The sequence below is a fragment of the Hippocampus bargibanti genome, linkage group LG04 (assembly GCF_051943395.1).
Source record: "Hippocampus bargibanti isolate YZ-2025 linkage group LG04, ASM5194339v1, whole genome shotgun sequence".
In the NCBI taxonomy this organism is placed as follows: domain Eukaryota; kingdom Metazoa; phylum Chordata; class Actinopteri; order Syngnathiformes; family Syngnathidae; genus Hippocampus; species Hippocampus bargibanti.
The window spans coordinates 11,259,438-11,480,318 of NC_142737.1; the positions used below are offsets into that span (position 1 = coordinate 11,259,438).

The following is a 220,881-nucleotide window of genomic DNA, read 5'->3' on the forward strand; positions in this document are numbered from 1 at the left end:
TGATGTTTCCAACACTTGTTAAATTTTAATTTTGGTCAGTGTTCGTCATGAACATAAAGCTAAATTAAAGAGAGGGTGTGATGTAGGACAAAAATCCAAAATGGATTCTGATAAAGACTGAAAGGATGATTGATAAATCTTGACTTATTAAACAGCCTTGCATCATCTCGGAACATTTACGATAAAAGTGTGTTTAGATATTACTGCCAGGTTTCAGGTTTGAAAGGGAAAAAAACATCCAAAATGTGTCTTAACAGAATGATTGGCTGAAGTAAAAAATTACAGGTGAACGGGCAAGTGATGAATACAGACATTTGATAAATATTGAATAATTGTGCAGTGTTTTTTAGGGCGGGAAGGAAGCTGACTTCCTGGATCAGCTACCCCCCATTGAATGCACTTGAAACTGAAAGATTTTTCCTTGACTTCGATTGGAGAGATCACACTGTTAAAAGATCGCTGCAGATGTCTCCTAAAAAGATACTCTGGATTTTTGTGACCCACCTCAACCAGATGTGAGTCTTCTCAGTTGAGACAAGAACAGCACGAAGAACTGATTGAGACCAAACAACTCCCTCCCACACAGGAAATGACTATAAGGCCCCGGACTGAGTGAACCTCCCAAAATACACTTCACTGGGCAGTAGAGCACTGCAAGACAACCCCAAAGGAAATTGCCAATAGAGCAGGCAGAGATAAAGAGAAGAAAAAAAACAAGAGGTATTTCAAGAGAGGAACCAAGTGTTTGAAAAGCAATCACGAGTGAGAAAAAGAAAATATTAACAACAGTAACCCCCCGCCTGCCCCCATCTCCACCCACTTTGTCTGTAAGTAACCTGCTTGAGATAACAAGTCATCTCTTGACCTGGGTTGTGACACATTGCAGGAAATGTATATTGTTCTGTACGAGCTGTTTCCCCCTCGCTTGAACAGGAGAAAGTACATTCCGAGGTGGGAGGTCTCAATTTATTAAGAGGAAAAAAAGAGAAAAAAATACACATGTATACACGTGTACCCACGTATACCCACACATACACACACAAAACACACATGCATACACACGCACACACACACACACACACTAGCATACACATACACACACATGCATACACATACACATATACACGTATGTATGTTTATGCATATATATACATATACACATGTATGTTTATGCATAGATAGATAGATAGATACATAGATCGATGCACGTACATACACACATATACACACACACATATATATCTATCTATATATATATATATATATACACACACATATATACATACACATATATATATACATACACACATATATACATACACACACACACACACACACACACACACACACACACACACACACACACACACACACACACACACACACACACACACACACACATATATATATATATATATATATATTTATATACAGTAAAGTCTCGTTATATCGATATTCAAGGGAGTCCGAAAAAATATCGATATAACCGGGACTATCGATATATCCGACCCTGTTTGCATGTAATTTTCTCCGTGCGTGCATAGAAATAGTATCGGTATAACCGGGACTATCGATATATCCGATATCGATATAACAAGACTTTACTGCGTGTATATATATATATATATATATATATATATATATATATATATATATATATATATATATATATATATATATATATATATATATATATACATACACATATATACACATACATACATGCATGCATATACATACTAATATATACACATACATACATATACATACACATGCATACATATACGCACGCACGCACACACACACACACACACACACGCACAAACATACTGTCCATCTATATAAATACAAAAATAAATACATTAAATAAATAATGCAGGAGAAAAATTCTGCATGGTCTGCATCACCCCTCATGGCTGTTGGCACCGAAACCACCAGAGGAAGGAGTGTTGCTGGACTCTGCTCGACTGGACATTATGACAGGATGCACACGTGTTCCCCTAAGAACCACTTCAGCTAATCTGATCCAAACAACAAAATGCTATTTGATCAACTTAGAGATCGTATTATGAGCATGTTTTATTTTCTTAAAAAGCCCCTGTTTGTTTTTTCAGAAACAAATGTTCCCATTAGCAATTGAAATACAGGAATCATCTGGTATATTGCATAGTGAAATACAATTTGTTTTTTTTAAAAGGCGGTATAAGATTGTTGAAAGGGCGTGGGAGGGAAATGTTAAGACAAAAAGGACTTATAAAAGGAAAAATATATCAGTTAAAATACATCAGGTCTCTCCACATCACAATACAAACACATATATATTGTGCAATCTAGTATCTGCACTTGGGTGAATTGTGACAGGAAACAAAGTTTGCTCAATTGAAATTGTCACAGGAAGGCTCGATGGAGGTCACAACACAAAGCGACCCGACAAAGCGCGATCCGGCTTGGTAGGCCCCTTCAGCACAATTCTACACAATGGATGAACTTCACGTCTGACGTGAGAACCACTCACACCTCTAGCAAACTGTTAGTGGTCTCCAGACGGCTATAGCAGATGCAAACTCCCTGACTCGATTGAAAATGTGACTTTTGAACTGATCAGTTTGGTCAGGGGGGTGGGGAACTATGGTCTAATCTTTATTTTATTTTATTAGAGTAAAAAGCTGAGAGTAAATTGAAATGTTTGTAGCGCTCTCCTGCTACCTTGCAATCTCATAAAATGCTGCCTGCGTGCTTTTCAAGCAGCCTCGCTGTGGAAAAACCTTCAGCAAACCAAATTTCCTGTGAAAGTGAAAAGATTCCTTTGAGTTGGTGCCCTGATGCCTGTCAGACCACCGTCTCCGGGGCCTGAATGAGGCACAGGAGGGGAGGTCTGAGCTTTGAAGAGGTAGCTGGGGTGACTTCCAATTAAGAAGCCCCCAGGTTGAAAAAGTAATTTATGTCGGAGAGTAATCAGAGGCAGGAAAAGCCTGCCATGAATGCGATCAGCTGTGACGTGTGTATTGTCCTACTGCGTCCTTCCACCTCGCGTCAGCAGGAAACTTGGGAGCGTGCAAGCGGCTTGACACTTGGAGGTGCTCCAAAAGGAAGTTTGAAGGACGAGCTGAGATTGGATGAAATGAGCTCATCTATGTTGTAAACACCCGCTTTGATATTGTTTTTTTTAAAAAACATACATCATTGAACTCCCCCCAGCCAGGGAGGTGCACATTTATCTCCTTGCATAAACGCAAGCCGTTAAATACAAACAAGTGATCGTTGGAACAATTGAGGAGGTGGATAGACCATAGCTACAGTGTAGCGCATCAGATGAACTTTGGTGCCTTACCCGCCTCTTCAAGCGATCCCTCTCCTTCAGCGTCAGCGTATCGGCTTTGGCGATGACCGGAACGATATTAACTTTGCTGTGGATGGCCTTCATAAATTCCACATCCAAAGGCTTCAGGCTGTTGGTGGGAGGGCAGGGATGACAATATGAAAAAGGATTCACAAATTTATTCGGGAATTGAAAATATGACGTAGAGCGCCATTCCCGAATATATTCGGGTTTTGTTTTTTCTTGTTTCGGTGCCAATAAAGCGCTGGCCAAGGCCTCTGGCGATGTTTTTTTCTCTTCCACAAGGTGGCAACATGTCTCCCTTTTCCATGTTAGTGCTTTAGCTGTTGTTAAAGCGATATATAAACACATATGTACTGTATGTATTGCATTGTATTTTGGACAGACGCCCTCATTTCAAGCTCATATAACTCCAGACCCATATAATTTAGGAATTAACTCTGCATTGAATGTTTATGTAGTCCTAAAACTCAATATTCTGCGGGTCCTGGAATTTGAGTGACAATGACAAAAACCCCGGCACTGGAGTGGACACATTTTTGCACGTTTGGCAGTGAATGAGTTAACTGTAATTTCATTATCACATGACGTCAGCAAGTAGTTCATTACCCGTGTCCAAAAGGTGATATGAAGTAGAAGCAGCAGTGCACCCTGTTGTCCACTATGTGGCGTCGGTTGAGGCCGCTCTCGTCGTGGAGGTAGCGCTCAAACTGATTGTCAATGTACTGGATGATGGTCTTGAAACTTCACGCCGCCATGCGGGATTGAAAAAGGAAAAGCGGTAAGCAGAGGCGACCAGTGTTAACTGTGGAACCTTGAGACTCAAATTTGCATCACATTCACACCGATGGACAATTTGGAGTTTTTAATTAAGTGTCATGTAGACGGGAAGAATCGGGGAGAAAGCCTGAGTCCAAACTTGAACCCCGACTCACAGAATTTCTCACCATTAATCCATCGTACAGGCGGCCAAATACCAACAACACCATAAATAATGAAAAGAATGGACTATAATTGAAATACTATGTACAATAAATAATATATAAATATGATGAGACCTTGTAAAAAGAAACAGTACCGTATTTTCCGGTGTATCAGGTGCACAGCCAAAGAATGGTTTATTTTCAAACTTTTTCCATAGATAAGGTGCACCACATTATACGGCACTACAGTAAATGGAAAGGGAATGTCAACAAAACAGTCAGATTTTGTCATAATTTTCCTTTTTTGACGTCTAACATGAAAATAGAAATAGACGCACAATTTTCCATTTCTAATTATTATGCCAAAAATGGAAAATTAAGGCAAAATAGAGAAAAAAAATCCACCCTGCAAAGTAATTTTAAGAGATTATTGAAATGAAACGCCGTTTTATACATCCCACCATTAACTGCGCATTATTTCTTTTATGGGGCGAAATGGAGTCAGTGGCTGCTGACAGTTGTTGCGAGACCTCTTGTGGCCTAATATTACTTCACATATAAGGCGCAGTGTCATTTTAGAAGAAAATGAAGGCTTTTGGGTGTGCCTATTACACCAGAAAATACGGTAATTGTCTTTTGTGAGGGTCATAAAAGGAACTTTTGTATGAGCCTTAACAGTGTTAAAATGTTACTGAAAACACTGTTTCACAGTTAAAAAGATAAGTTGGAAGTCACTTGGCAATCATGTCATCATATTGCTTGATATTGGAAAGTTTCAATGTAGGCTTTTAAAACAGAACATATCCCATCATTAAAACGATACCCCTTTTCCACAGCGATTTACCTGATAACAATCTTTTTCTTGGAGGGGGGGGGGGGGGCACATTGAAAATATGTTAGTGTAACACCGCAGGCACGTCCGTCCTGTGGACTAACGGAGGAGGTTTTAGTGGAAACTGAATGAAGGATGAAATGTAAGAAGGGATTTGAGGATAAGAGATAAAGGATAAGAAAGCATACATTCCCCCGAGATGTTTTCATTTCTCCTTCTCTACAAGGTCAACAAACACACCAGTCCTGACTGTTGATGGCGTCGCCGTAGCCTGGCGTATCCACGACGGTGAGGCGGAGCTTCACCCCCCTCTCTTCGATTTCCACGGTGGACGCCTCGATTTGTACCGTCCTTTCGATCTTTTCTGTGGAGTAGGGGGAATGGTTGTCAGATGTCGAAAACAGACCCAAAAAAATCCCCAGCGGTCTTACAATAGTTGTACTTTGTATTACAGCTTGTGCAACATTGTCTCAACCGCCGGCTCCACACGGGTTATGTGAAATTGTGTTTTTTTGTCATACAAAAAGTTTGTACAGAATGACCCTTGGGGGTTGGGGGAGAGCGTCTGGATCATTGTTTAAAGCCAAACTAAGGCATTCCCAACATTCCTGTCGAAATAATGCTCAGCTGGAGACACTGCAGCAGACATTTCTCTATTATTACAGTGCGTGCGTGTGTAAACGCACATGTGTCCGTGGGAGTTTACCTGCGGCGCCAGGAATGTAGCGTTCAGGGTAAAGATCAGTGAGGAACAAGCTGTTTATAAGTGTCGATTTACCCAAACCAGACTCCCCTGAAAACAAAGAGAGCAAGCAACATTCAGTACAAATGGTGTGTCAGAAGACTTACATAGAACATACGATGGGAGTTAAGGTGTTTAAAATGTCAAATAACAGTTACACACACCTACAACCATGAGGGTGAATTCAAATCCTTTTTTCACTGACTTTCGGTGAACTTGGTTTGGGAGGTTTGCGAACCCAACATAGCCAGCTGTATCAGGGAACTGCAGGAAACAATCAGCCAATTTATTTTTGAGGCAATCTGAAATATTAACAATGGCACAATTCACCACTAGCACATTGCTCGTGTATTCGCACGTACTTGTGAGTCCAAACTTACAGTGTGACTCACCTTTCCTTTTTCTCCAGACTGAGACATTGCTGAGGTGTACAAGAGAGGTCCCTCAAACCTACCAGTATAAAAATAAGAGTTGGTTTTGAATAAAATGATTTCTTAAACCTGTACCTTAATTTTAAATATAACACTCGTTCACATATACAGTATCTATCTATCTATCTATCTATCTATCTATCTATCTATCTATCTATAGTATATATCTATCTACAGTATCTGTCTACAGTATCTGTCTACATATCTACCTACCTATCTATCCATCCATCGATCCATCTATGCCTAAACTTACCTCTATTCTAGGGTAAAAAATATAATGGTTGATTCGTCTGTGTAAGCTCTCAGTCGTACAGGAGTGGTCCATCGATGAAAAGGTTTCTTCAGTCGTCATCTGTACTTCTTTATATATATATATATATATATATACACAGTACAGTCTCGTTATATCGATATTGTCTGTAGTCGGAAAAAATATCGATATAACCGGACTATCGATATATCAGATACTGCGCCATGTAAATTTCCTCCTTGCGTTCATAGAAATAGTATCGTAATAAGCAGTACTATCGATATAACCGATATCGATATAACGAAACTTTACTATATATATATATATATATATATATATATATATATATATATATATATATATATATATATATATATATATATATATCTTATCCAAGAAACTTCATCAGCAAACTAAAGCCTTACTGGTAGTTATGTATGTGTGTGTGTGTGTATATATGTAACGGAGTTGTACACTTAGGTTATTAAATTATGAAGGAAGTGACGCAACGGCGCACAGGGTGGCACTATGTCCCGCCCATAGTTTCCAGAACAATCTCGAGGAGATTCAGGTTAATCACAAGACGAAACCCATGCGACTTCACCCATCCCTTCTGCCATACTGTGTTGCAGAAATAAAAGAAATAAAAAGACACATCCACGCGTCTCGTCTTCATTAATACAGCAGCATCGTGGAGATGAAGACAGTCACTGTTGTGACACCCGTAACATTGGTGCCGTGACCCGGATTCACAAGTGACTCTCCACTTCGGACCGGGACCGCGATGCTGCACAATGAAGACGCTGTGCAGTCCCATCACTCGGTGGACGGTGTGTCGACCCCCGTTTTGGAAATACATGTAGAGTGTTAATTGTCTACCTGCTGTTTTGCAATTGGTGTACTTTTTTTTCATGTACGTGTTTTCGTGTGTTAAGTCTAAGAATGAGCTCCTTGCATTTAACCAGTAGCACACCTTTGAATGAGTGTGTTGCTAGAAGTAGAGGCTTCCCAACCGTGTAACAGTTGTGTAGTGTAATCCAGAGTGGTGTAGGTTGTACAGAGGGGAATGGGCAGGTTCAAGCTGAGGCCACTTATGTTAGTGGGGACAGAGTTCCTTCCCAGACCCAGTGCAGTGCATCTACGACGAGCGCACAGACAACTGATACACCAGCAACAGATACCTTTCTCCAGTCTGTCACAGTTATGTAGTGCTATGCAGGGTGATGTAGTTTGTACAGAGGGGAATGGGCAGGTGCGAGCTGAGGCCACTTATGTTAGTGGGGACAGAGTTCCTTCCCAGACCCAGTACAGTGCATCTCCGACGAGCACACAGACCCTGACACACCGGCGACAGATCCCTTACTCCAGTCACCTGACGTAGTTGGTCAGATGAGTGACATAATTAGACAGCATTTTTGTACATCCTTGCCCGATAACCTTGTCTATTGTGCCTGTTGGTCTTTCTGTTGTCTTCCGTGTGTGTTGCCTCACTTCTGCATAATTTAAGGGGGGTGTATGTAACGGAGTTGTACACTTAGGTTATTAAATTATGAAGGAAGTGACGCAACGGCGCACAGGGTGGCACTATGTCCCGCCCATAGTTTCCAGAACAATCTCGAGGAGATTCAGGTTAATCACAAGACGAAACCCATGCGACTTCACCCATCCCTTCTGCCATACTGTGTTGCAGAAATAAAAGAAATAAAAAGACACATCCACGCGTCTCGTCTTCATTAATACAGCAGCATCGTGGAGATGAAGACAGTCACTGTTGTGACACCCGTAACATATATATATATATATATATGGCCTAAAACTACCAGTAAGACTTTACTTTGCTTGGATTAGAAGCGAAACATCCGACACCTTCAAAGAAGTACAGATAACGGCTGAAGAAACCTTATCATCAATAGTGGTTGATTGTAGAATAGATTATGCAATCAATTGATTGGTTTTAGGGACAAGTCTATGGGAGGGTTAAGAAAGTTTTTGGAATGCCTGGTCCTTACATGTACAGGAGTTGAGAATGGGGGGGGGGGGGGGGTTGCTACACCACGCCTTTGCAGCTATTACTGTTTTCCACTCACTCCTGGGAATCTGTGGGATTTTTGTCCATTCACGCAGAAGAACAATTATGAGGTAAAAGGTCACTGATGCTGGATGTGAGAAAGGGCCTGGTGGCTCACAATCTCAGTGGTGGCTCATTCAAAATATGAGCCACTGAGAACTAAAGTGGGCTAAATCCAGTTTGTCATTTTTAAGTTACGGTAAATTAAGAGATGAATGGAGAACATTTATGTTTCAGATGGTTCAGAAATGATGGTTAGTGGCTTATTGTGTTTTTAAATTTGGTGATCATTCCAATATTACACTCAGCACTTTCTTGATACGTTAGTGAATCAAATGGACCTAACTCAGGACCTAACTCACATTTCCAACATGGCAATGCTTAGAACAAGGCTTGACCCCCCAAAAAAATCTCTGACAGTGAAGTTCAGGGGTTGATTAAATAAAATATAGTGCAAGTAACTGGAGGTGTTATGCGTTGAATAATAAAGTCCACATTAGATTCTGAGATTTTCAATTTCCAATAATTAAGTGGCCCAAAAACACTTTTTTTCCCAACCACCCTGGTCATTGCTCTGAAGTAACGGTGGCGCGTGTGTGAAAAGTTTCCTCTCTTCACTTTTTATTTATCTGGCTAGCTGGCTATCTAGATAGCTACCTAGCTAGCTATCTAATTGCTGTCTATTAGCTATCTATCTAGCTAGCTGTCTATTTAGCTGGCTACTAGCTAGCTGGCAAGCTTTTTACTTGAGTCATTCCGGGTTGAGTGAACGCTGGCGCGTGTGGCTGACTCACCCACAGAAAAAAACTTAGCCTTCAGAGTTTTGAAAGGCACTTATCAATAAAATGTATTCTTATTATGATTACCTTGAGTGCCAATGGTTCTGTATTTTACTGCACGATGGAGATTCACATTGTCATATTCACATATGTACATCAATTCGGGCCACAAACCCATTTTGTTAATGGTACTGACTGAAGCAGTGGACTGTTTATGTGCCCAAGGAAGAGTTTTGGGTACAAGATGCCGGTCTTGTTCGAGGACACCACAGCCCATAAAACTAGAAACAACCAAAATACGTATTCAGTCATATTTCAAACACCTTTTAAGTATCCGAACATGGATCAATTTATGTATGAAAGTACTTCTGTACAAAAAAAACATCCCCCTGCGCACTGAATTTGTTCCAAAACTTCCATTAAAGTGTTACAGTGGTCCCTATGCAGCCTCCTCCCTCTATGACCCTGAACAGACGACAGAGCAACAAGCTGGCATGATAAATTAGCCCCATAATGACTGAGCAGGAAGAACAGGCACCATTTTATCAACAACACACTGGCCCTTGACATGTGGAGTGTGATAAGCATAAGAAGGAGGCAGACGGCTACGCGATGCCAAGCAGAGATGCACTCACGGGGGTGGTGGCATGGGAACCTTAACTGACCTTTCCCCATTGGCATGTGACACATCGGTGGGCACTTAGTGGGCACATTTCACACGGTCGAACTGAATTAGAATGTGGCAGCCCGCATATCAACATGATGGTGAAGGGACTATCAATCAAACTAACAGTGTGGTTTCAGCACAGCTGCACGAGAAACAATGGTTGTTTACTCCTCTGCTTCCCAAATGTCTTCCTTTATACGTTGACATGGCAACATTTACCTCAGTCCTGATTGCCAGCACGACGGAAAGATTTAAAGAGGTCTTTTTTTTTTGTTTCCTATTTCATTCTATCGCACATAAGTGACAATTCTTTATACAGCGACCTTTCAGTTCTGGTCCAATGCCATGTACACCATAAAGTAAAGATGACAAATGTTGGAAGATTTTATACTTGTTATCTAGGCACACTTTACAGCAGGGGTGCTCACACCTTTTAAGCATGGGAGCTATTTTTGAAATGACCAAGTCAAAATGATCTACCCATTATTGAAAAATATATTGAGGATTCTTGCAACTTATGTTGATGTATAGCCACATACATTACACAACATAACATAATTATGCACATTTTTTCCATTACCCGAATTCACTGAGAACTGGCAGACAAGACAAACACACCTTGAAAATGTCAACGTGAAAAAAAAGTCCTACCCCCCATTCCGTACCCCCACTCATTTTTATACTCTTACATTTAAGAGAAAATAACGAGTGGAAATTTAGTTTGTAACTAACGACTAGCTTGTTAATTTAGCGTTCAGCGGCATTGTTTGAGCATGCACAGTGTACCTAATAATGAGATGTCATTGTTATTTAGTTTTTTTGTTCTTTTGTCTTCAAGATGGCGCACGAGAGTGGCTGCCTTTCCAGCAGCTCCTATATGTTGTTTTTATACTTCTTTCTTTCGTTTCATCTTTCTTTCATAACTTTGCTGCTGTGAAATGTAAATTTCTCCACTACAAGACTAATAAAGGTAAATCCAATCCTATCCAATCTGATTGGTTTCCGTTGTATCAATCAAGTGAAGGGGTGGTTGACAGGCTGACATCTAATTTTTATACGAATCAACTTAACTTTGTTTGTATAATGTCACATCATCTTGTCATGCGATCTACTAATATTACTTTGGAGATCGACAGTTCGATCGCGATCAACGTATTGGTGTACACCATAAAGATGACAAATATCGGAATATTTTACATTTGTTATTTAGGCATGCTTTACAGCTTTGGACAATAGAAATAATACACTTGCCCATCAATTTTCATTGTACTTTCTGTCATTCAAGCAATGGATGCATTGCAAGCCCATCCCAGCTGACTTTATATAGCCTGGATGGGCCACCAGCCGGAGAAATACAACAAATTGGATCCTAAAATAGCTGCCAGTTCCCATGGTTCACTTAAATACAATCCACACAATGGAAATTGAAAATACGTCAAAGTGGACCACATCCAGTATGATTCCGCTTTGGCACCGTTAAAGACTTTACCTGGCTGAATTTGAATCTACTATTGCCAAAGGAAAAGCGAGACCGTTATGTATAATTACCTGTGGCCTCATGTGCAGCGGCGCGCATTGCTTTCATACTAAAATTTAGTGGCCCACCATGTTCCGAAAACATCACACACATGAATAAAATCAAATAAAACCCAGAAACATGAATCTGTGCATATGCATGAATCCAAAAACATTCCTTTCAATACATTTCAAATTAATGTCAGAGTATCACACCTTTGCCTTCCCCCTTCTTATATGCCGTAATTTCTGGACTATAAGTCGCGACTTTTTGTCACGAGCTTTCAACTCTGAAAAAATCAACACCAATGGGTTTTGAAAAGACGGACTGCTGCATGACGGAGACGACAGCACAAGCTTGGGAGTGACTTACCTCAGGATGAATGTGACACTTAATGCGACAACGAAAGAGAGAATGAGAGCGTCTATGGCGAGGAATATCAGACACTATTCCAATGCAACACAAGATGAGGATAGATCTCAACGACCTGCTATGTTTTTGTCACCAGCCCCGTTAGTGAGTGCGAATGATTTTTTTTCCGCGTCTCAGTGACTTGGTATGTTTTTGTACACATACCTGTTAGCGAATGCGAACGTGTTGCTGCTGTGTTACTGCCGTGTCTCAGTGACTTTTACCGGAATGTTTTTTCACCAGCCCTGTTCGTGCTGTGTTACTACTGTAATGCTTGCTGTGTTGCTGCCGCGTTACAGGCACTGTTTTGAAAGAAAAATTAAGGTATATTAAGGTATAAAATTGAAAAGTGTTTGTTTCTGTGTACCGTCTTTCTTTATAAACATGCAGCTTATAGACAGGTGCGGTTTATGTATGTACAAAATGTTTTTCCTTTAAAAATGTACTGGGTGAGGCTATAGTCAGGTGCGCTATGTAGTCCGGAAATTACGGTAAATTTGCAAATTGGTTGGGCTCACCCGGTGGAACAATCACTTTAATTTTGAGTGATTTAATGTCTTTGATTAAGTCACGTATTTGCCAGAGTTAATTAGTTGGAGTTATACTATCAACAGTATCACGTCGATGAAAAATTGTATTCCTTTGTTAGTGTGCCGCCAACTTAATGAAAAGTCCACATTTGAACACCCATACTCACTTACACAAAAGTGTAAAATTTCTCAACTTTCTCGGTGGAAACCGGTATTGTTATGACCAGCGTTTCAATATCGCGGGTGGTAACATCACAAAGACAACACAACAGGTCAGACAAGCAGGAGGCACACTTCATTAATAATGGCCATTTAATCAGCCGGGCCGTTGAGCTGCTTAAATACACTCTCACAAGTATTAAGAAGCCAGACGAGAAGAGGATTAAACTGTTTGAGCCAAAAGCGAAAATACCACCTTCATGGAGGCCCAACATCTTGGCATGTAATGCATTTACAGTTGTTGTTTCTTTTTATTAATGGACTAGTCCAAGGAGCTCTATCCTCCCTCCGGACAAACTGTGAAGGTCCTGAAGTGGAAAATGGATAAACACTAGAGCCGTACTTCATATTTATTTTAGTAATACTACACTGTAAAGACACAAAATAGTCTTTTATCTGGCAACATATCATGGGAACCCTGCAGTTACCCTATTAAACAAACACAGGACAAAGAGATGTTTGGCACAGGTAAAGACACACTTGTTGATAGGGGGAGGGGGCGGATTATAAATAATTACTTTTTCCGGGGGAGGCTTCGAGGGGAGGTGGACAAAAGTAATAAAGACGTGATATTAGTCTATAAGCCGTGGTTTTAGCAACACTTAAAAATATGAGCGCAGAGGGCAGGAAAAGGTTCCACAATAGGCGGGATGGGAAAGCCTTTCAACCACGAGGAAACCACCGGGCCTCTTCAGAACATAAACATTGAGTTTAAAGTTCAGGATGGACCCTTTATGGTTATGGGGGCATGATCGGAAATGACTGAAACAAGCGGGGAGTCATATCGCAACAAAGTGATATCCTGACAGTCTGGTCCATGCAGCTGCTGTCAAGCATCATGAAGAATGCTAACGATGATTAAATGTGAAACTAATCTCGGGTAGTAGATTAAAGTGCAGATGGACAAGGGACTTCCAAAAATATACTTGAGGAACAGCATTAGACATTTACCGTGACTACAACCGTGAGTCTTTACGCTCTGTGATTAGATTATCAAAGTGTGTCAGAATTCCAGGATGTTTTAAAAACAGTCTACCTCAAAACCTGGAAACGGTCTACGTATGTACTTGATTTGTAGAAATGTTTGTGGGGAGTTGTGCAGTTTGACCTGCTGCTGCAGGGATGCATCTGGGAAATAAAAAAGGGGACCAGTTGGCTTCTTTGGGTCTGAAAATGGGGCCAAATTCTGAAATTGATGGTGCCCGATTTAACTACACTGCTGAAGTATACAAAACTGGTTGAAATAAACCAAAATGTATTCATTCAAATAATAAATTAAAGTCAAAGAATGTATTCATACAGAAAATAAACATTTTCGATGTTCTTAATAATAATGGCAACAACAACAACAATAATAATAATAATAATAATAATAATAATAATAATAATAATAGTGCCTCTTTGCAATTTTTTTGCTGATGATACTAGTGCAGCGTGTTCGACCAGAAACAAATTCCATGTGTGTTCTACATACTTGGCAATTAAGATGATTCTGATTCTGATTTTCTGTTTTTCTGTGGGTGAGCAGCGGCAGCTACACACCTGGAAGTAACTCAAATAGATAGAAAGCTAGCTAGCTATCTAATAGATAGCCAATAGATAGCTTGCTAGGTAGCCAGCTAGATAGCCAGCTAACCAGCTAGACAGACCGAGGACGTTTGGTATATGTAGCATGACATACTGTAAGTCAGTGTGTTTTGATGTTTGTGTCTTCACAGTGGCTATGCTCACTTTAGTTACCACACAATCAAAAATGTGCTATTTTGATATTTTATGGTATTACAGACAAGACAGAGAACAGACTTAGCACAATATTTCTTACTAATGTCTACTTTAACAAATTTATTTGCTTTGAAGATTTCCAATTTGCTGCAGCAGCTCTGAAATCATTCCCATTATCCACTAAATTTGAATCATGAACAGCAGTTTGCTGCAACGAATTGTCACTACCCTCTGCATATTTATCTAATTTTTTTCTTAAAACATGAGAATAAGTTTGTTTGCTTCCTGTTTTAATGTCTTTTATAGTTTTACTCCTGTTCTCACGCTCCACCTTGCAACCATCCGCCATGTTTGATGTAAATAATGCAATGCACCATGGGTAAAGGAATATTCCATCCGGCAGGTTCCGGCAGATAACGGAAAAGCTCGAGATATCCAAGACCACGACTTTGGAACGCACCAAAACAAATACGAGCTGATTACGGCTAGATATCGGAAAGGCAAGATGGCAGACGACTAAAGTTAAAACCTCTGAAGGAAAACGAACACTTTTCAATTGCTGTTTCACTAAATGTGTTTCTTTAGCTATTTTAACAGAAGTATGTCATATGTGGCGCAGATCACGTAGCAATATGCGCTAATCGTAATAGACTTGTGTCGGTGGTGGCGCAGTGGAGTTCCAAAGTTGCGCCAGTGGCTGTCAAAATGCGTGAATGTCGCAAGGGCGCGGCCTAAATGCATCCCTGCTACAGTCTGTTGTTTGGTTGCTAGCAAATTCCTTCTCATTGTAGGGGTGGATTCTTGGCTTGTACTAATGTTGTGCAGAAAGGGGTGTAACTAACAGTACCATGTTAAAGGTTCTGTATGTGACATATCTGTTGAATTGCAGGTAAAGCACAAAAGCGAAATGGCCCCTGGAGACCAGGCCGTTGTTTTAATCCTCAAACTGAACGTAGTCAATGTTGAAGTTGCTTAATATTTATGGTGGCAAATCCTACAAAATTCATACAGTGGCATACATCTGCTTCAAGGGAGAGGAGACTCACAACTGTCTGCGGTAATAAACAATATAATACAATACAATACATGTTGATTTATATAGCACTTTAACAGCAGCTGAAGCTGTAAAAAATGCGCTTAAACAGTAATTTTTGTGGTGCACATTTTTTTTATTCCACACCTATTTACAAAACTGTATGTGTCAATGTCACTGTAGATGTTTTTTTTTAATAAATTGAGTCGTTTCTTACTTTTCAAACCACTTAAAGGACCTTGATTTGTCTGAAGAATAATTCAGTCCTGCTGGTTTGTGTCCGACTTGGAACCCTGTAGAATGGAAGGAAAAGCAGCTTTAAAAAGTGCAGCGAGTTGTGACAGAAAGAGGATTTAAAGACATTTGTGTTGCTTGTTTCCAGATATTGTCCGCACACAGCATTGTACTCTGTCTTGTTTTGCTTGGTTGAATTCACTGCGGTCCTGGAGTTGTTTCACGCTATTTACGGAGCTAACCAAATCAATGCATTGTGTCATGAGCCCAAAGTTGTTCCGACCCAATGTGGCCCCCCTCCGAAGGTAAGATTGCTTTTTGCGCCGCCGCCCTTCTATCCTCCAGGGCTCCCTTAGCATTTACCTAATGGGCGCGCTGTTTCCGCAAGAAAGAAAAAAATCTACACTGTTTGGAATATACTTTAGTAGCGTTACATAGTGATAACAAATATTTTTTCCAGGTTCACAGGTGATATGAGGTCTATTATATCTGGTTTTGGATGAGATGTAGATTACACCGTGGACTGGTAATCGAATGAAATCTCAGGATTTAACCTCAAGATCGAACCCACAGGTGTCAAAGTCAAAGCCCAGGGGCCAGATCTGGCCCATCACATTATTTTATTCGGCCCAAGAAAGAAAATCTGTCACGTCCAAACAAAGCAAAGAGAAGTCTTGCTTCGTTTAGGAGCGAAGTAAGTAGCTCGTGCCCAAAATAGAAGACGGAGACAGGCGTACAGAACGAAAATGTTTAATCCGGTATGTAAATATGCATAGACAAAAATCAACTCAAAGCGCTGGTAAAATAAGGACCAGGACATATAAACTATGCGAAAACAAAAACCACTCGCACAAATGTGAAGAGATAAAACAAACAAGGGTATACAAAACCAAATTAGAAGTACCCAATTCATAAATGCACAGAAAGATAAATAACTACAATAGGAATCATAAACACAATGAACCGAGAGCTACAAGAACAACTACAGACGATCCCCAACTTACGAACATTCGAGTTACGAAAAACAAGTTCAGGCCCGGAGCCACTGAGCTCGCTTGCTGTGTAGAGTATGTGGGCATGGAGGAAATCCCTCTTCCCAGTTGACGCTCCAGGAGGACGCAATGCACAACAAAAAGTAATGGTTGCTGGCACGTAATTCAGTAATTACGCGCCAACAGCTTCAATAACGGCTTACTGAACACTCAAGGATATATGTCGTCGTACAAAAGTTGGTGTAAATTTACTTTATGACTGTTACAGAGTCTGAGTTTTATACTTCCCGTCCAGTGTTTGATTTAAACATACATCCCATACAAAATATAGCACTGAAGCAACTTACGAACAAATACACTTTACGAACGACCGCTCAGAACGTATATCGTTCATAATGTGGGGAGCGTCTGTATGACAAGAAGAAAATACAGTGAGACCTCATCTTACGACTGTCAAATTTATGAAAATTAAACCTTATAATAAGCACTATTTTCATAATACACACCCACCACGGCTGGTCCATCAAGCACACGACCTTCGGATCTGGCGGAGTGATCTTCAGCGGAAGCACACGACCGAACAGCGCTCCAGCCGGCACTACTTTCCACACCCCTTCTCATTGAATGCACACGTCGATCGCCTACTTGCTGCTTTTTGCTGATAATTTTACTATGATGGGACCCAAAAAAACCCACCACAGGCTCGTGTTCAGCCTAAAAAGACACAAAATAAAATCACCGTCGCTGAGAAGGAGATAATTGAAAAACACAAACGAGGTGTGCGTTTGTGTGATTTAGTGGCCGAGCACGGCTATGCTAAGTCAACCATTGCTACCATTCTTCGGAACAGAAAAGCCATCAAAGGTGCGTCTGTTGCAAAAGGCGTTTCCGTGCTCTCAAAGCGACGGTCTCGGGCAATCGACAAAGTTGAAAAACTTCTGTTAATTTGGATTAACGAAAAGCAGCTATCCGGCGACAGCGTGACTAAAGCTATTTTATGCGAGAAAGCACGGCCAATTCACGCCGATATCGCCATGCGCCAACCTGGAAGTTCGGCGCTTATTGAGGATTTTAAAGCCAGTGACGGATGGTTCGAGAACATCTGAGGGGGAGATGGCTGCAGCATCAAGTGAGCTCATAAAGGCAATGTTGGCAAAGTGGAATGATGTGCAGGCTTTTACCGAACAGTTCCATTCAGAAAAGACTGTGGCTATGACAATCATCAACATGATGAACAATAATGTGATGCCTCAGCTTCGTAAGACCTTACAAGTCAGAAAGCAACAGGTGTCAATTAAGAGGTTTTTAATCAGCAAAAATGATGAGGAGTCTCCAAAGAAAAAAAAGAACCACCAGAGAAGGTGACTCTCCTTCTATAAGCCATCAAAAAGGTAAATAAAACTTTATTTTACAGCACAATTTATTTCTTTAATTACAGTACTCATGTAATGTGCCTCTTTCCAAACAGCAATTCCCTTTGACCTTCGACCTCCAACGCCATTCCATCAAGCCATAAATGACCATCACAAATGTAAATAAAGTGACTTTATAATACAATGCAGTGTATTTCTTTCATTACAATACAATAGCACATTTATTATACATAGAATAAGGTATGTTGTGTGTAGTTTTAAGGCTTATTTAGTTGATAAGTATATTTTATGGAAACCAGGGAACGGATTATTCCCATTTCAATGGTTTCCTATGGGAATTTTTTTTAGATACACACTTTTCGCCTTACACGCTCTGTCTGGGAACCAATTAAGTTCGTAAGTTGAGGTCTCACTGTATCCAAATACCAAGCCTGGGGCGCAAGCAGTGGCAAGGCAAATTATTCACTGGCAAACAAATTACAGAATGACACTCCTTAAATACTCCGATGAATAATTAGGAGAATGGCAGCAGGTGTGTTTACAAGCTTGAAAAGCACAAACCTGCCACCTGCTGCCGAATCTGAACATGACAAAAGCAAGTATGTCAAGTTCCATGATGCTAGTTAAAGTCCGAACCAAAATTTCAAATTGTCGTATGAAAACCACAATCACAGTCATTATTTTTGACTTCCGATTTGAAAATGTGTTATTCGTCAATTTGTTGTGCACTCTATATGTAATATGTGGAGGGGCTGAAACATTCTAATAGCTTCATCCATTTTCATAACAGCCCCCTAGAGGAAACCGTAACTACAATGTGGCCTGCGGCAAAAATCGAGTTTGACACCCTTGCTGTAACCTATGGACAATTTGGTGTTTTCATTTAACTAAATAGGCTCATTTTTTTTGCAATGTGGGAGAAACTCAGATCAGAAACATCACTCACTACGACAAAATATCCACTAGAAGTTCTAATTTGAAAAACAAAAAATAGAACGAATGAAAAACAGTGTTGAATTGTGTAAGAACAGCATTCGCTAGTGCAAGAGTACTTCTAGTCAACATGAATCAAGTTGTTTGTCCATTCACACCACATTGCCAAGCAGGAGGATGCCTCCCCTATGTAGTTCGTAATGTCAGACAGATGTCTTTCTTAGGGCTCCTGTGCCGCTCGGTGTTCAGGTCGTAGGAAGGAGAAAGGTCAGAGAGCGGTGAAGTAGCAAGCTCAAGACATCTTTCACTATGCTAACCTGTTGTCCTTGCAACAGCGCATCGGTCTACGTCAAAAGCTAAATAGTTGCAACAACAAAAAAAGGGGAGGCCACCTGACAGACAGAGATTACATCTCAGTGAGAAAGGAAAGTACATTTGCACATTTGTACTGACTAAATAACATAAGTACAGATGGATGATAATTCCTCAATAGTGGCCCTATGCCATATTTGGGACAATGAAAATACATGATTGTTTCCTCCAGTTATCGTGGAGGAAGACATTTACATTTACGCCACTTTACAATCAAAGGTCACGGATTAATCAGATGCTAGAAAGGAGGAATGTTACACAAGAGGGGATTTGCCGGGTAACGTGTGAAAGTCGATGATTTGAATGGACTGTAGATTAAGCTTTTATGTGGGACTGATTTAGAAGGACAATCGTGTGTGGTTTTCCCCACCGTTGTGTATAAAGCAGGACAATGGGATCAAAATGAGTTCTCTGGACGCCTATTTTCGAATGAGGCGTCGGGTTAACGGCGCCTTTAATAATAACTTGTTATAGGCAGGGTCATTTGAAAAGCCTTGTGGAGGACAGTGCACTAGATGTGTGAATGTGTCATTTATGTACAGTAGTGTTTTCTCTTCACATGACCGCATACTGTGCAGTTTTACAATACAATACACATTGATTTATATAGCGCTTTAACAACAGCTGAAGCTGACCTGGGAACGGATTATTCTCATTTTAATGGTTTCCTATGAGAAATTAATTTTTGGGATACACACTTTTCACCTTACACACTCTGTCTGGGAACCAATTAAGTTCATAAGCTAAGTTCCCACTGTATATAGAAAGGTAGAAAATTCAAAATAAATGTTTAGGTCGAGATGAAGACTATCTGGATTCTAATCTTTACTGACATTTCTAAATATTTTTTGTTGTCATGTGAACACTTTAGTGTCTTTTATTTTTTGTTTGTTATGTCAATTGTTTATTTTCGATTGATTGAGTGTGTGAACCTTGTTTAGTTGTTGGTTGTGCAAAATTGTTGTCCTTGTTTTGTACTGTAAAAAAACATGTTTCATTACAACCACAGCAGAGCCCATATTTCAAATCTATATATTGATGATAATCGAGTTAATTGTGGCTGCTAAATTTGTAGTCACGATTAAAACTGGATTAACTGTGCAGGCCTGTGTGAGTAGGATGCCAATTGCATCTAATATGTACTCTTTTTCATACTCTTTGTTTTTAGTGTGTGGACATCTTGGACTAGTCACAACTGAATCAAACGCAAAGCAATAATCACACTGAACTTGGTTTTAAAGAGGTTCGTCTTATGTTAGCATGTATATTTTAAGTATTGAAGGGGCCTTCACCACTCTTTGGTGGTGGCCTCTGCAACAGTGGGTGTCAACCACACCCAGTTTGACTGACAGAGACACGGACATTGTAGACATGCACATTTTCGATTAGCATTCAAAATGTGCCGGCAACTGTCTTTTGGTGTATATTAACTGACGACACTCATAATAAGCGCCAGACAACCTTATTGGTGTAAACGTAACGACTTAAACCAGCAACAGTTGTTTCTTCGACTATTGCTGTCATTTTGCCAGCCAACTTCTACTGTGACCCTCGTTTTTCTTTTCTTTTTTTACAACTCTTTTCACACTCGTGGTTAACAAAATACACACACGAAATCACTCGCCTTCACGACTTACCTGAACTTTGAGATAAAGTTAGTAAACAAAGAGAGTTTCGTTTGAAGCCGTTGTCCCAGCCAGGAAAGGAGACGCGGAAGTCGCTCGCAAAAAGACCACCCCTCTACCCGCCTGTGTTGGCTAGTCGCTCCAGGCGCCATTATGGCTCTGCTGTCCATAACACACCGTACAAAGTTGGATCTAACATGGCGGCCGCAGTGTTCCAGTTTCTTTGCATGTCCTGTACAAGTTTTTCGTACTTATCCAATATTTCTTCGGGAATTTGGCGACGCACATCCAAAACACAAATTTTATCTTTACATCGTAATACTTGGTTTAAAGTTGACAGTTGTATGAACAGTTTTACGCGGAAATGTTTGTGGACATCTTTTAGTTGTATTTGTTTTATTCCACAACATCAGTTCAAAATCCATTGCTTTTGTGTATTTCGGCACAGGTTCTTAAGATTGATTTGGGCGAAAAAAAAGTTAAAATTATACCACCAAGATAATTATTTAATTTTAATAATAGATTTGTAATGGGTGCTGATAAAATAGTTGAAAAAACTATGTAAACTGGAAAAACAACCAAATACAAAGGCATTAAAAAGGCTTTGATCCTCTCCTCTTTCATCTAGAACTGCTTCATGTCATCACAAAGAGGGTACAGCAAGTCCTGAAGAATGAATGTCTCTCTGTGTCTTTGTTTTGTCATATTGTCTCTATTCTGTCATATTATTTGTTATTTAGTTTTTTTTTGTTATTTTGACTTCAAGACGGGGCCGCGAGAGTGGCTGCCTTTCCAGCAACTCATGTATTTTGTTTTTCTACTTTCATTCCTTTCATCACTTTGCTGCTGCGAAATGTAAATTTCTCCACTGTGAGACTAATAAAGGCATATCCAATCCAATTAAATGCTTTCCATTGACAGTTTGACTGTACTGTATATTTTTTTTTTTTTACCACAAGTTATTTTGGAATGACTGTCAAGTAAAATCCATGTTTTATGTTAAATTTGAAACTATTTTGAATAGTTTGGGATTATTTCGCTGTAAATTACATTGCATTGTTGAGTTTTAGTTAAGTAAAGTTACACTATGTGTTAAAAATATACATTCAAACTGTTTTTGTTTTGTATAGTATGCTGTTTTTAAAAAAATGAGTGTCAGTGGAAAGCATTTAATGCCCTTGTATTTGGTTGTTTTTTCCACGGTGATCAACTGGTGCAGATGTCCGGGTTGTACCCCAAAGGCGGTTGGAAGATGTACCAGCACCTACGTGACCCCTGCGACTATGAGGGGTTCAGATAAAAAAATGGATGATTGATGTTCCTTTGGTCTTTCATCTGAAATGTTACGTTGTACTTTTCACATTTGATGATGACGTCAGAAACGCTCACCAACACACCGTCCCTAAAAGATAATATTCATACCGTCCTTAATTATTATGGCTGAGGGGGTCGAAGTACAATTGTGTAATTATATTACTGTGTATTCTTTTTAAAAACAGCATCAAAAACTCATTGACCGAGCAAACCAGTGAATTTGTACTGGAAGCTCTTTCGTGCCCCCCTCCAATTGTAAATAAGTGTTCAAACGAACAAAGCGCGCTGGCCCGCTTTGATTCATCCCCCCGCACAACTTCCCTGCCCTCCTATTGGCCGTCTAAGATGCGGCTGCAGCTGATTGGAACGAAGTTTCCACTCGGACTTTCACACATCCCCGCCCCACATAAAAAACATCGATGGTCCGGTGAAGCTGCGAGTCCAGTTGTTTTCGCACTCGCACAAAGGAACGGAGGTGCAAAGAGATGCGCAAATAAGAAGCGACTATAGAGACACAAACGACTTCAAAGCGAAGAGAAAGCAGGAAGAAAGAGAGTTTGACGAGTGTTTTTGGACCTGATTGGAGAGAAGAAAAAAAAAGCGAATATGGTATCGGCCGGGTTGGAGATTTTGGGACTGTCGCTGTGCGTGGTCGGCTCTCTTCTGGTGATGGTGGCGTGCGGGTTACCCATGTGGAAGGTAACCGCGTTCATCGAGGCCAACATCGTGGTGGCGCAAACCATCTGGGACGGCCTGTGGATGTCGTGCGTGGTTCAAAGCACCGGCCAGATGCAGTGCAAGGTGCACGATTCAGTTCTCGCCCTCAGCCATGATCTACAAGCGGCCCGGGCGCTCACCATCATCTCGTCTGTGATGGGCGTGTTGGGGCTCATGGTGGTGATTGCCGGAGCGCAGTGCACCAACTGCATCCGCAACGAATACGTCAAAGCTCGGGTGGTGAACGCCGGCGGAGTGATCTACATCATCAGCGGCTTCTTCGTTCTGGTGCCCCTGTGCTGGATGGCCAACAACATCATCTCGGATTTCTACAACCCGCAGGTGCCCGGTTCCAAGAAACGGGAGATCGGCGCCGCTCTTTACATCGGCTGGGCGGCCACCGCGCTTCTGTTGATCGGAGGGGCTATGCTGTGCTGCTCTTGCCCGTCCGGCGGGAACGCGGGATACTCGGTCAAATACGCTCCCACCAAGAGAGCCACGCCGAACGGGGACTATGACAAACGGAATTATGTGTAGCGCCACTTGGACTTTTTTAACACCTACCTTTGTTTTTTTCCAATAAGCTGGAACATGTTTTTCCTATCAGGACCCCCCACCCCCTACCCTCACCCGCTTCCTTTGGATCTTTCAAACTACAACCGACAAAAGGAGTCCAGCATCTTTGTTCGGAACATGCTTTTTTTTTGTAAACTTTTTTGTCAATGTTCATGATTTTTTTTTTTTGTAGACGAACTCATGCCATTGGCTCAACATATGCTTTGCCTGCCAATCTGTACAGTCATTAAGAAAAAAAATGCACTCCATTAAATGATGACATAAAAACATGTGTAAGAGATGTAAACAGAAAAGTTGCAGGACTGAAAATTACATATTTATAACGTAAAATATGACACAAACCCCCACGCCTTTGTGTGTGTTTTTTTTTTTTTTGCTTTGATCTGCTTTGAAGAGGTCCTGGCCTTGTCTATACAACTTCTTCTTTTCCAAGATCTTAGAAACCTGCTTTGAAGATGTGAATGACATTAAAATGATGACCGCGATGAAGATCCTTCAAGAATCCTTCAACAAACAGATGGTGTGGCTGTTATCCAAAGGAATTACTTCAAAGAAGAAAACATATTAATTGGGTTTGAAATATATCTTTTTATATCTTTTATAACACCAGTCCTAGAACATTTTTTAGACACACGTGCTAATTATATAATTTTTTTTTAAAAAGTAACTTTTTTTTTGTTGATATGTTGGGATTGATGACTGGGACATTTTTTTGTGTGCTATTCCAAGCACCTGCTGGCATCGTGACCACTGCAGGAACTCTCAATTCATTTCTTAAGTTCCTGAATTGTTTGGTTTTGTTGTTTGATGTAATGATTCGTGTGTAAGAAAGATGCAATATTGTTTCCCTTTTTATGAAGATTAAACTTACTATATTTGTCTGGATTCATCAGTGTGTTCATATGCAAAAAAAAAAAAAAAAAACAACATAAAAAACTTCCCATACCCACTGTGCATGCACCCCCCCATGCACAGCGGGAGAAAGTATTTTAGTGATCCACAGAAATCCAGATGACAATGCCCATTCAGCTCGAGGAGGGCTCTGCTGTTCAGCTCACAATGCTCCGCAACCCCCACCACCCCGCCCACTGCAAGACCCCCTCTCTCTCCACACTCACACTTCCAGTGAAAAGGCTTCAAATTAAGACTGTAGAGAACTTGCTGGAAACGGTTTCCTCGTAAGTCACCGCATTCATTAGGCGGCCATTTTAATACAAAAGAATGCAAATGCAAATGAGTTGAAATTGCAAGAAAAAAAAGTGAAGGCAACGGTTCAATCCTCCAAGTTTTCGATGCCGAGCCCCCGACCCCCTACACTAGCCTCCCGTGTTGAAAGTGTGATTAAATTCCAAAAGCTTATTCATACTTGTTGTGCTGCTCACTTAAGAGTCTTAGCAGGTCATATGCTCCCTTCAAAGTTGAACATATGGCAACGCATACAGTCAGTCGAGTGGGAGGTGACTCAATAGCACAGCTGCACTTTTCACAGAGGATGGGAGAGAATACAAGCAATTAACCTCTGTTACAATAAAATATATATCTCAATTCTTAACTCATTCACTGCCAGACGATGTGCAAAAATGTGTCCACTCCAGTGCCAGGGTTTTTGTCATTTTCACTCAAATTGCAGGACTCACAGAATATTGACTTTTAGGACGACATAAACATTCAATGCAACGTAAGAAATCTTAGACTCTCTTCTTTCATCAAAAAAAGTTAATTCTTAAATTCTATGTCTGTACTTATATGACTTTGAAATTAGGGTGGCTGTCCAAAATACAATGCAATACATATAGGTTTATATAGCGCTTTAACAACAGCTGAAGCTGGAAAAAAAGAAGGGGAAAAAAACATTGCCAGAGGCCGTGGCCAGCGCTTTATCGGCACCCAAGCAAGAAAACCCAAAACCCGAACAAATTCGGGAATGGCGATCAACATCATATTTTCAATTCACAAATAAACTTGTGAATGGCAGTGAATGAGTTAACCTAAAGTTAATTTCATTTTGAGCAATTTTTAAAAACATTGACATTTTGTCAATGAATGTAAATTAATAACATTATTTTTAAACTGTTTGGACAGCGGATGCATGGATGGATTGTTAACACGTTGTCAAAGGAGGTGGTGGTGGGAATGGGAGGGGGTTTACACAGTTCCAGTGATGGCTCTTTTACAGTTTTACAACTTCCTGTTGACACTGGTGTAAATGGCAGTTTCGAGAACAATACCAACTCACTGTACACTCAACGGCAAGTCTTTAAGTTTTATGGTGTTAACTCATTTACTGCCATTTACGAATTTATTCAGGAATTGAAAACATGACATCGAGCGCCATTCCCGAATTAGTTCAGGTTTTGTTTTTTCATGCTTGGGTGCCGATAAAACACTTGGCATGGCCTCTGGCAATGTTTTTTTCTTTTCCACAAGGGGGCAGAATTTCCCCCTTTTCCACGTTCACGCTTTGTTTCAGCTTCAGCTGTTTTTAAAGCGCTATATAAACCAATATGTATGTATTGAATTGTATTTTAGACATCTGCCCTCATTTTCAGAATCAGAAAGCCTTTAATAGTCCCACAATGGGGAAATCTGCATTCCACAGCAGCAATTCGAAAGGGAAAAAACTGTACACAGTGCAAGGGGATGGGGGGCGGAGGGGTGAAAAGACACAAAAAACAAAACTGTACATAGTGCAAGTAGAAGAAAATCATTTCAAGCTCATATAACTACATTCCCATATAATTGAGGAATTAACTCTTTTTCTGATGAAAGAAGAACGTCTAAGGTTTCTAACGCTGTATTGAATGTTGATGTAGTCCTAAAATTCAATATTCTGCGGGTCCTGAAATTCAAGTGAAAATGACAAAAACCCTGGCACTGGAGTGGACACATTTCTTTGCACGTCTGGCAGTGAATTAGTTAATAGCGTGCTTAGTAGAATGCTTAGTAGCATGAATCCAAATACGTGGTGACTTTGATTTGAGTTGAAGTCGATATACACCCACCTCACCATTACACCAATCTACTAGCCATCAGCAATCAACAACAAAGAGAGATGACTGTTATTCATGAAAGAAAATGTTTATTATTATAGCAGTGTATCATGAAAAAAATGATTCTACATGGTGAAAAACTTTAATTGAAATGTTGTATTTGATGTGGTCGAGTTAAAAAGTCAACCGGAGGCAGGAAAGATTCTTAACTGGATGGTGTTCAGGCAAAAGTTTACAAACATTATTTGGCCTAAACTGACAATAGGTGATTGGCTCCTAATAATAATAATACATTTAATTTACAAGCGCCTTTCAAAGCACCCAAGGACACTCTACAATTAAAAGAAAACTGAAACCATAAATAAAATGATAAATAATAAAAGCGCTGAGTAAACTCAACTGGGGATGCAATGTCTGTCTGAAATGAAATACAGCGATACCTCGATTTACGAACCCCTTGGCTTACAAACTTTTCGGTTTACGAATGTTACATTTATGAAAATTTTACCTTGGTATACGAACTTTACCTTGGCATACAAACTTTTTTCGTACACGGAGCTGCCTCAATGAGTGATGTGTCGTTCGCAAACGAGCCTGCTCTTCTAACAACAAAATGGCAGCCGACTGTTTTTGTCCACTATTCCCACCCCCGGTCTTCAGTTAAAGCCACGTGATTGGTCAAGAACGCAGCAGTGAGGGGAAGTGGTTTGAACATTAAAGAGACAGGCAGACTACAGTGAGAGTTTTAACTTTGATAGTTCAAAGGCAGAGTGTAGACTGCAAGGTTAAAATATCCCATCAATCAGGCTCCACAAACAACCCGCTCAAGCCATCTGTACACTTGATGCAAAAAGCTATCAACCCAGCTAAACAGAACACAATTGATGAGGAACTAGATTCAATTATCAGAGAGAAAGCACCTACAAGGGATCATTCCTCAAGATGGTGAAAGAAGAAGGTTACGTTCCTCATCAAGTGTTTAATGCTGATGAAACCGGCCACTCCATTCCATCAAGCCATCAACGACCATCACAAAGATAAATAAAATGACTTTATTATACAGTACAAGTTGATTTCATTAATTATAATACCACAGCACATTTATTATGCATAAAATAAGGTATATTTTGCATAGTTTTAAGGCTTAGAAAATTATAAAGTAGAAAATTACCTGGGAACGGATTATTCTCATTTTAATGGTTTCCTATGGGAAAGTAATTTTTGGGATACACACCTTTTGCCTTACACACTCCATCTGGGAACCAATTAAGTTTGTAAGCCAAGGTATCACTGTATAACAGAAAAAAATTCAGAAGAGAGTGATTTTTGGTACACTATGTGCAATAATTTCAATAGATTCACGTGGGGCTAGTCATTTTTTGTTGTAAAAAGAGAATGAAACAACTTGGGAAAAGAGGTAAACTATTTGATGAGAAACAAAACCAAAAAATATTTCTGTTATTCAGGAATAATTCAAAAACACACCCAGCTACCACACAAAGACTTCCTTGGTTGGTCTGTTTTTGTCGCATTGTTAGTTCCACAGATTTGGTCACTGCAGAGAGGTTGATGAAGCGCACGTAGTGTGTGTGTGTGTGTTGCGGGGTGGAGGGGTACTTTACCACAAGAACAAAAAAAAAGGCCTCATTCCAATGAGGAGGCAAGGCAAATAGGGCCAAGCGACATCACTCAAAGGACATTCTCCATGGTAACCAGACAGAACCTGCTGTTGCTAGGCTACCACAAGCTATAATGTGGTCGTATGGATGGTCCGAATAAAAGAAGCGGCCAGAAGACATTCCTGCCATGAGTGGGCAAGCACAGATTGAGAACAATGAAGTCGAGATTAACTTTAAAATAGTATCCAAAAGTAGGAGATGTTACATGTTGCCAGCTTGCCGCGAGAGTAGCTGCCTTTCCAGCAGCTCCAGTATTTTGGTTTTCTACTTCTTTCTTTCCTTTCCACTTCCTTTCATAACTTTGCTGCTGTGAAATGTAAATTCCTCCACTGCGAGACTAAGAGAGGTAAATGTAATCCAATCCTCTTCTCCAAAGGAATGACAAAATGCCCATGACATGCGTAATGTTTACAGACGCTTCCCAATTTACGAACAATTGAGTTACGAAAAACGGTACATACGAACATTTTTGCAAGTACAGTATGTCGAAAAATGTTTGGACAGAGATGCTGTGAATTAGATTTTGGATTGCCCGGCTTTTTACGGCCGAGCTCGCTTACAATTGGCTGCGTAGAGTATATGAGCGGGGAGGAAATCCCTCTTCTGCTGCAGGGGGAGGTGATGCATGACACAAAGTAATGGCTGACTGAAGACCCAATGATATGTCGTCGTACTACAGTAGGTGGGAATTTATTTTACGACTGTTACAGCGTCTGTGATTTTTACTTCTCAGTTCAGTGTTTGACTTAAAGGACAACCGACACCATTTTTGTTTTGTTTCCTAACTGACAAAAACGTTTTATAGCATCTAAAATACCAAAAACATGCAGGTTGATATTTTTAGTCAAATGCAAAACACCAATAAAAATGAGTTAAAGTATCCCAAAACTACTTCAAAATGACCTTGGAGATGGTGAGTTTCAGAAGGTCCCGCCCCCTTGTTCGTGACGTCACGCCAGGACGTCTTGCCTTGTGTCAAAGTCATTTTTTGCCACGGGCCATATTGTAGTTATGGTTTCGTCTCGAGGGCCGTTATGAATTTGGGGAACCCATTAGAATGTTTAAATCCTTTCAAATATTACATATAGAGCACACAGCAAATTAATGAATAACTCGTTTTCAAATCTGAAGTCAAGAATAATGACTTTTATTGTGGTTGACATTCGAAAATATGACATTTTGGCTCAGATTTTAGCAATCATCATGGAATTTAACAAGTTTGATTTGCTTTCGCGGTCCGAAAAAAATGATGTGGTGGGCCGCATTTGGCCCGCGGGCCTTGACGTTGACACCTGTGCTCTAGAATCAAAACAATGGCTTTAGATTTGGAGAAGATGCTTTCTTGTGACTCATCCAGTTATGAATATGATTCAAATAGTTCTGAAGAGGAAAGCATAAATGTTTGCAATCGATAAAAGAAGTCCTTCCGTATCAATTCGATTTGTCTGCTGGGAATTTGTCAAATAGTGATCCTGGTGCAACACACAACGATTCCCCATTGCGTTAATTATGTGTTTACCTTCCAATTTCGCTATCAACACGGATCAACACGAACTTTTCAGACCAAACAAAGTACCCAAAATGCATTGTGTGTCGCTTTCTCGGTCAGAGGCGTTCCAGACGTGACGTCACGTCAGGAATCGTCACCAACTCAAAAACAACACTTCCTGAATATTCAGCGCGAGTCTTGAAACGTGCAGTTTGCAATATGCGGTGGAATCTTTGTGAAATATGCTCAGTAGAAGTCATTTACAAATTATGGACACATTAATATAAAAATATAGCATTGAAGCTACTCACGAACAAATTCACCTTATGAACGACCGCTCGGAACGTGTCTCGTTCATAAGGTGGGGAGTGTCTGTACTTCTGAACTTGAACTCACCTAGCCTGGTTGCCACGCAATTTAAGATGAGAGCTGAGAGGTTGCACGGCATGACCTTTGCCTTCAGGTCAGGCATGTCAAGTCACTTTCTTAATGACGGCCCGTGTTCTTATCAAATATGAAGAAAATCGGCTTACAATTGACAGATACCAGTGTTTATCGAAGCCAGGGGTCGGGAACCTATGGCTCTTTTGATGATTGCATATGGCTCGCCAATAAAACTCAATACATATTGTCGTTTTTTTTCGCCGTTCATTTCCCGTTGGGGCTGCAGTTGGCGGAAAGCGCATTCTTGATTGGATGACACTGAGCTAGAATGGCCGAAAGCCCCATTTTGATTGGATGATAGTGGCCGTCATGTTGAAACAGATAAACGCCCCTTTAAATGAGCCCAACTTGTGCACTTCAGCGTGAAGGCACCGGAGCATTAGAGGAGAGAAAATGTTCTGATTCTAATTTGCAATGAAACAATACCATCGATGAAACAGTCGAATGTCAGTGACATTTTAACAAGCCCCATGTTAACGGTAGCATCAACATACTTCTGCGAGAAGTAGATTGCAGATAGCAAGTGTGGAAGCTTATTAGCCGTGTGCAGGCTAGCTAGCAGTAACTTCGCCTCTGGACGGGCAAATTGAATTTCATTCCGATCGTTTGCCTGGATTTTTACCAATCACGAGGAATGGAAAACAATTCATGTTAACGGTGAGTACTATCACAAAGTTATTTTAAATAATACATTCTGATATTTTGTTGAAAAGTGGCCGCGCGTGCGCGCGTGTGTGTGCGCGCGCGTACGCGAGCGTTTGTATGTGCGCGTGCGTGTGGCTCTCACTGAAAAACATTTCTAAATATTTTACTTTTATGGCTCTCTTAGTCAAAAAGGTTCCCGACCCCTGATCTAAGCAGTCACAACATTAGGTACACCTACGCCATCAAAGGAGCCGAGTCAAAACAATAAATACAATACACATCTCTGGAGATTAACCGTCTGTCAAAGAAAGAAAGTTCAGTGGACTCACAAATTTGTGTTTGTTTTTTTCCGTCCTTTGTTAATGAGAAGGCTAATTCCTGACTGGATTGTGCCATTGTTGATCCTGCGGTGGACGGAGGGCACTCTTGTGACTGTAAAAGGCTAAGAGAACACAAATTGCTCAATAAAATCATAGAGCGCTTTATTTTTGTCTGGTTCAGTTTATAGGGGGGTTCAAGAAAATGTCATTTTAGTGGATACGAACGACCTGAGCTGGGATAGGTTTTTTTTTTGGTGTGGCCATTTTTCATCTTTATGGACAACATTTTTCCAGACTCACATTCACTCTTAGTATGATTTCACTAATATACTAGTGATTAACTCATTCACTGAAATTCCCGAATTTATTCGGGAATTGAAAATATGACGTGGAGCTCCATTCCCGAATTTTTTCGGGTTTTGGTTTCTATTGCAGGGTGGCGGGGGTGCCGATAAAGTGCTGGTCAGACCTCTGGCAGTGTTTTTCCCCTTCCATATGGGGGCAGCATTTGCCTTTCGTACAGCCGCCCCACTTGCACCTCATGACATGTACAGAGTGCTTTTACTTTGAAAGACAATAATTGACATTTTCTGACCTACATTTTATGAGCTAAACTACTAGTTGAATCCTTTTTTTAATTGTGTATTTTTTTGCATTGTCAATTTCAAAAAATATGATTGTTTTAATCTAGCCATGGAAATTAAGTGTTTTTGCAATCCAATTAATTAATGAAGCGGCAAAACTATCCACACAAGGGACCAGCATTTGCCTTTTGTACAGTGTCCCCCATTTCAAACTCAGATAACTCCATACCCATATAATTTCATAATTAACTCTTTTTTTCTCATGAAAGAAGAGAGTCTAAGGTTTCTTACACTGAATTGGATGTTTATGTAGCCCTAAAAGTCAATATTCAATGGGCACTGCAATTTAAGTGAAAATGACAAAAAACCTGGCACTGGAGTGCACACATTTTTGCACATTGTTAGCCGTCCCCATTTCAAACTCAGACAACTCCATTCCCATATAACTAAAGAATTAACTATTTTTTTCTGATGAAAGAAGAGAGTGTAAGGTTTCTTACGCTGCATTAAATGTTTATGTAGTACTTAAAGTCAATATTCAGTGGGCCCTGCAATTTGAGTGAAAATGACAAAAACCCTGGCACTGGAGTGTGCACATTCTTGCACACGTCTGGCAGTTAATGAGTTATGGACAGATTAAAGTTTGTATTGTAGACGAAACTCACAAAACTAAGCATCACCCCTGGCATCATTCGGCAAATGGAATCTTTTTCATTTTGACCCTACTAGCAAAAAATAAATCTCTCAAGCAAAAATTGACATTACGCAGCACTGAATTTGAACTTGCCAAGACACAATCCCACAATACAAAAAATACTCAGCAAACACCAAGCATGACTCTTCCTTAAAACGCCTGGTGAGTATGGTGATTCATACACTTAATAAAGTCTTCGGTGAAGTTTTTGGAGATTACCGCATAAGTCAGCAGGTGCACTTACAACCCAAAGCTTTCTCACAAATGGCAAAGCCAAGAGTCAGCAGGTGGTTCAACATGAAGGACAAATGTAGCATTGTCTGATAAGTTAAAAGCCCCCCACATGAGGTGTTTGTCAGAGAAACAATACCGAAGCTGGGGGGTGTGGGGCAGCAAGGGGGGGGGGGGGGGGTCAAAATCCCCACCACAGGTTTGAAGCGATTTACTGCATGGTGACTCATGGCTTGTGTCACAGCCCACTAACACCAATACTTCCTGAGCAGCGGACAGTGCAACAGGAAACAGGAAAGAACGTGGGTGGGGGAGTGGGAGAAGTAGAAGAGTGTGTGTGTGTGTGTGTGTGTGTGTGTGTGTGTGTGTGTGTGTGTGTGTGTGTGTGTGTGTGTGTGTGTGTGTGTGTGTGTGTGTGTGTGTGTGTGTGTGTGTGTATAAAAACCCACTGTGGAACATAATTAGTTTGATTTGTCTGTTTGACCACTCCTCTTGCTATTTACAAACACATTAGCACAGTGCATCAACTGGAGTAAAACACATGCTGCTATCAACTGTCGGCCATTTTAATTTAGATTAGCAGCTATCAAATACTTTTAAAACGTATAATTCTTGATATTTATCTCAATATGTATGTGAGGTATGATTATTGTCGCATTGAGGAAACCAGTGTCACTGTTCCAAATTGGAGTAGCTGTGTCTTTGAATGTCCCCCACTTAAAAAAAGTAAGTGGCTGGCTCTTAAAATGCTAACCGTTAGCCAGTTTGCAGTCATGGTCATCGCAGCTCAATTAACGAGTCTGTTCATTTATTTCGATTAGATTGGCCTTTATTAGTCTTACAGTGGTGAAATTTACATGTCACAGGAGCAAAGTTATGATGTATAATTTACCGTTTATTCAAGAAACCGACTGTATTACAAATGCTTCTAGCTAGCGGTGATAAGCTAAAATAAGTTAGCTAACGCTGAATACCTTTCCCTGCCGAACTTAGACGTGCTGTTGCGGTACGCTCGTTCTGCTTTACAGCAGACACATTATACTTAACTCATTCGCTGCCATTGCCAAATTTATTCAGGAATTGAAAAGTGTGACGTGGAGGACCATTCCCGAAATTGTTCAGGTTTTGGTTTTTGTTGCGGGGGGTGCCGATAAAGCGCTGGTCAGACCTTTGGCAACATTTTTCCCTTCCGCTAGGGGCAGCATTTGCCTTTTGTCCATGTTAGCTCTTCGTTACAGCTTCAGTTGTTGTTAAAGCGCTATAAAAATCAATATGTATGTAGTGTACTTTGTACAGCCGCCCCCATTTCAAGCTCAGATAACTCCAGACTATATAATTTAGGAATTAACACTTTTTGAAAGAAGAGAGTCTACGGGTTCTTATGCTGAATTGAATGTTTATGTAGTCCTAAAATTAAATATTCTCTGGGTCCTGGAATTCAAATGACAATGACAAAAACTCTGGCACTGGAGTGGACACATTTATGCACAACATCTGGGCGTGAATGAGTTATTTTTCTTTTTGGAAGTAATAATAAAAAAGGGAGAAGGGAACCGTTTAAGGCACATACTGTACCTGAAGTAAGAGTCGGCAGAAATAAATTCAACCATAATCTTAGTGTGTCTTAATATTTATAATGTGAATGTTCTGATATTTAGCTGCGTATTTAACAAGCAGGATACATCTTCACAAGTTTACTTCAACCGCCTGATTTATAGACAGTTTCATCTCCAAAATATGAGAGCGGAGAGTTCAAATGCGCGGGGAGTGAACTCTTTCGTGCCTATAGCAGCGTCATCAGAAGCACAGGTGCAAAGCTGTGCGCACATTCGCACACATTTGAATGGCAGCTGAGAGGAAGAGGAGGAGGCCGGTTTCAGATCTGCCTAGGATCACACCGCATTGCCAATTTGATAGCCTCAAAACAAATTGTTTCGACATAAATTGCCATGCCAACGTTGCAGATGCTCATCAAGGATGTTCGGATCAGCGTCAAAAATAATACAAAAAAATTACATAGTTTTGCTATTAACCAAGTGGTGGGAGGACATCAGGGCATAAATTCTACAGGCTAATCTAGTCAACAAATCATAATTTACATAATCATTGTGTCTCAGTATATATTCAGCACATTCCAGCCAATCTTTATATCCACCTGTACCAAATTTAAAACGATTCTTCCATCCAGCACTGATTTATTGGAACTTAAAAGTAGACAATAGATCATCTCTGAGAATGACACTCGAAAAGAGGAGAGGGCTCAAGGGGTTAAAGTTCACAAAAGGGCATCAGAGGGGGGCTGGCAGTTTGACATGAAGCTGACAGCGGTGTTTATCAAATTAAGCTTTTGAATTACTTCAGGCTGCATTAGCACATCACCCCGAGATATCTCTAAGAAGGCGTCTATCGAGGAATGCCTTTGTTAAAGTTCAAATACTCGTGTAGCGCTGCCATTAGACCATTGGTGTCAAACTCAAGGCCCAGGGAGCCAGATCTGGCCCAACACATCATTTTAGGTGGCCCTCAAAAGTAAATTATGGGCATCAACTTTATATTACTGGGTAAAATACCACAATTGCAAACTTTCTTCACTTCTCAAAATGTTGAGCTGTTGCAAACATTTGTGTTACTCTCCAAAGGAAACCAGAACTATAATATGGCCTGTGACAAAAATAATAATACATTTTATTTACAAGCACCTATCAAAACTCTCAAGGAAACTTTACAATCATAAAACAGGGACATAAATAAAACCACAGCTATTATTCTAAATAAGAACAAGAGATAAAACTATACACATCTGTTCCAGATTGTCTTGTGTTATATAAGTCATACATTGTGTTATAAAATAAAATGAGCGGGTTATGCCAGAGAAGGAGTGAGGGGCATCCGGTGTCAGAACGGTGCCAAACCTTTCATGTCAGGGATTTGTTGATGTAGTCCTTAACAGGGAAAGGTTATTCTTTTTTATTCTAAGGAAATGGTGTTCATAAATGTGAATTATTTTTAACAAAAGCTATACTAACAAATAGAAAACCAGTTTCTTGGTAGTATTAACTGATCAGTCTGGGTAGTTTTTACCCCTTTGCAATTTCACTCAATTTGGGTTACTTTTGACCCAGCAGACTTACGAGTATGCCTTTTCATTTTAAATGCTATCAATAAGGCAGAGCTACGTCACAATCACCTTAAAGGACAACCGACGCCTCCGGACAGGTTGTGTTCATAATTTGTAAAATCACTTCAAATGACTTCTACTGGGCGTATTTTACAAAGATTCCACGGCATATAGCTATATTTTAAGTTTTAAGACTCGCGTTGAATATTCAGGAAGTCTTGTTTTCGAGTTGATGACGGTGCCTGACGTGAAGTCACGTCTGGAACGCCCCTGACCGAGAAAGCAACACACATTTTGGGTACTTTGTTTCGTCTGAAAACTTCGTGTTGATGGTGAAATTAGAAGGAAAACATAAATAACACGATGGTGAATCGTTGTGTGTTGCACCAAGACTGCTATTTGATACCAGTTGACACAAATTCCCAGCAGACAAATTAGCCCATTTCCAACGGAGCTTGGGCGCCATCTTGTGCATTTTCTGGGACGCTACATTGGAGTCCAGATGCCTCAAAATGACACGGAAGGACGTCTTTAATCGATTTCAAACATTTATGCTTTCCTCTTCAGAAGTATTTGAATCATATTCATAACTGGATGAGTAACAAGAAAGCATCTTCTCCGAATCTGAAGCCATTGTTTTGATTCTAGAGCAAGGCAAGACGTCCTGGCGTGATGTCACGAACAAGGGGGCGAGACCTTCTGAAACTCGGCATCATTCTGAAGTAGTTTTGGGACACTTTAACTCATTTTTTATTGGTGATTTGCATTTGACTAAAAATATCAGCATGCGTGTTTTGAGTATTTTAGATGCTATAAAACATTTTTACTGATGTCAGTTAGGAAACTAAAAAAAATGGTGTATTTTGTCCTTTAAGGTGTTTATGAGATTTCCTCAATTTACAAAATAAAAGTTGGGGTTTTCCCAGAGGACTGAAATACAGTACCATCACAATAAGCAACCCTCCCCCCTTCCCACTAAAAGCAACAGGACAGTCTGCGAGGCATGCCCGAATCACTACATGGCTGCATGATCATGCCTTGTGAGGGTCTATTTTCCCCCCCAAACGTGTGTGTTTGTGTGCGCGTGCGCTGCATGCCACATTCCTCACATGCAGAGTGGCGGAAAGGGCAGCGGCCCCCTCATCGGCAGAGGTGTATGGAAAAGGGGAGCTTGAGGAGGGAAAGTGTGCAGACGCAACGTGATTGATGGAAGGGCCCAGACAGCCACATGATGAGGCAAACAGGTGGATGATGAATTACTGTAACTATGTTGTCGAGTCTTTCTCATTGTTGATAAAATTATTGTTTAGCATTTTGGAACATTAGGCATTTTATGTGATTGTTTTGATTGGAACGCAGTCACTCAAGTATGTATAGTGATACCTCAGCTTACGAACGCTTTAGCTCACGAACTTTTCGCCTTACGAACATTTAATTCACGAGAATATAATCTTGGCATACAAACTAGTTTTCGGCGGATGAACCAACCCACACAGCGCCATGGTGGTCGGCGGACTAGTTTTTGGCGGATGAACACCAAAATCACACGGTCGAACAGCGCCACGGTGGCTGGCGGATTAGTTTTCGCCACCACCTTTCTTTGAGTGCAGACGTGGTTTGTTATCGAGTTGAGCACTTTTACTATTATGTGACCGGAAAAGACCCCACCACAGGCTAGTGTTAAGCCTAAGAAGACATTAAAGAAAATTATGATCGAGCAGAAGGAGGAGATCACGGTGGCTGGCGGACTAGTTTTCGTCACCCCGTGGTTTGTAATTGACTGAAGTACTTTTACTACTATGGGAACAAAAAAAACAAAACACAAAAAGAAAATTACGGTCGAGCAGAAGGAGATCATCGAAAAACACGACCGAGGTGTGCATTTGTGTGTCTTAGCTAACTCAACCATTTGTACGTGTGGCAAAGGGTGTTTCTGTGTTGTCTAAGCAACGGTGTCAGGCAATAGAAGAAGTTGAAAAACTTCTGTTGATTTGGATTAACGAAAAGCAGATACCATGGGACAATGTGAGTGAGGGTATTATCGCTGACAAAGCACGGCATCTTCACTGGGATATCATCAAGAGGCAACTACATACGCGATTCCTTATGAAAGAATACACACTGTATTCTCTCCAGTTGTATTTTATTAGATGTTAACTGTATTTTTCAGTACAAAGCAATACAGGTTACTGAGGGTACCGAAAGTGCTGAAGAATGAATGACTCTCTGTGTCTTTGTGTTGTCATATTATTTGTTGTTTAGCTTTTTAGTTTGTTATTTATTTACTTTTATTTTTTTTACTTCATGTTACTTCTGGGTTGAGGGAACGCTGGCGCGTGTGGCTGCCGCTGCTCACCCGCAAAAATATATATAAAATAAGTGTCCTTGAGAGTTTTGAAAGGCGCTTATAAATAAAATGTATTATTATTACTACATCAACAACCATCACAGAGGTAAATAAAACGACTTTATTATACAGAACAGTTTACTTCTTTAATTACAATACAAGGCACATATATTATACATAAAATAAGGTATATGTTGTGTCGTTTTAAGGCTTATTTAGTAGAAAATTATTTTTATGGGGACCTGGGAACAGATTATTCTCATTTTTAATGGTTTCTTAGGGGAAATACATTTTTGGCAGACAAACTTTTCGCCTTACACACACTTTCTGGGAACCAATTAAGTTCGTAAACTGAGGTATCACTGTACGGTAAAATGTCTTGAATAGGAAGAGCCAAAAATAGATACAAGTGATTAAAGGGGCACTAATGATCCATTCAGTTTGAATTTTACATAATTATGTTGGTGGAGATAAACAGTAAAATGTTTTATACTGGATAACATCACTCCAGGGAGCTTGTGTAAATAGAATCATTCCACATGTAAACAGTTGTGGAATAGCTAACCGGTGACTGAGCTGCGAGACACACATACTGTACAGCCATCCAATGGCCATAAATTCAAGTACACTTGCATCATAAAACCTGAAAAGTGTACAATTTGTGATTTGCACTTACGCAATTCTAATATTCCCAACCTCTTATGAAAGAAGATGAGGTTCGGAATGTTAACCCCCCCACCGAAAAGCCAACAAAAAAAACTACTTATCAGTCGAAGTTGCTTGACAAATACTTAAAGGACAACCGACACCATTTTTTGTTCCGTAACAGACATCAGAAAAACGTTTTATAGCATCTAAAATACCCAAAACACACAGGCTGATATTTTTAGCCAAATGCAAAACACCAATAAAAATGACTTAAAGTGCCCCAAAACTGCTTCAAAATGACCTTGAAAATGGCGAGTTTCAGTAGGTCCCGCTCCCTTGTGCGTGACGTCACACCAGGATACTCCAGACACAAAACAATGGCTTCAGAGTTCAGATTCGGAGAATATGCTTTCTTGTTACTCATCCAGTTGTGAATATGATTCAAATAGTTCTGAAGAGGAAAGCATACATGTTTGCAATCGATTAAAGAAGTCCTTCCGTATCAATTCGAGCCGTCTGGACTCCAATGTAGCTCCCAGAAAATGCACAACATGGCGCCCAAGCTCTGTTGGAAATGGGCTGATTTGTCTGCTGGGAATTTGTGTCAACTAGTATCAAATAGTAGTCTTGGTGCAACACACAACAATTCACCATCGCGTTATTTATGTTTTCCTTCTAATTTCGCCATCAACACGGATCAACACGATGTTTTCAGACCAAACAAAGTACCCAAAATGCATTGTGTGTCGCTTTTTCTGTCACGGGCGTTCCTGACGTCACGTCACGTCACCGTCATCAACTCGAAAACAAGACTTCCTGAATATTCAGTGCGAGTTTTAAAACATAACATATAGCTATATGCGGCGGAATCTTTGTAAAATACGCTCAGTAGAAGTCATTTGAAGTTTTACATTTTACAAATTATGGACACAACTTGTCCGGGGGGTGTCGGTTGTCCTTTAAATATTACAAAAAAGAAAAAGAAAAAGGGCACCACAATGGTTCAATACAAACTATAATCCGTTTCAGAAACCTGTTTGAAAAAACGATTTGGTCGAAAACCCAAACATTTCCCATTATAATCAACGTCTGCTTTTTTTTTTAAATCATGATTGAACATTACAAACAAGCCTGCTTACAATTGAACGCTACACAAGGATAATGCGTGGGTCACAATGAAACGCGACTCAAGGAAGTGACATCAGAAAGCGGAGGGGATTCGAGTGGTGTATTGAGGTGCGCTCAGTTCGATCGAGAACCGATTTTCGGTTGTAAACCTGGATGATTGTACTTCAAAGTTAAATACAACTAAATGCTAGCTGCATTTCAATCAATACACCCCTTCCTTTTATTGGCATGGCTTGATATGGTGTTTTCACTCATTTTAATATTTTAGATTATATTTCCAGTATGAAATGTAATTCAATTGAGCGATTTGTTTGAGTACCACTAAAGTCAGCTTGCCCACACATCTTTCAAGTGGTGGCATAGGCCAACAGCAAATCACCACCAGGGCACCTGACCTGTATTTTCACGTGCTCATGTGTACACCAAAGATGCATGCTCACCACCGCGCTTAGATGATGTTCATTCCACTTCACTAACTTTTTTTCTTTGAGATCAAGGCAAAAGATGAAGATGCATTAAAGCATTTAACTGTTAATGATTTTTTTTACATGGATTCGGTACACTTGTCAAGACGAATGATCACGGGATTGTGTTTAAAAGGAATGCACATAGCCAAAACCACCTCACTGAAACATGTAAATGTTACTTTGTTACTTAAGACCTTGTGGTTTATTAATATGCGCAAATTGTTACATTTGATAAAAGTCTGAGACACAGACATGAATAAAACAACAGGATTTTAAAATATGAACACATTTACAAACTATTGTACAATATACACTAAAATGGATTAAAAACAAGAACTAAAAAGAAAACCTGGATATAATACTCACACTGGTGATGCTCTCAGAAGTGAACATCAATCATGTACTGTAACTCAGTCACATTGGCAGTCATTTCTAGTAGACATTCCTCACTCAGGACAGAAGGGTTATTAGCGCGTCCAGGAACTTGCTGCGGTCTTCTGTCTTCAGTTCTATAACTTCACAAGAACAAAATTGAGAAATAATCATCTTAGTTCGTACATTGATAAAAGCCACTCGGTAATCTGCATGTTTAGATGTGAGCTTGCGTGTAAAGGTACAAAAATTAGCCATGAAATGAGAACATGTTTGTAAAAAAATACAGACAAATTACATGTTTAAATGAACTCATTGACTGCCTTACCCAAATTTATTTGGGAATTGAAAAGCGTGACGTGGAGCGCCATTCCCGAATTTGTTCAGTTGGGTTTTCTCTTGCGGGCGGTGCTGATTAGGCGCTGGTCAGACCTCTGACAATGTTTTTCCCTCCCACACCAGGGGGCAGCATTTGCCTTTTGTACAGCAACCCACATTTCAAGCTCAGATAACTCCACATCCATATAATTTAGGAATTAACTCTTTTTTCTGATGGAAGAAGAGAGTCAAAGATTTCTAGCGCTGCATTGAATGTTTATGTAGTCCAAAAACTCAATAGTCTGCAGATCCTGCAATTTGAGTGAAAATGACAAAAACCCTGGCACCGGAGTGGACACATTTTTGCACATCGTCTGACAGTGAATGAGTTAACTGTATCTGCCATTTTAATTTAGGCAAGCCGCTATCAAATACTTTTAGAATGAGTAATTCTTGTTATTTTTATGTGAGGTATGATTATTGTCACCTAATCATTCATTGGTATGTCATTATCGTCTTTGAATTTATATTAAGCTTTGACTTTAAAAAACGGTTGAAATATTTCACACCTGTATGCTGTGATTAACAGAGCTGGGTTTTTGACTTGAAATGACGACAATGCTGCCCCCATGTGGTCACATAGAGGATAGGCACACTTTCAACCGAACGACAGTTACTTGCTTTTCACCAAAGGATTATTTCACTTACTGGATGTGTCAAAATGGTCGTGTAGAGTTCTAGAGCTGGTGCTCTCTGCAGCTTTCTCGAATGCTCTGCCGAAGAAACTAAGAACAGAGTAAGTGACATTTGAAAGTGAACTAAAGCCCAAGTGATACTTGGGAATTGCACTCAACAGACTTGCTACTTTAGAACACAACTAAAAACTTTACATTGCCTGACTATAGTGCTTTCACTACAACAATAAAGTAATCTTTATAAAATAACAATTTCATTCAAAATAATTTATTTTAAAGTAACTTATTTTCTTACAACAAGCAGTGCTTCTACCCAACTATTAAATCAAAGAGTAAAAAGTACGTTGCAATAAAACTAATGGTACAATTTATCCAAACTATGCCTGCCTTGCTTGTATCCAGATAAATGCGGGCCATTATGAGCCAGTTCTGATCACTACAATACAGTTCTACTCTCCACTGCAGCAAGCAATAAGTACAATAAAGTTTAATAAAACGGACAAAACATGCCCGCAACTCAAGTTGAACGTACTTCTTTTTGTCAGATGTTTCAGACTCGGGTGGGATTCCCACGACAAGGACGGTCCCTTTCTCGGCATCTTTGGGGGCGGCCATGATGAGAGGAAGCAGCCTGCACCGCTTATTCCTTGTCTGGTAATAAAAAAAAAAATAAATAAAAATACACCATGTGGACAAACATTTTGATTTCATCACACTCTACAACTGACCGCCTGAAGTTAAACATGTGTCAAGTTATTTAACTTCTCTTCTCCCTTTTTTATTATTACTTCCAAAAATAAAATTAACCCATCCATTTGCAGACGATGTGCAAAAATGTGTCCACTCCAGTGCCAGGATTTTTGTCATTTTCCCTCAAATTGCAGGACCCACAGAATATTGAGTTTTAGGACTACATAAACATACAAAGCAGCGTAAGAAACGTTATACTCTCTTCTTTCATCAGAAAAAAAAAAAGAGTTAATTCCTAAGTGATATGGCGCTGGAGTAATATCAGGTGAAAGTGGTGGCGGCTTTACAAAAGGCAAATGCTGCCCCCTCGTGGGACGGAAAATCACTGCCAGAGGTCTGACCAGCGCTTTACCCGCCCGCAAAAAAAAAAAAAAAAACGAACACATTCGGGAATGGCACTCCATGTCATATTTTCAATTCCCGAATAAGTTCGGGAATGGCAGTGAATGAGTTAATCTGGAATTGTCACCATGCCGCGAGAGTGGCTGCCTTTCCAGCAGCTCATGTATTTTGTTTTTCTACTTTCATTCCTTTCATCACTTTGCTGCTGTGAAATGTAAATTTCTCCACTGTGAGACTAATAAAGGCATATCCAATCCAATCCAATTCACTCGACGCTTTGAAATTACATTCAAACATTCTTTTGAGGTCATTCCGAGTTGTCATTGATTCTAAAGCAGCCACAAAAAAACTAAGCTCTACCAAATACAGTAACTGTGTCAGGGTCGATTCGTCTTCGATTATGAGCTACTCACTGATTGGATAAATGCTCTGAGGAGGTACTTGGAGAGCAGAGTCAAGGCCATGGGCTTTGAAAAGAGCTTGACATCGGGGGTCCCCTACGGAAGAGGCACAATTATTCAACTGAGCAGCATGTGCAGTCAGCAAACAATCAGACGGATGATGGTGGGGCATGCACACCTCCATGAGGTAGCAGTAAAGGAACGGCCCTTGGGACAAGATCAGGTTGGTGCAGATGCAGCTGGCAACGGTCTGCTGGATTGCGATCAGCTTCTTTTTAGCAAGGTCCATACCTGAGTGGAGACGTTCCAGGTTGCTCCTGAAAAAGAGAGCAAAACTTTAAAGTTTTTTAATGGTTCAAATAATTACATATATTGTCATGTTAAAACTATCTGCATGACCTGACAATATATTATTTATCTCATTCACTGCCAGACGTGCAAAAATGTGGGAACTCCAGTGCCAGTGTCACAGAATATTGAGTTTTAGGACTACATAAACATTCAATGCAGCGTAAGAAACCTTAGACTCTCTACTTTCATCAGAAAAAAAAGAGTTAATTCCTAAATTATATGGGTTATGGGTACGTATATGGGTTTGGAGTTATATGAGCTTGAAATGAGGGCAGCTGTACAAAATACAATACAATAAATACATATTAATTTAACAACAGCTGAAGCTGGAACAAAGTGCTAACATGGATAAAAAGAGAATGCTGCCCCCTAGTGGAAGGGAAAAAAATTGCCAGAGGTCTGACCAGCGCTTAATCAGCACTCCCCGCAAGAAAAAAAACAAACTGAACATGGGAATGGCGCTCCACGTCACGCTTTTCAATTCGCGAATAAATTTGGGAATGGCAGTTAATGAGTTTATTTAAACATTTAAAATTTTCTGTCTTTTTTTACAAACGTGTTCTAATTACATGGCTAATTTTTGTAGCTTTTCACGCAAGCTCACATACAAAATACAATACAATAAATACATATTAATTTAACAACAGCTGAAGCTGGAACTAAGCGCTAACATGGATAAAAGGAGAATGCTGCCCCCCTAGTGGAAGGGAAAAACATTGCCAGAGGCCATGTCCAGCGTTTTATCGGCACCCAAACAAGAAAAAACAAAACACAAACTAATTCGGGAAGGGCGCTTTACGTTATACAGTAAAGTCTCGTTATATCGATATCGGATATATCGATAGTCCCGGTTATATCGATACTATTTCTATGCACGCACGGAGAAAATTACATGCAAACAGGGTCGGATGTATCGATAGTCCCGGTTATATCGATATTTTTTTCCAGACTCCCTTGAATATCGATATAACGAGACTTTACTGTATTTTCAAGTTAATTTTTTTTTTAATCATCACGAAAACTAGCCAATCACAGACTGTGTAGGAGGAGCCTTTTTTTCTAGAATGCACTGTATATTCCACAAAATAAATAAAAATACCCCATGTCTGGCACGAAGCTCCGTTAAAAACACATTCCAGGTTCACACCTTGAAAGAGAGTCCAGAGCCTTGATGAAGTTATCTGTCTCATTCTCGTCTTTCTCTGTGCTCTCAAGTAGAGCGGTGGTAGCGTGCACCATGTCGCTGGCCAGGAAACGGTTTTTGAAGCCAAAGTGGACACCGAACGTCTGTACGCGGATGTCTTTCATTCTGTCAAAGGGGAAAGTTGTTAGTGAATCCCTTAATGAGTCAGTGGCCCAAAAAAAGGACTTACAATATTTTCCCGTGTATAAGGTGCACCGGAGTATAAGGCACACGGCCAATGAATGGTGTATTTACAAACATTTAACAAATAAAAACAAATAAACAATAAATAAAAAAAGTTTTCCAAATATACTAAAATACATAAATATATAAAAGTGTTCCAAATATAAGGCACACCACATTATAAGGTACAACAGTAGAGGATGGGGTTACACACTACTTCTATGGAGTTGGTGGTGGCTGACAGTAGTTGCGAGACCTGTTGTAGCTCAATATGACTTCACATATAAAGCGCACCGGCATATAAGGTGCAGGGTCATCTTTTGAAGAAAATCAAGGCTTTTGGGTGCGACTTATACACTGGAAAATATGGTCATATTGACTAAATCCACACCCGTATTTATTGGAAGACTCCTCAATGACTTCTCGCAGGTTCTCTTTGATGGACATGTCCATGGAGGTAAACTTTTGCCGTACTTGCTTCAGAGGCAGCCTGGTACAAAAGACCAACTTCAATACACCAATATCCGCTTTACAAGCTTTATCTTTATTTCTTGGTGTAATCTTACCCCATGTCTGCCAGGAACTCCTGTAGTTTCTTCTGGCCGTTTAATGTCCACAGCTTGAAGTGGCAACAGGTGTAACATGAATTACTGATGCTCTCGTACAGTGACCAGTGCTGGTAAAGGGTCAGACGAAGGCTGAAGCAGAAGGTTAAGGCAGGATATGACTTGGATACGATTGATGAAACCTCTTTCCTCTGCACGGCTGAACCACAGCATCAAAACGAATACAAAAAACGCTGACAGATCTTTTGTGATCACGGGGAGTGAAATATAAAACTTGTCAGATTCCCCTTAGATGACAGGATACTCATACTCAAAGGAGATCCTCATGCAGTCGATGGAGAGAGAATTTTCCTCATCCTCGTTTCGGTGGTTATGTCGGGAAACGTGCCTCTGCATGGTGGCGATGTCAGTGACGTATTTCATGCTAACAGACAGAACACAACACGTTATGTCACAGCCCTTATAAATCAGCGTTGAGTATCAATATCTACAAATTGAGCTTCTTAACTCATTCGCTGCCATTCCCAAATGTATTCCAGAATACAAAAGTGTGACGTGGAGCACCTAAATCAATGTGTGTGTATTGTATTGAATTTACCTTTATTAGTCTTGCAGTGGAGACATTTACATTTCACGGTAGCGATAGCAAGTATTGTATTGTATTTTCTACAGCCGCCCCCATTTCAAGCTCAAATAACTCCAGACCCATATAACCTAGGAATTAACTCTTTTTTTTCTGCTGAAAGAAGAGAGTCTAAGGTTTCTTACGCTTACCATACTAAGACTCACTGAGATATCATCTAATCAAATTGTTTACTTTTAAATAAAAATAATACAAATTAAATCAAAATAACTCTGACGCTACTGTAGCTGTATTGATTGAATGGGGATCATTTCTCACTGTGTGACTTTATCGTGAACCCACTGATCAGTCAGCCCGATGACAGCCCACCTGTTAAAAAAAAACAAAAAACATTATATTGTTTATGACGATAAGAATAAGAATCGACAACTTACCAGAGCATGTCTTTCGTGTCTTTAGTCAACACCCAGGCAAGCTCGAAAAACATCATGGCTGCCTAAAATAAGAAAATTAATTATAAAATATGTATATAAAATCTGTATTTTCTTATTTGCTCTAATCAGAATTAGAATCATCTTTATTGCCAAGTATGTAGAACACACAAGGAATTTGTTTCCGGTAAAACACGCTGCACTAGTATCATCATCAAAAAATTGCAAAGAGGACGTTCTGCGTCCAAGTCTGTTTACTCACAGATGTTCCATAGTATTCATACTGCTCGTAGTCAAACAGGATTTCCCTCCTACGATTTAAACAAAGTATGTGATAAAGTCATTATTAATGAAGCGGGAATCAAGTAAAAACAAGAAGGTTCTTTAATTTGGGGACGGCACAAATTGTGACCCCCACTAACCCAAAGGGCAAGGGGAAAAAGCCAAGAGGAAAAGAGAGAGATGGCGCATTTTGGGAGGCGGGCAGGATGTGACATGACAGGAAGTCCAAGAAAAACAAAATGATGCAAAAGGAAATAGAAAAGATGTTTAAAATGTGTTTGTATAGAGAATTGCCTTAACAGTATGAATGCAAATATTCTGCTTGAAGCAGCAAACACTGTCCAAATATGACTTAATATCGATGGTTCACCTTCTTGCTTCCCATTCCCTCTTCTCACGTTGGCTCTCAATTCTTCTCTCAATTGCCCCCTGCATTAAAAAAAAAAAACAACATTAAACAGTTTGTCTGTGTAAGCTCTCAGTCGTACAGGAGTGGTCCATCTAGTGGGCCTCAATCGGCAGTACATTTGCACCTAAAAGCTAGCAACCACTCATTTGACGACAATGAGGTTAAAATCTTAGCGAAAGAACATAGATGGTTTGAAAGGGGCGTAAAAGAAGCGATTCTTATAAAACAACAAAATCCTTCGTTAAATCGGTCTGGTGGGGTGAGGTTCAATTTGGATCGTTCATACAATAGCCTGCTTAGGCAAAACAGGTTAGGCAACTTTCGCAATGCTGATGAGGGTCGTTATGCTGATGAGGTGATACCGGGGGCAGTGGGGGTAATAGGCCAATCGTTAGTCAGGAATGTAGGAACAATCAGTGGGGCCACAGGAAGGGGTCCCCCGCCCCTCCCAACCTGAGAGTAGGGACCTATCATAGCTGTGTCCGGCGCCACCATGTCTGGACATTAGGGATATATAAATGGGGCCGATACGACCAGTCAGACTTTAGTTCGCTGACGAAGCCTCTTGGATAGGAGGCGAAACGTCCGAAACCTTCACTTTTGTACAGATGACGGCTGAAGAAACCTTCTCATCGATTTAACAGTTTGACAATATGAACTTTAAAAAAAATGCCATACTTCATCAAATCTCCTTCGCTTGCCAGATGGCTCTGTGCCTTCATTGCTTTCATTTCCAGAGTCTCCTCCCTCTTCATCCTCATCGTCGTCGTCATCTCGAAATATTTCATCATAGGATGGGACGCCCAAGTCATCATCTTGTTTTATCAGCAGTTTTATCTTTAGAGAAAGAACCAAACATTTTTTTTAATTTGACAATTCCATTGTTCTATTTACTAGAATTATTTTTTTCCCATTCCCATTTTTGCCTATTCCCGCTCACTGAGCTAAAAGAGCAGACAACCACTACTGGTCAAAGTGTGTCAGAAAATGTCCAGGACATGATATATTTGAAAGTATGAGTTTTCCCTTGCCATACAATCAAGCAGCACATCCACACAGAGATCCTGAGATGTTCACTTCTTTCAATGTGTGAAGACAGGTGACAGTTGTGGCAATTCATGGCTGCTTCACCGTGCTCAGAATACCCTGAACATTGGATACATCCTGGCCGCGAACAACATCACTGAGCTGGAGAAACCTTCCAACTCACACAACCTGGCTCTATGTGACTTGTTCCTCCTTTCCAAACTCAATGGATTTATAAACAGGACACTATGAAGTTATTATCCATTACCTGAGTGTCATTGTAGACATTAACCACATCTACAGGCCGGTGAGTGTCACAAATGAAGAAGATGGAGTCATCGTCCGGCTGCAGCAACTCAAGAAGGTCAACGTTGGCGCCGCAGTTGATGAGGACAAAATATTTAAACTGCAATAAAATTAGACTACTATTTTATACAAGAGAATATGAAGTCATTGGCTATTTTATTGTCTGAGGAGCTTCATACTTGGTCTTTGTGTTCGAGGAACGCAGTGCCTAGGTCCTGCCAACCCGTCACTGGTATAAGGGTATACTGAACCTGGTCGCACTGGAACAACGCCTCATGAAGAAGAAAAAAAGACAACATTTAACATGGTAATTCTCCACTGGCAAGAAGCAGGCTGCAAAGGTAGGATGTTGTAAACGGTCTCTCGTGACTTTGTATAAGATGAAATTCAAACATGAAATGGCAGTATTTATGTTTACAAATAATTTATTTCCTAAAAACAAGACAAAACTTATTGCGGTTGCACTTTCCCAAAACGAAAACTGCAACTGGTTTTCATAGCCGGCAATATTGTAGATGTGGTTTCCCACAAGCTGTTTATAATAGTGAAACAACAAATTTTATATTGTGTGTACTGTACCAAAAAAATTCCAATTCGCTACAGTTCCAAGTTGCGACTCTCGTTTGAGATTTCATGAAGACTGGTCACTGCTTTGTCCAATTTTACACGTTCCACTGTATAATATTATCAGTTTTAGAACTAATACGACAGAAAAACCGACCAAGCAAAACTGTCGAGACATTAAAGAGCCGGTTGTAGCTCTGCCTCTGGATTAAACCAAAGTTTTTGACAAGGTGCTCAACATCAAATGTTTGCTAAAGTGGAACCAAACTCGCCCAAATATAGTATGCTTGCTAATACGGACCGCTAACTCACCTGAAGGATCCTACAGGCGCAAAGGGCATCGATATCTGACGCCACCAGGAGCGCAACTCTCTGAAGGAGAGTACGACAATGTTACCAAAGTGCAGCAGTGGATCGTTAGCTAGCTAAACAGGGAGCTAATGTTATGGTTCGCTCCACTTACCTGGTTGGCTACAACTTCATAAAATTCTTTACGAATGTCCGTGACAAACATTCTGTCGGGTGATATATGACGCTGGCGTAGAGTCTTCGACACGAAAACGACGGGCCAAAGTGGATCATGTGTCACAAAAGCGGCATGAGGGGTAAATTTTCAGATTTTGTGTCAAGACAGACAACAAACAGTCGCTACGCTGTTTGGAAGTATGGCGGCAAAAGCCCGCCTCATACGGAACCAATGAGGAAAGGGAATGGAGGTACACGTCAGGCGCATGACGCGAGGCTTGTAGAAACCGAAACATGGGAGGACTTCGCGAAACGAGGAAACAGAGAAAAGTACACCATCTACCGACAGAAAGTCAGAAACGTTTATAGACTACGACGGGGCAGCTCGGTGAACGACGATGCCTTGATTTATGAGTTCAAATCGTCGCGTGACCATGCTCGTAAGTCAAATTACTCCGACGTCAATTTCCAAGGGCGAGTAAACGGCCGTGCCGACCAGGCGAAGGTCCCAGTTATACATGTTAAGTCTAACGATTTGCTCACAATACTCACTTGATAAAGCAACCATTGACACAATACAGAAAGTTCATTTGTAAGGTGAAACAAAAGACAATGTAAAAAAACAAACATATTTTTATACTAATTGAATGTATAAATAAACAATGAAAACATTTTTGTGTTTTATTTACTTCTAATTTACACTTTTGTAACACTCACATTATTTCAACCCGCATCACAGTCGCAAGTACGAAAATCTTTATTATTTATTAATTATTTATCTTATATTAATATATTATTTATCTTATATTATTATATGATTTATCTTTATTATTTTTGACTCTTTGACACGTATGCCCAGTGATCCAACTGACGATTTAAAACACAATAACAAAATAGAATGTGAATCAGTTGTTTTCATTGACTGCTGAATAAAAATGAAAATCACTTGACTTTCAGTGAAAATGACTACATCCATGGATTTGTGTCACACTTTCCTCCTGTGCCTTACCAACTTTGGTTTGATTAAAGTGGAAGTCAACCAATCGGATTTAAGAAAATGTGAATTGAACACAGGCTAATGTACATTAGCAGTAAACAGAATATAAAATGACAAGAAAAGTTTGAATGACTACAATTTATTCCCCAAAATTTGGTTTTACCAGTCCCATAACTACATAACTTTTCCTCACATGAGTTTGCTGACAAAATAGAATGTACAGTTTCTGTACAAATATTATTTAATGTGACCCAATGAAATAACACCATAATCAAAGTTAATTGGTTGCTAAATGGTCCATCCGGGACAAAACAAACATGTGCCCGACAATAAAGGTAACGCTAAACACTTGTACTTGACAAAACAGATATCGGGAGAGCTGGGCAACAATCTGATTTAAGAGAAGATAAAACCTTTCGGATAACTAAACAACATTGTTTACATTTTAACACCCTTGTCGCAAAATAAGAGTTAAGAGTTGTTTTTTGTTATAAATATACACAAAGAAACATGCAAGATTTTCAGTGCCTACTCGTTTTGCTAACAAACTAGTCAAAGGACCCGTGCTTTTAACATGATCACATTTTGGGTAAACAAACATTGAAAATTCAAGTCCAGCTTCTAAATACCCCAAATTTGGAAAAGTTGGTCATAACTGGTGTAGTGGAATTCTGTCATTCACATATAAATGCTACTTTTTCCATTAAGATATCCCAATTGTGTACCAAGTGAAAAAAAAACATCAAGTCACATTGAAGTAATCATTTGATTATGTCAAAACTAGACAACCCTGAATTAGAAAACAAAAACGGAATGAAAATCAGTATACATTTCATAAACAGAACAAAGTAAGAAATAAAAAGGCACAAAATCTGGGCCTGGTTTGGTCTGAAAGCCCCCAAGATCAGTGAGTTGAGCTGTAATCAGAGAGGCTAGCAAAAGTGCGAATACCCTGCAAAACTTTGGCTGATTTCACACAAAAACAATATGAAGCTTCCCAGATATTTTTTGTCCACACCACTAATTTATCACAGAGACGTTTAAAAAAATAAAATAAAAATACATCACTGCAAGTGTTGTTAAATATAAACAGAATGTAAGAGCCCGACCAACAGGGGCAGCATCACCTGGCAAAGTTTCATTGCCGTCCCTTTTTTTGTCACAATAGTGACAAGAATAATATTTGGACCATGTAGTTGGAATTGGGTTTGTAGTTTTTGACAACTATAGGAAAAAAATTGTGACATTTGTCAAAAACATGCCTTATTGATATTTTTTTACTCTGTTAAGAGATGAACTGGTACAATGTCCAAATATAACACTAGAAAAAAACATGTAACTGAGTTTGGTATAGTTTGTCACACAGGAAAAAAACGGAGTCCATGAGTCACCGTGTTATCAATATAGTATTAGCTATCTAGTTGCTGGGTATTCGCTAGCTATTAGCTATGTATTCACTAGCTAATGGGTATCTATTCACTAGCTAATAGCTATCTATCCACTAGCTACTAGCTATCTATTCGCTAGCTATTAGCTATCTATTCCTTAGCTATTAGCTATCTATTCGCTAGCTATTAGCTATCTATGTGCTAGCTAATAGCTATCTATCCACTAGCTATTAGCTATCCACTGTCTCATAGCTATCTATTCGCTAGCTATTAGCTATCTATTCCTTAGCTATTAGCTATCTATTCGCTAGCTATTAGCTCTCTATTCACTAGCTATTAGCTATGTATTCGCTAGCTAGCTTTCTATCTATTTGAGTTACTTCCGGGTTAAGTGAATGCTGGCGCTTGTGGCTGCCACTGCTCACCCACAGAAAAAAAAATATCCTGTGACTGTAAAGTGACCTCGAGAGTTTTGAAAGGTGCTTCGAAACCAAATGTATTATTATTATTTTAGACTACCTTTCATGAAGTCATTTTGATTTTTAATTCCAGCTCCATTTTCAAATTTCTGCAGTATATTCAAGTGATAGTTGATAGTTGTCCATGTTAAGGGCTTTGTTCAAGCTTCAGCTGTTATTAAAGCGCTATATAAATAAATATGTATTGGATTGTATCAGGAATCCATTTTTCTTAAAGGCAAAGGACCATGTTAAATTTATAAAAGTGAGCTTTTATATATGACGAGTATTGTAGGGTTGAAGATTCCCCCTCCCACTTTTTTTTTGTTTAACCCACAGCTGAGTCAATATCTCAATAAGGTGCCTTCTTCACCCTTCATAAAGGTCACATTTTCCATACTACTCCATACACAACCTTATGCTCATTGGATTAACTAGATGTTATGTTGTGAGAAATATGCTACATGTTGGTGAAGTTTCCTTTTTTCGGTTGACGCATATTAAATAGAATCGCAATACTGAGTGGGGGTGAGGGGAATAAGCAACTAGCTCCCTTTTCAAAAGCAGTCAACCTAAACAGACAATATAATGAAAATAAAGAGAGATTAATTGGAAATATGATTTTGAAACTACCATATAACAAAGACAAATTGCTGGTCTTAATTAATGCAACTCAGAGAATGTTTCTGAAAAGTGCAGTATAATGATATGGCGGACATAAATCTCAAGATGGAATGTTTTGATTCTGAAAACAGAATCTAAATAATAAAGTGACTTTTTGTTTAAATAACTGCTTGTGGACAATAAAAGGTTGCCAACAATTGGTTTACCATTTAACACAGGAGCATGCATGACATGCCAAATTCATGTGTGGATAAAGTACCGTATTTTCTGCACTATGAGGCGCACCCAAAATATTTTTTTTTCAAAAGGTGACCATGCGCCTCATAATCCGGTGCGCCCTATGTATGGAAAACGTTTTAAAATATGTAATTAATTGAATGTGCCCCTTATAATGCGGTGCACCTTATGTATGGAAAATGTTTTTAAATATGTCATTTGTTGAAGGTGTGCCTTATATTCCAGAAAATACGGTACAACAAATGAAAAGAAAGCATAAAATGAAAAAATATATACATTTATCATTGCAGTGGCACGTGTGTAAATGTGTTATGAATTATAATTAGAACCTCCGTTTTACATTAGTTTGCAACATTTTCTTTTATGATTCTGCCGAGAACATCAAAGGCACTTTATAGTGATACTGACCCTGTTCCTCCATTTGCTCTTGGAAATTATATGACAGACCAGGTCAAATAATGTCATGATTCCATTAAAAGTAAGTAACAGTAAGATCAAAAGACCGAAAAGAACCAAACTAAATCGAACAATGTACAGTGATACCTCGGTTTACGAACCCCTTGGCTTATGAACTTTTAGGTTTGCGAACGTTACATTTATGAAAATGTTACCTTGGCATGCGAACTTTACCTTGGCATACGAACTTTTTCGTACACGGCGCTGCCTCAATGAGTGATGTGTCGTTTGCGAACGAGCCCGTTCTTCTAACAATAAAATGTCAGCAGACTGTTTTTGTCCTCTATTAACGCTCCCAGTCTTCAGTTAAAGCCACATGATCGGTCAAGAACGCAGCAGTGAGGGGGGGTGGTTTAAACATTAAAGAGACAGGCAGACGACAGTGAGAGAGTTTGATAGTTCAAAGGCAGAGTGGAGACTGCAAGGTTGAAATATCCTATCAATCAGGCTCCACAAACAACCCGCACAAGCCATCTGTACACTTATTTATTATAGTACCTATGCTGGTCTATGCTTGAAAGGCGCTTAAAATGTAATGTATTATTATTATTACTAATGATGCAAAAAGCTATCAATCCAGCGAAACAGAACACAATTGATGAGGAACTAGATACAGAGAAAGCACCTATAAGGGATCATTCCTCAAGATGGTGAAAGAAGAAGGTTACATTCCTCATCAAGTGTTTAATGCTGATGAAACAGGCCACTCCATTCCATCAAGCCATCAACGACCATCACAAAGGTAAATAAAATGACTTTTTTATACAGTACAGTTTATTTCTTTAATTATAATACCATAGCACATTTATTATACATAAAATAAGGTATATTTTGTGTAGTTTTAAGGCTTAGAAAATTAGGAAGTAGAAAATTATGTTTTATGGGGACCTGGGAACAGATTATTCTCATTTTAATGGTTTCCTATAGGAAATAAATTTTTGGGATATACACTTTTCGCCTTACACGCTCTGTCTGAGTACCAATTAAGTTTGTAAGCCAAGGTATCACTGTATACTGAAAGCAGCAGTTTTGTTTATTTTTAAGGTCCCAACATTTCTTACTTCCTCCTATTTGTATGTTTTTAGTGGATAGAAATAACACCGCAGATATCCTTACGGTGGGTCAACCATTGCTGGAGGGGTCACAAATAACAACCATTGCCTTCTGCATGTTCGGAATAACTGTGTTGTCACACAAGTGTCATATAATTTAACATTAGATATGATAATTAAAAGGTAATTCACCCTCTTATAACCCAGCAATGGTGACATAAAATTATTCCAATTTGGTCAATTTAATAATAGCATAGCATTGACTTGTTGATGTGTTATCTGATGGTAAAAGTGTGCATCTGTAACTTTTTTTGGGAGGTCACTGTTCTGTTTAAACGACACCAATGAATTGCCTTTGGATTTGGCAATACGTGGCATACGTGACGTTTGACACCTGATGGTCACTTCTCCGGCCCAATTGGCATCAAAAGGAATTGTGAAACCCTTTTCACAATGCACTCATTCAGTGTGTACGGTTTGCACGTCAGCAGTGAAATATGACTGCAACCTGGTTGTCAAGGTGCCCATATTAGGAAGCACCGACATCGGTTTGGAAGAGAAGTAGAAACACATTGTTGTAAAAAATCGCCCTGGCTCTGTTTTAGGAACAGGTGTGGGAGAAGGAGACATGCAACAGAATAGTAAATACATTGTGTATATACAAAATGATACATCCTTTGCTGAATTAACTCATTCACTGCCATTTCCAAATTTATTTGGGAATTTAAAATATGAATGCCATTCCCAGATTTGTTCGGGTTTTGGTTTTTCTTGCTGGGGGGTGAGAATCAAGCTGCGGTCAGACCTCCGGTGATGTTTTTCCCTTCCACAAGGGGGTAGCATTTGCCTTTTGTACAGCCACCCCTACTTGCACCTCATACAGTATTACTCCAGACCCATATAATTTAACTCATTCACTGCCATTCAGATTTCTTCGGGAATTGAAAATATGATGTAGAGCGCCATTCCTGAATTACTTCGGTTTTGTTTTTTCTCGCTTGGGTGCCAATGAAGCGCTGGTCAGACCTCTGGATTTGTTTTTTCCCTTCCACAAGGGGGCAACTTTTCTCTTTTTTTCCATGTTAGCGCTTTGTTCCAGCTTCAGCTGCTGTTAAAGCGCTACATAAACCAATATTTATGTATTGCATTGTATTTTAGACAGCCACCCTCATTTCAAGCTCATATAACTCCAGACCCATATAATTTAGGAATTAACTTTTTTTCTGCTGAAAGAACAGAATCTAAGGTTTCTTACGCTGCATTGAATGTTTATGTCGTCCTAAAACTCATTATTCTGTGGGTCCTGGAATTTGAGAGAAAATGACAAAAACTCTGGCACTGGAGCGAACACATTTTTGCACGTCTGGCAGTGAATGAGGTAAACAGCTTATTTTTTGCTGCATTAAGGCCACTTCAAAGTCTAGTTCAGACTATGCAAGGTGCAGTGACTTCTTAAATTTGTGCATCCGTGTCATCGCTCATGTGTCCCAACACTCCACTACAGAGCAAAATGTCCTTCTGCCACACCACCCGGCTGCGCTGAATTCATGGTTGCTCGACCCCTGCTGTTAAGTGCAGTGTGAAAAGGGATCATATCTGGATTGTGTGTCATGTCACTGTGTAAAAGCATGACAAATTTGAGTGAGAAAACACATGAAAATGTATTTTGTTACAAAGATAAATAATGTCTATTGGCTCTTAGAATGCTGTTATTCTTTCCAAATCAAATAAAACGGCCCACGTGCCATGCTTACCTCAAATCCACTTTCCATAATGGGAGTTGTGATATTCCAACAACAGAACACTTAAATAAATGACTGGAGTGGTTTTACATGGGCAGGATGTAGTTGGAGTTGGCTAGCTTGCGTTGCTGTGCCGCAGGGACAAGCTCTCCTTGACTCAGCGGGCTGTGGCAGTTGTCTTCGTGAAGCGCGGGGTAGTGCTGCCTGTAGCACAACCAGGCGAAGGCCAGGCCTAGCAGAGAACCCACTAGCACATCTATAAGCAATACGACAAGGTCAATGGGTCATTACGGTCGCAACAGAACTCGACTCGTCAGTCAAAGGGCACATATAGACAAGTTTCGAATTACAGTGACACCTTGGCTTACGAATTTAATTGGTTCCCAGACAGAGTGTGTAAGGCGAAAAGTGTGTATTCCAAAAATTAATTTCCCATAGGAAACCATTAAAATGAGAATAATCCGTTCCAAGATGCCCATAAAAAATAATTTTCTACTTTCTAATTTTCCAAGCCTTAAAACTACACAAAATATACCTTATTTTATGTATAATAAATGTGCTATGGTATTATAATTAAAGAAATAAACTGTACTGTATAATGAAGTCATTTTATTTACCTTTGTAATGGTCGTTGATGGCTTGATGGAATGGAGTGGCCGGTATAAACCACCCCCCCTCACTGCTGCGTTCTTGACTAATCACGTGGCTTTAACCGAAGACTGGGGGCGGGGAATAGATGACAAAAACAGTCGGCTGCCATTTTGTTTTTAGAAGAACGGGCTCGTTCGCGAACGAGACGTCACTCATTGAGGCAGCTCCGTATATGAAAAAAGTTCGTATGCCAAGGTAAGACTTTCATAAATGTAACGTTCGTAAACCAAAAAGTTCGTAAGCCAAGGGGTTCGTAAACCTAGGTAGCACTGTACTATTACTTCTATGACACTTTGTTTATTCAATGTAAAATTGGTGATTAATTGCAAATATTATTTTGTGAAGAGCATATTTTCATTGTTTCTATTCAAGGCTTCAATAAAGCAAACTTTATTTGAGTGAAAGTCAATTTTGCGCATAAAATATATCTTCAATAAACCTTGTTTTGATGTTTTATTTATTTTATAGTTAATACATTTGTGCGGCCCGGTAGTTGAGTGGTTAGCACACCAGATTCACAGTGCAGAGGTCGCCGGTTCGCGTCCCGGTCTGGCCTCCCAGTGTGGAGTTTGCATGTTCTCCCCGGGCCCGGGTGGGTTTTCTCCGGGTCGTCCGGTTTCCTCTCACACGCCAAAAACATGCATGCCAGGCATATTAACCACTCCAAGTTGTCCCGGGGTGTGAGTGTGAGAGTGACTGTTGTATGTCTTTGTGTGCCCTGCGATTGGCTGGCAACCAATTCAGGGTGTCCCCCGCCTCATGCCCAAAGACAGCTGAGATAGGCTCCAGGATCCCCCGCGACCCTAATGAGGAATAAGCGGTACGGAAAATGGATGGATGGATAAATTTGTGATTTGGTAGAATCAAACCAATATTCTAACTCTCATGACTAAAAAATGTTAAAAAAAAATGCTTTGCTTTGTTGTTTTACCAGAATTGGGGCAACCCGTGTCCTGGTAAAAGAACATGAAGGCCTACTGTTGTCTGAAAAAAACGTTCCTAAAAAAAAATAAATCCCGAATGACTCAGAGGTTTTGTACATGGCTGTAGTTTGATTGGTTCCCAGTTCTGACGTCACCCAATGACAGTGGTGTTTGTGTGCCAAACCCTACTTGGATTTTTGACTATCGAGGGTAGTCGTGGTCCCCATTAACTGCGAAAAACGAGGGATGACTGTAATTTATAAACCCTGTGCTTTTGTATCATCTTTTTTATCAATCAAAACACTCCCTTATTATTCCATTCACCGTTAGGACGATGTAGCCTCAGACTGACCTTGCCAGTGGTGTTTGTAGTCGCAGGTTCTGGAAAGGGCAATGGTCAGCGCTACAATTAAAGGGGTGAGGAAAGCACAGAGTCGCCAAGCTCTGCCTTGACCGGCTGCATTGAAGCATCGCAGCTTTCCGCCGATGTAAAGCGCTGTGAAGCCCAGCCCTGCAAAAGCAACTAGAAAGAGAAGAATGAAGGATAAACACGGATTTCTGGTCCCTATTAACCATGATAAACGGGTGATTACTACACACTCTTTGCCAATGACCGAGATAACCGCTACCAATCCTCCACAAAATATACAAATCTTGGCTAATGGGCGACCTGACATGACAAAGTCCAATGACAATTTTGATTATTGAGCTTTAAATTCCATCTACAGGGTGTGATTATATCTCACATGAAGAGTGTCCACTGGGAAAACTCTTTCTTCCCTCCATAACCACATCTGGATCACCGTTGCAGCGGAGCTCCAGGTTCATCTGACCGTCTGGGAAACAGCGATAGAAGAAGTCTGGCCTTGGCCTAATGGAGAAAATAAGTGTTATTTCACCTCTGGTTTGTCAACAGTGTTCTGATCTGCATTGTTTTTACCTGCCGACAGCAAGTTTGATGATGTTGGTAAAAACACCGTTCAGCACCAGTGTCAACGTCACGGCTGGATAAGAGAAGGGGGCAATGATAGGAAGTGAGGAAAGAGCATTTTAACAAGTGCAGTTCCTTACAGATCTCATGGATGTGATACGTGAGCAAATTCAAAAGTGTAACACTCTCATCATGAAACAAATTTAGTCATTCACAGCCAGATGATGTAAAAAAAGGTGTCCACACTCCAGTGCCAGGGTTTTTGTCATTTTCATTCAAATTGCAGGACGCACCGAATGTTGAGTTTTAGGACTACATAAACATGTAGTCCTAAAAGTGGGCACAAGTGGGCCGGACCATTAAAATGATACCGTACATGCTGTAAATAATCAAAATACAGTGAGACCTCAACTTACAAACACCTCAACTTACAAACTTTTTGTCTTACAAACGTCAAATTTCTGAAAATTAAACCTTATAATAAGCACTATTTTCATAATACACACTCATCACGGCTGGCGGAGTGATCTTCGGCGGAAGCACACAACCGAACAGCACCAGAGGTTAAGTTACCAACAGTCCTTATGGAAGGTGACTCTCCTTCCATAAGCCATCAACGACCATCAAAAAGTTAAATAAAACTTTATTTTACAGCACAGTTTATTTCTTTAATTACAGTCGTCATGTAATGTGCCTCTCTTTCCAAACAGCAATTCCCTTTGACCTTCGACCTCCAATGCCAAGTGACGTTATGATACAATGCAGTGTATTTCTTTCATTAAAATACAATAGCACATTTATTATACATAGAATAAGGTGTGTTGTGTGTAGTTTTAAGGCTTATTTAGTCGAAACGTATATTTTATGGAAACCCGGGAACGGATTATTCCCATTTTAATGGTTTCCTATGGGAATTATTTTTTTGAGATACACACTTTTCGCCTTACAGTGTATCAGATAATCAGATAACCACCAAGCTCTGCGGAAGCCTTACATTGAACCTGCTCATTTGAATCAGGTGTGTTGCAACAAAGAGACTTGGAAAACATGCAGGAGGGTGGCCCTCCAGGACCAGGAGTGCCCACCCCTGCCTTACACACTCTGTCTGGGAACCAATTAAGTTCGTAAGTTGAGGTCTCACTGTATCATGTTTTTCATGAGTTTCGGTGTATTCTGCGATAGTATTCCTCGTCAGGTTAATATCGACAAAAGCGTGTCGCTTGTCGGGACATACAAATTCAGCTGCCTTCAACATGCATCGTCTAACGTCTGTGTAAGCTCTTAGTCGTACAGGAGTGGTCCATCGATGAAAAGGTTTCTTCAGCCGACATCTGTACTTAAATCTGTAAAGTACAGATGACGGCTGAAGAAACGTTTTCATCGATGCATCGTCTAACAAAGTCACCGTCGGAATACGGCTTTGATGCTAATGCTATTTGGCTAGTAATTAGATAGCTGGCTTTTACTGCTGCTTCACTGACTTCTTGGCTCTGGGTGAACGTTGACTGCTGTTTCCTCAGACCAGCCAGCAGTTCGTCAAACTTGATGAATTGCTGCAGTCATATTTTTCGCTGTGATGAGTCTGACATTTTGGCTAATGAGGGTGTTGAAACCGCGATTTGGAAAAAAACACCCGGGTTTGAAATAAAACACAGCTGTTTTCTTCTACGTTAATCGAAACAGCACAACTCTGCTCCCAGTGGACAATCCTTGAATTGCACATCATTAAAATATGAATTCCATGTCGTTTGTGCATTGTTTTTCACTTTTAAATTATCCTGTAGGCCTGATCCAACGTCCTTGGGGGCCGTATGTTTGACCCACTGCCTTAGACTTCTCTCTTCTTTCATCAGAAAAAAAAGAGATACTTCCTAAGTTATATGGGGCTGGAGTTATCTGAGCTTGAAATGGGGGTAGCTGTACATAATACAATACATACATACACACTTCAGCAACAGCTGAAGCGTGTATGTATTATTGTATTAACAAAGCACTAATATAGACAAAAGTCAAATACTGCCCCCTCGTGAAAGGGAAAAACATTGACAGAGGTCTGACCAGCGCTTTACCGGAACACGAGAAAAACCGAAAGCCGAACAAATTCTGGAATGGCGCTCCACATTACACATTTTCAATTACACATTTTCAATTCCCAAATAAATTCGGGAATGGCAGCCAATGAGTTCAACTCATTGTTCAAGACCATCGTGTATTCTGACAACTCACCCAATGATGCTTCCTTGGCGTCGCTGCGGTCTGGCTTCATCACAATGGTGAAGACCAGGATGACAAATAATGGTGTGAAGACAGCGATGCTCTGTTGCGGCGAAGAGGAGGCATAGTACAAACTTTAAAAAAACAGGTAAACAACCGAAATATCTCGAACTCTCAGGTCACTTACAAACATGAGTGATGTGGGAACATGATCTTGCTCCACTCGTTGGAATTTATACAACCATATCTCCTCTGGTTGGATCTCACGGTAGAAAGGGGGAAGCTGTTCTGTCACCCTGAGGGAATGAAGGATAACTGGTTCAATACAGACGCTGCCCAACGTCCGATTTACATTCCGGTGCTGAGTGTCACATGCATTACGTCAGACTGCACTAGAGTATGCCTTTATGTTGTTTTTACCAGGACTCGGGTTGCCCCAACTCTGGTACAACAACAAAGGAAAGCATTGTTTTACATTTTTAGTAGTGAGAATTAGAATATAAGTTGGATTTAACCACATCACAAATTTATGAAATAAAAAAATAGATTAAATTAAAGGACAACCGACGCCTCCGGACAAGTTGTGTCCATAATTTGTAAAATCACTTCAAATGACTTCTACTGAGCGTATTTTACAAAGATTCCACCGCATATAGCTATATTTTACGTTTTAAGGTTCGCGCTGAATATTCAGAAAGTCTTGTTTTCGAGGTGATGACACTCCTGACCGAGAAAGCAACACACAATGCATTTTGGGTACTTTGTTTGGTCTGAAATCTTTGTGTTAATGGCGAAATTAGAAGGAAAACACATAAATAACGTGATGGTGAATCGTTGTGAGTTGCACCAAGACTACTATTTGATACCAGTTGACACAAATTCCCAGCAGACAAATCAGCCCATTTCCAACGGAGCTTGGGCGCCATCTTGTGCATTTTCTGGGACGCTACATTGGAGTCCTGACGGCTCGAATTCATACGGAAGGACTTCTTTAATCGATTGCAAACATTTATGCTTTCCTGTTCAGAACTATTTGAATCATATTCATAACTGGATGAGTAACAAGAAAGCATCTTCTCCGAATCTGAAGCCATTGTTTTGATTCTAGAGCAAGGCAGGACGTCTTGGTGTGACGTCACGAACAAGGGGGCGGGACCTTATGAAACTCGCCATCCCGAGGTCATTTTGAAGTAGTTTTGGGACATTTTAAGTCATTATTATTTGTGTTTTGCATTTGACTAAAAATATCAGCCTGCGTGTTTTGGGTATTTTAGATGCTATAAAACGTTTTTCTGATGTCAGTTAGGAAACAAAAAATGGTGTCGTTTGTCCATTAAATAAATAAAACATCAAAACAAGGTTTATTGAAGATATATTTTATGCACCAAATTGTCTTTAACTCAAATAAAGTTTGCTTTAGTGAAGCCTCAAATAGAAACTCTGAAAATATGCTTTTCACAAAATAATATATTTGCTATTAATCACCAGTGCAACAATTTTACATTGAATAAACAAAGTATCATATATAGTTGGAATAGTAGTAGTATTTATTGTGCGTGCATGCGTGCGTGCGTGCGATTATGTGATGTCCAGTTGAGAGAGATTGGCAAAATGAACACCTCCTCAGCTGGATATAAACGAGTAGATTTAGCTGCTTCAGTCATAAATAAAAATATGACGTAGAGCGCCATTCCTGAATTTGTTCGGGTTTTGTTTTTTCATGCTTGGCTGCCGATAAAGCGCTGGCCATGTCCTCTGGGAATATTTTTTTATTTTCCATAAGGGGGAAGCATTTCCCTTGTTTCCATGTTAGCACTTTGTTGGAGCTTTAGCTGTTGTTAAAGCGCTGTATACACCAACATGTATGTATTGCATTGTATTTTGGACAGCCACCCTCATTTCAAGCTCATATAACTCCAGACCCATATAATTTAGGAATTAACTCTTTTTTCTGATGAAAGAAAAGAGTCTCAGGTTTCTAACGCTGTGTTTAGTATTTCTCTATATGTAGTCATAAAACTCAATATTCTGCAATTTAAGTGTCAATGACAAAAACCCTGGCACTGGAGTCGAGACATTTTTGCATGTCTGCCAGTGAGTTAAACACATAATAATAATCAGAACGCCGTTTTTAGGCTAATGGGGTTGCATAGATCATATTGTAAATAAGATTTTAGGGTTGACCATTCCTAGATTCATCGCTCATCCAATATTTAAATAACGAATTCTAAGGGATGGATCGGACTTACAGGAAAACCACAAAGAGCGCCAAGCGGATGCAGATTTCTGACAGCAGTCCACGAAGCAGCCTCCTCTTCATTTTGTCTGTCTGTGTGGACTTCAGTCAGAGCAGCGCATCACCTCTGGATTTATATCACTAAAAAAAAGCAATGTTTAAATATATCTTGCACATCAATGGTTCCCAAACTTCATTTGTACCAAGGGACATAAGTGATATGAAGAAAATCTCACAGAATGTTTAAAGGACAACCGACGCCTTCGGACAAGTTGTGTCCATAATTTGTCAAATCACTACAAATGACTTCTACTGAGCGTATTTGACAAAGATTCCACCGCATATAGCTATATTTTACGTTTTAAGACTCGCGCTGAATATTCAGGAAGACTTGTTTTCGAGTTGATGACGATGCCTGACGTGACGTCACGTCTGGAACGCCCCTGACCACGAACGCGACACACAATGCACTTTGGGTACTTTGTTTGGTCTGAAAACTTTGTGTCAGAATAATCTCGGACTCACAGACTATAAGAGACCTGCAAAGACCCGGACAGGCATCGGACGGATATCACAGCACGATGAAACGCCTTGCTCGACTCCACGCCACGATCATGCTCTGGGAGATTTGACAACGAATCTACTTACGATTAAAGAGAACCATCAAACTCTTTAAATGCAATGACAGTTGTTGTTTTTTTGTGTTTGTTGCTGACATCAGCAGCCTTCATGTTTACCATGAAGTAAGATCTGGTAATACGTATTTTAGTAGGGATACCCGATATCAGTATTCAATAATCCATTGTCGTAAAAAATACATACATAGTTACATCGGAGAATTTACCCTTGGCATACTCATGATATTGTACGTCTGTGTAAGCTCTCAGTCGTACAAGATATTGTATTTCTTTATTTGCAAAAATTCTAACAGAGACACAAAATGGAGCTTGGCCCACGATGAATAATAAAAGCCATCCACGTAGGATCTAAACTACGCAATGATTGAATTCAAAGAAGAAACCGACGCAACATTATCGATCAGTTTAATTATATTTAGAAAAAGTGTCCATAGTTGGCATTGTATCTATTTACCACCGTACTGTAGCTGTTTTTAAATTTTACTTCAGCATGCCACAATGCTATGAGATATCAAAAATTAACATACCAACCAAACCACCATGACAAAACAATGACAACACTTCGCATCGCCTGTTCATGGAAGAGAGATGTTAGCATCCAAGCTAGCTGGTTGACACATCTGTCAAGCAAGATGTCGATCGGGCTGTCACGAATATTACAACAGTTAACAACTCACCCTCAGCTTTCTAAGCTCGCTGTCCTCAAGACAGCGCTAGTTTTATTGTAAAAACAGGCTGCGGCATCTTCCTTGGTTTGAGACTCAAGAGACACTCCATCCAATGAACCAGAAGAACGCGTCATTATTATTGCGCAAAATATCCGTTATACGCTTTTCAAATGTAAAGGTTAGTCGGAATTCGATTCGACAATCATAGATTTTTGTGATTTAAATAAATTGTGTTATTCATTTACTAAATATGCACCTGATTAAACACATGATATGTCGATCCACATAAACAATATCTGTTACATTTTTCACAGTATCCAAAAATTCGCTTTGTTTTGAAAAACGGAAATGGTATTGTAATAATGATTGCGTGAAACATAGATTCAACACGCCACGTCACGTGTAAAACGAAGTCGTATAGCTTTGCTCACAAAATACACATCATTCAATAATACTATAGTATACAACGTTTCTAATTTTGTAGTGGGTGACCTCCCTAAAATACTTATAATTAGCAGCACTTCTTCCAACATGTCGCGAATTAATTTTAAATTGATCAATGGAAATAGTTTTACTTTGTTGTATTTATTACAGTTCTCGTAATAGTCTATAATGAGCGTCTAAATGCTTTTGTATTTAAAATAAGCATTACATTTTGATTTAAACAATGCTTAATTTCTAACCATTAACATAGAAAAGTGGAGATTGGGCACGTCCACAGTAAGAATGCGCACTAACTCTCATTGTGAAGCTTCCGAGTTAGTTTTACTACAGATTTAAAAGACAACATAACATTCGTGTTTCACTGAGACAGAGTACAGCTTTATTAAAGTCAAACTTCAGGCATGTCTGAACTCTTCCAACTTAACATTTGAATGAAAAAGGGACAGAAGTCATTTTTTTTCCAAATAAAAAGACGGTCATGTACAAAAAGAGTCTTTCCAACAGTCACGGACATTTAGAAGCGAAATTGTACAAGCAAAGCAATAAAATAAAAATAACACGCCACATTAACATGATTCTATGCAAATACAATGCAAGGCTATTTACAGGTTTGCCAACAGTATGCGGTAACACAGGTTGAACAGTAATCAACATGTTGGTCGTGTTCATCCACGTTTTTCATTGAAGCAACACCAAGAAAGATAGATATGACCCCAGTTAGTAAATCAACGTCATTCTACTAGAAAAAAAAAATGAGTGCTGTGCCAGTGAGTTTTTATTCAGCACAACACAAATTCTTCCCTGTCAATCAAAAATTCAACAACAGCCAGCATTGAATACAAAATTTAAAGCATGAGAGGGGTGGCTGATTCTAGTTGTTAGAAGAGATATTTTAAAGAGTTTCATGACGCTTTGAAAAGTCAGTCTGAAGCTTCAAGGGGCACTTACAAAGGAACAAACATGCTAAGGGGCTTTTTTTCCTCATCAAATAATGGCACGAATGAATAAAGCACAATTTTTGTGAAGTAATATAAAATGATGCAACACACAAATGAAGTGTTCTAATACTGCCACTGCATGAGCAGAGAGGGCAAAATGGCACTGAGCGACATCATGCAATCTGCATATGGGGGGGGGGGGGGGTGTACGTGAGGGTTGCTGCCTTCATGATAGAAAACTACAACGAAGTAAATTAATTTATGCTGTGATGAGGAATTTTAAGATTCAATCATGTGCAGTTCAACTTAACAGTCACCTTGAAAAGACAAAAAAAAAAAGTCATGCCACTATGAATCACCACCAATAACAACAACAAAAAAATGTCTGTGGTCCACACTTAAAATAACACATGAATAAATAATAACATTCAAGTTTGGGTTGGTGACATGCTTGAGTGTGAAAAGTGCCTGGATGATAAATGACTAAGTTGAAAGGAAAGCACTAGCGGAAGTGCATCATGTACAAGACCGTGAATCTAATTGTTCTATTCTCACATTTTTTTGCATACTTCCTCCCCTTTTACAATCACCAAACAAATGTAAATATCACACAACAGATAACGCAAGTAAATATGAAATGAAGTTGACTATGATTATTTAACTTTTTAACTCATTCACTGCCATTCACGGATCTATTCGGGAATTGAAAATATGACGTACAGCGCCATTGCCGAATTTGTTCGGGTTTTGTTTTTTCATGCTTGGGTGCTGATAAAGCCGTGGCCATGACCTCTGGGAATGTTTTTCATGTCCACAATGGGGAAGCATTCCGCTTTTTTCCATGTTAGCGCTTTGTTCCAGCTTCAGCTGTTGTTAAAGCGCTATATAAAACAAGATATATGTATTGCATTGTATTTTGGACAGCTGCTCCCATTTCAACCTTGTATAACTCAAGACCCATTGAGGAATTAACTTATTTTCTGTTTAAAGAAGAGAGTCTAAGGTTTCTAACGCTGTATTGAATGCTTATGTATTCCTAAAACTCCATATTCTGTTGGTCCTGGAATTCAAGTGACAATGACAAAAACCCTGGCACTGGAGTGGAACCATTTTTGCACATCGTCTGGCAGTGAATGAGTTAAGGCAAACAAATATTCAAAGCTACCTGACCCTTTGTAGAGAAAGGGCTTGCTTCTCTTGTTAACTCATGAATTAACTGTTTAATCCCTTTTTTTAGAAAGAGTTAAGTTGGCTAAAAGTTTAATTGATTGATTTCCCCCCCCCCTAAAAACAGTATTTTGCATCTCTTTCTCATTCATCGGATAATTACACTTGTTTGATGATCCAACACATTCAACTATGCAAAAAAAAAGATACAGAATTCAACTACTTTTTCACGGCACTTTACACCACCAAGTGAAATAAAAATAAGCAAACCTTTAACATTAGACATTTCCTAAATAACTGGTTGTGCATTGACACCCACTTAAGTGTCTTATGACCGCAATCAACTAGCAAGGTGAAAACAAATAAAATACCCTAAGATCCGGGGAGCATGATGATAAACATTCCAATCCTGAACTGCTTTACAGTGACAGTGACAAGTCACCGCACATAAGCAGCGGCTAATGTGGAATCATTACACCAAAAAGAAGAAAAAAAATAAATGATGCACTAATTACAGGTATAATACATGAAGCCATCATTTTTTTTTTTCCTTTTTAAATGTTACACAGTGGAAACAAGGGGATACTGCACCGGTGTTTGACAAAGCAATTGGTATAAAATGTGGTGCAATAAATACAAAAAGATTTCGACAGATGAGCAATTTAAAAACACTGTACAGGTTGTATTTTGTACACTCTACTGGACTGCGTATCATGAAACTAATTCACAATTTCTTCAACACGAGGCTGGCAGGTTGTTCAGATTTTGCCCCCTTTAACCCTCCCCAATTTTTTTTCCTTTTCATCACAATACATTTTTAAACTCTTATGTTAGTACCAGAAGAAGAGGTATCCATTTTCAAAACACTTAATGTTCCTTTAATACACATTTCCGTATATGTGTGACCTAACTAACTAGTGTAATGAATGACAAGGCGCGTGAAAAGTGCTTTTCAGAGAAGTTTTGGCAAACAACATCAACATAAAAAGGTCACAGTACACAAATATCATTGAAATGCATCTGGGCAGAAGCTCCTCCAGCCACAATGGAACTCAAATCACTCCTTAAAGGACAACCGACACCATTTTCTTTGTTTCCTAACTGACATCAGAAAAACTTTTTATAGCATCTAAAATACCTAAAACGCAGGCTGCTATTTTTAGTCAACTGAAAAACACCAATAAAAATGAGTTAGTGGCCCAAAACTACTTCAAAATGACATCAGAAATGGTGAGTTTCAGAAGGTGCCGCCCCCTTGTTCGTGACGTCACGCCAGGACGTCTTACCTTGCTCGAGAATCAAAACAATGGCTTCAGATTGGGAGAAAATGCTTTCTTGTTACTCATCCAGTTATGAATATGATTCAAATAGTTCTGAAGAGGAAAGCATAAATGTTTGCAATCGATTAAAGAAGTCCTTCCGTATCATTTTGAGGCATCTGGACTCCAATGTAGCGTCCCAGAAAATACACAAGACGGCCCAAGCTCCGTTGGAAATGGGCTGATTTGTCTGCTGGGAATTTGTGTCAACTAGTATCAAATAGTAGTCTTGGTGCAACACCCAACGATTCACCATCGCGTTATTTATGCGTTTTCCTTCTAATTTCGCCATCAACACAAACCAAAACGAAGTTTTCAGACCAAAGAAAGTAGCCACAATGCATTGTGTGTCACTTTCTCGGTCAGGGGTGTTCCAAACGTGACGTCACGTCAGGAATTGTCACCAACTCGAAAACAAGACTTCCTGAATATTCAGTGCGAGTCTTAAAACATAAAATATAGCTATATGTAATGGAATCTGTAAAATACGCCCCAGTAGAAGTCATTTGAAGTGATTTTATAAATTCTGGACACAACTTGTCCGGAGGTGTTGGTGGTCCTTTAAGGCTGATAAACGATACTCAGATAGCAGTGCTCACTGGCTGCCCCCTCCCCTTTCTTCCTTGACAACCGCTCAGAAAAAAATGCAGAACATACTTTTATATTTAAAAAAACAAATCTGTCGTGTTGAAAAATCAAGTGTGGAGGCTGTGCTCCATGTTGCTAAGTACTTTACAATATCATAAACCGATTATGTACACATAAATGAGCGAACAAAAAAAGTCACAAGTACTTGTGTAATGTTATACCAGTACGCTATATATCATTATACAGTATTTCACCTCAATAGGACGATTTTCACAAGGAGGTTTTTGCTAAACAAAGAAATACACCACTCACTGAGATGAAGTGACAAAAAAAAATCTGCCTGTAAACATTAACAAACATAGATACGTATATAATTATATTTATCTATAGCCATAAGTATATCAAAAAAATGGTTACATGAATGTTGGAATGTAGTGTGGTCCTAAAAAAAACATTGCACAAAAATGTTGCCCCTCCGGTTTGTTAATGAGAAAGGGAATTGGATATGATGATGGTTGACGTGACGGAGGGCGGCGGAAGTGTGTAAGACGCCAGCCGCGGTGTACAGCAGGTAAACAAGAGGAGTAGCGGCATGGCGCCCCCTTCGCGCCGCCTCACTTCCTACAAAGGGACGGTTATTGACAACACTTGGGGATTATCGCACGGGAGAACAAAATGAGATGTTGGTCCGGAGATCTTGGCGCTGTCGTGTGTTCGTGATTTGTTTTTTTACAACCAGAGGAGCGTGAGAATGGCGCACCTCCTCACCCTACGCTGCTCCAATTTCACCGTGCTTGCCACTGAAGGACTTCTTCATATGTCTCGACCCCCGAAGATCCGACAGAAAACAATCCGAAAATCTTCTATTCCCTTTCTTGAGCACATATGGGTGGAGCGCCAGGAGTGTATTTTACAGGGAACGAGGTAACGAGGGTGCCACGTCATCTCCCTGCGGTTCCTCTTTGACAGTGACGGGGCTCAGAGAAGAAGACAACGGTGGCGGCGGCGGCGGGGGAGGCTGAACAGAGGTGGGGCCGGATGCCAGGGGACTGAGGGGGTTGTGGCTGGAACAGCAGGGGCGGCCCTCCAGAGAAGAGGCGGTAAGCGCCCCCGCCTTGTGGTCCGGGCAAAAGGAGCGAGGGCAGAAGTCACAGAAAGATGTTGCCGGTGTGCCACAGATACTGCAGTCGTGCCAAGGACATTCCCAACGACCTGTGTGTGTGGGGGGGGGGAGAAACGGTTACGATGTATCACCTCTACAATATCGTTTGGGCAAACAATACTTTGTAAAAGTTTGTAAAAAACTGTCAGGGTGAACGTCCTGCACCATAACATGTGACTGAAATGAACTCGTCGCAGCACCAAATGCTTATTGAAAACTATTCTGTGACTGTAAAGTGTCATTGAAAGTTTTGAAAGGCGCTGATCAATTAAATGTATTATTATTAAAAATTGCAATGTACCGTATTTTCCGCACTATAAGGCACCCCCAAAAGCGTTCATTTTCTTCCTGCGCCTTATAATCCTGTGCACCTTATACAGTAAAGTCTCGTTATATCGATATCGGTTATATCGATAGTACTGCTTATTACGATACTATTTCTATGAACGCAAGGATCGGATATATCGATAGTCCGGTTATATCGATATTTTTTATTTTTTTTATTGTAGTATTGAGCTGCAATAGCTGATTTGTAGTCTATTAATAAAGTTTCACTGTCCTTGATAAGAAAGAGGAAAAAAAAACTTCATTATGGGGAAATATGCAATCTCGTTCAATGGGGGTGTGCCTTATAGTGCGGAAAATACAAGACAGTATTTTTGCGTTTTTGGAAATGTGATGTACATCCCGACATTCCCCAACTTGCAAACGAGCTACGTTCCGAACGATCGTTCTTAAGGTGACTTTGTTCGTAAGTTGCTTCAGTGCTATATTTTGTATGGAATGTATGTTTAAGGCTCATATACTGTAAGTATATTTAAGGTTTGTATAAGTAACCTGTATTGGGTTGTACTGAAAAAATAAACATTTAATCAAATATATGCTCTATAAAGATATGTACATGTACAACTGGAGAGAATACTACATATGTTACTACAAAAATGTTCGTATGTACTGTTGTTCGTAACTCGAATGTTCATAAGTAGGGGAGCGACTGTATATACAGTAAAGTCTCGTTATATCGATATTCAAGGGAGTCCGAAAAAATATCGATATAACCGGGACTATCGATATATCCGACCCAGTTTGCATGTAATTTTCTCCGTGCGTGCATAGAAATAGTATCGATATAACCGGGACTATCGATATATCCGATATTGATATAACGAGACTTTACTGTATTTCTTCGGCAAAACACTTTAGTTGATAGAACGATTTTATATACACATCCTTAAACATCCAATGTTACTTCATTTCTACTCATTTGTATATGTTAGTTAGTCTAAGTTGTTACTCTATATATATACTGTACATGTAGTTACTTTATAACCTTGCGTATTTGTAGTGTGTCTTCTTCCTTTCCTTTCGGCTTTTCCCTTCAAGGGGTCGCCACAGCAATACAGTGTCCTCCATCTTTAGAGGTTTGAGCCGCATGTTTGTTTTGGCCAAGCTTTTATGTCGGATGCCCTTCCTGACACAACCCTCTGTATTTATCCGGGCTTGGGACCGGCACAAGAAGACTTATGTCCCTTTGTGGCTACAGAACAAGCAAATCGCTCAGTAAAAGGCTCCCAAACACAAAATGGTCATCGGCACAGCAACATTCAAAAAAGCAAAAACTATACTCACCATTTGATGACAATGCTCTGATCTTACCGTGAAATGGCCATCTCTTTCCTTACATTACATCACAAACAGAACTTCAGTCCTTTAAGATACTTTATCTTCCACTACCACTTTCAATGCTATCGCATAAACCTCTGGAAAGCTACAATGAAAATAAGGACATAATATCCCGAATTTTGCATTGTTTTTGAAAAACGTCAACAATAAAATTACGATTCGCCTCTTGTCATGAGCTTCACCAGTGGAATTGAGACCATAGAATGGTGGCAGTGGGCATTGACTTAAAAGGTATATTTTCGTGTGTACCGTTATTAAACATTCTTATTTCAGTCTGACATCATATTTCACCCTTGTATTTCTCGTAGCAGATAGGTTCTTTCGAAATGATGTCATTCTTTTTTGCTGATGATACTAGTGCAGCGTGTTCGACCAGAAACAAATTCCTTGTGTGTTCTACATACTTGGCAATAAAGATGATTCTGATTCCCTCTCTGGCCTTCATCATTCGACAAGAGCACACGCCTCTCCTGTCTACTAGATTAAAATAATATTTTTGTTCACCACCTTGATTCCTGCTGATTTTACTCCCATCATTGAACACCGTGAAGAACCCGAACCAGAGAGATTCATCATTCTATTCCATCATTAGTTTAATTGGGGAAAAAATGAAACTGAAAGATTCCATCATTACCATATGGCGGCTTGGTGAGGTTGAGACACAGGAGATGGTACGCCTTGGGACACTCCTTCCTGTCACACATCACCAACTCTCCACCTTCTCCGCAGCAAAAGCAGAAGTATTCATGCGTGTGTTTGCCCTCCAGCCGCAGCCTCCGCTTTTTTTGCTTCAGCTTGGCATTCCTGGCCTTCTCCTCTTTCTCCTGCACCACAGCACTCTGGAGGGTAAAGTCACTAGACAATGAAATGATTGCCCAAAGGGAATTTGTGCTCTAATAGGGAATGGAATGTGCGCTTACAGTTGGCTGCACCCCGAGGAAACCTGAGCAGTTGTCTGATCCACAGTGGCAAGATGTTCTTCTGTTCCCCACGCAGTGCAGGTTATAATTGAATGTCATCTCGGTGCCTGAACACAAACGGGAAGCATATCATTAAACTCTGCTGACCCGGATACTGAACAGATCTGAAGTCAGGTAGAGGAAAATGTTTCTTCAGCCGTCATCTGTACGTCTTTGAAGGTGTGATACAGTGATAGCTCGGTTTACGAACCGCTTGGCTTACAAACTTTTCGGTTTATGAACGTTAAATTTATGAAAAATGTATCTTGGCATACGAAATATTTTTCGGATACACACGGAGCGACACAATAAGTGACGTGTCGTTCGCGAAGGAGCCCGTTCTAACAAGAAAATGGCAGACGACTGTTTTGGTCCTCTATTCCCCGCCCCCAGTCTTCGGTTAAAGCCACGTGATTGGTCAAGAACGCAGCACAGTGGGGACGGGGGATTAATCATTAAAGAGACAGGCAGACATCAGAGAGAGCGAGAGTGAGAAAATGAATAGAAAACAGTGAAATTTGGACTAGTTTCAACTTTGATAGGTTAAAGGTTAAAATATCCCATCAATCAGGCTCCACAAGCAACCCGCACAAGCCATCTGTACACTTGATGCAAAAAGCTATCAACCCAGCTAAACAGAACACAATTGATGAGGAACAAGGTAAAACAATCGCAGAGAAAGCACCTACAAGGGATCATTCCTCAAGATGGTGAAAAAGAAGGGTCCTCATCAAGTTTTTAAATGCTGATGAAACCGGCCACTCCATTCCATTAAGCCATCAACGACCATCACAAAGGTAAATAAAACGACTTTATTTAATTATAATACCATAGCACATTTATTATTCATAAAATAAGGTATATTTAGTGTAGTTTTAAGGCTTAGAAAATTATAAAGTAGAAAAATATGTTTTATGGTGACCTGGGAACGGATTATTCTCATTTTAAAGGTTTCCTATGGCAAATTAATGTTTGGGAAACACACTTTTCGCAAGCCAAGTTCGGAAGCCAAGGTATCAATGTATATGTATATAGAGCTACCAGCACAATTTTATATCGCTGACGAAGCTTCTCGGATGAGGAGTGAAACGTCAGACACTTTCAAAGAAGTACAGGTGATGGACCACTCCTGTATGACCGAGAGCTTACACAGAAATGTTACACTGAAAAATGTAGACATGGCAAAATCCTTGAACATAATGGGTGTTCGCTCACCAGCTTCTATATCACACAGAGCAAAAAGTCCAATGCGAACATCGCCATTGACCGTCCACTTTTGAGTTTCACAGTTGGGGCTGCAGCTGTGATTAATGAACCGGGAAGAATTCCCTTTGGGACCAGCGTCGATCACCCGATCCTGAAATGCGCAAAGATGCACATGATGACAAAGTAGGTTGAGGAGAATGTTTGTTGTTGTCACAATGGCCTTATACCTTGGTAAGGGTTAGCATGTAGAAGTTGGCGACGTGGTTTTCGTGGGCCCGTTTAATTCGCTGCTGACACTCGTCCGAGTCGATGACTTCTCCAACATACTCAGTCACAAAGTCACCCTGTAGAAAACATTGTATTTTTTCTCATGGCTCTCTATAGACAGTTTGTAAACAACGCGTCACCATTTATGGGTTAGCCAGAAGCAAAAACATCTAGCGCGCTCACTTGAAGTCCCCGATTAGCACATTTCAATGGCTTGTTAGCATAACATCGTCCAAAGAATATGGAATAAACAAATTCTCCACAACCGTAACGTTATTTTTGAATACAGGTGCGGACCACCGGGTCATTTTATACAGCTCCGCAAAAGCAAGTCATGTGCGTCAATTTGCTAAAATCTGGACTGAAATGTCAAGTAGACATGTAATAAAAAACATTGAGACTTTTGATTAATTTTGTCACCAAGTTCATAATATAATGAATAACAATAATTGAACAAAATATAATAACTGACCTGACAAATTTCAAAACCTGTTTTGGCTGAATATTACTTCACACATAAGGTGGACCTGCGTATAAGGCACAGGGTCATCTTTTGAAGAAAATCAAATATTTTGTGTATGCTTTATACACCGGAAAAAACATTAAAAAATTACTTATTGTTAAACCGCAAGCACACCAGGTCTCAGGCACACGAGGCAACCCCAGGCATCCAACCAAACTACCGTATTTTCCGGTGTATAAGGTGCACCGGATTATAAGGCACACCTTCAATGTATGAAAAACGTTTTCCAAATATAATATATAAATAAATAACATTTTCCAAATATAAGGCAAACCACATTATAAGGTGCTACAGTAGAGGCTGAGGTTACGCACTGCTTCTTCTTCAAGGGGAAATGAAGTTGGTGACTGCTGAAAGTAGTTACGAGACCTGTCGAGGCTCAATATTACTTCACATATAAAGCGCTCCTGTGTATAAGGTGCAAGGATGAAAAGGTTTCTTCAGCCGTCATCTGTACAGTGAGACCTCAACTTACAAACACCTCAACTTACAAACTTTTTGTCTTACAAACGTCAAATTTATGGAAATTAAACCTTATAATAAGCACTATTTTCATAATACACACCCACCACGGCTGGCGGAGTGATCTTCGGCTGAAGCACACGACCGAACAGCACCAGAGGTTAAGTTACCAACAGTCCTTATGGAAGGTGACTCTCCTTCCATAAGCCATCAACGACCATCAAAAAGGTAAATAAAACTTTATTTTACAGCACAGTTTATTTCTTTAATTACATTCATCATGTAATGCGCCTCTCTTTCCAAACAGCAATTCCCTTTGACCTCCAACGCCATTCCATCAAGCCATAAATGACCATCACAAATGTAAATAAAGTGACTTTATGATACAATGCAGCGTATTTCTTTCATTACAATACAATAGCACATTTATTATACATAGAATAAGGTATGTTGTGTGTAGTTTTAAGGCTTATTTAGTTGAAAAGTATATTTTATGGAAACCCGGGAACGGATTATTCCCATTTTAATGGTTTCCTATGGGAAATTATTTTTTGAGATACACACTTTTCGCCTTACACACTCTGTATGGGAACCAATTAAGTTCGTAATTTGAGGTCTCACTGTACTTCTTTGAAGGTGTCGGACGTTTGACTTCCTATCCAAGATACACTGGAAACACTGGATAAGAAGCGAAACGTCCGACGCCTTCAAAGAAGTACACATGACGGCTGAAGGAACCTTTTCATCGATGGACCATTGCTGTATGACTGAGAGCTTAGACAGACGTATAAGGTGCAAGGTCATATTTTGAAGAAAATCAAGGCTTTTAGGTGCGCCTTATACACCGGAAAATACGGTAATCTATTCATTTGTTGTGTACAAGTAAGCACTTTGTGGTTTCACTGTCATAACGGCCCCCCGAGGGAAGATGTCACTCCAAATTGGCCCACGACTAAAATGAATTAGACACCCCTGCTTTCAAAAATTGACTTGGATTCATAGGACGATATTTTGTTACCCCCCTATGCGCCCACTCACTGGGTGGGCATGTTCAAGATTTACAATATAACACGAGCGACAATTTTTGTGTTGTGCGGTTGCAAAAACTGATTAAGAAAAGGATTTTTGGAACATTTGACACGTACCTTCCTCAGAGCCTGATTGGTCTTGAGACCCCATCCACGATCCTCTGTCTTGATCACCTCCGTTTCCGCATACAGGCGCTTTGAAAAACATTGGTTCTCACAATTCTCTCCCGCAGGACATACCTGTGCCAGAACGGGAAAAGTATGATAACCGCTACTCTAAACTGTCTGAAAAGACCAGTAATGCAACAAACCTGAGGGTGACACTCGTACTGCAGCATGCGGTTGAGACATTGAGAGTCAAGGCTGCACGGGTGCTCGTCTGCAGGCCGGCAGTTGCAACGTGGGATTTCGGATAGGTCAGCAACGTGCATGTGCACTTTCCCCACAGGTTTGTTGGACTAAAACAAGAAATCAGATTCAACTTTAGAAAGTAAAAGAAAAAATAGCTTGGTTTTCACACGGCAGTGCAAAAAAATTAAAAAAACAATTTCCCCAGAAAACCCATCCAGCCCTTTTTTGGCTGATGTGCTGACAGCAATTAATCAAATAATTTGAATAACTGGATTACTAAATTTAAAAAATGGACGTAAAACCGTCATACAAAATGGACAAAATCCGACTTCAGCGGACAGTTAGGACGGCGGAAAAAAAAATCATTGGCACCGCCCTACCCACTCTCAAGGACTTGTACAGTGCAAGAATCCAAACAAGGGTGCGGAAAATCCTATTGGACCCTCCGCACCCTGCCCATCACCTTTTCCAGCGACTCACCTCAGGCAGGCGCAACCCATCCATGCGCCCTAAATCCAGCAGACATTTAAACAGCTTCTTTCTCCGTCGCCATTAACTCTCTAAAGAGTCTCTTTGTAATTTTCTTTAATGACGATACTAGCGCAGCGTGTTCTACCGGAGACAAATTCCTTGTGTGTTCTAGATATGTGGCAATAATGATTATTCTGATTCTGATTCTGAATTGGATCATTTTTCGAAACAGATGATTGCTCCTTGGAAGCTTAATAAAATTACTACAGCAAATCGTTATACAGTGATACCTTGGCTTACAAAGTTAATTGGTTCCCAGACAGTGTGTAAGACGAAAAGTGTGTATCCCAAAAATTAATTTCCCATAGGAAACCATTAAAATGAGAATAATCAGTTCCTTACAAACTGCACAAAATATTTTATGCATAATAAATGTGCGATGGTATTATAATTAAATAAATAAACTGTACTATATAATAAAGTCGTTTTATTTACCTTTGTGATGGTCGTTGATGGAATGGCGTGGCCGGTTTATCAGCATTAAACACTTGATGAGGAACGTAACCTTCTTCTTTCACCATCTTGAGGAATTATCCCTTGTAGGTGCTTTCTCTGCGATAATTTTACCTTGTTCCTCATCAATTGTGTTCTGTTTAGCTGGGATAATAGCTTTTTGCATCAAGTGTACAGATGGCTTGTGCGGGTTATTTGATGAGCCTGATTGATGGGATTTTTAACCTTGCAGTCTACACTCTGCCTTTGAACTATCAAAGTTAAAACGTGTCCAAATTTCACTGTTTTCTATCCATTTTGTCACTCTCTCTCTGTCGCCTGCCTGTCGCTTTAATGTTTAAACCACCTTCCCTCAGTGCTGCGTTCTTGACCATACACGTGGCTTTAACCGAAGACTGGCTGCGGGGAATAGAGGACAAAAAAATGTTGGCTGCCATATTCTTTCTTTGGAGAATAGCTTCACTCTTTCTTTGTCTGTAACCCCCCCGCCCCTCCGCTCACTGCTGCGTTCTTGACTAATCACGTGGCTTTAACCGACGACTGATAGAGGACTGATAGAGGACCAAAACAAGCCGGCTGCCATTTGTTAGGAGAACGGGCTCGTTCGCGAACGACACATCATTCATTGTAGCAGCTCCGTGTGTATCCCAAAAAATAGTTTGTATGCCAAGGTAAAATTTTCATGAATTAAACATACATAAACCGAAAAGTTATTAAGCCAAGGGGTTCGTAAACTGAGGTGTCACTGTATTAATACATCTTTATATATATAGCGCTTTCACAATAACTGCCGCTGAAACGAAGCGCTATTTTTTTTAACTGACATGATTACTTACCTTGATAAATTTGTAGGGTGGTGGTTTGCGAGAGTTGCGCTCCTGCTCTAAAGCCTCCCTGCTCTCCCTTTGGGCCTTGAGCTCCTGAAACCTGCGGGCTGCTTCTTCCAGAGCTGAAACACCCCAACAACATTGCAGATGTCTGTTTTTTGAGTAAAGGGGGTCCGGTATCACCTGTTGATAAATGTACCTTTTTTGAAAGTCTTGTTGATGTTGATCTGACCAGTCACAAAGTTTTTGTCGTTCTCGACGTAAGGGAAGACACGGCCTTGATTGATCCAGTAGTAGTCGTGGGAACCGAAGAAAAAGACGGGGAAGTCGCCAATATCGTGACGAAGGCTTTGGATGTTCGACGGCACCAAGCGAGGGTTGCAGATCTCAGCTGGCCACCACCTGCAAGAGAAGAGCGATGTTGTGTTAAGAGACAGAACGTGGAACAAAATAGACGGTAAGAGATGACGTAAAACTCCATATTCACACAAAACTCACGAGTTTTTCTTCGCATTGTATTCACGTTTGATGGAATTACATTTTTTTTTTTTTATCCACCCCAAATTTTTTTTTTCATGACTTGGGTGGGAACATTTTTCAGCTAAAGGGCCACATTTGAATTGCAAAGCAGGCATAGGTTGTAGATCTTTCATCGACCATTTGACTGATTTTTTTTTTTCACAACTAGAATAAAAATACATCCATATTTTTTACAATTTTTAATCAATGAAATCATCATCCAATTACAGTGATACCTCGGTTTATGAACCCCTTGGCTTACGAACTTTCGGTTTACGAACGTTACATTTATGAAAATTTTACCTTGGCATACAAACGATTTTTCGGGATACACACGGAGCTGCCACAATGAGTTCTGTGTCGTTCGCGAACGAGCCCGTTCTCCTAACAAGAAAATGGTGGCTGACTGTTGTGTCCTCTATTCCCCGCCCCCAGTATTCGGTTAAACCACGTGATTGGTCAAGAACGCAGCAGTGGGGGGGGGGGTGTTAAACAATAAAGAGACAGGCAGACGACAGAGAGAGTGAGAAAACACACACACGAAAGGGAGATGGCAGCTTGAAACAAAAAACAAAAGTGAAAAACAAACAAAAGTGAAATGGTGAGAAAATGGATAGAGAACAGTGAAATTTGGACATGTTTCAACTTTGATAGTTCAAAGGTAGAGTGTAGACTGTAAGGTTAAAATATCCCATCAATCAGGCTCCACAAATAACCCGCACAAGCCATCTGTACACTTGATGCAAAAAGCTATCAACCCACCTAAACAGATCACAATTGATGAGGAACTAGATAAAATTATCACAAAGAAAGCACCTACAAGGGATCATTCCTCAAGATGGTGAAAGAAGAAGGTTACGTTCCACATCAAATGTTTAATGATGATGAAACCGGCCACTCCATTCCATCAAGCCATCAAAGACCATCACAAAGGCAAATGAAACAACTTTATTATACAGTACAGTTTATTTATTTAATTATAATACCATAGCACATTTATTATACATAAAATAAGGTATATTTTGTGTAGTTTTCAGGCTTAGAAAAGTAGAAAATGTTTTATGGGCACCTGGGAACGGATTATTCTTATTTTAATGGTTTCCTATGGGAAATCAATTTTTGGGATACACACTTTTCGCCTTACACACTCTGTCTGGGAATCAATTAAGTTCGTAAGCCAAGGTATCACCGTACTGTTCAAAATGCAAAACTTACACTATAATAAATTAATTATTAATTGAATGTGCCAAATCAAGAAAGAAATTCTCATTCACTGCCATTTCCGAATGTATTCAGAAATTAATGATTTCTTTAAATAGTTAACTGCTCGGTTAATTAATTGGTTAATTTGAAAAACATGCTTTTAGTCATGTAGCGTCTCCTTAATTTTTACATACCTGTAGTTTCCCAGTTTGACCCAGACGATTTGTTTGTAGTGAGGTTTCTTTCCGGCCCGACAATCGCTGCAGGACCAAGGCCCCTCGGGCATCTCCATCTCCAAACATTCCGGGTGAAACGAAGCCGGGCAGGAGTCGCAGCACAGCAACTTGCCTCCTACAGTTGTATTGTATGGATGGACACGGGTATGAATGTATGTGCGTGCGTGCGTGGTGTGTGAGCGTGTGTTTGGTGTGAGAAATGAGTAAGCAAAGAGAGGGGGAGGGGATCATTAGGCTTAAAGAATTTAAACGCTGGACAAACTCTGAATCTTATTTGCAGACAAGCCTAAGAATGTCATTAAAAAGGTGACCGAAGCGATCTGGTGAGCACAGTGGAACCTCCAAAGATGAAGATGCAACAAAGTGATCCAATGGGAAAATAATATGTCGGAAAAGTCAAACCAAAACTTCAAAATGATTGCTTTTTTCCCCGTGGTGACACCACAGAATAGTCGAAATTGTGTGACCACCACAAAACCAAAAATGGTGCTTGTGACAGGCCTCAGTGCTGATAAAATATTGTCAACACACTAAAATAATGACCGATATAAATGTTTCAGTTTTGTAGTTTTTCATAAAAACACACAAAAATTAATCTGATGCTGTATACAGTATATTATATTTATGAACAATTTAATTTTGGGGCAGAAACTTCAACTGATGATGTCAGTATCAAAAGATTTTGACAATATATTTCTTTTTCTATATATATATTTTTGTGGTATGGTAGTTGTACCACTTGTGTGCCTGTGTGTCTCTACCTAGTGGTATACAAATAATATTGTGTACGTACCGTTCAGTTGTATTTAATTTTTTGGTGCAATTTTTTTTAGGTTCAATCATTTCACTTTTACTATTCATGTTTTTACTCTCAAAATTTAAACAGTGTTAAAATAGAAAATAAGGTTAAACCGACTTTCAATAACGGTTTAGAATATAAAAACCTTTTTTTCAGGACGGTGACTATCAATCAACTTTGCGCAAATGTTTTCTCTTACCGAGCTGATCCTAACAAGCTAGCTAACATGCTAGCATGCAGCTAATGGCTGATATTTAAAAAAAGTTCACAGAAGCGTTCCACCAAGTAGCATATTGCTATTGTCCATTAAGCGTCTGTTATGTACTTCAAATGAGATGTAATTTACTTTCTTATACTTTTATTTCCTTTTTATTACATTTCAGAGCCAACAGGGAAATTTCAACGACGTCAACATCATTTATTAGCTGGTGCTCAGCGTTGGGGGTTCCACGGTACACACAAGTCAAACTCGACTTTTGTAACATCTGATCCATATTTTGAACTAGTCAAGGATTCTGTTAGGACTTCTCAATGACAACCATGCGCCAGGAAGGAGTCTGAAAATAGTAAGGCCACTCCTGTTTGAGTTTGTCAACGTAATTACTGCTTAAAATACAACAGTTATCACACGTCTGGCAATCAGATTCAGAGCATTGTACCAAGGGGTGGTCAATTGGATACACATGCAGCAGCAACACCGGACTCCAATCAGCCAGTGGTCACGGGTTTAAAATGAAATTCATTTAAAACAAAAAGCAGGCATGCAGTCCTGCCAAAAAACAAGCAAACTGCTCCTTGTCACACATACTGCACCTTGCATAGACCGGCTTGCATGGAATTTTCAGAACCAATTTTGCGTCAATCACGCTTAATATAAGTTTCACAATTTATGTTTTACTCTAAACTTCTGCGGTACTCATTTCCTAATTGTGATTTGATTCCATCCAAGGCGGGTCAAAGGTATAGAAATAATAGTTGTACCCAAAATGTCAATTCACCTGACAATTTCAGTCCAAAAAATAAAACACGGGGTTAGGGTTGCAGCAGAGGGAAGCTGGACATGTCCTTTTGCATCAATAAAATAAGCCCACAGTGCTCAAGCAAAGAAGCAGTGCACCTCCACAAACCACAGACAGAGCATAAACCAACGCAGAGCATCCAGCATCGTGGCGCTATACTGCTTGCTGTCAACGTTCTTCAACTGACCATTCGCTAGTCGCATATTGGGACACATGCAAAAGCAAGAGTTCATTTGACGGTGCACTTGAGGACAGACCTGTTGCATTCACCAAGAAATTAGAATTTATTCATTGGAATATAATATAATATAATATAATATATATAATATATAATAAACCCATCAGTAAACAGTGAGTCATTTTCTCCCTCTTCCTTTCTTGTTTGAATGGATTTTATGAAAATAGAAGATCATATTTCCCTTAATAATTGCCACGGGCAACATTTGCTTCAATGAACAATTGATTTTCCTAGTTGATTTACAGTAAAACTAAGACTACATATTTTTTAGTCTTAGTTATTTACTAATACAAAATAAAGAAAATTACATATTGTGTATTTAATTTATATTTAGAATCTTGCAAACATCTGCTAGCTTGATGCTTACACAGTGTGAGCTATACTAGTAGAATCTCACTCAAATTTCCCCATTGTGGGACGATTAAAGGCTTTCTGATTCTGATTCTCACATAGTGTTAGCATCAAGCTAGCAGATACTTCAGTTCGAGGACAGTGTTAGCATCAAGCTAGCTACTTTAGCTATCTTGGTGCTAACACTATCTGAGATAATATGGAACAGTTAAGGGACAACCGACGCCTCCAGACAAGTTGTGTCCATAATTTGTAAAATCACTTGAAATGACTTCTACTGAGCGTATTTTAAAAAGATTCTACCGCATATAGCTATATTTTACGTTTTAAGACTCGCGCTGAATATTCAGGAAGTCTTGTTTTCGAGTTGGTGACGATTCTTGACGTGACATCACGTCAGGAACGCCGCTGACCGAGAAAGCGACACACAATGCATTTTAGGTACTTTGTGATGACAAAAACTGCATGCGGAGGGATGACCCCCGGCACGATCATTCGGTGTCGGTAATTGTTGTTGAATGTCATTGAATGCTGTTGAACACATTGTATGCTGTAGTATGCAATTGTATGCACTGTGTGCAGTGCATGTGTTTGTTTAATCTTGGCGGACTTTTAATCTTGGTTTTCTTTTGATACTTTGTATTTTTTTCCGTTCAGAAGATTTTGATGTTTTAGATTTTGTTCCTGCTGACTTTATTTTAATACAATTTGTCAAACACAACCTCCTGCTCCCCCCTGCCTGCTTTTTGGGATCCACGTCTGCCACCACCACCTTGCTAACCCTGACAGCCGCAACATACTTTCTATCCTGTGAAAAGCTAGTTATAATACGGTAAATGTTTGTGTCTTTGAAAGCGATTGAAAGATGTAACAAAACACTTTTCCTCTCAATGTAATGTCACTCTTGTTCACTGTGTTGACAAATACTTGAATGTAAATACTTTTACTCGTTCAACCATAGAGGTACTGCATATTTTAGAGCGTGAATCGCGATTTCAGGGAATACGATAACTGTTGATGAGCGCCGAATCTTGATGAAAGACAAAAATGATTTTTTTTCCAGTATCTTGGTGAATCCAACAGGAAGCTTTGAACTGAATTAAACAACAGAATTACATTTGTTTTGCATGCGGCCCAGAGTCATCTGTTAATTAAAGGGGATTCAGGCTGAGGTTATTTCTTCATTGCACAATTCTGCATGGCAATTAACTGCATATTCAACCAGTCAATTAAGGCGGCACTTGAAGGCTTTGAAATGAAAGTGGCATTCAAAAAAAAAAAAAAGGAGAAACTCATCAAGATGGGAGCAGGCACAATACAAACACAAACCAGCGGGGACAAAGGAGAGTGAGAAAAACTGTTCAGTTACCTTTCCCAACATTCTTTTTGGTAGCTGACGAAGGAGAGGGAATCATAGGTAATTTCAACTCAGCACGATTTGACTCAGTCAGAAGGTAGTGGGACTTATAGGCATATGAACTTAATATGGTGTCAGTAAGGTCTTGCACTAACAGCCCTACACAAGACACACAGGAAGAGACGGGGGTGAGCCGCAGTCAAACCAAAAAATTAAAAAAAAAAATTCTAAATTACCCAAAAGGGAGAAAGAACAAACACTGTTTCTTTCACACACACACACACACACACACACACACTCACAACACAAGTAAGAAACATGTAAAACAGTTTGGCCCAACACAAAGTGGCCGTACAGGACGCTGGGACTTGTTTCAAAAAGGAAAAGGGCCATCAACATTTTTTCAACATCAACATCCGGAAAGTCTGACATTGTTTTGGGTGTTGTACAAAGAAACAAGCTTGGTTCTTTGTAACAAAAAATGAAATACATTGATCAGCACTGGCAATAATGTGTTACGGTGACAAAGAGTAAACATGCAACGCAAAATATCACAAAGGTCGGTTCCACCACGTAGTACAGTTCAGATTAGTACACACCCTTTGTATATTTAGTTTCTCATTGTCCAAAGTTTGAAATGGCTTCAAAATGTCTCCGTAATATATCTTAACTCATTCACTGAAAATATGACGCAGTGCGCCATTCCCGAATTTGTTCTGGTTTTCTTTTTTCATGCTGAGGTGCCGATAAAGCACTGGTCAGACCTCTGGCAATGTATTTTCTTTTCCACAAGGGGGACAGCATTTCCCTTTTTTCCATGTTAGCACTTTGTTCCAGCTTCAGCTGTTGTTGTTGAAGCGCTATATGAACCAGTATGTCTGTATTGCATTATATTTTGGACAGCCACCTTCATTTCAAGCTCATATAACTCCAGATCCATATAATTTAGGAATTAACTTTTTTTATGATGAAAGAAGTGACAATGACAAAAAACCCTGGCACTGGAGTGGACACATTTTTGCTCATAATAATAATAAAAATAATACATTTCATTTATCGGCGCCTTTCAAACCTCTCAAGGTCACTTTACAGTCACAGCATCAGTTTTTCTGTGGGTGAGCAGCGGCAGCCACATGCGCCAGCGTTCACTCAACCGGGAATAACTCAAATAGATCAAGTTAGCTAGCTAGCTAATAGTTGACTAATAGATAGCTAGCTAGCTACTTAGACAGCTAATAGATAGCAAATAGATAGCCAGCTAGATAGCCACCAACGTTGACCCCGTTCAACCGGGAATAACTCAAAGAGATCAAGTTAGCTAGATAATAGATAACTAATAGATAGATAGCTAGCTTGTCAGACAGCTAATAGATAGCTATAAAAACCAACATGGCTGCCGCTGCTCACCCGCAGAAAAATTATCCCGTGACTGTAAAGTGTCTTGGGGAGTTTTGAAAGGTGCTTATAAATGAAATTTATTATTATTATTATTAACATGTATATATTGCATTGTATTTTGTACATCTGCCCCCATTCCATGCTCATATAACTCCAGAACCATAACACTTGGGAATTGACTCTTTTTTTCTGATAAAAGAAGAAAGTCTTTTCTTACGCTGCATTGAATGTTTACATAATCCTAAAATTCCATATTCTGCGGGTCCTGGAATTTGATTGAAAATGACAAAAACCCTGGCACGCATTTCGACAATTTTTTTGCACATGTCTGGTAGTGAATGAGTTAAAGAGTTTGAAGCTACACTGCAGCCTACATACTGCATTCTGTTATTACATTAGTTATATACTACATGCCAGATCATCATTTACTCTTCTAAACCACACAAAATTCTCTGAGAAAGCACAACTGAGCTGTACCACTTGGTGACAACACGGCTGAAGTATGTGAGGTTTACCAAAAGAAAAAGGCTTCATAATACAATCGTGGAAGGCAGCAAGGTTTTTTTTAACATGCCAAAGTGGAAACTGTAATAGCGATTATTCGAAACTCAGTCAAATAAAAACTTCCGCCGTTCCACCTGTTCATCATGGCCGCAGTCGTATTTGTTTGTGAGAGTTAGTGTGTGTGCTAATCGCAAAAAAAAAAAAAAAAAAAAAAACAGCATGGCGGGGCTTACCTCTCGCACACAGGAAACACCATCCAACGTTGACGGGGGAAGTTAGGAGGCCGTTTTTCTTGGTGCTGCCGTGGCTACTGCAGATCATGATATGATGAGTGAGGACGGCGCTGCCCGCTGCAACACAGCTGTCACCTGTGTGATACGCCACTGGGCAGCGGATACAACGCATCAGGCGACCTAGACGGAGAAATCAGCATGATATTTCATATTTAGCATTCTGAAAATATCACTTGTGTGTAGTTATTATGGTTTATACGTTGTTCCTTTTTTTCCCACTATATAATCTAACAGGGCAACAAGGTGGTCCAGTGGTTAGCGTGTCGACCTCACACTACAGAGTTACGGGGTTTGATTTCAGCTCCAGGCCTCTTTGCGTGGAGTTTATGTCCTCCATGGGCCTCCGTGGGTTTTTTACGAGTATTCCGATTTCCTCCCACATTCCATAAACGTGTACATAAACATACTGTAAATTAGGGTTGCTCAATACATTGATCGCGATCGGCCGGTCGATCTTCAAGGTACTATTGGTTGATCGCATGACAAGGTGATCTGGCATTGTCATGAACTGACGCTATACAAATAGACGTTAGCCTATCAACCATCTCTTCCTTTGATTGACATACTGGACAACCAATCAGATGACATCTGATTATTAGGTATGCGTGCTCAAACAAGCCCCTGAGTGTTGCAAAGTTAATAAGCTAGTCATTAGTTAGATCTTATATTTTTCCTCGTTTTTTCCTCTTTAACGTAAGATAGACTATAAAAATGGGTGGGGGCAGCTGGACTAAGTAAGTATCACTTTCGTACGGAATGGGATGAGGACTTTTTTTTCCACTACGACATTTTCAAAGTGCGTTTGTCTCGTCTGCCAGTTATCAGAGTGAACGCAGGGAATGGCAAAAAATGGACATAATCATGTCGTGTTGTGCAACATATTGGATTTGGATTTGCCTTTATTAATCTCGCAGTGGAGAAATTTACATTTCACAGCAGCAAAGTGATGAAGGGAATGAAAGTAGAAAAACAAAATGCATGAGCTGCTGGAAAGGCAGCCACTCTCGAGGATAATGTATGGATCCTCAATATATTTCTCAATAAATATAATGGGTCTTAAAAGTAGCTCCCATGCTGAAGAAGTGTGAGCACCACTGCTCTAAATAGTTCCTAACAGCATGTCAGCATGAATGATTGTTCGTCTGTGTTAATGACAGTAGTCTCTCACCTTTGCTGGCTCGTTGCAGGTCTCGCTCCAGACAGCAGGTGGCGCAGCTGTGCTGAGGGCAGCTGAAGCCTCCACCGGTGTTGTTGGTAGTACCTGGGAGTTTACGTACACAATCCTCGTGGTAGTAACATCCGCACCCCGTCACGGAACAACGTGTCACATCCTGGCTTGCTTTCTTACAGCTGAAACACTGGTGATTCCCTAGAAAAGGAAAACTGAGAGACTGAGAATACACAACGCAAGGACTGAGTCGCCAAAAGGTCAACGGACCACTTACCGTTTTTACATTCCAGGCACGTGAACCTTCCTTCAGGTAGGGACGTTAGACCGAGACACTCGAGGTGGAACTGCCTGTTGCAGTCACCTTCACACACCACCAAATTCTCACCGTAGACCTCGCAAATCTATGTGTAAAAATATCACACGGGTCAGTCAGGAATTTTTTTGCAAGAGGCTAATGTGGATTAGTATTCACCTGGCAGACAGTGTCCCTCTTCCCGGTGCTTCCGTCCTGACGGGACAATCCAGAGTCCACAGACTGAGTGTCTGAGGCATCTGCATCTGCAGCGGCTGGACTATCAAGACTCTTCCCAAATGAGCCCTTTGAAATGGATAAAGATGGAAATGTTATTTTGGGTTGGTAAAAAAACAGCAAATGGACAATCTGGCAAATATTACTCAGACAAAATAAATATGATCAATATTGCAAGGGCTCTAGATTGCCCTTAAAGGACAACCAACGTCACTTTTTTTGTTTCTTAACTGACATCAGAAAAATGTTTTATAGCATCTAAAATACCCAAAACACACAGTATGATATTTTTATTCAAATGCAAAACACCAATAAAAATGACTGAACGTGTCCAAAATCTGCAAAAAATTGAGCTGCGAATTGGGCATTTTCAGAAAGTCTCGCCCCCAGTTCGTGACGTCACGCCAACACATCTTGCATTGCTGGAGAATCAAAACAATGGCTTCAGATTCCGAGAGGATGCTTTCTTGTTACACATCCAGTTATGAATATGATTCAAATAGTTCTGAAGAGGAAAGCATACATGTTTGCAATCGATCTGTGGTTTGATTCGTCCGCCGAAAACTACTTCGTTAGCCAAACAACATGCTCGCGAATTTAATGTTCGTGAAGCAAAAGGTTCGTGAGCTAAAGTGTTCGTAAGCTGAGGTATCACTGTATTATTTTTCAGCATTCGTATCTCAAGGTATAACTATACTTATTTGTAAAACAACAGCTACATCAACTCCTGTGTGTGATTAGAGGAATAATTTCTCCAAACCCACCTGAGTATCATTGAGGCCTCTGGAATCTGAATCTGACGTGTCTCTATACTGAGAGGAGGCCATTTCCACATCTGTGGAGGCTCGACTCCGCTTCTTCAGCGGTTTGCAGGCATCGGATATCTCGCTGGCTCCTGAATAATGGCAAGTAGATAAATCCGTGAAAGAAAGACTCTGTGAAATGGAGGCAAAGTGTAAGGGAGCTTGATCACCAACCTTTCTGGGAACCTGCCCTCGGTGTTGCCTCAGGTGCCATTTCTGCCTGAAATTATATTGTGGAATTAAATTGAGAGGGTCTGACGTTAACTCATTCACTGCCAGACAATGTGCAAAAATGTGTCCAATCCACTGCGAGGGTTTTTGTCATTTTCATTCAAATTCCTGAACCCACAGAATACAGTGATACCTCGGTTCTCGACCATAATTCATTCCAGGACCCTGTTCGAAAAGCGATTTGTTCGAACACCGAAACCATCTCTTTGCTCCTGTCACTTGCGAGTTGACAGCGGGGGGCGGGGCTGCCTCTCCCAGCCGTTCTCCACCTGCTGTCAATTCTCTAATCACGGACACGGGGCATTTATACGGTTCGCGATCACCTCGCCAATGCCGGATGATTGACTCACCTCGCCACCGTACCTGGACTCTTCCTTCGATGCGCGAGTGTATCCGGTCTGAGGTATTTTCTGCGTCCCATAAATTGATGTCATCTTCCGGGATTGCGTAATTTTGCACCCTTGTGTGCCATTTGCTTTTTGGCGTAGTAAGCGGGTCGGATCACCCCCTGCCTTCTTACTCGCTGTGTTTTCTTTTATTTGTGAATAAACATCCTGCTTGGGTAGAATGTCTCTGCCACCTGCTTTGGGATCCCAAACATTCCACTACGTTCCGACGAGTCAGCTGCCGTCACTCTCGCTCGGAACGTGACAGCTACGGATGACTTTTCTGCAGGCTGTTCTTTTCTCTTAAAATATCTATCCAATCCAAATGTCCAATGTAAATTTCTCCACTGTGAGACTAATAAAGGCATATCCAATCCAATCCAATCCAATGACACTTGCTCTCACTCCCACAGCCACATCACTAGATTTCACAGCCTCCTTATTCTTTAATATCGTACTGATCGTAGATTTCGCCATGCTGTATTCCCTCGCCAGATCAGACACTCGGACACCTCCTTCATATTTTGCGATTATTTCTTTCTTAAATGCAATAGTTGTACGCACTACTTTTCCTTTTCACTTTTAGCAGCACTTACTTTCTTTGGAGGCATGATTAGGGGCTAAAACTCTTCGTACACCTATATTAAACGCTAGAGCAAAACGCAGCACGTCCGCAGGCGACAACAGTGTATCGCTCACGGAGAGAGCGATACACCCGTACGCCGCTCAGCACCCCACCCTCGCGTACGTATTGGCGTTCGAACACGGATTGATGTTCGAACTACGAAGCAAGAATTTCTCGAATATTTTGTTCGGACTCCGATTTGTTCGAACTGTGAGATGTTCGAAAACCGAGGTTGCACTGTATTGAGTTTTAGGACTACGTAAATGTTCAATACAGGGTAAAGAGTTAATTCCTAAGTTAGATGGGTCTGAAGTTATCTGAGCTTGAAATGGGGGCGGCTGTACAAAAGGCAAATGCTGCCCCCTCGTGGAAGGGAAAAAAAACATTGCCAGAGGTCTGACCAGCACTTTATCGGTACCCCAGCCTATTGGGTAATAGTTACACTTCAATTAACGTATTTTGCAGTGTATAAGGCGCACCCAAAAGCCTTCATTTTTTTTCAAAAGATGACCCTGTGCCTTATATCTATTTTCTAGGTATTAGCTATCTATTCGCTAGCTAATAGCTATCTATTCGCTACCTATTAGCTAGCTATTAGCTACCTATTCACTAGCTATTAGCTATCTATTTCGCTAGCTATTAGCTATCTATTTGAGTTACTTCCGTGTTGAGTAAATGTTGGCGTGTGTGGCTGCCACTGCTCACCCACAGAAAAAAACTTATCCTGTGATTGTAAAGTGACTTTGAGAGTAAAGGCGCTTAGAAATGAATTAATTATTTATTATTATTATTATTATTATTATTATTATTATATGCAGGTGTGCCTTATATGTGAAGTAAAAATAAGCCACAACAGGTCTCGCAACTACTGTCAGCAGCCACCGACTCCATTTCCCCCAATGTAAGAAGTAGTGTGTAACCCCATCCTCTACTGTAGCGCCTTATAATGTGGTGAGCCTTGTATGTGGAAAACGTTTCTATATTTATGTATTATATTTGGAAAACTTTTATCATTCATTGAAGGTGTGCCTTATAGTACGGTGCGCCGTATATATGGGAAACGTTTGGACATACACCATTCCTTGGGGGTGTGCGTTATACTCCAGTACGCCTTATACACCGGAAAATACGGTACCCTGTTCACAATTTTATTTGGTCACTGAAATGCTTACATTTTACAGGCTCTAGTTGAGTGACAGGTGTGGTAAAACTGCGCCGTGTTCAAGAAAGCTTTGCATGCGGTGTTCCTGAACAATATTTAATACATATAAAAACAGATTTTCACCACATACGCAAACCGTAACAGCATTGTTAATAATATGCAGTTTTTAGTCATTGCATCTTTAAAAAAGTGGGATTGAAGTCTAATTATGTCAGTTGTGATAAAAAAAAAATATTTAGGTCATCGTTGTTGGAAGTTAGCATGGCATTATTATTGTACTGTACCACCAGATACTGAATATTCATTTTATTCGGCCTACTAGAAGAATCAAACTGAATCTGAGATGAAAAGACGGATCTAATTATAAACCATCGCATATTTACACTGTCACCGTCCTGGGCTTTTGTTTGCCTTTTAAAAAGTTTCACATATGCAAGAGAACGGTGTTAAAAAAAGACTGCAGAAATAAGTAAAATGTACGGAATGTGCAAGCTAGTCTATTAGTTTCTATAGAGGTCTATCCTAAAAGCAATACTTTAATTATGTCAATGATTCATCAAAACTTGTTTGTTGTCTTGATACCTGTTCCTTTTTGGTTTTCTTCTTCGGGACGGGGTCATTGCCTCTTTCCGACTCCGATCTGCTTCTGACGGACCGCCGTTGCAGCTTCCTCTCCTGAGAACCTGAAGAACCATGAAAACATTGAGCTTCCTGGCTCCTTTGTGCCCCCCAACCTGCCACAAAATATTTCCGATGCTGTACAAACCATGTGGACTGCTGTGATGAGAGCCGGGAGAAGAGGTGGGCTGTGTTCCGCCCTCTTCGCTTCTCCGACTGGCGGGAGATTCTCTCCTCTCCTCCCCTTCTTCCTCCATATCATCCATATCTTCGTCTTCCTCGGGACTGGGCTCGGGTTTGGCTCTGTTATCCTGCTGACAGCAACAATATTTGGATTAACTCAGAGGAAAAAAAAACAACATTCTTAAATGGTCACGGGTCAGTTGCAGGTTACTATAAGACACATGGAACACTGGTGTCAAACCTAAGGCCCAGGGGGCCACATCTGGGCCCGCCACATTATTTTAGGTGGTCCGTGAAAGCAAATCAAACATGTCAATTCTTGCTCAAATCTTGGACCAAAATTTCAACCATAAATTTGTATAAATAAAGGAGAGATCATACAAATTTCTTGTCACCCAAATCATTACATTAACTTAAAAAAGTGTTGAATAAGCCCTGATGGTTGACTTTCCGATATGATTTATGGGCCTCCATGGGAAATTGAAATTTCAATGTGGCCCCCAACAAGATGATTTTGACACCCCTGACATAGACTGTGAATATTAACTCATTCACTGTCATTCCCGAATTTATTGAGGAATTGAAAAGCATGACATGGAGCACCATTTCCGAATTTTTTTGAGTTTTGGCTTTTCTTGCAATGGGGGGGTGCCGATAAAACGCTGATCAGACCTCTGGCGATGTTTTTTTCCCTTCCACGAGAGGGCAGCATTTGCCTTTTGTACAGCCGACACGACTTGCACCTGATATTACTCCAGACCCATACAATTTAGGAATTACAGTAAAGTCTTGTTATATCGATATCGGATATATCGATAGTCCCGGTTATATCGATACTATTTCTATGCACGCACGGAGAAAATTACATGCAAACAGGGTCGGATATATCGATAGTCCCGGTTATATCGATATTTTTTCGGACTCCCTTGAATATCGATATAACGAGACTTTACTGTACTTCTTTTTTTCTGATAAAAGAAGAGAGTCTACGCTTTCTTACGCTGCATTGAATGTTTATGTAGTCCTAAAATTCAATATTCAATGGGTCCTGGAATTTGAGTGATAATGACAAAAATCCTGGCACTGGAGTGGACACATTTTTGCACATCATCTCGCAGTGAATGAGTTAATGTGCACTTGTACCATATTGACCCAAATATAAGACGGGCCTGATTATAAAACGATCCCCTCCTTTTCAAGACTCAAGTTTAAAATAAATACTTTTTGAATACAAAATTAATTTTTAGACAGAATATAAGTACCTGGCCGATCTTTGACCCACTTCTCTCCAGATTGTCGCTTTGTTTCACAATTTTTATTTATGTATTTTATATTATTTATATTCTGTGACTGTAAAGTGTCCTTGAGAGTTTTGAAAGGTGCTTATAAATGAAATGTATTATTATTATTATTATTATTATTATTATTATTATTATTATTATTAAGGAGTTCAGCATTCGCTTTAATGATATCTGGCGTCACCTAGTATCGTGAATGGGAAAAATGAGATGACAACTTCTTATTTAATGTAACAAAATTTGATGTTCGCAGCATAACATTTATAAACATTACAAAAACCAGAGTATTGGAATTAATAGTAATTTCATCTGTGCAGTATGTCATGCTTATCAGCATATTTGATAATAAAGCTGATTTTGACTTTCCACTGTGGGTATTTTTTTTTACCACCTCGCGGCGCCGTCGTCGTAGAATTACAAATGATGAGTTACGCCGCACTTACCTCAGGTGAACAGTAGCCCAGGTCAGGCTGCCTCCCTTCACCCTCCACTCTCTCCTCCTCAACCTCTTCTTCTTCTTCATCCTCCTCCTCATCCTTCTCGACTTCTTTTTTAGGTGGTGGAGCGATTTTTTTCTGCAGCAGTGGCCAGTCGCATTTTGTGATCTCCACGTTCAACCTCTTCATGGTGATAGAAAGAGGCAGCAACTTTCTCGCTGCTGCAGTTTTCCAAGCCCTGACCGGTGCGGGGGAATCCTGCGTGGCTCCCGTATCAGAAGAATTGTCCCGTTTCGGGGAGTCAGGCTTAATCTGGTCACTCCTTAAGTTCTTCTTCTCATTTGAGCCTGTATTGTCGTCTGCATTCGAAACACTGCATTGCCGACGCGGCAGCTGTCTCCTTGTTGGCTGGTCTCTCTCTGGTGACTTCACTCCTCCGTCGTCTTTCTTCGCCGTTGAACCGCTGGAGCGCTGGTTCCGTTTCTCAGGCCGGCCGACGGGTTTCTTGGCGATTGGGGTCTCGTTCGGCACCGGGTCGACGTAAATGAAAGTGTAGTTGTCAATGCGCTCCTGACGTGTCATCAGGAAGGCGTCCTCCGCGTGGCCTACGCCGACTTCCCACTGAGCACGCTCTCTCTGTGGGATTGGCTTCAGAAGCTGGAAAAGAAAATGTGTTTATTTTAAAGAGGCCGCTGGTAAAAGTGATTTTTTTAAACACCCATTTTCAGACAATTATGCAAAAATTTAGAACCTCTCATGGGCTTAACTCATTCACTGCCAGACGTGCAAAAATGTGCCCAGTCGAGTGTCAGGGTTTTGTCATTTTCACTGAAATTGCAGGACCCACAGAATATTGAGTTTTAGGACTACGTAAACATTCAATGCAGTAAAGAAACCTAATACTCTCTTCTTTCATCACAAAAAAGAGTTAATTACTAAGTTACATGGGTCTGGAGTTATCTGAGCTTGAAATGGGGGCGGCTGTACAAAAGGCAAATGCTGCCCTCTCGTAGGAGGGAAAAACATTGACAGAGGTCTAACCAGCACTTTATCGGTAACCCGCAAGAAAAACAAAAACCCAAAATAATTCAGGAATGGCGTTCCATGTCATGCTTTTCACTTCCCGAATAAATTCGGGAATGGCAATGAATGAGTTAATATGACCAGTCAGGATGATATTTATTAAATGTAAACTCATTGCATTGAGTGACTTTTTGTATTTTTTTTCCATCGATACCATTTATAAGGAAATGCTTTAAAGTGATTGCAACGCCCATGTATGCAACATTTATGAACTATGAAAAATATATATAAAAATATCTAATACAATAAAGTCTCGTTATATCGATATCGGTTACATCGATAGTACTGCTTATTACGATACTCTTTCTATGAACGCAAGGAGAAAATTTACATGCCGCAGGATCGGATATATCGATAGTCCGGTTATATCGACATTTTTTCCGAGTCCCGAGAATATCGATATAACGAGACTTTACTGTATATATTTGTTCAAGTTCATAAATGTTGCAAACCTGAGAATTGCAAGTGTTTCCTTCCATATGGTATAGATTGATATGCATAAATAAATAAATAAAATACACCGAAAAATGTCACTAGAAACACCATATTTTTACTGATATGGTATAGATGCATATTTAAAATATATATAAATAAATAAAACATGGTAAAAAATGTCACTCAAAACACAATATATTTTACTGATATGGTATAGATGTATATTTAAAAATAAATAAATAAAATACAAAAAAAACGTCACTAAAAACACCATATTTTTGCTGGTTTTGATTTGGTCAGCAAGTGAAAATCTATCAGCTCTCTTTTCCATGAATCCAGTATAAATCCAGTTGTGGCTTTACTCCCTGGTGCTTTCTACTATCTTTGTGTCAGCTTTATTTCCTGTATACGATAGTTGTCCATGTTAAGTGCTTTGTTACAGCTTAAGGTGTTGTTTAAGTGCTATATAAATCAAGATGTATTGTATTGTATGGTATTGTGAACTATTATACAGATACAGTGACAACTCAGTTTACGAACCGCTTGGCTTAAGAACGTTTCTGTTTACGAACGTTAAATTTATGAACATTTTACCTTGGCATACAAACTATTTTTCGGGATACACACAGAGCTGCCACAACGAGTGATGTGTCGTTCGCGAACGGGCCATTCTCCTAACAAGAAAATGGCATCCGGCTTGTTTTTGTCCTCTATTCCCCGCCCCCACTCGTTGGTTAAAGCCACGTGATTGGTCAAGAACGCAGCAGTGAGGGGAGGGGGTTTACAGACAGAGAGAGTGAAACCATTCTCCAAAAAAGAATATGGCAGCCAACATTTTTTGTCCTATTCTATGAGAGAGTTTCAACTTTAATAGTTCAAAGGCAGAGTGTGGACTTCAAGGTTAAAATATCCCATCAATCAGGCTTCACAAACAACCCGCACAAGCCACCTGTACACTTGATGCAAAAAGCTATCAACCCAGCCAAACAGAACACAATTGAAGAGGAACGCGATAAAATTATCACAGAGAAAGCACCTACAAGGGATCATTCCACAAGATGATGAAAGAAGAAGGCAGTACAGTACAGTTTATTTCTTTAATTATAATACCATAGCACATTTATTATACATAAAATAAGGTATGTTTTGTGTAGTTTTAAGGCAGTGAAAATTGGAAAGTAGAAAATTATGTTTTATGGGGACCTGGGAAAGGATTATTCTCATTTTAATGGTTTCCTCAGGGAAATTAATTTTTGGGATACACACTTTTCGCCTTACACACGAACCACTTAAGTTCGTAAGCCAAGGTATCACTGTATACAGTATGATGGCTTCTATTTTTGAAAGCCCACAAAACTTATTTGCCAATAAATTTAAAAAAATGAAATACTGACAATTGTTATCCTGTTGCTGACTTACCTTGTGTTTTTCCACAGTGTTTGTGGTCTTGCGCAGAGTGTCCGCCTGCAGTTCATCAAACTGTTGCTTGCCCTGGTATATGACGATTCTCTTCTCGTGGATCCACGCTCGCTCTGCTACACTGCCAAAAAACTGGACGTGGTACTCTCTGTGACCTGCGATGCAAATTAGATGTGGGGTGTTTATTCTCATTTTCATTGTTGAAAAGTTGAAAACCTATTGCTTGTACTTACCTCTCGTATTGATGCGTGTGTGCACCTTCATTTGTGGGTCGGAGGAAACCATGCAAGGCCACCATGGGTAAGTGCCCACCTTGGACCACACCAGATCTCCAATGACAAACTCTTTGCAGAATCCCGTCTCTTGGATCACCGAGGGTTGATTGACTTTTGGAACCTGAGAGTAAAATGTCTGTTTAAAACTGGCACCACTTTACTTGAATTAACTGACGAGGAGAATTTGAGGTTTTACCTTTGGTTCAGTTTGAATAACGGTCTTCTGAGGCTTCTCCGTTTGGTCTTGTGGAGGCTCTCGTGGCGGCGGCTGGACGCGAGTGTCCTCCGCCTGGCCCGTGGTACCCGCCTGGCCTTGGATAGGCTCCAAATTCTGTTCCTGGATATGGAGTTGAAGCTTTGCATTCTTTTTCCTCTTCTCCTTCTTCCTTTCATGTCGTCGCTGCACCAGAGCCGCCTCTTTCTGCTGAGATTCCTTCAAAAGATGCAAAAGAAGACAGAGAATGGAAAACTTGTGAACTTGTGAAGCCAACACAAACTTGGCTCCATATCTGCATACATCAAACCTTGCCCAGAAATTATTAGAGGTGAACAATACAATAAGATGTACATTATTTATATTTTGGTGCCATATGCCCTACAGTAGCCAATAACCTTGGTTAATAAATGTAATTTATTGACTCAATCGTACATTTTTCTTATTGAAACAAATATAAATACAATAAAGGTAATAATAATACTAATACTACTACTACTACTACTACTACTACTACTACTACTACTACTAATAATAATAATAATAATAATAATAATAATAATAATAATAATAATAATAATAATAATAATAATACTGCCATTACAAAATTTATTTAGGAATTGAAAACATGACTTAGTGTGCCATTCCTGAATTTATTCAGGTTTTGTTTTTTTCATGCTTGGGTACCAATAAAGCACTGGCCATGCCCTCTGGCCATGTTATTTCTTTTAAAAAAAAAGGCAGCATTTCCCTTTTTTCCATGTTAGCATTTTGTTCCAGCTTCAGCTGTTGTTAAAGCGCTATATAAACCAATATGTATGGATTGCATTGTATTTTGTACAGCCAACCTCATTTCAAGCTCATATAACTCCAGACCCATATCAGTATTGAACGTTTATGTAGTCCTAAAACTCAATATTTTGTGAGTCCTGGAATTCTTGTAACAATGACAAAAACCCTGGCACAATAACAAAAATATATACTAATACCACTAATAATAACAACAATAATTATAATCCACCCATCCCTTTTCCAGACCGCTTTATCCTCATAATAATAACTACTGATAATAATGATGCATTTTATTTATAAGTGCCTTTCAAAACTCAAGGACACTTTACTCCAGCCACAGGAAAAAGTTAAAATTCTGATTTTTTTTCAATCTACATATGGTTATAAAATTGGGATAAATTAGTATATAGGAATGTCTATAGTGTGTTCACTAACCCTTCAACAATTTTGTAAAATCTTAGCCGTTTCAAAGTTAGTACCGTTTACATTCACAAGCCTAAAATGGCTGCCACACACCCTTAATGTAATGTGACGTTCGCATTGCATTGTGGGATGCGACGGCCATTTGAGGCTAGCTGTACCTACAAAGTAGTGAACATAAACAAACCAGTGTAATTGTCGACTGAAAGACTCATTTAAATCCAAGAAAGGCAAGAGGATTTAGGAGGAACCACCAAGCTTGCTAACATGATCAACAGCGTACCGGGCATGAAGATGGAAGTCACTGGCTCTGACCAAGGTTGAGACTGTCCTTCTTTCTTCGGCTAATTAATTGATTATTTTTAAAATGCTCTTCATGGGATGAGAAATGTTTTCAACTGTGTTTTCATGACTAGAATAATGCTATCAAAATCAACTTCTGTGGCTGTGGCTAAATTTTCGATTGCACGTGTTATTCAGACCACAAACTACTTGAAAGTGAATCAACGGCACTTGCGCTAGTTACAGATAATTGCTGCTTTGTCTTTTAACCTCAGTTGCTTTTAAGAATTTTTTATGCAAAATACAAATGTTTAGTTACTCCATCTTCAGTTATGAAGTAATCCACAATCATGTTCGTTTTAATCAGTATTTGGATGTTGACTTGTCCGAGTAACATTTAAAGGACAACCGGCACCATTTTTTTATTTCCTAACTGACATCAGAAAAACGTTTTATAGCATCTAAAATACCCAAAACACGCAGGCTGATATTTTTAGTCAAATGAAAAACACCAATAAAAAACAACTTCAAAATTAAACCGGAAATGGCTAGTTTCAGAAGATGCCGCCCCCTTGTTCGTGACGTCACGCCAAGACGTCTTGCCTTGCTCAAGAATCAAAACAATGGCTTCAGATTCGGATATGCTTTCTTGTTACTCATCCAGTTATGAATATGATTCAAATAGTTTCCTGAAGAGGAAAGCATAAATGTTTGCAATCGATTAAAGAAGTCCTTCCGTGTCATTTTGAGGCATCTGGAGTGAAATGTAGTGTCCCAGAAAATGCACAAGATGGCGCCCAAGCTCCGATGGATATGGGCTGATTTGTCTGCTGGGAATTTGTGTCAGCTAGTATCAAATAGTAGTCTTGGTGCCACACACAACGATTCACCATTGTGTTATTTATGTGTTTTCCTTCTAATTTCGCCATCAACACGGATCAACACGAAGTTTTCAGACCAAACAAAGTACCCAAAATGCATTGTGTGTCGCTTTCTCGCTCAGGGGCATTCCAGACGTGACGTCACGGAAGGCATCGTCACCAACTCAAAAACAAGACTTCCTGAATATTCAGCGCGAGCGAATCTTAAAATGTAAAATATAGCTATTCGCGGTGGAATCTTTGTAAAATACGCTCAGGAGAAGTCATTTGAAGTGATTTTACAAATTATGGACACAACTTGTCCGGCGTCAGTTGTCCTTTAAAACACAGAACCAGTGTATAAAATGAATAGCGAAATGGCATTTTCATCATAATACCTGCAGTTCTTGTAGCAAATCTCCACACAGAGCTGTTTCAAACAACTCTTTGCCATTCTGATACGTCTTGATGATCTTCAGTTTGATCTCAGGGGAGCTTGTTTTCTTCAGCACTCCCGTGGAAGCAGTGGGAAGGGGATGAACGGGCTGCGAAGAGGGTGTACTGTCCACAAGGGAGGGGGGAGGGCTGGATGAGGGCAAGTGCAAGGGTGGAGGAGGAGGCAGCGTGTGGGTCATGATGTGAGGTGTGTGGGGAAGATGGTGCTGGGTGGGCAGGGGTAGCGGTGGGGGGCTCTGAGGGTGGCTTTGGATGTGGGGCGTGTTTGATAGGAAGTGGTGCGCGTGGGGGAGGTGATGGTGATGATGGTGGTGGTGCAAGTGCGGATGGTGGACGGGCAGAGGTGGCGAAACAGGGGAACGAGGTCTTTCCTGGAGACCGGGGCCCCTTAGCACCGTGCTCTCGCCTGGCATGAGGAGGCCATGCTCTGCGTAGCCGCGTATGGGCCCGTAACCGTTAGCCGATCCGTTGGGGAACTGCGAGTACAATGAGAATTTGGACTGGGGTTCATAGATGCCCAGGCCCGGCGGGTAGCCGTTGGATACGTGTGGCAGGTCGTCCGGCGCTGAGTGCGGGTAGAAGTCCGCATCCAAGGCCGCATCATAGGAGGGACCGCCATCCTCGCCCGGGTCACTGCCAGTGTCGCAGGTGCCGTCCTGTCTGATGTTGGCTGAGTCAATAAGCTGAGGGGGTTGTTGAATTGTATTTCCCATGATCCCTTGCATGAAAGAGAAGGAGAAATCCATTGTTGGGCTCCGGCATCCTTAACTGTCTTTTTCTTTGACTGGACCTGTTGACAGACATTGAAATGATCATTTTGTGTGAATAAATTAATATCAAGATTTGGGGATAGATTCAACCAGCAAAACAATTTCAGATTTTTTTTAATGAATATATCGATTGATATTTCACTATGGCCATTTTAAATTACAACATCCAGCATAATATGATGAAAATGATAAACCTAAGTGAAGTGTAAATGTTTATTCTGCAACTATCCACTGTTTCATTCTCCATTAAAAAAGACAAAATGGCTCACTAAAAAACATCTGCATCAACATCACAAAAAAAAATTAGAATAAATGGCAATTTTAGGAACATGTAATATGGTAAACATGCTTATAAAATCGAAAATAGGTGAGCAAAATGACTTTGTTGATTAAAGAGTGAAGAATAAAATCATGTGAAAAAAATAATTTCGCCATTTATCACAAATGCCATATATGGGATATTTGGGACATGCCGAAAGTACATATACGGAAGGGGCAATAAATAGTTTCAAATTAAGAATACCTCTTTCACGACTTACTGCACTTGTACGTGTGCAAAAAAAAGTCCACTTAAAATAATTCATCCGAGGAGGACACTAAAGAAACTTCATAGAAATACTGAGTCGAAAGTAAACCTGAAATGATTAAAATTATGACAAATTTCATTTTTTCTGGATTTCATATTTAGTTGTTGCTCCATTAGTTTATGTGCACACGTCTGTGTCACTGTTTTCGTAAAATGTACACAATAATTCACAATACAGCACAACCCACCTGTAAAGTTGTACAATTCACATGCACTAGTGATGCACACTTACACCCGCTAAACACACCGCACCGTCATGCCCATTAAATTTGTAAAAACACTTGAATTGAATGAAAATTAAAAACATACTCTCTATCTTTCCATAACCGTTTCATGCACGATCAGCAGCTAAAATATTCCTGACAGAAATTATGAACTGCGATTATAAACATCTGAATACGTCTCGATAGATTCATCCCTACCTCTTAAGAAAGTCCCACTTTTAATGACACAGTAGCATGTTAATTATAACGACAGTCGTCATCAAAACAAACCAAATTAGCTCCATTACTTGCTTTAGGCATCCCGTGGTGTGTTCCGGGGGGCCAACAAAAACACACGGCGGTTTGTTATCTCAGAACAAAACAAAGCGTAATGTCCGGTATCTTTTTCACACCGGTTTGTTGACACTTTTATTGCGTTTTAAGTGTCGAGAGGAAAGAGGAGGTTGACTGTGGTTGAACGTGTGAACGAAGGTGCATAATGGTGATGTAAACATCATTGTGGTGCCGTGCAGGGATCACAAAAACACGAAAAGCACGTAAATTGGTCGTTTTTAATTATAGATACTGAGTAAAACATAAAAGCTTGGTTATACACGTTGGACTGAAATCGAGGGGCAAAAACATCTGCGCAGGCAATTGTCTCACTGTATGATCTTATAGCCTTGTGGGATGTTAGCTATACAGCTACATAGCCACAAAATTATCGTCTTGGGTTGATTTGTGAGCTTTGGGGACATTTAAAAGACGCAAACCACACCGTGTTGACACATTAAATGTATCAGGGTGTGCGTTTCACGAACGCAAAGCGCATGTTCGAGCACACGGCAACCTGGGTAAGATGAAAAGAGGGGGGAAGCTAACGCTAACTAGGCTAACGGTACATTGCCAATATGGCTGCCTGTCTGGGGTGAATATTCCTCCATCACTGGCGCTTTGAGTAGAATGTGCTTGAAAAAGAAGCGAACAGCCACTGCAAAGTGCTTGCACTGGCGACGGATGGACGAGAGCATGCATCGGTAGTGGCGCTAAAACAAAACATGCACAAAAAAGAAGAGGGGAGATGGCTTATGAGAAGCAGGGTTTTTTGACGGAGTCGCGAAATGCAGGCAAATAAAATGTCAGTACCTTCAGCGTGTCCCATTCTAAACACATACACCAACCAGCAACGCGTCCTCGTTTTATGATGAAGTAAGGAAAAAAATAAAAAAACAAATGTGTTCTGTTATATTGATAAAAACGCAGGCCTGTCCTTTTTCGTTTTAACGCAATTCTCAAACCGAGAGGAGGAGGGGGATGTTACGCTATCTGCTCTCTACCCAATCCCAAAGCTGGGCTCTTCTTCAGTGGAGGAACTGGAGATTTTAATGACACCCTACTAAAAACAAGAGGCTTTTGATACGATGCACTCTTCTGATTTCATCTTAAACTACACGAGCGCGTTCCTATACGGTCAATGCGTTCAATCTGCGAGGAATAGCAACAAGCGGCACCTCAAGATGTGGGAGTTTCAGTTTACTGTTAATTTTAATCAATGTCGCTGCCACACTTGAAGTCATTGTCACGCCTACATTGAAGTGAAAGAGGAAATATGTTTGGTGCAAGGAAAGGGTAATACTGTAATAAAAAAAACCAATCTTTATTGAGCACATTTTACAATATAATGTCACGCAAAGTCGATAGGATGCCTTCTGTTCCATTTAAATGGTCTTCTGTTTATTTCTTTCTTATGTAATGTCACAGGTGAGCAAAGGCGGTGTACACCTTGCCAAAAAAAATCACCAGCCAATCACGAGGGTGATTTCGATGAACAACACAAACACTAAAGGTCAATTCAAATGAGTAGAATCAATCAAACCTAAGTGAAGGTTAGATGTTCTGGGCATATCTATTTCCCCCCGGGACACCTGGTTTGCAAAATCTCTTCGCTATAAAAACATACATGTTACGTTTCAGAAACAATAAATCTGGGGGTTTTCGTACTCGCGACACTGTGGTGCGTGTTAAAATAATGTGAGCGTTACAAAAGTGTAAATTAGAAGTAAATAAAACACAGAACGCTTTCGTTGTTTATTTATACATTCAATTAGTATAAAAATGTATTTTGATTTTTACATTCTCTTTTGTTTCACCGAATAAATGAACTGCATGTATTGTGTAAATGTGTAAAATGTTAAAACATTACAAGGTGCAACAATCTTTGCATCACAATACTGAAGGTCTTTTGAATCTTAGGTTTGGTCTTTAATCTTCTGCCTAGGCAAGTACGTATGCCTCATGCTAGGTTAATTTAAGACTCAAAATTGCCCATCTGTGTAAATATAAATAATTGTTTATCTTTATGTGCCTTGCAATTAATTGGAATAAGTCCATTTTGTCACACAAATCACGATATACATGTCCAGGAAATGTTATTGTGAAAGAGTAAATATTTAAATATCCCTTCCAATGTAGCGGGGTCGGAGATTAACGTAAAAGAGGCTAGAGGAAATATCGTCATGGAGTACACAAACTTCTGAACTCTATCACTTCACACATGAGGCATAAGAGAAATGTGCGTACTGTATTATCAGTGTTAACGATTAAAATAAAAACTAAAAAAAATTAATCCACGCATGCGTAGTCGAAGCTGTTTCAACGTCGCAGTTTAGCAAGCGTCGACTGTTTCTGTTCAGTAGCGTCCGGAGAAGACATTGGAGGAGGAGACACGACTGCTCCTCTCGAATCTGCTTCTGCCACCGCCAATGGATTTATCACCATTGTTTCCACTGACATCGTCGTTTTTGTTTACAATGGCCGTTTAAGTATGGATCGCATCTCTCAGGTCGCACCGATCAAGCCTTTAAACAGAAAGTCAGCAGCGACAGTTTGGTCATTGACGTTGGAGGTTTGTGAGCTCGCTATTTCATTCGCTAGCTAGCTCGGATGACAAGCTAAGACAAAAAAAAACGCATAGTTGCAAGTGTCAGTTGGATATAACATGACTTCGAAGATTATGCGTTTAGAGTCGACTGATGTCCACAAATGCGTTTGTCTTTATGATTTTACATTTCCACTCGATTTTGCCGAGACAACAGTTTAACGTCTGAAGTGACGTGAGTGGAAAATAACCAAAACATTGCGAGTGTTGTTCGTTGACCTGAACGTGGAGTCCGAGTTACGTCGGTGCATCAAAGAATTACTTAATAAAGACTAAACTAGTCTCAAATTATACGTGTATTGTAAACGAGTGGTTGTACATTTGTTCTAACCTAAATGCGCATTTTATAGCTGATTCTCATTGATTTATTGTGCGTTTTGACAAGTGCAAACTGTTTCTAATATCACGCTTCTGACGTTTATTATCATTATGTCGAGTCGAGCTTGCCGACCAAGAAATTCTCTTGACAATCCGCCGTGTGCGAAATACGCATGCCTGACTAACAATTAACGTCTTCGATAACTGAATTGTAATTGGATCTAAGGTTGTATCTCTCCTTCTGTTCCTGCCCCTTAGTGATCTCCCCATGCAATGGCAGTTTTCAGTCACCAGGTGCTTTTTGCTGTGACACGATCCAGGTAAGAGTTTAATTTTAGTCATTATCACCTAGATGTATCTACACCGTAATGTTTTCCAAGCTAAAATAGAGACGCCATCGTTTTTATATTATGTCACAGAATAATAAAGAGGTTGACCCCGAAAAATATGCCTTGTACAAAATACATCCGAGGAGCCCACTTGTTGCTGCTTTTTAGCTCATGTGCTACAGTTGACGTTTCCCCTCTTATTTGAAATCCTTCACAAATTTGAATTGTAATTGTAGAAGGCTTTTTATGTTTAATTCCTTATTTATGATTTGCTTCATTTTATAGTCTCAAGTATTTCCACCCGAAATATTAGTTTGTGTAAAAAAAGTGTAAAGAAAGTGTAAAAAAATCTGTGGTGTCCACTCACAAGTTAATCATTTTAAATTGAAGAGGTGTGTAGGAAGATGTTATGTAAGTGTTACAATCTAATTACATACGTGTGATTGTCCACTGTGTCTTTATGTATCTATTTCTGAGACATATTTATTTTTGTGTATAAATACATAAAAAAAATGTATATTTTTATGTATACAACACTATTATTTAACTATTTCCTATTAATTCAAGAACGTGGTCTCCAAATCAAGTAAACGCACTTTCCACTTTGTCAACCATGGAAGTGTGAAAAGTTTTAATCCAGTGAATGTGGAAGAATGTGGCAAAGCATTTGAATAATCTGCTGTCATTGTGGGAAATGAATTCTTGGGCAGCTGCGCCCTATAAGTATTGGCATTTTTCCATGAACCCATTAGTACTCGACACAAAAGACAATGTTGAAAAGTTCTGTACTGTTGCTTGTGTACCAAGAAGTAATTTTCTAATGTTTTCTCTTCAAAAAAAACTCCAAATGTTACCATTTTTGAATGGTATCCGCTCATTTATTTTTCTTGATGTCCACACAGGGGATCGTATCTTATATCCCAAAGGCACAGTTGCTCTTCTCTATCATCCAGAGCCTACCTCCACATAGACCCTCCACGTAACATCTCCTCATCGACAAACCCATTGAGGCACTCCCGCTACGGCTACCCTCGTTGTTACAGAGACCGCAATCTAGGCTGCAGTCAAAGCTCCGCCCTACTCGCCCGAGCTCTGCACACTCGCGTCGCTTGGCGCCAAGACATTAAAAATGGCGAAACGAAAACCTCAGCCTCTCCTCAGAATTTGGGGTTGTGCGAAAAGAAGGACCCAGAATCTGTTGTAGCCCAACCACAAACACCACCTCCGCCACCTGTAGAGCCCGCTGCTGTCGCGGCAGTGCAGGAAAAATCCTTGGTGAAGAAAGCTCTGTATCTGAGGATTGTTGACGAGCTAAAACATTACTATAATGGCTTCCGATTGCTCGGAATTGACACCACCGTTGCGGGGAGGATGGTGTGGAGTCTACTGCACGGACAGATCCTCACACGTAGGGAACGGAGAAGGGTGAGAGATGTTTTGAATTATTTGAAAAACATTTCTAGGGCGTAACGAGGAAAAGTCAGCAGGGTTCATTGCATGTGAACTTGTATACTAACGCATAACAAAATGTGGGAGCTGAAAGGACAAATTGGTGTTTTTTTTTTCCTTCCCACGTGTGTGCTCACAGCTGATGAGAACATGCGCTGACCTCTTCCGCCTGGTTCCCTTCATGGTGTTCATCATCGTCCCATTTATGGAGTTCCTCCTTCCTGTCTTTCTCAAGCTCTTCCCAGAGATGTTGCCCTCCACCTTCGAGACAGAGTCCAAAAAGGCACGTTGGCATGTACACACACACTCAGTGACCCTTTCATGCTGATTATGTAACATAAGATACAGATATGGTGCAAATATGTCTGCCAGCTGACTGTGTTTATTTTGGAAGCCGTTAGCTTGTCGTACGCACATAAATTATTTTTAAATCTCGTCCTTAGCATCACCCCAGATGAATATTATTGAGCGTGACTCAGTGTACTCGGGGTATGTAGCCTGCCTTTTTTAAAGGATCTGACCTCCATGGACACGTCCTTGCTATTTATTACATCATAAGTAAAGTTTTAAAACAGACCTGGAGATGCTAACAGTATGACTTTTCAGATCATGGTGTAAACATTGTCCGAATTACTCTCTTTCCTGATCTAATGGTTGGAGGCCTCTGTGCAGGGACATCAAAATAAATTACCATATTTTCCGGTGTATAAGGCGCACCCAAAAGCTTTCATTTTCTTCAAAAGATGACCCTGCGTCATATACTTTAAGTAAGATTGAGCCTCAACAGGTCTCGCATCTAATTTCAGTAGCCACCAATTCCATTTCCAGCCCGTAGAAGTAGTGCGTAACGTAATCCCCAGCCTCTACTGTAGTGCCTTAATTTTGAAAACTTTTTTCATTCATTGAAGGTGCACGTTATAGTGCGGTATGCCTTATATATGGAAAAAGTTTGCAAATACACTATTCATTGGCCGTGCACCTTATACTCCAGTGTGCCTTATACACCGGAAAATACGTGAGGTTTGAAATTAATTCTATAGTTCCAAAGGTGTATCTATTAGACAAAATTCAAATGGAATTGCAACAGAAGGGCAAAATTCTCCCTAATATGCACAACGTAAAGTAAAATGATGGTACGATGACAAATGTGCAATGAGGCAGAAAGTCTTTGGAATACTTTACCACATACCACACTTTCTATTGAAGCTCTACTATTAATATTCAGTGTTACAGATGCCATATCTTCTCTACGGGTGATGTGTTTCTGTAATGGACCATGATGATGTCACATATTATCATCACCAACGAACTGTAGTCCCCTTGATGACACCTTCATCCGGGTTGAAGTGGATGTTGCTTGCTGCGGTTAATTACCTCATTCACTGCCAGACAATGTGCAAAAATGTCTCCACTCCAGTGCCAGGGTTTTTGTCATTTTATTGATATTGCAGGACACACAGAATATTGAGTTTTAGGACTACATAGACATAGACTCTTCTTTCATCAGAAAAAAAGTTAATTCCTAAGTTATATGGGTCTGGAGTTATCTGAGCTTGATATAGGGGCGGCTGTACAAAAGGCAAATCCAGAAGTCTGACCGGCGCTTTTTCGGCACCCTCCCGCCCCTGCAAGAAAATAAAAACTCCACATAATGCTTTCCAATTCCCCCCCCCCAAAAAAAAAAAAATCGGGAAATGGCAGTGAATGCGTTAATACAGTCAAAATCAAACTGAAAATTTATAAAATAATATCTCCACCTTCTCTTGTGCAGGAAGAGAAGCAAAAGAAAGGCTTGGCTGCAAAGCTGGAACTCGCCAAATTTCTTCAAGAGACCATTGCCGAGATGGCTCGAAGGAACAAGGCCTCGGCTCAGAGCGAGGATGAGGCGCAACGCTTCTCCAGTTATGTTCAGCAGGTACATCGTTGAAAAAAACTTGCCTTTAGCATTTGTAGGTTCACTTGTGTGGCAGTGTATAAGTTTCAAGTCACCTATAACAATACTTCCAAAATAATTGAGAGCCAGTGCTGTTCAACATCAACTGACCAGTAAACACCCACCGGGTTGGAATCTGCTAGCCCTTCTCATTTCACATGAACATCCATGTGTCACTTCCAGGTTCGAGGAACCGGCGAGCAGCCCACCACCAAGGACATCGTCCGATTTTCAAAGCTCTTCGAGGACGAGCTGACGTTGGAGCACCTGGAGCGCCCCCAGCTGGTGGCTCTGTGTAAACTGCTGGAACTGCAACCCATCGGCACCAACAACTTGTTGCGATTTCAGCTCATGTTACAACTAAGGACCATCAAGTCAGACGATGAGGTGAGCGGATGATTGAACGGGCTTTGATGGAATACTTAGCTGGCTATCAATAATTAGCTATCCAGCTATCTAGCTGGCTATTTGAAAGGCGCTTATAAATGAAATGTATTATTATTATCTAGCTAGCAATCGGGCTAACTATCTATTAGCTATCTAGCTTGCTATTTTTATTATTATTATTATTATTATATAATACGTTTAATTTCTAAGCGCCTCTCAAAACTCAAGGTCACTTTACAGTCACATGATTTTTTGTGCAGGTGAGCAGCAGCTATCTAGCTGGCTACCTAGCTAGCTATCTATTAACTACCTAGATAGCTGTCTATTAGCTATCAATCTATCAGCTAGCTAGTTTTCTATCTGTTGTGCTGTTCCGGGTTGAGTGAACAGTGGCGTGTGTGGCTGCCGCTGCTCACCCGCAGAAAAAAACGTACCCTGTGACTGTAAAGTGACCTTGAGAGTTTTGAAAGGCGTTTATTAATGAAATGTATTATTATTATTCCCTAACGTGTCCATTCTCTTGACGGATGATTTTATACTCTGGGGAAATTACACTGCAGCATTAAATAAGACTTTGACTCTGTGAGTAAGAATTTTTGTGTAACTCAAAAAATATCTACGGAGTTAATTCATCTGTTAGATTTCACAACAAATTCAGACAAAACTTCCCAACAGTGAAAAAATTAAATTTGGGTTCTGATGTTGATCGTGTTCTCCTTTTCTTCATGTCAGAAATATATCTATTTACTGTATTTTCCGGTGTATAAGGCACACCCAAATGCCTTCATTTTCTTCAAAATATGACCCTGCCCCTTATACGCAGATAAGCCTTATATGTGAAATAATGTTGATCTAAACCAGCTCTCGCTGGGAGCATCCACCGACTCAATTTTCCTTAGAAGTAGTGCATAACCCCGGCCTCTACTGCCATATGTGGTGTGCCTTATATGTGCAAAACTTTTATATATTATATTTAGAAAACTTTTTTCATTCATTAAAAGGTGCAACTTCGTCTGATGTGCCTTATATCTGGAAAAAGTTTGAAAATACACCATTTTACTCCAGTGCGCCTTATACACTGGAAAATAAGGTATTTATTTTACGTACATTTTTTTGTGCAGATGATTGCAGCAGAGGGTGTATCAGCAATGAGTGTGTCCGAGCTGCAGGCGGCTTGCCGCAGCCGTGGAATGAGATCTCTCGGTCTTACTACGGATCAGCTCCGTCTGCAACTGCAACAGGTAAACCATTAGGCACTGATTGAAAATGAAAGTAGCGTGCCACCATTTATTTTCTATTGTAACTTCCTGTGGAGATTCTTGTATTTTTCTCATCTAAAAAAACAAATGGCACATATACGCACACTGGTTCCCACAAATGTTGGTCAGCCACATTAACCATACTGTTAATACCTGCCTCTCTCAATCTAGTGGCTGGACCTCCACCTTAATGAGAACGTTCCTCCATCCCTGCTGCTGCTCTCCAGGGCCATGTACCTGACTGACATCAAACCCAAGGCTCCTGTCATCCCGCCTGTGCCCAAACTTGAGGTTCGACCTACTTGCAGTTTTGTTTAAGCACGACTTTACACTTTATGACACCGCTGAACGTCACTCAAGCTTTTGCAAGTTAATCATAATCCATTTCATTTCTAAGCGCCTTTCAATACTCTCAAGGTCACTTTACAGTCACAGGTTTTTCTGTGGGTGAGCAGCGGCAGCCACACGCGCCAGCGTTCACTCAACCCGGATGTAACTCAAATAGATAGAAAGCTAGCTAGATAGCTATATAGCTAATACATAGCTATCTAGATAGCCGGGCAGGGAGCTAGATAGCAATTAGATAGCTAGCGCGAAGCCATGTATTCTTAGGATAGGGTTGCCAATCTTCTGTTACTAGTTTGGATTTCCAAATGTCAAATCGCAAGTGAATTGTGTCATGCCGTGTTCAGAGTTCTAATCCTCAAAATTCACCGTCAGCCTGTAGATGACGTGAATCTCCTGGCTGTAATTTTCACAGAAAACCACTCCGGTAGAGAACGCCGCAAATGGGACCATGGTCAGCTCAGACCGACTGTCGGACCCTGCACTCATCATCAAAGACAGGCCGGTCCGTACCTTCCGACAACACTCGATAACATTCGATAAGATGGAAATAAGTTCTGACACAAACACTATCGAGTTCATTTCAAAATGCCGTATTTTCCAGACGATAAGGTGCTTCGGAGTACAAGGCGCATGTTTAATGAATGGCCTATTTTAAAACTGTTTTCATGTATATGGTACACCGCACTATAAAATAAAGCACATAGAATAGAAGCTATGCTGGTGACTGCAGTTACATTATTTATCCACTAGGTAGTGACATGGTAAAGAGAATACAATACTGCTTTATTTATCTAGAGCAGGGGTAGGGAACCTTTCTGACTAAGACAGCCATAAAAGAAAAATATTTAGATGTTTTTCAGTGAGAGCACACACGCGCGGCCACTTTTCAACAAAATGAACAGAATGTATTATTTAAAATAACTTTGTGATAGTACTCAGCGTTAACATGAATGGTTTTGCGTTCCTCGTGATTGTTAAAAAAAACATCCAGCCAAACGATCGGAATGAAAGTCACCCTTCCGGGTCCAAACGCAATGTTACTGCTAGCAAGCCCATACACGGCTCATTCGCTTCCACACTTGCTTTCTGCTGTCTCTCGCAGAAGTATATTGATGCTAAGGTTAGCATAGGGCTTGTCAAAGTGCCACTGACATTCCACTGATGAGAATGAAATGGGAATCAGAACCTTTTCTCTCCACAATTGCGCATCCTTTGGTTTATTCAACTTGAAGTGTTACGATATTTTTTGTACTCGTCGGGCTTATTGAAAAGGGGCGTTTACCTGGTTCGAAAATGGCCAGTATCATCCAATCAAAATTGCGCTTTCCTCCAACGAGGTCAGTATCATCCAATCAAAATCGCGCTTTCCGCCAACTGCCGCCCAAACTGAAATGAACAGCAAAAAAGCGAGAATATGTATTAAGTTTTATTGGCGAGCCAGATGCAATCATGAAAAGAGCCATAGGTTCCCGACCCCTGATCTAGAGCTTTCTCAACCGTTGCAGCTGCAACAAAGCACATTACAGAACTTTAGACATACTGCATCCAAGAAATCTGAATATTGATCCACATATAAGGTGTTCTTGCGTGAAACTTTTACAGCGGTAAGTACAGTAAGCCTTGATGTAAAGTTTAAGATGCATCTTGTTAAATTATGCAAGGTTGACTTCAATCTTGCTATTGAAATTACCATCTTTTTCGGTGTATACGGCGCACCTTCAATTAAAGAAAAATGTTATAAATAGATAAAAGATTTCCAAATATAAGGTAAACCACATTATAAGAGGCTACAGTAGAGGCAGGTGTTATGCACGACTTCTAGAGGGGGGAAATGGAGTCGGTGGCTGCTGCCCGTAGTTGCCAGACCTTTTGTGGCTCAATATTACTTCACATATATGGCGCACCGGCGTATGAGGCGCCGGATCATCTTTTGAAGAAAATCAAGGCTTTTGGGTGCACAATATACACTGGAAAATACGGTACCCTCATTAGTTTATCAAGTGAATTACTTATATCCATTATTTCTAGTATTCTTCTGGTAAAGTCAAATGTATTCAGAACCATTTCTTCGATGCTTGGTCTGACTGAAAACGTTTATCATCTTTGTGTTGCAGGCAGAGGAGATAAGGAACAAGGCTCCGATCATGTCAGACAAACCTTTAACTCCCGCTGAAGTCCTCCAGGTGAGCAGAAAAATGTGAATAATAATAAATAAAAACTTGTTGGTGAACAATTTGAGAACACATGAGAGCAGTGAGGGAATTGACCAGGCACCTTAAAGGACAACAGACGTCTCCGGACAAGTTGTGTCCATAATTTGTAAAATGGCTTCAAATGACTTCTACTGAGCGTATTTTACAAAGATTCCACCGCATATAGCTATATTTTACGTTTTAAGACTCGCGCTGAATATTCCGGAAGTCTTGTTTTTTAGTTGGTGACGAGTCCATACGTTACATCACTGAAGGAACGCCCCTGACCGAAAAAAGGACATATTGTAGCAGTCCTTCCATCACGTCAATGCATTTGGCTGTACTTGGCTGGGATGAAAACTTCGTGTACCACCAAAAAAGAGGCAGAAGAGGGCGACAAAGCTCCATGTAAGGAATTAATCAGCCTGTGGAAACGGGGCTGATTAATTCCTCACATGGAGCTTGGTCGCCATTTTCTGCCTCTTTTTTGGCGATCCATTTCCCCCAATGTTGCCTCAAAATGGCACGGAAAAAAAATCTTTAATCGATTGCAAACATGTATGCTTTCCTCTTCAGAACTTTTTGAATCATATTCATAACTGGATGTGTAACAAGAAAGCATATTCTCCGAATCTGTAGCCATTGTTTTGATTCTGGAGCAATGCAAGACGTCTTGGCGTGACGTCACGAACTGGGGGCGGGACTTTCTGAAAATGCCCAATTCGCAACTCCATTTTTTACAGATTTTGGACACTTGAAGTCATTTGTATTGGTGTTTAGCATTTGACTAAAAATATCATACTGTGTGTTTTGGGTATTTTAGATGCTATAAAACGTTTTTCTGATGTCAGTTAAAAAACAAAAAAGTGATGTTGGTTGTCCTTTAAATGGACGCAAATTCACTTACTTTCCTTTGGCATCATTAAGAAGGTCTTACACAAAGTATTTATTTTAAATCTGTAGCTGCAAATTGTGAGCATGTTTCTGATGAAAGACAAAGCAGTGAAGAAAGGATTAGCAGACATGTATTTTCTCATTCGATTACCTCTTCCTGACTTTGTTCTTCACAAATAACATCCTAACCTCCTTTTAGACCACATTTGTTATTTGGGATGAGTCATATCACTTCATTCACAAAAAAAGAAGCAAAACAAAAACAAGCAATGTAGAATTTTCAGATTGTTGGTCCAGTCTAACAAAAGCACAAGCGCGTGTGAAAATGGCTGAATGGAAACTTTGATCAGTGATCTCGAAATAGCCGCTATGTATAGAGCTGTCGCCATCACCCAAAGTCACCCTAAAGTTTAAAGGACAACCGACGCCTCCGGACAAGTTGTGTCCATAATTTGTAAAATCACTTCAAATGACTTCTTACTGAGCATAGTTTACAAAGATTCCACCGCATATAGCTATATTTCAGGAAGTCTTGTTTTCGAGTTGATGACGATGCCTGACGTCACGTCTGGAACGCCCCTGACTGACAAAGCGACACCCGATACATTTTGGGTACTTTGTTTGGTCTGAAAACTTTGTGTTGATGGCGAAATTAGAAGGAAAAAACAAATAACGCGATGGTGAATCGTGTGTTGCACCAAGACTACTATTTGATACTAGTTAACACAAATTCCCAGCAGGCAAATCAGCTGATTTCCAACAGAGCTTAGGCGCCATCTTGTGCATTTTCCAGGACGCTACATTGGAGTCCAGACGCCTCAAAATGACACGGAAGGACTTCTTTAATCGATTGCAAATATTTATGCTTTCCTCTTCAGAACTATTTGAATCATATTCAGAACTGGATGAGTAACAAGAAAGCATCTTTTCCGAATCTGAAGCCATTGTTTTGATTCTCGAGCAAGGCAAGACGTTCTGGCGTGGCGTCACGAACAAGGGGGTGGGACCTTCTGAAACTTGCCATTTCCGGGGTCATTTTGAAGTATTTTTGGGACACTTTAAGTCATTTTTATTGGTGTTTTGCATTTGACTAAAAATATCAGTCCACGTGTTTTGGGTATTTTAGATGCTATAAAATGTTTTTCTGATGTCAGTTACGAAACAAAATGGTGTCGGTTGTCCTTTAAGTTACCGTATTTTCGGCACTATAAGGCGCACCTAAAATATTTTTTTTTTTCAAAGGCTCACCATGCGCCTCATGATCCGGTGTGCCTTATGCATGGAAAATGTTTTAATATGTCATTCATTGAAGGTGCCCCATATAATGCGGTGGACTTTATGTATGGAAAAAGGTTCTTAAATATGTCATTCGTTGAAGGTGCGTCTTATATTCCAGAAAATATGGTACTTTGTTAAACTCCGCAGTCTCTAAATCTTTCCTTATGCTACCAAAAAACATAATAGCTGTATTGGAGATAATGAAGTTAGCCGAGTACTTAATCCACATCGGTTTGTCGTTCCGAATTGGGGAAAGTGGAATGGAATTTTAAATGTCAATTCAAGATTTTATTTACTGTATCTCCATGATTGACACAAAATATGTTATATGATACCAGTACTGTATTCAATACTTTTTTCTACAAAAACAAAACTAAAAACCAAACTTTTTGTGGTTTCTCTGACAGGCTAAAGCAGCAACCGAAGTCTCCCAGAAGAGCAAGATAAGTGCCAACGGTGCATAAAAGTGGCGTGCAAGCGTCTGGACGCAAAAGGGGGAGATGAATTTAGACAACAGCCCCAAAGAATGACACTACGAACTATTGACAACGTATCAATTTGTTTACATCTTATGCGCCGATTCAAGCAAACGAGGGTCTTTGAAGATATTAACTGTGGGTGCTGCGAAGGTGCTTTGGAATGCAGACTTCTGTATTTCAAAAACGCTCTCTCTTCCCATTTCCTTCTCCATACTTAGCATGGCGCAGCCGGGCGACTGTCTCAATCGTGACTCCTTTTTTTTTCTTTTCCGCATGGATTCCTCCTTTTGTAAATTTGTAAATGTGTACATTGTCATGTGTGGCTATACATTTTGGCAGCAGCTGCTGTGTACAGTTTGCTATGCAAACTCATGAAATGATCAAAGCTCCCGTTGTTTGCTTTTTTTTTTTTCACCCTCTCGCCTGCCGGTTGCGCCTGTTCCACATATAACAAACTCAGTTATACTAAACCCATCCACCTCATGTTATTTTCACCCAAAACTGGACTATTATTTGCTATGTGTCGACCTGGAAGTTGACCAGAACAAATTCCAGGCCACATGGTGCCTCGGTTCTGAAAAACGGGTGCTTATAGAGAATACAAGCGTTCACTCCTTTCACACAGACAAGACTGCGGCAAAATGTAAGCTGCTTTATTTTATTTGAATATACTAAAGTGTAAAGAAAGTATTGTTTTAACACTGAGACAAATGAGTTTCATGACTCTGAAGAGAATATACTGAAAATGTTACTCAGAAATAAATTCTATTTATAGATCTTTAAACTCCAAAACAGGGGTGTCTGTCATTTTTTTGCCGTGGGCCACATTGTAGTTATGGTTTCCTCTTGAGGGCCGTTATGAATTTGGGGAAGCCATGAGAATGTTTAAATCCCTTCAAATATTACATATAGAGCACACAGCAAATTAATGAATAACTAGTTTTCAAATCTGAAGTCAAGAATAATGACTGTTATTGTGGTTTACATCCAAAAATATGAAATTTTGGTTAGGATTTTAGCAAGCATCATGGAATTTTGATTTGCTTTCGCAGGCCGAAAAAATGATGTGGCGGCCTTGACTTTGACACCCGTGCTTCAACGTAATGTTATTTTTTAAAATGTGCTTTAAATAAGTTTTATCACCTTGCCCCAATTGTTGCCCCTTTCATACTAATAATCCATAATGTTACACAAAATAGTCTTCTGTATTAATAAAATAATACTGTATTTTGTGAGATTTAGTCTCCCCTGCTCCGTCCGTTTCTTTGTTCATAACAGTACTGTTTTTTAATAGATGCCATTCATTAACTCATTCACTGCTAGACGTGCAAATATGTCTCCACTCCAGTGCCAGGGTTGTTGTCATTGTCACTCAAATTTCAGGATCCACAGAATATTGAGTTTTCGGACTGCATAAACATTCAATTCAGTGTAAAAAAAAACAAAGACTCTCTTCTTTCATTTGAAAATAAGAGTTAATTCCTAAATTATATGGGTCTGGAGATATATGAGCTTGAAATGGGGGCGGCTGTCCAAAATACAATGCAATACATACATATTGGTTTATATGTGGCTTTAACAAGAGCTGAAGCTGGAACAAAGCGTTAACATAGAAAAAAGGGAAATGCTGCCCCCTTGTGGAAAAGAAAAAAACTTTACCAGAGTCCATGGCCAATGCTTTATCAACACCCAAGCATGAAAAAAGAAAAACCCGAACAAATTCAGGGATGGCGCTCTGCAGCTTTCCATGATGACAGGTGAGGCACTGCCTCACCTGCCTCCACTGACTGCACGTCACTGATATATATATATATATATATATATATATATATATATATATATATAAGCATTAGTTTGTGTCAAAACAAGCTACTTTAACGTGTTGAGGAAACATATGTGCACTCACCCAATGCATTCTTGGGCTGTATTACTTCCGGGTAGAGTGAACGCTGGCGCGAATGGCTGCCGCTGCTCACCCTCACATAAAAAATCCAGGGACTGTAAAGTGTCTTTGACAGTTTTGAAAGGCGCTTAGAAATGAAATGTATTATTATTAAACTCGATGCATCTTAAAAATTACATTCCAGTCTCCTCGTCCCACAAATTCCCCCCAGATGCCTTGATTAATGTACAAAGTATTAAAATTATTACTCACCTGATACTTTTCCATTCCATTTCTCCATGATTGTTCAGCTACAGCGGCCATTTTGAAACACGATGACTTGGGGGTAGTGAATTGAGTGATTTACATGACAACATCAGTTACTTGATCAAACACACGATTATCCATTTAATCATACTAAAAAAATATTGTCACCCTTACCAAACAAGTTTTAGGTCAACATTAAAGAGGTATATAAGGTTTACCGTCAAATGTACAGCAGTTTGCTTTCCCAGACAAATCCGACTACAGTAACTGCTTCAGTTTCGAAAAGGTAAGCAAATACCGGACGTTGCTTGGATTATACACTGGAATTTAATATACTCAGTGGTGAGAATTTGACCAAAATTGACATTCCGCGTTTTTAGGACTAATATGACTTTTAAAAAAGTCCGTTCTGACTTGTCCGTCGCTCGGCCTTCAGTCGTGCTTCGTCTGAATCAATGCAGACTGAAAATAAAGTGTGGTGATTGGCTACAAACCCCCTAGAGACGAGAGGGTACCGTCAGCCAGGAAATAACTGACCAACCTTTATTAATTATGTCCATTTTTTCTTGAAAATTCGTTTTGAAAATGGCCTTAACATTAAATCTCCAACCAAATCAATGTCTTCTCCTTCAGCCATTGTGGGTCGACAAAACTGTTGTGAAATTAACACGATACCTTTGCTTATGTAGCTCGCTACCGATAGTGTTAGCTATGGCCACTATACTGTACTCTTGACACTCGTGGCTTGAGTTTTCGCAAACTATGATTGGCTCGTGACTACCCAATCATAGTTCGTAAACTATGATTGACTAGTCACTACCCAATTAAATTTCGCCTCCGAGAAGGCGTTGGTTCCCCGTTTGGGTTGCCAACTCGAAATCTGATTGGTTAAAGCAACAGTTTGTTGCCAGGTAGATTCTTGACCCTAGTAACAAATGATGGCTGAAATGTGATTGGTTGGATGCTTAAATACGAAAACACGTATATGGAAGCAGGGCAACAGAAGTTAAAAAGAAGCTGAAAGAAAATTTGGAATTATTTAATAAGAATTCATGGACAAACTATAATTAACATCAGTCTGCGATTCAGCTATCCAGCAGAGGCTTTGCAGGCCTTGACGGACCGCCACTGGAATAATCCAATTTTAATCAACCCGAACAAGGTCAACAATTTTTTTTGTCATTCTCATCCGTGACTCAATGTTTGTGTTTGCGATCCTTATATCCACTGGTTAACTGGACCGTAACATATACTGACATCTCTTCCTAATATATTGCCCTTATAGGTCAAACCAATATGCCCAGACTGTTGAAGATCATCGTGGGGGTGACCATGTGTGTGCTCATTTTAGCCACACTGACGTTGAGCGCAAAGATCCACACAAATTACCATAAATTACATGGTGACAACCCATTACATGGTGCCAACCCATTACATGGTGCCAACCAATTACATGGTGACCACCAATTACATGGTGCCAACCAATTACATGGTGACAACCAATTACATGATGCCTTCGTCTGAGCAAAGTCAATGGGACCAAGGCGGACGAGACTTGATAACAAACAAGTCGGAATGAATGATGAAACGAGGCACTCAAGACAAGTTGTGAAAGTAAAAAAACAAAATGTCTTGTCCCATGGCATTGAAAAATAAAATTCATCCAAAACATCACACAAGTTTGTATCTTTTTTCTTTTTTGATAACCTGAAGCAACTGACAAACTAAGAACAGGTCATGAATCGATGTACTCACTAGAAATAAACTCCATACTACTTCCTGACTGGAGTTTTTACTCTCACAAATGTTTTTTTTCAATGTTCCTTTTCTCTGGCTCTAAATATTAAAAATAAAATATAAAATATAAATAATTATTATATTATTATTATATTAATTATTATAAATATAAAAATTTCCCAAGATGGCGGCACGTGAACACGTAGCGGCTCCCCTCTCCTGGCAAATTGGCGTTTTCATGTTTATGTTTGTTAAAGTAATTATAAGTGCTTTGCATGCTGGGTCCGAGAGGACAGTAATTTCATCTGTGCTGTATGTCATGCATATTAGCATATTTGACAATAAAGCTGACTTTGACTTTGAAATAAAACTGATATCAATTCAATTTCACAATATATGCCAAAGTATTGCAATTCGCCTGAATATAAAATAATTTGTAATCAAGAAGAAAGAAAAAATATTTCAGGAAACCATTGGAATTTGGTTGTAATTTATTAATTACTAAAATGGACTGCAAAGCCGTATCTGGTAAATACTAAACACCAATGAGTCAAAATCAAACAAAAAATAAACAGTAAGGCTGCAATCTTCAGAAACAACCAAACATTTACAATATCAACCACATTCTTTAATAAAATTCAACCTTACAACACGACTGCAATAAAGCGAGAGCGTCTATGAGTCACAATCATTTTTTTGGGTATTTTTTTAAACATTGAGCAGCAACAGAAATAGAGGATCTTGACCCTCGCAGTGCAGCAACCAGTTTGTGGCCGTCAAATAGTTTTCTAGTCACGATTATGCTCTAAATGTAGGCTTTCAGTACGATTGCGTCCATTTTGACAATTTTTATTGGCTTGTGATGAACTGCTCTAAAAGAGTGAGGACGGTTGGGTCTGCCGGTTTTGTTTATAAAAGCGGACCAGCAGTCTCTTAAAATGAAACAATGATCCTAAAATATATACAATATACATTACACATCTACACAGAGAAAGCTACTTGTTAGCATCTTTTAAAGCAGATAGCGGAAATGGGCTTGTATCAGTGCAAAGGATGAATCAATTTTAAAATATTAAAATATAAATAAAATAAAAAAAATGTGGCCAGGTAAAATTTAAGTGTCGTTTCACCATTGAAACATCAATATAAATAGCTACGGAATTCATGCAAGCTCATGTCAAGCACTTTGTAGTAAACTGTAAAATTAATAGAAATCAACAACGCATGCTTTCTTTCATTGGCCAGAACAAGGTCGCATTGGCTTCCTATTTTACCACCATTTTTTTTAACAACTAACTGAATATGAAAGACATGGCGGATACATGATCTGACCATTGTTGTTAAAATCAGCCTTTAAAAAGAGGGATGGGGAAGGAAAGAAAAAAATCTATTTAAAAAGGGCCAAGATGGCTTCAAGTCAAGGCGTCCTGACTTTGGCTTTAAAATGGGCTTGTTGCTATCAGACCCAACAAGACCCCTGTTTAGACTGACATGGTTTCCGAGATGAGGGCCGTCGACCTGGACACAAGTTGAACCTCGGAGGGGCATGGGGAAGTGGGGGGTCCCTGTAGTCGCTGCTCACTCCACCGGGCTCTTCCTCTGACTGGCGTGACCTAAACTGCGGGTCACTGAACTTCCTGAATCACAACCAGAGTACATTTTTGAAAAACATTGCTCAAAACCAAACCCCCCCCGTGTAATAATACACTTCTGTTACTTGTCAAAGCACAACCCATATAAATATAAATATATTTGTGCCTGTGAAAAATTCAATTGATGTTGTGATGTTGTTACGTTAACTCATTCACTGCCAGACGATGTGCAAATATGGTTTTTTATAAATAGGGTTTTTTGTTATTTTCAATCAAATTGCAGGACCCACAGACAATTGCGTTTTAGGACTACATGAAAATTCAATGCAGTGTATGAAACCTTAGACTCTCTTCTTTCATCAGAAAAAACTAGTTAATTCTTAAGTGATATGGATCTGGAGTTATCTGAGCTTGAAATGGGGGCAGCTCGCTCGTGGAAGGGAAAAAACATTGCTAGAGGTCTGACCAGCACTTTATTGGCACCCCCAGCAAGAAAAAATAAAACCAGAAGAAATTCAGGAATGGCGCTCCACATCATGCTTTTCAATTCCCGAATGAATTCAGGAATGGCAGTGAATGAATTAAACAGCTTAAATATGGTTTGTTAATCAATGTATTGTTTTTATTTATGATTAACATAAACCTATCTGTGGTCATGATGTAACGAGTGGAGTCATGCTTGTTATTTCAACGGATAGCCGAGACTTTTTTCTTTATGATCATGGAAAAACGCCACTTTTAAAATATCGGTCATTGTGAGTCATTTTGCTATCGCAGGTCAAAAACTAATGTGACTGTCGTTCAGAATTTGAAATAGACACAGACATACCTGCTTGTGGACCAAGCATCATATGTTGATGCCTTTTGTTCTCATCGTTTAAGGGTGAACTCTGGGGAAGGGAAATTCAACAGAGCCATAAGAAATAAATAATGTCAAAAAATATCTTTTGAGGACTGAAAACTAAATACATACCTGTTTCTCTCTAAAATTCCTATAGAGGCCTGATGAGGGCGAAGGGAAGTTTTCCATTTTGACATTTCCTTTCAGAAAAAAAATATAAAAAGGTTAACACTCTCCAATTGGAATATTTTGTACCTAATATTTTTTGGAGTAAAGTATTATTTGGGTTATTCAATGATTTTGCTAAATCAAACCATATAACTTGCATGTGAGTCCTTAGTGTTATTTTTGTCCACTCGAGGGCGTCATACTCAAATTTTAAAATAGTACCCGTGACTTAAAGGACAACCAACACCATTTTTTTGTTTCCTAAGTGACATCAGAAAAAGTTTTATGTCATCTAAAATACCCAAAATACGCAGGCTGATATTTTTAGTCAAATTAAAAACACCAATAAACACTAAGTGTCCAAAAACTACTTCAAAATGAAACCGGAAATGGCCAGTTTCAGAAAGTCCCGCCCCCTTGTTCGTGACGTCATGCAAGACGGCTTGCCTTGCTCGAGAATCAAAACAGTGGCTTCAGATTCGGAGAAGATGCTTTCTTGTTACTCACCCAGTTATGAATATGATTCAAATAGTTCTGAAGAGGAAATCATAAATGTTTGCAATCGATTAAAGAAGTCCTTCCGTGTCATTTTGAGGCATCTGGACTGAAATGTAGTGTCCCAGAAAATGCACAAGATGGCACCCAAGCTCCGTTGGATATGGGCTGATTTGCCTGCTGGGAATTTGTGTCAGCTTGTATCAAATAGCAGTCTTGGTGCAACACACAACGATTCACTTTCGCATTATTTATGTGTTTTCCTTCTAATTTCGCCATCAACACGGATCAACACAAAGTTTTCAGACCAAACAAAGTACCTAAAATGCATTGTGTGGCGCTTTCTTTGTTAGTGACCCTACCTACCGTGACGTCACGGAAGGTATCGTCACCAACTCAAAAACAAGACTTCCTGTCCTGAATATTCAGCGCGAGTCTTAAAACGTAAAATATAGCTATATGCGGTGGAATCTTTGTAAAATACGCTCAGTAGAAGTAATTTGAAGTGATTTTATAAATTCTGGACACAACTTGTCCGGGGCGTCGGTTGTCCTTTAAGAGTGTGTGCAGCACAAAACAGGCATGTATCCCTGAAAATGTGGTGAACCTGCGGAGCCTCTGTAGAGCTGACAGTCCTTCCTGATGTGAGCACTGGATCCGCATCGGAAGCAGCAGCGCGGCTTCGGAGTGTCCCGCCACCTCCAGTTTTCATTTTTATGTCTGCCCATCAAGTCCTCCCCCATGTCCACTCGCTCACGAATGCCTTCCGGCCTTCTCTCAGAGTTGTGCCTGGATCTGTGCGAATTGGGGGGAGGAGATTACAATAAATTGTGTACCAGTCCTTTCAGTAGCCAGCCCATGATTGAGGATACTCACTTCCGACGCATTGGGCAGTCTTTCACAAAATGACCGATTTTGCCACAGATGCGACAGCAGCGGTCGTTGGGGGCCACTTCTCCCTCAGTGAGGACTTGGGGGTCAAAAAAGTACTCCTGGGAATTTGAGCAGATGAATCACAAAATTAGACAAGAAGTTCAAGTTATCGATGAAAAGGTTTTTTCAGCCGTCATCTGTACGTTTCGCTCCTCATCTGAGAAGCTTCGTCGGCGAACTAAAATTTTGTTGGTAGTCCAACACCTTCAAAGAAGTACAGGTGACGGCTGAGGAAAACTTTTCATCGATGGACCACTCCTGTACGACTGAGAGTTTACAGAGACGAAGTTCAAGTTAGCAAGAAGGGAAATAAATGTTGGAAACATCATTTCCTGTAACTGAGTTGATTTCATTACATTTGAAAAATAAAACCATTGTCATTGTAAAATTCTTTTGCAGTCATATTCATATTTTGACAATAATAGAGGTTGAAATGGCAAATACCGACCATCAGACAGGGGTACTCGGGAGGGAACGTCGTCACGGGGGTGCCAAATACAGTTCTGCCGTTGATGAAAGCCTTCATGATGAAGTTGGTCACTGTATCAATGACAATAGAGAACAAAATGTGACAACAGGACATTTATGAGAGACAACACAACATGAAAATCAGTTTAAAAGGGACCTTACTTTTCCTGGATAGACCAGCGCCGAGATTGTGACTGAGGTCAAACGGATCTGCAGTGCAAAAAGAGAAACGGCATTTTGAGCACACAACCAAAAAATATATATCTATCTATTACAAATGTAAATAAACTATTTGAATCATATTCATAACTGGATGTGTAACAAGAAAGCATATTCTCCGAATCTGAAGCCATTGTTTGGATTCTCCAGCAATGCAAGACGTCTCGGTGTGACGTCACGAACTGGGAGCGGGACTTTCTGAAAATGCCCAATTCTCAGCTCAATTTTTTGCAGATTTAGCACACTTTTTATTGGTGTTTTGGGTATTTTAGATGCTATAAAACGTTTTTCTGATGTCAGTTAGGAAACAAAAAAATGGTGTCGGTTGTCCTTTAAGCTTCACAAGGCTTTCTTGTGCCTTTGAGGTGGAATATCAAGTTGGTTACATTTTTAATATTTCGATATAATTTATTTATAATTTATATAATTTTAAATACTGAAATAGTGTCATTGAATTCAAACCCGCATGGTCTCCTGCGAAAGTCCCGACTGACCTTCAATGACGATGTATTTGGACGTCCACTGCTTGTTGAAAGTAGTGAGCCGAGCCTTCTGCCGGGTGCACACCACATGCTCTTTAAAGTCAAACTCCTCCGTGTAGAAGCGCAGGAGGCCAAGCCACAGTTCCCCCACCGTCTCAGCGTTGGTTCCATACTGTGGCCACCGACTGGGCTGCGATTTAAGCAGGAATGAGTAAGTTCGCGCGATAAAATGTGGACACACAACCAAAGTGTACTACGCAAAGTACCGACCAGCGCTTTTAAATCATCAAAGAAATACACATTCCAGCCATCCGCTAAGACCTCAGGTTTGTTGTCGCCGTCATAAAGCTGGAAAAACACAAATGGTTTTACAAGATATGAGTCAGAGCACAGATGTGATTGTTTTTTTCCAATTAACTCATTCACTGCCAGAACATGTGGAAAAATGAGTCCACTCCAGTGCCAGGGTTTTGGTCATTTTGACTCAAATTCCAGGACCCACAGAATATTGAGTTTTAGGACTACATAAACATTCAATGCAGCGTACGTAAGAAACCTTAGACTCTCTTCTTTCATCAGTAAAAAACGTTAATTCCTAAGTTATATGGGTCTAGAGTTATATGAGCTTGAAATGGGGGAGGCTGTAAAAAATATACTACATATTGATTTATATCACAGGTGTCAAAGTCAAGGCCCGCGGGCCAAATCCGGCCCACCACATCATTTTTTTCGGCCCGCGAAAGCAAATCAAACTTGTTAAATTCCATGATGATTGCTAAAATCTGAGCCAAAATTTCATATTTTTGGATGTCAACCACAATAAAAGTCATTATTCTTGACTTCAGATTTGAAAACGAGTTATTCATTAATTTGCTGTGTGCTCTATATGTAATATTTGAAGGGATTTAAACATTCTAATGGGTTCCCCAAATTCATAACGGCCCTCGAGAGGAAACCATAACAACAATGTGGCCCGCGGCAAAAAATGACTTTGACACCCCTGTTTTATATAGTGTGTTAAGTAATTATATGTGCCTTGCATGCTGGGTCCGAGAGGACAGTAATTTCATCTGTGCTGTATGTCATGCATATTAGCATATTTGACAATAAAGCTGACTTTGACTTTGACAAAAGGCAAATGCTGCCCCTTGTGAAAGGGAAAACACATTGCCAGAGGTCTGACCCATGCTCTATTGGCACCCCTGCAAGAAAAACCAAAACCTGAACCAATTCGGGAATGGCGCTCCCCATTATGCTTTTCAATTCCGCAAATAAATTCGGGAATGGCAGTGAATACCAACATACATACATAGTGATCAATTAAGAGAAAAAAAGAAATGCTTTGAACTGTTAATTGCAGCCCCCCAATTAAACTTTAGCCAACATTATCAAATTATTAATCAAAAGAAATGCTTTGAACTGTTAATTGCAGCCCCCCCAATTAAACTTTAGCCAACATTATCAAATTATTAATCATCTAAAAATGTGAGATTGTTACCAAGGTTATAGTTCTGGATTTTTCATTACAGTAAGCTGTTTTTTTTTTCATTCTTAGTTTTCACTAGTGGGGTATTTTTCATTTCATTTATCATTTATAAAATTATTATTTTTGTCTTTAATAATTTATTTTTAGTTGAATTGGTTTATTATTTTAGCATGCATTATTTTTTTAAGCAAGAGAGAAAAAAAAGTCACAATACTAAGGTAAGTTATAATTCCCAAAAGACTATATGATCTATTTGGCCAGATATGCACCAGAAACAACTTTTAAAATTTCGTTCAAATCGTACCTCCTGTAGTACGGGTATAAGAGGTGGATCCCTCTGCTGGAGGAAAAAGAGAACCATCAGGGTGTAGGCGTAAGATGAAAGACTTCCACGCGAAGCATCGCCAATGTCACAAATCTGGAATCAAACAGCATCACGATGATGTAAAAGGAGCAACATTTCAAAGATAACTAGCATGTGGTCTTCGGCATACAGACCTTGGCAAACACCTTCATGACGCAACAGAGGATCCGCACCCTCTTGTCAATGGCGGCGTATAACGCCAGCAGGCGGGTGTTGTGCAAAGCCTGCAGGCGGAATCCCAAATTTTAATTGTGTGTATGAGATGCTTGAGCTAGTAAAAAAAATACCGCGAACTTCCTACCAGTCGATTGTAAAGGCTTACGTCTCCCTCCAAACCAGTGCGGACGTGGTAGAACTTTACAATGGGGACTTTGGCTGTTGTAATTGGCAGAATGTTCCTCAAATCTTCGAGGACAGAGGAGATGAGACAAAAAAAGTATTAAAAATAAAACACATATAACATCAACACAAAATAACGCCCCACATACAACTTGAATGAGGATCAAATGCATTTTACCAGGGTGTCTCCTTAGAAGCTTTGCAAGACGCTCAATTATATTGACACAGTCGACATCCTGGGAAGAAAAATTAGGAATCAAAGTCATATATTTGCAGACTGATATATTAATTTGAGTGATGACCCCATAACATGTTAACATCAAAACATCATTTCCGCAATGCTAGATATATTTATTTGAATTAATATCCCGGATGATCCCCCTGCCTCCTTTTTTTAAACCATTTCATTCACCCTGTAACCTGATAACATCCTGATGACATGATAAAATGTCCACTGTAGTAATAATCGCTGTCGCTGAGAGGGTTGACATATATACATGTATAAATCCGTAAGTATTGTATTATATAGGAAAAAAAACATTTTAAAAATCTTCAGTGACAATTAACTCATTCACTGCCAGACAATGTGCAAAAGTGTGTCCACTCCAGTGCCAGGGTTTTTGTCATTTTCCCTCATATGGCAGGACCCACAGAATATTGACATTTAGGACTACATAAACATTCAATACATTGTAAGAAACCTTACACTCTCTTCTTTCATTAAAAGTTAATTCCTAAGTTATATGGGCCTGGAGTTATTTGAGCTTGAAATGGAGGTGGCTGTACAAAATACAATATAATACATACATATTGATTTATATCGCGCTTTAACAACAGCTGAAGTTGTAACAAAGCACTAACATAGGCGAAAGGCAAATGCTGCCGCCTCGTGGAAGGGAAAAACATTGCCAGAGGTCTGACCAGTGCTTAAATTCGGGAATGGCAGCGAATTAGTTCAGGTGATGTGAAATGTTCCTACTACTTTACAAGCACGCTGTTTCGATATGATGATAAGATGACATACGTCTATATTGTCCTGGCCCGCTCGCACCATGCAGATGTCAAGGTCACTCTGTCTGAAGCCAAAACCATTTTTGGAAGATCCAAAGAGCTGCAACCGTGCATCTGGCAACATAATAAAGACAGAAATAATTCAAGTCATCTCACCGCGACTTCGAGGACATGTTCGCAGTCCGTCACAGAAATTCCAAATTGAAAAGAGTGATTAAGGTTGACTTCACCAGGGAACTGTCGCCTGACAAAGGTCTCCAGATCTTGCAGGATGTGTTCTCTGAAAGCCATTTCCAAGTCATTGGGGGCAAAGTCCGCTGGGAACAACAAGCGACATTAGACGTGCATTGATGTTTAATATGTGTCATTATTTTGGATGGGTGGCTGATCAAAAAAGTAGTATATGGTAGATAATAGTTCGACCCAGTCAATAAATTGGACTGTGATGTCAAATGTTCAAGCAACCGTTTGTGTTTCACATTTGTGACTCAAACAATATTAAATCTACGTCACGGGTTAACACTCACCAAAACACTGCTCGCAGACTTCGTCAAGCACACGGAGAAAGTCCGGTGTCATTGGAGGCAAAGGCTGTAACTCCACCTTCTTGAAATCCTCGGGACAATCTTTCTTCAAGTGGCCGTCACGCTTGCAAAAGCTGCACACAACCGTGTGCGACTGGCACGGATGTGAGGTAAACGTTAGGAGGATCATGTGTGGGGGTACAAGCTTGTATATATATTTTTTACTTCCACTCTCGGGGTCCGCCCCGCCACAACTGAGTTGGTTTGAAATTATGTCTTGGTCTCGCAAGATAGTTAGCTAGATAGATAAGATACCGGTAGACAGATCGCGAGCTAGCAATATAGCTAGCGAGATAGTTAAAGAAATAGCTTGCAAGATAGCTAGAGAGATAGCTATCTAGATAGATACTGGTAGAAGCTAGCTAGCGAGATAGCTAGTGAAATAGCGAGCGAAAAAGCTAGCGAAATAGCTAGCAGGATAGCTACAGAGGTAAACAAATGGACAAATAAATAAAATAAACTTAATTACTAAATAAATATGTAAATACATAGAAAAACAAATAAATACATAATTGAATAAAGGGATGAATAAACCCACCTTCCCTCTCGTGAATGCGTGCTTGCTGAACTGATATGACTTTGTGGTTGGCATGTGCTGTTTATTTTCTGTGGGCTCATTTTCGTCAGCGTCCGTTAAGCGCGGAGGCGAGGTGGCAGCAGCCACCCGTTCTTCCCACTCGTCCGGGGTGTCCAAATCTGTAGGTTCCTCATCAGATGAGAGCTCATCCCCCGAGATTTCATCCACAGGGAAAATCTCCTCGTCCTCCGTGGTGAAGCTGTCCAAGTGACGTCTGCCTCGCGCCTCAGCATCTTCGTCATCGTCTTCCTCGGAGAAGCTGCTTTTTCCCAAGTCCACTTTTTCCCTTTCCCCACCCGAGTCACTGCCTCCCCAATCAGAGTCTTCGGGGCAGTTTTCTTCAAGTTGACTTTGGGACCCAATGCTCAGTTGACTCAACTCTTTCCCCTCACATGCGTCCTTTGCACTTTGGGCTGCCATCTTTTGATTGGCTACTGGCGTGTTGAGAGGCAGTGCAAAGTACCTGTATGTTGTTTTGAGGCAATGTATAATGTAGTCATACATTTGCTGGCTGTTAACAGAGCGGGCCACATTTCTCTTGACAGCAAAAGGGTCTAGAACAGACAGAAATATACATGAGTTTGATTCTCAGGTGCTCAAAACTCAAAGTAAGGCATTATGCTTATTACCCTCCACAGCGATGCGTTTCTTGGGCCAGTCTTTTATTTCTCGGGAGAGGACAGCGTTGGTCCGTACGCTGACAACGTTGTCGGCCATGTTGAACTCCAGCGAATAGAAGCGGAGCATTTCGACCCAGAGAAAGCCGATCTCTACAGCGGGGTGAGGGTTCTGGAAAATCAGTGGAACCTAAAAGGTAAAGAAAGCTTCATTGAATGGGGTCCAGGGTTGACAAGTTACCTAAATAAGATGCAGGGGTGCATCTGGGAAATTAAAAAAAGGGACAGTTGGCCCCTTGTGTCTGAAAAAGGGGCCAAATTCTAAAATTAATGGGGCCCGATTTAACAGGATTGCCTAAGTATACAAAACTGATTGAAATAAACCAAAATGTATTCATTGGAGCATGATATATCTAAATTACAAATGAAAAACCATTATTTGATTACAATCTATTGCTCTAATATATTTGATTTTTTTTTTTATTAAAGTCAAAGAATTTCTTCATACATAAAATAAACAAACATTTTCAATTTTCTTTAGTTATGACACAATAAATCCTGTGCTATTTAGATAAAGATAAGATTCACAATATGCTGCAACAGCTCTGAAATCATTGCCATTATCCACTAAATTCAAATAATGAACAGCAGTTTGCTGCAACAAATGGTCACTACCCTCCGCAGACTTATTCGATGGTTTCTCAAAAAATTACAATAGGTTTGTTTGCTGCATGTTTTAATGACTCTTAAGAGTTTTAATCCTGTTCTCATATTGAAACAATCCGCCACATTCAATGTAAATAATGCAATGCACCATGGGTAAATGAATTAGCCCTTTTGGAAGTTTCCGGCGGATCACGAAAAAGCCTGAGATATCCTCGACCACAACTTGCAAGTTGATAATGGCTCGATATTTATTGGTAAGGCAAGATGGGAGATAATGAAAATTAAAACGTCTGAAGGAAAAGGAACAGTTTTCAATTGCTGTATAAATAAATGTATTTCTTTCGCTATTGTAACAGAAGTATGTCATATGTGGCGCAGATCATGTAGCAATATGTGCTAATCGTAATAGACATACGCTGATGCTGGCACAGTGGAGTTACAAAGTTGTACCAGTGATTGTCAAAATGCACAAACGGCGCAAGGACGCGGACCAGATGCATCCTTGTAATGGTTCCAAGTTATGAACTTGGCACAACAAAGCGGTTTGGGCAGTGTCTTAAAGGACAGCATTTTTTGTTTCCTAACTGACATCAGAAAAACGTTTTATAGCATCTAAAATACCCAAAACACGCAGGCTGATATTTTTTAGTCAAATTCTAAACACCAATAAAAACGACTTAAAGTGGGCTAAATCTGCAAAAAAATTGAGCTGCGAATTGGGCATTTTCAGAAAGTCCCGCCCCGAGTTTGTGACGTCACGCCAAGATGTCTTTCCTTGCTCGAGAATCAAAACAATGTCTTCAGATTCGGAGAAGATACTTTCTTGTTATGCATCCAGTTATGAATATGATTCAAATAGTTCTGAAGACGAAAGCATAAATGTCTGCAATCGATTAAAGACGTTCTTCCGGGTCATTTTGAGGCATCAAGACTGATGTGTAGCACCCCGAGAAAATGCAGATGGCGCCAGAGCTCCGTTGATTTGTCTGCTTGGAATTTGTGTCAGCCAATATCAAGTAGTAGTCTTGGTGCAACACACAACGATTCACCATCGCATTATTTATGTATTTTTCTTCTAATTTCGCCATCAACACGGATCAACACGAAGTTTTCAGACCAAACAAAGTACCGCAAAATGCATTGTGTGTCCTTTCTTGGTCAGGGGCGTTCTTTCCGTGACGTTACGTCAGGAGTCGTCACCAACTCAAAAACAAGACTTCCTGAATATTCAGTGCGAGTCTTAAAACATAAAATATAGCTAATTGTGGTGGAATCTTTGTAAAATACGTATAAAATAAGTACAAGTCATTTGAAGCGATTTTACAAATTATGGAGACAACTTGTCCGGAGGCGTCGGTTGTCCTTTAAGGCAGCAAAATCATGTGCACAAAAATGCAAACTCGGTTCCTGTAATTCTACTGTGAATGTTACCTTTCCCTTCATTGATTGACCCTCTGATGTCTGCGGTGCATCTTTGGCGGAAGAGGTGCAAGTCCAGTGCAAGTGTCCGTCCTCCACACATGTGAATTTGAAGTCTGAAAGCTTGCTCAGTGAAAAAGTCTTGCTCTAAAAACATAACAGACTACCATAAAAATCAAGTTTGAAAAGCCAAGCTAGCCTCAGATGAATTACAAACCGCTTGATTCAGATACGATGGCAGGAGGGGCTCTTTGCGTTGTTGTAAAAAGTAGATGGCCATGAGTGCAAAGACATATGGAGGGAGACCACCTTCCTCCGGGTGGTCGATTTGACAGATCTACAACAAATACAAAAGTAATAAGTTTTATCATTGAGCTCTTTTATTTTGGAGAAGGTTCAACGGTAGCAAGCTTTACCTTCGCCCAACGCCGAAATCCAAGAACCAGTGGGAGTAGAAGAGGCTCCTGCTTGCCTAGGGAGGCTAGATAAGAGGTGGTTTGGAACGCATTTTCATTTCCTGCACTCACTTTGCAGAGGAGACCACTGTGAAGGGGGGGGGTTTGGGTTGATTGATATTGCACAGTCATTTTTATATTTTACACAACTGTCTCATATTCTTGTGACAATTCTCGGTAAGGTTTAGAGCCATTCGTGATTTATTTTTCTGATTCAACAGCTGGTTGGGCCACGCACCTCTTTTTTTCTTTACAGATGACTACGGGCACACAAGCGTGGAAATCGGCTTCCAGATCAACAAAAAGAGCTAAGGGGGAAACAAACAATAGAAGAAGACACGCTAAGACATTTCTGGTCCTGGCAAAAACCATTTTGTTGGGGTCAAACAGAAAAAAAGGTGACTTACGGCTTACAGCGAGACACTCCTTGACCGACAACAAGACATCTGGCTGATGCATCTGTGAATACATTCCATTTCAAAGCGTTTACACAACAGAGATATAATATAAAGAAAAAGACAGAACACATGAATATGGTCCATTCTGTGAATGCCATAAACTGGAATTGCACAGAAGTATTGGCGTTGACTACTTACGTGAGATGGATACTGTATATCGATGTTGACATCAGAATCCTTGAATCCAAACTTAGTGCAAGATGATCCATACAACCGAAGCCGGATCTCTACAGATTTGGCAGACAAGAAAAACCGGTACCACCCGTGCACCAACCAGCAGCGTGAAGAACATTTTGTTAAAAAATAATAATAAAAAAAGGATGCATATTCGTGGTTCACCAATCACAAATGGTGATGTCGGTGTATTTTTGTATTCTTCCTGTCATCACCCAACGATGCTGCCAAAAATTAGTAATTATTATTTTGAAAGCATGCATAGTGTCCGTGTACCTTCGGTTTGGAAATCAATCCAAAGTATTTCCTGCTCATAATTTGTGTTATGTTCACTGTTTAAACTATTAATAGAGGCAATTAAAATTTTTCGAGCAAGGGTGTCACACTCGTTTTTTGCTGTGGGCCACATTGTAGTTACAGTTTCCTCTTGGAGGCTGTTATGAATTTGGGGAACCCATTCGAATGTTTATTTCCTTCCACATATTACATGTAGCGTGCACAACAAAATGTCTCGTTTTCAAATTTGAAATAAAAAATAATGAATGCAAATGTGGTTTACATGAGACAATTAGAAATTTTGGTTCGGACTTAAGCAAGCGTCATGGAATTTCACAAGTGTAATTTGCTTGGAAAAAATCCTACTGAACCCTACGCACCCTGCCCACCACCTTTTCCAGCTATTCCCCTCAGGCAGGTGCGACCGATTGATGCGCACCAAATCCAGCAGACATTGAAACATCTTCTTCCCCCTAGCCATTAGCTCTCTAAACAGTAACCCAAATATTGGATTGGATTGGATATGCCTTTATTAGTCTCACAGTGGAGAAATTCACATTATATAACTGCAATATAACTGCATAAGTGCATCTTTGCAATTTTGCACAAACCTGTGGAACAACATCATGTTATAATCATTGTAGCTCTAGGTCGGTACTCACTTGAACCACTGTTACTGACCAATAAAATCTCCAGAACCAGACACCCTGAGGCGCTTTGCAACACAGTTACTACAAATACAGCGACTTAAAATGGTTCACTGATTTCTGCACTCAATCAACTGTACAACTGTTGTCATATATGTTTATATTATATTATACATATTTGTTGAGTATATTTGAGGAGACTGTGCTGAGCGGTTGCGCCTTTTCGGCAGAATGAATATGCCAGTACTGTTTTTGAATGGGAGGAATGTTGGGTTGCTATTTAGTTTTTTTTACTTCAAGATGGCGCCGCGAGAGTGGCTGCCTTTCCAGCGGCTCCTGTATATCGTTTTCTCCTTCTTTCTTTCCTTTCCTCTTCCTTTCATAACTTTTCTGCTGTGAAATGTAAATTTCTCCACTGCGAGGCGAATAAAGGCACATCCAATCCAATAAAATTATGTGACGATCCAGATTTGGCCCCTGGGCCTTGCCTTTGACACCTGTATTTTAGAGGGTGTAAAGCCCTCTTTTTTTCGGTGGCATTTGTGGTCAACACTGTTTAATGCCGTGAACAACAAAAAATTTGAGGCGGCTCACCAGTCATGACGGACATTAGCAGATCTTGCATAAGGGACACAACAGACCGTCTCCCCTCAACATCGCCGTCATCCATTCCGTGATCGCGGACCACAGCCTCTAACGCGGCAGTCAATGCTTCAACGTGCTCGGGGACAGGAGGTAGGAGCTCAGTCAGAATGGAATGCTCTTTCTTCTCCTGCAGACACAAACACAACACATTCGCATCCGGTTTTAGAACTCACAACTGTTACAGCAGGGGTCGGGAACCTCGCGAGCCATATATGGCTCTTTTGATGATTGCATATGGCTCGCCGATAAAACTAAATACATATTGTCATTTTTTTCGCCGTTCATTTCCCGTTGGGGCTGCAGTTGGCGGAAAGCGCAATTTTGATTGGATGAAACTGACCTAGAATGGCCGAAAGCGCCATTTTGATTGGATGATAGTGGCCGTCATGTTGAAAGAGGTAAACGTCCCTTTAAATGAGCCCAACTTGTGCACTTCAGCGTGAATGCACCGGAGCATTAGAGGAGAGAAAATGTTCTGATTCTAATTTGCAATGAAACAATACCATCGATGAAACAGTCGAATGTCAGTGACATTTTAACAAGCCCCATGTTAACGTTAGCATCAACATACTTCTGCGAGAAGCAGATTGCAGATAGCAAGTGTGGAAGCTTACGAGCCGTGTGAAGGCTAGCTCGCCTCTGGACCGGCAAATTGAATTTCATTCCGATCGTTTTCCTGGATTTTTACCAAACACGAGGAACGGAAAACCATTCATGTTAACAGTGAGTACTATCACAAAGTTATTTTAAATAATACATTCTGATATTTTGTTGAAAAGTGGCCGCGCCTGCGCGTGTGTGTGCGCGCACGCGAGCGTTTGTATGTGTGCGCGCGCGTGCGTGTGGCTCTCGCTGAAAAACATATCTAAATATTTTACTTTTATGGCTCTCATAGTCAAAAAGGTTCCCGACCCCTGTGTTACAGGAAACAAACTTTGGCTATTCTGACTCACCCTGAGCCTCCGCTTGTGCCGCTTGTCACGGATGTGCCTGTTGGCATCAGACACAGAGTCCAGGAGAATGTCACAGAGGGCGCAGATGTAAAGTGCGTTTGGCTTGTTGTTGGGTTTCTGGTCAGAAATAATAAAAAATAAATAAATAAAGGGAGTGCAGAGTTGACAATTGACGACACAGTTTCACATTGTTGAGTCCAAATTTCTCCACTGTGAGACTAATAAAGGCATATCCATCCATCCATCCATCCAAAGCAAGAATGCCGATTGATTGCCAGAATGTGAAGGAACGAGATATCATTGACCCTATTTTGTTAAAGCACACGCTTCTTTCTTCTTTTCCTTTCGGCTTTTCCCTTCAAGGCAGGGGTGTCACAGTCATTTTTTGCCGCGGGCCACATTGTAGTTATGGCTTCCTCTCGAGGGCCGTTATGAATTTGGGGAACCCATTAGAATGTTTAAATCCCTTCAAATATTACATATAGAGCACACAGCAAATTAATGAATAACTCGTTTTTAAATCTGAAGTCAAGAATAATGACTTTTATTGTGGTTGACATCCAAAAATATGAAATTTTGGCTCAGATTTTAGCAATCATCATGGAATTTAACAAGTTTGATTTGCTTTCGCGGGCCGAAAAAAATGATGTGGCGGGCCGGATTTGGCCCGCGGACCTTGACTTTGACACCTGTGCTTCAAGGGGTCGCCACAGCAAATTAGTGTCCTCCATCTTTAGAAGTTTGATCCGCATGTTTGTTTTTCCCAAGCTTTTACGTCCATTGCCCTTCCTGACACAACCCTCTGTATTTTGTGGTTACAGAACAAGCAACTCGCTCAGTCAAAGGCTCCCTAACACAAAATGGTCATCGGCACAGCACCATTCACAAAAGCAAACTACACTGATGACAATGCTCTGATCTTACCGTGAAATGGGCATCTCTTTCCCAGCATTACATCACAGACAAAACTTCAAAGTCCTTGAAGATGCTTTGTCTACCAATCACAGTATGTATATCTAAATGATCATCTCTTTCCCTATATTACATCACAAATTAAACTTCAAAGTCCTTGAAGCACACAAAAGCTAAAAACAGCTAAATTAGAGAAATTAAAGAAAAGTAGCACGATTCTTCATAATATTGGATTGGATATGCCTTTATATGCCTAATATAAGTGCAGAGTTAAAAATTGGGAGCTATACTTTGCTTGTCCCATGTGTTTGCCTGAGTCGGAGCGTGGTTACATTGATTACACACCGGAGGCAAAATATTTGTTGGTGGAGAGGTATTAAAAACTTTTGGGAGTAATAATGGCATTGATCGAGTGCTATCCCTTGTACCTTCTTCAGACAGTGGATGTCCTCTTTGCTTAAACGCATCTCGGCCTGCCGCAAAGCTTGCAGATCTTTGGCTGAGAGTGAGGACTCTTCATTTGCGAGTTCCCGGTTCTCTTCAGCAAAATTTCTGCGCTTGTCCCTTGGCCGACGTCTTTTGCCTTTTGGAACAAAGGAGAGAAGATAATTTGATGAAAAATAAAAGGAATAAAACGATATCGTAACATATTACATTTTTGAAGTCCAGGGGAGGAACAATTAAATATTTGCAAAAAACAGTACTTCTTACAATCCATATACAGTATATGATTAACTCATTCACTGCCAAATGTGCAAAAATGTGTCCACTCCAGTGTCAGGGTTTTTGTCATTGTCACTCAAATTCCGGGAGTCACAGAATATTGAGTTTTAGGACTACATAAACATTCAATGCAGCGTAAGAAACCTTAGACTATCTTCTTTCATCAGAAAAAAAAGAGTTAATTCCTAAATTATATGGGTCTGGAGTTATAGGAGCTTGAAATGAGGACGGCTGTCCAAAATACAGCGTAATACATATTGGTTTATATGGCGCTTTAAAAGCAACTCAAGTTGTAACAAAGCGCTTACATGGAAAAAAATGGGAAATGCTGACCCCTTGAAGAAGGGAAAAACATTGCCAGAGGTCTGACCAGCGCTTTATCAGCACCACTGCAAGAAAAACCAAAACCAAACTAATTTGGAAATGGCGCTCTACGTCATATTTTGAATTAGTGAAAAAAATTGTGAATGGCAGTGAATGAATTAACATGTTCTTTAATTGCTTTTTAATTAGCTCACGGGGTGCTTGAACATATCCCCAGCTGACAAGTCAGTCACGAGCCACATACAGAGAGACTGACAACCATTCCAATTCACATTAAAACAATCAGTCAGTGCGGACTGAACAGCACGGCTGCCTACAACTGAAGCCAGTGCCATTGCACCATTATTTATTTTAAAGGACAACTGACGCCTCCGGACAAGTTGCGTCCATAATTTGTAAAATCACTTCAAATGACTTCTACTGAGCACATTTAACAAAGAGTCCACCGCATATATTATATATTATATATTATATATTATATTATATATTTATATATTTTACGTTTTAAGACTCGCACAGAATATTCAGGAAGTCTTGTTTTCGAGTTGGTGACGATTCTTGACGTGATGTCACGTCAGGAACGCCCCTGACCGAGAAAGCGACACACAATGCATTTTGGGTACTTTGTTTGATCTGAAAACTTCATGTTGATCCGTGTTGATGGCGAAATTAGAAGGAAAACACATAAATAATGCGATGCTAAATCGTTGTGTTGCACCAAGACTACTATATAACACTAGTTGACACAAATTTCCAGCAGACAAATCAGCCCATTCCCAGCAGAGCTTGGGCGCCACCTTGTGCATTTTCTGGGACGCTACATTGGAGTCCTGACGGCTCGAATTGATCTGGAAGGACTTCTTTAATCGATTGCAAACATTTATGCTTTTCTCTTCAGAACTATTTGAATCATATTCATAACTGGATGAGTAACAAGAAAGCATCTTCTCCAAATCTGAAGCCATTGTTTTAATTCTAAAGCGAGGCAAGAAGTCCAGGCGTGACGTCACGATCAAGGGGTTGGGACAATCTGCTACTTGCCATCTCCGAGGTCATTTTGAAGTAGTTTTGGGACACTTTAACTCATTTTTATTGGTGTTTTGCATTTGACTAAATATATCAGCCTGCGTGTTTTGGGTATTTTAGATGTTATAAAACGTTTTTCGGATGTCAGTTAGGAACCAAAAAATGGTGTCGGTTGTCCTTTAAATGTATATAAAATTGATGTTTTAAATTTCAAAATGCATTTCAAAGTGTTTATTTACTGGAAAAAAATAAGAATTAATATTTAAAAAGTCCAGCAAACCATCTTTTATAAGATGATGTTTACCGCTGATCCTATTCAAGGTCACAGAGAACGCACACACACACAAAAACCACCTGCATTAAGAACATTGCCATCAGTAGTATCCCTCCTCCACATATCCCTGTCCTCATGTGGACCTCCATCACGGAAGCTTTTTCCCCTCTGTTGTTGCAAATGCTCCCTCGAGTGCTCTTCTCGAATCCCGCCACTGTTTTCCGGACTCCAAAACCCATAGAAATCTTCCCTCTGCAAAGGGCTGTGGCCACCTCGAAAGGCTCCAGGGGAATAAGCCAAGGGCCCAAGTCCTCCTCTCTTGGGGCTAGACCAGTATGGAGCTCCCTGGTTCCTCTTGGCTTGCTGCCCTCCATCCATTCTGAAGGTCTGTCCTCGACTCTGGTCGTGGCTCCTCCGGCTGTCAGCAGATGCTCCCCAGCTTCCCGACCTTGTCCAGTTGTGCCTGTCTGAGTTCTCCATAGTGTGCTAAAAGCTAAAACTACAAAGCAAAGGAAAGGTTCAATCAAGTGTTGCAACAAACAGCAACAAACGGCAAAACCTTTATAAAGCCAGCAACGTTGGGGAGTTGAGGTGATCGACAGATTCGGTCTTTCCTCAGTGTTGAAAAGAAAGAAAGCAGAAAAACATAATACAGTAAAATATCGTTATATTGATATCGGTTATATTGATAGTACTGCTTATTACGATACTATTTTCATTTCCTGGCAAATTTCTAGTCTTTTTATGTATAATTAGTTCCATTTAGTACGATACATGGTTATTACGATAATCCGGTCACTACGGTGCTCTTTTTCGTCTCCCGCCGTCCATTTTGTTCTGTTTATATCAATACAAAAGCAGCTTCAGCTGAATCGATATTTGCTTAGGGATTTCTATAGAGTACCACCATTATCAAAATCTGTATCGGTAACACCATTGGTCATGTGACCAGCTTCCGTGTCTTGCACAGTGTAGCAGAGCTGCAATAGCATCTGAAACATACTGTAGTCTTCTTATTCAGTATACAATTGTTCAACGCCAATTTCAATCATGGGGAAACGTAAGAATTGTGACCTAAAAACGAAGTACAAGGCAATAGTGGCTGTCGTCATCTCCCACCAGCCATTTTGCACTGCTTATATCGATACAAAAGCAGCTTAAGCTGAATCGATATTTTCTTCGGGATTTCTATACAGTACCACCATTATCGAAATCGGTATCGGTCACACGTCTCGCTCAGTGTAGCAGCAATAGCATCTTCGACACCAATTTCAACCATGGGGAAACGTAAGAATTGTGACCTCGGAACGAAATACAAGGCAATAGTGGCTGTTGAGGAGAATCAAACAAGGAGCAAATCCTCCATTACAAAAGAGTTCGACGTGCCGCAAAATACTGTATTTCATCAACGTGGTTGAAGAGTAAAGATAAAATAAAGACAGCATACGAAACGTTGGACTTCGGACCTGCATCAAAAAGGATGAGAAAGGCAGCACACCCTGATGTCTTCTACAGTACTGTTGTTCAACATCAATTCAACCATGGGAAAACAGAAGAATTGTGATATCGGAAAGACGTACAAGGCAATCGTGGCTGTGGAGGGCAATCCAACAAGCAAATCCTTCATCATGAAAGAGTTCGACATGCCGCAGAATACTGTACTTCATAAACGTAAGTAATGTAAACGTTGCAGTTTTTGTTTTCTATACATGCATTTAATTGTGTTGTATTCAGATATCTTTATCGCTTGCAATAATCACTGTTTTTCATGTTTGAACATGCTGGCGTTCGTGGTTTCTCTCGTGTGTACAATGTCAACAATGTCGAGTCCTACTCAGAGTCACGATTGCAAAAGTGCGATATAAAAATACATTATGTTTTTATTTAATGCATAAGTTTATTTTTCACTTCACTACAGTACAAAAGCATGCGAGATACACAATTCACGAACTCAAGGAGAAAATTAAATGCCATATCAAAGATTCCCCATTTACTGTATTGCCCCCTTTTAATGCAGTATGGCGCAGGATCGGCTATATCGATAGTCCGGTTATATTGATATTTTTTCCGACTCCCGAGAATATTGATATAACGAGACTTTACTGTACATGAGCTGCTGGAAAGGCAGCCACTCTCGCGGCGCCGTCTTGAAGTCAAAAGAACAAAAAAACTAAATAACAAATAACATGACAACACAAACCACAGAGTCATTCATTCGTAAGCACTTTCTGTACCCTCTTTGTTCCACGAAGGAGGAAGGAGCGACAGTGCAGAACGCCGATGCATATATGGAACTGTCGCGGTTTGGAATTGAAGCGGATTTATGAGGGACAGGAGATGTAAGGCAATCTCTTTTCGTCAATGGATGCTACAGCTGCATGTTTTCTTTCAATATTTCCTCAGGACTGAATGAAGGTGTTCATCGGTGAGATGTAACGACTCCTATGTGCTCACAAGCATTTGCACAGCTTGGGCACAGAGTTCGGGCAGCGTGTCAGGGAGGGAAAGAGATGGCCATTTCACGGTAAGATCAGAGCATTGTCATCAAATGGTGAGTTGCTTGTTCTGTAGCCACAAAGGGACGTAAGTCTTCTTGTGCCAGTCCCAAACCCGGATAAATACAGAGGGTTGTGTCAGGAAGGGCATCCGACGTAAAAGCATGGCCAAACATGCGGATCAAACCTCTAAAGATGGAGGACACTGATTTGCTGTGGTGACCCCTTGAAGGGAAAAAATGAAAAGAAAAGAAGAAGATTTAGCTTGTAGTCGACGTGCACGTTCCACCATGATGTCCTTGATCCACTTTGATCCTCTCCTCTTTCATCTGGAACTGCTTTATGTAACAAAGATGGTACAGAAAGTGCTTAAGAATGGATGCCTCTCCGTGTCTTTGTGTTGTCATGTTATTTGTTATTTAGGTTTTTTTTGTTCTTGACTTCAAGACGGCGCCGCAAGAGTGGCTGCCTGCGAGACTAATAAAGGCAAATTCAATCCAATATTTTCCCTCCCACTGTACCGTTTTACACCTCTAGTGATATAACACATGATGTGGTTTTGCAACCCAAACAAGGCCCCAACAGAAAGGATGTCGCCTGCGATGTCAACAAGTTTTGACACCTGGTTCAAGCTACGCAGCGTGTTGTACTAATGCTAACCTCGCGTGCAACTTTTGTCCTTTTGACCTCGCTCACTAAGAGGTTGACGTTATTGGAGGGGAATAAAACGCAACTACGGCATAGAATGCAAAATCTCCTGACCAGACTTCTGATAAGAGCTTATGTCATAGTGTTAGCGTAGACTAGCATGCCAGCATGTGCGTACTGCTTCTCCTTCTGCCTTTTGTTTCTTCTTCCACGACGTTAAGGTTCACAAACTCGCAAAACGTGCAATGAAACACACGACGATCCATTTTAAACGGAGTATAATATCGCCAACCACGGTTAACACCGCAGTGAGCCGTGTAGCATCCTAAGCTAAGATACCAAGCTAACCACTTAGTCACTAATGCTAGCTATGCTTTTCCCGTTTTTTCTGTTTCAACTGTTCAGCGGGTAAATTACGCCGACGACATTACAATGCAATCGGTAGTTATAAAGGTCACTTATGTACCTTTAAAATGTGGACATGGGACATACTTGAAGCTTGTTTTCTTGGCCAGACTTGGTTTTTCAACGCCGCTCCGGCATTGACTTTTTAAAGTGTACCGCTTGTCTGTTTTGCAGCGACGGGACAAGCAGCTTTCGTGTTCCGCCCACCACAGGGTAAAAACAGCTTTGGGTTTGGTTTCCAAATAAACGTGGTATCATGTCTAAAAAATAACATTAGTAAAAACATAAAATCGAATTTTTTTATCGCCCAAAATCGATTACATTTTTGTCGTGGTTGCAAAAGGCAGAAGGAGAAGCAGTACGCACGCTTTTGCTGCGGTTTTGTTGTATTATTTTTTTAATTACTTTTGCTATTATTTTAATTACTCCACCAGTTGGTAGCCGAGTTTAAGTGTTTGACATCTGGTGCTTCTGTGTTAAGAACTAATTAGACAGGCAACTTCAATTGTTTTCATCGGGCTGTCGTCACTATGGTAACGAGACGAACGAAGCGGGGAAGACCCCGGGAAAGGGGTGACTCCCCCCTTCACTTTCCACTGGGTAAACTCTGGCTTCTGTCTGTGTTCGGGTGTATCTGGCGCACGTCGGAGATGGTGCTCGTTAAACGGGGTGGTGATGGCTCTGTACGACTCCGGGTCAATCGGCACCGGAAGCAGAAACTCGTGTCTAGATTGACTGACTCGGGTTTCGAGGATGATTTGGCAGGTTCTCCTAGTCCTCATACCGGGGCAGCATCGTCACCGTTGTGTGTAAACGAACCGGAGGGTGCAGATCAAGCTTCCAACTGGTATCTTCAATATGGTGATGTCGGCTACAAGATCCAGAAGGAGAGAGAGGCGCTGTTTTACCCGTGCAAAAGTCTTGCTCTTCAACCACAAGTAGGTTCAAATGCAGGGGAGGAGACATTTTGTGCTCAAATTAGGACCACATATATTTTGTAAAAGAGACAAATGTCCAATCAGCATTTAAAAGCTGTCATACTAAGTACAGATCCCCAAACTTCTATTTGTTAGATAATTTCAATGCTTTAAATAAACGTGATTAATTAATAGGTGACTGCTGAGGGCCGCTGCAAACTTGTCAGCTGGCTGATCGAGGTGCACAAGCACTTCCACCTGTCCTTTGAGTGCTGCTGCTTGACCGTCAACATCATGGACAGGTTCCTGGCATGCACGCCCGTGGCCGCCGACTGCTACCAGCTTCTGGGTGTCACAGCACTGCTACTTGCCAGCAAAAAGGTACTGTATTTATAAGCCCAAAGGCACTTATATTTTAAACAGTAGATGAAAATCAGAATCAGAATCATCTTTATTGCCAATTATGTAGAACACACAAGGAATTTGTCTCTGGTAGAACACGCTGCACTAGTATCATCATCAAAAATTGCAAATGTTTAATGGTATCTATCGACTTCATATAGATAGATATAGCGGCATTTTTTTAACTTGCGTTTTATATCAAATAGGAAGCGTAGCGGATCTGCAAGAGGGAGTGCTGCACCGCTGTGGGAGAGGGCATAGTTGAATTCAAATGACAGCCAATCAAAGTTGTTCCCTTTAGATCTGCCCGTCCGTCAATCAAATCGATCAAAATCGCATTAGGCCAGCTGTGCCAGAATTTAAAGGTCAACCGACATAATTTTTTGTCTCCTAATTGACATCAGAAAAACGTTTTATAGCATCTAAAATACCCAAAACACGCAGGCTGATATTTTTAGTCAAATGCAAAACACCAATAAAAATGAGTTAAAGTGTCCCAAAACTACTTCAAAATGACCCCGGAAATGGGGAGTTTCAGAAGGTCCCGCCCCCTGTTCGTGATGTCACGTCAGGACGTCTTGCCTTGCTCTAGAATCAAAACAATTGCTTCAGATTCGGGGAAAAGGCTTTCTTGTTACTCATCCAGTTATGAATATGATTCAAATAGTTCATAAGAGGAAAGCATAAATGTTAGCAATCGATTAAAGAAGTCCTTCTGTATCATTTTGAGGCGTCTGGACTCCAATGTAGCGTCCCAGAAAATGCACAAGATGGCGCAAAAGCTCCATTGGAAATGGGCTGATTTGTCTGCTGGGAATTTGTTTCAACTAGTATCAAATAGTAGTCTTGGTGCAACACACCACAAACATTCACCATCGCATTATCTATGTGTTTTCCTTCTAATTACGCCATCAACACGATGTTTTCAGACCAAACAGAGTACCCAAAATGCATTATGTGTCACTTTCTCGGTCAGGGGCGTTCCAGACGTGACATCACATCAGGCATCGTCATCAACTCGAAAACAAGACTTTCTGAATATTTAGCGTGAGTCTTAAAACGTAAAATATAGCTATATGCGGTGGAATCTTTGTAAAATGCGCTCAGTAGAAGTCATTTCAAGTGATTTTACAAATTATGGACGAACTTGTCCGGAGGCGTCGGTCGTCCTTTAAATGTCGTCTGAACATATATCAGCATTTCACTATTACTATTCTGGATGGATGGTCAAATGTATCTTTCTCAGGTGGAGGTGTGCTCTCCCAGCATCAGTCATCTCTTGTCCTTGTGCTGCGACACCTTCACCAGGGAGCAGCTCTTTAACCTGGAGTGTCTCATCCTGGTCCGCCTCCATTTCCGCCTGGGCGCCCCCACCTTGGCCTTCTTCTTGGACTACCACACCAACCACATGGATGCCACCAATCTGTCTATGAAACAATGCAGCAGCCTGGCCCAAAAAGTGTGTGAGCTGAGCCTTGCCGACTACGCCTTCAATAAGTATGTTCCATCTCTGACCGCTAGCTGCGCGCTAACCCTGGCGCTCGAGTTACTCCAAGTTGAATATGTGATCTGCTGGCCGGACGATGAATTACAGGACAGCACAATGAAGGATCAGTGTGGTGCCGACCATGACAGTGCAGAGGGCAGTTTGGCACAAGAGTGCAGAGGCAATCTCAAATTGCTGGCCGCACTTAATAAGGAGTCACTGAGTGGAGTCGCATAAAGGCCCCGGGGTGGTGGTAGGGGGTCGGTGGTAACTGTCCCCTTGACTCTGTCCTAATTGGATTGGATCTCGCCGTGGAAAAAAAAATACATTTCACAGCAGCAAACTGATAAAAGGAAGAGGAAAGAAAAGGAAGAAGTAGAAAATCAAAATACAGGAGCTGCTGTAAAGGCAACCACTCTCACGGCGCCATCTTGGAGTCAAAACAACAACAAAAAAACTAAATAACAAATAATATGACAACACAAAGACACAGTCATTCATTTTTAAGCACTTTCTGTACCCTCTTTGAGACATGAAGCAGTTCTAGATGAAAGGGGAGAGGATCAAAGCATCCTTTTCACCGGTGGATCAGGGATGTCATGGTGAAATGTGCACGTCTGCTACAAGCTAAATGTTGAAAGAAAACACGAAGCTGTAGCATCCGTTGACAAAATTGTCCCATCTCCTGTCGCACGTAAATCCGCTTCAATTCCAAACCACGACAGTTCCACATGCGCATCACCGCTCCTTTCTTCTCATGGCGGGCTTCTCAAGCCATGCATCCATCAAGCCGCAGACTGTCCCAACAGTGCCAACCTTTACGCTGAATTGTACGCCACACCCAATGTTGTTGAACCTCTTGGTTGAGAATACCAAATGGTATGATCAGTACTAAAAATGGATTCCAAATATGCGGCACAACAGTGTTATATGACGGAACTGATAATTATTTACAATGACTCAGGGTTGTCAAACTCGTTTTCTTTTTGCTGCTGGCCACATTGTAGTTACGGTTTCCTTTTGAAGGCCATGATGAATTTAGTGAAACCATTCAGAACTCAGCTATAGCTATAGTTTTCAAATCTGTAATCAAGAATAATGACTGTTATTGTGGTTTACATATGACACTTTTAAATTGTGGTTCGAACTTTAGCAAGCATCATGGAACTTGACATGCTTGATTTGCTTTCACGGGCCAAATTAAATGATGTGGCGGACCAGATTTGGCCCCCGGGCCTTGACTTTGACACCCGTGCTGTAAATGGTCTTTGACTAAAGCTGGCAGAAGGTATAATTATGTGTATCATCTACCTGTCATCATTCAAAATAATATTGTAATTAACTAAACAGACATTTCACATGAAGTGCATTTGTGTGTAAAATGAGGTAAAATTATATTTTTTTCTTGATACTTTTTGTGACTTTTTTTTGTTTGGTGGTGTGCTTTGAGATTTTTTTTCTCATGTAAAATATGTGCCTTGGTTTAGTTAAAGATGAGGAACACTGTATATGCTATGCCTTTTGAATGTCAGCATTTTTATTTGAGTCATTGTTTGTCGTTCATATCATGTGTTGGGATGTTGTCAAAGGAGGAATTCAACATATGAAGTCAAATTTTTTTTCATGAAATAAATTTGGAGTAATTGTTGTTTGTCAGAATGAACGATTTTAACATTATCATGCCAGATATCATTGAACGGGGTGGGGATGTGTCACTAATTTTAAATAATGACATTCAAAAAAGATGATGTAGCTTTTCAATTTTGACTTCGGGAAGGCAGAATGCCATTAAAGCAAAAAGTAAACATATTGGAGTACAAAAACAAACACTAAGAGCAAAAGTGCGTCATATTCAGTCAACCATGCATTCCATTTTTTTCACCATTTTTACCACTGAAACTAATTTATTCAAGAAATGCTCTTATTTGCCCATTGTTGGAATAAATGTCTTAAGCATGCAGAAAATATACTTTTCAAGCACCAATAACCTATGGTGAAACGTCTGTGTAAGCTCTCAGTCGTACCTATGGTGAAGTAATAAATAGCGTCCTGAATTTTCATATATCAGACATAAATACAGTGATACCTCGGTTTATGAATCCCTTGCCTTACGAACTTTTCGGTTAACGAACCTTACATTTATGAAAATTTTACCTTGGCATACAAACTTTTTTCGTACACGGAGCTGCCTCAATGAGTGATGTGTCGTTCGCGAACGAGCCCGTTCTTCTAACAACAAAATGGCAGCTGACTGTTTTTGTCCTCTATCCCCCGCCCTCAGTCTTCGGTTAAAGCCACGTGATTGGTCAAGAACGTAGCAGTGAGGGGGGGTTCTTTAAACATTAAAGAGACAGGCAGACGACAGTGACAGTTTCAACTTTGATAGTTCAAAGGCAGAGTGTAGACTGCAAGGTTAAAATATCCCATCAATCAGGCTCCACAAACCCCCACAAGCCATCTGTACACTTGATGCAAAAAGCTATCAACCCAGCTAATTGGAACACAATTGACGAGGAACTAAAAATTATCACAGAGGAAGCACCTACAAGGGATCATTCCTCAAGATGATAAAAGAAGAAGGCTGCGTTCCTCATCAAGTGTTTAATGCTGATGAAACCGGCCACTCCATTCCATCAAGCCATTGACCATCACAAAGGTAAATAAAACAACTTTATTATATAGTACAGTTTATTTATTCAATTATAATACCATAGCACATTTATTATACATAAAATAAGGTATATTTTGTGTAGTTTTAAGGCTTAAAAAAGTATAAAGTAGAAAATTATGTTTTATGGGGACCTGGGAACGGATTATTCTAATTATAATGGTTTCCTATGGGAAAATAATTTTAGGGATACACACTTTTCGCCTTACACACTCTGTATGGGAGCCAGTTAAGTTCGTAAGCCAAGGTATCACTGTACTTTAATTAAATTATTCTTCAACCGTAAACGTTGTCATTTGGTGTCGTATTCTTCCACAGTGACGCCCACGGAGGCACTTTATCTCGCTAATCCATTACGCGTGGCAGCTCGACCCTCTGACACAGTATCGACCACACAGGTGCATTCAGCGTGAAGGGTCCACTGCACGTCTCTTGTTTGTTTTCTTTTTTTTCGTGGAAAGGCAATTGTCACGGCTTGTGTTGACCAAACCGTCCAATTTAATCGCCCTTTTCCTTTTGCACTTCGATTGGCCTTGAACTCATCTCTTGAAAAAAAAAATCTGTTATATTCAGCTTGTATTTTTTATACCACTAAAAATAACGCGCGGAATATTATGACTGCTTTGATAAATAACCGTAAACGCACGTATTTGTATATTCACGATGGTCTATTGGACATTGAAGTGCGAATCAGCGTTTCTTTTAATATCTATTCAAGTGGAGTGCAAGTGGTCCGCCCCGACTCAACCGTTGCAAAGGCGCCCTTTGCGCGCGCTCATGCCCTTGTCACTCCAACCCAGAAAGACCGTTCGCCCCCCTCCAACGCAATCTCCGAGGACGCCCTCAGTCCCTGGAGACGAGCCTAATACGTTCATTTGATTGGGCCGCAACGTAAATCCGCGCCACGAACCGGGAGAATGTGGTCTTTAAATGATCAGAGGAATCGTGCAAATAGAAAATGGAGAGATGAAGATCCACGGCGAGAGAAGCGTTTTTGGTAACGGGGGAAGGAGGGTCCCACGTCATGTTGACAAGGTATGGAACACGGGGCCTAAATTTGGCCGCAAAAAAATCCAGATCCTAATTCTAAAAATATTTCTATAGTTGCTACAGGATAAAGTGCCCAGAAGCAGCAGTCCGGTCACTTTTTATGTGGCACTGCCCTGCAATATTGAGCAAGGTTTACACATCTTTACAGGCACTACATTGCTCTTAATGCGCTCAAATAAACAAAATAATGACTCGTTCTATACTCCCTTTTGTAAAAGCGTTTCCAACAATAGCATGGGATGATTTAGAAGACTGCAGCAGAAAAGAGAGTGACTCACTCAGCTCACAGGTATGAATTTCATTTTTAAAATAACCCTTTTCTCCCTTGCTGTGGTTAATGACTCGGTTTGCACGTTTGAGGGAGAAAAAAATAGGGAGACCGATATGGATGCAGTTGTGCATCAGCCCCAGTCTGTTAATGTTTGACAAGGTGCTCTGGCATCCTACATAAATAGCGTCGAAAGTCAGATTACCAAAATACATTTTTTTCCCAAGTGCCCTGAACGCATCACGCTCATTCTCTGAGTCATGATTGTCAGTGTATCCGTGCAGCCGCCACATTGGTGGGACACTTTGGTAGATTCCTTTTTTTGAGGTGGGGGCGTCTGGAGGGTTCATATTATACATGCATGTTCTTCATATTAAGCTACTTTTTTTTACAGGTCAATGGATGTGATGCAGGTGAGCAAGACTTTGGGGATTTTGCACTGGATTTTATGGCAGGTAAGAAAAGCAAGCAGAACTTGGAAACGTCATTTCTATAAGAGTTGCGGGTGACTACTGAAACATGATACGCACTTGAAATACTCTTCAATTGATTTGTTGACATGTAGAATGGATGACTTGAAACTGGAATTATTTAAATCAATGATTGTGCAAGGGGTACGAACATTTTGAATGACTAATATGTAAAATAGTTGAATAATAATAATAATAATTGAATAATTGAAGTTGGAGTGGTTTGAATTGGGCAACTAATACAGAATGTGGAGGTAAATTAAGAAAATATCCGTTAAATGTGTAAATTCTACTGGAAATAATAATAATAATAATAATAATAATAATAATACTAATAATAATAAATGTAATTTCAAAGCGCATTTCAAAACTCTCAAGGACACTTTACAGTCATGGGATAAGAATGTTTTTTTTTTTGTACAGGTGAGCAGTGGCAGCCATTTGCGCCAGTGTTCACTCTACTCGGAAGTAACACAGCAGCAAAGTTATGAAAGGAAGAGGAAAGGAAAGAAAGAAGTAGAAAAAATAATTACAGGAGCTGCTGGAAAGGCAGCCACTCTCGCGGCGCCATCTTGAAGTCAAAACAAACAAAAACTAAATAACAAATAATATGACAAAACAAAGACACAGAGAGTAATGTACCCCTTTGTGACATGAAACAGTTCTAGATGAAAGAGGAGAGGAAAGTGTGGAATTCTAGAGACGCTAGAATTATCGTGGAGAATAATTCTAGGTTAATTGAGATAAACAGTTTGAAGTAGGTTTGAATCAGCCAAGAAATGTGAAAATAGGAAATACTTATCCAAGATATACAGTAGAAACTACCTTTAGTGGAATTGAAAGGCAAAATCAGCAAATTTTCAGAATATTTGAATTATTATGATATGGAAAAGAGTTTCCAAAGTATTCTGAATGAATAGATATGTCTGAAGCTGGAATGTTTTGAATTTCTCAAGACATTTAGGAGGAGGTGGGAAATATAAACATTTTTTTTACATTGGTATTGCAACTGTGAAAGTTTGTGAATTTTACTGTTTGTGAATTATGGAAATTGGGAGAATCGCAACCTATATAGGCTAAATTTCAAAGTTTGAATGAGAAAAACATTTTTTTGTTGAATATCTCAGCATCTTGAGTGTTGTTTTTTTATTTTTCTGGTTATGAAGTGAGAAACTTTGATTTTTAATAAAACCTCAGAAATTTGGAATGTGCAAAGTAATCCCAACGATTTTCTGAATGATGTCCTATTGTCAAATTGGAGTGCAATAACTCAATGGAGATATGTAATAAAATCAATAACAAAATTAATACTATTTTTCTTACAGATTCTCCGGCCACTTTGGAGAACAGCCTATCGCCTGCAGAGCTGGTCCCCTTTCAGGGCTGTGAGATACCCCCCCTCACCCCTCAACATATCCCCTCTCCTGAGGAAGGCCTCATGCTTCCCAATTCCTCCTGCACACATGACCAAGATGGTTTACTGTGGACGAGTTTCAGTTCATGCCAAGCCCGGATGGGATGTCGAAGGGAGGCCAATATCCAGGTTGGGTGTTATTTGTGAGTCGAGAAAATGTGTCTTCCATCAGTAAAATCAGGGCTTGTGATCTGCCGAAATTTGGTTCAGTGATTTCTCCCAAATATGGGATAGGTGGGCATATTGGAAAACATGTTCAACCATTGTATTCACACTTTAAGCCTATATAACATGATTTGAAGTGCTATCTGATCACATCCTAATTTCCTGCAGGTGCACGAGACCTTTCACAAAAAACAAAGTGACCCATCTGAGGAGAGGAACCTGCACCTGAGGCAGCTTGCGTGCCAAGCAAAGCTTCTCGCGTCTGTATTGGAGGTGTGAGAACAATTTCTTTAAGAGCACCCGACACCGAGATATTCATCACTGAGTGAAAACTATCATACTATACAATAAAATACATGTTGATTTATATAGCGCTTTAACAACAGCTGAAGCTGTAACAAAGCACTTAATATGGACAACTAACATATACAGGACATAAAGCAGTCACAAAGATAGTAGAAAGCCCCAGGGAGTGAAACCAAGATGAAGTCTGAATCATGCTGAGTGAAATGCCAGAGTACAAGTGAGTTTTGAGGCGGGTTTTAGATAGTGAAAGACCACTTGTAAAGCTGTTGTTTTAAAAATATATAATGTTAGGCAATCCAGACAAACACGTTTGTCTGGATTGAAACTACTAAAACATGTTAAAAGACATTGTAAATGTATTGTAAATGTATATAAAGCACACAATATAAAGAATGTGTATAGTAATGAAGCAGAGTGTGCTTTGAGATGTTAATTTCATTAGATTAGATTTCATTAGATAGACCAAGCTCATAATTGAAATCACTCAAATCATCTTTGCCAACTGAAATGAATAGAAATGGCATTAATTCGTTCCAGGACCCTGACCCCCACTCCCAAAAAAATCTTTATCCTCAACCCAAAAAAATAAGGTTGATATGACACCATCTTACAAAGTCACAGTATTACTATTATTTGTATTAGTATATTTCTTAACTCCTTAGCTGCCATTCCCAAATTTATTCGGAAATTAAAAAGTGTGACGTTGAGTGCCAGTCCTGAATTTGTTCAAGTTTTTTTTTTTTTTTTTTTTTTGCTTTTGTGGTGCTGATAAAGTGCTGTTCAGACCTCTGGTAGTGTTTTTTTTTACTTTCCACCAGCGGGCATTTGCCTTTTGTCCAGCTTCAGCTGTTGTTAAAGCACCCTATCGATCAATATGTATGTATTGAATTGTATTTTGTACAGCCACCTTCATTTCAAGCTCAGATACCTCCAGACCCACGTAACTTAGGAATTAATTAGTTCTTTCTGATGAAAGAAGAGAGTGTAAGATTTCTTACCCTGTATCGAACGTTTATGTAGTCCTAAACCTCAATATTCTGTGGGTCCTGCAATTTGAGTGAAAATGACAAAAACCCTGGCATTGGAGTGGACACATTTTTGCACATCGTATGGCAGTGAATGAGTTAATTTTATAATAATCATAATAATAATAATTACATTTAAGAGCCTTTCAAAGCTCTCAAGGACACTTTAGTCACAGACAAGCATGTTGTACTCCCTCCCAGTGGCCAAAGCCAGTATACGAGAAGGAGTAGCACAATAAATCGGATTGCAGCATTAAATCACAATGAATAAATGCTTTAATTGGTTACACTATTGAAATATTTTTCATTTATGTTTTTTAAGTTTTGTTTTATGTTTTAAGACATCAGAAACACTATTTCCTTTCATGGGATAAAATATAGACCATAAATGTTGAATTTGACAGATCCTTACATGTAGCTCTTGATGTGTACTCTATTAGAAACTAATGGCAGACAGGGAGCCAGATACCAGCGAACCGGCAAGGCCTTGTGGTGAAAAATCCACAAGTCCCCGCAAAAGGCAGAGAGTGGACGACGGCCGTGAGTCCTCTGACTTCGTGGAGGAGATCTTGAAAGACGTTAGCAAGCGCTGCGACGCCGTGTTACACAGTAATGCCAGCGATAGCGTGCCACGATGGGACACAGAAACCATCCCGATGTACGGGTCATTCTCTGGTCTTCAGACCTCTATATGCAAGGACGGGAGCAGCAAGCCAGAAGAGGATGCGTCGTCTTTCTGCACTTCGGTCAAAGAGCACGGCACAATCAGAACACGCGTGTTCCCTCAGGGTCGGGCTTTCACTTCAGGTACCCACCATGGTGGGTTTCGCTTTCGTTGGGTTCCCAATCACAATTAAGATTAATCACAACTGTAAAGGAAGTGTGGGTGGGCAAATAATGTTAATGCTTAACTTGTAATCTCCACTGATATTGGTAAATGATTATATGATGTCTTCCTCAGGTAGCTCGTTGGCTAATCAGTCAGAGGACACAACACTGCCCGGCTATTTGTTAGCATTGCAATGCTGTTTACATGCCTCCAAATGTAATTATCTCAAGCCAAACGCTGTCCTTTTGTCAATGTTTACTTGCCTTTTTTTAAATGTTATTTTGCAGTTCGAGTCATCCACTTGAACACGAGATGGGATTTTATTGTGAAACGAGGGACTTAAGAAACGTCAATAAATGATTGTTGTGCTAACTTTGCTTGTTTGAGTAGTGAAACAAATGTAACCCGGTGACCTCTGAGGTGCACGGGCTTCCTTTCCTTTTGTCTCTCGGTTTTCTGGGTTGACTGTGTGGTCTGGGAAAGGCCACTGTGTCATGATGCATTGCGCTCTGCATCCTTCTTTACATCCTTGTTTTTCTACTTTTTAACTTAGTACACAAACAGCATGAGTCTCCGTGGCTAAAGCACCCTGTATCAAACTCAAGATTTGAAGGTCAAAGGAGCAGGGGGAATGTCTAAAACTTGCAGGATAGATTTATCTTAATCGTTTGCAGTCACCGAGGGTATAAATGTACAGTATGTCTACCAGTCTCTCTCGCTCTATTAAAGGACAACCAACGTCACTTTTTTGTTTCTTAACTGACATCAGAAAAACGTTTTATAGCATCTAAAATACCCAAAGCACGCAGTATGATATTTTTATTCAAATGGAAAACACCAATAAAAATGACTTGTGTCCAAAATCTGCAAAAAAAAATTGAGCTGCGAATTGGGCATTTTCAGAAAGTCCCACCCCCAGTTCGTGACGTCACGCCAAGACGTCTTGCATTGCTGGAGAATAAAAACAATGGCTTCAGATTCGGAGAATATGCTTTCTTGTTACACATTCAGTTATGAATATGATTCAAATAGTTCTGAAGAGGAAAGCATACATGTTTGCAATTGATTAAAGAAGTCCTTCCGTGTCATTTTGAGGCATCTGGACTGCAATGTAGCGTCCCAGAAAAGTGGCAGAAAATGGCGACCAAGCTCCCTGTGAGGAATTAATCAGTCCGTTTCCACAGGCTGATAAATTTCTTATACGGAGCTTGGTCGCCCTCTTCTGGCGCTTTTTGGTGCAACATGACGTTTTCAGACCAAACAAGCACAGCAAAATGCATTGACGTGATGGAAGGACTGCTACAATGTGTCCTTTTTTTTTCGGTCAGGGCGTTCCTTCAGTGACATCACATACAGACTCGTCACCAATTCAAAAACAAGACTTCCGGAATATTCAGCGCGAGTCTTAAAACGGAAAATATAGCTATATGCGGTGGAATCTTTGTAAAATACGCTCAGTAGAAGTCATTTGAAGCCATTTTACAAATTACGGACACAACTTGTCCGGAGATGTCGGTTGTCCTTTAAGGGGCCTGTCGATCAGTTTGTCCGTCATCTGTCTATCTTTCCACCAGTGCATCTATCTCTATATAGACTACATCCAGCAGGTATTTTTTTTTCTCTCCATATTCCATGTTTACAGACTCATCTCAAAATGGAATCTTTTCTTTTTTAGTCCAAATTCTGCACATTGAATAATGATGACAAGAAAAACGACAGATGTGATTGTGATGACTGATAAGGTGAGGAGGGGTGTATGACATTCATACTCAAGAGTTCACCTTTTGTCTCATCAGACCAGATAATATTTTTCTCATGGTCTGAGAATACTTCAAGGTGCCTTTCGGCAAAACCCAAGGTGGGTTGCCAAGTGTATTTCATGGAAGTGGATACCATTGTGTCCACTCTACCAAACAGTCCTGATAGCTACACTGAGTGTGGTAGAGGTGATTGCCATGATGGAAAGTTATTCCAGATCCACAATGGTAGGCACACTTGCACATTCAGATGGTCTCCACCACAAGACTGGCACAAAAAAATTACGTTTTGACTAACATCCATTAAAATAATAATACATACATTCAATTTCTAAGCGCCTTTCAAAACTCTCAAGGTCACTTTACAGTGGGAGCATTAAAATGATCATGGTTGATATAGATTTGATATTTGTGATATTGTGGATACAGAAATATTTCTCAGAACTTTAATTTATTGGAGGCATGCAGCTTTAAGGTGCATGCCCCACCCTATTTTTCTGCATGCAAACGAATGTGTTTGTCACCGACAGCAGGTACCACAGGCTAAACAGACGGCATTTTTTTGCTCGCGACATATTTGACCGCTTAAAGCTAGCGCCAAACTGCAGGGGGCTCGAGCTGGAGGGGAAAAACTATACTCACACATCACACAATGGGTTTCTAAGGAGACTCAAAGCAAACCTGTGAGTTGGGGTGCGAAGCAGCCGGAGTTCCGCGGGACACAGTCAGTGGAAAAAATACGGCCATTCAACCACAACAAACGTGTGAAAAAAAATATTTTAAAGAGTAATCAATTTAAAAAACGAAAATAAAAATGGTGATACAGTACAGTGGTTATTCATTTAAGTGTGTTGTGCATTTCAGTTGTGAAAGCCACGCAAATGGCAATAAAATATACGATGAGTAACCACAAAGACACACACACGCATTAAAATGCAATAGTACCCATATTAAATTCTAAATTCAACCGACTTAGAAAACTTCACAAACATATTAACAAAATACTGTTTTTTAAGCTGTTTATATTTTTTCGTTTTGAGACAAATAAAGGTTTTCTTTTCTTATCTATTAATCAATTCAAATATATTTGAGTCTTATCATTAAAAATAAACATAAAAAATAAAAATAATATAAAAAAACACGAGGAAAAGATGAAAGACGCAAGTACAATTTATCCTACATTAAATACGATATTTTTATTAAATGCTTCGCTAAAGCATGGTAAGCTAATCATTAATATCGAGAAACGTGTGCATAAATTCTTGCAATACATCGTTTTAGATACACAAACCCTCGTAAACAGTCCAAAACACCCTGATAAATAGACACATGCAACTACAGGTTAGCCTAGCTAAATTTGATAATTTATTTCGTTAAATGTATGCTAAAATGATAATAAAGTGTGTCGTTAAGAAGAATAAATAGCGTTGATTAATTCTTACAATATTTAATTTACAGTCAACTTTATACCTTTACTAGACATCCCCCTCTCCACACACACCAACCGTACAAATACTGATTTCTGACTGTCAGTTGTGTGCTGGACCACAGCTGGCGTCCAAACAGTTACTGTAACGTTACAAAATCTACTTGAGCTGGTCAAGAAGGAAAAAGAAAAAACACACGAAGCCTGCGCGTGCCAGTGTTCGTGCACGCCACGGCGGGGAACATATGGAAGTGGCAGGTGGCAACAGCGCGCACCCTCATTCCCGCCTTTCCGTCCACTTAAAGCGCCCCAGTCCCGCGTCGCGAGGCGGCCCCATGGCGTAATGCGTGTGTCCATTGTTCAATCCTAATAACTTTCACTTCACCACGTGACACATCACAATAATTCAATGTTATGTCCGGAGGGACGACTTGCTTTGACCAATGTCTTTACTGTGCCGCCATGTTAGTAAACTCGCTGACGTCGTCACCGCTCTGCTTTACGACACTGCCGCGATGTTTTGTAGCAGAGTGGCATATGCTACATGCAAGTCACCTGCACGAGCGATCAACCGCGATACACATTGATACTGAAACATCACTCACGTACGCAGTTTTTCCGGAAATGTCAAAATAAGCCGAGTAGGGCCATACCTGCCAACCTGGCTAATAGCTGCCATTATAAATGATTATAATTCTCGTATAAGCGTTTTTGTACGATGCACATGATTTGAAATTAAAAAACACCAACACAAACTGAAACGCAGACAGTTTACCGCGCATGCGCAGGTTATGACTATCAAACCGACTCCGAAACGATAAAAAAACAGTATAAAATTGAGGATTACTTTTCCCGGTTTTTTTTCGTATAAAGGTTATAGTACGACGTACATTAGGTTATACATTTGAAAAGATAAAAAACGTATAAAATACGGGGGAAACATATAAATAGGCCAACACTAAAATCGGAATAATGAAAATTCCAGAACGAAGTTGTGGAATAGAACAACAAAAGTGTAATGATCTGTTGCTAAATTGTGTAAATTGTGTTTAATAAAATATATAATTTCAAATACGGTGGGATTACATCTCAAAATATGTTAAACAGTCTTCATCAGCATTTACCCAGAAACAAAGGCTCCCTTAACAACAAAACAACCCCCCCCCCCCCCCCCCCCCCAAAAAAAAAATCTACACCCTTTAAGCTGACATAAACTGGCCTTCAACTGATAGTTATTGTTTTTCTTTAACTCCTGTGTCCATGTTACCAGTGGAAACCAAGACGCGGAGGGAACCTAAGTAGGAGAGGGCGCACTCAATTCAACACACAAACACGCGCGCGCATACTTTGAGCGAGAGAGTGAAAAAAGCTGCCAATCACAGAAGCGAAGGAAGAGTTGCTTCCCGCCGCAAAGAGCGCCTGGGGTGGTACTATTTAGTAGCTCGCAGCGTCCAGGAGAGAGCAGACAACACACAACAGCTGTAGAGGTGGAAGGTGGCAGCCATTCGCCTCGGCCAGGCTGAGAAGACAAAAAAGGGGTGGGGGGGGACGGATGATGACTCTGGAAGGCCAAGAAACGCGTTGTAGGGGTGAGTGGTTCAAAACGTTAAAACAATGTCTATGTTTGCGGATCTATTGATATTCATCAATATGTATTTATTTTTAACAAGTATAAAATAGACACGGAAAGAGTCCAAATGAAATTAGATCAAACTATGCATTTTTAATGCATGTTTGGATGGCAGCAGATATGAAAGGGGAAAAAACAGGAATTGAGTTTGTGAACAATGTTTCATTGGTCAGTACAATTAATATATCAATTGAAACAATTAAAGGCTTTCTGTTTCTGATTCTTTCTGATTCTGAAACAAAGTTAAAACAAGAACACGTCTTTGCAAGTTGACCATGACACTGTACAATGTAATTTCCCACCACCTCAATACATTTAGTTATATGACATATTGCAATATTTGTTTTCAAGCAACAAATTAGGATGATCACATTTAGCTTGTCCTTATGTACAAGACTGATCATTATCTGTGTTTGGTGTGCAGGCTAAGAAGAGAAGAACGCACCAGGATGGATAGTAGAAGGAGAAACTACCCTTTTCAGGTAATGTCTTACACCCAACTAAGCCATTCAATCGTGTTTGTCTGCTCTTTTTGGTTTGAGCTGGCTGTGACAGCGTGGCAGTGTTTACTGCATGCTGATGTTGGATTGACAGCTGTCAGTTGCACTCCTCACTGCTGCTGCTACTACTACAAACACACGTCATTCATCTTATCCACACACACACAACTTGTGTCACTTATTTTTTGTGCTTTTTGAAACACCCTAAAATGGCACAAGATGGCGCCAAAATTCGCAAGAGAGTTAAGCCTGGATTGTTAGTGGAGAGTTCAGTATCATGGCCAATTAACAATTGCTTTTTTTGGGGGGTGGGCATGGCTCATTCCCTGAACCTCACATGTAGTTACTACTGAATTATCTCATGAACAGATCTATAAACATGATTGAGATGTTTTAAATGATATCTAAACAGAAGAACAATGAATGTCAGTCCCTTGTTGTCACGACTGTGGATGGTCGTGAGGCAGTGTCTTGTTAGCTGGTTTGTTGTTGCGTGCCAGCTTACGTGCGACTGCCCAACGACTGTTCACACCAACAAACAGTACTGCATTTACAAACAAACTGTTTTGTTATCATTTCCATGGCAACGAGCTATTTAGAATATATACAGGACACCAGCGATGTATTTTTTTTTAGCAATTCACTGCCAGATGTGCAAAAATGTGTCCACTCCAGTGCCAGGGTTTTTATCATTGTCACTTGAATTCCAGGACCCACATGATATTAAGTTTTAGTACTACATAAACATTTAATTCAGTGCAAGAAACCTGAGACTCTCTTCTTTCATCAGAAAAAAAGTTAATTCCTACATTATATCGGTCTGGAGTTATATGAGCTTGACATGGGGATGGCTGTCCAAAATACAATGCAATACATATTGGTTTGTATAGCACTGAACAACTGAAGCTGGAAAAAAAGTGCTAGCATGCAAAAAAGGAAAATGCTCCCCCTTTGTGGAAAAGGAAAAAAAAACAATGCCAGAGGCCATGGCCATCAGCTTTATCAGCACCCATGCATGAAAAAAGAAAACCCGAACAAATTCAGTAATGGCGCTCTATGTCATATTTTCAATTCCCGAATACATTTGTGAATTTGTGGCAGTGAATGAGTTCTTTGAGGATTCTACCAACTAAAACCCAGTGTTCAAATAAATAACCTAAAAATTAAAATTTTGTATGCATCAACACTATAACGTATGCATGTGAGGTACTCAGGTACTGTATAAAAGTGATTTACGTCTACAGTTTTGGTTAAGTTATTAAAAGTTGTAATTATCGCATATTGTACCATGACAACAATACAAAATCAGCACTCGTTTATGCGTGCTGGCATAAATGTGACTGATGATGGAAGCGATTGGTCGTAACTTCCTTGCTTAGAGCCACAAAAAAAATCAAATTCTGTGAACTTTATACATAAACATATGAAGGACAAAAACATGGTTCTCAAATAAATACCTTACCTGATAAGTGAAATTACCCCATTGAGTCCATGACGCTGAAAGGAAACAAGGTATGAATCATCACTAGGTATGAATCATCACTAGTACAATAATTGCAACTTACCACCAATACGCAGAAGAGGTGATCTTCTGTAAAACGAATTAGACGTATCAGAAATGCTCTATATAATATACAAGTCAGAGATAATGTATTGATATAGAAAAACATTTTAATTAAAAAGAAAATAAATGTCATTGAGATGTTTTGAACACCTGAGTGTTTAAACACCCATAAATGGTCTGGGAAAATTCATGATTGTAAATGTTTTCATCCAATTCAAATGCTGTACATGCATGCACACAAACATACATTGCTGTTAGCCACACGTTGCTATTTTCTGAAAATGAATGTTTCATTATCCCACTTTTTGGAGCCATGGTCCACCCACGGTCAAAGTAGCCTAACAGTTCGGTCCTGCTGATCCTGGTCGTCATGGCACAGGACAGGTTTAGGCTGCATGTCCAATCAGTAACTTTGAATAAACACCGTCATAGCTCCGCACGCTTTTTCAAGATGATCTCCCGCACCAGCGCCGCCACTTCTTGGCGAACGCTCTCCATGGGCTCGTCTGCTCGCCAGAAGCGCACCACTCGGCCTTCGGGATTCACCAGAAACTTCCAAAAGTTCCACTTGGGAATTTTCTGCACGGAATCTAGAGAATAAATATATATTGTACAGAATAATAAGGAACCATACCAACAGAAATACATGGGGACCTCTGTATACAAAGTTCCAGGCCGTTGTTTTAAGGCAAAATAATAAATTGATGGACACCATATAAAAGATAGATTGTATCACAAAATAATAAAATATATATAAAGGCAGGGGTTGATGTTTTTTTATGTTACAAATACATTATAAAAACATACTAGGTCCTTTCCGCCAAATTCTATGTAGAAATTCAAATTGTACAGATCATGTGCGTTGACTTCATGTTTCTTGCCAAACATAAAATTGGAAATTATCCAGTGGCGGACTGTCAAGACCTGCAAAGCCTTCTCTGCTGGCCTAAAAATATCTGAATCATGGCCTGATGTTGATTATATTTTGTCCATGAATTATGATTAAATAATTCCAAATTGTCTTTCAGCTTCCTGTCATTACTTTTCCCCAGTTGAGCTGCTTCCAGATGTTTTTGTATTTAAGCCAATCACATTTTAGCCACCATTTATTACCAGGGTCATAAATCGAGCTGCATAAGCAAATATATTGTGTTGATTTAATAGCAATTTTGTCAACCCACAATGGCTGAAGAAGAAGAAATGAATTTGGTTGGTTGGTTTGGTTGGTTGGAGATTTCTCCACTGTGAGACTAATAAAGGCATATCCAATCCAAATCCAATCCAATCAAGATGAAATGGACATCATTAAGAACCGTTGGTTAGTTATTTTCTGGCTAATGGCACCCTCTAGTGGACTTGTCGTAAATCATACCACACTATTTCCAGTCTGGATGGATTCAGACTTAGCACTACTGAAGGCCTAGTGGTGAAACCCATGGCCCACCACTGAAATTATCATTACCTTCAAAGCCAATATACATTCAAGTGTTCTTTTCACCAAGTGTTGCTTCTTTAGATGAGTTAACCATTCAAGAAACACAGATTGACATTGTGCGTTTAAGTGTTAGTACCTGTAAGGAATTTGAAGGCTGGTTCAGCCTCGGAGCCCATTATTTTAATCTTGCCAAAGAATGGGAAAGTGATGCCGTATGTGGATTTGGCAAACGCTTCAATGTAACTACTGGTTCCGGTCTCGGTGTCACCGAACTGCCCGCAGGGAAAGGCCAGGACGTTGAAGTGAGACGTTCCCAACTCTCTGTGGAGCTCCTGAAGTGACATGTAAGCTTCCTCCGTCTGCTCGCTGTGGCTCGCCACGTTGACAACAAGGGAAGCCTGTGTGGAGCGGGAGACGTTACAAACGTTCCCCCCAAAGAACACTTAATACGACTTACTCTAACTTAAAACTTCAGACAGTGTAATTTTGCGGTCGAGTTTTCTAAAGTCCAGCTGATGGTGTGGACTTACTTTTCCTCGGTACTTCTCCAAAGAGACCGTCTTCCCTTTCGCGTCTTTCACCTCAAAAGAATAAAAGTCAACTGGTTTTCGGGGCTTCAGCAGCTGCGTCTGGAGCAGGAACAAACAGCCCACGCCGACAGTCATGCTCAACAAGACGGTCAACCTCTTCACTTTGGCCGCGGAGGACTTGACGGGGTAGCCCCCTAAGGCCTCCATTTTAGAGGGGGCATAAAGGAGAGCCGACGGGCGGGGGCGAAGTGATGATGAAGGAACACGGGCAGAGTCACGCTAACCGGAAAATAATTTGTGCAATCTGCGTGCCTCCTTCAAAATAAAGGCAATTAACTTAGTTTTCAAATTCACAGGGGTTTTACGTTATCCCCATGTTTGAATGTTTATTTTCTGGATTGTGTTTAATTGCACTTCTTCTATCTGAACGAAAAAAATACGTGTGTCTGTCACTCATTATTAGCAAAGAAAGATAAACAAACGTAAATTAGTAATCTGTTCAGAATAGCTCAAGCCTATCAATACTGACTTTGAGAGTAAAAGTTTGCCTTTCACCCTGGACAATAAAAAAGATGAATAATTTTTGTTATTGAACATAGCCACGCACGTTTGTGATTATTTAATTTGACGTAATTGGTCCCAAATTACCGTATTTCCCAGTACATCGGAGTAAGAGGCACACACCAAATGAATGGTGTATTTTCAATGAATGAAAAAAGTTTCTAAAAAGACAATATAGGAATATACAAGGTTTCCAAATATAATGCACACCACATTATAAGGCGCTACAGTAGAGGCTGGGGTTACACATTGCTTCTTCTACAGGGGAAAATGGAGTCGGTAGATGATAAGAGTAGTTGTGAGACCTGTTGTGGCTCAATATTACTTCATATATAAGGCACACCTGCGTATAGGGCAGAGGGTCATCTTTTGAAGAAAATCAAGGCTTTTGGGTGCGCCTTATACACCGGAAAATACGGTATAGATTTACTCCAAATAGTATATCTTTGTTGTTGCTCCCTTTGCAGGGTGAACCCGAGATTTGTGTGACGTCATACAAGCGCTTTCGAACGTGGCTAATCCACAAAGGCAATCTCGAGAGTCCCGCTGCGAGTACGCCCCTGGCCACTGAGCAGTGCTGTCGACCCATTTTTAAATTTGATGGAGTCTGCCAAAGGTTGGAACTGGATTCTCCCCCTCGCCATTCGGAAATGGCCCAGAGAGCACAAGGTGCAGTAATCCCTCGTTTTTTTTCGCAGTTAATGGGCCCAAGACCACCCGCGATAGACGGAAATCCGCGATGTAGAGTTATATATAATTAACCCACGTGATAAAACAGAGGAGGTGCTGAGCTGAGAAGGTGCACCACCAATGCACATAGCCGTAATCTATGAGAAATTGAGCTGTCAGAGGGTGACGTCAGCGCTGGGAACCAATCAAGCAACAGCTACGTAGAAAACTTCTGAGTCATTGAGCATTTTTTTTTAATTCTGAACGTTTTTTTCCCGTGAAAAAAAAAGTGATGCACTGAAACTGCGATAAATCAACCGCAAAGTAGCGAGGGATCACTGTTGTGCAAAATGTTTGTTTTACATGGTTCAGTTCAACGTGCAAATACATAGATTCTACTGAACAGAAGGAAGCTTTTGCACACCCACCACCAATCGCCAGTTAAATTCATGCCCTTCATGTACAAACCATAATATTTATTTCCTTATTTATTTGAATCAGAGCCGAGGCTGATTGTGTGTGAGCCCAACGGAACGTCAAAGACACAACGCATCATCGCAAACCCCAGAAGATGTTCAGTCATGTTCAATGCGCCACAACAGGTGTGTTCACTGTTGAATCGTTTTCATGGGAATTTTTGCTGGCTAATCTGCTGACAAAATATGTAAACCTTTCAATGTTGTTGTTTTTTTAGGAATGGATTTGGACTGCACGTGAAAGTGGGGATGCACAATCAACTGGTGCGGTTTGACTGAACTTTTACTTGGCATGAGATGACAAGAGTAGTACTGTATTGATTATATTGCATAGCATACCTTGTTCCAAGGATGGGGAATTGAAATACTTGAGGAACAATTTTTCATCAGTGCTAATTGGGGGACACAGGAACACATACTCTCTAACCAGACATAGAACAAAAAATGTCACTTTATATATGGACAAAATATGTACATGTGCACAAAAGACCTGCTTTTAATATATTTAACTTTTCATCATATGTGTACCCTTTAAAAATATTGATTATTCTAATCCAATAACCAAGGGTTGAAGCAAACATCAAAACAACAGTGACTTTGTTGGTTAATGTTGACATTACAATTTAAAACTATACAGCATAACCTCTGTGGAAAATCCTCTAAATGTTAAAAAATAAAACCAACCACCATTTTTGCTCAACCCTTCTCCTTGCATTAAATATTTTTTTCCAATGCACATTTAGAAAAATTCCAAAGTGATCCCAAGCCATTTTCGCTTCTGAATTCATCTTCAGCGAGTCCCAGAGGAGAGTCGGCGCTCAAGTTGGCTGCCCCCTCGCTGGTAAACGACTACTGTAAGACAGTTTCTCCTCTTTGTTGGTATTTTCTTTTCATCCTCGATATTTATTAACTCATTCACTGCCAGATGTGTGCAAAAATGGGTCCACTCCAGTGCCAGGGTTTTTGTCATTGTCACTTGAATTCCAGGACTCACAGAATACAGTGACACCTCGGTTTACGAACCCCTTGGCTTACGAACTTTACGGTTTATGAATGTTAAATTTATGAAAATGTTACATTGGCATACAAACTATTTTTCGGGATACACATGGAGCTGCCGCAATGAGTGATATGTTGTTCGCGAACGAGTCCGTTCTCCTAACAAGAAAATGGCAGCCGACTGTTTTTGTCCTCTATTCCCCGCCCCCAGTCTTCGGTTAAAGCCACGTGACTGGTCAAGTGAGGGGAGGTGGTTTAAACATTATAGAGACAGGCAACAGGCAGACGACAGTGACAGAATTTCAACTTTGATAGTTCAAAGGCAGAGTGTAGACTGCAAGGTTAAAATATCCCATCAATCAGGCTCCACAAATAACCCGCACAAGCCATCTGTACACTTGCAACCCAGCTAAACAGAACACAATTGATGAAGAACTAGGTAAAATTATCGCAGAGAAAAGAAGGTAAAAGAAGAAGGTTACGTTCCTCATCAAGTGTTTAATGCTGAGGAAACCGGCCACTCCATTCCATCAAGCCAAAAATGACCATCACAAAGGTAAATAAAATGACTTTATTATACTGTACAGTTTATTTCTTTAATTATAATACCATAGCACATTTATTATACATAAAATAAGTTATGTTTTGTGTAGTTGACTGACAAACCGATTGTCTTGCCTACCGACTGACGCCTCATCACACCTACCAAGATACCAACTGACTGACCGACCTTCCAACCTACATTTCAGTGAACTTCCCATCTCCTCCCTCGCAGATGCAGATCTTCTGGACTGCAGCTGTACCGGCATCCTCGCATTAGCTCTGGACTCTTCTGTTTACATTTGGAATTCAGAAACTCACTCTCTGCTCGGTCGGCTGGACCCGCGTCCCGAACCGGGTCATCAGCGCAACCAGACGGTCTCGTGTATACGCTGGAGTGCGGACGGACGTGTCCTCAGTATCGGAACCAGGCGAGGGGAGGTGCAGGTATGCACATAACAGGACATGTTGGGGGCGCTGAAGGCTTGAGAGACCAAATTGAATCAGCGCTGCCATTTTTGTATGTGTTGACTTTGCAGTTGTGGGACATTGAACAGAGGAAGAATTTGAGGTCATTGCTTTCACACCTGTCCGTGGTTCGAGGTCTTTCCTGGAAACAGCAACTTCTCAGCAGGTAGCAAGTGAACATTATCCAAAGCCCATCAGAGGTATACCATAAAGGTTTTTCGATATCTAGCTTTGCAAATGTCCCCATTGTGGGACGATTAAAGGTTTTTTGATTCAGATTCTGATCATTTGAGCACAGTAGCTCCATCAAATTCTTGTTGATAGAATTATATGTTATTTACATAACTGGATTTACATTCAAATACTTATATCCAAATTGGATTGGATTGGATTTACATTTATTAGTCTCGTAATGGAGAAATCTACATTTCTCAGCAGCAAAGTTATGAAAGGAATGAAAGAAGCCGAAAAATTAAATTCAGGAGCTTCTGGAAAGGCAGCCACTCTCGCGGCGCCATCTTGAAGTCAAAAGAACAAACAAAAAAACAAAATAACAAATAATAATATAAATAATATTAAAAAATCAAGGCTCATGAGAGCACTTGCTGATGGCTGCCTACTTGGGCACCATCTTGGACTTCTTCGATGGAAAAATGAAATCATTGAATTGAAGAATGAAAGAAATATGGACCCAAATATGGACCCAAACTGATTTTTTTACCCCCTACATGTTCACATGTACATATCTTCTTTTTCTACTTCCATTCCTTTCATAACTTTTCTGCTGTGAAATGAAATGTAAATTTCTCCACTTGCGAGACTAATGAAGGAAAATCCAATCCAAATCCAATCCAATACATTCGAGTGGTTGATAATATTTCCCAAATTACACATTGGTAGCAGGTTAAATTTACGAGAGCTTGTTTTTGCCTCCCTATGCTCCCTCTGCTTTGACTCTTTGGCAGTGGCTCCATCCTGGGACACATACATCATGATGATTTGCGGGCTCCATCTCCCGTACGGTGCACGGCTTTCCAACAAGATGGCCTGTGCAGTCTTCAGTGGTCCCCCGGAGGTGAGTGGCTGGCCAGCGGCTCTGCGGATGGCCTTTTCCACATTTGGGACCATGACGTCACTGGGTCACGTCAGCCGCTCACCACAATGAAGCAGCCTAGCGCTGTCAAGGTGTCAATCAATAAAGTGACCTTTTTTTTTTACATTAAGTGGGGTTCACTCCTATTGATTTTTTAGATCCGAAGTTAAGATCTTTTGAAGCATTGACATGGTTGTATGTTTTCAGGCGATGGGATGGTGTCCTTGGAAGAGAAATGTGATGGCAACGGGTGGAGGGTGTGAAGATGGAAAGCTTCGAATTTGGGACACCGGGTTGGCCCGTTGTGTCAGTTCTGTTGACACCTACTCACAGGTGCATTGATTTTCTGAGCATCACTCAAGCGCTGACAACTGACGTCTGTTCATTCTTGGAACAACTCCAATTGCAGATCTGTTCACTGAACTGGGTTGAGACAACCAGAATATTGGTGACCGGGCATGGGCGTCCCCATAACAGCGCCATTTGCTGGGACTGCAATTTCTCTTCACTCGGGCCTCTTTTGCACCTTTCAGGTAAAACAATTTATTTAGTAGTCGAGTCAGAATGGGTCAAAATATCAGCCCGTCACAGATTGATGTTGAGTAGTCACAACGTACATTTACATTTTCGTGATGTATGGTATCTGAGAGTGGGACTAACCTCATGAGAAAAGCCGGTTATTTATGAGCAGTACACACTGAATCGATTTCATGGAAAATGTTGCTGGCTAACGAACATCGAATTCAGCCAATAAAGCCCAGCCAGGAAGCGTATTTTTGTCTTGGTTACTTTGCTGGTGGTCTCTCACAACATCACAGAAACATTTGGAGGTTAGCTTAGTGCTATATAGCTGCTACCTCGGATTCTATCAATCAAGCTAATTTCAACTTTTCCGAAGGTTAACACTGCTTGGGAAACACTTCGGTTTTCTCTGGTTCAATAAACGTATATGTATTAAACAAGTTACGCTTTTTTCAAAGTGTGATAGATTTTTTTGCTTAATTTTGGGTGCCACAAGAGGGTGCTAGCATACCGCTAGTGGCTAACGGTGAGTCATTGTTTCAAAAAAATCTGTTCCAAATGATCTTATCACATTATCAAGGTCGTGTAAATGGTGACGCTTTGCACGAGGTCACGTTTTTTAACGTTTAGAATCTAGACCTCGATGGTTTATCAATCGGACAAGGTATTTTAAAGATGACATATTTAAAATGCTTACCAGTCGGAGCTCTCAAACTTTCCCTTGAATGTTGGCATGACTTTTTTTTCCCTTTTTTTTCTCCAGGTCATTCAAGTCGTATTCTGCATGTGTCCTTAAACAAGGTCGGTAGCCAGCTCTTCACTGCAGGTGCCGATCAATGTCTTCGCGTTTGGAACATGCCATTTCCTGCATCTCAGCTTTGTTCAGAAAGTACGCTTAACGTATGCGGTCAACACATCACCAGTGCTGCAACGCGACAAATGCACGGTTCTTTTTCACACTTGCAGTCCGTTGAGAACACCACTTTTGTGACAAAAGACTTGCATCCTTCTAGCCCAGGCTTGGGCAAACTACGGCCCGCCCCACTTTTCACAACATGAAGCACAATGAGACAACTAATCACATTAAAAAAACATTGTCACAACGTATAAAGTTTTTTTTTAAATCAAGAATGTACCAAAATGCTACCTTGCTTAATTTACAGTAAATGTGCATGGCTGTAGATTTTGCTGCAGTCGTCGATTGTCATTGTGGTGCACAATGCAACGTTTGCATTACTTCTTACGAGCCACTAAGCCCCTTTCATAAGTCTCACGTACACTTTACAGTCACGGTTTAATGTAAATTTACGTTTTGTAGCGTCACATATGTTGTTAGCTTCTTTTGACTCTTTCTTCTGGGCTGAGGTTCTGTGCATCTATTTTGGAAAATGACATGCAATTGCACGACTTTATAACGCTTGCGAAAGTCCGGAAGAAAGGAGGAGGCTTCTGATTGGCTGCCGTGCCGAGTATGCAAATTTCAACTGCAGGTAGCCGACGTCTGTGTTCTCGGCGACGGTACACGTGTATTGTTTGCGCCGGAATGCGAGGGCGTCAGTGGAGAGTTTGTTGCGCGCTCGGTCAGGACAAACCATCTATGATTTGGCGGAATTTAACACGTAGTATTATTAACAAGTAGGTATTATTGAGCTTGAATATTTTGTTGTGTAATAATATGTTTTGAATGTTGAAAGTGATTCCATTTTTCAATAAATGTTGATTTCCTTAACTTTGCCCCTTCAATGAAAACTTATTAAAAACAGACGCAATCTTGATAAATCACAGTGCATATGTTATTTTAATCTAGTTCCATTTCCTCCTCCAAGTATCTGCGAAATAGTATGTAAACGCCATATTACTTGAGACAAATTGATTAACTGATCAGGGATATTTTTCACATTTGAAAGACAGTTAATTAAATTGGGTTCTTACTGTGCTGTGAGGTTTGTACACACTACATTTAAAGGACAACCGACATCATTTTTTTGTTTCCCACTGACATCAGAAAAATGTTTTATAGCATCTAAAATACCCAAATCAGGCAGACTGATATTTTTAGTTAAATGAAAAACACCAATAAAAATGACATCAAAATGAATCCGGAAATGGCCAGTTTCAGAAGGTCCCAGTCCCTTGGTCGTGACGTCACGCCAAGACGTCTTGCCTTGCTCGAGAATCAAAACAATGGCTTCAGATTGATGTTTTCTTGTTACTCATCCAGTTATGAATATGATTCAAATAGTTCTGAAGAGGAAAGCATAAATGTTTGCAATTGATTCAAGGAGTCCTCCCATATCAATTCGAGCCGTCAATGACAGCAATGTAGCACCCAGAAAATGCAGAAGATTGCGCCCAAGCTCCGTTGGAAATGGACAACGATTCACCACGGCGTTATTTATGTGTTTTCCTTCTAATTTCGCCATCAAAACGGATCAACACGAAGTTTTCAGACCAAACAAAGTACCCAAAATGCATTGTGTGTCGCTTTCTCGGTCAGGGGCGGTCCAAACGTGACGTCACATGGGGATCGTAATCAACTCGAAAACAAGACATCATGAATATTCAGCGCAAGTCTTAAAACGTAAACTATAGCTATATGCTGTGGAATCTTTGTAAAATACGCTCAGTCAAAGTCATTTGAAGTGATTTTATAAATTATGGACATAACTTGTCCGGAGGCGTCGGTTGTCCTTTAATGCTTTAGGTTTAGTATTTTCGGTCCAAACACTCCCTCCAAATGCTCCTGGCCCGGCCCCTCTGTCAAATTTTAGAACCCAATGCGGCCCGCGAGTCAAAAAGTTTGCCCACCCCTGTTCTAGCCTCTGAAAACCACCTTTTATTTAAACTATTTGTAGTAAATAAATAAATGGATTGGTGAACATATTAAATGGCTCATAATGTGTGTTTACTGTATATAGCCTTCTGGTTTTTCTTTGTATTCATTTTATATCTTAACACAGCATAACGCCAAATTAATACTAATACTAATACTCCTCTTCTTTTCCTTTCGGCTTTTCCCTCCAAGGGGTCGCCACAGCAAATCAGTGTCATACATCTTTAGCGGTTTGATTCGCATGTTTGTTTTGGCCAAGCTTTTACGTCGGATACCCTTCCTGACACAACCCTCTGTATTTATCCGGGCTTGGGACCGGCACAAGAAGACTTGTGTCCCTTTGTGGCTACAGAACAAGCAACTCGCTCAGTTAAAAGGCTCCCAAACACAAAATGGTCATCGGCACAGCAACATTCAAAAAAGCAAAAACTATACTAATACATTTTATTTTCAAGTGCCTTTCAAAACCCTCAAGGACACTTTACAGTCACAGACAAGCATAGAAAAAAATAGATACAATAATAAATAAAATCCAATTATAAATAGAAACAAGAGATAAAGCTACACAGAAAATGCTATTTTAAATAGGTGGGTTTTGAGATGCGATTTGAAGGTGGAAATGGCTCATAATGTGTGTTTACTGTATATAGCCTTCTGGTTTTTCTTTGTATTCATTTTATATCTTAACACAGCATAACGCCAAATTAATACTAATACTAATACTCCTCTTCTTTTCCTTTCGGCTTTTCCCTCCAAGGGGTCGCCACAGCAAATCAGTGTCATACATCTTTAGCGGTTTGATTCGCATGTTTGTTTTGGCCAAGCTTTTACGTCGGATGCCCTTCCTGACACAACCCTCTGTATTTATCCGGGCTTGGGACCGGCACAAGAAGACTTGTGTCCCTTTGTGGCTACAGAACAAGCAACTCGCTCAGTTAAAAGGCTCCCAAACACAAAATGGTCATCGGCACAGCAACATTCAAAAAAGCAAAAACTATACTAATACATTTTATTTTCAAGTGCCTTTCAAAACCCTCAAGGACACTTTACAGTCACAGACAAGCATAGAAAAAAATAGATACAATAATAAATAAAATCCAATTATAAATAGAAACAAGAGATAAAGCTACACAGAAAATGCTATTTTAAATAGGTGGGTTTTGAGATGCGATTTGAAGGTGGGAAGAGAATCGGTGTTACGAATTGGGAGGAAAATTAACAGTTTACCACTGAATGGAATTTTAAAGGTACCTCTTCTTTGAATTTACGACCTCAAGAGGAAGGTATGTCTCACTCATTGGTGAGAAAACCACAAGAACAACACTCGTGAAGACTTCCTTTGAAAGATAGCGTTAATTAAAAAAATAGTACTATACTTGTCATTTGTTATTTTTGTAAAATATTTTTTTTTGTTAATGGCATATCTGGTTGGGTTTGTCATTGTGTGGAGCACAGAGGTCACATTTTTTAATTGGAGCCCAATGAAAACAATACAAGTCCCATGATGGAGATTACAGAAAAAATGATCAGTTCTAAAAAATAAGTGCAAATAAAATCTCATTTACAAAGGATGATAACCTGTGTGGTATAATGCGAGGATAAGCAGCTTGGAAAATGAATGAATGAATAAATGCAAATGAGGCTGTTTTGGAACTAAATCAATGTAAAACATGAACCAGAGAATTAAAAGGGAAATACTCTGACATAATCAATGTAATTATTATATTTATTTATTTTTAACTCCTCACACGCTGCTCAAGATATTTTTTCATCATCCACGCAGCAATTGTCACAAACCGAGATCAAGGATGTGGCTTTTTTTTCTTGCTGTCTTTGAATCCCCAACGAGAGTATAAAAGGTGTGAACCAAAGAGGCCTAACAAGAAGGCAAACAAAATGTTGTTGAGTGGCTTTCTTTCTGCAGTGGCTCTCCTCATGGTTGCGCCAGGTGAGGAAACCCTTTGTGATTTATTATTATTATTATTATTATTATTGTGTTGTGATTTTTCCCTGCCCCTTCCCACTGCCACACTCACCAAACTGAGTACACGCTACATGCTGTTCTATCATCCTGAACTCTATTTTTTTCTCGTTTTTTTTAGCTGCAAGACCTCACTTCAACTTTTTTTTTGTTTGTTTTTGCATTACTACACTATGTCACTTTACATCTGACACTATCTCACTTTACATTCAGAAATTACATGTATTGTCTGTTGTCAATTGTCTGTCTTTTTTAGCCACATTATAAGTGCCTTGCACGCTGGATCCGAGAGGACATTAATTTAATCTGTGTTGTATGTCATGCATATTAGCATATTTGACAATAAAGCTGACTTTGACTTTGATTTTTACAGGTGATGCAAGTGAGATTATTGGCGGAAAAGAAGTCAAGCCCCACTCGTTGCCTTACATGGCGCTGCTTGTAAAAAATAATCCATACTGTGGGGCAGTTCTCATCTATCCTCAATGGGTTCTCACTGCTGCCCACTGTAATGAGTAAGTCTGTCGTTGATGATTTCATATGAGTAATAGCTTATCATGCATTTTCCCCAAAAATGTGAGAAGAAACAAAATGACAATTATTGTTAATTTCAAAAATATCATTCAATATTTATTATTATTATTATTATTATTATTATCAAAAATAGCATTCAATATTTATTATTATTATTATTATAATAAAGATGATTCAGATTATTATTATTATTATTATTATTATCATTATTATTATTATTATCATGACTATTTTTAGTGTACATGTAATATATTGTATCCACACTATTAATTGTTACTTTTGATTACAGCTGTACATTGTTTTCATAACATTTAAAAAAATCACCACAATCACAAGGCGTCACTTGAAGCAGTCGGCAGGGTACACCTTGAATTGATTGCCAGCCAATCACAGGCTTCATGTGATTTGACCTTCCCGTTTCCAAAATTTCCTTTGCATACAGTACAAAGAGAGTGTTGCTTGGTGTGCACGCCATTGACCAACGTAAAGAGGCATCCCGCCAAATAAGAAACGTCAAAAGAAAAGTTCCTCATCCCCGCTACGATCGAACGAGAAAGGTCAACGACCTTATGTTGCTCAAGGTGAAGTACATTCCCCACAGAATTCGCTCTTTGACCATCACAAGTGATAAATGTTTTTTTTTTCTTGAAACTATGCCACGTGCATAGTTTCACGAAAGAAATATTGAGATCGATCGATCGATCTAGCGAGATAGCTAGTGAAATCGCTAGCTAGCGATCTTGCTAGCTATCTGGCTAGCTATCTGGCTATCTCACTTGCTATCTAGATATCTCACTAGCTATCTATCTAGATATCTAGCTATCTCACTAGCTATCTAGCTATCTAGCTTACTATCTAGCTATCTCACTAGCTATCTAGCGAGCTATCTCGCTAGCTAGCGAGATAGCTATCTCACTATCTATCTAGCTACCTTGCCACCTATCTATCTATCTATCTATCTATCTATCTATCTATCTATCTATCTATCTATCTATCTATCTATCTATCTATCTATCTATCTATCTATCTATCTATCTATCTATCTATCTATCTATCTATCTATCTATCTATCTATCTATCTATCTATCTATCTATCTATCTATCCATCGTATGTATTGTATAGATGTATACTGTATATTTTTATAGTGACGTTTAGTCAACGCTGAGTGAAGAAACAAAACAGAAATAATCTTGATTTTGTTTTACTTTACTCAAAACTTTCGATTACCGCCATGTAGTCAAAAAATATGAAACTATTTGGCTTGTCACAATATGCCATTGGCATAAAAGAGCAAAGATATATGATATTTGCATTCAATAATAATAATAAGAATAAAAAATCTTGGGTGAGAACCTCAAGCGGGCCCTTTGCTGAGTCCCGCCTGCTTAATTTTGAAGCACAAAAATTCAAACATATTTTCAATGTATAAAATTTCCAGCTGGACAAAACTGTGAAGAAAACCAAGACGGTGAAGTGTTTGAAGCTGCCCCCTAAGGCCAAAGACCCAAAGGCTGGTAGCCGCTGTATGGTGGCCGGGTGGGGCAGAACGAGTGACGAGAACAAGATGTCCAACGTCCTCATGTCTGTTGATGTGACGGTCATCGACAGAAAGAAATGCAATTCTGCCGAGTATTATGACCAAAATCCGGTCATCACTGCAGGCATGATATGTGCCGGTTCGAATGGGGAAAAGGTGACGGACACCTGCAACGTAAGTGGCAGATTTGTAATTGTGTCCTCGAATCATTGAGATGTCCAAATCTCATCGTGTTTTGTCTTCAGGGAGACTCGGGAGGGCCACTGGTGTGCAAAGGGACACTCATGGGGATTATTTCGTTCGGACCCAGGTCTTGTGGCCAGACGAAGCCCCCCGGAGTCTCAACATTCCTCTCAATGGAGCAACTTGAATGGATCAGAAAAACCACAAATGAAAATTGAATGTAATCCTTTCTTCAGGATATATTTTGTTCCATTTCAATAAAGTTGAAACGAAAAAAGTTTTCTTACACATGGGCGGTATCGGAGCAATGGATTCATTATACTGTAAAGTCTCGTTATATCGATATTCTCGGGAGTCGGAAAAAAGTATCGATATAACCGGACTATCGATATATCCGATCTTGCGGCATGTAAATTTTCTCCTTGCATTCATAGAAATAGTATCAAATAGTAATAAGCAGTACTATCGATATAACCGATATCGATATAACGAGACTTTACTGTATTTATACATGTCACACACTGGTGTCAAAATCAAGGCCCAGGGGCCAGATCTGGCCCGTCACATTATTTTATTCAGCCCGTGAATGTAAATCAAGCATGTCAAGTGCCATGATGCTTGCTAAAGTCCGAACCAAAATTTCGAATTGTCCTATCTAAACCACAATAACAGTAATTAATTTTTAATTTTTTTTGATTTTTTGATTTAATTTGATTTGAAAACTAGTTATTCATCAATTTATCGTGCCCTCTGTATGTAGTATGTGGAGGGAATGAAATAATAATAATAATAATAATAATAATAATAATAATAATAATAATAATAATAATACATTTTGTTTAAAAGCGCCTTTCAAAACTCTCAAGGACACTTTACAGTCACAGGCTAAGTTTTTCTGTGGGTGAGCAGTGGCAGCCACATGCCTAGAAGTAACTCAAATAGATAGAAAGCTAGCTGGCTAATATATAGCTAGCTAGAGAGCTAGTTGTGTTAAGTTCATTCTGTCTCCTTATTATCTGTTACAAATTAGCTAGAAAAATTAACTGTTACAAATTAGATAAGTAGCTATTACTTATCTAATAAATAGATAGCTATATAGCTAATCACTTTACTTTTTACTTTAATCAAACTCACGCGCAAGTCATCTTCACCACTCCCCATTCCAGTGAAGATGGTCATCTCTTGCTAAAGAGGACGAACACTTATATAGCTAATAGATATATAGCGAGCCAGCTAGATAGTAAATAGCTAGATAGCTGTATATGTTACAATTCCACAAAAATGAGGGGAACATTTGCACACATAATTATGCTAGCATAAAGGCAGCTAACGAATATTCTAATAGCTTCCCCAAATTCATAACGGCCTTTGAGAGGAAACCGTAACTACAATATGGCCAGTGGCGAAAAATAAGTTTGACACCCTTGATGTAACATTTTCAGAATACTTGCAATTTTTACTCTTTATGGAGTCACTATTGATGGTGAAGTAGTGCAACTCATACTGGATTGTGAGAACAGGCAGCCCGGTAGTCGAGTGGTTAGCTCAACATCATGTGAACTGTCACAACCTGATGTTCTCAAGATCTGTGAGGTCTGCACCGCACAGGAAAAAGACAGCCGAAGCTTGTACTGAGATGACAGTACAGAGGTCTGAAAGCATGGTTCGTAAGAAATCTGTTTCAAAATGACAAGAACCAAATGTTTGTTCAAAATTAGATGAGACACTTGAGTAGAAGTCAGTTTTTGGTGACACCACAAAAATTGTGTATCATGCGAAGGTAGTTAGCATTTATTACCATAACAATGGGATAAGATAAATTTATGATATTGTATTACCATATATTCCGGTATATAAGGTGTCTTTTGAAACTTTTTACATATATAAGACACATCTTCAATGAATTATATATATATATTGTGTGTGTATATATAGTGTGTATATATAATGTGTGTATATATGGTTTCCAAATATAGTATATAAATATATATATTTTTTCCAAATATGATATAGAAATATATAAACTTTTTTCCAAACAGAATGTATAAATATATAACATTTTTTAAATATATGTATAAATGTAACGGAGTTGTGCACTTAGATTATTAAATTATGAAGGAAGTGACGCAACGGCGCACAGTGTGGCACTATGTCCCGCCCATAGTTTCCAGAACAATCTCGAGGAGATTCAGGGTGAGTCGCAATTTTCTGTTGGTCTCGATTAGCGCGCATTTTCATGACAATATCTTATTTTGTTTGCCCTTTTGTACTGTCTAGTGTTATCTAATTAGTTCCCTTATTCATTTCGAGTCCAGATTACTTTTTGTGTCATTATTTACTTCACGTTTTGTCGAGTGGAACTTTGGAGCACATGTGCTTTTCTATCGCAGTTAATCACAAGACGAAACCCATGCGACTTCACCCATCCCTTCTGCCATACTGTGTTGCAGGTAATAATTGTTTCATTTCGTTTTTATTGAACAATATTTAGTTTCTTGTGTCGTGTTTCATTTGCCCGTGAGTGTCCGTGGCGGGTTGAACTGTGCGCCAGCCATTACAAGCGCACCGCGTGTTCTGCCGAGTCTCCGCCCATGATGCGTTCAGGGACATCTTGTCAATAACAGTGAACTTGTGTTGTATTCTCTTTTTCTGTAAATAACCACTATACGATCACACATTGTTAATTCTGTTTTGTTATCTACAATGTTTTGCATTTGAGAACAATCTCGAGGAGATTCAGGTTAATCACAAGACGAAACCCATGCGACTTCACCCATCCCTTCTGCCATACTGTGTTGCAGAAATAAAAGAAATAAAAAGACACATCCACGCGTCTCCTCTTCATTAATACGGCAGCATCGTGGAGATGAAGACAGTCACTGTTGTGACACCCGTCACATAAATATATACAATTTTTCCATATATAATACTGTAAATATGTATTTTTTCCAAATAAAATATATACATGTACATATCTATTTTTTCAAAATATAATATATTCATGTATATATTTTTTAAATGTATTATGGAAATATATTTTTTGTCAAAATGTAATATATAAATATATATATATGTTTTGAAAATATAATATATAAATATATTTTTTCCAAATATAACATATAAATATAATGTTTCAAAAAAAATACATAAATATATATAATTCTTCCAAATACGATATAGAAATATACCACTTTCCCAAATATAATACCTAATATATACATATCTATTTTTTCAAAATATAATATATTCATGTATATATTTTTTAAATGTATTATGGAAATATATTTTTTGTCAAAATGTAATATATAAATATATATATATATATGTTTTGAAAATATAATATATAAATATATTTTTTCCAAATATAACATATAAATATAATGTTTCAAAAAAAATACATAAATATATATAATTCTTCCAAATACGATATACAAATATACCACTTTCCCAAATATAATACCTAAATATATAAATATATAAAAATGTTCCAAATATAAGGCATATACATATACAGTAAAGTCTCGTTATATCGATATCGGATATATCGATAGTCCCGGTTATATCGATACTATTTCTATGCACGCACGGAGAAAATGACATGCAAACAGGGTCGGATATACAGTAAAGTCTCGTTATATCGATACCCAAGGGAATCCGAAAAATATCGATATAACCGGGACTATCGATATATCCGATCCTGGGGGGGGGGGTGCGTAAATGCGGCATGTTTGTTATGTCATGTAATTTCATCATTGGGTTCATGGATTGCGTATCTAACATGTTTTTTGTACAGTAGTGAAGTGAAAAATAAAGTTGTGCATAAAATAAAAACGTCTTTACACTTTTTCATGACTATTTCCTTTCAAAAATGCAACCAACCAATGCTAAATCGTCAAGTTCTATTCACACGAAGCCACGAACGCCAGCATGTACAATCATATGAAAAACAGTGATTGTTGCAAACAATAAAGATATCTGGATGCAACACAATTAAATACTGTACATGGATGAAAAACCAAAACTGCAACGTTTACATAACTTACGTGACGTTCGAGAGTACATAACTTACGTGACGTTCGAGAGTGCCTGAATAGAATGCCGGCGCGCAGCTGTGACGTTACAACAGCTTTTTGACTGAGAACCGTGTTGTATCCTGAAGCCGCCAGTAGATGGCCCCCAGGCTCCATATGATACAGTATACAGTAAATCTTAAATCGATTGCAAACATGTATGCTTTACTCTTTCTCTTCTGTATTTGAATCATATCCATGAATGGATGTTTTAACAAGAAAGCCATTGTTTGGATTTGGTGTTTTATTACACTGCGTGTTTTGGGTATTGTAGATGCTATAAAACCTTTTTCTGATGTCAGTCAAGAAACACAAAAAGTGATGTTGGTTGCCCTTTAATGCACAGTATGGAATGTACAGTCATTTTCAAAATCATGACGCTTCAGCAGACAAAACAACAAACATTGTTGCAAAAAACGCTTGCATTCATGTAACAGTACATGTACATAACACTGCAATTAGTATGTATGTAAGCTATTTAAAAAAGTCATCAATCTTCTGCTTCCCATTTTTATATTTTAATATGAACACTTCCATCTTGTTTAACGTTTCTAAAAAACCGGATGCATTTTCTACGGATTCAAAGAAAGATCGCGTGTCCGCAACCCCTTGCAACGCTTTTGTCGAAGTTGCAAAAGGTGTGCATTCAGTCGGTTCTTCTTAATCGTCATCAGCATCATCATCACGGGAATCTCCTGTGGCATACTTGGCTTTGACCTCCGCTGCGATATCCGCATCTGATGAGCTTGGGAATGTCGCAATGTCTTTGTCGACTGCGACATACGATGCAATGTCGGCGACTTTTAGCTTTTCAGCCAACACTGCAAGAGGAATGTTGTCGTCATCCTCTTCGTTAGCTGCAGATGTTTCCTCACTGCACCCTGGATTTTCAAATTTGCAGTGACGGAAGCAGTTCTTGATGGTGTTTTCGGACACCGTGCTCCACGCTTTGGAAATTGCTCTGATGGCATCCAAAACAGTCCAGTGCAGCTCTTTCCCCTTTTCCATCGCTTTCACGATCTCCTGTAAAAAAATTATTCTGTAGTGGACTTTTAGATTTTGGATAATACCCTGGTCCATGGGCTGCGTATGGCTTGTGGTGTTGGGTGGCAAAAACACCACCCTGATGCATCGAAGGTCATAGCTGTCTGGATTGGGATGCGCTGGACAGTTGTCGATGACCAAGCATATTTTTCTGTTCTCACGCCTGAGCTTTTTATCCCAGCTTTGCAACCATTCACTAAAAATGTCTGATGTCATCCAAGCGTTTTTGTTTGCTTTGTAGGTGACCGGCAAACTCTTCACGCCACTGAAGCACCTTGGTTTTTTTGATTTCCCGATAACAATAAGTTGTAATTTATCGGTACCCGTCATGTTAGCGCACGGCATGATTGTAAGTCTTTCTTCTGAACGTTTACCCCCGCGGCAATCCTCATCCTTGTAGACATAGGATTTCTCTGGCTGCAGCTTGTAAAACAAACCAGTTTCGTCAGCGTTGTATATGTTGTCCGGGTGGTAATCCCTCAGCAGCTCTTGCAGTCTGCCATTGTGCCAGTCGTCAACTTGGTTTTGATCCACTTTCTTGGCCTCTCCAGTGATCTTGCGTAGCTTCAGATCCTTCCAAAGTCAAAAAAACAGTCATCTTTATTGTCAAATACAGTACTGTATGCTAATATGAATTACATACAGCACAGATGACATTATGTAATGTCCTCTCGGACCCAGCATGCAAGGCACTTATAATGACTTTAACAAACATACAGTAATACAGTACAGTAAACATGAAACATGAAAACGCAAATTTGCCAGGAGAGGGGAGTCACATGTTCACGGGCCGCCGTCTTGGGAAAAACAAACATGTACGACAACACAAAGATACAGAGTCATTCATTCATTCTTCAGGACTTGCTGTACCTTTCGTTCCTTGTAGCGATTTAACCAGCCTTTGGAGCATTTAAAGTCGTCATGGCCCAATTGTTTTGCAAGCGCTTCAGCCTTGGTCTGCAGCATCGCTCCTGATACCGGGACGTTCTGGTTCCTCGCTTGCCTCATCCAGGTATCCACCGCGTCCTCAACATCAGGGTGTGCCGCCTTTCTCATCCTCTTTGAGCCAGGTCCGAAGTTCAGCGCTTCGTATGCCGTCTTTATTTTATCCTTACTCTTCAACCATGTCGATAAAGTATTTTGTGGCACGTTAAATTCCTTGGCAATAGAGGATTTGCTCCGAGTTGGATTCTCCTCAACTGCCATGATTGCCCTGTGCTTCGTTCCGAGATCACAATTCTTTCGTTTCGCCATTGTTGAAGACACACGAGGAGCCGTCTGATACACACGAGCTGCCGTCTGAAAATGGCGCCTGCTCGGGAGAGCTGCTCACGTAACCAAGACAGGTGACCAAGTCGACCAATGGCGTGACCGATATATCGATATAAACAACAAAAATGACCGGCGGGGGATGAAAAGGAGCACCGTAATAACCGGATTATCGTAATAACCAGGTATCGTACTAAACGGTACTAATTATACATAAAAAGACTAGAAATGTGCAAGGGAAATGAAAATAGTATCGATATAACCGGGACTGTCGATATATCCGATATCGATATAACGAGACTTTACTGTATCGATATTCCCGGTTATATCGATATTTTTTCGGACTCCCTTGAATATCGATATAACGAGACTTTACTGTATATGGTATTTTTTTAAAAAGAAAAAGTAATAACTCAGCGACTTTTCAATGCTTTGTTTAGAAACTCCCTCGAGAGCAGGACCTCACCGCTTCCAGATTTAAAATATTATAAAATATTATGATTCTGTGTTATTCTGTGAATATCCCAAATCTTGATGATCAACAACAAGCTTGTTTTTCAAACTAAATAACAAAACCATCAAGGTTAAAGGAAGGAAATCGTAGCAACACGCATGACATCTTTCTTTCTAAAATCACCTCCTAATATAAACTACAACTGACATTTTTCTTCAAATAAATCCCAAATACCGTATAATCAAATGAAATGAAGGCTATTGTGCATCTCTGTTGTTAAACATGACACAAGAGGCAAACTTCAAAGCTGCCTACAAACTGACTGACAACCAACATAACGTCTGATTATATGACGGAAAATCTTGTGCCACTTCCATAAAAAAGGTGAATGACTGAGATAAAAGTGAAACCACACCCTGGAAATTCCAGATGTCCTTTATATGAACTCACAATGAAAGGTCTCTGATTGACCAGCCAGAGCTGCTGTGTTTACCTGGTCACCATGACGACACACACAATAGCTCAAAGGCCCACTCTCACCGCACCCATTCGAACCTATTTTATCAAGTGGATGAAAGTCACTTCAACTACCACCTATGCCGCCGGCATCATACACACGCATTCACGCACGCACACACACATACACACACATGAAACTGTGATGGATGAGCTGCACTTTCTGTGTGTGCGTCTGTGTGTGTGTGTGAGAGTGAGTGACAAAAGGCATTCCAACAAACACAAAAGTCAGACCCACGTAATTTTTATGAGTTTCCTACATGTATTTTTATCATGTTTGAAATTGCGTTCCCACGGGGCAAATCTTTCACCCACATCATCCCCACCGTGTTGCAAAAATGTGTAGGCATGTGTGTGAGAATGACAAAAAGCATTCCAAGAAACACAAAAATCAGACCCAAGTAGTTTTATAACTTTCCGAAATATATTTTTTTCATGTTAGAAATTGGGTTCCCACGGGGCAAATCTTTCACACATCGTCCCCACCTTGCAGCAAAAACGTGTGTGTGTGTGACAGTGACAAAGCGCATTCCAACAAACACAAAAGTCAGACCCAAGTAATTTTTAAGAGTTGCCCGAATGTATTTTTTTCATGTTTGAAATTGGGTTCCCACGGGGCAATTCTTTCGCACACACAGTCTCCACCATGCAGCAAAAACGTGTAGGTGTGTGTGTGTGAGTGACAAAAGGCATTCCAACAAACAAAAGTCAGACCCAAGTAAAACTGAGAGACTTTATTGTTTAAATGTCATCTTTTTTTTGGCTCCCAGTAGAAAGATGATGACAGCTGACCTATCACAAAAGCATAGCAATAAATAAAAATAATGATGTCAATCAAGTGAATGCTCAACATTCCCGCATACAGACACTTTTGTAGTCGTAATAATAATAATAATAATAATAATAAATCAACACATGCACACTCTGACGGATAAATAATGACACTAAATAAATTAAAATACTAAGAAATTATGGACCGTTTGCATTGCATCTAATGAAGCATTAATTCAGTTCTCAGCTCCGGGTCATCTGTGAGGAATTGATGGTGGCTGCGGGGAGACAAAACATTGTAAAATATTATTTAATTTATGCACATTGCGTTTCATGTGAATTATTAAACAAATACAGTTTTTTTACACTGGCTCACAAAAATCTGAAATATACAGTGAGACCTCAACTTACAAACACCTTAACTTACAAACTTTTCGTCTTACAAACGTCAAAAAAAAAATTAAACCTTATAATAAGCACTATTTTCATAATACACACCCACCACGGCTGGCGGAGTGATCTTCGGCGGAAGCACACGACCGAACAGCACCAGAGGTTAAGTTACCAACAGTCCTTATGGAAGGTGACTCTCTTTCCATAAGCCATCAACGACCATCAAAAAGGTAAATAAAACTTTATTTTACAGCACAGTTTATTTCTTTAATTACAGTCCTCATGTAATGCGCCTCTCTTTCCAAACAGCAATTCCCTTTGACCTTCGACCTCCAACGCCATTCCATCAAGCCATCAATGACCATCACAAATGTAAATAAAGTGACTTTATGATACAATGCAGTGTATTTCTTTCATTAGAATACAATAGCACATTTATTATACATAGAATAAGGTATGTTGTGTGTAGTTTTAAGGCTTTTTTTTTAACTTCATTGTTTGGCTCATGAGAGACCAACACCACACTTGACAAGAAAATTCATGCACCACCAGCACACTTGCGGGCTTGTTTTGGGGTTTTTTATCAGATGGAATTCGGAAGAATACCGCAAACAGATGTGTACACGTTTGTTATTTCCTGTGAGGAAAAAAAACTGCTGTGAGCGAGTTTCAAACATGTTTCACAATTTACCTTTTCCCAATTCTTTCTCTCTCTCTGTCACACCACAACATCACTGACAGGTTTCTGCAACATCTGCTGCTCCGACCAGCTGCCCAGGTAGGACGCCAGGATGTTTTTATGCGACCTGTAACTACAGAACACAGCACGTAAGCAAACAGATTAAAACTGAGGCCTGTCATATATTTGCTGTAAAACAAACAAATCACATATTGACACTGTTTTTAAACAAGCAAAGGAAGGAAATTGATATTAAAAAGCGTATTGTGAGGTTGATTAAAAAAAAAGATTTAAAAACTAAAAAAACTTCAATCAAAAGGTATGGGGAAAGGGTGAGCATAGTTTGTACAGTACCTGGAATTTAAAACCATTTAGATAGAACATGGGGGACATTCAGATTCAGTCGCTAGTTTGGTTTGTAACATGTCACAAATTTGGCAAAAATATTGAACAATGTTTGCAAATGTTATATTATAAAAAGATAAAAAGACAGCTTTGATGGAGGACTGCAGAAATCTGAGATACTTGGCTGTTTAAAGGCTAAATGGTTGAATATTCGGACAGTTTTTAATCAAACAAGGCTTTGAAAAAGAATTGTGAATACATTTTTCAATTAATTGCCTATTTTAGTCTGGTCTCGTGAAAAGGAATAACATATAAATATATTTTTTTCCAAATACAGTATAATATATAGACAAAAAAAGTCCAATTATAATATATAAATATATTTTTCCCAATTATAATAAATATATATATTTTTATATTTCTCCAAATCTTCAATATGCAGTCAAGCTGCTCAACTGCCAAAAAAAATAAATAAATAAATTGATAGCAGCTTATAAATACATTATATTATAACATTTATAATAATTATTAGTATTATTAAATGCAGAGCCCTATTGATATATAAATATATATACATTTCCAAATATACCATAAATATATAAAGGTTTTCCAATATAATGTATAAATATATTAACATTTTGAAATATAATATATAAATATGTATATTTTTCCAAATATAATATATAAATATATATATTTTTTATATCTCTTCAAATCGTCAATATGCAGTCAAGCTGCTCAACATAAAGAAACATAAAGAAAATGTTTTGAAAGCCGCTTATAAATGTATTATATTATTATAAAATAGAAAATAGAAATAGAAATAGAAAATCTATTATTGTTATTATTATGATGAAGTAAATGCAACATATGGATAGGCCCTATTGATATATATATATATATATATATATATATATATATATATATATATATATATATATATATATATATATATATATATATATATATATATATATATATATATATATATATATATATATATAAAATCCAAATATAATGTATAAATTTGTAGATTTTTCCAAGTATAATATATGAATATATTTTTTTTCCAAATACTGTATAAGATATAAATAGATATTTTTGGTAAAATATAATATATAGTACATATAGAAAAGGTTTTCAAAACACAATATATAAATATATAGAAATTTCCAAATAAAATATATAAATATATATTTTTTTCCAAGTATGATATATAAATATATATATATATTTTTCAAAGTACTGTATAATATATAAATATATATTTTTTTATATATCTCCAAATCTTTAATATGCAGTCAATCTGCTCATCTGCCGAATGTTTTTTTTTTTGGAAAGCCGATTGTAAATACATTATATTATTATAAAATATATTGTGAAATGCATTGTAACAATTATTATTATTATTAAATGTATAGGCCCTATCGCTCGCCAATGCAAGACTAATAAAACCAAATCCAATCAAATTATTACTATTATTATGATGATGATGATGATGATTATTATTATTATTATTATTATTATTAAATTCAGAATATGTATAGGCCCTATCGATTCAACTAGTACAATAAATTGACATTACAAATCGGGATTGCTCCACTTTAGTTTTACAATCATCTTCACCTACTTTTGTGACGCGGCGCCCTTCTCGTGATGTTTTCATCTTTTGTCTCATGCATTCCAATCAATATAGTATCAATTGAGTCATAACATCCAACGTGATGGACTTTGGCCCAGCTTTGAAGATATTTGGTTACATATTGAAGAGAGGATTGCAGGTGAGCTGTCACGGACGGTCCTTTCTTGCGCCGGCGCCTGTATCGCAGAGGTGCGCTTGGGTGTGTTGTGTGCTTTCTGATGTGTCGGCATATTTACATGGCAACTCACAGGATGTGCTTGCTCATTTGGCTTGGTTGTTTGGGTGTTTTTAATCTGACGTAAATGACAGAGAATCAGGGCATGATTTCCGACAAGTCACCCGATGTCGCTTGGCTCTTTATTGGGCACTCAATGCAATGCCTGAATTTCATCACAGAGCAGAGAATACGCTTCCTCATTTAGCATTTTCATTCTTGTGAACTAAAGATGGTTCAATCTGATCAAAGTGTTCCGTAAAAAGTCATAATACAGTTGCAGCGATATAAATTATCTTATTCACTGCCATTCCCAAATTTATTCCGGAATTGAAAAGCATGACATGAAGCGACATTCCCAAATTTGTTCAGGTTTTACTTTTTCTTGCTTTGCCGATAAAGTGCTGGTCAGCAATGTTTTTCCCTCCCACGAGGGGCAGCATTTGCCTTTTGTACAGCCGCTCAGATCACTCCAAAACAATATAATTTAGGGATTAACGCTTTTTTTTGTGATGAAATAAGAGAGTATAAATTTTCATATGCTGAATTGAATGTTTATGTTAGTCCTAAAGCTCAATATTCTGTGGGTCCTACAATTGGAGTGAAAATGACAAAAACCCTGGCACTGGAGTGGACACATTTTTGTGCATTGTCTGGCAAGTATATAGCAAGTATATAGTATAGTATTTAGTTAAGTATATACTTTTGGGAGGGGAAAAATAAATCACACAATAGCTTCTACTCAGTGACATTCGTAAGGCGAACCAAATAAAAATTACCCAGATTTAGCACTAAAACACACACAAAAAAACAAATACATAAATAAATAAAGAAAGAAATGGATGAATGAATGAATGAATTAATTAATTAATTAATGCTTGAATGAATGAATGAATAATACATACATAAATAAATACATAAATAGAACCCTTTGACACAACAACACACATCCCGTTTTCTCACCCTAAATCAACTGCTAGATAACATGAGAAGGAGCCATGTGGACATACTTTAACGCAAATAATGGAGGAAAGTCCTTTGTAAGCAAATTATGCTCTTCAAAATCGATGATGAGTGACTCCGAAAAAAAAGTTGATCGGATCATCCCTATGGTTTATAATCATTGGCACTGTCATTTAAAATATATATATTTTAAATAAAATTTTCTTTTAGGACATTTTGTACTGTTGGCTCATTTTCTTTATTTATTGTAAATATATGGCAGAGAGTGCCGATGCCTATGTCGCGGCTTAGAATTGAAGCTGATTTACGTGGGACAGGAGATGTGAGACAATCTCTTTTCGTCAATGGATGCGACAGCTTCTGCTAGTAGCAGACGTGCACATTTCACCATGAAGTCGCTGATCCACCGGTGAAAAGGAAGCTTTGATCCTCTGCTCTTTCATCTAGTACTGCTTCATACAACAAAGAGGGTATTTTGTGTTATGTTTGTTATTTTGGTTTTTATTGTCTGACTTCGAAATGGCGCCGCAAGTTTTTAATTTAATTTAAAACAGATTCTTATTTTACAGACAGTGTATTGTGTACACATTGTGTACACATTGTGTAATACAACGATAAAGAGTGTCTGCCTTTACTGCACCTCCTGTACTTTGCTTTTTTACTTCTTCCTTTCCTTTTCTCTTCCTTTCATCACTTTGCTGCTGTGGAATGTAAATTTCTCCACTGCGAGATTAATAAAGGCTAATCCAATCCAATTCAATATTTTGGACAAATGAACAGAAAACTATTACTTCAGAACTTGGCAGCAGACCTTCTGACTAAATTTAAAATCACTGCATTGACTCGCCGTGTGTCTTCATGGTGTAGGAACTTCATATTTTTCAGAATTCCTTTTTTAACCTCACATGAAGCACTTTTTTTGAATGAAAATTGCTGTACTCACTGTGCGCAGGCCATGAGGATGACGGCAGTGAAGCTGATTAAGGACAGAACGATGGCAGTGATAACCGTGGCCATTTGGACCGACTCGATGTTGATGGTGCGCTCAGATTCGCTCCCGGTGGTCCCCAACGTTTGGATTCCACAGCGCTCGCCATTGTAGCCCTTCATGCAGCTGTAAAATTTTTACAATTATTCAGCATAGGCAAAAAAATGTCACTGGATGGGTTTAAGAACTTGTCTGTGGACTCACATGCAGACGGGCTCTTGCAGGCCCTCCATGCGTTTGCAATAGCCGTGGATGCAGTAGCCAATGTGAGTGGAGGTACAGGGGTCCTCGGTTGGCTCCATGGCGGAGGTGTGGCCTTGAGTGGAGAAAGAATGCTCGGGGTTGAACGCCGTGGTGCTCCTGTTCTTCTGCTTGTTCTTCTTCTTGCCTTTGCCTTTTTTCTTCTTCCTGTCATCTCTTAGGAATTCACCTGGAAGAAGAAAAAAAGCGATGGATGCATTTCCTCTTCATCGCAATTCATTTATGAGCCAAGTGCTGCTTTTCATTATGGATATTTTGAATGGTTAACATAGAGCAACAATTGAAATGTGCGACGTACAGTTTATGGATGAGTATCCTCGACATGCAATTTGTCATTTATCTATTCATCTAATAATAATAATAATAATAATAATAATAATAATAATAATAATAATAAAATTAATTTTTAAGCGCCTTTCAAAACTCTCAAGGACACTTAAAGGACAACCGACACAATTTTTTGGTTTCCGAGCATTTTTTTGTTTCAGCACTGCTGTGGGAGAGGGCTTAGTTGAATTCAAATGACGGCCAATCAAAGTTGTTCCCTTTAGATCTGCCCAGCCGTCAATCAAATCGATCAAAATTGCATTAGACCAGCTGTGCCAGAATTTAAAGGACAACCGACACTATTTTTTTGTTTTATAGCATCTAAAATACCCAAAACACGCAGGCTGATATTTTTAGTCAAATGCAAAACACCAATAAAAATGAGTTAAAATGTCCCAAAACTACAAAATGAAACCGGAAATGGCCAGTTTCAGAAGGTCCCGCCCCCTTGTTCGTAATGTCATGCCAAGACATCTTTCCCAGCTCGAGAACCAAAACAATGGCTTCAGATTCGGAAAAGATGCTTTCTTGTTACTTACTCATCCAGTTATGAATATCATTCAAATAGTTCTGAAGAGGAAAGCAGAAATGTTTGCAATCAATTAAAGAAGTACTTGCGTATCAATTCGAGCCATCAGGACTCCAATGTAGCGTCCCAGAAAATGCACAAGATGCGCCCAAGCTCCGTTGGAAATGGGCTGATTTGTCTGCTGGGGATTTGTGTCAGCCAATATGAAATTGTTGTCTTGGTGCAACACACAACGATTCACCATCGCATTATTTATGTGTTTTCCTTCTAATTTTGCCATCAACACGAAGTTTTCAGACCAAACAAAGTACCGCAAAATGCATTGTGTGTCGCTTTCTTGGGCGTTACAAACGTGACGTCACGTGGGGGTCGTCGTCAACTCGAAAACAAGACTTCCTGAATATTCAGCGTGAGTCTTAAAATGTAGAATATAGCTATATACCGCGGAATCTTTGTAAAATACGCTAAGTAGAAGTCATTTGAAGTGATTTCACAAATTATGGACACAACTTGTCCGAAGGCGTCGGTTGTCCTTTAATTGGCAATGAATGCCTGTACAAAAATATCCTTTTTCTTTAAAATAAAGCACTTTTTTTACGTGAATTAAAAAAAACAAAACATACTGGCGAGTTCCTCAAATTCCACGTCACCCTCAGCATCATCTTGCAGAACCTGGAGGCCCTCCCCTGAGGCCAAGCCCACAGTCACAATGCCAAGTTCCCCAGATGACGATGCCTCAGATCCCCGAGCGGCCAGAACACTGAAAAGTACTGAAAACACAAGTATGGACAAGTAAGTCAGACATATACATATACAAACATATAGCATATTTTTCGGTGTATAAGGCGCACCCAAAAGCCTTCATTTTCTTCAAAAGATAACCCTGCGCCTTATACGCCTTAAATGTGAAGTAATATTGAGCCATAACAGGTCTCGCCATTACTGTCAGCAGCCATCGACTCCCTTTAGAAGAAGTAGTAAATACAAATACATCAAACATACATCCAATATGTATATTTATATACACTCTACTAAAAATAATATTAATAATATTACATTTTATTTACTGTATACGGCTTATACAGTAAATAAAATGTTTTTCAACATTTTTGAACCAGGGCCAACCATTTTTTTTACATTGGATTTTTTTTTTGCGGCACAGGAACAAGGCAAACAATGAGGTGTTGCCACACGGACGAATATTATACTACCCTCCAAGTCTTTTCAGCACGGACACACGATAATGACATAATATTGGCAGAAAATTAATAAATGTTGGTAAAATTTTACATTTGAAAAAGGGGCATTGGATCGTTTCTCACGGCACACCTGACGATCTCTCACGGCACACTCGTGTGCCGCGGCACAGTGGTTGAAAATCAAAGTAGCTTATACTATAAGCTACTTTATAAAGATGTATGTATATAAGTAGTATATAGGTAGACACATTTGAAGATGGTTCTGTCTGCTTCCTCATAATAAACGAAACAGTCTAGAACAGATTACTGGCACTTTTTAAGAAACACACAATTTCTTGCCACGTATTTAGATAATGGTTATTTGTCACGTGACAATAAGAAAACACGTGATCTGCATGAGCCAATTTGCCATTCAATAGCGGTGCTGTCATACATGCAAAAACTCCTTCCTCCTTGCCAGACGAGTCCTGTACTTTGGCATTTTTACTCCTTCACACACTTTCCTCGTCCCTACACGAGCGGGCAGTTGACTTACCGAAAAAGAGGAGACAGGCGAGGATGAAGGTGTTCATATCCCAGTAGAAAGAGAATGTGTGTGTGTATGTGTGTGTCGGGAAGTGTGAGTGAAGAAGGCTGCGCTGTGCTCAGTTTAACCTCTGTTGGGCTGGTGTGCAGCCTTTATAAACGAACGCGTGCCTTTGTGAACCAAGGAGAAATAGAGCTGTCAGCGTGTGTGTATGCGTGTGTGTGTGCGTGGGGGTGTGTGTGTGTATGTGTGTGCGTGCGTGCGTGCATGTGTAATGATTAACAAATTTTGCATCCCTAGGCCACACAAAATGGACACTACACGGGAATAATGAATGTGAAACAGCATATATTCCATTAATATATTCCGCCTATGTTCTCCTGGTCGTTAAAAAAAGCCCCGTTGTTTTGTCCTTCCCTCCACAATTTTTATGACTTCCTCTTTCCTTATATGGTCACGTGAAAAAAACTCGAGGTGCGCATCCGTCTGTGAACCACCCATTGTCAGCCAGGAGATGGCACTTTTTCAAATTTTGAATTGATGAATACGTAATGTACAGCATTAGTAATCCCGAAGTATGCTATTATACATTCAAATGAACTACTATACTGGTTTGTTCATCAAGAATGAAGCATATGTTTTATTCCTAAAAACGTTTTTTAAGGGGAGGTGTACTCAAACATTTTCTGTAAACTATTATATAGGTACGCTATAGTGACCTATATTCAAACGCGATTGTTTCTGTACAGTGAACCGAGCGCGTATGTCATTGCATATTTGAGTACGTAATAGTTTTTCGTGGGATTTTCCAAGCTATGGAGTTTATGATGACGTATGACACGTTTCCCTGCATGCTGGTTCTTGAAATTTCGGAATACGACAACGGGAAACGGGGGAAAATTTGATTGAAGTTTACGCTCTTTTTGCTAACACTACAGTTTATAAAGGTGAGGAAGGTGTATTTATATAAATCATAGAAGTGGTAGAATATATATTTTTCTCCATAACTTCCAAGTTTCAAGCAAGAAGAAGCATTAGCATATATGTTTCTAAAGCTCGCAATTTTCTCTCCTGATATTTGCTAATTTATACTTTAAATCTTTTCTTGTGTTTTCTGTTCTTGTTTTCAATTTCAAAAGCTTTCCAATGGTACCTTACTGGTTAAGATATGCTAAAAATTAAGAACGTTAGGATAGTTTAAACTGTTATAAAGAACTCTGTCACAGATATTCATTGTTTTAACTATGTAATTACAGGCAGAAAACCCCCTCATATTTCGAAAATTAAAAATTCCATTATTGCCTTATTATTTGTCATAGAACAAAAATCTATACATCATTTGAAAGCTATTTAAATGCACTTTAATGTGGTATTAGAAAATGTGTGGTGAATTATTGAAAAATTTTGTTACATCCCTATAATATGTTCTGGTCTTCACGCTAGTCAAAACATGGGTATTTTTATGAATATTTGTGGAAAATAGTTTAGGTTAACTACTAAAACCCACCCATTTTTCATCCATTTTTGGTGGCGACCATTTTGAAGCTTGCTGTCGCCTGGAAATGACATCATATTTTCTCAGGTAACAACCAATCACGGTTCACCTAAGTGTGGTCACGTGACACTCACAAGCTGAGCCGTGATTTGTCGTTGCTCGTCAACTGTTACATTACACACAAATTGATTAAGATCATGTAAAATAAATCATAAAAGGTCTTTCAAAACACATGATAAAAGTTTGAAGGTAATTGATTGCAAAATATGATAACAATTCAGTATTCAATTTTGGAGAGATAACAATAGACTGTTTATTTTTTTTTTTTAACTTTATTAGTCTTGGCTAAAGCAGTGCTTTATGACTCACTTCAGATGACAACCCCCCACCTAAAAGTAATCACTTATTTCATAACAGATATAAATTGATATTTTTAAATGTGTTTGTGTATGTGTGCGTGTGTGTGTTGCTACTGTTGTTGTGTCTGCCCATCCTCGCTGTCTCCTTGGAATCGCTCGGTGTGGAATGCTGGGAGTTCTCGGCATGTTTTGTTTTCTCATCCCAACATGGGTACGTGTCATGGCGTTGGAAGAGCCCCTTGATATTAATGTGTGTCGAAAGTCTGACAAAAAGCCTGGGGGGAACCATCACATCGCAGCCGCCCTCGCACACACAAACACAAACAGCCTCCTCCTACACACACGCACACATTGCATCTTCAAGACAAAATATAAAAATAGCTTCATCTGTCAGGACAAAGTGTACCAATGAAACTTAAGCTTCGGCGTGATTAGGAATGAGTACAGTCAGACTCATTACATGCACTTAACTGTTCTTTCAATGTCTGCGTACAGAAATATTCCACAGTCTTCTATAAATACAGTTGAGCGTAGTTGAGTTGAATTGAGAAAGAGAATGATCGTTTGTCTCTATATGTGCCCTGTGACTGACTTGCGACCAGTTCAGGGTGTAGTCTGTGTTCAGCTGTGTCTCTATTCTGGATAAGCAGTGTTGAAAATGGATGAATTATTCTCGTGAGGTGACAATTTTCTAACCCGACAATTACCTCGTCATGACAAAAAAAACAAAAACAAAAATGAAATCCTATCATTACATCGACAACGAATGTTTCTCAAAAATAGGCTTTTTTCTATACCATTTAGAGGTGAATATGGTACTGTGTTACTGACTAATAATAATAATAATAATAATAATAATAATAATAATAATAATAATAATAATAATAATAATAATAATTATTATTATTATTATTATTATTATTTCGACGTAAAAGCTTGGCCATAACAAACATGCGGATCAAACCTCTAAAGATGGAGGACACTGATTTGCTGTGGCGACCCCTTGAAGGGAAAAGCCAAAAGGAAAAGATTATTATTATTATTATTATTATTATTATTATTATTATTATTATTATTATTATTATTATTATTATCTCATCTCATCTCATCTCATCTCATTTTCCGTACCGCTTATTCCTCATTAGGGTCGCGGGGGTTGCTGGAGCCTATCTCAGCTGTCTTCGGGCACGAGGCGGGGGACACCCTGAATTGGTTGCCAGCCAATCGCAGGGCACACAAAGACATACAACACTCTCACACCTAGGGACAATTTGGAGTGGTCAATCTGCCTTCCATATTATTATTATTATTATTATTATTATTATTATTATTATTATTATTATTATTATTATTATTATTATTGTTATTATTATTTTGGTGTACAGTGAGACCTTGGCTTACGAACTTAATTGGTTCCCAGACAGAGTCTGTAAGGCGAAACGTGTGTATCCCAAAAAAGATTTCCCATAGGAAACCATTAAAATGAGAATAATCCCTTCCCAGGTTTCCATAAAATATAATTTTCAACGAAATAAGCCTCATAACCACACAAAACATGCCTTATTCTATGTATAATAAACATGCTATTGTACTGTAATGAAAGAAATACACTTTACTGTATAATAAAGTCACTTTATTTACATTTGTGATGGTCATTGATGGCTTGATGGAATGGCGTTGGAGGTCAGAGGGAATTGCTGTTTGGAAAGAGAGGCACATTACACGAGGACTGTAATTAAAGAAATAAACTGTACTGTAAAATAAAGTTTTATTTACCTTTCTGATGGTCGTTAATGGCTTATGGAAGGAGAGTCACCTTCCATAAGGACTGTTGGTAACTAAACCTCTGGTGTGGCTTCTTTTCTTTGCTTCTTTGGAGACTCATCATTTGCTGATTAAACACCTCTTAATTGACACCTGTTGCTTTCTGACTTGTAAGGTCTTACGAAACTGAGGCATCACATTATCGTTCATCATGTTGTCAGTACAGTCGCTTCATTAAAGTATAGCTTCATCCAAAACGTACATTTTTTTATTGTGTCTGAGCACATGCAAAAATGTAGATTAATGCAAATCTTCACCTGACTGACCCACTGACATGCAGCAATGCCATCATAACCACAATATCCTTGTACCTCCGAATATAGCGCAATTCTGTCTAAGCAAGGTAACAATATATCGCAAATGTCTCGTTAATGTTTATGTGTGATTATTGGTGCGATTAGCATAGAGAGTACATAAGCAGGACTGATTCGGTCGTTAGAAACAGCTCAGTGAGTCTGTTTTAGGAACTAATAAGGGGCTGCGGAGTACAAATTGTGCTTATACATTAACTCGACACACGAGTGTCACGAGGCATCGTTTTTTTTGGTTGCATTATACAACGATGCAATTCATTTCACAGCCACGTTCGTAAGAAAGCATTTGTCTTGCAAATTATCTTACTTAGTTCGATGGAAGTTGATTTTTGTTCAAGAAAACTAACAAAATAATTATAATAAAAATTGAGAGTTTCTTTTTACAGCGCAGGAAATGAAAATGGCAATGTTTTTCAAAACGACAACTAACATTTTGTATTTATCAAACCAATTCACATTAATTGTAATTAGGTCAGAAATGTCTTGTTTTCATATTTGTTAATTGATTTCAAATCTAAGCTATTGAAGTTGATTGATTTTATTTTTTAGCCACAGTTGTAAGGATGAAGGAAGGTCAAACAGCGGTTTAGGAATTATAGTTTACATAATTATACAATACCTGTAAATTTAACTCAACAAAAGCACCATATTAAGCAAAAGCAAAATTTAATTCTAAAACAAATTGGTAAACATTTTAGAAAATAAAAATCTAAAATCTCAAACAACTGTAGTCGAAATCAATCAAATTGAAATAAAAAAAAACCATTGAAAAGGCTGATTCAAATGAATGCAAAAGTGACATCATGAACTGATTGAAGCTCCACAGTCACTAACACAAAGAAACATCCACATCCTAGTCAAGTGAGACACTCAATGCTACACAACTGCTTTTAAACGCTGGCATATATTCTTTATCCTCAGCACAAAAAAGATACAATATCACTGCAGCTGGCGAGACAATTTTCTTTATGTATACAGTATCCATATCAATGTATATTCTAATGCCCTCTGGTGGCCAAAAAGTACACACCAAAATGAGCCTCAATGAATTAGTGAAATTGTGATGCCCAAATTGTGTAATTCCTTACATTCATTATTTTTTTCTATATTCACATTAAGTACGTCAAAAAAAAAATCTACATTAAAACAAATGGCAAAGATTGCTGTTGTTGTTCTATGGGGTTGGTGAGGTCGGGGAGGGGATGGATTGGTGGGCTAGCCGTTTATTAGAATAATTGAAGATGATTTACAAAGCCATTTATTTAAAAAAATCAAAGGTGATTTGCAATGTATGTGTTTTGGGTTACATACGTGCTGATTAAACAAATTAAACTTCATGACACTGCTGTATTTTTTTCGGTATTTTGATCAAGGCTGGGAATAATTAGAATACACGATATGTCCCCTGTATGTCAACTGGTGTCTCACAGTAAAAGAAAGGAGCGAAGAATGTCAAAATGTAAAACAATCAAACACATAATTATAAAATAAATCGGTGTAAGATGTTCTGTTTTATTGGTTTGTGGCAGAACTTTCAGTATACACATAAAATCTTTATTATAATAAATTATCAACATTCTTTCTAAATAACCACATTGTGAGTTTTTTAAGCGTCAGAAAATGCAGAACATTATAAATAAATACAAGCTTGCATCATGCCAAAAGCTGAAATGCAAGATTTCAAATAAAAACAAACAAGTTTTTAAAAAAAGTGACATGTTGTCATTTCCAGCGATGAAACGCTACGCTGTCTGCACTCCTTTGTAGCCATGTCGCTTCTTTTTTGGATTGCATTTGTTTTTCTTGTACCTGCAACACAAACACACATAAAGGATTGAAAACAACGCGTTTTACCGAGCAAAAACATTGACTGAAAATTAGTAGTTTCACCAATTTGGAAACTTAAAAGACAACCGACACCGTTTTTTTGTTTCCTAACTGACATCAGAAAAACATTTTATAGCATCGAAAATACCCAAAACACGCAGGCTGACATTTTTAGTCAAATGCAAAACACCAATAAAAATGAGTTAAAGTGTCCCAAAGCTACTTCAAAATGACCCCGGAAATGGCGAGTTTCAGAAGGTCCCGCCCTCTTGTTCGTGACGTTACGCCAGGACGTCTTGCCTTGCTCTAGAATCAAAACAATGGCTTCAGATTCGGAGAAGATGCTTTCTTGTTACTCATCCAGTTATGAATATGATTCAAATACTTCTGAAGAGGAAAGCATAAATGTTTGAAATCGATTAAAGAAGTCATTCCGTGTCATTTTGAGGCGTCTGGACTCCAATGTAGCGTCCCAGAAAATGCACAAGATGGCGCACAAGCTCTGTTGGAAATGGGCTGATTTTTCTGCTGGTAATTTGTGTCAACTAGTATCAAATAGTAGTCTTGGTGCAACACACAACGATTCACCATCACGTTATTTATGTTTTCCTTCTAATTTCGCCATCAACACGAAGTTTTCAGACCAAACCAAGTACCCAAAATGCATTGTGTGTCACTTTCTCGGTCAGGGGCGTTCCTGACGTGATGTCACGTCAGGAATCGTCACCAACTCGAAAACAAGACTTCCTGAATATTCAGCGCGAGTCTTAAAATCTTTGTAAAACATGCTCAGTCGAAGTCATTTGAAGTGATTTTACAAATTATGGACACAACTTGTCCGGGGACGTCGGTTGTCCTTTAAGTCAACATATTCCTTACTACAAGGATTGTCAATCAGGCCATGAAAGTAACGGCCTTCATTTGGTAACTTAGTGTCTGCAAATAAAATGAAATCAATGTTTTAAATTTATTTCAAAAAACAGTAATACATTATGTTTTGTAAAGTATCATTTGGAATACATACTATTGATTCATAATACAAAAACGGTATGTGTCATCTATACTGTACTATTCACCAGTAATATAAACAAATTGAACAAAGGACTGACTCCTATTCTGGAAATGGATATTATGATGAATCTAGCTGTTCCAAAGCATGCAAACAAATTTGCATGTCTGTCCTATTGAGTATACCTACTTGCAACAGCAGAAGAGAGCTCCAGCCAGGCCCATGGTGAGTAACATCACACAAAAGATGATGAAGACGATTTGCACTTCTCCTATTGGCTTGAAGACCAGCTCAAGGTTACTACAGCGGGGGCCGTAGAATCCGCTGTGACACCTGCCGAGAGATTCATATCATATATTATTTATCACAAGAAAAAATAAATGGTGACAGCCTAGCATAGGGCACCAATCTGCGTTGGAAATCAGATACAGGTACAGTGATACCTCAGTTTACGAACCCCTTGGCTTCCGAACTTTTCAGTTTACGAACGTTAAATTTCTGAAAATTTAACCTTGGCATACGAACAATTTTCGGGATACACACAGAGCTGCCACAATGAGTGATGTGTCCTTCGTGAACGAGCCCGTTCTCCCAACAAGAAAATGGCAGGTGGCTTGTTTTGGCCCCCTAGTCCCCGCCCCCAGTCGTCGGTCAAAGCCACGTGATTGGTCAAGAATGCAGCAGTGAGGGTAGGTGGTATAAACATTAAAGAGACAGGCAGACGACAGAGAGAGTGACAAAATGTATAGAAAACAGTGAAATTTGAACTCGTTTCAACTTTGATAGTTCAAAGGCAGAGTGTAGGCTGTAAGGTTAAAATTCCCATCAATCAGGCTCCACAAATATCGCGCACAAGCCATCTGTACACTTGATGCAAAAAGCTATAAACCCAGCTGAAAAGAACACAATTGATAAGGAACTAGGTAAAATTATTGCAGAGAAAGCACCTACAATGTATAATTCCTCAAGATGGTGAAAGAAGAAGGTTATGTTCCTTATCAAGTGTTTAAAGCCATCAACGACCATCTCAAAGGTCAATAAAACCACTTTATTATCCAGTACAGTTTATTTCTTTAATTATAATACCATAGCACATTTATTGTACATAAAATTAGGTCTATTGTGTGTAGTTTTAAGGCTTAGAAAATTAGAAAGTATAAAATTATGTTTTATGGGGACCTGGGAACGGATTATTCGCATTTTAATGGTTTCCTATGGGAAATTAATTTTTGGGATAAACACTTTTCGCCTTACACGCTCTGTCTGGGAACCAATTAAGTTTGTAAGCCAATGTATCAGTGTATAGAGAAAAAATTGTGTTCCATTAACCTGCCATGCGTGTTTTTCGAATATGAGAGGAAAACAGAGTACCCGGAGAAAAGCCATGCAGGCACATGCAAATTCGAACCATGCACCTCTGCACTGTGTACACACTTACTTGCAATGGTGCTCATTGACATCCACCAGCAGCATGCATTGGCCTCCGTTCATGCAGTAGTTGGCATAAGACGAGTCACAGTTCTGAGTGGAGCGTTTCACCACATGGGGGCGCTCTTCCACATGGCCTGTGGTGGAAGCAGCAGCAAAGACAATATGGTGAATATTTAAAATATATGTATTGAAAAAGGCTGTATTCCCCTCCCCCTCCAAAAAAAAAACTTTATTTGGGGTTAATTTACTCATTCACTGCCATTCCCGAATTTATTTGGGAATTGAAAATATGACATGGAGTGCCATTGCCGAATTTGTTCGGATTTTGTTTTTTTTTACTGAGACTGCCAATAAAGCGCTTTCTGGCAATATCCCCTTCCACAAAGGCGCATAATGTCCCTATTTTCTATGTTAGCGCTTTGTTCCAGCTTCAGCTGTTGTTAAAGCGCTATATAAACCAATATGTATGTATTGCATTGCATTGTATTTAGGACAGCCGCCCTCATTTCAAGCTCATATAACTCCAGACCCATATCATTTGAGAATTAATTCTTTTTTTCCTGATGAAAGAAGAGAGTTTTAAAGTTTCTTACGCTGCATTGAATGTTTATGTAGTCCTAAAACTCAATATTGGATTGGATTGGAAATGTAAATTTCTCCACTATATTCTGTAGGTCCTGGATTTTGAGTGACAACAATAATAACAATCAATTTCATTTCAAAGCGCCTTTCAAAACTCTCAAGGTCACTTTACAGTCACAGGATCAGTTTTCCTGTGGGTGAGCAGCGACAGTCCCACGCGCCAGCGTTCACTCAACCCGGAAGTAACTCAAATAGATAGAAAGCTAGCTAATATATAGCTAATAGATAGACAAAAACCCTGGTACTGGAGTGGATACATTTTGCACATCGTCTGGCAGCGAATGTGTTAATTTTGGTAAAGGTGAGTAGACTTTTTTTACATACATATTTATCCGTTTATTGATCTGTCAAGGCTACGTACCTCCAGACATGGAGGAATCAGGGTGAGTCGCGTGAAGCATCGATGACATGCTCTTTGTCAGGACAAAAGGCCACAACAGCATGACACCTGTTGAACACAAAAATACAACAATCATTTCATATTACACATTCATGTTCAATATTGTCGAGTGCATTAAAAAACAGCTTAGCACATGTCTCCACTGGCCACATTCCTGACTGATAAAACATTTGTCAGAATTACGTCACGAGACACAATAGATTTTTTTGTTGAGTGTTCTTCTCGCTGGATCTGGTGATGAAGAATGTGCTGCATTTTTCGTTTTCGAATGACTAATATTAACATTTTTCTCTTCTGATTATCAAATGAGTCACATTTTCAAAGGTGCTTATTGATAATAAAAATTAATATGATGAATCTTGATTCATCATCGTCGTCATCGTCCTTTAATGGACAACCGACGTCTCCGGACAAGTTGTGTCCATAATTTGTAAAATCACTTCAAATGACTTCGACTGAGCGTATTTCACAAAGATTCCACCACATATAGCTATATTTTACGGTTTAAGACTCGCGCTGAATATTCAGGAAGTCTTGTTTTCGAGTTGATGACGAGACCTGACGTGACGTCACGTCTGGAACGCCCCTAACCGAGAAAGCGATACGCAATGCATTTTGGGTACTTTGTGTGGTCTGAAAACTTTGTGTTGATCTGTGTTGATGGCGAAATTAGAAGGAAAACACAAATAGCGCAATGGTGAATCGTCTGTTGCACCAAGACTACTATTTGATACTAGTTGATACAAATTCCCAGGAGACAAATCAGCCCATTTCCAACAGAGCTTGGGTGCCACCTTGTGCATTTTCCGGGATGCTACATTGGGGTCCAGACGCCTCAAAATGATCCGGAAGGACTTCTTTAATCGATTTCAAACATTTATGCTTTCCTCTTCAGAACTATTTGAATCATATTCATAACTGGATGAGTAACAAGAAAGCATCTTCTCCGAATCTGAAGCCATTGTTTTGATTCTAGTGCAAGGCAAAGACCTCTTGGCGTGACGTCATGAACAAGGGGGCGGGACCTTCTGAAACTCATCATCCCGTGGTCATTTTGAAGTAGTTTTGGGACACTTTAACTCATTTTTATTGGTGTTTTACGTTTGACTAAAAATATCATCCTGCGTGTTTTGGGTATTTTAGATGCGATAAAACTTTTTTTTCTGATGTCAGTAAGGAAACAAAAATATGGTGTCGGTTGTCCTTTAAATAATTTGTGGGTGCACCTGCCCAACTCCTTAAAGTCCCCAATAAAGTCAAAATACTGTAAACATTTGTAAACATGGTCATAAATTGTTAACAACCCTTTGAAATTTGTATCAATAAAACATTCTCAAGTGAAACGAGGGTTTAATAAATCAAAACACATAAAACCCTTTTGACTTCTCAAATGCTGTGCGCCTTTCCACTGCAAGTGTTAAACCACACACAACAAAAAAAATGAGTAGCTAATATGGGTTTCCTCTTTTTCTGGATCATTGGTGAAGAATTACATTTGGGAGCCTCTCAGGGGGTGTAAAAAAGTAATTGCTCACATCATAGTTACATCCGGAAGCAATCAAGAAAATAAGTGATCATACAAACTCCAGTTGCCAATTTGTAAGAGTGGCAAATTATTTGGGGGGATTAAGAATGTAGAGTTATTTGAGTTTTTTTTAACAAGTCACATTGACTTTCGTGGCGTGGAGTGATGCAAATGTAAAGTTACACAGCAAGACTGGAGTTCTAGTGCTGGAATAATGATAAGAAAACACAAAGTAAAGATTAGAAATGTCGAAGTGCAATTGGAGGGAGTTCATCCTTTTTTTTCTATTCACTTGCCGATAAATAAGAGTAGAATGATAAGGTATGAGAAACATTTTGAAGGATCAAGTGTTGCCACGTTTTATCAGTTCAGCCGCCATGATTTCTTTGAACAAAGACGAATTGCTCCTTCCTGACAAAGCTCAATGTTTAGAATGTGATGCGATCCTCCCGAAGATAACCAGTTCGGATGAACATTCATTTTGTATTTAGTTCAAGTTATATTTTCATTACCCACAGAATGCTATATATCTATCCCATGACACGTGAACACGAAATTATTGTTTTCCTACATTAGTCAACAGTGTGTAAAAACACTCAATGACCGAAAACATGAAGGACATCCCAATACTTTAAATTTTTATACGCTTTAATAATTTTTTTAAAGCATTAAAGTCTGGCGAAACCTCTGTCAAAAGCATGTAAAATAAATTCTAACTTACCGAAAGTTGACAGGAGAGCTGAGATTTTTACCATTTTCCAAAGATAACGTGCGTGATTTCTGTTCTGGTAGAATGTGGAAATGCTTTTGTCGCGTTTTCAATGTTGTGTTGCGAGTTGTGGTGTGTGTGGTGCGTGTGGTGCGTGTCGCTATCCAACTAATTTGACGGTGAGATGAGGTGAGCGAGTGGGTGCGGTCGAAAAAAGCAGACTGTCATTGACTTGGAGACGAGAAAAGGAAAACATCCGACAGTTAGAGACGGTCCTTAAATGCATCATCAATGTCGTCATCACGATTAATTATTCGTTTTGTGATTCAAGAACTAAATTGTCGGTTGAATCAAGTCCACCCAATATATTCAACCAATATATATTATATATTTTTGTTACAAGAAAAACAAATCATCACCTTTGAGTGTCCATGTCAGAAAGCTCATACCACAAATTATAAACCACCATACACACTGTATATTCAGTCTTTTAATAATAATAGTACATTTCATTTATAAGCGCCTTTCAAAGCTCTCAATGACACTTTCCAGTCACATTATATTTTTCTCTGCGGGTGAGCAGCGGCAGCCACACGCGCCAGCGTTCACTCAACCCGGAAGTAACATACAGTTTTTAAAAAATACTAAATAACAAATATGACAACACAAAGACACGTAGTCATTCGTTCTACAGCACTCTCTGTAGACGGCCAGAAGTACAGATTGTACTAAAACGTAACAATCACCTCATTTAATAAATGGATGATTCTTTTTGTAATATTTTTTGGTCATATTTCAATGTAGTGGAAAAGATTGATTTCAGTGGTTCGGTTAAAAATGTGAAAGCAATAGAGGGTAGAATACGGAATTAATACAGAGTGAAATATTGCATACCACTACTGTTCCCCTTCATAAAAAGCACATTAAAACAATACATCCTAGTCAAAATTATTATCTCTATCACTCATCAATAAGTGTAATGAGTTGAGAGTAATATAATATAAAATTATAATCTATGTATTCTTTTTATTATCCTTGAGAGGTCTGATTTTTAAATTCTAGTCAAAATGAAAGCAAACTCAGAATACAGTCTGATCGACTGCAGTGGTAATTTCACAGGACAAGGCAAAATGAGGCTCAGTTAGTTAGTGTGACCTCCATTTTGCCTGACATCCCCTTCGATGCCTGGACCTGATGAGATGAATTGTCATTTGATGGATTTCCTCCCAGACCAGGATGAAAATATCAGTTATCTCATGGACAGTCAGTGGTGCAAAATAGTATTGGTGTATGAAATGAGACTTATGGACCAAATATACTCAACTGGATTCACATTTGACGATTATTGCTTGTTAAAACAGATTTTATTCAGCACCAATACATTTTGAATATACAATGAAAAACAATCCACAATCATTGTTAATATAGAAGTTAAGTAGGAATGGCCTTCTGAATGTATTTTTTTCTATTGAATAAGTCTGTATGAGTTTCACATTTATCATAAACAACTGAAATGTTTTGAGTTTCGTATTTATCATGAGCAACTGAAATAAATGTTCAGAAAATATTTGCATTTATTGAAATGCATCTCCACGAATTACATTATATTAAAGTTATTTGCCAAATGAATTCTGCCATTTTTAATATTAAATTAATGCAAGGAGTCAGGGGGGTGCAATAAAAAAATCTTAATTTATTCAAAAAAATAAATACATTGAACATAATAATAAGTTACAACAATAAATACTCACATCTTCATGTACTTTAAATTATAATTGCACAGTGTTTCATTACTATTGTCTGTTTTGTGATTGGTCAAAAACATTACAAGTGCTCGCTATGTGCAAATGAAAATAAATGTTTGTTTCTATGTCTTCTAAAATGCGGCAAAGATGAAGACGGTTGATGCCCACGTCGGGAGGATGTCACACTGTCACCTCACATGGTGGAGATTGCATTTGCTTTTCTGATTTTATGCACCTGAAAGAAAACATTTATTTCAAAAATAGGTTGTGAACAAACAAGGGGATCAAACCACAGAGAAACTGTTCAAATAAGCTCAACAATTACTTGTGGTAAACAATAATAAACATTTATTTGAGGCAGTACGTCACACTAGAAGACGCTAAATTATCCTGAAATGTGGAGGGGAGACCTTGTAAGAATCCGAGTCGTCAACCTCATAATTGTGAGGCGGTTGTACCAACCACTCTCCATGTAAAAATCATAGAATGAATAAGGCGTCCAATGATTGGCTCGATACATGATTCATACACACCAGAGCTACTCACCTCCGATGGACGACGCAAGAAGTGATGAAGAGCAGAACGAAGATGAGAACAGCCGCCCCGCAGCTGAGTGAGATGAGGTGCTCCACAGCAATGTGACTTTGGGAGAACATGGTGTCCACTTCGCGGTCATAGTGGCAGCGATTGCCGCTGAAGCCAGATGTGCAGCTGCGTAGGGGGAAAATGGGTAAGTGGGTTCCGGGGATAGGGAGTGAGAGGGTGAGAGAGAAAGAGAGACAGGGGGCAGGAAAAAGAGAGTGAGACAGTGACAGACAGAGAGAGAGAGAGAGACAGTGAGAGAGAGAGAGAGAGAGAGAGAGAGAGAGAGAGAGAGAGAGAGAGAGAGAGAGAGAGAGAGAGAGAGAGAGAGAGAGAGAGAGAGAGAGAGAGAGAGAGACAGGGGCATAGTGAGAGCGAGTGAGAGAGACAGACAGACAGACAATCAGACATACAGAAAGAGATAGAGTGAGAGAAAGAAAGAGACTGAGAGAAACAGACAGACAGACAGACACACAGACAGAGAAACAGAGAGAAACAGACAGATAGACAGAGCCAGAGAGACAGAGAGACAGACAAGCAGACAGAGAGAAAGAGACTGACAGAAACAGACAGACAGAGAGAAAGAGAGAGAGAAAAAGAGAGAGAGACAGAAAGAGAGAGAGACAGAAAGAGAGAGAGAGAGAGAGAGAGAGAGAGAGAGAGAGAGAGAGAGAGAGAGAGAGAGAGAGAGAGAGAGAGACAGAGGCATAGTGAGAGAGCGAGTGAGAGAGACAGACAGACAATCAGACAGACAGAAAGAGATAGAGTGAGAGAAAGAGAGAGACTGAGAGAAAGAGAGAGACTGAGAGAAACAGACAGACAGACAGACCGACAGACAGACAGAGACAGACAAGCAGACAGAGAGAGAAAGAGACTGACAGAAACAGACAGACAGACAGACAGACAGACAGACAGACAGTCAGACAGAAAGACAGACAGAGAGACAGAGAGAGAAAGGAGAAAGAGAGCAAGAGAGAAAGAGATAGAGAGAAGGGGAGAAAGAGAGACAATGAGAGAGCGACAGAGAGAGATAGAGAGAGAGACAGTGGGAGTGACAGACAGAGACAGATAAAAAGAGAGACAGTGAGACAGGGGCATAGACAGTGAGAGACAGACATACAGACAGACAGTGAAAGGTTGAGAAAGAGTGAAAGAGACAGACAGACAGAGAGAAAGAGTGAGACAGAGAGAAACAGAGCGAGAGAGAAAGAGAGACAGACAGACAGAAACAGATAGAGAAAAACAAACTGACACAAAGGAGTCCGTCGGACGTGTTGGTGCAAGTGTGTGTTTGTGATCTTACATGCAAAAGGGTTTGGTGGTGTCTTGGGGGTAAATGCATGTGCCGCCGTTGAGGCAGAAGTGTTGGTATTGGCTTTCACATGGCCTGTGGGAACTCAAAAGTAGAGGATCCTCCGTGCTGTCTGCACAGAGCAAATGTTGTTATCAGCACAATTTTGGAGGAGGATAGGCAAAATAACAAAAAATATATCATCCACAATTACGAGGGAATTATGTTTTATTTTATTTCTATTCTATCGGGTATAATTCACAAATACATATACTGGCGATGAAATTCATCACACTAATGACATACAAGCATGTCAATAAAAATGCTCTTTTAACCCATTTTTGATTTGACTCCATGAGTAACAATATTCGAAACTCAGTACAATGCGGACATTGGCTTTATCTGACCGTCTGAGGTGATCATTTCAATTCTTAGGATTGTGTCTGTCAATGAAATCAAACGGAACATTGAAGAAGTGATTATTACTTGTTGTGGTTTGTGCCGACTGTCCCGATGCTGTCAGGAGAAGAATCACGGCTGAAAGGACACCTGGTGAGCAAAAAAATAAAATAAAAAGCAACTATTAGGATTCATCTTTAAACCATAACAGCAAAACTGCAGTATTTAAGATTGTATATCAAACAAAGTGACAAACAACTCACCCTCTTTAAAGCTCTGCATTAACATTTCGTCTGGCTCTTAAAAATCTTTGCTTCAGTGCAGTGCAGTGCCAATGAACATCCCCTCCATCTTATATAGAGCGAGCTACGAACCACAAGGATTGTTTTCCTCATCACAACCTATTAACGACGAAAAAAGGTTCCCCAAGAACCGAGATCAACCCCCACCCCTCCCCACAAAAAATTACACCATATTTCTTTTGTACTTTGCATGCACAGACAAGCCCATCTGAGTTGGTGAGCGTGATGAGAGTTGCCATGGGGGCGGAATCTTCCCGGAGGCCCGTTTCAACTCGGCATGTGCTTTATGACCACTCTTGGCACTTGAAAATATGACACTCCTTTTTTTTAGAGCATCAGAAAAGCCCGCTTTATTTCATTTTCGCTTTCTGTAAAACCCAAAATGTCATTGGTAGAAAAAATATGAACTCTTATAAGAAGAAGTAAATAAATAATTACAAACAAGCCAATAAAAGGAACAGAGTATAAATGTCTCAAGTAAGCAGGTATGGAGTCTCAATACTTTGTATAGCTTTTCAGTGTTTATAAACAACAGGCACCAGAGTATTTCCAAGTGGCACAAAAAATACTACCACTGAAATGAACCGAAAACAAGGGAAAATAACTTAATGTATCCCAAAAGTTTGGTTTAAAAACAGTTAGAAAAACAACTGAGTTTACGGGTGGAGGAAAAATCAAGTAGTGTTGCTATCAGTTGTACAGCGAAGTTCCTGACAGGCTAGAAGTGACCTAGGCCACCTCCAAATGGGTATGTTTAGAGCCATTTTTATACAACCATGTAAAACTTGTTTGGTTGTGTCTAATACTTTTGCAAAACGCAATGGCAAGTCTGCTGCCTTTAGTGAAACCTACAACACCCTAACTGGTAGCGCATTTCAACACGCTAACTGTTAGCACGTTGTAGTTCGCTAACTGTTAGCACGTTGCGGTACGCTAACTGTTGGCGGGTTGTAATACGCTGTTAGCACGTTGTAACACGCTAACTGTTAGCACGTTGTAACACGCTAACTGATAGCACGTTGTAACACGCTAACTGTTAGCGCGTTAACGCTACAACACGCTAACCGTTAGCGTGTTTTAGCTAACAGTTTAACTGGAAAACGAGCAAGTCTGTGCCATTAAAGGGTAAGTAAACGCAACCCCCCACGCCCCAATAACATGCCGCTATTCTGATTAATACTGCTTTTGTGTCATGAATTAAGCACAAATATCCTCCATGATCCATCTGAGTGCAGCCATGGTGCCTCGTACTGCCACTTGCTGTGGACCAAAAATGTGTTCTGTTTTTCATTGAAAGCAACTTCCTTTTCATGTAGCAGTTATTCGACTGACATTTTTGCCATTCAAACAAGGGTAGCAGAAATGGAGACGAAAACCATTAATGCAGTAAATTCCTCTGGTTCCTCAATCCGTCATATGACTTGTTCAAAATTTGTTCATTTGTGAGATTATATATCGTTGAATTTTTTTTGCCATCTGTAAGGTTTGTTTTTTTGTGATGTCATGGAGCTAAAAAAAAAAAAAAAGATCCCTCGAAAGCGTGCGCGCGCATCACATTGTGTGTTATGCTAATGCATCAGCGCGTTTCTGGCAGCGGTCACTGTGTTCTTCATCAACATGGCCACCGTCATAGGACCCACACCTCCAGGAACGGGAGTGATGAAGCTGGCCTTCTCTTTTACTCCTGCAACAAGGGTGACGAACAAACACTGCAATTCAGAAACAGAAGCCAAACCTTTTTCTTGTCAGCTCATTTTTAGCTGCTAACGTGAGTTAAACCATAAATAATACCACCCCATTAACGACCAAACATAGTCTCTCACGATGCCACTGACAGATGAAACAGTGATGATTGTCCCCTGCCTAATTTGAAAATCATTATAAATGTTAAACCTGTTCACTATTTAGCACAAATCCTTGTGCATGTTTGGTCAACAGAGTTTGATGCTATGCGCATCATAGCGCAGCTAGTTAAACCCTGGTGAGCCAGAACAATTAAATCATTCAATTCTCATGACGTATAAATACATTTTGAAATCAGGCCTGTATTAGCTTGTTACCGATACCCGGCGTTGGTTGTTGTTCTGACTTTTATTAAATAATTGACGGATAATTCAAATTTATTCCAAAGTGGAGCCTTTATTGGTCATTTTGACCCCAAAAAATGTTTTTCCCTAATGTAACTTTGAAATTGATTCATTTCAAAGTTACATTAGAATTTTTTCAGCATTTAGAATTTTTTTTAACATAGCCTTCAGCCAAATAACAGTTGAAGCAGTTGCGGCACGTTTATACAAAAAGTAATCCTTTGCTGCCATTTTGTGGCATCTGTAGGCATGTACAGTACGGTATGAATTATTTTTTTATTGTTATTTTTTTGGGGCAGGCGTCACTTGCATATTGATTTTCGCTCCCTGTCCCCCATTAATGGGCGGGGTTCCCTGTATACTTCTGGATTCTGACATAAACTCAAGTATCACATTGCTGAATTAGGCCAATTTCACATCTTCAAAACCCATCTTTTTTCAGGGGAAAAAAGCCATTAATCCATTGCTTCATCAAAGACAGCAATCTTATACCTCATTAATATCCCTTTTGTAATTTGCGGCCCACTTTTTGGTTCTCCGCTTTAACGGGTATGCGAGTATTGTAAGTAAAAATTGAAATAAAGTAATTACCCTCAAAGTCCACGTCACCGATGAGCCTCAGTTTTCCGGTTTTAGGGTCAACAACGCGGTTGATGCCCACATCAATGACTGCCGCACTTTCTTTCACCATATCTGCTGTGATCAGACCGGGAACACCTAAACACACACATACACAACCAAAGAATAGCACACAGTGATAAAAGATAAACTTGTTTTCCTTTCTGTCGTCATGTCTCAAATCCCGTGCAACGCTCCATCACTTAAAGCATCGAGGTGGAAGTTTACACGACGCCCACTGACATACCTGATATGAATGAACAACCCAGAGCGTGTATTTTGTTTCAACCTTTCCATTCACTCAGCAACAGCTTAACTTTTGCCGCTCCACTTAAGACGGGGTGAAGGTGAGAGTGGATTTGTTTGAACACATGAAGCTCAAACACAAAAGTGGTTGATGACAAGTTTTCCCAAATGAACAGACTAATTGGTAATCGAATTACCTGCAGCGGTCACAATGATGTCTGCCAGGCTGGTCAGCTCCTTGAGCTGCTCCCTCGGTGTACATCTGTGAGCGATGGTTACCGTGGCGTCCCCTGAAATGAAAATAAATCAATAAACAACTTGGAAATCAAATTAAATCCATATACATAGAATGACACGGATTTTTTGGTGTATAAGGCGCACCCACAATGAATGGTATATTTTCTAACCTTTTCCATATGTAAGGCGCACGGGACAAGAAGGCGCACTTTCAATGAATGGCTATGGTTTTCCAAATATAACATCTAAAGATATAAAAGTTTTCCAAATATAATATATAGATATATATAAAAAAAACAAATATAATGCACACCACATAATAAGGCTGGGGTTACGCAACACTTCTACAAGGGGAAATGGAGTCTGTGGCTGCTGACAGTAATTGTGAGACCTGTTGTGGCTCAATATTTCTTCATAGTTAAGGCATGCTGGGGTCTAAGGCGCAAGGCCATTTTTTAGAAAAAAAATTAAGGCCTTACAGTCCGGAAAATACGGCAATTTAAGAATGTGCACTGTCATACTATGGTTGTAGTTTACTGTGCTGTGTGTACAACTGCTTCAACTGTGTTGTCACTTTCATGCATCATAAATGTACCCGAACGGATACTGTATTTGAGTAGATGCTCAGCAATTGCATTATGTATTTTTAAGCAATCTGTACTTTGTTCATTTATCTTTCACTCACTTCAATGCTACGGCATGGTCGAAATAAAATAACGACATCTACTCTTCACTTCGACGACTTAATTTCCTCACTGCTCCTGTCAAATAAAACCAAGAATGTTCGTTGACGTAATTTCTTGAAATGCAGAGTGCATACCAGAACTGCCTGTAATGAGGTTGGGAGGGGTACAGGTAAGAGGAGGTTATAAATGCTTTAAACACAACATCCAAATTAAACAGGAAGTCTTTATATGGGCGCAAATGCAGTTTCCTCTTCCTCTCTCCTGGGTAATAAATACACATTGGATTTGAATAAATTAAATGGATTTATATAAACAAAGAAATACATTTATAAACATAATCATCCAAATTTTTGTCAACTTTAGTTTAAGACATAAGTACATACAATGCCACAAAATTACTTATTAGGTGCCTGGGATTGAATGACTACAATAAAGTCTCGTTATATCGATATCGGATATATCGATAGTCCCGGTTATATCGATACTATTTCTATGCACGCGCGGAGGAAATTACATGCAAACAGGGTCGGATATATCGATAGTCCCGGTTATATCGATATTTTTTCGGACTCCCTTGAATATCTATATAACGAGACTTTACTGTATTTATTTATTTGTAATATTTAATTGGCACAGAATGAATTAATACTGAAAAGTAAATTGTCAGTTACTTTTAACTGATTCACTCCCATTCCTGAATGTATTCAGAAATTGAAAATATGACGTGGAGCGCCATTTCGGAATTTGTTCGGGTTGTGGTTTTTCTTTGCGTTGCTGATAAAGCACTGGTCAGACCTCTGGCAATATTTTTTTTCCCTTCCACGAGGGGGCAGAATTTGCCTTTTGTACAGCCGCCATTTAACGCTCAGATAACTCCAGACCCATTCAATTTAGGAATTAACATTTTTTTTCTGATGAAAGAAGAGAATCTAAAGTTTCTTATGCTGAATTTAATGTTAATGTAGTCCTAAAACTCAATATTCTGTGAGTCTTGCAATTTGAGTGAAAATGACAAAAACCCTGGCACTAGAGTGGACACATTTGTCCACATCGTCTGTCAGTGAATGAGTTAATATTTCCTCAAGTTATGTTCCTCAAGTTATGTTCTAGATTTTTTCTCAAGACCAGAATCAGAGGAACAAGGACATTTTTTAGCCCCCCAATGAAGAGAAAAAAACTAATTAAAAATCCACAAATATAATTAAACCCACAAAGGTAAACAGTAAAATAAAATAAAAAATGGATTGAAGTGGTGATTTAAAAAAAAATAATAATTTGTTGTTTCTGAAGGAGATGTGGAATGATTTGACTGAATGAAACATTTGTAATTAATTTGAGTAATGGCTAAAAGAAAAAGAAGCATAAGTCAAGTGTCACTGTTTTCATTATTCGCAAAGCATTGATCCATCCTTAAGTATGCACAGCTAAAAAAGAAATACACAATTTGCACAATGGTTGCGATGAAAGCAATGTGATGTTTCTTTTTCTCTCCTCAATGGTATGCATGTCCTTCAGTCATAGGGGAGCAATGACCGGGAGTTGAGGGCTGCGGCGATGGATAAGAAACGCGATCACGCAAGGAGAGAATCAAGGGAGATCGGAATGTGGCGGAAGCCAAGGCAAGTATGAGCACATCCCTGCCACCTTGTCACATACCTGTGCTGTGTGTGTGTATACCTTTTTCGTGGCATTTATTCGACATAGAAAGCAAAAAGTGACATCGGTTGTCCTTTAATACACAGTATGGAATGTATGGTCATTTTCAAAATCATCACGCTTCAGCAGACAAAACAAGAAACATTGTTCCAAAAAACGATTGCATTCATATACAGTACAGTGGGCATGTACATAACACAACAGGGAAACTGCAACGCTTACATCTTACTGTATTATGTATACAATTTAAAAAAGTCATCAATCTTCTTCTGCTTCCCATTTTTACCTTTTAACACAAACACTTCAAGCTCGTCTACTACACACGAGCTATCGTCTGAGAATGGAAATGGCTCTGCTACACGGGAGCTGGTCACGTAACAAACTCACGTGACCAAGTCGACCAATGGCGCGACCGATGGCGTGTATCGATATAAACAGCAAAATGGCCGGCGGGAGATGAAAAAGAGCACCGTAGTAACCGGATTATCGTAAAAACCACGAATCGTACTAAACGGAACTAATTATACATAAAAAGACTAGAAATGTGCACGGGACATGAAAATAGTGTCGTAATAAGCAGTATTATCAATATAAACGATATCGATATAACGAGACTTTACTGTATTTGAATCATATTCATAACTGGATGTGTAACAAGAAAGCATATTCTCCGAATCTGAAGCCATTGTTTTGATTCTCCAGCAATGCAAGACGTCTTGGCGTGACGTCACGAACTGGGGGCGGGACTTTCTGAAAATGCCCAATTCGCAGCTCAATTTTTTTGGAGATTTTGGACACTTTAAGTCATTTTTATTGGTGTTTTGCATTTGACTAAAAATATCATACTGCGTGTTTTGGGTATTTAGATGCTATAAAACGTTTTTCTGATGTCAGTTAGGAAACAAAAAAGTGACGGCGGTTGTCCTTTAAACCTAATTCCTGTAAATGCCTCTCCAAATTATCTGCCAACTTCCTGCAACCTTATATGGTCACCTTATCCGTTTAAGACCCTCCACCCACACCCTCCACACAAACACTCCCTGGCGTTTCTTTCCGGGAAACATCCGGCAGCACAAGCGGAAGCAAACAATTATGAAATATGCCCCATGTTGAAATATTAAATTTAACATGATTAATTATGGTGAATTATACAGCATTTTTTATGTCCTTATAAAGTGGATAAACCTGGTAATTTATTGTGCCAAAAGATATGCTGAGAAAATGATTGATGCTCGCTCATGGCCGATCAATCAAAACCTAAGTCATATTGAATTTAAGCCTTGTTAGTGTTCAAGAAGTCTCTATCAGTGAAGGTTTTATTGTAATATGCTGGCTCATTTTCACAGACTGTGATGGTTTAGTTCGGGTTATGGGAGTTTCTTTTTCATTGACTGTAAATAAAGATTCTGTTGACATGACATTGACATTATTAAAATGCAGTTAACACACACTCACCGCCAGGGCGCTCATGGTTCCGATCGGTATGCAGCAACATGGCAATGGGCATCCCGACATTTTTGGAGCGTCCAGCAACCAGCACATTCTTTCCCACTGTTTCAATACCTGCACATCACATTTTCAAGGGGAAATAGTTGAGCATAAATAATGCTTGGCATTTCAGGGAGAAAATGATTCCAAAGTTTTATATGGATGAAGTAATTCAATTCTAAGTTTCTTTTTTTTTACAAGATTTGTCCAATTCCTTCCTCTCAAGGATGAAAGGAGCGGTATGATAAGCATCCAATGATAGCAGAAAACATCTTATACAGTGAGACCTCAACTTACGAACTTAATTGGTTCCCAGACAGAGTGTGTAAGGCGAAAAGTGTGTATCTCAAAAAACAAATTCCCATAGGAAACCATTAAAAAGGGAATAATCCGTTCCTGACTTTCCATAAAATATAGTTTTTAACTAAATAAGCCTTAAAACTACACACAACATTCAATGTATAATAAATGTGCTATTGTATTGTAATGAAAGAAATACACTGCATTGTATCATAAAGTCACAAAGAGAGGCACATTACATGAGGACTGTAATTAAAGAAATAAACAGTGCTGTAAAATAAAGTTTTTTTCAACTTCTTTGATTGCCCGAGACCGTCGCTTTCCGTCGCTTTTGATGGCTTCTGTGTTCCGGAGATTGGGAGCAATGGTTGACTTAGCATAGCCGTGCTCGGCCACTAAATCACACAAACGCACACCTCGTTCGTGTTTTTCAATTATCTCCTTCTTCTCAGCGATGGTGATTTTATTTTGTGTCTTCCTGGGCTGAACACGAGCCTGTGGTGGGGTTTTTTTTTTCGGTCCCATCATAGTAAAATTAGCAGCAAAAAACTCAAAGTAGGCGATCGACGTGTACATTCAATGAGAGGGGGTGTGCAAAGTAGCGCCGGCTGGAGCGCTGTTCAGTCGTGTGCTTCTGCCGAAGATCACTCCACCAGCCGTGGTGGGTGTGTATTATGAAAATAGTGCTTATTATAAGGTTTAATTTTCATAAATTAGAGGTTATTAAGACAAAAAGTTTGTAATATAAGGTGTTTGTAAGTTGAGGTCTCACTGTACTGACTTTTAATTCCATGTTTTACACTTGGAAAAAAGTTGTTTGAAAAAAAAAGCTTTTGGAGAACAATTAAATATTTAAGTCACAATGGGTTCTGTCAGTGTCTACCACAACAATCATCGTTTGCTATTATTTAGCCTGTTCAGGGTTAGGACAGAGCTGGAAACTGTGCTAGCTGATCACTCAATTCCACACGACAACAAATGTTTTGAAAAAGTAAACAAAAATATGCCGAAAAAGACTTTAACCTGATATAAATGCACTCTTCAAAAATACAGAAATGAGAGAATGTATGAGTCAGAGTCGACTGCAGGGCGAATAACTATATTCGGTCGCCATCTTGTGGACGTCCTGTAAGTACATACAGTACACTGTTATAGTACTGTATATGGATACGAGTCGTACAAATATTCTCCTGTTATATTCATACATTTATATATATTAGGGCAAGTGTCCTTTAAATAGCCCAAATTAAAAAAAAAAAACGTTTAGTCAAGAGACATTGTACACCCTGCATATGTCAATTAATACTTGACATAATAATAATAATAATAATAATAATAATAATAATAATAATAATAATAATAATAATAATAATAATAATAATGATTGCATTGGATGCTTTATTTGTCTCACAGTGGAGAAATTTACATTTCACAACAGCAAATTATGACAGGAAGAGGAAAGAAATAATAATAATAATAATAATAATAATAATAATATGTCATTTATAATATATTTATTATATATACTTTATATATATACTATACTTATATATACTTTCAAAACTGTCATGGTCACTTTACAGTGACACGATAATTTTTTTGTGGGTGAGCAGCGGCAGTCATACGCGCCAGCGTTCACTCAACCCGGAAGTAACTCAAATAGATAGAAAGCTAGCTAGCTAACGGATAGCTAATAAGTAGCTAATAGACGGTCAGATAGCCAACAGCTAGACAGCTAGCAGACAGCCAGCTAGACAGCTAATAGCTAGCTAATGGATAGCTAATAAATAGCTAATAGACAGCCAGATAGCCAACAGCTAGCCAGCTAACAGCCAGTCTGCTGGAGAGCTAATAGTTAGCCAGCTAGATAGCTAATAGCTACATGTGATCTAATGTGGAATAGGAATAGGTACCTTGTGAAATGATGGATTATGTTTGTTTACCTGATCTTTTAATGATCTCCCAGACAGCCGCAGGTGTGGCAGGCACCATGGATCTCTGGTCAAGACACAGCTTGCCAATATTCACGATATGGAAGCCGTCCACGTCCTTTTCTGGAGCGATGGAGTTACACACTGCTCTTTCGTTGATGTGCTCTAAGAAAAGAGGTAGGTCTTGGTTAATCGTCTGTCGATTCTTTAATATACAGTATTAGAACCACTTAACCTGTCAACATGTATAAAGTGTCCTTGAGAGTTTTAAAAGGCGCTTATAAATAAAAACTATTATTATTATGATTATTATTATTCATCCATCCATCCATTTTCCAGACAACTTAATCGTCATTAGGATCGCGGGGGTTGCTGGAGCCTATCCCAGCCGTCTTTGAGCACTAGGCGGCTACACCCTGAACTGGTTGCCAATCAATCGCAGTATTTTATTGTATTTTTTAAGCCCATGCCAAGCAGTGTTTTGTACTCTTGGGCGTACAATAAAAGAATCGTTTCCCAACATTTGGTGAGACATATTTTACACATGAGCCCTTTTTGAATAATTGATTGTTCAATAAAATATTTCAAACAAGATTAAGTAATACATTTGTTCGTAATACAAAAAAACTATTTATGCTAACTATAAGATAAATTCTCCAATGTATTGGTAACTTGACTGAAAATATACTAGAAACACTTTGCAATCCATGTTGGGAATCACAGCTACAAAGGAACTACACGTTTGTGTGCACGTTTACCAGGAAGTGGCAGCTGCACCAGCAGTCCGCTGACCCGCCAATCTCTGTTCATCTTGTCTATTAGATCCAGCAATTCCTGCTGAGAAACCGAGCTCGGTCGCAACACCGTGTCACTGGAAATACCTGGATTGCAAAACGCGTGTTTACTTGTTATTGTGGATTAGTTTTGCTGTTAAAAACCACACTTATCGAGGACTATCTGTCATGTCTAAGCATGCCAGCGGCTTTTCATCTCGTGTTGTACATTCATCATGCAGTGTTTAGAAAGGTGTGACATCTGACCCAAAGTGCTGGCAGCGCGTGTTTTGTTCCTAACGTAAGTCCTGCTGGCCGGGTCATCCCCCACGAAGATCACTCCTAGATGAGGTCTCATGTTGCCCTGAGCGACGAGTTCTTCCACGTCACGTTGGATCTCTCTGTGAAGTTGACGAGCCAACGCTGCCCCCGAAATCACAACTGCAGCATTTCTAGATAGGAACGATTTTTTTAGCACTATTGTGAATGTCATAGTATCTGAATTTGTTCATAGTGCATTCAAAGTCAGTTTCCTATGTTAAATGAATAGTTTCTTCTTTGATCCCCATCCTCTCTCCCCGCAGTAATCAGTCATTTCTGACAGTTGTTGGCACCTCAATGCGGCTTTGTGACAGCGGCCGGTGTTCTCTCACGCGTCTATCATTCAGATTTGCTGCTTCTATATTATGATTTACTTGTCAACCGTGATTATATATTGAATCTCTGCAAACACAGCACCTGCAGTGTCCACAGTGGATCCGCGTGTCATTCACAGGTTCATCCCCCAACCACATCAACGTCCCCTTCAGAGTAACGCTCGCATGCTATTCAAAAAAAAGCTTGCCTCCAGCTGACGCTTGGAGTCGTGTTACCTCGTCGCAGACTGGTGCAGGTGTCTCTGCTGATTCTCCCATTTTCTGTGTGTCCGATGCTTGGCCCGGTACGAGCGGTGGGGGTTTGCCAACCTGCTACATAGCGTCCAGTGGGAGCGTAGCGGTGATACAGAGGCAGCCATGTTTGGACGCGCGTACTCGCGCGCGTGAGCGTTGTCATAGTGACACACTACCGGGAAGCTACCCTTATGCTACGTGCTATCTGACGATCAAAGCTGTCTTTCAAATTCAACCGTGATACGAATTAATCTCATTTAGCTACGATTAAATGTAATTACAGTTATTAATATAAGAAAAAAGTAAATTGTTAAATTTAAATTAAACCGTTTAAGTTTGCTGAATTTAAAAGATGGCGTTGCCCTTATGCTTCATCAAATCGCTTTTCCCCACCAACTTTTCTTATTCTGTGGTAGTTTGTCATTTTATTTTTCAATGTTACAAGGACATACTGAGTGGAGATTAAATATGGGCTATATTGACAGATGCCTTTTGTTAATTTACATTTTTTTGTTAGATGAAGAGACCACTGCACAGTTATGAGTTTTACGACTTTTATAAATGACTAACAACATAACTCAAATTCCAAATTCCGTTATGTAACTTGGAGAATTTATTTGCCGAAAATTTAAAACAATCAAAATATTTTCAGTTACAAAAGGATGTTGGTGTACAAATTGGCCACGAGGCATTCTGTATTCAAATTTTCAATTTCAAATTGTCTTATATGTTGTAAAAATACGAAAAATGCAAGTTACAAAAAAAAACAATACACGTTTTTTTTTGTTCTCTCCCCCCCCCCCCTCCATCGCCCCATTATACAAAATATTCCCAATCACTGACTTTCCACAAGTGATTTTGAATAGAGCTATGGCAAATCATCCAGTTTCACTGAAATTATTTCGAAAATTATTTACCTTCTATAAAATATCTGACTAATTTTTTTTAATCATCAACATATAGTGACAGACATTGTATTCTTGAAAATAATGAAAATACTACATAGACAGGAGCTACACTCGATATACAGTAGGTACAGAAATAATAATGCACAAGACATATTTCTACCACAAGATGGCAATAAAGGTGCTGTCTTCAAGGAGCGCTATCCAAATTCTCCCTGGAGCATCAGGTGCCCCATCTGAAAACAATTCTGTTAAGACTATCCAATCAAATGGCCTAGAAGACATTGTTGTTTTTCTTAGGAGAATAACAAAGTGGCAATTCAATTATCTGAGTGGAATAACCGAGAAAGGCTTATTAACAGAAAAAAAACTCAGTGAAATGTCACAAAGGTCGCAAGCAGTCTGTTTTATGTGAGGAAAGTTGACATAACACCTTACACAAGTTCAATTGTTCACATATACAGTATTTCGTAAAATCCATCCATTTTTCATTTTATGGCTTGTCCTCATTAGGGAAGCATGTGAGCTGGAACCCAACAATCATTCACGCTTGTATTCACTGTGGCAAATTGTATACACAAAGGAACCCAATGTGCAAATATTTTGTATGTTAGGGCAGAAAACAAGAAAATGCAAACCTCAGAGAGGTTCAATAGGACAACCTGTCCTATTTGAGGCTGACATTCTCCACTAATGTATAAAATACTATTTTGTTTCACTTGAGACTGAAGGCAGGTTTTGAAAAATATGCTTTTGTTGTGAGGTGTGTTTTGAGGCTTGAGGTTGTTATGATAAAATCTTGTCTCGGCTTGCCTAGAAAAGAAAAGAAAGATACTAGCGGCATTCGCCCTTTTGTGTATGAACGCACTCCCAATCACAAAAAGCAATTAGCTACTTTGGATGTATTTTTCCAGGGACTTCAATCCTATGTAATTTGACCTGTGCTGTGGTGTATGTTTGACTATATTCTTTCATTAAGAAATTGTACTGACTGCAACGTTTTCTAGAATAGATAGAATAGAAAATAGAATAGAATAGATCTAGAATAGAAAAAAAGCATGCTGTTTACATTTGGCAAGCACTTTATTCACTCAAAACGTGACTCACCATTCACTTTTGACACAATGGTAAAGACCAATGCGAGCTTGTTTTTGGAAGTTGGGAGGAATGTGACATCATGACACATCACACTGCTTCTTCATTTTGCCACCATGTTGGAGACCATTTGAACTCAATTTGTCCTTTATGTCCTTAGCACCAGACTGACTCCACCACTGAAATCACTTGCGGTGTGACCACTCATCTGGAAGTAAGTTGCCGTGCTGAGAAAGAAGAACAGCAACGCTGAACATGTTAGACCAATGTCACGAAGAGCACAGATACAACATTCCCACTTTCTTCTTCTTTGTGTTATTTTGTGATATCAGTGGCCAAAAAATGTACTCAAGTACCAAACTGTAATTATTTTTACACTTGATTTTGCTCTTAAAATTTTACATGTTAATATCACATAGTTTTATAAAACTAATAGTTTGACCATAGAATGGATTGATTCCAGTTCTTCCTTTGTGGAAAAATATTTTTATATGTTATATTCAATATATTTTAACATTAGGAACTATTTTGGTCCACTTGTCTTGGTCAAAGCCTCAGCACGTTGGACTAATTAGATGTTTTGGTAAATCGCAAATGGAACTCTCCCGCCCAACAGGCGTGGGTGAATACTCAATGAGTAATTTGTTCCACCCAACATCTGAATGGAGTCATGTCTCAACAAGACACTGCCGTTATACAGTAGAAAGGGGGTGGGGGTATTTTTCTAGATCCTCATCAGCCATTTTTTATAGTATGAGATTGGGAATGATGTATAAAAATCACTTTGTATTTAATCCACAACTTACTTTTCAAAATAACTGATTTATTTTGGAGATGGAGTAAAATCCCATTAGTTAGCATATGCACACTAACTAAAAAAACAAAGAAAACAGTTCAGCAATAGCAGGGGGGACGTGATGGTCATCATGGAGTTTGCGATTTGTTTTCCACTTTGGACCTTTCTGTTCTGATGACTTTGTTGTTTAAGATTTTTGAAGCAATTTGAGTGAAAATGACAAACACCCTGGCACTGGAGTGGACACATTTGTCCACATTGTCTGGCAGTGAATGAGTTAATAATTCCTCAAGTTATCTCTACTAGGTGACTTTTACTTCAATTTCTTTCTCAAGACCAGAATCAGAGGACCAATTATATTTTTTTGTGAGCACCTCAATAAAGAAGAGAAAAAGAAACCTCAATATAAAAATCCACAAATACAGTGAGATCTCGGCTTACGAACGCTTTAGCTCACGAGCTTTTCGCTTTACGAACATTAAATTTGTGAGAGTATAATCTTGGCATACGAACTAATTTGAATGTTTATGTAGTTCTATAACTCAATATTCTGTGGGTCCTGCAATTTCAGTGAAAATGACAAAAACCCTGACACTGTCTGGCAATGAATGAGTTAATGCAGGGTGACTGGCTGAA

General features: G+C 39.5%; 16 protein-coding genes and 2 long non-coding RNA genes across 27 annotated transcripts in view; 7 read left to right on the forward strand and 11 right to left on the reverse strand.

Annotated features, from left to right (window-relative positions):
• Positions 1-21,106, reverse strand: part of LOC148898973 (septin-2) — a 35,733-nt gene extending 14,627 nt beyond the window's left edge. Inside the window, exons 1-9 of the mRNA XM_088994007.1 lie at positions 21,005-21,106; positions 17,196-17,403; positions 15,681-15,756; positions 6,230-6,287; positions 6,002-6,101; positions 5,802-5,888; positions 5,336-5,459; positions 3,950-4,084; positions 3,332-3,449 (exon numbers count right to left, since the gene is read on the reverse strand). Of these exons, the coding sequence (XP_088850133.1) occupies positions 3,332-3,449; positions 3,950-4,084; positions 5,336-5,459; positions 5,802-5,888; positions 6,002-6,101; positions 6,230-6,287; positions 15,681-15,756; positions 17,196-17,310 (813 nt within the window). The 5' untranslated portion in view covers positions 17,311-17,403; positions 21,005-21,106. The remainder of the gene's footprint in view (positions 1-3,331; positions 3,450-3,949; positions 4,085-5,335; positions 5,460-5,801; positions 5,889-6,001; positions 6,102-6,229; positions 6,288-15,680; positions 15,757-17,195; positions 17,404-21,004) is intronic.
• A 1,638-nt stretch (positions 21,107-22,744) lies between these two features.
• On the forward strand, positions 22,745-24,484 carry cldn5a (claudin 5a). The gene has a single exon (XM_088994008.1). It carries the CDS (start codon positions 22,913-22,915, stop codon positions 23,558-23,560), a length of 648 nt encoding a protein of 215 aa, XP_088850134.1. The 5' UTR covers positions 22,745-22,912; the 3' UTR covers positions 23,561-24,484.
• Positions 24,485-37,712: 13,228 nt separating this feature from the next.
• Positions 37,713-49,802, reverse strand: cdc45 (CDC45 cell division cycle 45 homolog (S. cerevisiae)). Its single transcript, XM_088994009.1, has 18 exons — positions 49,609-49,802; positions 49,458-49,517; positions 48,761-48,853; positions 48,544-48,681; positions 47,928-48,086; positions 47,211-47,269; positions 46,821-46,869; positions 46,562-46,623; positions 46,446-46,496; positions 45,849-45,968; positions 45,545-45,676; positions 45,370-45,468; positions 44,760-44,921; positions 43,440-43,578; positions 43,274-43,357; positions 42,301-42,419; positions 41,782-41,858; positions 37,713-40,898 (listed from the first exon to the last, which is right to left on the reverse strand). The coding sequence occupies exons 1-18, from the start codon at positions 49,657-49,659 to the stop codon at positions 40,834-40,836; spliced, it is 1,719 nt and encodes a 572-aa protein (XP_088850135.1). The 5' UTR covers positions 49,660-49,802; the 3' UTR covers positions 37,713-40,833.
• Positions 49,803-50,730: 928 nt separating this feature from the next.
• On the reverse strand, positions 50,731-64,955 carry plpp5 (phospholipid phosphatase 5). The gene is made up of 8 exons (XM_088994010.1): positions 64,835-64,955; positions 63,533-63,660; positions 61,471-61,579; positions 61,296-61,386; positions 59,079-59,142; positions 58,885-59,009; positions 58,491-58,661; positions 50,731-56,820 (listed from the first exon to the last, which is right to left on the reverse strand). The coding sequence occupies exons 2-8, from the start codon at positions 63,601-63,603 to the stop codon at positions 56,651-56,653; spliced, it is 801 nt and encodes a 266-aa protein (XP_088850136.1). The 5' UTR covers positions 63,604-63,660; positions 64,835-64,955; the 3' UTR covers positions 50,731-56,650.
• A 1,032-nt stretch (positions 64,956-65,987) lies between these two features.
• On the reverse strand, positions 65,988-103,320 carry nsd3 (nuclear receptor binding SET domain protein 3). 4 transcript variants are annotated; one of them, XM_088994013.1, is made up of 25 exons: positions 103,035-103,320; positions 100,272-101,119; positions 97,502-97,738; positions 97,264-97,426; positions 97,031-97,185; positions 94,100-94,750; positions 92,324-92,486; positions 92,140-92,240; positions 89,328-89,373; positions 89,115-89,245; positions 88,294-88,419; positions 88,096-88,222; positions 87,819-88,019; positions 86,591-86,770; positions 84,468-84,614; positions 80,650-80,806; positions 78,933-79,135; positions 78,743-78,855; positions 76,883-77,029; positions 76,689-76,811; positions 74,519-74,635; positions 74,301-74,442; positions 73,047-73,153; positions 72,761-72,965; positions 65,988-70,493 (listed from the first exon to the last, which is right to left on the reverse strand). In XM_088994013.1, exons 2-25 carry the CDS (start codon positions 101,073-101,075, stop codon positions 70,192-70,194), a joined length of 4,848 nt encoding a protein of 1,615 aa, XP_088850139.1. In that variant the 5' UTR covers positions 101,076-101,119; positions 103,035-103,320; the 3' UTR covers positions 65,988-70,191. The 4 variants fall into 4 exon arrangements, with proteins under 4 accessions (XP_088850139.1, XP_088850140.1, XP_088850138.1 ...); XM_088994014.1 differs by having other exon boundaries at positions 84,468-84,491; positions 92,324-92,489; XM_088994012.1 differs by having other exon boundaries at positions 92,324-92,489; positions 103,035-103,319.
• A 1,194-nt stretch (positions 103,321-104,514) lies between these two features.
• letm2 (leucine zipper-EF-hand containing transmembrane protein 2) lies at positions 104,515-116,927 on the forward strand. 2 transcript variants are annotated; one of them, XM_088994020.1, is made up of 11 exons: positions 104,519-104,793; positions 105,403-105,464; positions 106,376-106,898; positions 107,062-107,209; positions 108,698-108,837; positions 109,039-109,242; positions 110,364-110,483; positions 110,673-110,792; positions 111,262-111,351; positions 112,964-113,032; positions 115,621-116,927. In XM_088994020.1, the coding sequence occupies exons 2-11, from the start codon at positions 105,418-105,420 to the stop codon at positions 115,675-115,677; spliced, it is 1,518 nt and encodes a 505-aa protein (XP_088850146.1). In that variant the 5' UTR covers positions 104,519-104,793; positions 105,403-105,417; the 3' UTR covers positions 115,678-116,927. The 2 variants fall into 2 exon arrangements, with proteins under 2 accessions (XP_088850147.1, XP_088850146.1); XM_088994021.1 differs by lacking the exon at positions 111,262-111,351 and having other exon boundaries at positions 104,515-104,793.
• Positions 109,249-117,983, reverse strand: LOC148898980 (uncharacterized). Its single transcript, XR_016114676.1, has 4 exons — positions 117,848-117,983; positions 117,599-117,701; positions 112,132-112,235; positions 109,249-110,474 (listed from the first exon to the last, which is right to left on the reverse strand). It is a non-coding gene; the product is annotated as an uncharacterized LOC148898980 (long non-coding RNA).
• A 2,052-nt stretch (positions 117,984-120,035) lies between these two features.
• tut7 (terminal uridylyl transferase 7) lies at positions 120,036-142,478 on the reverse strand. 4 transcript variants are annotated; one of them, XM_088994017.1, is made up of 30 exons: positions 142,316-142,430; positions 140,941-141,426; positions 138,787-139,205; positions 136,788-136,942; positions 135,448-135,564; positions 134,444-134,621; positions 132,891-132,979; positions 132,702-132,753; positions 132,533-132,602; positions 132,256-132,382; positions 132,057-132,176; positions 131,852-131,986; positions 129,767-129,944; positions 129,099-129,691; positions 128,504-128,654; positions 128,207-128,293; positions 127,990-128,090; positions 127,144-127,201; positions 126,928-127,031; positions 126,761-126,850; positions 126,567-126,680; positions 125,047-125,124; positions 124,789-124,966; positions 124,238-124,285; positions 124,056-124,147; positions 123,551-123,666; positions 123,282-123,469; positions 122,144-122,211; positions 122,000-122,060; positions 120,036-121,215 (listed from the first exon to the last, which is right to left on the reverse strand). In XM_088994017.1, the coding sequence occupies exons 3-30, from the start codon at positions 139,184-139,186 to the stop codon at positions 121,157-121,159; spliced, it is 3,807 nt and encodes a 1,268-aa protein (XP_088850143.1). In that variant the 5' UTR covers positions 139,187-139,205; positions 140,941-141,426; positions 142,316-142,430; the 3' UTR covers positions 120,036-121,156. The 4 variants fall into 4 exon arrangements, with proteins under 4 accessions (XP_088850143.1, XP_088850144.1, XP_088850145.1 ...); XM_088994018.1 differs by having other exon boundaries at positions 142,342-142,424; XM_088994019.1 differs by lacking the exon at positions 140,941-141,426 and having other exon boundaries at positions 142,342-142,478.
• Positions 142,479-142,784: 306 nt separating this feature from the next.
• Positions 142,785-146,811, forward strand: ccno (cyclin O). The gene is made up of 3 exons (XM_088994022.1): positions 142,785-143,192; positions 143,367-143,552; positions 144,820-146,811. Exons 1-3 carry the CDS (start codon positions 142,785-142,787, stop codon positions 145,294-145,296), a joined length of 1,071 nt encoding a protein of 356 aa, XP_088850148.1. The 3' UTR covers positions 145,297-146,811.
• Positions 146,812-148,657: 1,846 nt separating this feature from the next.
• Positions 148,658-153,479, forward strand: mcidas (multiciliate differentiation and DNA synthesis associated cell cycle protein). The gene is given in 7 exon segments (XM_088995457.1): positions 148,658-148,762; positions 148,832-148,960; positions 148,962-149,066; positions 149,440-149,500; positions 150,841-151,058; positions 151,263-151,367; positions 152,866-153,479. Coding segments are annotated over 7 exon segments (1,140 nt in total). The 3' UTR covers positions 153,283-153,479.
• Positions 153,480-158,498: 5,019 nt separating this feature from the next.
• Positions 158,499-167,424, forward strand: LOC148898984 (cell division cycle protein 20 homolog B-like). Of its 3 annotated transcripts, XR_016114847.1 has the most exons (10): positions 158,499-158,549; positions 163,125-163,326; positions 163,828-163,928; positions 164,021-164,066; positions 164,546-164,656; positions 165,577-165,788; positions 165,881-165,975; positions 166,775-166,884; positions 167,110-167,235; positions 167,312-167,424. XR_016114847.1 is itself a non-coding variant. In XM_088995460.1 (9 exons), the coding sequence occupies exons 1-9, from the start codon at positions 158,517-158,519 to the stop codon at positions 167,163-167,165; spliced, it is 966 nt and encodes a 321-aa protein (XP_088851586.1). In that variant the 5' UTR covers positions 158,499-158,516; the 3' UTR covers positions 167,166-167,423. The 3 variants fall into 3 exon arrangements, 2 of the variants coding, with proteins under 2 accessions (XP_088851586.1, XP_088851585.1); XM_088995460.1 differs by having other exon boundaries at positions 167,110-167,423; XM_088995459.1 differs by having other exon boundaries at positions 166,775-167,423.
• On the reverse strand, positions 160,221-162,350 carry gpx8 (glutathione peroxidase 8 (putative)). Its single transcript, XM_088995458.1, has 3 exons — positions 162,097-162,350; positions 161,703-161,964; positions 160,221-160,721 (listed from the first exon to the last, which is right to left on the reverse strand). The coding sequence occupies exons 1-3, from the start codon at positions 162,301-162,303 to the stop codon at positions 160,558-160,560; spliced, it is 633 nt and encodes a 210-aa protein (XP_088851584.1). The 5' UTR covers positions 162,304-162,350; the 3' UTR covers positions 160,221-160,557.
• Positions 167,425-172,123: 4,699 nt separating the features above from the next.
• Positions 172,124-174,775, forward strand: LOC148898986 (granzyme A-like). The gene is made up of 5 exons (XM_088995461.1): positions 172,124-172,205; positions 172,612-172,753; positions 173,215-173,353; positions 174,212-174,484; positions 174,556-174,775. The coding sequence occupies exons 1-5, from the start codon at positions 172,154-172,156 to the stop codon at positions 174,709-174,711; spliced, it is 762 nt and encodes a 253-aa protein (XP_088851587.1). The 5' UTR covers positions 172,124-172,153; the 3' UTR covers positions 174,712-174,775.
• Positions 174,776-182,556: 7,781 nt separating this feature from the next.
• areg (amphiregulin) lies at positions 182,557-190,965 on the reverse strand. The gene is made up of 6 exons (XM_088995462.1): positions 190,693-190,965; positions 189,582-189,728; positions 188,046-188,271; positions 187,797-187,967; positions 183,702-183,822; positions 182,557-182,895 (listed from the first exon to the last, which is right to left on the reverse strand). The coding sequence occupies exons 1-5, from the start codon at positions 190,727-190,729 to the stop codon at positions 183,729-183,731; spliced, it is 675 nt and encodes a 224-aa protein (XP_088851588.1). The 5' UTR covers positions 190,730-190,965; the 3' UTR covers positions 182,557-182,895; positions 183,702-183,728.
• On the forward strand, positions 188,278-190,543 carry LOC148898988 (uncharacterized). The gene is made up of 3 exons (XR_016114848.1): positions 188,278-188,413; positions 189,615-189,750; positions 190,121-190,543. It is a non-coding gene; the product is annotated as an uncharacterized LOC148898988 (long non-coding RNA).
• Positions 190,966-195,466: 4,501 nt separating the features above from the next.
• On the reverse strand, positions 195,467-202,411 carry LOC148898989 (proepiregulin-like). Its single transcript, XM_088994032.1, has 5 exons — positions 202,231-202,411; positions 199,946-200,032; positions 198,950-199,076; positions 197,701-197,844; positions 195,467-196,484 (listed from the first exon to the last, which is right to left on the reverse strand). Exons 1-5 carry the CDS (start codon positions 202,262-202,264, stop codon positions 196,418-196,420), a joined length of 459 nt encoding a protein of 152 aa, XP_088850158.1. The 5' UTR covers positions 202,265-202,411; the 3' UTR covers positions 195,467-196,417.
• A 1,480-nt stretch (positions 202,412-203,891) lies between these two features.
• LOC148898990 (protransforming growth factor alpha-like) lies at positions 203,892-206,641 on the reverse strand. The gene is made up of 5 exons (XM_088994033.1): positions 206,499-206,641; positions 206,323-206,385; positions 205,849-205,969; positions 204,510-204,674; positions 203,892-204,198 (listed from the first exon to the last, which is right to left on the reverse strand). The coding sequence occupies exons 1-5, from the start codon at positions 206,521-206,523 to the stop codon at positions 204,144-204,146; spliced, it is 429 nt and encodes a 142-aa protein (XP_088850159.1). The 5' UTR covers positions 206,524-206,641; the 3' UTR covers positions 203,892-204,143.
• An 86-nt stretch (positions 206,642-206,727) lies between these two features.
• LOC148898991 (bifunctional methylenetetrahydrofolate dehydrogenase/cyclohydrolase 2, mitochondrial-like) lies at positions 206,728-217,590 on the reverse strand. Its single transcript, XM_088994031.1, has 8 exons — positions 217,432-217,590; positions 216,827-217,011; positions 216,545-216,667; positions 215,799-215,951; positions 213,523-213,630; positions 209,686-209,778; positions 209,216-209,341; positions 206,728-208,221 (listed from the first exon to the last, which is right to left on the reverse strand). Exons 1-8 carry the CDS (start codon positions 217,572-217,574, stop codon positions 208,106-208,108), a joined length of 1,047 nt encoding a protein of 348 aa, XP_088850157.1. The 5' UTR covers positions 217,575-217,590; the 3' UTR covers positions 206,728-208,105.
• Positions 217,591-220,881: the final 3,291 nt, after the last annotated feature.

What these genes read in the sequence shown, in the direction of transcription:
- cldn5a (XM_088994008.1), top strand. Translation starts at nt 22,913, where the DNA reads ATGGTATCGGCCGGGTTGGAGATTTTGGGACTGTCGCTGTGCGTGGTC.
- cdc45 (XM_088994009.1), bottom strand. Translation starts at nt 49,659, where the DNA reads ATGTTTGTCACGGACATTCGTAAAGAATTTTATGAAGTTGTAGCCAAC. An exon ending in AGCGAAGGAGATTTGATGAA is followed by an intron (nt 47,270 to 47,927) that starts GTATGGCATTTT and finishes TTTTTAATGCAG; the next exon opens with GGGGCAATTGAGAGAAGAAT. An exon ending in GACACGAAAGACATGCTCTG is followed by an intron (nt 46,497 to 46,561) that starts GTAAGTTGTCGA and finishes TTTTTTTAACAG; the next exon opens with GTGGGCTGTCATCGGGCTGA.
- plpp5 (XM_088994010.1), bottom strand. Translation starts at nt 63,603, where the DNA reads ATGAAGAGGAGGCTGCTTCGTGGACTGCTGTCAGAAATCTGCATCCGC. An exon ending in GCGCTCTTTGTGGTTTTCCT is followed by an intron (nt 61,580 to 63,532) that starts GTAAGTCCGATC and finishes TCATTCCCTCAG; the next exon opens with GGTGACAGAACAGCTTCCCC. An exon ending in TTCCCACATCACTCATGTTT is followed by an intron (nt 61,387 to 61,470) that starts GTAAGTGACCTG and finishes TCGCCGCAACAG; the next exon opens with AGCATCGCTGTCTTCACACC.
- nsd3 (XM_088994012.1), bottom strand. Translation starts at nt 101,075, where the DNA reads ATGGATTTCTCCTTCTCTTTCATGCAAGGGATCATGGGAAATACAATT. An exon ending in CCTGCAACGAGCCAGCAAAG is followed by an intron (nt 86,771 to 87,818) that starts GTGAGAGACTAC and finishes TTCTCCGTCTAG; the next exon opens with GTCGCCTGATGCGTTGTATC. An exon ending in AGTACGAGTGTCACCCTCAG is followed by an intron (nt 76,812 to 76,882) that starts GTTTGTTGCATT and finishes GTTCTGGCACAG; the next exon opens with GTATGTCCTGCGGGAGAGAA.
- letm2 (XM_088994020.1), top strand. Translation starts at nt 105,418, where the DNA reads ATGGCAGTTTTCAGTCACCAGGTGCTTTTTGCTGTGACACGATCCAG. An exon ending in TCCGTCTGCAACTGCAACAG is followed by an intron (nt 110,484 to 110,672) that starts GTAAACCATTAG and finishes CTCTCAATCTAG; the next exon opens with TGGCTGGACCTCCACCTTAA. An exon ending in TCATCATCAAAGACAGGCCG is followed by an intron (nt 111,352 to 112,963) that starts GTCCGTACCTTC and finishes TTTGTGTTGCAG; the next exon opens with GCAGAGGAGATAAGGAACAA.
- tut7 (XM_088994019.1), bottom strand. Translation starts at nt 139,186, where the DNA reads ATGGAGAACTCAGACAGGCACAACTGGACAAGGTCGGGAAGCTGGGGA. An exon ending in ACATCCACTGTCTGAAGAAG is followed by an intron (nt 135,565 to 136,787) that starts GTACAAGGGATA and finishes ATTTCTGACCAG; the next exon opens with AAACCCAACAACAAGCCAAA. An exon ending in TTGATGATTTAAAAGCGCTG is followed by an intron (nt 124,967 to 125,046) that starts GTCGGTACTTTG and finishes CTTAAATCGCAG; the next exon opens with CCCAGTCGGTGGCCACAGTA.
- ccno (XM_088994022.1), top strand. Translation starts at nt 142,785, where the DNA reads ATGGTAACGAGACGAACGAAGCGGGGAAGACCCCGGGAAAGGGGTGAC. An exon ending in GTCTTGCTCTTCAACCACAA is followed by an intron (nt 143,193 to 143,366) that starts GTAGGTTCAAAT and finishes ATTAATTAATAG; the next exon opens with GTGACTGCTGAGGGCCGCTG. An exon ending in TGCTACTTGCCAGCAAAAAG is followed by an intron (nt 143,553 to 144,819) that starts GTACTGTATTTA and finishes TATCTTTCTCAG; the next exon opens with GTGGAGGTGTGCTCTCCCAG.
- LOC148898984 (XM_088995459.1), top strand. Translation starts at nt 158,517, where the DNA reads ATGGATAGTAGAAGGAGAAACTACCCTTTTCAG. An exon ending in TGTTCAATGCGCCACAACAG is followed by an intron (nt 163,929 to 164,020) that starts GTGTGTTCACTG and finishes TTGTTTTTTTAG; the next exon opens with GAATGGATTTGGACTGCACG. An exon ending in AAACAGCAACTTCTCAGCAG is followed by an intron (nt 165,976 to 166,774) that starts GTAGCAAGTGAA and finishes ACTCTTTGGCAG; the next exon opens with TGGCTCCATCCTGGGACACA.
- gpx8 (XM_088995458.1), bottom strand. Translation starts at nt 162,303, where the DNA reads ATGGAGGCCTTAGGGGGCTACCCCGTCAAGTCCTCCGCGGCCAAAGTG. An exon ending in TGGAGAAGTACCGAGGAAAA is followed by an intron (nt 161,965 to 162,096) that starts GTAAGTCCACAC and finishes CGCTCCACACAG; the next exon opens with GCTTCCCTTGTTGTCAACGT. An exon ending in AGCCTTCAAATTCCTTACAG is followed by an intron (nt 160,722 to 161,702) that starts GTACTAACACTT and finishes TTTATTCTCTAG; the next exon opens with ATTCCGTGCAGAAAATTCCC.
- LOC148898986 (XM_088995461.1), top strand. Translation starts at nt 172,154, where the DNA reads ATGTTGTTGAGTGGCTTTCTTTCTGCAGTGGCTCTCCTCATGGTTGCG. An exon ending in ACGACCTTATGTTGCTCAAG is followed by an intron (nt 173,354 to 174,211) that starts GTGAAGTACATT and finishes TAAAATTTCCAG; the next exon opens with CTGGACAAAACTGTGAAGAA. An exon ending in AGGTGACGGACACCTGCAAC is followed by an intron (nt 174,485 to 174,555) that starts GTAAGTGGCAGA and finishes TTTTGTCTTCAG; the next exon opens with GGAGACTCGGGAGGGCCACT.
- areg (XM_088995462.1), bottom strand. Translation starts at nt 190,729, where the DNA reads ATGAACACCTTCATCCTCGCCTGTCTCCTCTTTTTCG. An exon ending in GGAATTTGAGGAACTCGCCA is followed by an intron (nt 188,272 to 189,581) that starts GTATGTTTTGTT and finishes TTCTTCTTCCAG; the next exon opens with GTGAATTCCTAAGAGATGAC. An exon ending in CTGCAAGAGCCCGTCTGCAT is followed by an intron (nt 187,968 to 188,045) that starts GTGAGTCCACAG and finishes AAAATTTTACAG; the next exon opens with CTGCATGAAGGGCTACAATG.
- LOC148898989 (XM_088994032.1), bottom strand. Translation starts at nt 202,264, where the DNA reads ATGGTAAAAATCTCAGCTCTCCTGTCAACTTTCG. An exon ending in AGCTCTCCTGTCAACTTTCG is followed by an intron (nt 200,033 to 202,230) that starts GTAAGTTAGAAT and finishes TGTGTTCAACAG; the next exon opens with GTGTCATGCTGTTGTGGCCT. An exon ending in GCTCTCTTCTGCTGTTGCAA is followed by an intron (nt 196,485 to 197,700) that starts GTAGGTATACTC and finishes TTTGTGTTGCAG; the next exon opens with GTACAAGAAAAACAAATGCA.
- LOC148898990 (XM_088994033.1), bottom strand. Translation starts at nt 206,523, where the DNA reads ATGTTAATGCAGAGCTTTAAAGAGG. An exon ending in GTCGGCACAAACCACAACAA is followed by an intron (nt 205,970 to 206,322) that starts GTAATAATCACT and finishes TGCTCTGTGCAG; the next exon opens with ACAGCACGGAGGATCCTCTA. An exon ending in ACCACCAAACCCTTTTGCAT is followed by an intron (nt 204,675 to 205,848) that starts GTAAGATCACAA and finishes CCCCCTACGCAG; the next exon opens with CTGCACATCTGGCTTCAGCG.
- LOC148898991 (XM_088994031.1), bottom strand. Translation starts at nt 217,574, where the DNA reads ATGGCTGCCTCTGTATCACCGCTACGCTCCCACTGGACGCTATGTAGC. An exon ending in GGAGATCATTAAAAGATCAG is followed by an intron (nt 213,631 to 215,798) that starts GTAAACAAACAT and finishes TGTGATGTGCAG; the next exon opens with GTATTGAAACAGTGGGAAAG. An exon ending in CATCATTGTGACCGCTGCAG is followed by an intron (nt 209,342 to 209,685) that starts GTAATTCGATTA and finishes GTGTGTGTTTAG; the next exon opens with GTGTTCCCGGTCTGATCACA.